This window comes from Gopherus flavomarginatus, chromosome 16 (assembly GCF_025201925.1).
Source record: "Gopherus flavomarginatus isolate rGopFla2 chromosome 16, rGopFla2.mat.asm, whole genome shotgun sequence".
In the NCBI taxonomy this organism is placed as follows: domain Eukaryota; kingdom Metazoa; phylum Chordata; order Testudines; family Testudinidae; genus Gopherus; species Gopherus flavomarginatus.
In genome coordinates this window covers 233,142-469,362 of record NC_066632.1, presented here as the reverse complement: position 1 = coordinate 469,362, position 236,221 = coordinate 233,142, and the positions used below count along the sequence as shown (strand labels likewise).

Genomic DNA, 236,221 nt, shown 5'->3' with positions numbered 1-236,221 from the left:
ATGAAATTAATAGGTAGCAGGTTTAAAACAAATAAAAGGAAGTTCTTCTTCACGCAGCGCACAGTCAACTTGTGGAACTCCTTACCTGAGGAGGTTGTGAAGGCTGGGACTATAACAATGTTTAAAAGGGAACTGGGTAAATTCATCGTGGCTAAGTCCATAAATGGCTATTAGCCAGGAAGGGTAAAGAATGGTGTCCCTAGCCTCTGTTCATCAGAGGATGGAGATGGATGGCAGGAGAGCGATCACTTGATCATTGCCTGTTAGCTTCACTCCCTCTGGAGCACCTGGCATTGGCCACTGTCGGTAGACAGATACTGGGCTAGATGGACCTTTGGTCTGACCTGGTACCCCAGAGGGAGTGAAGCTAACAGGCAATGATCAAGTGATCGCTCTCCTGCCATCCATCTCTAGCCCCTTTTTAATGATTCCTAACATCCTGTTTGCTTTTTTGACCGCCTCTGCGCACTGCGTGGACATCTTCAGAGAACTGTCCACGATGACGCCAAGATCATTTTCCTGACTCGTTGTAGCTAAATTAGCCCCCATCATATTGTATGTATAGTTGGGGTTATTTTTTCCAATGCGCTTTACTTTACATTTATCCACATTAAATTTCATTTGCCATTTTGTTGCCCAATCACTTAGTTTTGTGAGATCTTTTTGAAGTTCTTCACAATCTGCTTTGGTCTTAACTATCTTGAGTAGTTTAGTATCATCAGCAAACTTTGCCACCTCACTGTTTACCCCTTTCTCCAGATCATTTATGAATAAATTGAATAGGATTGGTCCTAGGACTGACCCCTGGGGAACACCACTAGTTACCCCTCTCCATTCTGAGAATTTACCATTAATTCCTACCCTTTGTTCCCTGTCTTTTAACCAGGTCTCAATCCATGAAAGGGCCTTCCCTTTTATCCCATGACAGCTTAATTTAAGTAACAGCCTTTGGTGATGGACCTTGTCAAAGGCTTTCTGGAAATCTAAGCACACTATGTCCACTGGATCCCCCTTGTCCACGTTTGTTGACCCCTTCAAAGAACTCTAATAGATTAGTAAGACACAATTTCCCTTTACAGAAACCATGTTGACTATTGCTCAACAGTTTATGTTTTTCTCTGTGTCTGACAATTTTATTCTTAACTATTGTTTCAACTAATTTGCCTGGTACTGACGTTAGACTTACTGGTCTGTAATTGCCAGGATCACCTCTAGAGCCCTTTTTAAATATTGGTGTTACATTAGCTAACTTCCAGTCATTGGGTACCGAAGCCGATTTAAAGGACAGGTTACAAATCTTAGTTAATAGTTGTGCAATTTCACATTTGAGTTCTTTCAGAACTCTTGGGTGAATGCCATCTGGTTCCGGTGACTTGTTCATGTTGAGTTTACCAATTAATTCCAAAACCTCCTCTAGTGACACTTCAATCTGTGACAGTTCCTCAGATTTGTCACCTACAAAAGCCAGCTCAGGTTTGGGAATCTCCCTAACATCCTCAGCCGTGAAGACTGAAGCAAAAAATCCATTTAGTTTCTCCACAGTGACTTTATCGTCTTTAAGCGCTCCTTTTGTATTTCGATCGTCAGGGGGCCCCACTGGTTGTTTAGCAGGCTTCCTGCTTCTGATGTACTTAAAACACATTTTATTACCACCTTTGGAGTTTTTGGCTAGCCGTTCTTCAAACTCCTCTTTGGCTTTTCTTATTACACTCTGGCACTTAAGCTGGCAGTGTTTGTGCTCCTTTCTATTTGCCTCACTAGGATTTGACTTCTACTTTTTAAAGGAAGTCTTTTTATCTCTCACTGCTTCTTCTACACAGTTGTTAAGCCACGGTGGTTCTTTTTTTGGTTCTTTTACTGTGTTTCTTAATTTGGGGTATACATTGAAGTTGGGCCTCTATTACGGTGTCTTTAAAAAGGGCCCATGCAACTTGCAGGGATTTCACTTTAGTCACTGTATCTTTTAACTTTTGTTTAACTAACCCCCTCATTTTTTGTATAGTTCCCTCTTTTGAAATTAAATGTCACAGTGTTGGGCTGTTGAGGTGTTCTTCCCCACACAGGGATGTTGAATGCTATTGTATTATGGTCACTATTTCCAAGCGGTCCTGCTATAGTTACCTCTTGGACCAGCTCCTGTGCTCCACTCAGGATTAAATCTAGAGTTGCCTCTCCCCTTGTGGGTTCCCGTACCAGCTGCTCCATGAAGCAGTCATTTAAAGTATCGAGAAATTTTATCTCTGCATTTTGTCCTGAAGTGAAATGTTCCCAGTCAATATGGGGATAACTGAAATCCCCCATTATTATTAGGTTCTTAATTTTGACAGCATCTCTAATTTCCCTTAGCATTTCATCATCACTATTACTGTCCTGGTCAGGTGGTCGATAATAGATCCCTAATGTTATATTTTTATTAGAGCATGAAATTTCTATCCATAGCAATTCTATGAAACATGTGGATTCGCTTAAGATTTTTACTTCATTTGAATCTACATTTTCTTCCACGTATAGTGCCACTCCTCCCTCTGCACGACCTGTTCTGTCCTTCTGATATCTTTTGTACCCCAGAATGATTGTGTCCCATTGATTGCTCTCAGCCCACCAGGTTTCTGTGATGCCTATTATATCAATATCCTCCTCTAACACGAGGCACTCTAGTTCACCCATCTTATTATTTAGACTTCTAGCATTTGTGTACAAGCACTTTAAAAACTTGTCCCTGTTTTAAAACACCTTGAAGTCTTAAAAACATTTTGGATTCAGGATGAAAAGCATCTTGGGACAAGCATTACATGTTTGTTTGGTCATTAACTTGGTTTCTGTTTTTATTTTGTGAACTGCTGGGTGATCTTTGATTGTTTCATATTTTCAGGGTTTCTCACACAGAGCAGCAGGAAGGAACTCCATTGATGCATGATTAAAAATAGCTCAAAGGGATGAATAACCAACATTTAGAAGACAAGAGGAGAAGTCACTACAGGTAAAATAGAGGAAAGTGAAGCACAGGTGTCTGAGAAAGTAAGTCACCAAAAGTCCAGCAGATGGAGCAGCTACAAGCAAAGAGATAGGAATTCAAGAAGATATTTCAGTTTGTTCGGCTGAGAATGAAACTGGTTCCTTATTCCAGTAGAGGTACAAGGATGCACAGGGTAGGTCTAGTTAAAAATTATGTTAAAGGAGCCAGGAAAAGGGTTTCAAGGGGATAAATATAACAGCTGAGAGAGAAGTCTTACCAGACTTTACCATGGAAACCAGGAGACGGCCTGGGTTAAGAATGAAGGTATTCAGAAGTCTATTATTACTATTGCTGTTATTTGTTAAAGTGCTTTTTAATCAACTGCTCTCCTCTCAGTCTTGCTGCCAATTATGTCTCATTGATCTAAATTCTCAGGATCCTAGCCAATCATTTACGTTTATAGAACTGAATGAACAGTTCAGAGAGATTTTTTGGGGGTGAGGTGAGGTTGTTTGAACGTTCAGTGAGAATGACAGGGCAGAGCATGTACAAGGTTATAGTACCTACCAACACAGGATGCCTGTAGCTTGGGCAGAGGCTGTTACAGAAAGAAACATGATGGGAGTTGCTGTTCACATGTTCCTGCCTGGATCATAGCTTAACCACAGAACTTTTGCAAAGTTTCTTTTAAAAATGAGAAAAATCTAAATTTAAAAGGACAGATACATTTGCTTGGGTTTGTGCTGCTTAAGCTAACTAGAACAGAGTCCCTCTCAGCAGATGGATTCATCTTATTCCAGAAAGTTAAATGGCCTAGAACACCACTGCTTCAAACAGCTTTATTAATTAGGGCTCCAGTGGCAGTTACTGAGGAAGACAGATTTCTTCTGACTTAAGAAGCCAGGAGCAGGACACTGAAGTTGTCAGGAGACTTTTATTACGAACAATTTTTTAAAACAAAATCAACCTTCTTACAAGTTTGCAGCTAGTTTTATTGCCATCAAAGCTAAAGACATCTGATAAAACTACATGCACAACTTGAGCTTTTAATTTCTACCTTACATGAAATAAAGTCTATAGACAAGTTTTATATTAGGAAAAAAAAATAGAAAAGTGATGCCCGCCATGTGCAACTGCAGCGAGAGTCAAGGCTACTGATAATATAACTCCAGGTTCATGCCATCGTGGATTTCATCTGGAAGGAATGAGTTAAGGGGAATTCCACAGGAAATGCTCAAACTCAAATGGAAGAAGGCATTAAGTTTCTACCAGCTCAATAATTCAAAATAAACTACCGCAGCAAATGTATCCTTTGATACATTGTACAAATTCTCAACAACAGAATTCTCCTTCACTCTTTACTACTGGTGTGTGTTTCTGTCCCAAATGGACAAACAAAACTGCTAGTGTTATGGAAGGGAACATGGGTCATATGAGCTGCAAGCATCAACCTTAGAAGCAGCAGCATCTTAACTTAGCAAATTAGTCCCCGTCATATGCCACCCCACTCAATTTAGTAAGGGACTTTTTCCTAAAGATTCACCAGTAATCTTATGATGGCCTACCAATACCATCAGTCACCAGTACCCAAGAAGATAAGCAAGACCTCTGTTTTGTGACAAGCAATTATGTCAGATTAGAAAAGGTCTCTGTCTAGCTATGTATTTATAGTGTGCCTGTCACTCCACTACTTAGGTTGTGGATCTTGTAAGAGACAGTTATTTTAACTAGACAAAGGGTTTCCCCAGAAGCTGTAGTTTACTCAGACTATTTCAAAGATACAGTCTCCCAGTGATACATGGTCCTTGAAGATTGTGTACCTGCACAAACGTTTTAAAAAGGAAGTTAGTCAAGAACAGAAGTGTAATACAAGAATTAACAAAAGGAAGTATAGTCAATAAGAATGGAACAATTGTGATAGTGCCCAGAGGTTTGCTGGTATCAGTTACTACATTAGAAAATCACTGAAATGTTAAAACGGGTTTCTGAAACAGTGTTTTTTAACAAATGCCAATCATGAATTCCGTGGGGAACTGGAAGAGACTGCCTATGTGCAGTTACAGAATTAAATATATAACTTCAGATATAGACGTTAGAATGGCTATACAGGGTCAGCCCAAAGGTCCATCTAGCCCAGTATACTGTCTTCTGACAGTGACCAATGCCAGGTGCCACAGGGGGAATGAACAGAACAGGGAATCATCAAGTGACCCATCCCCTATTAAGGGAACAGCAGGAAATTCTGAAAAAAAGATAGAGAACCAAGTAAAAATCTTGAGTTGAACGTCACTGCAGGTGAGAATATGAAGGAAAACTCACTCAGTAACATTCATCCAGAATAATTTATAGTTATTTACACTTTTGTTTTACGAAGTTTAGAGCCGTTGGCCTGCCTCTGAGACTTTGTTAAGTGAGAGGTTGGTCAGTGGAGCCCCCAGGAACATTGAACAGTGGCGAAGGTACAGAACGTGAACATCTGAGAATTAACAAATTCAGAACCTAAAAAGAAATCTTAAATGAACACTCACTGGAAGGCTACACCTCATGCCTCCTCCCCCTAGGATCACTCTTTCCATTGCATTCTTTAAGATTTTGCATTCATATACAGCTTTCCATCCCAGAGTGCATCACAAACTATTGAGACACACTACCTCAAATACAGCCATCTCTGGGTATGTGTGGTGGGAGGGGTGTGGATTGTAGCTGAAGACTGCACCACACACACCCACACACAGGGAAGTGCACAGAATTCAGTCTACTTGTCTTGCTTGGGAAGACAAAGAGCTAAAATGACCCTGTTTGGGATTGAAATCTGTAGCTCCAGGGAGTCCCAGTGCATAAAGCCTGATAAGGTGGGGGTGGCCAACATGCGTCTCTTCAGAAGTTAATACGTGGCTCCTTGTATAGGCACCAACTCCAGGGCTGGAGCTACAGGTGCCAACTTTCCAATGTGCCCAGGGGTTCTCACTGCTCAACCCCTGGCTCTGCCACAGGCCCTGCCCCCACTGCATGCCTTCCTGGGCCTGCTGTACTCTCACTCCTCCCCCCGTAGAGCATCCTGCACACCACGAAACAGTTGATTGGGAGGTGCGGGGAGGGAGGAGGAGGCGCTGATCAGTGGGTGGGAGATGCTAGGAGTGGGGTGGGGGAGCTGATGGAGGGCTGCTGACATGTTACTGTGTTTCTTTAGCAACGTACATTGGTGAATTCTGGCTCCTTCTCAGGCTGGCCACTCTTGTGCTAAGGTGTTTCCTTCCCTTGCCCCTGCGTTTAATTCACCCACTTACCATTTCTTCAGCACAATTTTGTCCCAGCGGGTCCCAGTCTGAGCCGCAATGAGTTTCTTCAGGTCACCGATCGTGTCCTCAGTGCTGAGCAACAGGGTTAAGGAAACTACATTCGCACCCATGAATCGAGCACCTGGACAACGCAACATTGACCAAGGCCAGAATCCCCCTCCCCTGCAAGGGGCTACACATTTATAGTTGCCTTCCTCATGTCACGTTACAGACACCCACCACTGCGGCGTTGTGACGAAGTGGGACTGTGGGACTGTTCTTAATGTTTCCTTTGAATACTGGGGGATGCCTCAGTTTCCCCTATGCCTTTCTCAAATCTCTAGGTGGTGGGATAAGGGGGTGTAATTGTTGCAGAGCAAAGGGCCGACACTCTATATCCTGGCAACTAATGGCAGGAGCCTTTCCCCTCTGCAAGGTGATAGCTAAAGGTGCTGGAGGACAAAGGAATCAGGCAACCTCCTGGCCTGGGAAAGGCACAAAGCCCACAGGAGGAGGGGCTGGAGGGGGTTGTTAGTCTGGAGCACGTCTGACTGCGAAGTGGGGGTGCAAGACCCTCTGGCTTCCCCAGGACCCTGCCAGGGCGGACTCGCTGTGGGAAGAGCACGGAGGGGCATATGCTAAATGCTCCAAGGTCAGACCCAGGAAGGTGAAGCCGTGTGAGCTTCTTGCCCTGGAGCCAGTCTGCCCCGAGGGAGAAGAGGCTCCCCAAAGTCCTGCCTAGCTTTGTGGGGAGCAGTTCCAGAGCATTGCCCGGGGACTCCGTGACAGGCGTCTCCCACGGGATAGGGTGCTCTCGCTAGGAGAGGAAAGGGCGCTGATGGAAGCTCCCCTTCCCAGACGCCCCAAGGCTCCCGCAGGCTGTACCCCCAGCATCCCCTCCGGAGGATACTTGCATTTGACTCGCACTTTCTTGCCCAGCCGGTCGTTGCAGACAACTTCGATCATCCTGCCTGCCTGGGGGGAAGCGAGAGGCATTAGGGGTGGGGAAAGGGGTGACCCCCAGAGCTGGGGAGAATTGGGGCTGAGAGCGAGGGGAGGCTGACCCCCAGGCGGTTGGGGGGCGGGACTGGGTGGGGGGCAGAGCAGGGGGGCCTCGGTCCTGGCTGGGGGGAGGCGGTAGGAGAGGAGGGAGGGAGTGAGAGATTGGGGGGGTGGGGTGAGCCCCAGAGTTAGGGAGAATTGGGGCTGAGAGTGGGGGAGGCTGACCCCCAGGCGGCCGGGGGGCGGGCCTGGCTGGGGGGCAGAGCGGGAGGGCCTCGGGCCTGGCTGGGGGGAGGTGGTAGGAGTGGGGGGGGGAGGGAGAGGCTGGGGTGAGCCCCGGAGTTGGGGAGAATTGGGGCTGAGAGCGGGGACGGTGACCCCCAGGCGGCCGGGGGGCGGGCCTGGCTGGGGGGCAGAGGGGGGGCCTCGGGCCCTGGCTGGGGGGAGGGAGAGGTTGGGGGGGTGGGGTGAGCCCCGGAATGGGGAGAATTGGGGCGGGGACGGTGACCCCCAGGCGGTCGGGGGGGGGCGGGGCGGGCCTGGCTGGGGGTCCCCACCGACCCCGCTCCCGGGCACAGAGCCGCCCCCGACACCCACCGCCGCTCCCCACCCGCGCCTCGCAGCTCCCGAAAAGGCCGAGGAGATGCTGGGGCTGACCCGGAAGCGGAAGTGCGCTGCTAGCGGCAGGAAGTCGCTGTGGCCGGGGCCGGGCTGAACCGGAAGCGGAAGTGTCTGGCGATGTCGGCGGCCGCGGGTCTTGGGGCGCTGCCCGACTCCCTCCTGCTGGAGATTCTGGGGCTGCTGCCGCTGCACGAGCGGCTGCGCGGGGCCAGGTGCGGGGCGGCCCCCCCGCGGCTCGGTGCGGGCCGCCCTCCCCCCCCCGCCCATCTCCTCCCCCCAGGGTGGCTCGGTCCAGGCCCCTGGCAAGGCGGCTCCTCCCCCCCCCGCCCATCTCCTCCCCCCCAGGGTGGCTCGGTCCAGGCCCCTGGCAAGGCGGCTCCTCCCCCCCCCCGCCCATCTCCTCCCCCCAGGGTGGCTCGGTCCAGGCCCCTGGCAAGGCGGCTCCTCCCCCCCCGCCCATCTCCTCCCCCCAGGGTGGCTCGGTCCAGGCCCCTGGCAAGGCGGCTCCTCCCCCCCCGCCCGTCTCCTCCCCCCCCAGGGTGGCTCGGTCCAGGCCCCTGGCAAGGCGGCTCCTCCATGCCCCCCCGGTGGACGAGCTCGTTCCCTGCCCCCCCCCCCCCCCCCCCGAGCATGGCTGCTGCTGCTGGGAGTGTAACTTGCCCCGCTGCTGTTCCCACAGGGTCTGCCGGCGCTGGCGCAGGCTGGTACAGGACAAGATGCTCTGGAGATTTGTGGATTTAATACCCTACAAGGTACCAGCCCAGCTGTGTCCCTGCAGCATGTCTCCCACTCGAGACCGCTCCAAGGGGCTGATAAATGCTGTCCCAGGGGAAGGGACACAGGGGCCTATGGGGGCCAGGTGCCTACATCTGGGATTCACATGAGATGGTGAATGAGAGAAGAGAAGGAAGAGGAGAGGAACAGTGAGGATATCCCAGGGGCAGATCTTGCACATATGGGGCACTGTGGGAGGGGGCTGTGTATAGGAGGCTAGTGTTAGATGGGCAGAGGGGCCATGAGATCAGCTGGACCAGTTTCTGAAGATCATTTAAAACCAGGAGGGTTGTTTTAAGCAGCTCCCTGGAGTCAGGGATGGTGTCTGAGGACAGAGACTGTGTATGTGGAGGAGAAGACAGCCACAGCTGGAGTGTGGCGAGTAGGGACTGAGGTTGCTCATAGGGAAAGTTGTTGCAGCAGTCAGGGTAAGAGGAGCTACACTGCAGGGTCGTGCCTGTGGCTTACCCTATGGGGGTGGAGTATCTTCCTTTAAGATGAATGGGAAAGAGGTATATGAAGAAGAGCAGGGATGGGCCTTTCCTTGCTCATTTACTGCTTCTGTTGAGTTTGTTACGTGTCTTGTCAAGGTGCTAAGTGCTGTGTTGCTTGCTCTCTTGTGCTCAGCTCAGCTCCAGGATCCTGTGGCACCTGCTAAGGCAGTACCTGCGCAATAGCCTGAGGGTACTGAAAGTGAGAGGAGCTCTCTACTCAATGAGAAAGCATGAGTTCCTTTCCCCAGCATTGCTGCAGGCACTCGGAAAACAGTGTCCCAGCCTCTATCACCTTTGCATGACCCAGGCTGACCTCCGTCGGCTCCCATATGACTGTATACCATCTTCTCTAAAGAGCATGAAGCTGAGCCAGTGTGAGATCCCTGCTGTGTGGTTCCAAAGATCTGCATCTCCAGAGACTCCCAGAGTCCTGCCACAACTGCAGCATCTCATGATCCATAATGTGTCTGCCTTTTCTGATCAGCATCTGCTTAACGTATCATCTCAGACCAGCCTAAGGACGCTGACCCTCTCTGGAACCTACCGGCTGACGGATGCTGGAATTCAGAGAGCAGCCCCATATCTGGAGGACCTGGAATGCCTGGTCCTGCGCAATTGTGTCATTACAGATGCTGCTGTTCACTTCATCGGGCGTCACATGAAACAGCTCCACTCTTTGGAATTCAGCAATACTTGTTCCTTAACAGATGCAGGCCTGGCTTGTTTAGCAGCCTTGAAGTGCTTGGAAACCCTCCACCTCGAGTCCAGATTTAAGCTTTCCCCTGATGCCATTGTTGCTGTGTGCCAGGCACTCCCCCAGTTAAGGAATCTCAATTTAGATGGGATTGACTTTGAAGACCAGACAGTACATAAAATTCAGGCAAGTTTGCCCAACTGCCGTTTCTAATGTGCTTCCTGACACACTTTCTGAGACGAAATGTTAACAATAGGGGAAGTTGTATGGAACACATGAGGGTGAGATGTGGGGTGTTCACCCCCCTGAAATAACTCCCAGAATTGCTTCTTCTGGGCAGGGTTGTACTCCCAGTGGCAGTTGCATTTATCTGTCTGGAGGCAGAATTTTCTCTGGCTAAAACAATGAGGTGAGCAGTGTAGGACGAGGAGCATCCTGACAGCTTGTATCACCTGAACACAGGCCAGCAGAAATTCAGTTCTGCAATTTGCTTGGCTGGGCTCCTGAAGTGATCTCTCACCATCTCCTACTAAGAAAATAACAAGGCCCGATGGAAAGGTGACATATGAGGACCAGTGGCCCTATGAGCTTATTTAAATTAGATGCAGTTTGGCAGCTGGGGGTTCTCTCACATTTAACCTCGTCTCACATTAAATATCAGGCAACAGGTGAATTATCCCCAAGCACAAGGGAGCAGGTCAGCTGTCATCTTGATGCACAGAAGTGTTTGGCTGCCCAGATCTTGGACTCTAGATAAAATTTAACTCAGGTCAAAAGGCATTAACCACATTGCTGTGCTGTGAGCATACTCCAAAACATCCATAGTAGGAAGTGGACAAAGGATTGTGCAAACACACATTTTAAATGCAGGGAACAGAACCTTTAAGGGGAAAGAACCCATCATGTCCATTTCACAAACACAGACACCAACCATGTGCCACACAGGTCAGTGAATATGCGACTGTGATTGTGTCCTGTCTTGCAGGATGGAGTGGTGGGGGTTCTGCTGCAACCCCAAGGATACGTGGAATGTGGGGGGAGGGAGAAGTATAAGGAAGTCCTGGAATGCATTTGTCTGTGTGCTGCACGGGGAGGCAAACACACATCTGTTCAGCCTGAAGTTCAGTCAGAGATCGCAGCATGTGTGTTTGCTCCTTGAGCAGCACCATCATCTCTACCTGTCCGTTTTTCCTGTCCTTGCTATTGCTCTGCATTCTGTCCCTGAACGTTACCCTCCAAGCCTGGAATCTGACACAGCAGAACCTTACAGGACCTCCTGCAACATGTCTTCCCTTGTCCTCTTCTTTCTCCTGCTTATCTGGGCCAGCCGCTCTTTCAGGGTGGATGGAGAGACCGTCAAGGCCACGTTTGCAGTTGCAAAAGAAACAGTGGATGGAGGTACTATTGTGATTGCATTCACGGCCCCACAAGTTGCAAGTACAACATTCTCCCATCTTCTTGGGATCCATAGAGCTGGGCAGCAGTCCCAGGCGTGATGAGTACGTCCGGGGGTCGGAGTGAGTTGGGACAATAACTTGGGGTAGCTCACGGGTTCCAGTATAAGCAGATGGGGCAGTTGAGCTGAATACTGTCACCGTTTCCCACAGGCAATCGAGATTTTAGCGTATATCTTGCTCCTGAGGGTAACGGAGGCAGAAAGGAAACGGCTCCTGCACGCATCCAGCTGCTGTTAGTCCGTGTGCTGCAATGATGCCTGCCAAATCAATTGCTGAGTGTTGTGGGAAAGTGTCCTAGTAAGGCAGCCCTCCCCAGAAACCTTCAGCAGAGGATTGCAACCTACCTCCAGGAAAGTTTCCTTGAGATTTCTGGAAAATGCATGGGACATCCCGGTGCACATAAACAAACTGTTCTGCAGGGTCCCCTCTGTCTAACTGTATAGGGGAATGAGAAGCAGATAGCAACTCTACCTCTATTGGTTATTTCATTATCTCTTCTAACCTGATTAAAAACTTGAACAGATGTGCGCCTGCAATACTGAAGCAAATGTCCTACTTACCAGAGGTTCCTTTCCCTGAATCAGGCTTGCCAGTGCTGGATGATAGGGACTGGCTCAATTGCTTCTGTGTCAGGAAGACACCACTGGATCCCCCAATCACCTGTCCCCCAAACCCCTCCTCCTGTTCCTCGTCCAACACTTTGTATTCAGGGTTCATGCCAGTGGTGCATGACTCTCACTCCTCCTAAGTATCCACAGGGCTCTTGGGGTGGTGGTGGGGTTGCCGCCAAGGATACCATGCAGCTCCTTTAGAAGGAGCATATCTGCAGCTCTGCACCAGAGCAACTGTTTGCCTCCCTTGCCTTCTGGTGTGCTGCCGCAGCTCCTTGATTTTCATATGGCCCTGCTGCGTTTCCCTCTTGTAGCCCTTCTCCACCTTGTCCCAAGCCATCTGTCCGTAGATATCTACATTTCTGTGGCTGGATTGGAGCTGTGCCAGCACAGCTGCTTCTCCCCAGAGACCCAGGAGATCCACCACCTCCTGTGTACTCAAGGCAGGAGTGTGTTTGCTGCGTGGAACCAGCATGGTCAATTGGACAGATACTAAGTGAGCTCTCCAAACAGGAAATGAATTGAAAAGGTATGTGACGAGTACCTGGCCACCAGACAGTGGAGTTCAAAACAGTGACTAGAGTGGTAGTATTGTGGGACACCTCCTGGCGGCCATTAAAGTTGATGTAATTAACACAGTGTCTACACTGACACTGTATTGGTAACTATGTCGACTTAGGTGCTACGCCTCTTGTGGAGGTGGAATTATTAAGTTGACGTAGTAGGTGATTTACTTTGTCAGGAGCATCATCATGGGGTAGATGCTGACCGAATAAGATCGACGTAAGGCACCTTGCATTGAGCTAACTGTAGCATAGACCAGACCCAAATGTATGCTAATAACTAGAGCGTAGATCTCAGGTATTATAGTTGAGTAATATTACCAGTCCACCAGCAGCCAGATCCTGCACCTGGTTTGTTGGGTTACATTGCTGTGCATGGCTGCTTGTGTCTTCCATTGTTTAAATACTCCGTCATCTTCACCTGCTGTTACAAAGCCCTGAGTTTGTGTTAGCAAGTTTTCGCTGACATTAAAACGGTGGCTGTTATGAAGTTTCCATTCTGGGACATGCTGAGGTTTTGAATCTGCTGAGTTGTTTTCTGTAATCAAATGTAAAATTTATTTATAAAATAAAAATGCTTTTAGATCTATAAAGTCATCTCATGCTGTCAGGTTTTGACTGAAATGTGGCAATAGCAGACTTGTGGTTTTTAACAGATTAGTGATACTGCTTGTGTTGTATGGAGAGACCCACCTCTTCCTCCTTTGCCTGGGGCCCCACTCCTGTTCTACCTAGTGTTCCCCCATTCCACTTTCCCCCCCCAGTGCAGCCCTACAACCCGTTTGCTACTTTCTGCATGTCCCCCCCCCATGGCCCCAAGACCAGAAAAGCTCTGTCTCTTGTCTCTCCCCCCCCCCCCCGCCACCAGGACCCCAGGCCACAGCAGGGAATGAGAGCTCCCCCAGCCCTGAGGCTGCAGCAGGTGGCAAGAGCTCCTCTCGTTCTGGGGCCACAGCGGGGGTCCCACTGCAAGGGATTCCCCTGCCCCCCCCTCCAGCTTCCCCTGCCGTGTCCACCCTGCCCACCCAGTGCTGCTGCCAGGGAGCGGGGTTGAGGCGTAGGGTCTCTAGGGCCTAATCTGCCACTGCCCCATTTCTAGACTGAAAGCATCTTGTCTAATGGGCATTATCCAGGTGTAACTACATTTGAAATACAGCTACATAGTCAATATTCATAATTTCAGATACAAAATCACATCGCGTCAACACCCACCACGGGCCTTCCCGATGCTTTATTTTAATTAAACTGTCGGATTCTCCTGATCCGCACCAGTTAAGTCAGCTGCTAGGTGCTGGCCAAGGCAGAATGCCCCCCCCCATCTCCACGGAGGGGGAGAGGCAAGTGACGTCCACTGCAGCTAGGACAATTCACAGGAAGGGCCCGGCTTGCATCCAGAGTCGCACCCAGCCCCACTTTGTGCCCCAGCCCTTATGGCCAATCCGTATCCCGAAGTTACGGATCCAGCTTGCTGACTTCCCTTACCTACATTGTTCTAACATGCCAGAGGCTATTCATCTTGAGTCCTGCTGCAGATACGGGTACGGCCCAGGGTGAGATTTACACCATCTCCCCTGGATTTTCAAGGGCCAGTGAGAGCTCACCGTACACCGCTGGAACCGTGATGCTTTCCAAGGCTCGGGCCCCTCTCTCATGGTGAAACCATTCTGGGGTGCCCTGCCCTTCACAAAGAAAAGAGAAGTCTCCCTGGGGCTCCCGCTGGCTTATCCGGGATCGATTGCGTTACCACACTGGGCACCTTGTGGCGCCAATCTCCGCCACTCCGGATTCAGGGATCTGAACCCGACTCCCTTTTGATCGGCTGAGGGCAACAGAGGCCAATGCCTGTCCCTTCGGAACGGCGCTCACCTATCTCTTAGGACCGACTGACCCATGTTCAACCACTGTTCACATGGAACCCTTCTCCACTTTGGCCTTCAAAGTTCTTGTCTGAATATTTGCTACTACCACCAAGATCTGCACCTGCGGCTGCTCCACCCAGGCCCGCGCCCTAGGCTTCAAGGCGCACCACAGCGTCCCTCCTTCGTGTCGCGGCTTAGCCCCTGCGGCTCTCATTGTCGGCGGCGGCTGGTTATGGGCCCGACGATCCAGCACCATCCATTTTCAGGGCTGGTTGATTTGGCAGGTGAATTGTTACACACTCCTTAGCGGATTCTAACTTCCATGGCACCATCGTGCTGTCTATATCAACCAACATCTTTTCTGGGGTCTGAGAGCACTAAGTTGTCATGGGATAAGAGGAAAGATCCTTTCATGGATTGAGAACTGGTTAAAAGACAGAGAACAAAGGGTAGGAATAAATGGTAAATTTTCAGAATGGAGAGGAGTAACTAATGGTGTTCCCCAAGGGTCAGTCGTAGGACCAATCCTATTTAACTTATTCATAAATGCTCTGGAGAAAGGGGTAAAAAGTGTGGCAAAGTTTGCATATGATACAAACTGCTCAAGATAGTAAGACCAGAACAGACTGTGAAGAACTTCAGAAAGATCTCACAAAACTAAGTGATTGGGCAACAAAATGGCAAGTGAAATTTTATGTGGATAAATGTAAAGTATGCACACTGGAAAAAATAACCCCAACTATACATACAATATGATGGGGGCTAATTTAGCTACAACTAATCAGGAAAGAGATCTTGGAGTCATCGTGGATAGTTCTCTGAAGACATCCACACAGTGTGCAGCGGCAGTCAAGCAAACAGGATGTTAGGAATCATTCAAAAAGGATAGTGAATAAGACGGAGAATATCTTATTGCCCTTATATAAATCCATGGTATGCCCACATCTTGAATACTGTTTACAGATGTGGTCTCCTCATCTCAAAAAAGATATACTGGCATTAGAAAAGCTTCAGAGAAGGGCAACTAAAATGATTAGGGGTTTGTAGAGGGTCCCATTTGAGGAGAGATTAAAGAGGCTAGGACTCTTCAGCTTCGAAAAGAGACCAAGGAGGGATATGATAGAGGTATATAAAATCATGAGTGGTGTTGAAAAAGAGACTAAGGAAAAGTTATTTACTTGTTCCCATAATATAAGAACTAGGGGCCCCCAAATGAAATTAATAGGCAGCAGGTTTAAAACAAATAAAAGGAAGTTCTTCTTCACACAGCGCACCGTCAACTTGTGGAACTCCTTACCTGAGGAGGTTGTGAAGGCTCGGACTATAACAGGGTTTAAAAGAGAACTGGATAAATTCATGGAGGTTAAGTCTTTTAATGGCTATTAGCCAGGCTGGGTAAGGAATAGTGTCCTTAGCCTGTTTGTCAGAAGGTGGAGATGGATGGCAGGAGAGAGATCACTTGATCATTACCTGCTAGGTTCACCCTCTCTGGGGTACCTGGCTTTGGCCACTATCAGTAGACAGGACACTGGGCTGGACGGACCTTTGGTCTGACCCAGTATGGCCATTCTTATGTTTTCTTAAAAATGATACATGCACACAAATCATCACTTTTCAAATGACCCCTCACATGACTTGCACAAGCACATCATAATTATGTCATAATCATGTCATCATATCACTGTGAAGAATATGGGGTGCAGTGGCACACCCAGGAAGCATCCTAAATATATTTTAAAAATTGACTCCAGAGGAGAGGATTGTGACAAATGTGAGCTCTGTAGTGAGACGTCTCTTAACAACAACTAGTTTTTGGATTTATAGATAGGTGCTGTACATACCTATACAATATCTTCCTGGGTCAATTAATCTTTAACAGCTGGGCAGCCTCTGCCACTGGACAGAAAAGCCAGCCGGGCCTGCTTAGAATACAGAAGTGCATGTGATGAGTTTATGACTAACATGTTAAATCACAGTGAATAGATGCCATGATGTAGGCCCAGTGAAAGGTCTAGCATTCGCAGTATCACCAGATCCAGCTTGCTCTCGCTCAATGCCCCTCCAACCCACTGGCCTGTGATTTTGATTCAAATTGCCATTTCTTTCCTGACAAGACTGTCTGCTTGTCAGGCAGGTGCATGAGAAGAGGGTGATACACAGCTGCTGAATTGGTGAATTCCCTAGCGTATTCATTGACTTGTGGTCTGGAAAATACATCAGACGGGCTAACTTCTCAGTTAAGCTTCCAAACGCAGGCCTGTGTTTTTATATAAACAACAAACTTGTCTAATCAGCTGTTTTCCTCCTTTCCAGGTATAGGTTGTGCAAGAAGCTTTCAGATCAAACAACAGACCTGGAAGGCACTGAACCCGTGTGGTGAAATCTACTGTGCATCTTGGCAACAACGGCCCTGTGTGCCTTGGGCTGACATCATGTCTTTGTGGTCATACAAAAGTAAGACCAGTGCAAAATTTAGGGAAATAAACAGTGGCGAGGGCCCCAGCCTTGCATTGGGAATGGTTCCTGCCTGTTTGTTTAATACCTACTGTGACCCGATGGTGCCAACTGGCAGAGGGCACAGTGGGGGTGCACAGGGTTTCAAGGATTCCCTGGATCAGGCATATGCATAGTAATTCACCAAAGGGTGGCATGTGAGGTTTCCCCTGAAAGCTCACTGGTCATAATGATGGTGAAATGTATGTAAGCATATTATATACCAAGTTATATATTTATACTGAAATGTGTGTTCTTCAGGTGTGTAAGATAAGACAGATCACTAGAAGGTGATAAGTTCTGCTCTGGCAGGGGATAGTAGATATTTATGTCCCTAAGTGGTCATTGAATATTGCATATCTTACAATACAAGTCTGTTTGCATACGGAGCTACCAGCTAATCAAGATTTCAGAGTCTACAGGAAATCACAAAGTCTACAAGAGGGAACACAGCAAAGTGTGTCCTGTTTATGACTAAAATCAAAGAATTAGTCTGGTATATCAGGAGAATGTAAGGAAACACAAGATATTATTCACAGAGTAGACAAGCTGAGTGTGTGGCTTATTTAATTGAAAAGTGATTACAGCCTACAGGCTGAAAAATGCTGGTAAGCAATACTAGAAGACATGAAAGTAACTAGCTAAGTAAGTCATCTAGGTTCTAGAATGTGTGTTATAATATTATTTTACTTGTCACCATTTCTTTCTTATATCTCTGCTTGTGATCATTGAAATCTCTGCTCTTTATTTCATAAACTTTTACCTATTGTCACTATTAACATACTTCTGTGCTGAATGTTAAGCAGAGTGTGATCTGAAGGGAAATGGGTAAGCTGGTGTTGGTAGCATCGGATCTGTGAATTCCGCAGGTGTCCAGTGGACCAGGGGCTGGTCGCTCCAGAGTGACACACAGTGTTAAAGTGTCTCTATCACTAAACTGGAGAGAGAGCAGGGCCTGCGTAGGCCTAGAGGGGAGTGCCTCCGTTGCCCATGGCCGGGGACTTTGTGGAGCTCATTCTGAGCTGGCACAGACAAGGCTTCCTCATGCTAAGCAAAGGTGGGAGCAAGGGACCTCACAACCTGGGCACCCTGGGAAGTGTCACGCCTACTGATACCTGTTTATTGCAAACACAAAGGTTTAAGATAGAGTAAAGGCTGCAAGGAACTATGTTACCTTCCGTAGCATCTGCCACTGAGGCATCTGGTCCCTTTTTAACTACAGACGTGAAAACAAATTGGCAAAAATGAAAATCAAAAGCGCAGCAAAATCAGTCAATCCAGCTCTGACCACAGTTCGATGGGACCAGGCTGGGATTCTGGAATCTGTAAGTGCTGTAACTACAGGTGCTGCCACTCCCCCATCTTGGAGTGGTTTCCATTGTACCCAGGGTTTACAGTTTGGTTCAAGCCTCTCAGTACCCCCACTATAAACATTGTTCCAGCCCCCCTGCTGAAATTAAAATGTTATCTACAGTTGTTAGCGCTGGGACGTTTGCAGTCTGCCAGCACCGTGTGCTGAACAGTGTCATTTAATATTCATAAGTCCCAACTTGCCAGTTTCAGAACTGAGATTTTCTATCCCAGGGCACCTGCAGAACATGCACGTACTAAGCATGGAGTGGCAAGGGAACAGCAATTCTACCTTTCATGTACTATCAGACCGTTCAGCTGCATTAATGTATGGAGTCTGGGTATCACAGGCGTCCTAGGGCTGTGCTGGCAACTTGCTGAGACTAGATACCACTGTTTAGTCTATGTGAACTTCCTGTGACTTCGGGCAAGTCAGTTCTTCTTCTCTCTGCCTCTGTTTCCCTCCCACCCATTGTGTGCCTTGTCTGTTTAGAACGAAAGCTATGAGGGCAAGGACTGTCTGTTACTGTGCATGTCTGTACTTCACCTGGCATAGAAAGGTTCCTGTTTCAGACTGGATCATTGGGTGCTATCACAGTACAAATAATGGCTAATATAAACAGCACAAATATAGCCATATGTTAATGAGCATTACATCAATAATTGCATTTGGACAGTGACATTAAATGAATATAAAACATTCACTAGATGAATTGTGTCTTAGCTGGAAGCAGTTAAATTTTACTGTGAAATACAGCACAGAAAAAAATGGAAGAATTCAAACAAACCTCCCAAGATTTCTCCAGGGGTGAGATTATTAAAGGCACAAATGGTGAGTATATAAATAACTCCTCCTGTTGCAGGGGTTCTCAAATTAGGGGTCGGAACCCCTCAGGGGGTCACAAGGTTATTACATGGGGGGTCGTGAGCTGTCAGCCTCCATCCCAAGCTCTACTTTGCCTCCAGCATTTATAATGGTGTTAAATATATTTTAAAGTGTTTTTAATTTATATGGGGAGTCACACTCGGAGGCTTGCTATGTGAAAGGGGTCACCAGTACAGAAGTTTGAAAACCACTGTCCTATTGCCTGTGCAAGGCATTTGGGCACCTAAATGCCAATTGTGCCTTAGTTATATCAGTAAAGATGTTTTCAAAAATTACTCCTGGAAGATGACCTGAGGCCCATGTGTGTTTGTACTGGACACCGAGGGGTGAAATAAACCCAACGTCCTTGCAGCAAGATGTCTTGGAGCTAGGAGGCAAGTGACAGTTGAGACCTCACAGTGAAAAGCTACAGTGAAACCATGCTATAACATGATGTTTGGGTCCAAAAAATTCCATTGCGATAAAAGCAGAGTCACGGAAAAAAAGGCAATCAGTTTAAGTCAGTGGTCCCCAACGCAGTGCATTGATGTGCCCCTAGTGCTTAGTGCCCAGCAGGGCAGAGAAGCCACGGCCCTGCGGCTGCTGGGGATAGAACTCTGAGGCTGTGGGCGCCAGTGCTCTCTGTCCCCGGCAGGCGCAGGGCTGCGGCTTCTCTCCGGCTTCAAGAGGAGCCACGGCCCTGCACCTGCCTGGTACAGAGAGCACCCGTGCCCGCAGCCCTGGAGTTCTCTGTCCCCGGCAGGCTCAGGGCCGCAGCTTCTCTCCAAGCCAGAGAGAAGCCGCAGCCCCGCGCCTGCCGGGGACAGTGAGAACCGGTGCCTGCAGCCTCAGAGTTCTCTGTCCCCGGCAAGCGCTGGTCCGCAGCTTCTCTCCCCTGCTGGGCACTAGGCGGGGGCACATCAATGTCCTGGTGGGCGCCATGGCGTTGGGGACCACTGGTAATAGGCCTTAAAAGGGAGCCAACTTATGATCATGTTTATATGCGATTTCACGTTATGGTGGGGCGCGTTATTGCGAGGTTTGACTGTACTTGTTTTTCCAAGTTCCATCATTCAAAAACATTGCATGACCTCAAACATTACAAATTACCATGAGAATCTGACTAAGCACGTGAGATTTTGGGCTCAAACAAAGCTTTTTTGAGAGTTGGAAAAGGAGTTGAAAGAGCACTTAGGATTTGATCCTCCTTTATCCTCCCCCCTTTGTGCAGACATTTATACCAGTGCAAAGGGAGTGCAAAACACTACCGTTCTGATCTGATTGCATCTTGCACCAAATTAAATGACTGCACAAGGGGCAAGGGAATTGGGTACCTAGAACTGAAAACGCTTTAATTACAAAGTAAGGACTATAGCTCCATAATACATATATTTGTAGGACAATGATCAGCCTGGGATCCATTTTATCTTCTTGTGTAAGCATGTCCACTAGGACACTGCCGGTTCTGTGTGGAACAACTCTGCGAGTGCTTAGCAACTGCTTTCCAAAGTCGAGTGCTGTGATTTTCTTCCAGAAACAAGGTTCTGAGCTGTTGCTTTCCAAACCCTGCTTTTGTGACCAAGCTCGATTTTTTTCTTACCTGCATGAGGGAAGCAGCTTCAGGAACCAGACATCTTGTATTATTACTCTTGCACAACTTAAAATTGACCAAGAGAGTTTTGAATAGAAAGAATGAGCTGATTGGCCAGCCGAAACCTTTTAATCTGTTTGAGCAGAGGAGTTATCAGGACCCCGTTTGAAATGGAAGCAGTCCAAATGGCCAGGGCTAGAGGGCAAGTTGCCTGGGACGTGGTGTGGGCACTGCAGGTTATACATTAACCTCTGGATTTAATATTCCTAATAGAATTGTGAATTCTCTATTCTAGATACTCCCGTGGGTAGGTTTCCACTTTGCCATGTTCTAATGCCATTTAAAGTCACCTCTGCCTCCCAGGAATCATTTACAGCATGGACAAGGAAAGGCTTCAAGATGAGCTGCGCATTTTTAGAGGTAAGCCCCCTTCCATCCAAAAACTCAGGAACGGGAGGAAAGAGAGAAACGGGTCTCTAGACTAGATGAATGGCCAGTTATGGGATAAGAGGGAAGGTCCTCTCACGGAGCAGTAGCCAGTTAAAAGATAGGAAACAAAGATAGGAATAAATGGTCAATTTTCAAAGTGAAAAGCAGTAAATAACAGGGTCCCCCAGGGATTTGTACTGGGCCCAGTGCTGTGCAACATATCCATAAATGCTCTGGAAAAGGAGGGAAACAGTGAGGTGGCAAAGTTTGCAGAGGATACAGAATTACTCAAGATAGGGCAAAAATTGGGAAGAGAGACAAAGGCATCTCACAAAACTGGCTGACTGGGCAGGAAAATGGCAGATGAAATTGAATGTTGATAAGTACAAAGTCAGGGACCGCTCCAGGCACCAGCACACCAAGCGCGTGCTTGGGGTGGCAAGCCACTGGGGGCGCTCTGCCGGTCGCCGAGGACAGCAGGCAGGCTGCCTTCGGTGGTTTGCCTGCAGACTCTCTGCAGGCAAACCACCAAAGGCAGCCTGCCTGCCGTGCTTGGGGCAGCAAAATGCCTAGAGCTGCCCCTGTACAAAGTAATGCATGTTGCAGAACAGAATCCCAACTATCCATACAAAATGATGAGGTCTAAATTAGCTCTTACTATCCAGGAATGAGATCTTGGAGTCGCTGTGGGGAGTTCTCTGAAAACATCTGCTCAGTGTACAGCAGCAGTCAAAAAAGAGAACAGGATGTTAGGAACCATTAGCAAAGGGATAGATAATAAGGCAGAAAATATCATAATGCTACTCTATAAATCCACAGTATGTCCAGACCTTGAATACTGCAGGCGGTTCTGGTTGCCCCATCTCAAAAAGGATATATTAGAGTTCTTAAAAGTACAGAGAAGAGTAACAAAAATGATTAGGAGTATGGAATAGCTTTCATAGGCAGGACACTAAGGTAGGTGGAACATTGATCTGACTCAGTGTGGCCGTTCTTAGGAGTCTGCTCTCTCTGCTGAACAGATGCAGAAGAGAAGTCTTTCCTTACCCTCACCTGCGAGAAGGCTAATTAGTGCTAATCACGCAGGATTGTTTGGGACAAGGATCCTGGCCCTGCTGGGAGCTGTATTTTATGCTTTTCAATGAAAGGGAAATAGTTTGTTGGCAGGTGAGAGAAGGAAGTGGCCTTTCTCCCACTGTAGATATGTTACTGCTTTGAATTAAGACTCGTGGGCCCTGGTATTCTGAAAGGATTGCGAGTGTCTGACTCGAGACACCTCAGAGGGGCTGGGTTGTTTAGGCACTCAGCATTGTCTGAAAACCGGAGTCCTCCTTAAGTAGTCTTAAACCGGACACAACATCCAGAATGTGCAGCCACTCTCCAAAGGCTGAGTCACGGGCCTAATTTCCCTGGGATGAATTTGGAATGTTTGTTAAACATCAATTAATGATAGGGAAAAGATAATCCTCTGGAGGGCACGTGCTAAACAAAACTGTAACCTTAGATACTTGGTCACAGTCTGAATGGAAGCTTAAACCCTTCCATTGCTCGTGATTATTACCAGCCATTATAAGCATGTTACAGTCATGAGAGGAGTGTCTCGTGGATGGTGAGAAGCTTGTAAGCTCTTTGGGGCAGGGCCCATCTCTGTTCTGGGTTTGTTCAGTGCCCAGCACACTGGGGTCCTGATCCAGGATCGGAGCTCCCAGACACTACTGCAGTGTGGCTAAGAAGAAAAACCTGATAGATAGCTGTAAGTTGCAGTTATAAACGCCCTATTGACCTCTATACCAAGCAGTTAACCATCTAATTTAGGGTTAATACGATAAATGGGACCTTCCTGCAAAGCGGCACCAAAGCCGCTGCCAAACCTGTCAATCTGTGACCCTTCGCAATCTTTATTCTGTTCTAAAGACAGGAACTTCCTCCAGCAGAAACTGAGATCCTCCCTCACAGTCTACGTGCTGCTGGCGCTTTCTTACCTGCTGATCCTCATCCTGTTTGCGGTGTCACTCTCCAGAGGTACCGTGCATGGGGCCTTCGGGAGATGAAACGTTTCACGTCATTAATGAGGAAGGACGTTGGGGCGACTCAGAGAGATGTGGGGTCTGTGTGCTCAAAAGCCCTGGGGTCAAACCCTGATACTGACTCCTCCTGGGTCCTTGTTCTTCTTTGTCTTGCTAGCAGCAAAGAGCTCATCCAAGAGTCCCACTGCGCTGAGTGCTGCATGGATGCACAGGGAGCCAGCCCCTGCCATTCAGAGCTCACAGTCTAAACCGACACAGGATGGGAGGGGAAGCAGCTGCCCAGGCTCCCCCAGCAGGCCAGTGGTAGAGCCGGGAATAGAATCCAGTCTCCTGAGGACCAACCCTGTCCCCTGCCTGTCCACCTCGGTAGCAGGGCCCTCACCCTCTCTGTGTGTCCCTTTCTCTCCAGCTGCAAAGTGGGGGTGGTATTGCATGTTGTTCTCTACCTGGCAAGGGGAGGCAGGGGAAGTGACTCTGAAGGTGTGACGCTCTAGCATTGTTATCTTCATCAATAAGGTACATTAAAGCCTTGCTCAAAGGGAGCCTGCTGGGCTGAGAGGGGGCGGAGGGTGATCAATTAGGTCAAACTTGTTTAACCCTTCCACTGTCTCACGCTGAGGTCTTGTCGCCGATGCTGGGGATGTTCTGCTGGACATAGCCGGCATGTTGAGCACTAGCAAGGGGGTTACTCCATCAGCACTCTCTAGCCAAAGGGAGCCACATCCTAGCCTCCTTGGTCATACGGAACGTGGCCATAACCCCAGGGCCAGGCGGTTTCTCAGAGCTTCATGTTAGGACTTTTTTGTGATTGGATTTTTGCACTGATGTTGTGCAAATCTCTAGTCACCTTTCACGCCAGCACCGCTATGACAGCATAGCTACCCTAGTGCACCAACGCTTACTCAGGGGGACAAACCCTTGGAAACACCCTCCACAGCCTTTGCAAAGCCGCCTGCCCCTTTCTCCCCTGGTGCCTTTGGTTCAGGTCACAGTTGCTTGGAATTTCTTGTGCCCAGTGGGGATTGTCTAATGGCAGTTTTTCCCTTTGTATATCCCAAGGTGTTTTTGTTTCCCACCAAACCTGTTAAATCCTGCTTCCTATTCCAGGCTGAACCAGGTTGTAAACCTGGGAGAATTAGTGCATTAAGGTGCCCAGATCACCTTGCCCTGCGATTGGCTGTAAGGGCATGGTTCTGGCTTTCCCCATGGATTAAATAAGCCTCTTTGGAAGGCGTTTCTAGCACACGCAAGTGCTGGTGAGCTTACTGGGTAAAGGGTGTTGAAACCCAAAGATGACTCAATGCCACTCAGACATACCAGGGTGACAGCAGGGTCAGATAACCTGGTGTGTGTTCTCTCTCTCCCCCTCCCCCTCCCCCTCTTTCCTTCCACCCCCCGATTTTAGTTTCAGTGCTCTCTTCACAACTTACTAAAATGCGCAATGAGCTGAAACGGAATCATTCCAGCAACGATTTCAAACGTAAGTACAGGGCACTGCCCTATGCCCCCCTCCCCCCTGGCTCCCCCTCAGCTCCTGGCTCCTGCTGCCTCTGCTGTGCCCTCCCCATTATACACTGCCCCTACCGAAGCCTCTTCCTTCCCCGTTCCTCTTCCCTCCTCTGCTCTGCCCACCTCCCTGGGTTGCCCTCGCTCCTTCTGGCCACAGCTGCTGCTCCCTGCTGTGATCATTACATTGCAGGGTGTCTGTTCAGTCTCTAGCACCAGGGATCCTAGCAGCAGTTTTGGGGCATTACCTCTTCTGATTATCCTTGTCTCACTTCATGCTGCACGCAGGGGATCCCGGTTTCTGAACTATTTATTTGCTTTGGAGCCTGGGCCCCAGCTTTCTTCTATTTGTTAGCCAGAAGCAAACCCCTGTAGTATTGTGACTGGACAGTTCCAGCAATAACCAGCAGCCTTGGAAGTCAGTTCCTTGCAGAGCTGGGGTTGTGTTGTCATTTCCACATGGGACAGGGTAGGCCTGCCTCAGTTGGTGTCTGTGACTCATCTGGTCTCTCCTTTTTCCAGTGTTCCCGTGCGGACCTGAGGCCCGGGAATGGGAATACTTCAGCGGGAAATGTTACTACTTCTCCTTGCGTGAGACATCTTGGCAGAGGGCGAAGGTGCTGTGCGAGGAGGTGCATTCGCGCCTGGCCATCATTAACAGCCACGCCCAGCAGGTAAAGACTAGAGAGTCTGGATGGAAAACCCCTGAACTCCTTTCTCATGGCTGGCTTTCTCTCAAGGCCTCTGTCATTCCTGCATCGTTAGCACCCACAGCAGCTAGCCGCTTCCCCCGGTTAACTCTGCATCACCCTTCTGTGGGTTCCCAATATGTAACACCTCTTTCTTGTGGGTGGCCAGTGGGAATTGAACATGGCATCACCTCTGACAGGACAGGCTTCTACCACTTGAGCTGAAGGAGCAACTCCATTACCAGTCTTAGGCTTTTGTGCTCTTTGTGCCAGCCACACAAAGGGGTCATGAGACCCTGGCCCTGTGTGGTACGTGGTCTGTTATGGGTCCCTGGATATATGCAGTGGCAGAGCCCTGTGGGGTGTGTTACACATCGAATGGACACAGCTCCATCAGACCCTGCGATGGAAATGACGAGTAAAATTGTGCTGATCCTGGTAAAGGAGATGACTCTGTGCTTCCTCTCCTACCCCACTTCCGGCTGCAGAATTTTATCATGTACAGAACACGCAACCAGCGCTTCTGGATTGGTCTCTCAGACGAGAACTCAGAAGGGGAGTGGAAATGGATCGATGGGAGTGACTCCACAACCGGTTTCACGTGAGTGCGGGCCCAACCCTTGCTGGCTATCACTCTCCCTCTTCCTTAATGCCGCAGGCTTCCTTCTGCAGAAACAGCCTCTGTGTCTGTTGAGAGAGCCCGAAGGCATGGGGCCGGGCCACATCAGGGTAAGATCAGCTCATGGGAAACCGCATGGGACATTGATGTCCAACTTTCCATGGTGTGTAAGGCTGATGGTTTTCACCAGCAATGGGCCTACACTTCCGTCTCTGAGCCATGCGTCCCCCTAACTCCAGGACACGCCGGCTTCAAATCCCCGTTATGTATGGCTCCGATCCACCTCCAGCTTTGACCCCGCTCTGTCCCCTGCACCCCATTCCTGCCACTCCAACTGTAGTCCCGCTGTGTTTAGGTACTGGAAGGAGGGGGAGCCCAACAACAGTGGCCAGAATGAGGACTGTGCGCACGTCTGGACCTACGGGGAGTGGAACGACGTGCATTGCACATACGAGTGCTACTACATCTGTGAAAAGCCTGCACCTCCTCTGTGAACAGAGACCGGACCAAAGCCACCTCCCAGCCACACTGCCTGGACCTGCAGGTCAATGCAGAGAGCCAGCGCTGCCTCCTGGTGGTGACAGAGATATAAGCCAAGGTCCGGTACTTTGAGGCTGTAAAAATCATATTAATCTTTTTATTCCCCACCACTTCTGTTCTTAATTTATATTCCCTTTATCTGTGTGTCCATCTCCTGTCAGCTCCTCCTTGGGTCTCTCTCAGCCGTTGGGTCAGTGTCCTGGCGAGGACCCAGAATGGACTTCCCATGCTAAAAGTCTGCATCTCCACAGGTTGAGCCTAGGGCTGATCCAAAAAAATGTTTTCAGACAAAGACATTGTTGAAAAGTTGCCTTCTTGAAACTAAATTTTAAAAATTAGTTTTCAAAATGGTCTGGGGTTTTCACTCCCCATCTCCATGCCACTAAATGAAAAAGGGAGGGGGAAAGAGTGAAAATAGAAAAAATTTGAAACCAAAAAATTTGGGTAAAAAAATATTTTTTTTGGAAAAAAATGAAAACAAGTTGTGAAGTTTTCAAAAATAACCAAATTTTCAAAATCCATCCCACCCCCCCCACCTCCAAATTGCATCTGTTTTCATTTTCCAATCAACTCTGGCTGTAACAGACTCGCGTCCTCGATGGGTTGGGCACCTCGGTGACATCCGCAGACTTGTGGGTCACGTGTGGATGCACTTGGAAAGTTACAGGAAAACAATATGCAGAGTCTGCGGAAAACCACAAGAGGCCGCAGTGGGATCTGTGCCCTCCCTCTTTTTAGCAGGTGGCATAATGAGAGCACAGGGCAAAGTTTGATGCAATCGGGGAAAGTAGCCAGTTTAGGATCGATAAGAGCAAACACAGATTTATCCAGTGTGCGATTCCCTGCCCTCGGGCACAGTCCCTAGGTACAGGATGTGCCCGTTACTAGCATTTATAGCCATCCCTGCAAGCTCTGATTGTGAGATTAGAGGAATCGTCGTGGGGATTAGGAAGAAATTCTTTCCCTCTGTAGCGCTAGTTATATTGGCAGAGGGGAGGGTCTGTTTTTCGTCTGAAGCAATGAGCAGCGGCCGCTAATGGAATAGATGGACCCTTGGTATGGGGGTGATCCCATACTAGCTCAGGCAGTGGCCCTCTCGGATGTGAATCCTCTAATGCTCCTTTGTAAATTCAGAGTTAATGGCCGCATCTGCAGCTCTGTTAGCTTCTGTGGATTTGTTTACTCCACAACTCCATAGGTGCTGGGACTAGGGGTGCTCCCAAACCCCCTTGCTTGCAGCGGTTTCCATTATATGCAGGGTTTGCAGTTTGGTTCAATGGCTCTAAGCACCCCACCATACACATTGTTCCAGCCCCTCTGCACAACTCTGAGGTCTCTTCCCCCACCCTACAAACCCTGGTGCTGTTTCCTCCAGGAATTCTCTCTCTGTGGCATGCAACTCTCATATTCCCTACACAGGGAAAGCTCTGGGGTCAGATAATTCTGGTGGCCGGAAAAGTCTCCAGCGAGGGATAGTGACAGATACATCTCTCTGCATCAGACATGGTTTGGTTCAGCTGCAGCTGGTCTGGAAAATAGTTCCCTGTGAAAAACTTCATTTTTGTCAACATGTGACTTTGAAAAATATGGGGGAAATTATTGAAACCACCCCCCCCACCCCAGTAATTGTTTTTCAGCCAACAAAAACCAAACGTTTTCCATTTATAACCAAACAATTTCACCTGCACATCCCTCCCCCCAAAAAATATTGAAAAAGATATCTTGGAAGATAATGTCCATTTTGTCAACTCTTGATGGAAAATTTACAACTAGCTGTAGTTATAATCTGTGTGCAGCAGATGGTGCCCTTCAGCCCACAGCAGAGTGCTCTACATGGAAAGTTGTACTCAGCATAAAGAACAGCTTCCTTTGCTGTTTCCTGCGCTTTCTCTCCTTTCTTCATTGTATACTAGAAAAAGAAATTGAACAGGCTGCAAATTGCAGGCCTAACAGTAAAACTATTTGGCTGGGGGGCTGTTGCTGCCCTGCCACCCCGAGCACTGTGGTGATAATAAATAATTAATACTACCTAGCTGTTCTCATCAATCAGTCTACAAAGGAGGTGACTTGTTATTCCCATTTTACAGACCTGCATTGTACATCCCCTTAGTTCTCAGCACTCACAGCAGCTTACATGGGGTTATTACGTTCCTAATAAAAAAAGCCAAGTTGGAAGTGAAATGGGTGATGTTGAATTTGGAGCCCCTGACGCTCTGAGCACCCATCAGTCCCATTGACCTTGCACATCAGACATCCCCTGTCTGGATTAGGAGGATGCACATGAGGTAGGAGTGACGCTAACACGGTTTATTAGGTGTGTTACGGGAGCGCCTTGGAACGCCATGCATGGAGCAGGACACCCGTGTGCTGGGGGCTATACAAAAGATTCTTGTATACAAAACACATTAATAATCTCTGATGTACAGACACCTAGGGCCCAAGCCTGTATTCCTGGTGAAGGCCTGGGGCTGGATTCTCCAGTCATGTGCCCTGGCATAAATCTGAGCTGCTAAGGCAGGGCCTGCCCCTTGCAGCAGCCCCTAGAGATCCATTGCGCTAGGCACGGGACAAGCACAGAGTGAGAGAGAGCTCCAGAGGCAGGCTGGGGTGATGTCCCGCTCTTCTGTGTACCATGGTAGCAGGGCCCCATCGCGCTGTGCCTGACGCAGTCCCTACTCTGCAGAGCTTGACGTATAAAGAGGCAAGACAGAAACCAGGGCCCAGAGAGAGGCTGCAACGTTACGCAGGAGGTCAGAGGGAGAGCTGGGAATTGAACCCAGGTGTCCTGGCTCTGCCCAGCGCTGCAGCCATTAAACACAGCCTCCCTCTGAGAGGCCCCTGGAGCGGAGCTAGGTTCTAATCCTGGCTGGGGCACGGGCAGCAGTTCTCAAGGCTTAAGTGCCAGCATGAAGGATTTGAGTCAGATCCTTCTCCTGGAGCAAGAATGTCTTGCAGACAAGTCTGTCACCTTTGTTCCCGTTGGAGTTTGAGGATAAAAGCGACCAGTGGGGCTGGGCCTTGCCATGCCCCGACTTGAGAGCCACCCCGTCAAAGGGACATTTAGCATATGCAATAGCTGGGATGGATATGAAGGTGACAGCCACTTTCTACATCCCTTAGCTTGCTTAGGGGTGGGGAGGATGCACACTTGGGGGGCTCTGTGCGCATGTTAAATAGCCAGGCAGCTGCTCTAGCCTAGGGGGCCGACATGCTCTTCCTTTGCGTTTCATTAGTGGACAGCATTTGCCAGAGAGTTTGTACGAGTGTGTCCCCAGAAGGCTGGGGATTGGGAGTGGTTGGCAGGTGCCATTGTCGGAGTCACCAAGCAGCATAGTCCATCGCCCTGCCTGTACACAGGTGGGACCTTGCTGTGGGGTCTCCACCCCCTAATGTGCTGCAGCCTTCAGAGGTTCAATCTGCCTCTGTCTCTTCAAGGTAGAGTGAGGCCGTCTGGGAAGCCGGGGCCTGTTGTTACTCTGGCAGGGGCTAGCATGAGTAGGTGGGACTGGATGGTGAATGCTGAGATTTCCCCATGCACTTCATCACTCACGGGGCAGAGAGGGTCCTGCTCAGGAAGGGGAAGTGTGCTGCGCTTCCCCAGAATCTCTTCTGGCAGCACGGCCTTCCACGGTGCCGCCATTACATGAGATTGATCACGTTAGAAACCTCAGCTCCATCTGTAGCGGCTGCCTGGGGAGAGATTTTGCCAAGAAGCTGCTGCACTCCAAGGCCTGGCACCAGCATGCATTGCAACTGCCAGGGGATGCGTACTAGAAAAAGCCATGGCTGGAACGGAGAGCTCTAGCCATGGGGACTAGAAAAGTACCTGGGGGGCTAGAGTGGGTCAGAGAATGGGCAGGATCAGCTGTGGCAAGTTAAAAAAGAAACTGCAAATTTCACCCAAACCTTTTGGGAAAATTTTCAACAGAGCAAAACTCCAAACAATTCTGGTTTGAGGATTTTGGTCCTCCTCCACCCTGCCTCCCTTCTTCCCCCTTCAAAACAGGAGGGAGAGAATGAAAACAAACACACACACACACGTTTGCTGCCAAAACATCAAAACTTTTAGTTAAATCAAACACATTTGTTTTTAGATTTAATTTAAAAATGGGGTGAAAATGGCTGATGAGGGCAGCAGAGTCCTCCCAGCACCAGCCTTGGCTAAGCACAGGTGTGTGTGTGTGTGGGGGGGGGGGGGCGGAAATGGTGGGCCGGGGTCGCTGCTGCACCCTGGACAATGCTGCCCAGGCTGCGCAGCCTAAGGGACATTTCAGCGCCTTGGTCCTAGCGAGAGTCACACACCTGCAGCATGTGGGCAGGTCAGGCCCCCCAGTGCCCCCTGCTGGCCAGGTGCAGGCCCTCGCCCAACCCACAGGCTGGGGAAGGGACCCAGGGCTGCTGGTTACTTCTCTACCAGAAATAAGGGCTCCAGTAAGGGGCCTTGTGCAACCTGGGGCATCTGACACCCCCCAGGCCAGCTTTAGCCCCTGCCCCAACCTGTCTGCTCCCCTGAGAGGGTCCCAGGGCCCCCAATTATATTCCAGGTAAAACCCCAATCCATGAAACAGAGAAAAGGGTTTCTGGGGAGTGTGTGTGTATGGGGGGGAGGGGAATCTGAGGGGCCACGATGGGGCAAGGTCCAGGGGGCATAACGAGGGGTCCAAGGGAGCTGGGGGGGGGGCGGTTCTGGGCTTTCTTGCTGTTGAGAATTTTCTTCAGTTTTTTTGTGCGTGAAAATGTTGGCAAGAAAAACCCTGGAGCCACCAGCCACTTCTTGGCACCTCCCTTCTTCCCCCTGAACTCCCCACCCCCCTTCATGCCCCTGCAGCTCCTCACCCCCAGCCCCACCACCCCAACCCGCTTTTATTCCCCGCAGCCCCCATGCCCAACCCCACCCGCCCTCCTCCTCACCACCTCCACCCGCTTTTATTCCCTCCATCCCCCTGCAGCCCCCATGCCCAGCCCCACACCCTCCTTCATCCCCCCACCTCACCCCCTTCATCCCCCTGCAGCCCCTACGCCCAGCCCCACACCCTCCTTCATCCCCCCACCTCACCCCTTTCATCCCCCTGCAGCCCCCATGCCCAGCCCCACACCCGCCTCCATCCCACTACTCACCTCTTTCATCCCCCCGAACTCCCCACCCCCTTCATGCCCCTGCAGCCCCTACGCCCAGCCCCACACCCTCCTTCATCCCCCCACCTCACCCCCTTCATCCCCCTGCAGCCCCTACGCCCAGCCCCACACCCTCCTTCATCCCCCCACCTCACCCCCTTCATCCCCCTGCAGCCCCTATGCCCAGCCCCACACCCACCTTCATCCCCCCACCTCACCCCCTTCATCCCCCTGCAGCCCCCATTCCCAGCCCCACCCTCTTATCCCCCCACACGCCTTTCATCCCCTCATCCCCTATGCCCAGCCCTCACCCCGTTCAGCCCCTACACCCCATCGCCCCCGCCTTCATTGCTCAGCCCCCCAGCCCAGGCACCAGGGAGGGGTGGTGCCCCCTGCAGCCCCAAAGGGTCCGCAGCCCCCCACCCTCCTCCAGTTCGGGCCTGCGGCTGCTAATTGCGGTGAACGGACCGTGGGGATTAATGTGGCTGCGCCTTAAACACCCCGAAGCCAAGACGAGGGGACGCGTCCCCGGGCGCCCCTGACTCCCCTTGCAGGGGGGCTGCCCCGGTCCTTTCACCCTGACCCTCCCCCACAGGAGAGGGGACCCTGGACCCGCTGCGGGGTCGGTTCGGGTCTCTGCCCTGTGAAGAATAGATCCGGTTTGGGGCAGTTACTGGAGGGGGAGGGGTGAGTGTAGATCCGGTTTGGGGCAGTTAATGCGGGGGGGGGGGTGGGTGAGTTTAGATCCCGTGTAGGGCAGTTAATGCGGGGAGAGGGGGGTGTAGATTCGGTTTGGGGCAGTTAATGTGTGGGGGGTAGATTCGGTTTTTAGCACTTCTCACACGCTTTACCCAGCTTCGGTTTGTTACACAAACCGGATTAACCCGGGCCTAGCGGATCCGGCCTGTAACGACCATCGCAAATCGCCCCGCCGCTGTGCTCTGGCCTATCCATTCCTGTGGGGATCCTGCCCTTTGCCACGCCAGCAGGTGCGGTGAGAGCCAGCCACGGAGCAGGGCTGTCTGTGGCCTGAGCTGACCGAGCAGCCCCCGGGGCGCGGTCACGCGTGGGGTCTGTCACAGCCACTCAGACCCCTCGCCCAGGCTGGCCTGTCTCTCCACAGGTGCCAGTGGGCTCAGCCCCAGGCCCTGGCCCCCTCCACTGCCTGCTCGCTGCGGGTGACTCCCCAGGCCGGGATATGGCCCTGTCGCATTATAACGCCTGGCAGGAACTGGTGCAGTGGCATCGCCGCCGTGACCCCACAATCCGACGGAGACGGCAGCGCGGCGCCTGGCCCGGGACTCCCCGCACCTTTCCCCCGGGACTCACAACCAAACGCCTGGTCTGGGCCTGCCCCGGTCTCTATAGACTGACTACCGGTCGGTATAACCCGACCCCAGGCTTCTCCCGCAGGGCCTGGCCAGAGCCTCACTTCCACTGCGGACCCTTCACCCTCCTGCCCGCCCCGGAGCGGATCTGCGCTCAGGTCTCCAGCCGAGAACCCTGCTGGCTCCGGCTTGGAGACACCGGAGCTGGCTTCACTTCGAATTGATGCGTGTGATCGACCCCCTCGGGCCGATAGGAAACGCCCCGCCCCGGAACAGCCCTTTAAAAACTCCTCGAATTCGGGTCTCCCTATTGCCCCCTGCGGAGCCCGGGCCCCGGGGGCTGCAGAGGCGAGTGGGCGAAGCTCGCCGGGGACCCAGGCGCTGGCCTCTGCAGCTCGCTCGCTCCGGGGGTGGGGGAGAGGCGGACGGGGGGCTGGGGACGCCCGGGTAGCCGGGCACGGACTCGTTGTGTCTGGGAGCAGCAGCACTACTTTCTCCCCCGGATCCTCCCGGCCTCAGACAATAGGACCCCCGCCCCCCGTTAGCAGCGGGAGCGGCCGGGGAAGTCTCCGGCTCTGGCATCGCAACCGGCGCTGGCCCAGCCTCCAAGCCTGGTAGGTGCAGAGATTTTTGTCTGTTCTCCTCGCCGCGTCGCTGCGCCGGGGGGGGGTGTCTCAGCTTAGAGGTACCAACTTATCCCTGGTGTATGGAGACCCTGGGACTCAGCTGCCCTTCTGGCCGGGCTCATCCCCCCAATTTCCCGGGCGCTGCGTGGGCGTCCCTGGCACTTCACGGGGATTGAAAATCCCCCAAGGCTGCAGCCCCCGCCCCGCCCCAGCGGTGAGGGGCGCGCCAGCTCCGTGCTCTGCCCGTCCAGCCCAGGCAAGTTCTGGGTTCTCTGCGGAGTCGGGGGAGGCATCTCTGCTGGGGGGCGGGGGTGCTGCCCTGCGGGAGAACCGCGTGTAAATCTGCACGCGCGGGCGGAGCAGCCCCGAACTCCCAGTTCGGGATCCGGACCCGCCGCGCAGCCACAGCCCCCGCCAGCAGGCAGCGACCCGCCCTAGTCTGCGGGCAAGTCCCAGAGAAACGAACGCAGCCGAGCCGGGACCGAACCAGGGGGTTCGGCGGCTGAAACCGGGCAGGCTTGTTAGCGCGGGGAGCCCGGCGCTCGCCCCGAAATTACTGCGGCGAAACGCAAACCCTGCGGGCCCGGGAAAGCTCCGCACGAAAGACACCAAAGCGCCGGGGACTGGGGCAACGAACCCGAGGAACGAACGAAATTTCGTTGGTTCCGATTCCGCGGCGCCGGCCCGGCCCCGTTGTCAGGCGAGCGGCGGCTGCGAGACCGAAGGGAAGGACGCGCTGCAGGTGAATGCGGGTCGCGGGAGCGGAGCTGGGGGTCGGGAGGCGGCCGGGGGGCTGCGGAGACTTTACCCGGCCGGGGCCGGCCGGGGTGAGCGGGCTCCGGGGGGCAGGGGCGGAGAATTCGTTGTGGTTCCATCAAAGCGGCTCCGCGGGGCTCGCCGGACCCAGCGGCGCCGGCCGGGTCGCCAACCAGAACCTGGAGCATCGAGCGGAACCGGCGAGACCCGGCCCGGGAAGGAGGCGCCTGCGGGGCGCTGCCCGCCCAGGAGCGGGGTGGGTAAAAACCCACCTCGGCTCCGGGGATTAAAGCAACAGGAGGAAACGGGGGGTGGGATTCTCCCCGCCCCGGGGCTGGGGGCCGAGAACCCCACGTCCGAGCCTGTTATCCGCCACGTCCGACCCGGTATCTGCCCCATTACCCACTCCACGTTTATCCCATCTTCTCCCCCATCTCCGCCCCATAACGAACCCATCCTGCCCCATAACTTGCCCCTGTAACCTACCCCACCAGCCACCCCAGTCTGCCCCATCCCTGCCCCATAACCCACTCCAGTTAGGAGCCATAGCTCATGGGGGGAAGGGGGGCTGAGCCCCCACACGGCTCAGGAAGCTTGGAGGTCGATAATGGTGGCGAGGGAGGTTCTTTATTGCCCCGACTAACGTAAAGAGACCAGTGGATTAATTTGTGCAGCGGAGACGGGGCTGACGGACAGGGGGACATGCTGAGCTGTGGGGGACAGACAAGACAGATGGGAGACAGGAGGGGATGGGGGCCATAGGGGGCGGGGACAGACCTGCACAGGCTGGAGTGGGAAGAGTTGCTCTGTTGCAAAGGTTGGGGTGGCCCAGGACTCCGGGGCTAAGCTCCGCGGTCTCCTCTCCTGGGGTGTCTCCCCCTCCAGCTCAGCTCCTACCCGGGGAGGTTCAGCTGAGAAACCTCCTCTCCTCCAGCTCAGAGGATCTTTCTTCCCCGCCCCAGGCCCAGGGCAACTCCTCTGGGTCCCCATCCCCTGCCCGTGCTAACCCACTCGCTCCCCCACCAGGTTTCCCCCAGCCCGGCTGGAGCATGAAGACAGAGGAGGCGCCATCCTGCCTGCAGCAGGCCACCCCGGTGCTGGGCTTCGGTGAGTGTCTGTCTGTCCTGGGGCAGCCGAGAGACAGACCCTCCTCCCCCAGTAGGGAGTGGGCTGGCTGGGTCACACCCCATCTCTGCTGACTGTCCAGAGCCCCCCTCTCAACCAGAGCTGGAGAACAGAGCTGGAGCTTGTCTACATGGGGACTGCTGATGGATTCAGTGTTTGCTACTGCTCCAAGCCTGGAGATGCGGCAGCCCTCTAGTTCCAGCGCCGCTGCTTGTCTACACACAGATTGGGGCTGAGAGAACAACGTGGCTGTGAGTTCACACAGCTGGGTAGTTTGGTGTGAGCCTGGGTGTGGGGCCTGAGCATGAATTGATGGATGCTGCTAAATGGGAGAGGGCCCGCAGGAGAATGAGTTAAGGGTTAGAAAACCTACCGGTGACAGATCTGTGATGGCAGCAGTGTGGGGCTGACTAACCTAAGAGGTGTCCGGCCCCGGACTGAGTATTACCCCTGAATACAGCTCGTTATTTATGTGGAGTGTTTTACAAATGTCCATGTCTTATGCTGGTGGATTTTGTGGTTTGTGGAAATAATGCAATTCATATTTGTTATGGTGTGGGGGAGGGGTAAGGGGCACCCCAAAATATTCCTGAAGTGGGCCCCAAAGGAGCTAATTCTGCCTCTGGATAGACTCCTCTGTGTAGCTAACAAAGAGAAGGTTAAGGAGTGACTTGATCCAAGTCCACAAGTGTGTATTGAAGGGCAGAAATTGGCTAATAGGAAGCTCTTCACTCTGGTCCTAACCAGATCTAATGGCTGGAAGTTGGGGCTAGACAAATTCAGGTGGAACCAGGTGCACAGTGAGGGTAATTAACCATTGGAGCAACTTGCCAAGGGTTGTGGGGGACTTCCCGTCACTGGCCATGTCTAAATTGAGATGGGATTTTTCTAAAAGATCTACTCTGTCAAGCCCAGTTACTGGACCTTAAGCGGGAAATAATGCAGGAAACTCCTGTGGCCTGTTACACAGAAAGTGAGACCAGATGACCACATCCCTTCTGGCCTTAGAACCTATGAATGCTATGTAAGTTTGTTGATTCCTTACCAAATTCAATGGGACTCTTGAAAGCAGTTTGCCCTTTAAATGAATGCTGCACATTTTTCTGATTGGGACTCAGTAGCCATTTCGCCAGTGCCCCCCTCAGAACAGGAACATGGTTTTTAAACTCACATTTTTAAAATCAAACTGTTCCATTTTCTACCCATTAATTTTAAAGCCTTGCAGTCCGTAGGATCCAAAATGTCAGAGGCTTGTTTACTTCCAGTTTCAAGTCCAGCCCCTTCTGAGGAGGTTGTGACTCTACCAGGGATTAGATATTATACAGACAAGCAGCATTCCCACTTACACCCTTCGTATTGTTGGATTGTTCTCTTTATGTTTTCTTAAGTTATTGCTGGATGCTTGGCCTTGCGCCTAACAAAACTCCAGGTGTGAATTACTGACCGTGCCTTCAGCCCTCCTGCTCACACGGCCGGTGTCGGTGAATCACAATACAGGCTGGCCCTGGGCAGGGCTCTGTGGCATTCCACATGGTGTAATCCTTGGCAACAGGCTCACCTGGTCATTTAATAATATAACATAAAGTGTGTTTTGAACAAGGAGGGGGAACCTCGCAGCATCTGAAGTTTTGTGACTCTTTAGTTCTCAGAGCTAGCTCAAGTTCACATACCTTTGTTCTCCATTTTAATTTGTTCCTACTTCCTCCCCCCAAAAGCTACTTAAGTATTAAAGAATCCCCCCAAATCCCTAATGGGGAAGCTTATGCTTTTTGTAAGGGGTTGCAGTCACCGCAAAACCCAGCCGCAGAAAGTTGCACACGAGTGGTTCTCGAACTTCTGTACTGGGGACCCCTTTCACATAGCAAGCCTCTGACTGCAACCCCCTCCCTTATACATTAAAAACATTATAAATGCTGGATGCAAAGTGGGGTTTGGGGTGGAAGCTGATATCTTGTGACCCCCTGAGAGGTACTGACCCCTAGGCTGAGAACCCCTGTTACACACTGTACAGTCAATGGGATGAAAACAGAGCTGGTTTGAAATCTTTCATTGAAACTATTATTGGACAGAAAACTGGGTTTTTTACTAAATGAAAACGTATGGGGACAGCATCTCCTTTCCACAGAAAACTTTTGGTCAAACAAGAACACCAACAGTTTTTGGAGTTTTGATGAAAAGTCAAATATTTGCATGGAAACAAAAAAATCAGTTCTAGATAAAGACCTTGGGCCACATTTTCTGAGGAACCCAGCCTGAGGACTTCAGGAGCTGGGCTCTGTAGAAAATCTGATCTTCATTTAGGTGCCTTGGTGGGAAATGAGCTCTCTTGAAAATTTGTCCCCAGCTGTGGGTACTGAGCCCTTGGGAATCTAACCCCGGCAGTTTTTTTTTTTTAATGAAAACTTTTCTTTCTCCCACTCCCTCCTAAGTGGGGCATGAACCCTTGGATACATCTTCACTTTAGACTTCTCTAAACCTGAGTTAATTCTGCTCCTAGTGTAGCATGAGTGAGAGCAGTCACACAGCAACCTGAAACTGGAACAGTGTGATTGTTAGCAGGTGAGGAGCTGACAGGCCAGCCAATTTGAATTACAAGTCCTGCCACACTCGAGTTAGGGGGGTCTTGTGTGTGGACAGGACTCAAGCAAGGGGCAACTCTTGAGCTAATTCTGCAGTGAAGACAAGCCCCTACTGTCCCCTGTGTCTGAGTCAAGCTTTCAAATCCACACTGTTTGTCAGTTCCAAGTTAGGCAAAACAAGTTCCCCCAGCCCTAGTGACAGGTGAGTGTCACCAACAGGCTGGCACATGCCTCTCCACAAAACAAGAGGGAATCTCCCCTGACACCCCATCCTGACTCCGGCTGCGCAAGCACCAAAACTAGCACCACAGCCTCACCCTTTCTGCTTTAAATGGACCTTCCTTGTTTGTGTGGGTTTAGACCTGAGCTTGACCAGCTCCTGCAGTGTTGTCTATGCTATTCCCATTCCCTTAGGTGTCGATTTTGAATATTTAGGGATAAGCAGCATTGGGCCCTGATTCAACAAAGCATGTACTTACTTTTAGGCACCTGCATAAATCCATCCCTATTCAGCCATATAGTTATGCACATGCTCAGGTCTCACAGAAGTCAAATGGAACTTGAGCATATGCCTATGTTAAGCAGGTGCTTTAGAGCTCTGCTGAATTGAGGCCTTAATGCTTCTCGTTGTGCATGGTGCAGTTCCACTGCGCTCTTGCAGTTGGTCTGGTACTGAAGTGCTGCAGCTCCATCCTACATGACTAGCAGTAGCAGATCCAGCAGCTCACAGGAAAGGATAGCTGAACAGAGAGCTTTGTGGCTGCATTTCATATGTTTTTCTTCTAAAGGGGCATCAGGTCCTCTCTTCTGAGCTGGTGGAGTGTTTTGAATAAGAAAACGGTGTCTTCAAGTTAGACAAACACAAAGCAAACAATTTTAAAGATTTTTTTAAAAAAAAACTTATTTGATCATTTTAAAAAAATGAGCTCCTCTCCCCAGATCATAGCTTCCCCCCGCCACACACACACATTCTTTCCAGCTGCTCGGGCTCAGCCATTGCAACCCAGAGTGAATGTGTCCTGACTGAATTTACTCACATGTGATGACAGTGCTGGCAGGCCCCACCCATGCAGTTCAGGGGAGTGCTAGCAACAATGAACTGGAGGGGGAGGGACCATTATTAATTAACTGGATTACAGCAGCAGCCCCCACTGTGTTCTAGACTCCTTCCATGGGCCCTGGCTCTGAAAGTTTATACTCTCAAGTCCCAGTCATGTAATGCCAGGATGCCAGTGCTTAATCTGTGCCAGGGCTGAACCCCGGCACCTCTAGGCTTGGCAGTTCATAGCCCCGGCAGTTCTGGGTTTGCTGTGTCCGTGATGAATGTAAAAAGTTGTTTGAGCCCCAGCACATCTTTCATTACAAATTAAGCACTGCAGGGGTCTGCTTGCTTAGTGCAGCATCAGAGACTGGGAGTTCAGGCAACCAAGGTCATGGGACAAACCATGCAATCATTCTGCACTGCCGTGCGCTATAGCCATTATTAAGTGGCTAAGTTCTTTCAGGCTTTACTGTAGAACTGGATGACCTTTATAGAGAATCATTTTTATGATGGGTGTTACGGTAATGCTGAAAGGTCCCAGCTGAGATTGGGACTCCACGTGCTGGGGGTGGCACAGGCTGGTAAGCCCCATCTATACACAAAAGTGCTGCTTTATCTATCCTGGATTAGCTGAAGCAGCACAACCCCCCTACTGGATGCACTTATAACAATATAAATGTGCATACACAGGTGTAGCCAGGTATCGGTTCTTACACCTGTCTCATCACTGTGATATCTCATCGCTTTCCCATAGTGGGTTAAGCAATGCGACCAACAACTGTCACTTCTTTGGACTTTTATCCTCTTCCCTGGCAAAATGAGCACACTGACACATATTATTTTGGGAGCATAGGTGCTGGAACTAGGGGTGTGGGGGGTCCTGCAGTACCTCCTCACATGAAAAGGTTTCCATTATATACAAGGTTTACAGTTTGGTTCAATGGCTCTCAGCACCCCCACTATAAAATTGTTTCAGCCCCCGTGTTCGGGAGGGTGTGTTTACACCCCACATGCACCTGTATTGCTATGTGTTTATTAGACAACCGCCTTGCACTGTTCCTCTAAGGGGAAGGGAGGAAGCTATCTTGGTACAATTGTGTTCAGACAAGGAGTTGCATTGGTATAACTCTATCAGTAAGAAGTCACACCCCTAACGGGCACAAATAGTGTGTGTGGAGCAGACCTTGGTAAGAAAGTCCTATCTCCAAAGCGCCTACGGGCTGAATAGACAAAACCAAAACCAGGTGGGAGGGGAAATATCTTGCCACTGATCACTGCAGGGAATAGAACCTAGCTCGCACAAGTCCTAGTCTAGTGCTCACCTTACTAAGCCACACTGCTTCATTACTCCATGGGCAAGATGTTTCCCTTTAGATGCTGAAGAGGTGGGGGGGAGGGTTAATAGGTTTTGTTCCCTCCAGCTGGCCCCATCCTGACTTGCAAGCCCCCGCCCCCTCAGTGCTTAGTTCAGAATATGTTTGAATCTGAAAGCTGTCTATGGCTTGGCGTGGTTCTGAATGTCCATAGCTGCTGGCAGAGCAACACTTGTGCAGCCCTTCTCAGGAATGGATCATACAGGCAGCTTGTTTGCAGGAGCAAAGGCAGCAGTTCAGCTAGGAGAGCTAGCTCAGGTCCTAGTGAGTCTGAATGGAAAATCTAGCAAGGGCTGGAAAGTGAGGGGAGTAGCCACCTTCACTCATGATGCTCAGTCTCCCAAGGTGCCAACTATGGTAACAAGCCCCGATGAACCCAATTGATGTTACTTACTGCAAATGATTTGTCCTGCTTTTATGCACCAATGATAAGGTGCCCTTACAGACTAGTGATGGGCCAGTAGCTTAGCACTAAAGAGGATCCTAGCAGCTGCCTTTTCTGAGCTTGCTCAGAACAGGGCTGGGCTGAGCTCAGGCAAGTGCCTCTGACCATTTTGCTGTCATATGTGGGTTTGGGACTCATGAAAGACTAGCTCCTGCTACAACTAGACATAGAGAAGGCAGACACTTCGCAAATTACCCCTCCACAGATTCCAAATGGCTCCACTTTGCTCCACTATTCCAGTCCTGTGCTTTCCACAAACAGCTGTTCCACTGCCCCTGAAGCGTGACCTACAGTCCCTGTTATTCCAGCCTTGGGCTCCTCCCTCAGCTCTTCAGATGCCCCTCACTCCTGCCCCACAGCTCTCCTGCTATTCCAGCCCTGGACTCTCCACAGGTGCACAGAGCTCTGTAGGGTTGTGCTGCTGAAATGCAATGAACGCTTATCTGTAATCAGTTCTAGGCTCCCCTCATGGGGAGTTTGGTGAAAGGAAAGGGGGGAAGGATGAAGGAAAAAGCAGAGGCAGTGGGAGGGGCAAGAAATTGGGGTAAGAAGAGCTGGAGGCAGAAGAGATGGAAATGTAAGAGAAAACATAAAGATTAAAGCGGGCAAGAGAACAGAGACCAAACCTAAGCAGAGCAAGCCTGAGTGAGTAACACATCAGGAGAAACCTGAGGCTGGAGGTATCGCTTCCTAGAACCCTGATTCATGCCGCCTGCAGCGGCAGTAGCATTGGGGCAGTGTTTAAAATGTATGTGGGAGGAATTCTCCAGGGGGCACAGACTTGGCAAAAATAAATACATACAAATAAATCAAGCCAGGTCACTTAGTGGGAAATTGTTGCAAATTAACTAAAAGTGTTAAACTGAAGTGGATTAGCAAAAAAAAATGAGGAGTCCTTGTGGCACTTTAGAGACTAACAAATGTATTTGGGCATAAGTTTTCGTGGGCTAGAACCCACTTCATCAGATGTTTGAAGTAAAAAATACAATTAAATCCCTGTGTGGATGCTGGTATTCAGAGTTAAAGTGATCTAAACTCAATTCACTTCACTAACCCAAATTAAGGCCAGTTTAATTCTGAATAACAGCATCCACGCAGGGATTCACTGTGGTTTAACTAAGCCACTTCAAATTGACACCATTAGTTAATTTAGATTAATTCCCTGGATGTCTGTGTAGACAAGCCCTCATCAAAGCTGCTGCTCCCAGGCTATGGTTAGACTTCCCATGCACACTTTTCCCACACTACGTTAGGCACTGATCACGGCAGATCCCAAACTGCTGGACTCCAACATACTGGCAGTAAAAGAGCTCAGGAGGCCAGGGAGAGGAACAGGGCTGCGTTTCTGTGAGCTGCCACTTTCCCAGACCATCCCAGCACTAATATTCCTCCACCAAATTCAGCGGCTTCCTCTGCTCTCGCTTCCCTCTCCCAGGCCACAAGAATATCTGCTGATCTTCTTCCATATTGGCAAGTACGTGGTTTGGTGAGAGCCTGGTGGGGAGGCAGCTCCTGCTGGCAGAGGTTGTTGCTGCTGAATCCTGCTTAAGTAGGGAGATGCAGCAGGAAGTGATTGTCTAATGGCAGAGGTTGGGACAGAGCCAAGGCAGAGTCAGGCCATGAAGGGTTAGGGCTCTCCTGGTACCTGCATTCGAATCACAACTCCGGTTGCAGTAACACCTAAGGGCCCCATTGTACAAACAAATAACACAGGCCAGGCTGGGCTCCAGAGACTTCGCAGTCTAAGATATGATGTAAAATCTGAAAAGCACAGAGCCTGATTCTCCTTTATCCTGCGCCGGATACTGTGATTTACCCCTGTGCAAGGACATGAATGTAGACAGCTACCATACTGGGAGAGTAACTTTTTACACTCACTCTACACTGCGGAAAGTGAATGCATGAGGTGCGAGGGGCCAAGGAATCAGGCCTCTGGATTCTAGTCTGGCTCATACATCAACAGAATTGTTGGTTAGTCTGTTGCTTGGGCAGGCTCTGTCCTCTCTCACACCTGTTGCAGATAACTGAACTGTGACACTCTGCTGTGTGCGAGGCACCTGCATAGGTGTTGCTGAGAGGCTGATTTGGCTCACAGAACCTTTATTATTGGAGGGTGCGTGACCAGGGCTGCCTACTGCCCCCGCTTGCCTCTCAGATCTCCTAGGTAGTGAGTTTTGCAAGGCTGGAAAATCAGCGCTTCCCTTCTGTCTTTGCAGACTGTCTAGAAATCACACAGCCCACTTCCCACCACGCTGTGCCCACAGCGCCCCTTTCCAAAGCAGGGCTGCTTTGTGTCCCCAGGTGAGAGGGGCACAGAGCATCTCTGAGGAGGGAATTTTATGGCCTTTCTTTGTTGGAGACTCCAGTTCTCTCATGACTGCAACATCCCTAGTGCTCACATGGAGTAAAACTCATCCTGACCAGGCCCAGCGGGAGGCCTAGAGACCTGCATTCCCCACCCCCACCCCACGCCACGCAGGCCCCAACAGACCCCTTGCCTTTGGACAGGGCCCACCCTCAGGCCTGTCTCACCCCGGCAGGCCCCAGCACAAGGCCCGAACCCCACCCCTACCCCTGGGCAGGGCTCAGCATGAGGCCTAGGCCCCACTTAAGCCCTTACAAAAGGGGTAAATGTCACCTCTGTGACTAGCTGGCACCTCTCGCACCCCGCAGCAGGCTCTGGGTGAGCTCTGCCCAAAGGAAGATAAAAGAACAAGGGGCTGGTGAAGGGAGAGGACAAATGAAGAGTTTAAGAAACCTGAGCAGCTCAGCATGATGGGTGCAGAGACAGTGCATTCGGCTAAGGTACCTAGTACCCGCCTGGCTCGGCCTAGTGCCCAGATCCAATACTCCAGATAGCGTATTTATTACCCACGTGCACTCCTCTACCTTGGAGTTACTGCGGTGAAGCCTTTGAAGGGCAGCCATAGATTTATGTGATGATAACGTCCAGGGAAAAAATCCCAAGTCTCTGGAGCTCTTGCTATTTTAACTGGTTTAGCACCAGGATCTGGCATACACCCGGGAGGCACAGGCTGGCCATTCAGACCCAAATCTGACCTCCTTCCAAACTCTTATTGTAGATTGTCAAAAGTACTCAGCATCCAACAGCTCCTCTTGAGAGCAGCAGAGCACATCCACACACACATCCCTGAGAACAACAGAGAGTGCATGTCCTGCACCATTGAGAACTGTGAAGAACAGAGATATATACACACACACACATCCATTGCTACTGAAAACAGTGGGAGCTGCTGGGAGCAGATCACTTTGGAAAACCTTGCTGATGGTGCAAGTGACACCCGGGGCATGTTTTCAGCCCCCAGTGTGCTGATATCATGTGAATACCAAGTCCTGAGTGTAGGTGCTGGGCACTCTTCAAGATCTAGCTATAAGAGTCCAGAGGGGATGGTCTCTTGCATTCTGTAGTTTTCTTTAGTGATGGATTTGGAGGGAGTGTGGGGAGAGGATTTTTAAAAATGTGCTACCTGAAAATTAGAAACCAATCCTGAAGATGCCATTTATTTTTGTGGGACAAACGTTTTTATTTATTTATAAGATTGTAAAAATATGTGGCCAATACAATGTTTCTCTCTCTCTCTGGGTGCATGTACAGCAATTAACATTAGTAACACATGGCTTTACAAACCGATTTAGCACAAACATGAGGCCTAGCCCTTGTGCTGGGTCTCCTCTCCGGGCTGAATTCCACCTTAGCAGTGCACATCCCCATTTGGAAACCAGCCCTCGTTCGTGAGGCTCATTTGCCTTTTTCTCTGTTGGCAGGGTCGGACTCCAAAATGCGGGAGATTTGTGCCGGCTGTGACACGCCCATCTCTGACCGGTTCCTCCTGCGAGTCAATGAGCGCTCTTGGCACGAAGGCTGCGTGAAGTGTGCCGCCTGCCTGCAGCCGCTGTCGGGCACCTGCTACTGTCGCAACCGGCAGCTATACTGCAAGCACGACTACGAGAAGTAAGTGCCTCTGGCTTTGAGTTTTGGTTCCTCCCATGTCACAAGCGCTGGCTATTGTGATTGAAGCTGCCATTAAGCGGGAAGCCAAGCAGAGAGAACAGGTGTGAGATGGATTCCTGGAGATGGACTGTGAAGAAGAGATGACTGGAATGATATGCACCAGGGGATAGAAAGTATAGGGTCAGGTTATGTCTATTGCAGTCATATCTAGAGGCCCATTGTTCGGGTGCTGCACGGATCCAAACAACAGAACCCCTGTTTATTATCTCCAAGTAATTGGAGATAATAAAATCGAATGTATCATTACAGCAGGTTCAGTGCATGAGCTGCAGTATGGAACACTGCATCACTTTCTGCTTCCCATCAAACCACTGCAAAGCATTTTCCAATGCACTGAAGGTGTCAGATTGTGAGGGATGTCGACCTTTCACCATGACTTTCACTATGTCATTTATTTGTTTTCCACAAGGGAAGAATGGTTGGTGTAACTTACTGTTCGTAAGATTGGGGGGCATAAAATCAAGGTTCTGTTGTAGTGAGAGACCGTCCCTTCCCTAAATAGAGTAGAGCTTGTCAAAAAATTTTCCAGTGGGACAATTTTCCATTGGAAAATGCATATTCAACAAAATTGAAACACTCCAAGGCAACATACAGTATCAACTTTGTCAAAATGTTTATAGAAAAACTATCAGGGCACTTCATTTTGATTTGATTGTTTCTAAAATAGAATGGCTGAAATGAAGCATTTTCATAAGGTCATTTGGATCTTTCTAAAATGTTTCCAAAATGGAAATTTTTCTCCAGTAAATTTTGAAATCTTGATGTTTTGTTCCAATTTAGGATGAAAGGCAATTTTAAAATGTCAGAATTTCCTGAGGAATGGAACTTCTGAGTTTTGACCAGCCCTAAGATAGACAAGGTAGGAGGGGAACAGAGGCAGGTAGTGATTTGACCAGGATCATGGAGCTGGGACTAGATCCCAGGAGTCCCATCTCCCTATGAACTGGACTGATATGCATGGGTTTACACTGGTGCAACGCCCTGCAATCAGTGGCCATGCACCAGTGCAAATGATGGCAGAACTTGGCCAGTGTAGCTCTGCTGTAGGCCCGTTGCTGAGCTGCAAATGCAGAGAGAGAGATGCGACTGCGTACTAGAGCATACCCTGCACGGTGAGCGGCTGGCTCTCCATGACTCTCTGCCTGGTTCCAGACTGGAAGAGGAGCAGTTTGCATAGAAGTGATAGCATGAGGTGTCCCTGCCTGCAAGTATATGGGATCTTGGGGAGCAATTACCACACAGGTGGGGGGCCAATTAATTTCTTTATTAAAGGAAAAAGGAAATGGTGGGAATTTAACAATGAAATACTATGGGATGGGGTGTATAGGGTGTTTACAATAGACAATGATGGGGGGTTCTTATTGAACAGTGCAGGGAGTTCTAACCGTGGGGTACAGTAAGTGGGGTTCAGCACAATGGGATACAGTACAGTCAATAAGCATATCAAAAGAAATGCAAAATAAAATGGTAGCTTCTATATAAAATGGTCAACAATCTTAGATAGAATGTATTAAGTGGTTAGTGGCCTTATACACAATGTAACACAATGGTATCAATGCAAATACAAAGTATATCAGAAAAGTGGAAGCAACCAGTGGGGTGTTATAATTACAAGTAAAATGTGAATCACAGTGCAATAAAACAATATGGGTGATAGGTGAAATTATGCAATGTAACGGTATAAAAGAAAAGTAATGACTTAATTTGTGAGGCTGGGATAGCAGATAATCTGTCAAGGAACAGGACGGGGAGGGGAGTGAATGATTAGTGGCAACTGATGAGAGGAGAGTGCGGCTGGAAGCAGCGAAAGACTCTGAAGCCCTGCAGGGTAAGGCCAACGGAGCAGCGTGATGGTGATCTTCGGTAGGGGAGGGGCAGCGGAGAAGTGTAAAGAAGGGCTAGAGAGAGGTTTAAGCAACAAGCGGACACCAAAAACAAAGGAAAAAAAGAGCGGCAAAGGGTTTGGTAAGTTTCACAGGGGGAGAAGCAGCAAGGGGTTTGGGGAGTTCGGAGGGTGATGCAGACGCTGGGGGGGGGGGAAGCCGCAAGGAGTTTGGGAGGTTCGGAGAGAGTGCAGATGCGGGGGTAAATCAGCAAAGGGTTATAACAGGGAGACACGGAGAAGCACACAGAGGGGGAGATTGGAGCCGGGGAAAAACAGCAAAACCCTTATCTATAGACACGGGAAAGTTCAGGGAGAGATTGGGACAGCGGGAAGACGAATTTAAGCAGCAAAAACCTTATCTATCTTAACCAATGACTAGGCAAAACAACAAATATCATAATTCTAAGCAAAACTATAACAAGCAACTATACGGAGCAACAAAACAATAAACTATAACAAGGCAGGTGAACTTACAAGCTCTACAATCTTAACAAACTATGACTTATTAAACTAAAAACACAAAACCTACGGTGCACCTTATGCTATGGGGAAGTCCCAGAGGGCAGAGTGGTATGTGCCCAGGATACAGCTCCCAAGGCAGCCCTCAAGGAAGCCAAGCGATGGTGGCTACAGCAATGGATACAGCTGAAAGCAGGGAGCCCCGAGGCAAAGCCCACAGGAGCAGAGCTTAGCAGCGGCACAAACTTATTTTTAGTGGCAAAGCGCCGTGGAGTTTAAGAGAGGTTTTAAGACACAGACCAAGGTTTAGCTTGAGTCTGTGTGCTGGGGAAACAGAGCCAGCAGCTAAAATAATAAAATAAAAGTAGGGAAAGTTTCGCAGAGGGATTCTTACCAGTCCCCAAGGCAGCAGCAAAGGCAGAAGCAGCAGCAACATCAGAAGAGGCAAGGAGGGCTGGTACAGTCTCAATAATCAGGAGATCTCTCAGGCAGCAATTCGTTCTTCGTGGGGGCGGGGGGGTTAAAAACTGGGGGTACGCTCAAAAATAAAACGAGAGCAGAGAAAGGACCCCCCAGAACCCCTGGCTGATCAGACCAGGCAGCAATGCAGGAACCTTTCTGATGTTTGTTTCAAAAATGTCTGTTTTTAAAGGCAAACTCAGGCAGTTTCCCGCCAGTAATCCTGATAGGCTCCCTCTGTCATAGGGGAGAAGGCACAGGGAAAAACTGCAGGTGAGCACAGAAACATGTCTGGGCAGAGGCCTGTGCAATAGGTGACTCAAAAGCACATGAGGCCTATGACTCATGCTCAGGATCTTAAATACACAATAGGTCTTGCAGCTCTGGACATTGCCTGCCCTACACCTCGCCCAGGTTCAACGAGGTGATAACAGGACTAACCCTTTGAACAGGGCAGTTGTCCCATTTAGCATGCAGCACAAGTGGTCATCCCTTTGAGAAGGGCAATGGTTCTTGTTAAACAACTTAACAGCCAGGGAAGAGCGGCCACAGGAGGAGAACAAAAACAAAATGGAGTATGGGGACAGCTGTAAGAAACAGAATGGAATAGGGGGATAGCTGTAACAGACATGAGGTTCCAGAGCAACAGAGATCCAGGCCCTGCCTAGCTGAGCAGAGACAGCTACTAACAAAGACCTGGAACGTTCTGCAGCTAAGGGGAAAGTTAGGCCTTCCAAAGCGCCAGGAGGGACCTGGGTGCGTGCAGCTGTGCCATCCTGCTGGAGCTGAAGTGTATGGAGTTCCCTCGGTTTAGAAGGGAGGGAGCTGCCACGGGGGAGAGCATGTCCTGGTTTGGAATTTACCCCCCCCTCCCTTTGTGGTGCAAAATGGCACAGTTCTATTGACATTTCAGGCGGGCTACTAGATCTCTGTCTGCACAGGCTCCTGGTGAGTGCAGTGGAGCTTGGAGAGATCACCGAGCTGTGTCTGTGCTTGGCTTGGCTGGTGGTAGTTGGTTTGTCTCCCCCACTATGGGGGTGAGGGGGTAGAGTCAGCTGGACGGTTACTCATAGACTCTATTTTGAGTGGCTGGCAAGGGCTCCGGGAGCACAGAATGGGGCTTCTCTGCTAGGCTGGTTATGGGTTTTTTAAATTTTGTGGATTAAAGTACCAGAGTAGGAACCAATTCGGGCAGGAGCTGTATTGTGTGTAGCTGGAAGCAGAGATGGTGTTTCTGCCAAACGAAAGCGCATTTGTTGTTGTCACAAATGTGGAGTTAAAATGTTACAGGTTCCCTCAAGGAAACACAGGTAGCTGGTGGAACAGCCTTCCCGTCTGTCTGCGGGTTACTGCTCATGCTGTGTGTTGCGGTCCCAAACTGCCACTTCTGCATGTTACATCCCCAAACAAATCTGGGGTGAGAGAGAGGGTGTGTGTTTGATTGAATTTGTACGTTTGTAATGGAGGCAGAAACCCAAACATGGCAATAAGAGATTTGCACTTTGGCCCATCTGTGAACTCCCATATTTTTTGTAGCTCCTTCCCCCAGAGCTCCTGCTCCCACCATTCAGCCCAGAGACACTAGGAGTAGAACCTGAGCTCCATTTAATAGAGACGTTGAAATATTTTACTCTCCTAATATTAACTAAACCTGGAAACTGAAAAGAGGAAAATGGAGACAAAAAAGTGAATAAATTTGGCAATTGGCACCAAGAGGAATCCAGCTATTAGATGGCTCAGAAATGTCTGTAGGGGAGTATTTACCGCCGATCGACCTTTGTCAGCAAGACGCAAACTCTAGAGTTGTCGACAGCCTCTAGAGCAGTGATTCCTAACCTTTACTGCAGCCTGCACCCCTTTGGTTCTCAAAATATGTTCTCGCACCCTGTTTCAAAAATCAAAATATGTTTTCACATCCTGTATCAAAAATTGTTGAAGGAGGTCAGTTCTTTAACCTAGATATCTATTTTGTGTACTATAGTAATCGTTTAAAAATGTATAATGTTAATAAATACAGAGGTTTGATGAAACAAAGTACTGATACTTATGGGCCTGTGCTTAATTTGTGGTTTTCGATGATTTACCTTCTAAAAAAATCTACCATGTCTTGCACCCCCAGAAAGGGCATCTTGCACCTCCAGGGGATACGTTCACCCCAGGTTAAAAACCACTGCTCTAGAGATACATTTGTCCTGTATTTGTACAGTGCCTACCACAGTGATGTCATGGTCCATGGCTGGAGCTCCTAGGCACTACCGTAATGCACCTAATAAATAATGTACAGCCCCTAGCACAGTGGGGTCATGGTCCGTGGCTGGAGTGCCTAGGCACTACCGTAATACACCTAATAAATAATGTACACCCTTAGCATTGTGGGGTCGCGGTCCGTGGCTGGGGCTACTAGAAGCTACCGCTGTATAAATGAACATTACCAATACCTGAATGGCAAAGCTCTTCTTCCTTGTCTTTTAAAAATAGTAACTCAATAATACATTGAAGCCATCCAGAGGCTTCTGGTGACTTTCCTAACAGAGAAGAAAGATAGTGTTGTGTGTAAGCACAGGACTGGGAGTCAGGACTCTGGGTCCAATTCTCAGCTCTGCCACTGACTTGCTGTGTGACCCCCAGCCTGTGCCTCAGTTTACCCATTTGTAAAATGGAAAGGAGGATCCTGATGTCTTGCCTGGCTCCATTCAGATGGACTGAATTCCTCTATAGCAGGGGTGGTTGGAAAGCAAGGTGGCACCTGCTCTCTCTTCCCCCAAGAAGACCCCTGGATCCCTGATGGTCTCTGATGTGAGGGTTTCAGGCTGAGCTCCAGATTATTAGCAATTTGTGCATTTAAATTTCTTGAAGTCTGGAAGAACTTTGGGGCTGGGCAGGCTGAGTTGTTGGGAGCTGGCTGGAAAGGAATAGGGTGTGTGAGCATGTGGGGGCACAGCGCGGGGTTATTCCTGAATTGCCAACCAAGAGCAGCACAGAGGTAGGAAGGGAATGCAAGGGACTCTGCTCTTTGCCCTTACACACCGGTCCAGCTGGGACGCAGCCGTCTGAAGCCATGTCCACTCTGCAGAAAGACAAGTCCTGAGGTTTTGGGCCCTGTGGACATTGGTAGGGCCCCCACCTTCCTCAGACTAGGGCTCTGCTCCAGGGGCTGCCAGCCCTGCACGGTACAAATAGTGTGCTGAGCTCCTGCGCAGGGAGTGCCCCCCCATACATACCAACCCCACCCCAGAATGCCCCTCTCTCCCCATCCCCACATGGGCCCCCAAATGGCTCTCCACCCTCACATATACCCCAACAACCCTCCACCAGCCCCTACCTATCCTGGCAGCCTCCCACACACACAACCCTGCGGCGCTGACATCCATCCCACTCACCTCATCCCCCGATGTCTTATTCCCCGATCCCAACATCCCCCACTTGCTCCCAATCCCTCAACCCCGCAGCCCCCCAACACTCGTCACTCATCTCATAACCCCCCTACAACTCCCCCCCCCATCACTTCTGGGACATTCCTGGCCACTCGTTAGCACGCGCCTCTCCTGTCCAAGCCTAGGGCAGCTCCCCCAAAACCAGGCTGCCCAGCACAGCGCGGTCCCGTTGCCTGCCCCTGCAGTTGCATAGCTCCACGCCACTCAGGCCAGGCTGCCCTCTCTCGTGATGGGGGTCAGGGGAGGCAGCCGGCCCAAATCTGAGTGAGTGGCTGTTGCGACCTGGTGCATGGGGTTGCACTGCTGCGTGGCTGGTTTTTTCCCTTTGAGGTCGGGGCCCCCCCCAAGATGGGGTCCCTGTGAAAGTGCACTAAGGGCACAGGGGTTACTCTGGGCCTACAACGAGGCATGCTGTTGCATTACTTTAGCTAGCTCCATGTTAAATCCTAGAAGAGACGGGGCACAGGTAGTTCTAATCCTGATGCTGCTAGTCGAGGCCAGTCCATTACCCACCACCTGGCAGACACCGTACATGCAGCTTGCAAAATGTATTCTTCTTTTGGGGAAGGGGGAGTGAAAGGCCATTGGTTCTGTTAGGTCCTGGCTCTGGCTTTTGAAGGAGGATGACTTTGGGGAGCTGGTGCATGGGATGATCCCAGTCTGGCTGCCCCTGAAGTCCTCTTTCAACAGGTCTGAAACAGCGATAAGCTGGAAGAGCCTGATGGGAGGAGAGGGGCTGCTCATCCCGAACGGGGCTTTGAATGATTAACCAAAGCTGCAGCCTTATGACTCCCCATGCTGGCCAAGTGGCAAAGCTCCATGGAGCGGGTCGGGGAGATCCTGCAGGAGGTTATCTCCCTGCGCGGAGCACTTTGATCACTGCCATAAGCATCACAGCTGCTTTGGGCAGACATTTGGCTCTCCCCTCCCTTGCAGCATGGGGGATGATTCAGAGCTTACGTAGGGTCCTTATTTCCTGAGGCCAGAGTTAAAATAACCATGGTGCCATTCGGGCAAACTTTAAGAACCCAACCAGTGACCAAAATGCCTTTGAACTCTCCCTTTCCTCGGCCACACTGTCAAGACTTGAGGTATCTGTGTAAACCGCAGCGTCTCCTTTGGAATTAGCCTGAACGTACCAGCTGAACCAGGCATCTGTGACGTCAGCTACCTCGGAGCTCGGCCTGGAATTTGTGACATAAAATATCAGGGTTGGAAGGGACCTCAGGAGGTATCTAGTCCAACCCCCTGCTCAAAGCAGGGCCAATCCCCAGACAGATTTTCACCCCAGATCTCTCAATGGCCCCCTCAAGGATTGAACTCACAATCCTGGGGTTAGCAAGCCAATGCTCAAACCACTGAGCTATCCATCAGCAAGAGTCACCATAGCAGCTAGTGATATCATGAAGACCGGCCTGCAACATCGCTGAATGAATCAGCAGGAGAAACAGGCCAAATGTAAGGTGGAGAAGTAGTGGGGTCTGGTGGTTAGAGCAGGGACACAGCTGGGAGTCAGGACTCCTGGGTTCTCTTCCTGGCTCTGGTTAGGTGCTAGTGGTTAGGGTAGAGGGTGGGATGGGAGTCAGGACTCCTGGGTTTCTCTTTCCAAACAGAGGCCTCCTGTGTGGCTTTGTGCAAATCACATCCCCTCTCTCTGACTGGTTTCCTGGCTGTGCTCTGGGGACAAGAAGAGTCACCTCCTGCACAATGGCAGGGTGTGCTTAGTCTTGGGGCATTTGCGATCCACAGCCAGGGGGAGCATGGTGCTGTTGTGAAAGATGAGAGCATCTATCTCTGCACAGATAGGTCTCTGGCAGCCAGCGTTGCTGGGAAAAGAAATACAGAGACGGCACATGAGGGTTTCGGGAGGCTGCTGGGAAGGAGACATCATGCTTTGTAAAGTTTCCTGGAGTTTGGCAGCCGCCTTTAAAGATTTTTCTTAACGGTCCAATCTTATCTCCTCCGCGCTTCAGAAGAGAGAACACAGCCGCCTCCCTGCCGGTGATGCAGACACTTGGCAGCAAGCAGGGACAGTAATAAAAATACCAGGGCTTGCCCACTTCCCAGGGTTGGTTAGTCGTCAGACACGAGCCAGAAACTGCTGCAGCTGGCCACTCCTCAATGTAAGGGGATTCTGTTAACATCAGCTTCTCACAGTTTGTGCCACCCATTCTCCATCACCTCCTCTGCTTTATTTCACAGTTCCTCAGCTCTGCTGGATGCTTCACAGGCTGGTCCTGGCTCGAAAGAGCTTGCTGTCTGTGACCCTGAACTTGCACTGGAATCCAGGGAGGGACTTAAGAGGTATTTAGGCCTGATGTTGCCCCCCTGCACTGGGGTGATATTCACCTGGAGGCCAAGATAGGCTAACAGAGGTGCCTGGACACAGAGGTTGACTTTCCAAAGGGCTGAGCTCCTTGGAAGTTGCTGAGCGCTGTTGTTGTGTTTAGGGCTTTTGAAACCAGGTGACAGGGGTCCTGTGTAAATTAAGAAAAATGGTGCTTGCTTAAACCACGTTGGCTCAGGGCTTATCTGCACGCACAAGTTGTGCATTTTTAACTGTAGTAGTACAGTTACACTGGAACAACCCGTTCACCCAGTGTGGATGCCATTATACTGGTAAAGTTGCTTCTACTGGTGTAGCTTATTCTTATACCAGAAAGGAAGTAAGCTATACAGGTGTGACTGTGAGGTACCTTTTTCACTAGGCTACACCAGGGCCAGCACTTTCAAGGTGTTAATACACCTTTTTTCATCCTCTAGACAGAGCCTGAGTTAGGTGCCTAAATCCGGGGTGTTTTCAAATGCGTGTTTGGGGCACCAAAAAGTCATAGATGCCTTTGAAAATCCCATCTGGAAATTGTTATTTAGGCAGTGAAATAAGCCTCTAAGGGTAACATTTTCAAAAGCTCCCAACTTCCTTTTCGAGAGATTTAGGCTCTTAGGAGCATTGGCTTTCAAGGAAACACAGACTCTTTGAAAATGGGATTTAGGTGCTTTTGAAATATTCACCCTTAGAGGCTTATTTTGATGACTAAATAATGGTTCACGTATGGGATTTTCAAAGGCATCTATGGGAGTTTGGTGACCTAAGTCACTTCTGAAAATGAGACGTAGGCTTCTCAGTCACTAAGTGTTTTTGAAACCCTTTGTCACTCTTGAAGATTTTACCCTAATACCCCTAGGCTCCGAAGCTGCTATTTTCAAAGGAGTCTATAACTTCCAACCCTCTTTTTTTTTTTTTAAATCTTGTCCTCCCATGTTTGCATTCTCAGCCTTCTTAAACGTACACACACGCACAACCCCAACCCCAGCGTTTTGACCAGAGACTGATCTGGATTTGCAGACTCCAGCATCACCATAGGCAGCAGTTTAGACCATGGCTATAGTGTGTTGACCCAGAGGGGAGACCCGTCTGGCACGTATCCCTCCTCATGTGAACTGTGCAATAAGAGGAAAATGCTTTAATGGAAAGATAAGCCAACAGCTGCAGCTGAATGTGGGGGAAGGAACAGGCTGTTGATCTAGAGATGAAATGTTAAGCCTGAAGATGGATGTTGCTCTCCGGTCGCTATCATATAAAACCACAGTCTGAAGGCTTTTGTAAAACTCTCTCTTCCCCTTTTGCTTGGGGCCCCGCCAGCTAGCCCGGCGCTTCGTTTGGGCACCTGCCCTGTAAATCCCGCTTTGTGCAGCTCGTGTAAATGGTATCAAACAGCAACAGTTCGGGGGGGGTGGGGGAAATACTTTCCACTGATGATAAAGTGGCTGCAACGGCCTGGTCCCGGGCGCCTTGTTTACTTTGAAGTTTGTTTTGTGGGATGACAGGCGATGCGGGGGCTGCTGGGGAGCTGTCAGGAGGGATCTGAACCGCAGCCTCACTCTGGCAGGCATCCTTCTCTCCTCCGCGCTCTCCCGCTGCCCATGTGGAGATGATTTGCTTGTCCTCTTCAGAGATACCGGCTGAACTCGGCTCGAACCTGCTTTGCCAGGCACTCTATCGCTGGGCTGCTCTCACGTGACCGGTGCAGCTGAGCACAGAGACAGAACTCCTGAAACGCCGCCTTGGCCCCTGGTCTTGGCTCTGGCCTCTGGGTCCAGAGAAGTCTATTTGGAGTTTCTCTGATGTCGGCTCTGAAGGCAGAGCGCCAGGGACAGCCGACCAGCCGGCACGTCCCAGCGGGTGCCTTTGTCCAAGTCCCCTCTTGGTGCCTAGATTCCTCCCTTTGCATTTTCTCAGAGTTGCAGAGTATCACATGACTGGCCTGGTGCAGTTCTTGGGGCTGAGGTTACCCGCCTCTGAGGCATCCAGGGCCGAGCCCCAGCCGGAGGCAGGATGCTGGGCTTGATGGGCCAGCGGACTCTTCAAGGAGGGCAGTGAATCCTTCATGTTGTCACTTTACAAACCTCCTGAAGGTCACCATAGAGTTCCTCTCATTTCCTAGCGGGCTGTGTAGGCAGAGCTGGGGCTGGGATAGCAGGGGGCCTGCGGGTCGGGATTGGGGGGCATTGGCAGAGCTGGGGTGGGGAGCCCAGCTTCCTTTACCTTTCCTCATGATGGATTCTTTGGTCCTGCACCTCCCCTCCCTGGGGAGGTCCCAGGTCTTGGTTAGCTCTTGCACAGGGACACTTTGTGCTGAGCTGGCCCAGCACCTGTAAAGGGAGTGGGTGGGAACAACCTGACACAGAGACGAGCAGGGATCTTTCTAAGCTCGGAATGAAAGGGAACAGCAAACTTATTTTTCTTGTTGAACCCTGGCTGAAAAATACTGAGAATCCCCAGGAGCCTTGGGAAGATGCAGGAATAGCACCCAGATGCCTGGCGTTCATCATCTGCAGTGTGTAGAGTTTGGTTCAATGGCTTTCAGCACCCCTGGACGGGAACTTCTCATACTCCAGTACGGTGCAGTGAGGTGGGGAGACTAGGCAGGGGGAGGAGGGACACTCTGGGGCTCTGCGGTAATGCCCCACGCTGCATTCGTGCTGCAGCCATGTGGGTCTGTGCTGTACCATTGTGCAATAGTTTTAATGGGGGGAACTAGGAGGCCCAGATGCCAGATGGGGAAAAGGGAACTGGAGGCTGTGATGTGTGTGAACAGGGAATGAAAGAGCAAGTGAGCCAATCCCCATTCGTCAGGCAGGCTAACCGGGTCACTGGCATCTTCAGTCTCCTGCACTTGGGAGGGTGCTGGCATGCATGGGCCTGGGAGCCAGGGCCACGTAGGCGAGGGGTGAGCCAGCAGCACACACCCTTCCAACCACTCCTCCCTGCAGAACAGGCTCCGAGCAACACAATGACCCTCCCCACTTGCCTCTAGGTGCCTGATCCAGGTTCACATGCCTTGGCAACCACTCCATGAGGGCAAGTTAATGTTTAAAGACCGTGTGGGAAGGCTTGGTTTAAAGGTTTAAAGACCATGTGCACCCCTTGGAACAGAGGAGAGAAGATCGCCAGGGTAGGAGCAGCCACTGGCTCTGGGATTGGGAGGATGGAGATTCAACAGTTAACCTGCTAAAGGAGACCAAAGATTGTTTTAATAACAATATCCCATGACCAAGGTCCAGGCCTGGTTACGCCAGGCCCTGCAAACACACACTGTGCGATGCAGTCCCTATAAAGAACAAAGGCACAGCAAAAGGAAGTAACTTTCCCAAGGTCAACACAGGGACTCTGTGGCAGAGCCAGGAATAGAACCCAGGTCTCCTGATTCCTGTCCCTGTGCCCTACCCAAGGGGCGGTAGGCATAGGGTCAGAGTCTATTGCCCTGCATCCTGTGTTACTGTTTAGGCCAGTGCACAGCAGATGCAAAATGCCACCCAGTTGAGTGGCATAAAATCCAGCAGAGAGAGAGGAGAGGTTCTTTATTCGCATGCGGTGAGGAGACAGGCAGAGCTCTGGAACTGACACTTCAAGATAAGTTTGTGACATAAGCATTAAAAACAATCCTCGTTTGATACAAGAAGAGCAGGGCTGAGAGAGGCGGGGAGGCTGCAGCCTGAGGGGCTCTGAGATCTGTGATGGAGGGTGGAGTCCAGAGCTGGAGGAGCAGAGGCGGCTACAGGTCAGGATTGAGGGGGAATACCGTGGGTGAGGTAATATCTTTTATTGGGCCAGCGTCTGTTGGTGAGAGACACACGCATTCAAGTTTACACAGAGCTTTTCCTTGGGTCTTCTTTGGATTGACAGGGACTGGGGAGGGCAGGGGGATAGCAGGAGGTCTGCAGGTTGGGGCTGGGGGGCACTAGCAGACCTGGAGGTGGGACTGGAAGCTGAAGGCTGCGGATCAGGACTGAGAAGCATCAGCAGAGCTGTGTGTTGGAGGTGGGGTACAAGAGGGGGATAGCTGTGGGTCAGGATTAACTTGGTTCACCCACGACGTACTACCTGTTGCTTACCCAGCCTTGCTTCGTGAATAGGGTCACTGCTGCTCACATGTGTGTCCCACGCTGTGGCTGCTTGTATGGTTATTAATGGTTTATTACTCCCTGCAGGCTGCACAGACACAGCAGGAGGCATGGTCCCTGCCCTGGGGAGCTGCGTCCCCACCCTGCTACCCTGGCAGCCTTCGCGGCCAAGTGTTGATTGTTGTTCTGCAGCACAGGAGGGTCCCTTCTCCCCACCCCTTCGGTGCTGGAAGGAGGTAGTGAGAAGTGACTGTGTGCTGAGGAGCAAGCAGACAAATGACATAATGAGCTGCCTGGATGAGGCAGTGATGAATGGAGCCCCATCCCCTGCCTCTCAGAGCCCCTGCGGGTGCTGCACCAAGCCCAAAGGCAGAGCCAGGTGGCTGGGGAAGCAGGGAAAAGATAAGGAAGTGCCCTGCACCTCCCGACCCCGCCAGTCAAATCTGGGAGAAGGAGTGGGAGCGATCTCTATCTGCAGTAATAATAATAGTAATAATTTATATCTACTGAGCACCTGAGGTTTGAAAAGAAGTTGCCAAACTCTAAGTCTTATTCCCCTTCCCCATCCCATGCCTTCAGAGGCCAGGGTTGCTGTCTCCATTTAGCAGCTGGGAAAACTGCACCACCGAGAGAAGGGACTTTGGTCATGCAGCAAGTCAGTGGCAATGGCCAGCAGTGAACCCAGGAGTCCTGGCTCCCCCTCCTCTAACCCACTAGACCCCACTCCCCTTCCAGAACCAGGACTCAGACCCAGGAGTTCTGGCTCCCAGGTCCAATGTGAAAACACAGGATGGCACTATGTGCTTATGATCCTGTGATCACATTCTGCATCAGTCTTTGCCTTTGCTGTTAATAAGAGTTGAGTTCCTCATGGCAAGTGAGGATTCCCCCATTCAGGTTTCTGTCCGTAGTAGAGACCCAAACTCTGACTGGTTTCTCCCCTTGTCCCGAGCATTTTGCTTTCCCCAGCGATGTAAGGGTGGGGAAGATGGGCCCTGTCTCCTGCTGAGAGTGAAGTACGCACTGTGATTAATGATGATAATTACACAAAGCTATTCCTCTCCCTGTTCACACTGTTCCCTGCACTGGTGGATTCACAGAGCCCAGGAAATTAAACAGTAACTTCATAATCGCTGCAAAATGAAAGAAATATGCAGATGTGCCTTGAACGTGATTAAGAAACACGCCACCATACGCTGTCCATTCCCAACTGCGGTTGGATTGTTTTCTTCTAACAGAGGGATGGGAGGGGGCATGCTTGTCATGGCAAATTATCTTTTTAGTTTAATTAAATGTAATTGATAGCTCTCTCCCTCTTTTGGGCTGTTTTTTCCCACCTCACATTGTGTCCTCTTGGTCTGAGATTTTCTGGGTAAGGTTGTGTCCCTTCAGGGCCAGTGGCCTTTTCCATCTGTCCATCTGCTTGTCTCCTCTGTCAGAGCACACCAGTCTCTGCAAATGGCCCCAGCCTTCCAGTTACTTTGTTGGGATTGCTCTGTGGGGACTGGGGCCAGATGGACAAAGAGGAATCCGAGAGAAACCAGTGTTGCCAACTCTCACAATATTATTTGGCATCCTTCTTAAAGCTCTAACCCCATGGAGTCCTGCGATGAAGGGAGAATCCCAGGGAAACCAGGACCCAGTCCTTTGGGTTTTCTATGTGCTTCAGCAATGCTGGCCTCTGGCAAGTCCTGAGGAGTGGGGCTGGGGTGGGTAATTATAATGAGATGCTACAGGTGAAGTCAGTCCTAGCAGAGGAGGGGTTCTACCACCGTATGTGCCAGACACAAGCATTTGTCCCACTCAGGTAGGGATGTTTTCCATAGCCAGCTGGCATTCTCTGTGGGTAAAATTCAGCCCTGTGCAGAGGGACCAGGACAAGACCCAGGCCCTGCTTTGACTCCTCCCTATCTCCCCCTTAGACCTCCTGGAGGCCTAGGTCTCAGGCTGAAGGAGCGCCTAGGTCTCATGCGGAAGATCCGCACGGGGGTGACTTTCGCCCTGTTTGAAGATCTCACTGTGTCCTCTCTCGTGTCTCAGACAGTATTGGGTCCCTGCTGATTGGAGTAGCTCTTCTTGTCTGAGTGCCTGTAAACGCTCATCTACTCCTAGGGCAATTTATTGGAACCGTTCACCAAGGGTCATGGTGGATTCTCCATCCCTGGCAGTTTTTAAATCAAACTTGGATGTTTTTCTAAAATACCCTGTCCAGGAATAAATGGGGGAACTTCTCTGGCCTGTGTTATCCAGGAGATCAGATGAGATCATCACACTGGTACCTTCTGGCCTTTGAATCTATGCATCTACACCCTGGCTGGCTCAGTTCTGTTCAACTATCTCCACCTGCCCACACATTCTGCACTTCCCTTAGAAAAAGCAAACGGGTGCCTGCTTTCAGTTCAGTCACTAGTCAGTATCTTTGTAGGCAAATAGGCTTTAAGGCCAGAAAGGGACCAGGATGGTTGTTATCTGACCTCTTGCATAGCACAGAAATGCTCACTCAGTAATTTCTGCAGTGAGCATGTAACTCCTCTTTGAGCTACAGCAGATTGGTTAGAAAGACGTCCACGCCTGACTTAGAGACTTCCACTGAGGGAGAATCCACCCCGTGGTAAGGAGATCTTCACTGTGTGGTGATTTAACTAGCTTATAAAGAGGGGGTGAGAGAGACTGGGATGACTATAACCTTTGGCCTTCTTGACCTACACAAGTGACACCCTTTTATCCAGAATAGTTAAGATGGCACAGACCGCTGTAATAGGATGACCGGCCCCTTCCAAGGCCCAGAGCCAGCCGGCTCTGTTCTCTGATCAGATGCAGGTGAGAAGGGGACAAGTGTTCCTTATAAAGAACTGCAGGACGCTGGTGCATGCGGGGGTTGTAGAGAGGAGCTTCTGGAAGGGACAGGTTCCTGCAGGAGTCCCTGGAGGAGGGGGATTCCTAGTGGTAGAAACACCCAGCTGGAAATTTTGTTTTCATTTTGCAAGTTTGTTGGTTGTTCGAACCATAAATGGAGCCTGGAGACAAGGGCTAAAGATTGACTTTGGGTGTGGCTGGTAATTCCACAGGTCCCCATCCCGCTCCCCAGTGTGGATGCAGTTATATCAGTAAATGCAGTAAAGAGTCCTGTGACACCTTATAGACTAACAGACGTATTGGAGCAAGAGCTTTCGTGGGTGAATACCCACTTCCTCGGATGCATGCTCCAATACGGAAAGCTCATGCTCCAGTACGTCTGTTAGTCTATAAGGTGCCACAGGACTCTCTGCTGCTTTTACAGATCCAGACTAACATGGCTACCCCTCTGATACTTCACAGTTATAGCAGTCTGGGAAGGGGAATAGTCTATACCAGTGCAAGGTACCTTTGTACCAATTTAACTTCATCCACACTGGATTGGGTTGTATTGGAATAAATCTTTTGATTACAAAAAAAAGCACACCTTTAATTGACATAATTGTACTGGTACAAACACCATATGCAGAGCAGGCCTCAGAGAGGAAACAAGTAAGACCGATGTGAAAAAGGTATCCAGATTAACGAAGAGGAGAGGAGATAGCTCAGGAACTTCTGTTTACCCTGCCTCTGAGAAAACGAAGAAAGGGGCAATCAATGAAACAGAAAGGTGTCAGAGTCCAAACTGGTAAAAGGAAATGCTTTTCCAAACAGCCCATGATTAGCCAGGGGAACTCACTATCACAAGATGTCAATGTGGCCAAGTGCTCTGCAGGGTCCTAGAAGGCACTGAGGGCTTGTCTACACAGAGAAATTAATGAGCATTTCTGTTCTAGAATAAGAATGCCCACACAAGGAGCTAGTCTAGAATAGCTACATTGCTTTACATTCACATCCTGCCTTATTTCAGACTAATTTTCCCCCATGTAGACAAGCCCTAATTTGGATAACAGGAATATCCACAGTTAGAATAGTGAGGATTAAAACTAGGCATTCTGGAATGGCTAGAACCCTGCCTGCCTCAGCATGCCAGCCCCGACCTCTGACTACCAGGGGTCAGGAGGGAACTTGCCCTGGGGCAGGTTATCCCATTGCTGCCTCCTGCAGGATTTCTGGTTCCTTCCTTAGGAGCAGCTGGTGCTGAGTGCCTGTTAGAGATGGGATGCCAGGCCAGATGGGCCCCTTGTGTGATCCAGACGATAAATCCTGTGTTCCAGATCGATGGAGACTCCTTTACAGCTGCAAGAGAGATCTGGTTATTTAGAGCCTGACGCAAAGCCCATTGACTGCAGTGGGTTTGGATCAAACCCCACAGTCCTGTGAGCAGGTTGGTTTGGTGGCTTCCCTCCAGTAACAACATAGTGAGCTTTTCTGCAGATGGATGGGAGGGGCTGTTTGGACCAGCAGGACGCTCTGCTTCACATGCCCAGCACGGGTGGCATAGTCCCTCCAGGAACTCTCCCCAGCAGTTCCAAAGGTGTAGGAATTGCTCTGCTCGGATGGACGAGGCATCTGTTCCCCGTGGAGGGAGGCTCCGGGTGGACCTGGCAGCTGTGTGTTTGGGAACTGCTCCGGTCCAGCAGGGAAGTAGCTTAGCAGCTCGGGGTGCTATTGAGGCTGCATCCTGCCGATGGCCACTCGGTGTCCCACTCCTGCTGCGCTCGGGTTCTGGCGGCGAGCTCCCAACAGCCAGTTCCAGGGCTGGTGCAAGAGGAAAAGCCAGGGAGATGTTACACTGGGGGTGTTTCACCCAGCTCCAAGGGGTTTTATGTCAGTGTCCCCAGGACAGCGTTTCGTGAGCTGCAGCGGGAAGAATTTCCCTTTATACACAGGTTTGCCCAGCTGTGTTTGAAAAACCCCACTGGTAGCATTTCCCTACAATAGCTGGGTTTAGGGTTTTATACAGGCCTGATCCTGCCAACCTGGCTTGCACGGAGGGCTCAGCGGGATCGGGGCACAGCCCCTGTCCTGGGCACTATGCTGAGGCCTAGATCTCTCTCTCTCACATGCACACACACTCACACTATCTCTCTCTCTCCGTTATAGTCCATGCCCTCCCTGTTCCATCCCTTCCTTGCTCATCAGCGGAGTCCATCGCAGGCAGTATGAGCTCTTTGGCACAGGGGCCCATCTCTGAGGTCTTTTCTGAGCACAACCCCGTGCACTCAGAGATACTGTGAAATAATAATAACGTTCAATGAGAAGGCGATGCCGGCTGCTGAGTAACCTCCCTTTGCAGAGACTGCAGGGACACTCCTGCCTTATGGATAGTCAGATTAAGAACGTAGTTCAAACCCTGGTGCTGATCTGAAGCAGAATCTCTCATGGGCTCCACCCTCTCGGGCAGTTCTTTCCTTGCAGCTTTCTGCTTTTCGGGCTGTGTTTTTGCTGTTTGGTGTGGAGGCTGCTTAGCAATAGTGGGGGCTTCAGACTTGCCAGAGGCATGAGCCCCTATGCCATGGATGGTACGTTACCGGCACTGGCCGCTCATAGTGCAGTGTAATCAATCCAAACAGGAGTCCAAGACGGAATCCGTGCACAGACAGACACGCTGTGGTTCCTGGCCCCTGCGGACAACCAGCTGAAGCACTGGAGCATGGGAGTTGATCATAGTTAGTTATTGGCTGCTGAGGACAATGTGGAGCTTCCTGTTCTTCTCATGGCCCATAAGGGAAGGGGATGATTCATAGATTCCAAGGCCAGAAGAGGCCACTATGAGCATCAGGAGTAAGAGCTCCCCCCCGTGCACCTCCCCCCCCGCCAGCACACACTGGCCACAGAATTTCTCCAGCAGCTGGTTTAAATCCTATATTTGAAAAAGACATCTGACTCCGCTTCTCCGCATTGCCTGTTCAGACTGTGAGCTTGTTGGGACTGTGGTTACAGTGTGTGTGAACAGCATCATGGAGTCAGGAGCTCGGGGAGGGCCGCTAGGTGTCATATTGCTACCTCCCCCCTTCCCAAGGCAGCTCCTCAGGAACCACACGCTGCTTTCCAGCTCTGCTGCGTGAGGCTGCTGGCCAGGCAGAATGGAGGGCAATGGGAGTCTGTTGCGGGGCATCAGTGTCGTCCCATTGCCAGAGGCTGACTCTCTCAATCAGACATGTATCAGCAACCACCAGAGGGCACCAGCGAGGGCAAAGGTGCTGGAGAAACAAAGGTCCAAGGTGCCTGGGGTGAGAGCTGGTGTCCAGGTGCTTGGAGAATGATGCAGCTGAAAGGCGCTGTAGAAATTCCATGGTGCACACAGCCAGGAACTGCTCCAAACAGGGTGAAATCCGCACACACATCCCAACGTACAAAGAGTTATTCTGCGATAATAGCACATTTGCCAGTGCTTTGTTTGTAATGAAAGAGGTGCCGGGGATTAAGCAGTTTTCTTACTTTCATAACTGACGTGGTAAGCCCAGCGGTGCCGGGGCTATGAACTGCCAAGCCCAGCGGTGCCGGGGCTCAGCTCTGGCAAGCCCCGGCACAAATTAAGCACTGGCTTCCTCCTTTTGAGAAACCAGATTCCTGTGAGACCTGAAAATGCCTCAGCTGCAGCTGAATTCACCAAGGAGAGGCTACCGCAGTCCCTGCTGTTCTCTGTTGCACCATATCCTGCTCTATTAGCGACGGTGGTGAATAGAAAAGGATCCATTAGAACAGTGGTTCTCAAACTTTTGTGGTGGTGACTCCTTTCACACAGTAAGCCTCGTAGGGCCACCCCCCTTATAGATTAAAAACACTTTTTAAAGTATTTAACACTATTATAAATGCTGGAGGTGAAGCAGGGTTTTGGGTGGGGGCTGACAGCTTGCGAGCCCCCCAGGTAATAATCTCACGACCCTCCGAGGGGTCACGACCCCCAGTTTGAGAGCCCCTGCATCAGAAGATAGTTAGCAGAGGTACTGTGACAGATTTGCATTAACCTTTCACCTCAGAAGAGTAAATCCTGTCTTAGTTTTTAAGTGACTTTGGTGAGTCTTGTACCAGTTTCCTTTTGTGCCTGTTACAGAATCACAGTTCTGCACGTGGATTGAGGGGCATCCGAGCAGTGGGTAGGGGGAGCTCAGGGCTGGGATAGCAGGGGGCTGCAGGTCAGCACTGAGTGACATCAGCAGATCAGTGTGTGTGCAGAGCCCATGGCTGGGATAGCAGGAGGCTGGAGGTGAGGATTGAGGGGCATCCTCACAGCTGGAGGGGGACCTCAGGGCTGGCATAGCAGCAGGGTTTAGGTTAGGACCGAGGGATACTGGCAGCAGTGGGGAGCCCAAGGCTGGGATAGCAGGAAGGCTAGAGGTGGGACTGAGTGGCAGAGCTCAAGGGAAGCAGGTTTATAAAGGTCGAGATGCTACAATCGTTGCATTATAACTCTCTGAAAATCCTTCTGTTCATAAACTTGGTTGTAATTACAGAAAACAAACAAAATGAAACAAAACCAAAAGACCTCAAAGTGTAACGCTTGAAACGTACAGGGGCCTCGTCATCAAGTATTTCCTTCATTTAGAAACCAGTCTAAAGCCTCAAATGCTGTTAAGAAATATGAATGATTAATTTAGTATTTTAAAACAAAACCAGCTTCCTCATGTGTTTGTCGGAGGGGAGATGGATAATAATCAATATTCCCCTTACTGAAGTGTCCTGGGACATGAGCCTCTTTGCCTTCTCAGTGCTCCTTGCTGTCTAGGAAACAGCCTGTCCCGTGTTTCCCGGGTGGGTCTTGCTCCAGGAGTAGAATCTGTGGCTCCCTTTTGGGAACACGCATTACGGTTAAATTGGAACAGGAAGAAAATGAAAACAGGGAATGTAACACATAAGGAAAGTCTACTAGGTCTAATGCCAGCCTCCCTGCTGGGTCACTAGAGCTCGCTCGGCCAGGCTGCTTCAGAAATGCATTACGCTCCCTTGCCTATTTTTATCTTTGCTCTGCTCTCCTTCCCTGGTACCTTATACCCTGTTTTTATTACCCTTCGAAGATGAGAGCTCCCAGCTTGGTTTCCTTGTTTCAGCTTCATTTCCTGGATTTAATTTTTCCTACGGGGCTTAATGCTTATTCATAGCATCAAAAGCCAAACAGCTGATAGCAGTTCGTGGCTCCAGTAATCCCTAAAGGTGTGAGTGCAGCCAGATCACTCAGAATTATGCCATAAAGCCCGAAATAATGGTCCCATGCCAGCAAGGTGAGGACCAGCCAGGGCAGTTAAGTCTCCCAGATAGCAGTGAGAGGTGTTCTCTGCCCTGAAGAGGTTACAATCTAAACAGACAAAGACAAAATTATTATCTGAGGACCAGAGAGATTAAGGGCCTCATCCTACAGATTGGAACCCCGGACCCCCACAGAACAACCCGCAGGGTCAAGGTTGCACAGAGAACCTCTGAAAGAGCCAGAAACTGAAAGCAGGTCTCCTGAGTCACGGCCCCATTCCTCAACCCTTCAGCCTGCCTTTCTGTGGCCTCCTGGACTCTCTCCTCTCACACATGTTTTGAGAACAGCCAGTTCAGGTTTGGCTGAGGCGGAAGCAAGAGGCTGCATCCCTCCTGCCTGAGTGGTCTCTGCCCAGAGTCTCAGGGAGTTTTCTCTCAAGCACAGATTCCTAGTTGCAGACATCCAGCCTCAACATGCCTGTTTCTGCTGGTCGTTGAGGCTCCTCCCCTCTCATCCTGGCCTCTCCCCCACAACTTGTTGGATCCAAGTCCCGCACAGCGAAGCATCAGTCTGGAGGAGGCGCTATTGCCAACCCTAGCCATTTGAAAATGATGAGTCAGCCCCCCGTTATGATTTTAAAAAACAGTAAGTTCGGGGTTCTTTGGATTTGCTGTGTGGTTTCTCAGCCATTAGGTGGCTCATTCTCCAGCTTTTCTCCATAATGGAGGGGGCCAGAAACTGATGGCTTTTTAAAAAAATGGAAGCTGAGATTGTCACGTAATCACCTGAGTCCAGGAGCTGGGACTTTAAGAAAACTATTGTGAGACTCATGATAAAATGGTGAGAGTTGGCAGCACTGAACAAGTTTTCCTGTTACTCACCAGGAGCAAACCACCACCCACTTTCCTGGGTGGCTGCTGATTAGCTGAGCACGGCAGTAGCTCCCACTGGATGCGAAGCATCTTGGGAAATCAGACCCCCAATCTCTTCTCCTCAAGGTTCACAGCCATCTTTCTCCTCGCTGTCCAGCTCCTCAACTGTGCCACTGCACCAGAGACTGAACCGGGCACCTCCAGAGCTCAAAGCACCAGTGGTGACAGCTTCAGCCAAAGCTCCCTAGCTAGGGCTGTAACAGACTCTTGTCCTATGTAAATGGTGCACAGGGGGGGGGACCTGTAGCACCCACTCATTGGGGGTTATACTCAAATCTGCTGGCTCCAAATGGCATCCACCTGATGGCCGTTCTCCTGTGCATTTCTTTCTCCTCTCCTCTCTGGCTTGTATCCCAGTCTCTCTCTTTGCTGGGCTCCCCGAACGTTTGGGCATCCACAACGATTGGGTTGTTAACATGCTTTGGTGGTGGCAGAACAGGGGCCTTTCCTTCTAGCTGATGCACAAATTGAATTATAAACCAGATCCATAAAGCGCTTCCAGCTTTCACTCCCCCCTTGTAATGTAATTAACCCTAAGTGTGGTTAATGAAAGTTTCCCCTACCTAGCTAGGTGGCAGGCAGCGGCATGTGTCTTTGGCTATTATACAGCTTTCCCTTTATCAGGGTGTTTCGGATACAGCTGGAAGAACATCCCAGTCACCTAGGGCCACTCCCGATGGCTCCATCTAAAATTCTTTCCTCAATTTCCTCCATAATGTCCCCTCCCTCCGCCCTTTTAGCATGACCACTTTCTTCCCTAGCCTGCACAGAACTCACTCCTGCTTCTGTGTGCACCAGCCTGTTGCTTCTGGGGAGTGTCTCCCTTTCTCCAGAATCCCGTATCACACTCCAGGATGTACATACTCAGTATTTTGTTGCTCCAAAGCACACAGTTCTTCATCTCCCATTATTTCTGTGCTAGAAGGAGACTTAAACTTCATGCCATAAAGCATCCCCTTATCTCATAAACCCATCAATAAATCCAGGTTCTATGTCTGGGAATTGTTTCCTTGCCAGTAAAACCTGCTTTAAAAAATCCTAAAATTTAAATAAAAGTTTCATTAGGTCACATCGAATCCCTAGCCAGAGCAAGGAACCACTCACCTAGGGAGAGGGTGAATTCTCCCTCATGTGCAGTCGTTAATTCAAGACGGGACTATCTTTTTAAAAGAGATGCTCTAGCTCAGTGGTTCTCAACAAGGGGTACACATACCCCTTGGGGTATGCAGAGGTCTTCCAGGGGATACATCAGCTCATCTAGATATTTGGCTAGTTTTACAACAGGCTACATAAAAGCACTAACAAACTAGAATTTCATACAGACAATAACTCGTTTATACTGCTCTGTGTACTATACACTGAAATGTAAGTACAATATTTATATTCCAGTTGATTTATTTTATAATTATATGGTAAAAATAAGAAGGGGGCAATTTTTCAGTAATAGTGGGCTGTGACACTTTTGGATTTTTATGTCTGATTTTGTAAGCAAGTAGTTTTTAAGTGAGGTGAAACTTGGGGGCACAGTAGTCTGGAAAGGTGGAGAGCCACTGCTCAAGCTCATTGAGGAGTGATGGGCTTGATGCAGAAATACTGGGTGATGTTCTTCAGCCTGTGTGATGCAGGAGATCAGACTAGATGAGCATAACGGTCCCTTCTGGCTATACTGTGAATTTCCACCCATGCCTATGCGTAATGAATAGAGTTAATGTCTGGAAAGTCACTTCAGGCAGGTGTTTTCATTGGGACCTTTACAAAATGTAAGGATCATGTGTGGGTAAAACAATGGAACAGCTGATACAGGACACGTTTAATAAAGGAGAGTAACATAATGACAATCAACATGGGTTTATGGAAAATAGGGTCTTGTCAAACTAACTTGATATCACTTTTGACGCAGTTACAAGTTTGGTTGATAAAGGAAACAGTGTTGATACACTTAAACTTCTGTAAGGCATTTTATTTGGTATTGCATGGAAACTTGGTTAATAGAGTAGAACGATACAGAATCAACACGACACACATGAAATAGATTAAAAATTGGTTAAATGAGCTCCCACTGCAACACTGTGGCCTAAGGGCTAATGTGATCCTTGGGTGTACAAACGGGGGAATATCAAGTAGGAGTGAGAGGTTGTATTACCTCTGTATTTGGCACTGGCGTAACCACTACTGGAATACTGTGTGCAGTTCTGTTGTCCACAATTCAAGAAGGATGTTGATATTTGGAGAAGGTTCAGAGAAGAGCCGCAGGAATGATTAAAGGATTGGAAAACATGCCTTATAGTGAAAGACTCAAGGAGCTCGATCTGTTTAGCTTATCAAAGAGAAGGTTAAGGGGTGACTTGGTCACATTGTAAAAGTACCTACACAGGGAACAGAATTTTGATAATAGAGTGAATTTGATAATTGAGAAAAGTTGAAGTCAGAGAAATTCGGCCTGGAAATAAGGCACAAATTTTGAGCAGTGAGGCCATTTAACCATGGGAACAATTGACTAAGGGTTGTGATAGATTCTTCGTCACTGGAAATGTGTAAATCAAGAGGGGGTGTTTTACTCAAAGGTCTGCTCTGGAATTTTGTGGTCTGCGTTATACAGGAGGTCAGACTATGTCATGCTAATGGTCTCTTTTGGCCTCATGAGAAGAGAGGTGCAAATAAACAGGGGCCTGATACACACACAAAGCTGCATCCATTTAGTGTGATTTAAAATTAATTTAATGTGACCAGTGAAAACTCCTGTGTGGATGCTCTTAATACAGTTTAGACCCGGGATTTAGAAACTGTTTGAGTTTAAATCAAGATGAGTTCTGGCCTAGACCCATCCTTACAGCAGCTTTAAGTTAAAAACCTCATCTAGCTAATATGGCCATCTCTAGTTACCACACTGTCTGTGCACCTCACAAGCTGCAATGTATTCAGCCTCGCACGCACCCATAAGTAGGATCACCACCTCTGAGGTAAAAACAAAAAATGGGGATTCATCAAGGGTGGCCCTGGGCCCACAGAACGGGACAGGTGGCAGTGTGTACCAAGTGCCATTACTGATTTCCTGGGGCAACTACCTCAAAAACGAGACAATCCTGGGAAAATTGGACAGATGGCAGCCTGCCTGTGAGGTAGGGCAGTGCGATGACTCCTCTTGTGCTGATGGCAACTGAGACACAGAGAGGCTAAGACCAGACCCTCAAAGGTATTTAGGCTGAAATCACTGGGAGTTAGGAGTCTAGATACCCCATTGAGGTAAGCTGAGGCCACACAAAGAGTCTGTGGTAGACCTGGGAATTGAATCAGGTCTCCCAAGTCCCAGGCTAGGAGCCCTAACCACTGCACCTTCCTTCCTCTCTAGCTTATCCCCTTAGCTTATCCTGGGCACCAGGTATAGGCCCTTAAACCATCAAGAACTGGTTGTGGCATTTCCCCAGGAAAGATGGTTCATTGGTTAGAGTTAGGGTGACCAGAGGTCCCGATTTTATAGGGACAGTCCAATTTTTCAGTCTTTTTTTATCTAGGCTCCTATTACCCTCCACCTCCATCCTGATTTTTCACACTTGCTGTCTGGTCACCCTAGTTACAGTCATCATGTTAGGCTGAAATGTAGCCAAATGGTTTCACAGGTGACTGGAAAAGGCTCCAGCTCCGGGAAGCTGCTGGTCAGATGTGGGGAGGAACGGTGACTGTTATCATTGGTCAGTACTGACTCTTCCTTTGCGGCTGCTCTACCCGCTTCCCAGCGCCTCACTGCTTTAAGAGAAAGAGAGAGAGAGAGCCCAGAGTTTAATTTAAATCACATCTCCCAAGCTTGTTCTTTTCTCAATCAATATTGCTTTTTGCATCATATCTAATCTCTTTTTTCTCCAAAGTAAAATTTAATTAAATAATTCTAATGAATGTTTAATGATGTTCTTTTGTCATTATTAAATCTGTAATAAAAAAGAGTCTGCAGCCCCTCTGCCTTTCTCCCCCTTGTATCCATCCCCCTTCGCGTCCCCCCTTTCTGTCTCCCCTCCACTCTGACATACGCCGTCCTGCTCACGCGCTCGCGCTACCCCCACACTCTGACAGGGCTGGCATTCAGACCTGCAAACAGGAAATGAGAAAGGGAGAAACAGGATATTGAGTTTGGATACTATCTGGATCAGTAATATCACCCCTAGCTACTGTGGGAGGGGAGGAACGCTTCCCCACACTGAGAATACTAATCTAACCCACCAAGGCTTTACAGAGGCGGCCAACGAGGCACCACAAAATCAATATGAATTGATAACTCCAGCTCGAAATTCAAATACCTGGAGCAAGCAGCTTGGCTGGCTTGTGCTTTGCGGACTGGAAAGTGAGCAGGCGGGCGGAGGGAGAGCAGAATGCTGGCAGGGAATACGTCTCAAGGGATGAGAGAGGGTCTGGATATAAGATTGAGACCAAGTCTCCCAAGGCCCTTTCCAGAGAGAATTGGCTTCTTTGTATCAGAAGTGCTCGTCTCAGTTTTTAATCAGAATCTGGAGTTTTCTAGGTGAACTGGGATGAGGTAAATAGGAGCCATAACAAGTAAAAGCCCAAACGTCAAGATTCTCAAAAGTAGGTGGGGATTTTGGGTGCCCAACTTGACACCATAAAGTGGCTTGATTTTCAGAGAGTGCTGAGCTGCCATCCTTTAACGTGCCTCCCATTGAGCGCCCTAAATCACTAGTCACTGAAAATTGCTAGCTAAGGTGCCCAGATCTCTACTCGCGGTGACAGGGTGCATAAATCTGTTGTTTCTGCAGACAATGCCTTCTCCCTGGGAACTTCCCCACAAACTGAGATCTAGAGATGTTCGCAAAAATGTCCTGACAGAAATTGTGGTTTCTTCAAAATAGACATTTCCTATGGTTGAAAATGTCTATTTTGACAACAGTTTACATTTTCCAATCAGGGAAATATAATGTCAAATCCAAATTTTGAAATGAAACCACATTTATTTCCTTTATAAATCATATCATTTTGACATGTTAAACTGTTTTGTTTAGATTGAACATACTGAAATTTTCCATTTTGACATTTACAATAAGAAACTTTTTGGGATTTCTTTGCTTCCTGAAAATTTCCAGTATTTCAACTTTTTGTTCTGATTGAGAATGTAAAGTAACTTCAAAGTGGGTGAGATTTCCTGTAAAAAGACAAATCCATTTTTCAAAGAGCTCTTCTAAGATTAGTGTGGATAGACAGGTCTCATCTCTGCTCCTCCACAATTCTCTGGTGATCGATGCGAGCTCTGCTCTTTCTTGCACCTCAATCCTACAGCTCTATTGGCTGGCCTCACTCATCAGTGGCCTGTTTGAGAACCAAATGCAGGGCCAACAACTGTAAGTGGAGAGAACAATGCGTCCAAACTGTGACGCTGCTGCCACGGCCCCAACTGCCCTGTCCTAGGGCACGTCAGAGCTCCGCTCCTCTCACAATTTCCCCTGCTGGAAAGTAGTTTTTTAAAAAACTTCGAAGAACTTATACTGAGCTGCATGCTGGTGGGAATCCATGCCAGGCCAGCAGAGATGCAGGACCTGAATCTCCCATCGCCATGCTCCCTGGGCAATCATGTGCCCTAATGTAAAGCGAACATGAAGTGGTATTGAATCAGAGCTGCAGCATTTTTGCACCCTGTGTACACTGGCATGAATGATGGTCAGTCTCAGTGGACAGATGAAACCACCGGTTCCATTGACTGGATTCTCAGTGCTGAGCGTGTTTGAAAATCTGGCCTCCTTATTGGCAGCCTCAGCAAAGAGGCCAAGAGATGAATGAGCTTTGGAGACTCACTTCCTCTCTGTGCCTCAGAGAGGGTCTCTCTTAGGTGGTGCAGGGGGGGATGTATGGGACACCTGCCCATGCTGCACTGCTCTGAAGGGAGGGCAGCGCATTTCACCAGCCCTAGACTCGCTTAGTGACTAAGAATTAAATATGCCCGTTTGCTCTGACCCGTGAGGGCCTTGTAGCCCAAGCACTTGCCTTGACCGTTCTCCTCCAGAGCATGGAACGAAACCCCCCTTGTGTCTTTACACTGGGTCCTCTGTAAACAGCATGTGTGATAACTCCATTTTCTGCCTTGGCAAAAGTCATAGCTCAAGTGTGGAAGAAAACACGTCCGTGGGAGATTCCTGGGTAAGTTTCACTTCTCCATCAAAAACATTGATTTTGGCGAATATGATAATCCTACTGAGCGCTTACCGTCTTGGAACATAAACTGTCCATTCTGCTGATGTTCGGTATTTCTGCGGCACTGCGGCTGTAGCATCGCAGAGCAGTTTTAATTGAATCGTCTCGTCACCTCCATGTGAAAGAGGCAAATGGTTATTATCAGCATCCCCCATTCACTGAGGGGGAGATTGAGGCAAAGGGAGGGACCATGACTTGCCCAGAGCCCTAGGGTGCTCGGTATCAGAACATAACAGTTCCTGCTTTGTTCCTACATCTTTGCTCAGAGCACTCGATGGGGACCTGAAGTTCTGTTGCCATGCAGTCATGCCAAGTGGGTATCAGATAAGTGCACACGAGGCAGGGTCCCTGGCCTCTCTCTTTCTCCTGCACCAACAGTGAGGTTAGCTCCGTGTTGCACGGGGCGAGAGTCCCTGCCCTGAAGAGCTTGCGGTGTAGATCAGAACGATTTCTCCCTGACTGGGAATGGAACCCACTCAGCTGCAGCAAGAACACTATCTCCTGTATAGCTTTTCCTACAATATATTGATGGTTTAAACTCTGCACCCACAAATATGTCTCCTTGTATCAGGGGGTGTTGCATTCAGCAGCACAGGGGAGACCAGGAAGACTGGCAGGAGCAGACAGGCAGAAGGGCTCTGTCCTGCCTGAGTGGAGAGTTTGTATGAAAGGGGCTGTATTGCAGCCACTAGTCATTCGTACTAGTTAAAAATAAATATGTAAGAAATTCTAGTAGTTCCCTTTGGTAGAGCCCAGCACCCCTTGCTGTCTGAGATGCTGGTTTGAAAGAAGCAGTGGACTGCTCATCTCCAACCAAGATGAAAGTTTGGGAAGGGCTATAAATCCACCTGCTTCAGGGCAAGAACCCTAAGCCCTAATTAATGAGGATCAGGAGGGAACTTCCCCTGGGACCTGGTTATCCCATTTCTGCCTTCTGTAGGGTTTTCTTTGGAGCAACAGGTGCTGGCCACTCTTGGAGATGGGAGACTGAGCTAGACGGGACCCTTGTGTGATCCTGCCTGGCAATGCCTCTGTGCCTATGGCTGGAGATCCAAGTGAAGACAAGTGACAGTGAAGACAAGATGCCGTGAGCATGCTGTGAGGGCATTGTTACCATCTGCATCACAATGATATCTGACATCCCATGCACTAGCATCCTTCAGCCATCATGTTACCATTCTGGGCCTCTTTCTGCCCATACAATTCCAGTGAAACCTCTCAGGGCCACCAGTGGGATTGGAAAGATTCATCCCCCTGAGCCTCTTTTCTCCATCCCTGGTCTGTGTCCAGAATGCCTGCCTCTGGGATGGGGAGAGAAGAGGAGGTGTTGATGCTTATCCACAGGGAAAGGCATCTTTCCCATTTTGCCCACTGCACCTTTTCTGGCAGCATCCCTCCCTCCCCTGCACCTGACAGAGACACTCACTGAAATGCAGCCTCTCACTGGCAGTACCTAGAGAAAAACAAAATTTTTTGTTAGCATTCTACAGCGATATGACAGGCACCCTATGAATTCTGGGAGATTTTAATAAAGAAGACAGGACTGTGAAATTTAATAAAAGAGTTCATCAGATTATATGGTGATGGCTCAGTGCCACAGAACTGGCAGTAATATCCTCACAGTAGGGGGCTTAACCCCTTGAGGCACGGAGCAGAAGCAGTGTATTAAATCTTTCAGTAGCGCTTCACTCGTGTCACTTTAATATTTATGAATCTCCGCGGCTTTGGGAACTAGTCGGGTGTTTTGTTTGTTGTTCGTTTTTTTATTTAAGGACCAATTTTCATCCCCGGCATTAACAGACTCAAGCCCAGACACTAACTATAAGGGTTATAACAACTATTCTCTTCAGAACTGATATCAAGGGTAGTGCAGGGCCCAGCCAGTCAGACCTGCTCTTGCGAGGTTCAGAATTTGGTGCTTTAATAACCAAGTGGCAATCATAGTAAATGTTGCTAGCGATCGATTTAGGGGTCTTCTCAAACCTCTCCAGTATCCCCCATTCCAGGCCCAAAGTTCCCTCTGTTCAACGCAAATTTGGAGTCTCCTTCATTTTAATAATGCAAATTTTTACATTGCGTAAAAAGAATCATCAACCTGCAGTTATTTTTTTCCATTAACGAAATGAGTTCTGTGTCACTATAAGTTCCCTGCTGGAATAATTTTAAGGTGAGTCCTACTCTATTGTAGTCTATACAGGTTCTTTTACCACCATCATCATCTTAATAACTTGGGCACCTTTTAACCTTTTCCTTAAGCCATATAACTAACACCTGTCACATGAGAGTCCTTCTGTCATCCTTCCCCAAGGAGAGAATTGTCTGTGTTGTTCTGGTAGGGTTTTGTTTCTGAGGATTTTATTGTTTGTTTTTTAGTGTACATTGTGCTTTGTGTTTATGTTAGAGAAAGCGAGACTGAAGAAGTGTGTCTGGCCCTGAGAGCAGAAGGTGGGAAGGTTTGTGACAGTCCTTAGTCCCTGGGTTAGTTTGTTCTCTGACCAAGGATCTGTCTCCTGCATAAACTAGCTTTGGTAGAAAGTTCCATGGCTCCTGAGGAGAAGAGTTGTAGCCACAGTCTTCATCCCAGAGCTTTAGGGCCTTTTAGTCCTGGGCCCAGCCATTGGGTACCATGAAGATAAGTGCCAACGCCTTTGAACTTGACTTGATTTTCTATGGGAAGCCAATGCAGAGAGCAGAGGACAAGCACGACGTGATGGCAGGAGCCCAGTGGGGGCACCTGTCCAGGAAGCATATTGCGTGATGTTCTTTTCTGAGCAAAGCTGTAAAGGATTCTCTGTCATAACACAGCTGCTTGCTAAGTGCTTGGAGAGCCCTGGATGGAGGGTGCTCAAGATGGGGCACAGGGCGATGGTCACTGAGTGCTGTGTGGGTTTATGGTGCTATATCAATCCAGTATGTGATTCGTGTCACAGAGTCAGTGCTTAACTAGCAACACTTAGTAGGCAGAATGATAACTCTGCATTCTCTCACTCACACAGGCCTCAGTCCCACCAGTCCTTGCACCCTCATGATGCTCAAGGATAGGGTTAACCTGGCAGGCGTTCAGCAGCCTCAGGGTCCCCTGCACTTCCCCATCCTGCCTATCACACTTATCCACCCTTGCCACAGCCCCTGTGCAGAGTCTTCAGCATGTCCAGCCATTGTTGCAATCTAGCCCCTGAGCAGCTCCTTCAGGAAAGCCCATTCCCTCCCCATGCAGCCCATATGGTTTCCCCACAAGCTGCTCCTTGAAGTATGCCAAACTCAGTCCTGGGAGCTCACTGATGTCCACTGCTTTGGGCTTCAGTTGCCCCCCGAGGAACGATCCATTTCAGAGAGAAGGACAGATGGTTTGGGCCTCCAGGAACTGGCTGTTTAAACAGAAAGTTTCCCGTCACCAGAGAGTAGAGATCTCCCATCCTGCTGGTGACTGTGCATGAAGAACGGTGGAGCATGCTATGCTCCTGAGATTGTGCTACCAGGGGTTTCCCCTGAAACAGGGAGTGTTTGCTGCACAGATCCTGGCAGGAGGAAGGGCTGTATGGGGCCTGCTATGCTGAAATTCTCACCAGTGAGAGAATTGGCTTAATTAACTGTGGCTTGGGTGTGAACAGGACCCGAGGGCCCTTTTCTAGAGGAGAACCCCTGCGTGTCCCTTCCAGAGAGGCTGACAAATGCCTTGGGGGTAAAGATCTGCGAGGAAGAGAGAGTCTCCCCCAAACTGCTCCTTCACTCTGGCCTAGGTGTTGCTAACATGTCATGGAAATGAAACAGAGGGGAATTTTTCCCCTTATCTCCTCCCCACCACCCCATATCATTGAGGGAAGACCCTGCTATTGTAGTGTGAGTGAAATAAACTCCTTAGAATGAAAGAGCGTATTGTATTTCCAGCGCCGCCTTATTCCACCTCATGTGTCCCACCCCCCTGCTCCTAGCCCAGCGTGAAATCTGGAAAGGGGCTTTACAAGTTCCACTTCAATATTTCAGACGGCTACGATGGATTTTGCAGCTCAGCGTTAAGTAAACAGACCTTGCTTAAGCCAGGACTGCTTCATTTTGACTAAACCCTAACTAAATAAGCCGGCTTCATGAAGCACAGGCCTTGTGGCTTTCAAGGCCGCCTTAGCCCTTGCTTCATTAACACCTTTTAATCCCACTGGTACAATCTTATACGCTCCAAATTACCCTTCCCAGGCCTGGGTCAGGGCCCTCCGTGCTGCCACACAAGAGGTCAGAGAACTGCTCAATAACTTGCTGCTCAGCTCAGCCCCATCTGGAGTCGCTCTGAGGGGCAGAGCCCTCGCTCAGACTGTCATTCCTTCTCCAAAGCAGTCTGCAAGAACGGTACCCCCAAGAGCGACAGGTCTGGCTCTGTAGGGATTCATGGGCTGCTTAGGGAGTTGCTATATTTTACTAGCATTTGAATCCAATAGATGATGGAGTCTATTAAATATCTGAAAACAGTTGGTCTCTGTAAACCCTTCTCAAATATTCTGTTGAAGAGGCAAACCCTATCAATGACCTGCTGTAGAAGGAAATAGAAACAAAATATCAGACTTTTCTGGGACTTATGCAGTTCAAAAGAGATGAATAGAGGGAACTCGGACCAAGACCCAAACAAAAGTACCCCTGAACTCTAGGGTGTGTGAAATCTGGCTCTGAATTTTGCATTGGGTGTGGGGGGGTAGATGTCTCTCTCCAACTTCCATGCTTTTTTGCAACAGTCACCTCTCTCCCCTGCCATGGCATGGTTAGAAATTTTTGCTAAATTTCTTAGGGAAAATTAGTTAAACTCGAAGTCTCTCTCAGCTGTTTTAGTGACTGAGCAGTTTGCCTGTCATTCAAAAGCAAATTGTAAAGAGTGGGGATAGGAGCAGCCCTGCTCTGCAGAAGAGGAGGTTGGTTGATTGTTTGAAGGAAAATGTGAATGTAGAATGCAGCCAGATCTGCAGCTTATGGTGAGCAAAATTCATCTCTGTACACCAGTTAAGTGCCACTTAAGTCCAGTGCATAGGCCCTCTGTAAAGGAGTGTACTGCACCCAGTGTGAGGGTAAGTGACAGCAGCAGGCATTGGATGTTGGGTCTCAGGCTTCTAATTTCTTGTAAATGACACACAGCATAGCTCCATGGAGGATTTTACTTTGGGAACAAAGGCAGAAAGATAACTGCATGTGGGGAAGATGATGCCCCTCCAAAGAGGTCTTTGGAGTTCCACCCAGTGATCATATACACTGCGCACTTTGGTAACTGAAGCATGAGCCATGGTTGGCCAATCCACAACTGATGAAAGGAAATTGTTTGTCATACAGTAGGTAGTTGGGCTGCGGAACTCATTGTCACAAGATGTAGTTGAGGCCAAGAACTGAGCAGTAGGCATTTCTAAGGATAACAAGAATATCAAGATTTACAATAATTAATGCTAACAGGTATTTTCATAGGGATACAAAACCTCAGGCAGGAAATCTTAGGCCAATCTCTAACGATTAGTGGTCAGGATGAGACCTTAATGGGGAGCAGATTACCCACACTGTAGTTCCTGAAGGGTTTCCTGCACCTTCCTCTGAAGCAACTGGTGCTGGCCTTACTGGAGACAGGCCTCTGGGCTAGATAGGTCTGATCCCATCTAGCAATTCCGATGGTCCTGCAGCAGGACTCAGTGCTGCATTGAAGTATGTTAATAGGTGACTCTGCCACATATGCTTTCCCAGGGGCTGCTCTCTCAGTGGTAGCTCTCAGCTACACAGTGACAGCCTGCTCAGCCGCTGATGTCTGCCCAGACTGCAAAGTGGAGGGTCAAGCTGTCGGACAGCAGCCTTCCAGTGTGGGCCTGATGTGTCTTTGTCCTTGTCTGGATGGTACAGCTGCTGCCTATGAGCAAATGCCTTGGTACAGGTGTACTTTCTAAGAGGCAATTTACCAGCCTCCTGTTCTGTCAGCAGCACTGGCCCCTGTCTGTGCTGCTGCTCCCCGGAGAGCGTTGCAGCGTAGGTGTGAAGAAAGGGCTGAGAAGGGTCAGGACTTCCATCCCAGGTCTGCCTTTCTTCCTGCTAAACTGGGAGAAGACACTGCCTGTCTCAGATGCTTGTTCCATGTAGCTCTTCAGAGCAGATTTTCCAAAGTGTGAGCCGGCTTCCCTGCCCATCATCCGCAGAAACTCGTTCTGCAGAGGAGAGTCTCTCCTCCATGTCCCTTTAACACGGCTCCTTTTCCAGCAGGAAACACAAATTCCACCATTTGTAGAATGAATTAATTTGGTGCAGGCTGAGCAGGTGTGAAAAAGGTGATAGATATCTGTATTAACTTTACAAATGTTATGTGCCTCTGTCTACTTGATTACTACCATTCTGTCTGCTACGTGGCTGCAGAGGTAATTCAGTCCCAGGTGGCTTTTGCACACTGTAGATAGCCTAGATGCTGGTGCTTAATGGACAAGACAGGTGTCAAGTTCTTTCATCTCCAGGTGGGAAAGGGATGGGCCCTTCAAGCAGGAAACCTTAAATGCAGAACTTGGGAACTCTTAAGACAACAACCCTGATGCACAGAGGCAAGGTCTGCAGTGATGCTGATGGTAACCCGGTCCCCAGAAGAGCTAGGGTATCAGAGCTAATTCAAGCCCATCGCAGCCCGTAGCGCGTTTGTTGTTTTAATCCGTTTCTCTCTGGTTGCTATATTCCTATGGATAAAATAAATCATGCTTTGTTGTGGGTGTCATTGCATTTACCTCCTGGACACAGCTTCCAAAGGGGAGTCTATAGAAGCGGCTAAACTCAGTGGGACCTGCCAAGGAAACATGGTTGGTAAACAAGGGTGTTGTGCCCTGGAAACCCAGCCTAAAAGTGGAGTGAATCACTGAGAGAAATGCAGGCACTAGGCCTGCCACTGGAAAGGGATCCTGTGAGGAGACTGAAGGGTACGTCTACACTGCAATCAGGAGATGTGATTGTAGCATGTATAGACATACCCAGGCTACCTAGATCAAAGCTAGGTAAGTATGTCAAAACATGCTGCAGTCACACTTATAACTGCTGTGTAGACATACTCGGACTGAGGGATCAAAGGTTCAGCTCACTCTGAACTGTGACAGCTGATGAATGGATACACCTGCTCAAACTACCTAATCAGTTAGCAGTGACTGCCTCTGTCCCTGTCTCGCGCTTTCCCACACAGGCCCATCACTCAAAAGAGAGGGGTCATTATGCAGTTTAGAGAGGAAAGTTGAGGTTTGGGTCTAAATTTGAAGACATCATGTTTTTCTTCTCAAACTATTGGCCTCTGATTCCAGCAGAGACCTAAGCTGCAGTGAAATGTTTGACCTGAAAAACTTCTGTTCCCTGCTAGTGACCAAATGTAGCAAGAACAAGGCTTTTGTCTGCTAAGCAACCTGCAAACATAATCCAACGTTTAGTTCCTTTCTGCGTTTTCAACAAGTGCAGCTAAGCGTGAGGTTTATGTAGCTGCTTGATCCTGTCATGGGGGTTTCACACAAACACACAACCTCATGCCAATTGTCAGTTCAATTAATTATTGTTGTTATTTATTTGTATTGTTGTAGCACAGAACAGGACCCCATTGTGCCCAGGGGCTGTACAACCATAGAACAAAAAGACAGTTCCTGCCCCAAGGAACTTACAATATAAGATAAGAAACAACAGGTGAATACAGGCAGGGAGTGCAAAGAAACAGTGAGGCAATATTGGTCAGTATGATGAGCAGTGATCTCTGCACACCAGCTACCTACCCGGCATCACAGTTATACTTCTTCAATGAGACTTTCTGGTATGACTAGCTGCATGAGCATTGCCAAAGTGTGAGAAAAAGACCGACCTCTCGGGTAGCTGTCAAGGGAGAGTAGGGCCCAGCTAACCCATCGGCCTTCTTTCTGGGAGTTTGATAGCTAATGCACCCGTCCCTGCAGTTTGTGAGTGCCAGAAAATGTGGGGGACGGGATGGCTAAGAGGATTGGAAATGGGACATTGAACCTTTGGCCTGTAGGTGACTAATCCAAATGTGGTTGCAGATCAGTAGTGGATGAAAGCTGTTATGATCTGAATGCCGGGTTGTGCCCTGGGGCATGTGAAACAATTTGGTTCTTGAATAAATGGGCACTACCACAATTAGCATCACACTGCTTCCTCATTGGCTGCCTCAGCAGAGAGCCCAAGGACTGACTGGACCACGGGGTCTAAACTCACTCCTGGCACTGGGTGCGTCCTTCCAAAGGAGGGGAGAGATGTTCGTAGTGGATGGGAAGCTCTCCCTGCAGTTGCCTGGGCTGTCCCCTCTCTGTGGACACACCCAGAGCTGTCAATCCAGCACCTTTGCTGGCGCTAAATCCACTTCAAGTAATGAACCTGGAAGCCCAATTAGTATCTGCAACATCCCCCTATGTGGCTTCCCAGGGCAGCTGCATTCAAACACCATGCAGCCATGTTCCCATCGCAGCCGCCTTTCCCTCCTCTTAGAATACTGGCTGCAACGGAGATGTATTCTGTTCCTATGACAACCCAAACAATATTACCTTGACTTAAATGGATTCAGGCGATATTAAAACCGGCCTCTTTAGGAATTCCTAGTGTTGGAGGGGCTGAGAATTTTAATTTTGTGTAATGCGAGCTGACACCGTGTTTATGAGCTGCTTGCTGAATGTTTTCTTCAATTAGTACAAAGCAGAGCAGATTTGTTTTCAGGGCTTAGCTTAGGAGAGGGAGGGTGTGGGGCTCATAGTGCCTATGTGAGATTGAGTTATGTTACAGCAGCTGTGCATCCCTCAACTGATCACAGCTGGGAAGCCCATCCTATGCAATCCAGGTGAGATGGCCAGCACCTGAAGGGGTCTTTAGACAAGACTCGCTAACTGCCTCATTCTAATAGGAGTAGGGTAAAGGAGATAATTAGGGATGGGCAGGCCTCTTCTCCCAGCTCTGACATCTGTTTCCAGGTATTTTTGCTCCACCTAGTATCTCTGACAGCTTTCACATTTAAAACCAGTGCATGCACACAAACACGTGCATTTGCACACTCAGGACATTTACCTGACCTTGTTCGTATCTCTACCACACCCTGTCCTGTGCAGGATCAAGCCCAAAGCAAGTTTTATGACGGAACATTTCTCTTTCCCTGCCCCTCCCAAGCAATACTGAACCGTTAGCCTGCAGAACTCATTGCCATGGCATATCATTGAGGTCAAAGGCATGGATGGAATAAGGATTAAAAAACAGCTTAGATATTTTTCAGGATAATGGAAATTTCCATAGCTGTCATGGTAAGTATTTAAGGATTTGTACAAGAACTAAACCCTCTTTCAGGGCAGGATTCCCACTTCGGACTAACAGGAGTCAGGAGGGATCGTTATCCTGCAGAGTGGCTTGTATTCCTAATAATTCCTGAATTCCTAATATTTCAACTGTTATGTCTGTAGCTCTAACCACATGCTGGACTCATCCCCTCACCTTCTAAAAGCCTGCCTGTCTGGATGCACAAGAATGGTAGGGTTGGGGTATGTTACAGAAGTGTGACTGGACCTGCTGCTCCTGGGAAGAACTAGCTGAGACTAAACATGATCTGTGGGACCAGTCTCTCTAAAGACCCAAGAATCTTCGTGGCATAGAGATTTGTTTCCACGTCCAGGAGGGAAATTCTGCAAACCAAGGAGACAGTGGAGAGCCTTTGCATTTAATAGTTAGGGTAGTTTGGACTGAGATCTAATTCCAGACGAGAGGGCGGGAACGTTCAATGACGCATGCTCTGCCTTCTTACAGTTACCACAGCCAATACTAGAGCGCTCTTCAGCAGACAAAGGCATAACAAGATCCAGTGGCTGGGCTCTGCCACGAGACAAATGCAAAGTGGAAATAAGTAATTTGCTGGTAATTAGCCATTGGAACAGTGTCCAAGGGGATGTGGTGGATTCTCTATCACTTGGAGTTTATAAATGGAGACTGGGTGTCTTTCTACGAGAGGTGCTCTAACCTAACCACAGACCATTGCAGGATGCCCTGGGGTGAAATAGTCTGGCCTGGGCTATGCAGGACGTCCGACTAAATCAACAATAAGGTCCCTTCTGGGCTTAAATTCTAGGAACATAAATAACTTGTTATTTGGTAATAAGTCACATGCTTGTAACTGATCACAGATCACAGTTAACACGGAAGGGTTTACTTTGTCTTTTCACCTCCGCTGGTGTCAGAGAGGAACAGATTTGTATGCAGGCCACCTCTGGGACTGTGCATGGAGCACTCATCCCACCTGCTCCTTGGAGGCAGTGTGTGGGTGCGGGTTTGGTTTTTAGTACGTGATTTAGTGGCAGCTTTTTTCTTTATACTGAACTTCTATTTAGGATGACCAGACAGCAAGTGTGAAAAATTGGGACAGAGGCGGGGGGTAATAGGAACCCATATTAAAAGAAAGCCCAAATATCAGGACTGTCCCTATAAAATCGGGATATCTGGTCACCCTACTTCTATTTCAAACTCAATTTTTTAAAGTAAAACATGAATCGCAAAAAGACGGGTGGGGGGAATCCAGAGAGAGATGGAGAGGAACAGACAGACAGACAGATAAAGAAGGAGAGAGCAAGAAATCCCACGTGGCTCCAGTTGGAATGTCCCAGCCACTTCAGGTGAAGGCCATCGCGCAGCACAGCTCCGTGGTGGTATTTGGAAGGGATGAGCTCTCCCCTGTAATCCTCTCCATCCCGCTCCGCAGAGTTTGCCAGGAGGATTAACCCAGTCTTGTTCTCAATCCCAGTTTATGAGTTCCCTGCTGGTGGGGAAGATCCTGTGTGTTTAAACAACAGCCTAATTAATCCCCATTTTATTACTTTCTCTTGTCAAGTGGCTAAATAGAAGCTGTCAGCCGGCAGCCACCGTGCTCACATTTGTTTAGATCCCAAATTACTTCATCAGAACCATCTGCTCTGAATGCCGGGCACTCAGCGATTGTTTATTTCCCTCTCAGGATATCACAAGAGGCACAAACAGCCTCCTCCAAGGCTCCCCGTGCCGGACCCGTACAGTCCCAAAGGACTGCGTTATTAAAATGAGTTTAGAGGTCTCAAAGGAAGCCCTTCCTGCTGAGACCACACTAACAGACTGAGCCGGGCAGCATGGTCCCTGGGGGCTTCTCAGGCCACTGGCCTGAATGCAGTGAGATGTATCAGCCCTGATTAAGCCTCCAGCAAAGTTCATTCAAGAGCAGAAGAGGCACTTGGGACAGCCCACGCCCAGGAGGGCAGCATGGGCGCTGACTAGGCCGTGTTCCTTGCAGAGCTGGCTGGGGAAGTCAGGGGCAGCATGGGCCAGGAGCAGTGGACCTAGCCCAGAGAAACCAGTACCCGTCGAGGGGTTATTTATGATACCCGTAGGGCTGGATCCTTAGTGAAGGTCAGTGGCTCCTTTGACTCCACCAATGGCCTATTATACCGGCGGATGACCTGGCTCTTGGTTTCCATATTCCACTTTGTGGTGCTTCCCTGGGCCCTTTCCAACGCCCCCAACCCCATTCCTCCCCTCACCAGGTCATTGCACTGGTGACCCGAACTCACTTGCTCTCTGTCATCCTGTTCAGAACAGCCGGACTTGCTTGGGAGCGCCTGGCGGGCCCAGCCCGAGCCTGCCTCAGTGGCCTTGGGCCTGTGTCAGCCCCCACAGCACCCAGTGCTGCTGTTTTTCTGTCCTCCCCACCGTGTGGGAGAACTGGAGCCTTTCCCAGCTGCTGTGAAGCCCCTGACTGGTGGGACTCCTGACCCCTCGTACACCTGCTCTACCCGCTCCAGTTATCAATGCAGGCATTTACACCACGGCGTCGCAGCGCCTGTCCTGTCTAGTGGAGAACAACCCTCACCCTGAGACGTTGCTCTGACTAATGAAGCCCCAATCATAACCGGGACCCCCTTAAACCACTGCAGTATCTAGGTGTTAGGCCTATCAACCCAATACTTCCCATAGCTCCAGTACCCCCCGAGTCCTTCCTAGTCCCACTGCCCCATTAGCCCTAACCCCTAGGCCCCAGGACCGGCGCTAGGGTTTCTCGCGCCCTAGGCGCACGGCCATTTCGCTGCCCCCCGCGCTGATCCCGCGGCTCTGGTGGAGCTGCCGCAGTCATTCCTGCGGAGGGTCCGTTGGTCCGTGGCTCCGGTGGAGCTGCCGCAGTGATGCCTGTAGGTGGTCCACCGGAGCCGCGTGAGCAGCCGACCGTCCGCAGGCATGACTGTGGCAGCTCCACCGGAGCCGCAGACCAACGGACCCTCCACAGGCACGACTGCGGCAGCTCCACCAGAGTTGCCTGCCACCCCCCCGGCAAAATGCCACACCCTGAATAATCCTGGCACCCTAGGCGATTGCCTAGGCTGCCTAAATGGTAGCGCCAGCCCTGCTAGGCCCTGTCCGACTGCTTCGTTCCCTCCCTGGCCGCACAGGCTCTTCCAGACCAAGTGCAGCAGCTGCCTGAAGGCAATCGCCCCGTCTGAATTCATCATGCGGGTGCTGGAGAACGTCTACCATGTCCACTGCTTCTTCTGTTGCGAGTGCGAGCGACGTCTGCAGCGTGGGGATGAGTTTGTGCTCAAAGAGGGGCAGCTACTGTGCCGCAGTGACTACGAGAAGGAGAAGGAGATGCTGAGTGCCATCAGCCCTGCGCCCACTGAGTCTGGTGAGACCCACAGGGGACCTACATCCTTGGGGCCAGCAGGGAAGGAGGAGATGGGATGCATGGACCCCCCTCATGGGGCTGGGAATGAGGGGCTCAACCCTGGGATTCATGGCATGGTTAACGTAGAGTGTTGCAGGGATACTGCCTGGTCCCCAGGGGACAGGGCTGTGAGATTGGGAGGTGTGGGATGCCCATGGGAGGGGGCCAGTCTGTGTCCTCTGAAACGTCTGTCCCCCAACCACTGTCTGAGCCAATGGCCCCTTGGTCTGATCCAGAGCGGCAGGGAGGGAGTGAATGGTGGGGACACTAGTGGTCTGATCTGAAGGGTCGGGGTGGATGGATACTGGGCTAGAAAGGCCCATTTGTCTGATCTGGGGTAGCCAGTGGGGAGCAATATTGGGCTAGATGGGCCTCTCTGGTCCTAGGCACCGTATCTCAGGACAGGAGCCCTTGTGGGCCTGGCCCTTGCCGAGGATGTAAGGGACCAAAGCCCTGAAAGGGGAGGAAATTTCCTGGCTTTGCTGCTACAGCACCTGAGCCAGAGAGGCCCAGGCCTGCCAGGGGCAGTAACAGCTAACGGTTCCCCTTCCAGTGAAAAGTGAGGATGAGGATGGCAGCCACCCCCACGGCAGAGGCAGCGAAGAAGGCAAGGACCACAAGCGCTCCAAGCGCCCACGCACCATCCTCACCACTCAGCAGCGACGGGCTTTCAAGGCCTCCTTTGAGGTTTCTTCCAAACCCTGCAGAAAGGTAGAATGCAGGAGGGAGCTTCCTCACTGCCTGGTCCAGAGTCCCCGTCCAGCTTTTATGCCCGTTAAACCCCCCAGTAGTCCTATGGCCTCAGAGCCCAGAGTCCTGCCTCCACGCTCCCAGCTGGGCTGCAAAGCAAGTGCTTCCAGAGCACACCACAGCGGAGCCTGACTCTGGAAGGGAGCGACCAGGTTCCCTTCTGACAGTGCGTCCGGCCCAGCAGCAGCGTGGCGCACATCCCGTGGCTATATGCTGACTGTCTTTCTGTGCACTGCAGCTTTAAGTCTCAGCACAGCTTGGCAGTCAGCTTGGTTTCATTTCAGTGCAGATGGTTAGAGAGGAGACGCACAAACTGGGCCAGATGTTCCACTGCCCTGCATCTTGTGCTGTCATTTATGCCAGTGCGAAGTAGGTGCCTTCTGATCTGGGAGCATTTCACACCCACTTTCCACGGGTGTGAATGAGGCCCACTCTGAGCCATTTCATAGACAGCAGCTTCTGTTGTTCTTTCTCCTCTAGATAGTGTCAGGTGTTTATAGTACTGTGCAGAGGAATAGAAAGACAAGTTGCCTACCTTGGGGGGTTCACAGTGTAAATTCAGAGTAATGACAGGACAGAAGTGGTAAACAGGAGTTAGGGGACCCTGCCCTTTGGGGGCACAGTTTCCTGCAGGGAGTGAGAGATTCCGCCTTTTAGATACTTTTCTGTGCCAGTCATTTTCTAAACTCTTGAGAAGGGACAGCTTCTCGGAGGAACTTACAATCCTAGGACAGACAAAAACACAGAAGTTAGGAGTAGGCACTTTATGTACAAGTCAGCATGACTCATTGCAGGTAGCAGGATAGATCTGCAGCCAGCGTGAGTTTCTAGGAAGGATCTGGAAAGGGCAGGGGACCGTCAGGTGCACAAGCTTAGGGGCTCTGTTCTAAACATCAGCTGGGTTGATCATTTTCCAATATAACAAAGCTCTAACTCACCTTTTCTGACTCCTCTCCCCTCTATGGGTAGGTGAGAGAGACCCTCGCAGCTGAGACAGGCCTGACGGTCCGGGTGGTGCAGGTCTGGTTCCAGAATCAAAGAGCCAAGGTGAGTGACTGCTTCTCTCGTCGAAACGAAGCTCAGTGGCCCAGATTCTCAATTGCACTGAGGCCCTTTTCACCATTCTGGCAGTGTAATGGGGCAGAAACAGCTCTCTGAGAATCCCACCTACACAGGGGGCCTCTCCAACCTGTGTGGAGCTGGTGGTAAGACCCTGCTCCCAGACTGCGGCACATAGGGGTGGATTGAGGTGGATTGAGGCCATGGCTGGTATGCACTTTGCTCTGATATTCTGTGCTTCCCAGGGCCTGTTGTGGCAACATGAAACCCTAGTGAGGCTCACTCTGCTTCAGGACGAGTGTCTGTGTAATATCTGCACTGTGTTAACTGCAGCACATTTCCCCAGCCAGACCCTTAATGCAAACTTAGGGCCTTGCTTGCTTCTCCTGGCAGATGAAGAAGATCGCTCGCAGGCAGCAGCAGCAGCAGCAACAGCAGGAGCAGGAGCAGCTGGGCAACCCGCGTTTAGGGACCGGCCGTGGGACAGGCTGCAGCAGCAGACAGAGCAATGATGATAGTGAAGGTGAGGCGTGGCAGAGCTTGGGGTCAGCTCCCTGCAACAGCCCAGTGGGGAGGCAATCTGGGACTGAGGGGGCTCGGCAGAGCTGTGCTGAAAGAGCAGAGGCACTGCAAGGCAGGACTGAGATGCGCTGGCACAGCTGAGGGGAGAGGAAGTAAAGGGAAAAGTCTAGATGAGCTCCTGGCAGACTGTCAGGGGAAAAACTGGTGTGATGTATAAAGCATAGGACTGGGACTTGGAATTCCAAAGTTTCAGTCCCTTTGAGACCTGGGGCAAGTCACTTCCCCTCTCTCGGCCTCATAATCTGTACAATTATGATAAACCTACTTCATAGGGTGTCACAAGAATTTATAAATCTCTTTCAGTCCTCGGATGTAAGGAAGGAGCTGTAGGAGAGTGAAACTTATCTTAAGTTTCACTTATTAAGTGTGACTTTTGAATGCTTCAGTACATCTGATGTCAGTTCTTTCTGAGTACGCAACAAGAGCTCAGTTCTTGTACCAACTGGTGAATTGAGATTCTCTTCAGTTTAGCTTTTACATGACACAACCAGTTTTTAATTCATGGCCATTTGACCTTTTACTCCAGGATTAAGGGTCCCATGTTCCCATACTAACAGCCCCTTCTCTTCACAGCACCTTAATGACAGTGAAAAGAATCCAACAGAGGTAGACTCAATCACTTGACAATATGGACTTGTCATAAAAATCTTGTCACAAGCAGTTTAGCCATACTCTGACAGCAGGACAAGATTTCCAGAAGTGACTTGTGATTTTGGATGCTCAACTTGAGATGCCTAAAAAGGACTCAATTTCCAGAGGGCAGGAACTCAGCCCTTTCTGGGTCTCTTTCACGTGTCTCAAGTTGGGCACCCAGAATTCACTAGTCACTTCTGAAAATCTTTGGCTTTGGTTCCACAGCTGTATATCCAGAATAAATCCATGGATTTCAGTGGAGTCACTCTCAATTTACGCCAAATTAACTGAACACAGAATCTGGCCCAAAGTAACCGTCTTTTATTGGATGTTTGTGCAGAGCCCCATGTAATATGCAGGGCCCATTACAATGGAGCCTGATCCTGATGGAGGCCTGTGGGCCCTACTGCAGTATAATACATCATAACATATTATCAGGATCGATTTTACTCTGTTCATACTCTGTACCCACTGCTTCCACCTGTCCCACTGATTCCACATTAGATGGAGCAAGTGTTCACGGACTAGATGGGCTCATGGTCCCATATCCCAGGATTCCCCAGCAGCAGCTGCTGCCACTGGATCAGAACAGCTACAGCACAGACTTGTACAGACAAGGACTCACGCCGCCCCAGCTGCCGGGAGACCATCTGCATCCCTACGGTAAGCGGGTGGCGAGGAGGCTGGTTTGACTCAGTGCCAGAGCTGAGCTCAAACCGCAGTCTGGAGTGGTCGGACCCAGTCCCACTGTTATTACTGTCTGACACATGCCCACCACAACCAGCGCAGAAAGAGATACCATGCAGGACGTGGCAGCTGTACAGATGGCAGAGGATTTAAGGAGTAATTTGTATCTCATGCCTCTTTGATTCAAAGCTTCCCTGAGAAGATGCCCATGAAGGAGGGAACCCCGCCCCCCCCCACAACTCCATTCTTCACCTACCAGATGTGGGGGAGCTCAGGACTTCAGCCCTGCGGCGGGGTGGTGGGGCTAGGGCCTTCTGCCAGAGATGGCTGGTGCCTGCTGGAGGAGAGAGGGGGGCACAATTTAAAGGTTCGCAAATCCTGGAAAAAATCATAGGGGGGAGGAAGGAGTGATCCCATATGTCCCCCTCATGCATCACCTCTGGCTTCTGCCCAGCGGGGAGGGGGCGTCTCAGGGCTTCAGCCCCACAGGAGGCATCTGCTGGGCCTTCAGCCCTGCAGGGCACATGTGCCAGGGCTCAGGGCTTCAGCAGCAGTGGGGCTTGAAACCGCAAGCCCAGTCAGGAGCCTCCCATGGGGCTCAAACCCCACGATCCCTCCATCCCCGCAGAGGTGAAGCCTTGAGCCCAGTCCGGCATCTCAGCAGGGTTGAAGCCCTGACCCCTGGCAGACATGCCCCGTAGGATTGCCAGGTGTCAGGTTTAATGGGACCCTGGTGGCTCCCGTCAGCACCACTGACTGGGCTGTTAAAAATCCGGTTGGTGGTGCTGGCAGGCTCCATACCTGGGTCCACACAGCTCCCGGAAGCAGCCAGTATGTCCCTCTGGCTCCAGCCAGGGAGGGTCCGCTCACTGCCCTGCCCCATGCACCAGCTCCACAGCTCCAATTGGCCGGGAACCACCTCCAACAGGAGCTGCGGGGGGCGGTGCCTGCACACAGAGGCAGCACAGAGCCGCCTGGCCGCCCCTATGCCTAGGAGCCGAGGGACATGCTGGCTGCATCCCGGGAGCCACCTGAGCTAAGCACTGCCCGCACCCCACACCCTCTCCCGCATCCCAACCCCCAGCCCTGAGCCCCAGCCACACCCAAACACCCTCCCAGATCCCACACCCCCGCCCACACCACAACCACTACCCCTGTCCTGAGCCCCCTCCCACACCCAAACTCCCTCCCAGAGTCTGCACCCCACACCCCCTTCTGCACCCTAGCCCTGAGTCCCCATCACACCCAAACTCCCTTCCAGAGCCCATACCCCCTCCCACACCCCAACCCCCTGCCCCAGGCCTCAGTTCCCTTCCCACACCCAAACTCCCTCCCAGAGCCCCCCTCCCTCACCCTGAACCCCTCATTTCTGGCCCCACTCTGGAGCCCACAACCCCAGGCAGGACCCTCACCCCCGCCTGCACCCCAGCCCGGTAAAAATGAGTGAGTGAGGGTGGGGGGAGAGCGAGCGACAGAGGGAGGGGGGATGGAGTGAGCAGGGGGGGGCGAGGCCTCAGAGAAGGGACAGGTCACGGTGGAGGCGGGGCCTTGGAGGAGGGGCGGGGCAGGGGTGGGGCTTTGGAGGAGGGGCGGGGCAGGAGTGGGGCACAGGTGTTCGGTTTTGTGCAATTAGAAAGTTGGCCACCCCAGTGTCCCAGCCCTTGAACTTCTGGAAACTGTCATATGTGGCTCGGAGGGTCAGTAATTTTGGCCACCCTGAGACATAGGGTGAAATTCAGGGCCAGCACAAGGCCTAGCTCGCTGCCCGCCAACCCCTCCCCGTGGGCAGGGCACAGCACAGGGCTTAGACACCATTCAAGTGCCACTTACGTCCTAATCTGAAGATTTAAGCAGGACTTAAAGAGTGTGTCGGTCTGGTGCCAGGCCCTGCCCAGGGGTGAGGGGCTGGGGGAGGGCGATGGCTAGGACTTGTTCTGGCCCTGCCTAGGGGTGAGGGGCTGGGGGGGGGTGGCTAGGACTTGGTCTGGCCCTGCCCAGGGGTGAGGGGCTGGGGGCGGCTAGGACTTGTTCTGGCCCTGCCCAGGGGTGAGGAGCAGGGGTGGGCGCAGCTAGGACTTGTGCTGGGCCCTACCCAGGGGTGAGGGGCTGGGGGGGGGTGGCTAGGACCTGTTCTGGCCCTGCCCAGGGATGAGGGGATGAGGGGGGGCGGCTAGGACTTGTGCTGGGCCCTACCCAGGGGTGAGGGGCTGGAGGGGGTGGCTAGGACTTGTGCTGGGGCTGCCTAAGAGTGAGGAGCTGGGGCGGGAGGGCGGCTAGGACTTGTTCTGGCCCTGCCTAGGGGTGAGGGGCTGTGGGAGGGCGGCTTGGCCTTGAGCTGGGCCTGCCTAGGAGTGAGGGATTGGGGGTGGGGGAGGCTGGGCCTTGTGCTGGACCCTGCCCAAGGGTGGTGTGGGGGGGGGGTGACTAGGACTTGTGCTGGACCTGCCCGGGGTGAGGGGCGGGGGTGGGGGCAGCTAGGACCTGTGCTGGGCCTGCCTAGGGGTGAGGGGCTGTGGGGGGCGGCTGGGACTTGTGCTGGGCCTGCCTAGGGGTGAGGGGCTGTGGGGGGCGGCTGGGACTTGTGCTGGGCCCTGCCTAGGGGTGAGGGGCTGTGGGGGGCGGCTGGGACTTGTGCTGGGCCCTGCCTAGGGGTGAGGGGCTGTGGGGGGCGGCTGAGACTTGTGCTGGGCCCTGCCTAGGGGTGAGGGGCTGTGGGGGGTGGCTAGGACTTGTGCTGGGCCCTGCCTAGGGATGAGTGGCTGGGGTAGTGGGGGCTCAGGCGAGGCCTTGCCCAGAGGTGGGGAGTCACAGGGGGCCTAGACTTCATGTTGGACTCTGCCCAGGGGTAAATTTCACCCAGTGTGAAGAATTTCCCTGTTTCTATCGTCCCATTTTTTCTGTGCTGAGTCAGGCAGAGGTGATACAGGAGCCCCTGGTGGGACGTGCTCATGTCTTTCTCCAGTGGTGCAAGTAGATTCTAACTTTTACCAGTATGGTACCGACCTCCCGCCCTGCCCACCTTCACAAAAAATGTTCCGTAACTAGAGCCCTGTGTGGATACAAATTTATACCTGCGGATGCAGCTATTCGTGGATAGAAATCGGTATCCGCTGAACCACAGAGCTCTCCTGGGAACTGCAGAGGCGGAAGGAACAGAATGTGGGGCTGCCGCTTGCAGGAGCCAGCGCCCCACGCTGGCAGCTCCTCCAGCCCAGCTGTATCACCCCCAGTCCCACTCTCAGCCCTTTCACGCAACTGCGTCTCCCGTCTGGGGTCTGTACAGCCCCGCTGAAGGACAGGACTGGGGCCAGTACAGCTGCACTGGAGGAGCTGCTGGTGTGGGCCACTGGCTCCTGGCCGCGGCGGCCCTACATTCTGCTCCTTTCGCCACTGCGGTTCCCAGGAAAGCCCCGCAGTTCAGTGGATACCAATTTCTGTCCACGGATAGCCACATCCGCGGATAGATATTGTATCCGCACAGGGATCTACAATTCATTCTCGAAAAATGTGTCTTTCCGGTACGATGTACCGGCAATAAATGTCTTAAGGGTACAGCGTACCTGACCATACCAGCTTACTTGCACCATTGTCTTTCTCTCACTTTCCTTTTCTTCCTGCCCTAGACTCTGAAGGCGTTTTTCATGACATGGACAGCGACAGCATCAGCCACTTGGGAGACTGCCTGCTGTCAACAGCCGAAGCCAACCTCCTCCAAGCCCGAGTGGGTAACCCCATTGACCGACTCTACTCTATGCAGAGCTCCTACTTCACCTCCTGACCGTGGAAAGGGTCCTGGCCCTTTTGTGAGTGTCTTGGACAGACATTCTGAATTCAGAATGAGGAGTGGGGAGGAGAAACAGCCCTTCAGAGAAACTCTTTGAACCCTGCACAGTGGAAGAGGCATCTGGGTTTGCCAAGCACATAAGCACTAATTCATGAGGACCTTCCACAGCCCAGAGGATTCAACTGTATTGCCTTTCCCCTCCTTTTCTCTAGCCACAAGTAGTTGGGTGACATGATGTTGTTTAGCTGTAACTGTAGCAGTTTGTCCAGTGTTTACTCTTGAGAGCATGACATTCCTCAAACGAGACTGGCCAAGTTACCCAGAGTCAGACTTGGAAGCAGCATCTCCTCTGTCAGCTGCATTTATTTAAACCTTGGTGCAGCTGATCCATTTGTGGAGCCATTGTGCCCCGCTGCGAGGGATTTCACCAGCCTGCCCCCTTCTGGGCCTGCTTCATGGGACAACATTAATTTTCCTTGGGGAAGACCAGTGACTCAAGATGCCTCTCTTTGATACCACTGCCATTTTGGAGGCTGCCTTCAAGAGGGGTGATTCAGGCTTTTTAATGGCTTACACCATGGAGAAATGCAAGACAGGTTGGGCCCTGAGGGAAACGGCTTTGCTTGGGGACAGTATTCAGCTTCAGGAACAAAAGATTATTTGGTCTCTGTTATGATGCAAGGAAGCCAAGGGACATGTCCCTGAAGAGAGTAACACGTCTAGAGAGGCTCGCTCCATCCATTCAAAGTAGAACGAAGACCTCATTCTCACAGCTGTAACACTGCAGATGCTGTCTGCACTGGCTGCTGTTTGTTTCTTTTCAAACTAGTGGTGTGAACAGATCTTATTTAAAAATGTTCTTACCAGAAACCCCTCCCTACATGTTTCCATCTCAAGTGGGATTTCTCCCCCTAACTATTTACCCAGTTCACTGGGACCGTCCCAGCATTTTGCTTCCCTCAAATACATGAGAAGAGGAAAGGGTTGAATTGTGTTATCTTGGAATGTGCCCTGTGCCAAGTCACTTCCACTCCAACAGACTGAGTTTGTTCTTGGCTTTGAAGGCCACAGGTAGGATGCCCAGTGTCCGCTGAGAGACTGCACTGTTTCTTTGGATGGGGAGGTGCAACACTTCTTCTCCAAGCATGAAGCTCTTATAAGCTCTCAGTGTGGGGCAATTTAGGATTAGAGATTAGCAGGCAGGTTTGAGGTTATGGCACAGAAAGTTTATAAAAGATGCAACAGACAGCAGCAGGAGAGAGTGAGTGGAAGTTTAAATCAGATATTTAAGAAGAAAATTCTTTACTCACTCACCCAGTATTTTATGTTTCAGATACTGTATGTACAATTGGCACCCCCAGAAATGGCAAATGGTTCCCTGTGAGCCCCCTTTTGCGCAGGCTGGTGGAAGGAGTAAGAGCCTTCAGAATTTGCCTTCCCTCGGTTATTCAAACACTCACTGAGGAGAGGACATCTCCAATGGAAAATAATAACTCGGCATAAGCAGGATGTTTAAACCCTGATCCCTAGAGTTGCAAATCCAGCAATTAGGTTTGTGTTGAAGCTATCAGAGAACCTGGCTCACTGATGTTTCTGTACAGTGTTAATTTTGGTTCTAAGCTCCCCCACCTTATCAATCTGGTTTCAAAGTTATGCAAACCCTTCTCAAATGGAGAAGAAGAAAAGGCTAATAGTGATCATTGCTGTATTTCTGTGGGAGCCATTTGTGAACATTAACAATCACGAGCTTTAGGAGCACAGGAGACCCATTCCCAATATGGTTGCCGTCTGTCAGGAGTTCCCCATCTAATCAAGGGAGCTCAGATTGTGGTGCATAACTGAACCACAGTCTTCATAAAACTCATAGCATCATTGCTTCCCCCATTAATAGAGTTGTGTAAATGTGCCATTCACCCACGGGCAGTCCCTTGCCTCTTTGTTTACAAAACGATACTTTTTATGTGGACTCTCCTACGGTCGTCAGTATTGGATGATTTTTGCCTTCCAGGCAGTTGTGTAAATAGTTTACAGATATTTTGATGTTTCATTTAAGGGAAGTGTCCTCTCCTGGGGAACTGGCAATTTGTGAGTTACCTCTATGCCCACAGACAAGTTCTGTGGAAGGAGGTTTTCCCTGCTCCTTCCAGCCTGAGTTACGGCACTCAGTCCGTTCCCACCTCTGTTGTGTGTCTGTCCGCCCATAAGAAATGAGACTGAAAACTCCCAGCCCTGTTTCTTTCCTTCCTTCTTTCGGTGCCTTTTGCACTAGAAATGGTCTCAGTTTAGATTAAATTTTAAGAAAATATTTCAGTGAACCATGTGCAAATTGATATGTTTCCTCCAAGCACTGGAGGTAGCTTCACCCCTGAAATCCTACCCCTGCTCCCCTTGTGATCCAGTGCTGTAATGTGCCAGTGTTTTTGCATGTATATTTGGAAATAAAAACAGACTTAAAGCTGAAGTCTAAAGTTTGCCTAAGCACAGAAAAACTCTCTGTACCTTCACTCCGCTTAAATTAGATCTAAGTAGGCCTGTCCATCTAGCTACTTGCTATGCAGTCCCATGGGGATTTGGCCTGTGGTCTTTAGGGGGACATTTAATCAGAACCTCATCTTTCCCTGGGGTCAGACATTCTGGAGCAAGAGTGAGGCACTAGTGCTAACAGCTGTTCTTACTTTGATAAACAACCAGCAAATACAACACCTAGAGTCAATTACAGTTAGCTGCAAGAGAAACTGAATTCCCCATATGAACAAATAAGACACTGTTAAATGATGTGAAGAACCATCCTAGGTGCTGGTGCAAGGGAGTGACAGTGACTTGAGCTTCAGAACCAATGTTGAGATTCACTTGCAAGAACTGAAGGAGGAGATCACGGCCAGACTGACCCACCCCTGTTAGGAGAACTAGCAGGACTTCACCCTGGCCTAGTCTGAATTTGTGCTGAATCAAGAAGTGGCTAGTCAGCTTATAGGCACCAAACCAACAGCTGAAGTCTTTATAGTCTGAAAAACTAGCACATTTGCCAAGCAAAGTCCTGTTGCTTCTCTGATCTCAGCACCATTCTGAGGGACAGAGATGCTTTTAGTATCATCAGCATTGCCAGGTAGTTTCTGCAGCTCCCAAGGGCTGCAGTTCGTCCCAGTGTGTTTTGCAGCAGCAACTCTCAGCTCTTGCCACCAAGGAATGACAAGGGGTTTGGAGCAGAGACAAAGGGCCAGTTGACATCAGTGCCAGTGGGAAGCAGCTGTTGTAAATGTGAAGGGGCAGGAGGAGTAACTGTGTATGTGAGAAGATCCCAGGATATCCCGAGTGTGGGCTCTCGCTCCCTCTGCTGACCAATGTCAGTGATCACTTTGTGCCCTCCGAGCTGGCCCTGAATCACCTGGATTGGTAAACGGTGGCTTTTCCTGGTGCATGACTCCCACCTAATGGACAATCGAGTGCTAGCTGAGTTTCAGTTCTGTCCCTCCAGACGGCGTGTTTCTGAGTTGTCCAAAAGTTTCTGACTGGATCACAACTGCTGGGTTCTCTTATTGATATGCCCCAGGCCTCTGCTTTCTTGGTTTGTTTGCTGTCATCTTCCTAGGCTGTTCCTTCCTGTCCATCTGCTCTGGTATTTGTGACACAGGTGGCTAGTGTGGCTCCACATGTGTGGCATTGCTGAGTACCAGTAAGTTGACGGTTCATTTTGTGGCATGGAGTGTCACTGATAGGTGCCCAATGCCATGCTGCTTCTCTATGAAGCAATAACACTTTGCTTCTCAAAGCCTTTCACAGACATTAAAGAATTAAGCCTCAGAACAATCATGGGAAGTAGGGAAGTGTTACCCCATCGTACACGTGGGGAGACAGGGCCACAGAGAGGCTAAGAGGCATTCCTCAGGCCATAGCACAGTCCACTGCAGAGCTTGGATGAGAAACCAGAGAATCCTAACACCATGTGCAGTAACCATTACCCTGCACTGCCTCCTTTTCCCTTTTCTGTAAGGGATGCAGGCTGGAAACCACCATTCAGTCTGATGGCCCTTCACTTCTAGATGTCAGAAGACAGGAATGTTGTTTTTTTTTCAGGGAGGGAGGCTGTCAGCCTTGCCCAAGGCTCCAACGTACCAATCTCTTTGCTGGGAGTAAGACCTTGGAGTTCCTGACTCCCAGTCTTGTGCTCAGACGTGTTTGTTTTCTGTGTGTCTAGCTACACTTTAAAGATGACAGTTGACCAGAAGACAAGGGTGCTCCCCTCTGCCCATGCAGCCTCTCTCATGCTTTCCAGTGACTTGATGTCAGCTGGATGAAAGCCAAGTAAAGCAACCCTGTGTGTGAATGGAATGTGGTTCTGCACAGCTCCCTACTCTCTGCCACTGCCCATGTCAGCCCTGGACCTGCCAGCAGTACTTAATCTTCCCCTATGACTGCCGACAGCAAAGGAACATGCTGATTTATGGCTCTTTTAAATAAGAGAAGCCGAGTGTAAAATTAGAGCATTTTCTGGATGAAAAATTAAAGGGATGTTTCTGTTAGTTCCTCATTCTAGGTTCATGTGTAATTCACCTTGTTGGTTTTAAAGTTCCACTTGAAAGGAAACTTGACTTCAACAGAAGTTAAAGTACCAGGCTGCAAGACTCCCAGCACACTTAATTTCGTATTCAGAGGGTTCTAAATCAAAAGGAAACAGAGGAAAAACAGCAAAGAATTAACTGAACTAATGATCTTTGGCTTTATCTCTCTTGTGGACCTCAAAGCCCTTTACATGCATTAATTAGCTAACCCTCATTACTCCCTGGCAAAACAAGTGTTACGTGTTCCAGAGATGAGGAAACAGAGGCAAAGAAAGGTGCAGTGGCTAGTCCCAAGGTCACACAGCAAATCATTGGTTGAGCTAGAAACAGAACCCAGGAGTCCTGATGCCCAGGCCCCTGTTATAGCTGTCAGCCAACACAGCCTCTTGGCTGGAAACAAGAATCCGGAACAAGTGAAAGGGGAGCAAAGCAAAGTGCAGCAAGATAGCTGAGAGCTCATTATTAGGCAGAGGAAAGGCATGTCCATGCTGGAAGGTGAAATGATTTGAAATAAAGCTTCCTCTTCCATTTTTGCCCTCTGTGGTGTGGCATCCAATGCAGCCTGTTATTGCAGTGGCACAGATCGGCTGTGTGTGAGTTGAAGGGAGAACACCCCTATAGAGTTAACCCCCACGGTGAGAATGTGTCAAATGTCTGTGACAGCCAGATATGTTTTAGAGGTTCTGAAGTAACTTAGAACTTGGGGCTTTTTAGGCTCCTATCTGTGGATTCTGCAGAGTTTGAGTATTTATTTCTGGTCTGTTCTAAGTCTCTGAGAACAATAAGCTTGCCAGTCCACTAGAAGATGGCTCTAAATCCATTTTTGTGAGGCTCCCACCCTGGAAAACACAGACTTACTGACTCTGGCCCTTTGGGATTAATTTCGCTGAACCTCTCAGCAGCCTTTGGCAATGGAGCAGAATGTATGGGGTTGATTGACGGCCCACCGACTTTTCTACTGCTCAGCCCAATGCTGGTGCATCTCTAACTTCTAACAGCTTCCTCGATTTGTTTGTATGGGTCTGTTCTCTCTTGACTTGGGATGCAGTTTGTACCAGAGTCCAGCCAGTCTTTGGCTGTAAGCATCCTTACGCAGTAGATTCTCCATGTCCTAAGACACAAGAAATGAGGATGGACATTTCCTGGATTTCTAATGTTTGTGTTTTGTTGCATGTGTTTTCTGGTTCTCAGTAGTTTCAGTTTTCACCATTGTGGAAGGTATCAAGCATTGCTAAACAACCTGAACAGCCCAAAACAGCAGTGGGATGTGAGAGGATAGAATTTGCATTGCCAGATCAGACCACAAGCCTGTGTAACCCTGACTCTTGCAGGAGCCAAACCTTATGTTTCAGAGCACTTGCTGGTCCCACGGTGCTGGCTCCTTCTTATTTCCAACTGCTGCACTGCATTAAAGCAAAGCAAATGCCCACTGGTACTTCCCTAATGTTACAGCCCCATCCCAGCAACTGCTGTAGCTGGCACCATAATCTTATTCCATTACAGGCCAGAGGAGATGGCCCACATGTTTGCAAAGGGAAGAGGAGGTGGCCATGAAAAAAACAAACAAACCCTCTATAAAACTATACTTCACCCTATGAAAAGATTTGAGACCCCACTGCTGCAGAGCCAGATGATGAAGATTACAACTGATCAGCTGTGCAATACTGTACAGAGCTAAAAAATCCTTCAGGTCAAAGGAGTGAAAAAATGCCACATGCTCCCTGCAACCAGTCCCTGTGCATGTGCAACTTGAAAGGAGATAGACTGCGGGTGATGATCTTCATTTATAAGACCATTTGCCCCTGCCTTTCCACAGAGAATTTGCCAAATGTGACGAGGCCATTGGTTCATTTAGTTAGGAATCTGCCTCCAGCAGTTCTTGATAACTTGGGGGAAGGTAACGCTTTTAAAAGCTGGCCTCCTATGCAGTTCTGCCCCACGAAGGCAGGTTCCTTCCCCAGTCCTGCAACACAGGGCTTTATGATCCTAGTCTACGCAAAGATGCATGACATACATTCTGCATTCCGAACAAAACCTACCACCGCCTTGTTACAATGTCCTCAGAAGACGTGGTTCTCCTTGATTGTCAGAGCCTGAACATGCAGGGCGCAAGGGGCGGCAACCCCTGCATTTTATCCTCCCTGTTCCTCAGTAACTGGTTGACTTTGTGACCAGTTGTCAGGGTTCAGCTGATCAGCTGCAAGCTGACATGGACAAATGCCTGGCAGTGTGGTGGTTAAAGCAAGACTGAAAAAGTAATAATAGAGTGGCTCAGACTGCTGAGCAGCAGGAGACGTAGCTGGGCTTAAAAGGGGGCCCAATGCACCCTAAGCATAATGAAAAATGGCTTTTCTGCTGACAGCCTGACATTTCAATACAATTTCAACAACATGTAAAGCACTTTCGTTCCTGCATAACAGCGGCCTTAATAAAGCTCTTCCCACTACAGATATTTATGACTAAAGGGACCCTAGCTGCTATAAATAATCCCAAGGGATCCACTGAAGATAGATTTTTCTATGTCTACAGGCAGTTGCAGCCTCTCTCTAAATTCACTCCAAAGCTGAGTGGCCATCGCCTCCTTTTCCAACTTTCCTACCATTTTGCCACTAAGCAACCTGGATTCCCTTTGAGCAGCTCACAGTGTGTTAAAGGGATGAAAGCAGAAAAATGCTCCCTGCCTAGTTTATTTATAAAATACCCTTAGTTATAAGTGATCCCCGCAACACAAATCACATCACTACTGAAATGCAGCTACCCCTGGGGTAGAGGACAGCAGCTAACAGGGTTACAGCAAGCAGCACAACAGCATTGTCAGCCAGCTGGAACAGGCAACCTTCAATCTGCCACCACCTTCCTGGAGAGGGGAATCTCTGCCAAGATGAGCTATTGGAAGATGGCGAATTATGTTCACCAAACACCACATGCTCAAAGGCAGGAACCTGGCACCTTCCTCGGCTGAAAGGTGGACAAGGAATAATGTGTCCTGGCCAGGAAGAATTAAATAGTTGGGAACCAAGTCAGAGGTAAACCTATCTTGGTCCTTGCTGAGCCCATGTGAAAGGTGGTTGCCTCAAATTAAAGCATGCTACAGTATTACAGTGGGATTTAGAATACTGGACTCAAGTAATATGCAATCTGACATCCTCGTGTCTATACAAAGCATAGAGATCACTTCCCTGAGCAGGGCTGCATTGCCTGGGTTCCTGGCCCCTTACCCATCTCACTTCTTGGGCGGCTCCAGCAGCCACAAGCTAAGTTCTCACGTTTCTAGTGCTCACAGCCATGAAGCTGTTGTTAGGAAGCCAAATGGCTGGAGTGCAGAATCTGTAAAAGCATATCAGAGGGAACAGTGCTGTCCTTCTCTAGGGCCTCTGAGTATCTCAAAGAACTTTAGAGCCCAAATTAAGCTTTACACTTCCGGTAGGAGGCAGGACTTAACCCTGTTTCACAGACAGCACATTACACAACACCCCAGAGACTCATCCAAGGATGGAAATCAAAACAGCAGAAGCGCTGGGAAATGAATCCAGGAGTCCTAACTCCCCGTACTCTGCCCTAACCAGCAGACATGATGTTTCTTGCACATCCATCCTCTGCTTTAGGAATGCTCAGGATGGCTCTCTTTGCCGAGTGAGGAACTCAAAGGATTCACAAGGCCAAATCTCCTGTTCTTAATTCACTCCTCTCACAAGAACAATCCACTGTGTTTTGTGTGATTTTAATTCCCCTAGATGGTTTGCAATCTTGAAGTAACCTCTCTTTCCCTGTCACCTGTTTCCCCTCCTCCATATGGTGAACATCAATGTTCCCCCAGCATTTAGGAATTGTTTGTTGTCTTGTTTCTACAATGGTCAGGTTTTGTAAAGCATTTCAAACGTGCAGTGCTAGTTATTAGATATCCCTACAGCTCTGCTGCTGACAAGGCTCCCTCTGCTGGCTCCAAAGCAGAGCATAAGACATGCTAGTCCAGTGGGTCTCAAACTTCTGTACTGGTGACCCCTTTAAAATAGCAAGCCTCTGAGTGCGAACCCTCCCTTATAAATTAAAAACACTTTTAAATATATTTAACACCATTATAAATGCTGGATGCAAAGCACGGTTTGAGGTGGAGGCTGACAGCTCACAACCCCCCCACGTAATAACCTTGCGACTCCCTGAGGGGTCCCGACCCTCAGTTTGAGAACCCCTGTACTAGTCTATAGCCCTTCTGGAACATTTGTCAGCAATGGGAGTGAGAGAGTTTTGAGGCTGTTCAAAATTGGGACTGAAACAGATTGATGTTCTCTCTTCAGTAATCACCTGGATTTCAGTGCTGTCAGCCAGACCCTCACAGCAGCTCCCCATATCAACTGGAGGAAGCCAGAGCCAGTCCTTTAGTCTTTAAGAATTATTTTATTAGGGCGCAGAAATACTGTGCCTAAATATTGCAGGGAGTAGGAAAGAATACATGTTACAGTAAACAGGACAAGTTAAGGACTAATTTCAGCCTTCGGTCTTAATTTCAGTGCAGAGTCGAGCCTTTATTGTCATTTTAATACAGTTTCTGTAGCTTATTAATTAATGGTGCTGTTCAGGGCTGTGCGACCAGCAGAGGCGGCACAACATACTGACAAATGCCGACATTCTGATGTCCTGCTGGGAATCCAACTGTACAGGTGCATATGTGACCAGAAACTGATGGAAGCCAGAGTGCGGGGACTCGTATCGTTCTGTGTTTTCTGCCAGGAACCATTAGAATGAGGCTCCACAGCTGGGAAAGCCTGTTTCATTCCTGAAGGTGAAGGCTCTGTGTCCCCTGTGGAAAGACAGCAGGAATGAAAGCCAGTGGTTGTGCACATATGTGAAACTCTAGTCCTGAAGATACAGCGTTTACACAGACAACTGATGAGAAGTGATTTTGTAGCTTTCTAGGGGTTTCCACAAACTTAAGATTTTATTTTAATACTGCTCCATCAAAGCACAAACCCTTTGAAAGAAAGTGCTCAGAGTAGTAATGTAAGCTGACTCTACTGAGAAAGCTTGATGTACATTACCGCATAAACTCACTGTTTCAGATTGGTTCATATAGTTAGACTGAACTCATGGCAGCAACCAAGATGGCTCAAGGGATTGGCAACAGTGTCAGGGTTTTTCATCACATGGCTGTCAGCTCAAAGTCATTACCTTCTGATAGCTCATTTCACATAGATCTCCAAATGGGTAACTGGTCAGTATGGCTTCTAGTGGTCAAGTGTCACTACCACAAGAACCACCATTACAAGTAGCACTTCTTGTCAGTCTCAGGGGAGAGGCCAAGAGAAGAATGAACACTGATCTCCAATCTCCCCTGGAAGGAATCTCTAGGGCAGGGGAGGCACTTTTGGCAGGGTGGCAGATGGGGAGGCTAACAGGGAGACTGCTGTGCTGGAGATGAATAGGGGATTTCAGGTTTCCAGCTGAGCCTTCACTCACCTTACGTCATTAGCTTCACCTGCTCAGCACACAGCAGGAACTGGTTGACGTGTTCCTTGCAGTTCATCACGGAGGCCTGGTTCTGTTTCAAGCACTGTTCAAATGCAGTGAAGGGCTCAGCGCAGTCGTGGCGGATCTTCTGCACAATCGGGCTGCAACATAGCAAAGACGCAGACACTGAGCTCCTCACTGGGCACTAAACGGACATTTCAAACTCTCTAGACAAAGCAGCTGTAGGGAAGTCAGGAGTGGGCCCAGCAGCGGCTGTGAACCCCCCGTGATGAGATACACAAGGGCTGGAGCCGGCTGGCCCTGCGGTGACAGCACAGAACGGGGTTCAGGACCCCGCCCGGGCAGGTCAGCTGGGTGCCCCGGGGGCGGCCCAGACCCCGCGGGGATGGGATGGGGGCCGGGCCCCCCGCACTCACTGGGAGGAGGCGCAGCGGGCCGTGCGCAGTCTCAGCTGCTGACAGTCCTGCTGCCAGGTGGCGGGGCTGGCGGCCACGCAGCGCCCGTACTGCTCCAGCTCGCTGCGGCAGTGCCGCGCCGTCACCTCCAGGGCGGCCTGCCTGGGGAGAGAGCGGACCGTCAGCGCGGACCGGACCGCGCCCCCGCCCGGCCCCACCCCCACCTGCCTGGGGAGAGAGTGGACCGGACCGCGCCCCCGCCCCCACCTGCCTGGGGAGAGAGCGGACCGTCAGCGCGGACCGGACCGGACCGCGCCCCCGCCCGGCCCCACCCCCACCTGCCTGGGGAGAGAGCGGACCGTCAGCGCGGACCGGACCGCGCCCCCGCCCGGCCCCACCCCCACCTGCCTGGGGAGAGAGTGGACCGGACCGCGCCCCCGCCCCCACCTGCCTGGGGAGAGAGCGGACCGTCAGCGCGGACCGGACCGGACCGCGCCCCCGCCCGGCCCCACCCCCACCTGCCTGGGGAGAGAGCGGACCGGACCGCGCCCCCGCCCCCACCCGGCCCCACCCCCACCCGGCTGGGGAGAGAGCGGACCGGACCGCGCCCCCACCCCCACCCGCCTGGGGAGAGAGCGGACCATCAGCGCGGACCGGACCGGACCGCGCCCCCGCCCGGCCCCACCCCCACCCGCCTGGGGAGAGAGCGGACCGTCAGCGCGGACCGGACCGCGCCCCCGCCCCCACCCGCCTCCGCCCCCACCCGCCTGGGGAGAGAGCGGACCGGACCGCGCCCCCGCCCCCACCCCCACCCGCCTGGGGAGAGAGCGGACCGTCAGCGCGGACCGGACCGCGCCCCCGCCCCCACCCCCACCCCCACCCGCCTCCGCCTGGGGAGAGAGCGGACCGGACCGCGCCCCCGCCCCCACCCGCCTCCGCCCCCCCGCCCCCACCCGCCTGGGGAGAGAGCGGACCGTCAGCGCGGACCGGACCAGACCGGACCGCGCCCCGCTCCCACCGCCCGGCCCCGCGCTCACTCACATGCTCCCGCGCGGAGCTCACCCGCAACACGCCGCGCCCGAGGCCCGACCCACTCCGCATGCGCCAGAGCCCAGCCGTGGCCATGACACTAGAGGCGCTCGGTCGCGGGCCGGTCGCCGCGCATGCGCGCCCCGTCGGCGCGGTTTGGACGTCAGGGCGCCGTGCCCCCGGAAGCGGAAGCGGAAGCGGCGCGTTGCTAGGAGGGCTCCCGGAAGATGGCGGTGGCCGGTCCGGCTCCGGGCCCCGCGGACGAGCTGGTCTCTGCGGTCACCCTGTACCGGCGGCGGCCCCGGGTCCTCCACGGCACCGTCCTGCCGTTCGTGGCCGGGCTGTACCCGGCCTGGCTGTGGCTGTGGGGGCCCCGGGTCTGGGCCGCCCGGGGGGAGGGGGAGGAGGCCGCGCTGCTGGCGCTCGCCGCCATCGGGGTCGCGCAGCTGCTCACCGCGCTCTCGGGGCTGTGGTCCGTCCACGCGCACTGCGCGCTCACCTGCGCCAGGGTGAGTCACGGGGCGCGCGAGGGGTCAAAGGTCGCCACGTGCGAGGGTCTCCATTGGGCCCAGGGCAGCGGCGGTTCTCAGCCAAGGGCCTGGGGACCCCTGGGCCGCGAGCAGGGCCAGTGTGGGACTAGCTGAGCCCGGGGCTCTGAGCTCTGCCGCCTGGGGCCGAAGCCTGAACAACTTAGCTTTGGGGGCCCGCTGTGGCGTGGGGCCCTGGGCAGTCCTCATGCTTGCTGCCCTCCAGCGCAGGCCCTGGCTTTTCAGAACTTAGGAACGGCCATACTGGGTCAGATCTAGCCCAGGGTGACCAGATGTTAAGGGGAAAATATCGGGACCGCTGCAGGGTTTTTGTTTGTTTTTTATAGTCACTCGTCCAGGAGTTCGGCAGCAATTCGGCGGAGAGTTCTTCAGTGGCGGATGGTCTTCCGCCGCCGAAATAGCACTGGTAATAAACCTTGCTGCCAAAGGCAGAAGCCCCCACCACCGAAATACCGTCAAGGACCGTCCGCGACTGAAGGACTCGCTGCCGAAGACCAGGAAACAAAATATCGGGACAAATGGCTCCCGACTGTACTCTGGTCGGGACGCAGGAGAAACTCCTCAAAATTGGGACAGTCCCGATTTTATTGGGACGTCTGGTCACCCTAATGTAGTCCAATGTCGGGTGCCTCAGAGTGAATGAACAGAACAGATAATCATCAAGTGATCCATCCCGTTTTAAAAGAGGAAAAACAGTTGTTGGGGCACTGGTGGGCTGTGGAGTTTTTATAGCATGTTGCAGGGGCCTCAGAAAGAAAAAGGTTGAGAACCTGTAACCCAGGGGATGCCATGAAAGCCAAAAGTATAACTGAGTTCAAAAACGACTTAGATAAATTAATGAAAGGGTTGGTCCATCAATCACTGTTAGCCAAGATGATCACTCCCATGCTCTCCATGTCCCTAAACCTCTGACAGCCAGAAGATGGGATTAGATGGCAGCGGATGGCTCACTTGATAACTGCCCTGTTCTGTTCATTTCCTCTGAAATATCTGTTGGAAAAGAGGATACTGAGCTTGATGGATCATTGGCCTGACCCAGTATGACTTCTTATGTTCTGACATAGGGTTACCTCCCTCCCCACTTGCCTTTAGTTTTCTTACGCTGGAATGGATCTGCCCATTGTCTGGGAGGCTCTGAGTGAGATTCTGCCCTGCTTGGTCTCGTCTGTCCTGTGTGGACATTGGAATGTTCATTAGGCTCTCTACATAATAGTGGGAGGCTGCTCTAATGTCTTGAGCTTGGATTCTTCCCCTGCTCGCCATGAGCTGTCTGCCACTTCCAATCTCCAGGTGCTGTGTGTGAAGAATTTCTGGATGGAAGAGGCTGTAGAGGTGTAAAGTAACAATAATGAATAATATCACTTCTGAAGGGCCACCATGGATATCAGTAACTATCCAGCAGGGTTGCTTCCCATACTGTGGAAATGCAGCCACTTCTTAGGCAGGAGGTGGCAGTTGAGTATACAGGGATGACTCATTTGCTGTGACATGGCAGTGGTTTAATAGCTATCTAGCAACACTGTGCACTTTGAGACAGAAAGTGAAACAGAATGGGAGGATGATTATGGGTGGGGGTTAGTAAACATTTTCTTGTACAGAAATATCTCTCCATTGAAACTGGTCTGCTTTTACTTGGGACGAGTAGGGGAGATGTGTGTGTGGCCGAGCTGGCCCTGCTTGCAGATGTGATAACTATTTTAGCACAAAAAAGTTGCTTTATAAAGCTGAACTGCTCTGGGTGCAGCTTAGCTTTCTTTGCCAATATTTGTTGTTCCTCCTGCTGCTGGGAAGTGAGAGGCACTGTGGTAACTGGGCTGGCTAGTTGGCCTCACTTCATGGCAATTCCTGTAACTGTCTGTATAGCTTCCTCTTAGGAGTAGTTGCATGTCTAACTGCAAATCATCTCGGCAAAAAACATCTGGTACAGCTTCATTAGCTAGTCTCCAGAGTAGTTGGCATAGGTCTGTAGCTGTATCTTGGGCATTTATTCAGACAATCAAGGAGCTCTCAAAGCAAGTGAGCCCTTGGAGCTGGTTGCCAACACTGTGGGCTGTATCCTAGAGTTTTCCCAGTGCTCTGGTAGTGTTACTGATTAGGCAACTTGTTACTGCTTTAGATTGCAGGCAGTGGTTACTAGTGTTGCCAACCCTCCAGGATTGTCCTGGAGTCTCCACGAATTAAAGATCAATCTTTAATGAAAGATTATGTCATGGGATGCAATCTCCAGGAATTTGTCTAACCAAAGTTGGCATCCCCAGTGGTTATTCAAAGGCCTTGGTAGCTGTATATGTTACAAATATAGTTCTCTTTATCACCGTGAGCTACAGGAATTAACAATGTCAATAGCAAGGAAACAGGGTGGCTGAAGGGGTCCTGCATGCAGGTAATTGCATGAAAATGAGCAAAGGAAAAACTAGGCAGATTATTTGGCAAAATGCTCTGAGATCTGTTAGACTGTGGGTTAGTTTCTTCAGGACTGGGGTGGAAGTTACATCGTGTGGAAAACTTAAACTGACAAAGCCTTGGAGAACAGTGTTGGGAACATTCCTGCTGTGACCGCCAGGGTAGGGGCAAGATTTGACCAACGAAGGTGCATACGCCTTTGACTAGTTACTAAAGTCCTCCACCCAGCCATGCTGCAGCAGTACCCCTCAATGAGGTTGAAGATTTCTCTGCCCTTTGTGCTTTCCCTTTTGTATTGTTTTGGATGTTGTTTTTAGATGTTGGGATAATGTCAGATTAAATTGACAAAAGTCTGGGTCAAACTGTGCAGCTGGATCCAGAGGAAAATGTGAAGAATAAAAGGGTTAAAATGTTGCTTCCCTTGATTCCTTTTATTAAGGAAATCCCCTTTTGACAGAGAATCTGCTAGCTGGGGTTGAGCTGCAAGAATGAAACTAAAAGTAGAGTGTGCTCTGATGGTTTCCTTGTGATGTGAGTGGGCTGTCACAATCATCCATTCAGGGTATTAATCTGGTAACCTTTGGTCAACATGAGTTTGAGATGTGACATGGCAGAGTTTTATAAGATTTTCCTTATGCCAGGGGACAATGTTCTTATTTCCGATGTGTTCATAACTAAAATCTGAAACTTGCTGTAATGTGGAAAGTAGCATCTCAGAGCTTTTCTTGTTAGTCAGTTACCTTTTATTATTAGATGCTTTTATTGCACTTGTAAGCCTTTTTTCTAAGCAATGGATCCTCCTTTTTTCATAAGAACGGCTGTACCAGGTCAGGCCAAAGGTCCGTCTAGCCCAGTATCTGTCTGCCGACAGTGACCATGCCAGGTGCCCCAGAGGGAGTGAACCTATGTCACGGAGTCACCGGGCGATGCTCTGGAACTGCTCCCCACCAAGCCAGTCAGGACTTTGGGGAGCCTCCTCTCCCTTGGAGCAGACTTGTTCAGGGCAAGAAGCTCACACGTCTTCACCTCCTGGGTCTCTCCTTGGAGCATTCAGCATCCTCTGCCCCTCCGTGCGCTTCCCACAGTGAGCCTGCCCCAGCGGGGTCCTGGGGAAGCCGCAGGGTTCTGCACCCCCACTTTGCAGTCAGATGTGACTCAGCCAGCCAGTAAAACAGAGGTTTATTCGATGACAGGAACAGGGTCTAAAACAGAGCTTGTAGGTACAGCGAACGGGACACCTCGGCCGGGTCCATTCTGGGGGGCAGTGAGCCAGACCCCCCACATCTGCCCTCCACTCCTCGACCCCAGCCAGCTCCAGACTAACAACCCCCCGCAGCCCCTCCTCTCTGCTCAGCTCCTTTTCCGGGCCAGGAGGTCACCTGATCTCTTTGTCTCCAACACCTTCAGTTCACACCTTTGCAGAGGAGGGGCCCAGGCCATCAGTTGCTAGGAGACAGAGTGCCAGGCATTTAGGTGCACTGGCCCTTTGCTCTTCAGCAATCACATGCCCTTATCCCACCACCTAGGTACTTAAGAACTGCATAGGGGACACTGAGGCACCAACACAGTATTCAGAGGAAACATCAAGAACATTCCCAGTTCGTCACAACCTAACAGGCAATGATCAAGTGATCTCTCTCCTGCCATCCATCTCCACCCTCTGACAAACAGAGGCTAGGGACACCATTCCTTACCCATCCTGGATAATAGCCATTGATGGACTTTACCACCATGAATTTATCCAGTTCTCTCTTAAATGCTGTTATAGTCCTAGCCTTCACAACCTCCTCAGGTAAGGAGTTCCACAAGTTGACTGTGTGCTGCATGAAGAAGTATATGAGTATATAGTAAAAGGTGTTGTCTATTCACATGCCCTCCCAATATTGCTAAATGTCAGTTGAGACAATTACAGACTTCATTATAAAGGCAGCTGGAAAAGCTCTGTTGGATTCCATCTATTCCACTTTCCTGATCCTGGAGGCTAGGGCAGGATTGTTCTCTGGTCCTTTGCCTAGTTTGCCCAACAGGGCTTCCATCACTCCCCTTAGGAGATTCTGCAGGCTAATACATCTCACTGTCAGAAAGTTTCTCTCCTAATACTTAGCTGTTTGTTGCCCATAAGGAACTGAAGGGACCATTGGATTACATCTTCCCCACCACACAAGCTGTAGTCAGCCTTTTCTCTCCTTTATGTCTGAAAACAAAACTCAAAGATTGGTGACAAAACTGGGAAACTGTTAACAAGGGAATCATTTAAAATAGTCTAGTATGATGAAGGGTCTGAATTTAACTGTCTCCCCTCTCTGTCCTTCACCAAGAAACTTCAGAGCTTGTTATAACAACCCTCAGCTCCCTATGTTCCTCCATGCTAGAGTCCCCAAGCTGTTGAGTGAATCCAGTGAGGTTTGCACTAATCTAGCTCAGGAGCCTTGAGTAGAAGGGAGAGCATTTGACATTGTTTGAACGTGGCTTATGATTTTTGTTAGAATGGAAAGGGTAGATTTCTGGGAACAGGATCTTGATTTTTGTTTAAAGCAGCACCAAAGGTTTTCTGATATTGCAGGGATGTAGATGTATCCATGCCAGTCACAGAGAACTATGTAATAACATCTCTCTGCAAAGCCAAGTCTTCTCTGTCCTGTGAGGTGCCCAGCTCCCTAAGGATGGGTGGGGAGGGGCACATCAACAGAGTGGTCCAGGTGCACCCTGACCTTCCACAGACAGATGATAGCAACTCCAGGCATGCAGGGAAGGGTTGAGATTGCTCTGATGATACTTGTGTTTTTTACTGGGCATCGTTAGAGCACTCAGAAGTGGAGGCCCGGGTTTGAGGAGCAACTGTGTTGATCATGTCAAAGTTAATGGGACATTGAGTTTGTTGATCAAATATGAGACTTGATCAAATTTATGGGAAACTTTCTTTCCAGCAAGATGTGACCTGACCGTCAACAATTGCTAGGCTGGGAAGAGTTGTGACTAATTGTTTTTGCATTCAGAATCTCAAACTGTGCAGTTATTCCCATTCACTTTTCTATCCTCTGCAGCATGTTGGCAGGACAAAGTTCATCTCATTCCTCTGTTTCACTTTCCCCCCTCCCCTCTAGGAACTCATTCTTTCCTTGGGGGGTCAGGATGCAGGGTAATTTTTATTGCAAGCGTTGTTCTTTCCTGGATAGTTTTAAAATATCAATGAAAAGTCCAGATAAGCCAGTAAAAATAGAGGAATGTTTTCTGTGTTTGAGTGTTGCTCACAGTGTCTCATAATGACTGTATATGGATCCCTCCTGGCTTCCACTGACCTTGTGACCTGCTTTACAGAGTGCATGTTTGCTTTGTGTTTTTCAGGAACCCAGTCCTAGGAAAGCCACATTAGCTAAAGTTGTGCCAACCCCAAATAATGGATCTGCAGAGCTTGTGCCACTCCATCGAGACCAGGTACAGACTTAGACTCCAGCTCTTTATAATAGCTGACAGCTGCCTGGGAACTGCTGTTTCTTTGCAAACGTATATGCCTTTCCAAAGCCACTAATTTAAATTAAAACCTTAGAGCCTGGCTGAAAGCCAGCTGATATCCCTGACAGGCGGGGACTAAGAGGTTTTAGAAAGTGCAACATTTGTAACTAACACCCGTAGTCTCACAGACAATGTTGTTTAGGAACAAAAGTTGTAAATGTCCAGTTGGTCCCATCTAACCCAGCCAGTGCAGTTCCCTGTAGTATATGTGAAGTGCTGTGACCCTGCTGTAAGTCTAAATGCTCTTCCCTTCTGCATAATCCCTGCAGGGGGAAGATGGGCAGGAAGTTCTTTCCTTTGAGTTTCAGAAAATTAAGTACTCTTACGAGGTTGATGATAGGAAACAGTTTCTCCCTGTGGCTTTCCCTGTGGAGCACCCCCTCTCCTATTACCAGAGTGCCCGAGGCTACCAGGAGGACAGAGAGATCCGAGTGGCTGAGAAGAAATATGGCACGAACAAGTGAGTGTGTGGGGGTGGAGCTGGGCTACCAGAAGCTGTAGGCATCAAACTGTCCATGTATAATGTTCAGTAACAAGGATTTCAGGGACTGGGGGTTCCAGGCACTGGGTTTTGAATGTCCTTGCTCCAGATTATCAGGTTTTTGGGAGCTTAATCCCCCAGAGGAAGGAGATAGCTCCTTCCTACAGTAGCATCAAGTCTGGAGTTTACCCCTGAAAGAGCTCTGGTTACAGATTCAAATCCCTTACAGCTAAGAGTAATGAAGAGAAGGGAAAGATGTTCTGGTACAAAGGGGAACAAAACCTCCCATTCATACTCCAGAGGCTGCAATAGCTTTTGGGTTGGGATGGTGCCGTGGGGTCTGAACACCGAGATTAACAAGATTTTATCCTTTCCCAGGGCAGAAATGGTGGTGCCGGAGTTCTTGGAACTCTTTAAAGAGAGAGCCACGGCCCCTTTCTTCGTCTTTCAGGTAAACAAAAGCTGTAACTGTTGTCCCCAGGGTGCAAAGAAGGGAATTCCCTCCAATCTGCAATGATAGTTTGGGAATCTGAAATGGCTGGCTGTTTCCAAAAGCCAAAAATGCACCGTTCATACACTGCAATGTCTACTAGGGGGAGACTTTATTATTCTGGGGAGAAGAGCTGACATATCTTTGGTCAGTCATAACTGACCGTCCAGTGTGTGATCCAGAGCCCATCGTAGCTGGCATGAACCGTCCCCTTTGGTAGCCTCAGCAGAAACGCCAAAGACCGAGGCTAGAGAATGCCCTTCTGGCCCTCTGAGTCAGGGCAGAAGTGCATTAGCAAAGCAGCATGTAGAGGTGGCGTTTGCCTTGTCAGTGCACAGACTGTATCTATTCTGTCGAGAACGAAGGAGTACAATCCCCAGCAAGCCAACACTCTTCACTGGCTCTAAAAAAAAAAATAAATAAATAAAAAAAAAATTGGCTGTTTCCTCTTGCTGGGCTGTTACAATGACATTCTAGTGTCCAAGCATGTGAACAGTACAGGATGTGCTGATGAACCTGAGTTCTCAGGGACATGTTAGCTTCTTTATGGGGTGAGTGCTGGAATGGCCTCCACATCTGTTTCCTCCAGGTGTTCTGTGTGGGTCTCTGGTGCCTGGATGAATATTGGTACTACAGTGTCTTCACTCTCTCCATGTTGGTGGCATTTGAAGCTTCTCTGGTCCAACAGCAAATGAGAAATATGTCAGAGATTCGAAAAATGGGTAACAAGCCATACATGATTCAGGTAAATGAGTGCAGAGGGATGATGATCAGAAACTGGGGAATTTAATATAGAGCCCAAGAACATGCAAGGCCCTTTAGACATGGCCTGTAAGAAAGAGCAGAGTTTACACTCTAAATAGACACACCTTGCTGAGGGAGCAACAAGACATTCCTGTGTTTCCTCTTTTCTTATGTCCAGTTTGCCTTTTGACATCTGTTGCCTTTGCATGCACTTGTTTAACTCTTGCCTAGTTATTCTGAGTCTTCGGCCTTTTCCTCTGAATAGTTTTAGTTTTTTTTTAAAGTTCAGATTTATTATAAAACAGCAGGATTATGTCATGCATCTGTGGGTGCTCAGCTGGGGGAAAGACGATTGATTGGGAACAATTCCAAAAGAGCCCAGCTCAGCTCAAGGTCCCAAAATTTGGTCCCCTCCTCCTTTGGTACTTTTTTTTTCTTGTATCTGTTTGGAAAATGAATGTGATTCTTGTGTGTTACACATATAAAATGATATTTTATATATAAATATACAGACAGAAACACACACAGAATGAGCACCTACAGCAACAAAACACTCTGTGCCCAAGGAAGAGCAAGAGACTTCAACTCTGCGCTTCTAAGGAGTAGTAATGGGAAATTTCAAACTGCAAACGCAGGGATGGTTTGTGGATAGCTGGGCTGAGAAGACCGTTTATGCAGATTCCCTATTTATGTGCAGAGCTGGGCTTCTGCTGTAGCTGTTTTGTCATCTATCGCTCTCTCCTGTCATACATTTCTCTAGTACCCGTCCTCAAGTATCCCAGTGCCCTTTCTCACATTGCTTTTGTTCTGCAGGGTTACAGAAACCGGAAGTGGCGTCCCATTTCCAGTGATGAGATCATCCCAGGGGATATTGTTTCCATTGGTAACAGCCTGCATGCTTGACACAATCAAAAGCCCTTATAAAATTGCATCACTTCTACATGCATGTATTGACTGAGATCAATTACATTTACAATTCAGCCCAGTCAAAATGTCCATCAAAATTCCAGCAAAGAATCTTTAAATGCCCGTGAATGGCTGAAAACTCACAGGCCTGAGAGAGAGTCCTTCAAGTTCCAATCCCACAGATCTCTGACTTTATTCTCCAAGATTGGAGTCTAAATATTAGGACTAAAATCAGCCACAGCTGCCCTACTTCAGATCAGAGGTTCTAAGAATGGAAAGTTCCATCCAAAAGCTGAGGATGGGGATGGAGGATGAGGGGGAACAGGATGCTGTCCCCACCCCTGTACTGTGACTCTTTTTTAGATTGCATTGCCCCAGGGCTGTTGTCCCCAGTCTAAAGCTTGAATGGCAGTAAGAACTGTGCTCCTTTACTTTTAAATCCCTCTAGTTTCAGGCTATCTCAGGTTTTATGACACTTCTGGTTCACATCAAAGCTGGTGTTTTGGTGAAGGTCATGGGACAGATTTGGGAACTTGCAAGTGCGACTTGCCCTTAGAAATCCTTCACATCTCAGCCAAAGCAAAGGGGAATTGCATCTTGCCAGACAAACGGGCTAACAATGGCCAGTTCTCACAATGGGCCACTTCTAAGCTTTGCTCTCGTGATTTCAGGCCGATCTCCTCATGAGAACCTAGTGCCATGCGATGTGCTCTTGCTCCGTGGAAAGTGCATTGTGGATGAAGCCATGCTGACTGGAGAGTCCGTGCCTCAGATGAAGGTGAGAGACAGGTCCTCAGTAATGCTTGTTACGTCTCCGTTGTTTATGCACCAAGTTTCATTCCAGCCACCGCAGCATCTAAACAGCACAGGGTTTATAGATGCAGATCAATCTTTGTGTAAACTCTGGCCCAGAAAATCGAGGTCTGTTGAGTGTTATCCATGACTGATGATCTAGTAAATGAAAAACAGACTCTCTGTTTCGTCTGGCTGTGGCTGCGGCCTCTGGGACTGGATTGCAGTGTGTGGGCACAGCCACCACTCCCCCACATTCCCAGTCTGGGCTGCTTTGACTGGGCAGACAGGGGAGGGATGAGCACAGAGAGCTTCAAACCCAGTGAATCTCCCTTGTTTTTATGCTAGTGCATGATTTAAACATGATAAAATCACATAGTGAATAGCCTTCCTGCTGAGGCTGGTGATCCAAGTGTGAGTAAATCCTCTGACCTCAGGATTCTCATGGGTACCAGGCATCGGAGCTAGGACAAAGGCAGGAGCTACGTATCCTGCTCAAGTCCAGAGTCAGCTCCTGCAGACTGCTCACAGAGGAGCTGAGAGTGCCTCATGGAGATTGGACCGTAGAGGAATGTTATGAGTCCAGTTGTTGGCAGCTAACTGGAAATAAGTCCTGCTTCTCTGAGTCCTGAATTCTCTCATTCAGGAGCCTATTGAGGATCTCAATCCAGAGCATGTCCTGGACATGCAGACAGACGGCAAACTGCACATCATATTTGGAGGAACAAAGGTTGTGCAGCACATTCCACCCCAGAAAGCCAGCACGGGACTGAAACGTACGTACTTGCCAAGCAGGCGGCTTTGGTCAGATGGAACGCCATGGCCTGGCCCACTCCTTTTAAACAATGTAGCTTCTGGGTGATAGTGCTGAGTTTGTCACCCTGCCCCGTCCTTTTAGATGGCAGCTTAAACTGAGTGTTAAAATGAAATAATCTTTTGCTGAAGGCCACCATGTTCTCCTGGAGGGTGAGAGGAACATGGAGCCCTAATTTTGTTCTAGCTATAATGTGTGTATAAAAAAGATCTCTGCTAAGCTTAATGCTGCTGTTACTGCTCCTGTTCCAGCTGTCGATAACGGGTGTGTGGCATACGTTCTGAGGACTGGATTCAACACATCTCAGGTAAGAAATGCATGAGAGAACGCCCATTTAAGGGAGGTAGTTCTGATAATTGCTGGAGAGAAATTCAAATCAGGGTGACACAATTACTCACCTGTTCGGAACAGTTAGGTTGGTTCTTGGAATTCCTTTGTTGTGGGTGGGCGGATGGAATGGTCTAGAGGATAGAACACAGGGCTCCGAGTCAGGATTCCAGGGCTTTAATCCTGAGTGCCACTGAGTCACTAGGACTTTGAACAAATTGCTGTGTAATAGCAGTTACTGGCCATGGGTGTTGAGGTGTGTTCTGTAAACACCAGACAAGTGCAAGGTAATACACTTTTTAAAAATCTAATGGATGGAAAGTCAAGGACACTTAAATAAAAAGCAGTGAGAAACACACTTAACTGACCTACAACTGATTAGCATGCTAAAATCCTGCCCGTGGATGGTGCTGCACTGGCTATCGCTGGCAGCGGCCCAGTGAACGGAATGCATCACATGCAGCAGAAAATCAGAATGCAGGGTATCTTGAGTTTATACATTTGTCATGTATTTTACAAGAAACTGTACTGCATGCTGCAGAACTAGCTTCTTGCATTGAAGGCAGTTCTCCTTTCAGGGAAAGCTGCTGCGAACAATCCTCTTTGGGGTAAAGAGAGTGACAGCCAACAACTTGGAGACCTTTATTTTCATCCTGTTCCTTCTGGTCTTTGCCATTGCTGCTGCAGCATACGTGTGGATTGAAGGTGAGCTCTCCTTGCACCTCGTCCTGGGAGCCAGCTTTTGCCAGGAGTGTAGGAGTAGCTATTGGTGTATTGGCGGGGAAGGGAGGGGATGGTAGCTGAAGACGCTGGGCTGTTTCCATGTGTGGGCTTGAGCCATGGCTCATTCCATTTTTCTCCCATATTCCTCAGTAGTTTGTGCCCCCTGACGCATCCATTTGTCGTTGTGTGGCACCTTGTCCGGAGCTGAGAGGCAGCATTTCTCTGGTTGTATTTTGTAGGCACCAAGGACTCCAGCAGGAATCGATACAAACTCTTCCTGGAGTGCACTTTAATACTGACGTCAGTAGTTCCACCTGAGCTTCCCATAGAACTTTCTCTGGCTGTCAACACCTCCCTCATTGCCCTGGCCAAGCTCTGTAAGTACTGAGCCCCAAGCAGGAATAGAAACACTCTGCACTCTGGTGTCCCGTATCCCCAGGACTGCAGCACGTGGCCACGTGCAGTGTGTGAAATTGCTGGCTTTTATACGCCATGGCAGTCTCCTCTCTCCAAATAGCAATAACTGGGTTGGCTCCCATGCCCGCCTGTTCGCCGTGTGTGCTGTGTGAGTGTCTGCAGGATTCCTGTGTCATTCAAAGCAGGGAGGTGACTCTCAGGGTCGGGTGGAGGTGGGTCACACTGTTTTGAAACTTGGAAATAGCTCCTAAGTAGAGTGCATGGGGGAAACTGGCTTCCACTCAAAAATCCAGGTTCAGTTGCTGTTTCAACAAGTGTTCCGACCCGTAGCGATGGGTAAATGGTCTCCAAACCTATCACTGCTCTTCCACACCCCTTTGTCGTTAAATCTGACTGTAACTTCACAAGCTACAGAGCAGAAGGTTTGAGGTTGTTAGATAAATTGTGGCTGAGCACCAGGGTTTTTGGCTTGTATGTTGTGGAAAAGATTCTAGGTGGCTGCAAACCCCAACGTGCCCCTGCTGTGTCTCTGTGATTCATTGCAGGGTTCCATCTCCTCTCTTTCAGATGTGTACTGTACTGAACCTTTCCGAATTCCCTTTGCTGGGAAAGTTCAGGTTTGTTGCTTTGACAAAACTGGCACCCTCACCAGTGACCACCTGGTGGTAAGAGGTGTGGCTGGGCTCAGGTAAGCCATGGGATGGGTTCCCATGGGTAACGTTAACCATATTTTACAGTCGTCTCAGGGTGTGATGGGGGGTTCACTGCCTTTTTAGCGTCTGGTAGTGGGCCCTGTCAGAGCCAGGATGCACAACTGGGTGGGCCAGTGATCCAAAGTACCAAATCCTGTGTAGCCAAGTAATCAAATGTGGGTGAATTTGAACAATGGAGGCCTAGGCTCCAGCCGCAGTGAGAGCTTCCCTCAGCTGGAGGCGAAGTACCAGTCCAGTGGGGAAGACAGGATGAATTAGGGGAAGTGAAGGAGATGAGCCAGAAGTGGGTTCTAGGCTAGGGGAAGGGGAATCCTGCAGGTTCTCTGGCTATGGCACTTGTGCAGCAATTTGCCACATCAGAGCCCTTAAATTTGGTTCTTCTGGGATTTCATAAATATGTTCTTAATTGCTAAAACCCTCTGTGCCTTTCTGCACCAACCTGCAGCGCCCGCCCTGAAGCCCCGCCTCAATGGCAGAGTCCCTCGTAGAGAACCCCCTCTGGTTTATTTCATTTTAAATCTTACCTCTCGGATTATGGGAATGTTGTGACTTGTGCACCGAGGAGTCAGAAGTCCTCACGCTGTGGAACATGTGGAAAATAAATGTGTAAAATCACCGTAACCAAAATATTTCAGGGGTTGGAGCAGTTACTTATAGAATGAACAAGACCCTGGTGAGTGAGGCTGAGTGATACCCATGCACTCTAGTCAGAGGGTCACCATGAATGTTCAGCCGGTGCAGCTGTTGTAAACCACAAACACTTGTGATTTCGTGCCCACTTGTTCTCAGGCTTCTGAGAAATGCTTTAAAGCCTCTCTTGTCCTGGGAGTCTGTTAATTGGCTACAGTGAGGGTGGGACATTGCCCAGGTGACATAACCAGCCTGGCATATGTGTATCCCTCACTCTCCCCCCCATCTGTTCTGCCTGTTGCCTCGCACGCAGGGGGCTGTGTGGAGAGAGCAGTTCAGAATGACTTCTTGCATTAGAAAAACCCCTTTGGAGGCTGCACATGAATGTAATCTAAGTACGATACACGTCTGTGTGAGCAGATCCAGCTAGACAGGGTGGTGTTTTACACGCAGACCCAGCTAGACAGGCCGGTGTGTAGCACGTCTGTCTGTGCAGACCCAGCTAGACAGGGTCATGTGTTACACGTGTATTCAGTTGCCTTGAGCAGCACTTCTTGGGTGCTCCAATTAAGGCCTCTTTTTTGAGGAATCTGCTCAATTGGGATTGCTCAGGGGCAGTGGCTGTAGTTGCAGCATCGAGAAGCTGAGTCACTGGGCCAGCTTTCCCACAGCTTTGCTGTTGGCGTGAGAAGCTCTAACAGTTTAGGACACTGGGACACTAATTATTTGCTTGGAGAAATTGTAGAACACGTATGGCTTTGACAGCCTGTCCAAGCCTATTAACGTAGTGTCTCCCCACCGTAGGGACGGGAAGGAGGTGACGCCAGTGTCTGACATTCCTGTAGAAACCCACCGAGTGATCGCAACTTGCCATTCGTTGGTCCAGTTGGATGACGGGACGTTGGTGGGAGATCCGCTAGAGAAAGCAATGCTGACGGCTGTGGATTGGACTCTGACCAAAGGTAGAGACAATGGCCAATTCCTATGTGTGTCTACTTGCACAAACTGGTACCACGTGTGTGTGTGGATATTAGTGATGATAAAGCTGCTCCTTCCAATTTCATTCCTGTGCGGGAAATTCACCCCTCTTTGTATGCTTTTGTGGGCTTTGTAGTCCTCTGCGTGGGGTGAGCTTTGCCCTACATAAGCGCTGGTGAGTGTTTTGGCACTGCTGTGGAAGGGCTGCAAGAGACCCTGTACAGGATCTCCGCAGGGACGATATGTGCACGCAGGCTGTTAAAGTACACTTCCACTAGCTCAGTAAGAAATAGGATAGCTGCAGAAGCACTGGCAGCAAGTGAGTATGTACGTGGGGATCAGGTGGGTTGCACTTGGCATGGCTAAGATGTGCTGCTGCTGCCCGTGCTATAGCAGCTACCCCTATCTAGACCTGAGCCAGCATGTGTATGCGAGCTGGGTATCACACCCCAGCTCCTCGTGTAGGTGTAGCCTAAATCTAGAAATCCACCTCGTGCTGCAGATGTGGCATGTTCAGAAGCAGCTCTCTGTTCTGATCCACAGTAATCATCCCAGCAATTCTATCCCTCAGTCACTGGGGCCAGAACTGCCATCATCACCATGCTGCAAGCCTTGGGTGGGGAGACTTGTTTGTTCTTAGTGAATGATTCACTCCTGGGAGCTGAGGGAAGTGATGCTGCTTGCAATGCTGAGAAACCTTTCAGGATTTCCCGATCTGTTTGTTTACAGATGAGAAGGTTTTCCCCAGAAGTATTAAAACTCAGGGACTGAAAATTCACCAGCGCTTTCATTTTGCCAGTGCCCTGAAAAGAATGTCCGTCTTGGCATCATATGAGAAGATTGGCTCGACTGATCTCTGTTACATTGCAGCTGTGAAAGGGGCCCCAGAGACCCTGCATGCAATGGTGAGCACAGCACACGCAAGGAATGGGCTTTAAGCCAGCGAGGAGTGTCCTAAAATGGGAATCAGTTCATGGGGTGTCTACAAGCTTGCCTGGGTTTGTGTGACTCCATCCTCAAATCCAGAACCTGAATTATGTCCTGAAAACGGGCCCAGACGCCCCCTCTTCCCATGTAAAAACAGTCTCCACTGCAGAGGCTTAACATTAATCCCTGTTAAATCAAGGGTGGCTCAGTGTGTGATGTTCTTGGCCATGCTGTGCTGTTCTCAGGCCTGCAAATACGAATGGCAACAGAAGGGTGAATATCCAATAAAGTCACTCTCCTGCTCTCGGTGGGGATATTTGCTGCTGCTTTGAGCTCCCCATTTGCCTCACCCCTGCTCAGGCATGGAGGTGCCTCTGCTTCATAGCGTATTTGATATGAAGCATTGTAACCTGCGTACAGTGTTTTACACGCTGGTTCCCCCCACCCACTTTTTCTGCAGTTCTCTCAGTGCCCGAGCAGCTACCGCACCATGCACACAGAAATCTCACGTGAGGGGGCAAGGGTTCTCGCACTTGGCTACAAAGAGCTGGGGCATCTCACTCATCAGCAGGTACGCTCGGCTCCATATAGTGGTGCTGGAAATACGGGTGCTGCCGCACTCCCTGGCTTGAAGTGTTAGTAATAATCCAAATACGTGGTTTCCATCAGCAGCACCCCCACTATAAAAATTGTTCCTGCTCCCTTGGCTCTGTGCCTGGCCCCCTAAAGTCAGAGCACCCACCCAAAGGAAGGTGCCCACGAGAGGGGGTGGCACAGACACCTCATGGGGAGACGATTGTCATCAGTCACAGATGAACCTGTAACTGCTTTGGGTTTTTATACCTGAATCCTGTTGATTTTATTTTATTTATTTGCTTGTTAGATCCAAGGGACTGTGGCTCAGTCTCCTGGTTTCTGTTTTCAGTTCTAGCACTGACTTCTTGTGTAACCTTGGGCAACTTGCTCTGCCTGCCCGTGCCTCATTTCCCCACTTGTAAAACAGAGATCACATGCCTGTGGGAGGAGAGTTGGGAGGCTCAGAAAGTGGGGAGGTGACTGTATTACCAAGGAGGACGCTGTCTCTCGACAGCAGAGGGACAATCCGGAATCATTCCATGCACCTCCAGCTGCCCCTGGCATTCCCAGTCGGGACGGGGGTCTCATTGCTCGTGTGATGGCGTGTAACACTCCAGGGTGGTTCTTTTCCGTGGAAGGTGCGAGAGTTCAAACGCGAGGCTCTGGAGTGTGACCTGAGATTTGTCGGCTTCATCGTGGTCTCCTGTCCTCTCAAAGCTGATTCCAAGCCCGTCATCTGGGAGATCCAGAATGCATCGCACCATGTGAGTGTCTGCAGGAGGGAATGAGCTCCTGCAAACTGCTTCTCTTGTGACTGAGCTCCTGGGGCCGTGCAGACGCCTGAGCTACTGGGCTGGTACAAGCCTCTTCCAGGATTGCGGGGCGTGGGAGGGGCAGCTCCTGCCCTGAGCTGTGGGCCATTTGTGGAGTCCAAAGCCAGAAGGGACCTCTGTGATCATCTAGTCTGACCCCCTGCAGGGCACAGGCCAGAGACCTGCCCCAATGTAATTCCCAGAGCAGCCATCTTAGCAAAACACCCAGTCTTGATATAAATATTACGATGGGTCGGGGCTCTGCCTTGCCCCTGGTGGTTGGATTTCTGGACAAGGTGCTGTACAAAGCTTCTGTGATCATTAGTGTCTCAGATGGGACCTGGTCAGCATCCAGGAACGTCTCTCTGTTCTCTGTGACTAGGGCCATGTGCATTGTGCGCGACCTCGGTAACCTCATGTGACCCCACCTGTTTCCCTCTCTCAGGTAGTGATGATCACAGGGGACAATCCGCTCACTGCCTGCCATGTGGCCCAAGAACTCCATTTCATCCAGAAGGATCACACCCTCATCCTGCAGCCCCCCCACAGTAAAGGTGATGGATCCCAGGCCGACAACGGGCCTGCTCTGATGGCTGCCTGCACAGGTCACTGGGGTGTAACACTGACCTCTGGTGGCAGAAAGCGTAATGACTTTGCTGCCGAGAGTCCCAGATAATCCACTGCCCCTCCGCGGGGCCTTCCTCCACACATCTCCGAGCAGGTCACAAACAGAGCTGGCAGGAGCAGTGTGCGTATGGGCTACCAGGGGGTCTGAGCACCTAAGTAACAGCAGCTGGCAGGCTGGGGCGCAGTGGTGGTTAGGGACTTGGTTTGGTTTCTAGCTCTGCTGCAGACTCCTGCATAACCTTGGACAAGTCAGCTTTTTACACCTCCTCCCCTGTCTGTAGCACTGCCCTGCCTCCCTGGGGACTGTGAGGATAAAGTCACTAAGGACTCTGAGGCACTCAGGTTCCGTCTGACAGAGGGGCCATATAAGTCCCATTGATATCATGGGGGAAAGCAGGCGGTCCCCCAGTGCACACTGACCCTGCTCTCTGGCAATGTGCCAGCTTTCACTAGGGGAGCTAGTCCATAGTGATGAGGTGCTGCAGACACCTGGCTCTGCACCCCCCCGAGTCCTGTGTGGCAGTGTCCGTGCTGACTCCCAACCCTGCCTGCACTCTCTTTCAGACTCCTGCTGGCAGTGGCAGTCCATTGATGGTACCACCACACTCCCCATCTTTCCACATTCCCTGCAAGAGCTGACACGTCACAACCTGTGTGTTACGGGGGAAGGGCTCTGTTACCTGCAGACTGCGAGCAGACAGCAATTGTTGAAGCTCATACCCCATGTTCAGGTGTTTGCCAGAGTGGAACCAAAACAAAAGGTGAGATGCTCCAGTCCTTTGTAAATTTACAATCTCAGTGCTGTAGGACTGGGGTCTCCCCTGTCTCGGTGCGTCCTACCTACTAGCAGTAACAGCACAAACCTTACCTGCGTTCCCAAATCCGGAATGACTCCAGCACACTAGGGGAGTCCAAGAGTCTGGGGGGTTCAGCACCTGCCACTCGCATTCATTTTAACTGGAGCTCAGCCCTTGGTCCTCTGCTGAATTACTTAGTTCAGCAGATGCAGAGGGGTGAATATTGAGAGCTGTAGGTGGCACGTCAGCTGCATGATTTCCTGTCTTGTTCACTGTAAAGGAGCCCTCTGATCTGAGTCCTTAGCACCAGTAGTAAAAATCCGGTGAGGCATAAGACTGGGGATGCTCAAAAAGGGTATTTAACAAGGTGCTTTTCAGCGTGTGCCCCAGCCCATTTTGGTACCTGGCACACAGAGTCCCAGTAGCTTGGGCAGGCGTTTGTTCCTGACTGGGCACTTCTCACTGCAGGAGTTTGTCATCACAACATTAAAGGGGCTTGGCTTTGTCACGCTGATGTGTGGGGATGGAACTAACGACGTTGGAGCCCTGAAGCATGCAGATGTGGGTGAGTCTAAGCATATAATGAGGAGGAAGGTGTGTGTGGCTTCCTGGGTTTGGCTTGTATCTCTGGGTGCCAAATTCAGCATTTGGACCCAGCCGCAGGCATCTCTAGGGACTTACTTATTTACTGGGGATTTTCTCAGCTGGGATTGGTCAGTAATTAATCTGGCAGACCCCATTAGGAGCGGCATCGTCTCTCCCCAGGGAGTGAAATGAGCAGTAGGCTGGCGAAATACACACACAGCTTCTGCTTCTGCATAGCATGAGCCTTACCTAGAGGGGAAAAACTGGCTACAAAGCAGTTACCCTGGGAGCACTTTATGGAGCGACTTCTTCCCCCACTCCTCTGCTGCTGCTTCAGCCCCTGAGGGTAACATGCCTGATGGGCACCCCAGTCTGGGACCTCCCTGGGAAACCAGACTGTGTATCAATCCTGCATTCTGAATCGGAGACATCCCTAAATCCGGATTAATCTAAACTTTCGAGATTCTTGTTTCAGTTGGTTCAGAAAATGCCTTCTGTGAAATCATTTGGTGAGAATGCTCCAATTGTTGCCCCCTCCCCCCCACCTTTTTTTATTCTGTTCTGTCTCCCTTAGCAAAATAAGGCTGAGCTGAGTAATGCGGTGTATTTCTACCTAGGAGAGTGGCCAGCTACGGTCCCTTGGATATAGGCCGTGGCTTTAGTGCCTTCAGTACTGACTCCTAGATAATACTGAAAACTTTCCTTCAGAGGTGACGAGAGCTTTACTGAGGCCGGGGTTATTACTGCATTCCCATTTACAGATGTGGAAATGTCTGTAACGGTAGCCCTGGTGGTCCCAGGATATGACACACAAGGCAGGGGAGGGGATATCTTTTATTGGACCAACTTCTTTTGGTGAGAGAGAGAGACCAACTCTCACGCTGACACAAAGTTCTTCAGGTCAGCTCACCCACCTTGTCTAAGGTCGCACAGAGATAGGACTGGAGCCCAGAAGTCCCAGTCCCCTGTAGTAACAAGTGCTGCCTTCCCCTTCGTATGTTTGCTCTGCACCGCTCTAAGGTGGACTGTGAAGGGCAACTGCCGTTGGGAGCTAAGGGTTCCCGCTTGGCGAAGTCATTTTGCCAGTTGGGGTTTTTTCACCTTTCTTTTCCTGCAGCTGACATTTTGGTCTTACAGGGGTGGCGCTGCTGGCAAATGCTCCCGAGAGACTCCCTGAGCGGAAAAAGAGACCTCGCGATGGACCCACCGATGGGAGACCCGCCTTGCCTGCCATGGGGAGCAGTGCCGTGAAGCCCACCTCCCGCGCCGCCAAGCACAGGGTCATGTCCCAAAGAGAAGAGCAACTGGCCATCCAACGGGTTGGTAACCAGGTCTGCCTGGATCCCAGCCCCTCCCCACTTCCAGGTTCAGTGGCTCACTCTGTCCACTTCCCTGGCGTGTACACACACCTCACCCCCACCCAGCTCGCTGGGGCTTTTATTTTTAATTCTTGAATTGGAAGTGGCAGGACACCCTAGGAATGTAATTCTGATTGCAGCGAGGCCCTGCGTGCCCTCCATTCGGTACATCTGGAAGGCTTCTCAGGCCAGAAAGGAAGTCAAAGCTAGAGGGAGTTGTCCTGTTCCTGAGCCCCCACCAGTGCAGGCTCATTCTGGTCAGACTTGCAGCAGCTGCCCATGACAATATTGTCCTTTCATGGATCCATAAACCAGCCTTCACGTTTCCAGTTCTGCCCAGGGGAGTCCACACGCCCAGCCTTTCTCCTCCCTGCCCCGAAAATTACACTGGTGGGTGTCGGCTGACAGGCCTCCAGGAGGTGGTTCAGTCACAAGATGTCTGCAGCCGGCTCATGGGTGTATGCGGAGGGGCTGTCTAAGGGCCTGGCAGTGTGGAGAGCTGCTCAGAGCAAGGATCAGGGCTGGGTCGAGATGATGCAAGTCTCCCTGTTATCCCAGTCTGTGATAATGAAATGTCTCCTCCTCTCTCACTGCAAACCAGGAGCGGATCAGCCAGGTCCTGAAGGATTTGGAAGAGGACCACGTGCCTGTTGTGAAACTGGGCGACGCCAGCATCGCTGCTCCCTTTACATCGAAGCTCTCCTCCATTCAGTGCAGTAAGTAGCAACGGGAGCAGGTCTGCACTGTAGCATTGCTCCTCGGCTGGTGACCCATCCTACTCAGATGAAGAGAGCAGCATGGATGCATCTCCAGGATGAATCAGAACAGGCCCTCAGCAAAGGCAGGGGGGCTTTGGGTGAGGTGGGGAAAAGGATGATTCAAACACTGACTCTTACTGGGAAGAAACGCCTAAAATAGTGAGGCCAAGAGGGGGCTTCCCATATTCCTAGCTTTCATTTCCCCGTGTGGATTTTCCAGCTTGGAGATGGAAACTGACTGCACTGAGTGACCATGACCCATGAGGGTTAAGGGAAAGGTGAGCTGCTTGCCCTCATAGCAGCTCCCTCATGCTGGGTCCTAGTGAGTGGAGGGGGCTGTGCCGATGAAGCCACAGAACTTGCTTGCATCCTGAGGACAAACTGCTGTTTCCTCTTGCTCTTCAGTTTGCCACGTGATCAAGCAAGGTCGCTGCACGTTAGTGACCACACTCCAAATGTTTAAGATCCTGGCCTTGAATGCCTTGATCCTCGCATACAGCCAGAGCGTCCTTTACCTGGAAGGAGTGAAGTTCAGTGACTTCCAAGCAACACTTCAGGGTTTGTTATTGGCTGGCTGCTTCCTCTTCATCTCCAGGTCAAAGGTATGTTGCATGGTGGCCTGCTGGACCTGGGAGTGCTTCCGAAGGAGGGAATGGGAAGGGTTGTGGTTCTCTTGTGAGGAATGTGGTAGGGAAAGCAGCTCTTCCGTTCTTACAGTGAGTGCTGTCCAGCCAGTTCCCTGCCTGCCCCGAATGTGCAGTGAGTCACTTTGTTCTTCCCCAGATCCTGGCTATGGGAGGCCTTTCTGAGGCCAACACATAGCACTTTAGGGAATGTCTAAGAATGAGCTCAGACAGACAGTGCATTTCTGTTCAGTGTGCCAGAGCACATGGTGAGATGCAGGCATTAATCACCTGGGATACACTGTTGCCTGCAGTATGCAGCTGAAGGTCTCACTGTGTGAAGTGGAAGAGTTGGGCATTTCATGGGCACAGTTGACACAGGTGGGATCTTGCTGGTAGCTTGGCCAGTGGCGCCAGCTTCATCGTCTTTGTACAATATTTCCATCTGTTAAATCCTGGTGTCTTTCCTCTTTGGTTTCCAGCCTCTGAAGACACTTTCCAAGGAGCGTCCGTTACCCAATATCTTTAATCTCTACACTGTTCTGACGGTGCTGCTGCAGTTCCTCGTCCATTTCCTTAGCCTAGTGTATCTGTACCATGGTGCACAGGCTCGCAGCTCTGCCAAGTGAGTGCTGCTTGTTTCTGAAGTACAGAATGTTAGCACCTATCTTCAGGCTGTGGCTGAGCACCAAGGGAAGGAAGGCGTAGGGAAAATCTGCTGCCTTCATGGTGTTTTTCCTTCTTATTTTCCCTTAGAAGCCCCTGCCTGCTTAATCTGAAATTTGGTAGGAAGGAGGGAAATATGCAAAAAGGTGGATTTGATTTGCAAATCTAAAGAAGGTCACCAGACAATTTAGCAGAGTTGTGTTCAGAACTCTTTATAGTAAGACCGGGGATCAGCCTGAGAGATGCTATACTCAAAGTTAGGGGCTTGGTGCAGAAATTACTAAATGTGAGGCTAGGGCCCTACGTTATGCAGGTCAAATTAAATCGGGAGTCTCCAAACTGTTGGGCATGGAGGAACGTTTGGGGGGGTGCAGTGGGGCCTGGGCCAGCCCCCATGGGAGTGGGAAAGGACCGCCACCCAGCCCCCCGCTCTGTTCCAGCGGTGGCTTCGGTCTCCCATCGTGGCTCCCAGCTGCAGCCCTGGCCTTGGCCTTTGGCTTCTGGCCCACGGTTCCAATCCCGGTTGCGGCTTCAGCACCTGACCCCCAGCCACAGCCAGGTAAGAGGAGAGGCGACAGAAAACACTTGGGACCACTGGACTAGAGTATCACAGTGGTTCCCCTTCAAGTCTTCAAAAATTTCAGCTGATGAATTGGCCCTAGTCCCAGTTATTCTGAAATCCCAGAACTGGGCTCCATTAATCAGAAGGGGCTTTGTCTGGGGGTTTTTTTAAGGAAAGAAGAGTTTGTGGATTTGTACAAGGAGTTTGAGCCCAGCCTGGTGAATAGCACAGTTTACATCATGTCAATGGCAATGCAGATGGCTACCTTCACCATTAATTACAAGGTAAGATGGGAAGGAACAAAATTGTAATGTTACAGCAAAGCAAATGCACTTGTAGGAACTGAGCTGTTTACAAATCTGAACTTTTTTTTAAACCCATGTGGGCTTAGCGCTGTGGCTGTGAGATACAAAGATTTGGTCTAAATTATTAACTGCAGTGTCACAGACGTAAATCCTTCAGTAGAGACATCCGCTGAGAGTTTGGAAAAAGTGTGCTTATGTACAAAGAGCTGTTCTGAATGCATCAAGGCGAGACCCAAATTGTACATCTGGTATCCCAGGCAGGGAACTGATGCTCTGAATTCCTGTCCTGTTTTCAAACAAGCTTGTGAATTTGGCATTGAAAACTGCCTCCCACTGAACCGTGTGAAGATGAGCTGCAGCAGGTCTTCTGGTGTCTCAATGCTGCATTTGCCATTTCAGGGCCACCCTTTTATGGAGAGTCTGCGGGAGAACAAACCTCTACTGTGGAGTATTATCCTTTCGGGACTGGCCATTGTGGGCCTTTTGACAGGCTCCTCACCAGAGTTCAGTGAAAAGTTTGGGCTGGTGGAAATCCCCATGGAGGTGAGCAGGGACAGGAGGGAGTGTTCCATGCTGGCAGACTCTTCTGGAGTAACTACTATAGAAACCAATGCTATGGAACTACTACAGGCAGGACTTTCAAAGGGGCCTGAAGAAGTTAGGTGCCCACTGATTTCAATGGGATTCTGACACCTAACTCAGCTTAGGCACCTGTGAAATTCCCAACTGCATGCTTCACTTACAGCTCCTCAAGGCTCATTGGAAAGTAGACCCTTGTACTGAAGACTAGACCCTCAGGCATTCTCTTGGACAGGAATCAGTTTGGGTTCTGAATTCCCCTGTGTTCAAACCAAACTCAGCTGGCATCTAAGGGGTTACACTGGATGACTCTTGCGGTCCCTTCTAACCCTATGGTTCTATGATTCTAAGGGGTGTTTCTTTTTAAAGATAAAACTTGATTTAAAATACACTTCTTACATATGGACTTCCAGAAACTTTTCCATAATGTAGCTTGTGTGGTCAGTGTTTGAGAACGATAAGCAATTGTTTTCAGACAGCTACAGCTACTTGTTCTAAATACTCTTAACCTAAGAACACCTGAGTTACTCTCCCCAACTTGACTCTGTGGCTGGGTCTCACACTGAGGTTCTGAAGATCTGCATCCTCCCTGAGGCACAGCAGCAGCAGCAGCCTCTCAGAACTTTCTGTACAGATTTACTTCGCTTTAGACAGGTTTAAATTCCTGAGTAGTGCAGCACTGCAGTTACTGAGCTTTTCATGTCCCCCTGCTCTTCCTCTTCTGGGTCTGGTCACATGAGACAAGAATTCACTTTGCCTGAGAGGGACTGGACTGTCCACTTCTGTATAGGTGCTTACTTGCCACCATTCACCCTCTTGGTTCATTTATTTTGCTGAAGCCCCACTTGGCCCTTAATAATCTCCCATTAAAAGTGTTAGTTCTATTGAAACTTCCAGCAGTTAAAACCTGTTGTAATGTTCTTAAGTTATTTTTGGCTAATCTGAGCTGCTTCCCTTTCAGTTTAAGATTGTGATTGCTCAGGTCTTGCTGGCTGACTTCTTCCTTGCCTTGGTGGTGGACCGAATTCTTCAGTTTCTGCTGGGGAGTGCAAAACTTAAAGTGCCTTCCTGAAACAGATTCCAAGCCTCCAACATCCCAGCAGTGCTGAGTATATGAGTGTGAAGGACAACACTATGGGGACACGCTTCCAGATTGCAAGAAGAATCTTTATTCTTTTGACAGTGACTTAACTCTGGTCTGGAGCAGGCCTGGGAAAGCCATCTGATGAGCTCACTTGGAGACCACTTGGTGTAACAATCAAGGCTGCATGGGGCAATACACTTTGAAATACCATTTCCAGGACCTGTGACATAGTGGGAGTTTGTATTGCCCTGTGCTTGAGGAAGTGTTTACAGAATTTGGTAATTAAATTGGAATCAATGTATTTTAAAACACATTTGGCATTTCATTTTGGTGGCTAGTAGTGTAAACGCTTTACCTTTTGAGAAACTATCAGCTATTCCCCCTACATGAGGTTCAGACACTTAAGAGTCCCTTAATTATGAAATAAACAGCAGGAATAGTAGCTAGGTTCACTTAGTCATAAATATGCAAGGAGGGCTTGAACAAAGGCTGGTTTTAATTAGTATGACACTATCAACAACAGCCTCTTTAAGCCCTTAATTTGCTTAGTATTTCTGCTGTATAAAAAGTTGTTGCCCCTGGTAAGGTAACTTTGTTTTTATTTTCAAGGACACATCCAGAATAAAAGAGTTAGTAACAGAGTTAAGAAATGTTCACTACCCAATGTTCATTAATCAGACTGAACAAAATATTAGTGTCCTGCTGTCTGCTACACAAAAGTAAAACCTACGGTAAACCCCTTAAGACTTGTGCAAGATGACTGGTTAAGAGACATGTTCACCATATAACATCAGTATGTTCCCACTCCAAAATAAATCTTAGCTTCCATGGAGAGCTCAATGCCGGTGACAGTGGAATACTGGACACTGCAGTAAAATATAAACAGCAGCGACTTTTGGACCCAGGGTCAGCTGACTGGCTGCAGGTTTAAAAATTGGAGTGTTGATGTTTGGGTTTGGACTGGAGCCTTGGCTCTGCAACCTCATGACTTGGGGGTGGAAGGTCTCAGAGCCCAAGGTCCAGTCCACCAACCCAAGCCAGCTGTGGCCATGCCTGGGGTCTTTTACTGCAGTGTAGACATACCCTCAGCTGCAAGCATAAATGCACTTTTGGACTTTGCTTGTGAATATAATCTATCAAAAGTTGATAGCACCGAGTGGATTACAGATTTAAATATTACAAAATTAGAAGGCAGAAGCAGAGTTCATTCAGTCCTTTAGAGAATTGAGTCCATCACATGTGGTTGTGCCATTTATGCACCTGTGGCAACAGACAGCCTCAATGGATTGATCTAGCAGATAGTTACTGTCTGCCTACTAAAAGGGACGTGCTTTGGTAGCGCTCGGTGCTAACAGATGCTGGGTGGGAGCCTGGCAGCCGCAGTCCTTTCAACTACAAAGGCATAGTCATACTGAAACAAAAAACAAGGGTTATAGATAGAAAATGCCACTTCACTCTCACAGCTGTTAGAACTCATGTTCAGCCATTCTAAAGCCTCCATCCTTTTGTACTCCAACTTGGTATTACCAGTGAGAACAGAGGACAGGCTGCAGTGAATTACTTACCTCCTTCTCAATGTCAGCAAGACACTTAATGTTCAAGTCCGTGAAGATGGAAAAGGCCTACAAAATAGAGGTAACTACAATAGGTAATATAGTCATCTTGTCCTAGCAGCTTCCCCTCCCACTAGTTGTTTATCCTGTAGAACTGTTTACAACACCCAGGAAACTGAAGACTTTTGCCACATGACATATACAGAATCGTCAACGCATGGGACTACATGACCACCTTACTCACCCCTGAAATAGCAATTGCATTGAAAGGAATTGGTATAATGGCCCTGTAACTTACAGCGATACTCACATTAGTCCCACTAGTGATGCTGCTTTCAAATTTGGGGTGTAGTGCGAAAGGTACCCCATCCATGGCTGAAAAAAGAGAACTGCTCGTCAGAGAGCTGCAGGTGAACAATACTATGAAAGCATAGTGTGGCAGTGCACTGGCAGGCCTGTAGGGAAAACCTGGTGCCTGGGGCAGTCCCTCAACTGGTGAATGCTAACCTGTGAATTGCCAGAGGGCTTGAAGAGTGAATGAGAGGACGGCCCAGCTGCACTACCTTATCCTGTTCGTGTAACATGTTATGCCACTCCACTTATGAGAAGGAACATGTGATAGATAGAATACCCAGCTCTCTGGGAAGGAACATGCGATAGAGAACCCAAACTGTCTGCATAACCCTGTCCAAGTGGAAGAGGTTAGAAATTCCAACCCACAACCTTTCTGATTACATAATAGCTTTGACTGGATCTGTTTTTTTGTTTTTTAACTAGATGGAAGAAAAAGAGCAATATGACATTAAGCAACTAATGTAATGCGGAGTGTCTCTCCTACGCTAGCTGTCAGATATTGTACTTAGAAGGAGGGATTCATTTACCTGAGATGCCATAGAGGTTAGATGTATCATAAATGGAATCATCTCGTTTGAGGGATACATGTTTTGAGCCAATTCTAGTCAAAGACTTTTCTGATGAAAATTCTGTCCTGCAAGGGATTAGACAATTTACAAATGGAGGCCCTGGAGTTTTACATTTGCAAAACAGCACCAAAAAGATTTTTTTTCTGAAATGAAAAACCTCCCCCTGCAGCAGCACTCCTGCCCATGGGGCTCATTAGGCTGAGCTCCCCATTTCAGACATTGCCAGCCAGGACACTGGCACACAGGGTGGCAGAACAGTTCAGAACTGGTCTAGTCCCCACCATCACAACAGAGGAGCAGATGGGTCAACACTGAGTGCTGCAGTGATCCCTGTACTCAAGGGGCCAGTCACAACCCCAGGAGCCAGACAACTAAACCCAACCAGGAAGAGCGCTGTGCAGCTTCAAAATTTGTCCCGCTCACCAAAAGTGTCCACACACCCCTCTTCCCCCCACCCCTTGTCTCTCTAATACCCTGGGAGCAACAATACTGCAAAATACTCCAAGATTTATGAGTACCTTACACCAGAGCTGTGCCCTTAAAGCTATGCAAACCTGAGGCACACAGTATCCTCCTTCCATACAGTCCCAGTCCCACCAGGAATGATGCCTTTCCTGTGTGTGAAAAGGGGGTTGGGGCAGTGCTCTTCACTATTTTTGAAATGGGAGCTACTTTGGCAAAAAACCTTCAATGTGAGAGCCACATCAACCTGACACAGACAGCTGACCACTCCAAGCTCTTTGTTGGTTGATATGGTAATAGCACCATTATTGGTAATATTGCTTGTGGTGTGGGCTCTGGGAGGGGGTTCAGAGCTGGGGCAGGGGCTTGGGGGTGCAGCAGGGGTTATGGGGTACTGGCTCTTGGAGCAGGGGCTTGGGGTGCAGAAGGCAGCACGGAGTGCTGGGCTCTGGGAGGAGGCTCAGGGCTGTGGCTTGGGATGCAGGTATGGGGGGGGGCAATGGCCTGGGACAGGGGCTTGGGGTGCAGGAGGGGGTTTGGGGGGCTGGCTCCAGGAGGCTGCAGATTGGGTGGTGGAAGACCTATTCAAAAACTGCCCATTAAAGGGGATGGCACTTCGGGTGGTCCCAGCCCCACACTGCTCCCGCAAGGGGCCAACGCACCCCTGCAGCCCCTGAGGGTGGGGGCATGTGGCCCCTCTCTGCAGGCATCACTCCAGCAACTCCTGTTGGCCATAGTTCCTGTCCAATGGGAGCTGTGGCGGCAGTGCTTGCAGCGCGGAGCAGCATGGGGCCAGGGAAGGCAGGGAGCCTGCCTTTGCTGCAGCCTCACTGCCACCGGAGAATGTGATAGACAGGGACCCACACTTTGGGAGCCGCCACTGTCTCATGGGTCATGCAGTGCAGAACACTGGACTAAGGAATTTTCCACAACCCTTGATGGTAGCACAAGGAGAGAGCCATGTGACAAAACATCAGAAGCCAAATGGTCACACAGTAACAAACTGGGACATACTCCTAATTCAAGACCGGCACCAATAAAACCAAAGGTGATGACTGGTTACTTACTTTTTGTTATCCTGATCTGTTGGCTCCAGTGAAAGCCCCTTCATTGCTGGACTGATGTTCCTCGGTTTTGGAAGGGGTTTAGGTTTGAGAAGGTGCCCCTTTTTACACCAAACCGCAAAGCTGCTAATTTCCCTGGGGCAGTAGAGGGAGGAGAAAAACAGATTATACTGAGAACTAAAGCCCCAGAAAGCTGGACCTGCAGCCAGAGTGAAAGGATGGCAGCATCTTACCCTATTTTCATATAGCATGGAACCACTTTACTCTTGCCACTCAGCATAATGTCAAAAACAACTACTTCTGCCACGCCTAATGGGACAAGCTTCACACAAATTCGCTTCTTCTTAGAAATGGATGTTTCTAATGGGGAAGCAGAGATCATAATATCACAAGAAATTCCTGCAGTTGTTAACAATAAACCTCATGGTCTATAACATCAGTCTCTGCTGTTTGCCTTAACTGAACAGTGAATGCTGGCTCAGAAAAAGCCAAGGTTAACATTGCGGTTGGCAAGACGTTCTGAAGAGCTGGACTAGGCTAAAATCCTAATCACCCAGCTTTAGATAATGAAGGCCCAGCATTACTGAAACAGAAAACCTTGTGCAACACTGTTCCCTAAATGGGGCCTATGCATGTTCAGCTCTGTCTGTACAAAGACAGGTGCTGTGACATGTCTGTGACCTACTTTCCCTATTACACAGGAATACAACTCCCGAACATAGAACATGGAACAGGCACCAGAGCCAGGAATGCCTGCGTTCTACTGCCAATGGCACATTGTGCGCTGTTGCCTCATTTTTAATACCATAGAAAAATGCTATAACTGAGCTAAATGGGGTGGTTTGAGGTGGGGCGTTGGGGAGTGGAAGGGGAGAGCACACATTCATTTGTCATGGGGGCACCAGGACTCACTCGGTTCTAAGAACTCCTTAATGTAAATGTATCCTGTAGGCAGAGGCGTTTTCTCACTCAGGATCTGTACATCGGCTACTACGTCGCCTGGGGAGGTCTGAAAGTGAGACACTCAGGTTAGTCTGTCCCACTGGGTGGCCAGTGGGAGGTCGTGCGTGTGCAGGTTACGGTACGGGGGGAGAGGGTGTGTGGCTAGGTTAGGGTTAGTGCTATGCACTGAAATAGGGGGTCGTGGTTAGGGTGAAGGTCTGGCCCACACATTGGCAAGTAGCACTGGGTCAAGGCCCTCTGAATTAGGGCCATGACCGCATGGGTGGGTAATCACAGGGTAGGGGCAGGGGCAGCGCCATGCCCTGGTGGGGGGGCAGGATGGGGGAAGATGCAGATACAGCAGCGCTGGGTGCCTCCTACTTCACTGGCTGCAGTGGAGGTGATGCACAAGACGTAGCCTGATTTCTGCCCAAATCCTTTCCCGAAGTTGGCTGTTGCTCCTTCCAGGGTCGAGGTGATCTGGGGGGGGAGTACAGAGAGGCTGTGACCTTGAGGCTGGGCCTAGGCAAAGGGAGCATGGAGGGGTGGGAGGCAGGCCATGGCCACTGCTACCTCCTGTGCAGTGGGCTGGAAGTGGGGCAAAGGGAAGAGGATGGGGGAGTGGGGGCTGTTCCTGTGGGGGAGAAGCAGCAGGGGGGTTGCAAAGGCTGGGAGGGGGTTGTTCCTGGGAGAAGGGGGCAGCAGGGAGGTTGCAAAGGCCGGGGGGGCTGTTCTTGTGAGGGAGGGGCAGCGGGGGGGGGGTTGCAAAGGCCAGGGGGGCTGTTCCTGTGAGGGAGGGGCAGCGGGGGGGGTTGCAAAGGCCAGGGGGGGCTGTTCTTGTGGGGGAGGTGCAGCAGGGAGGTTGCAAAGGCCGGGGGGCTGTTCTTGTGGGGGAGGGGCAGCGGGGGGGGTTTGCAAACGCCAGGGGGGCTGTTCCTGGGGGGCGGGGGTCAGGGCTAGTCATGGCCTGGGGACTGGTGCAAAAGGCAGGTGATGGAAACCTGTTCACGGGGGGGGGGGGGGGGAAGCAAAGGGCGTTGCCTTTTCCCGGGGCCGAGGCCTGTTGGCAACGCGGGGGGCACCAGGGGGCGGGGCCCGTGCCCGACGCGCGGGGGGGGGGGCACCAGGGAGCGGGGCCTGTCAGAGTCGCGGGGGGGCACCAGGGGGCGGGGCCCGTGTCCCGACGCGCGGGGGGGCACCAGGGGGCGGGGCCTGTCAGAGTCGCGGGGGGGCACCAGGGGGCGGGACCGTGCCCCGACGCGCGGGGCACCAGGGGGCGGGGCCTGTTCGAGTTGCGGGGGGGGCACCAGGGGGCGGGGCCTGTTCGAGTTGCGGGGGGGCACCAGGGGGCGGGGCCTGTTCGAGTCGCGGGGGGGCACCAGGGGGCGGGACCGTGCCCCGACGCGCGGGGCACCAGGGGGCGGGGATGTCCGTCCGTCCGCCCGGGCGGCCCCGCTCTCACCGGTGTCCAGCCGAAGGGCGCCGCGCCGGGGCTGGAGGCCCAGGCCACCCCGGTGAGCGGGGCCTGCTCCAGCTGCGCCGCCATCTCTCGTCGCCCGGCGGCTTCGCTCCCCGAGTCCGGGCCCCTCCTCGCCTCACGGCGGGAGGCGGGGACGCCTTCTACCTCTTTCTCCTCCTATTGGTCGTCTCAGCGAACACGCTCCTCTGATTGGCCTCTCCGCTGAGTGACACATTCCCGCACCAGGCAGCGCCGCCCTTCCAGCCAGGGCGCACGCGTCATTTGAACGCGGAAGCGGGAAATCAGTCGGGTAGGGCTGCTACGCATGCGTCACACACTTGCACAGTGCGCAGGCGCCAGTGTTCTCTTCGCTCCCCCCGGTTGGTTCGCTCCCGCCCCGCCCCCAGCAACAGCCGCAGAGCCCAGACGGATCCGCGCAGGGGCCACGCCCCGCAGCTTTATTCTCAGCACAGACCCCAGTGACAGCAAGGCGCCCCCCCCCCCCCCAGCTCAGTCCTAGAGCCCCAGGCCCTGGGATAAGAGTCCCCCCCCGCCCCGTGCACTGAGTGAGGCAAGGGGGGGCCCTAAGCCCCCCCCCGGCCCCACAACCACCTGGACAAGGCAGGGAATAAAGGCAAAGGAGGCAATGACTGTCCCATGCAAGTCCTGTTTAGCCCTCAGGGGGCTGCTGGCCTGGGGTGACTGGTGGCTTCTTTGGGGGAACTTTGAGTAGTTTCCGAATTGGTGAGTTTTCCAGGTGCTGAAAAGTCCTTGATGCTGAAAGAGAAGCAACAAAATCCCCTGTTATCTCCACACCATCTAGGGAAAGGCTCTGGCTAATCTGAACCAGTTACAACGGAGCAGAGACCTGGCTGCCAGGATCAAATTCTGGTTGTGCCCTAGCTTGGCTGAGGTCTTGAACAGGGCCCTGGGCTTTTCTGTGCATCAGTTTCCCCACCCCTGGATTGTATAGTCTGCGTTTAAGGATGTGACCTAAACATGTCTCCACAAACCCATCATTGTGAGTCAGACTGTAGAGCAAGGGGTCTAAACATTTACATTTCCTCTTGCGCCTAAAGGCAGAGTTCAGCATCCACAGATTTAGGGCTGATTTTATGAATCCTCAGACCGGTGAAGAACATAAGAACAGCCTACTGGGTTAGACCAAAGATCCGTCTAGCCCAATAGCCTGTCTTCTAAAAAGCCCATAAAAGCTTATGCTGAAATAAATTTGTTAGTCTCTAAGGTGCCACAAGTACTCCTGTTCTTTTTGTCTTCCAACACTGGCCAATGCCACGTGCCCCACAGGAAATGAACAGAACAGGGAATCATCAAATGATCCACCCCTTGTTGCCCAATTCCCAGCTTCTGGAGAAGAGGCTAGGGCTACCATCCTTGCCCATTCTGGCTAATAGCTATTCATGGACTTATCCTCCATGAATTTATTTATTTATTAAAGCCTGTTATAGTCTTGGCTTTTACAACATCCTCTGGCAAAGAGTTTCACAGGTTGACTGTGCGTTGTGTGAAAAAAAATACTTCCTTTTGTTTGCTTTTAAACTGCTGCCTTTTAATTTCATTTGGTGACGCTTAGTTCTTGTGTTATGAGAAGGAGTAAATAACACTTCCCTATTTACGTTCTCCACACCAGTCATGATTTTGTAGACCTCAATCATATCCCCCCTTGTCTCTTTTCCAAGCTGAACAGTCTGTTTTTTTTAATATCTCCTCATATGGAAGCTGTTCCATACCCCTAATCATTTTTGTTGCCCTTTTCTGAACCTTTTCTGATTCCAATATCTCTTTTTTGAGATGGGGTAACCACATCTGCATGCAGTATTCAAGATGTGGGCGTTCCATGGATTTAGAGAGGCAATATATGTACATACATAAGAGACCTGATATGGGAACAGCCTTAAATAGGCAATTGTGAGAGATGCCATTTGTTATTTTCACTAACATGGCTATATACTAAGGTCTCTCTCAATACAATATTCAGTAAAATGTCCTCAACAGCTATAGAAATCCAGGATTTCCTTGTGTAACACACTAGAACGAACTGTATACATAGGCAGAATGTCAGCAATGAAGGAGGGTCGAGTAAGAGCTTAAAGTATAAAATAAACAATAAACCCTTTTTAAGGTAACTTGCATTCAATGTCATTTTCCCCTCACTAGGTTTTTAATAGTATAACAAGTACTGTGTGAAGCAAACAGTATCACTTTAACAAAAACAAAAACAAAAAACAACTCTTCTAATGACAGCTTGTCAAGGTACTGCCAAAGCAATTTAGGGGTGAGAGGAAGAGAACAAAAATTAATCCATCTCTCTCTATAGCCTTCTGGGTTTTATTGGTTAACAAAGGTTCGGATAGGAAGCATTTACTGTCTGATGGCTGGAACGTCTGCTTACCAAGTTGCTCTGACAGATTCCGGAGGTACCGTGTACTGTCTTCTGTGAATGCCTGCAACAACTTCACTGCCTGCTGCAGTTCATCCAGCTGCAAAATAAAACAAAAAAAGTTTTCAGGGAAACTCAGAAGATGAGAGAGAAAACTCTTTGGAAATTTAGTGAACTGGGTGAATACAGCAAATGCCAAACCAAAGCATTTGGTGATGATTTCATTAGAAATTTCCACTTATTTCCCTTTCATAACCTGTAATGCAGGTTTGGACTGTAGAATGATATTGAAATACGACAGCAGATTCCTTGTGTACATTGCGGGAAAACATTTATTAAACAATGTACTATGTTCAGTGACCTCACTGTGTCAATTCCTCATTGGAATAGAGAAGAGAATGACTTATCTAAGGTAAACAAGCTAATTAGTGGGTCTTGTATAGTCTGACATCTTCTAAAGATGAATGATTCAGACACAACAGGTCAGCTGACACTTCCGTGTTTGCACCATTATAGATTTTTAAAACTCTGTAGTGCATTTCAGATCCTATAACTCACCACAAGCTCCATGCAGTCAAAGACCTCACCCTGGCTATCTAGTATCTTCTGATAGTTAGGCTTGCTACTGAGAACTTTGGCCTGTGATGCTCCGAGATAACTAGCAGGCTCCACTTGCACATCACTCGTCTTGCACCGCTCCAGTTGTCTTGAAAAGAAAAAGCATGGTACACATATAACCACTGCACATGGGGAATATCCACTTTCCAATGGTGCCCAGCATAGATGTGGCTAGAAGCAGATTTATTTGCCTTTCTGACATCTGCCACAAGATCTTCAACGTGTCCCATTAAAAGAAATTTTAAAACTTATCACAAATACTGTCAGAAAATCAGTTCCTGGCTACACATCCTAATTAAACAAGTTTCCATAATTTACCACATCTCCAATGACAGGACCTGAGTGTACTTTTCATTTCAGAGTCCTTTGCTGAGTATTTTTAAACAAGACTTAATTCCTTTAACATATTCTCTTCCATGTGTTCTTCAGGACTGACAGCATGATTAACAACCAGAATTTCTTGTATAACCTTTGCTGCTGGTTCATTATGCAACTGTGGGCTGATGATATTTAAATTAAACTATGCATGGAAAAAACACCTGATTGACAACTGATCACAAAATGCTGAAGTCTTTTAACAAACAATTTGGGTTCTAGAGGACTGGAATTAAATACAACAGAGGATCACATTAACCAGTGACTAGCACTATTAGATTCTGAATATTAAATCTAATTTTTGGCTGAAAAGGACAGACAGAAAACGGATAATAATCTAACCTGGACATTTCTTCTGCACTTTTCTGGAAACTCAGTAAAAGCTGATCCCAACTTTGAGACTCTGTAGTAAACCTTTAGAATGAATGAATAGATGAAAGATCATTACTACATACTGTGGGAGAGGAATTACCTCCCTTGGGCTTCACTAATGTAAGAGGCCTAAAGAAATTACACCAGAACCCTAGCTTTTACTCTGGGCCAGAATTTTGCCTTCTGATTTACAATAGACAGATACACAGATGCACATGGGGACAGATTCAGCCATGAAATAAACCAGTGCTGACTTAAGTGGAGTTAGGACTGCTTATATCACAGCACAGCCAGTCTCTCAGATTTCTATCTCATGTGAATGCTAATGATTACCTCCAGACCACAAGCTGCTTGCAATTCATGCACTGCTTGTGGTCCAATTCTAGGACTTACAAAGGCAGGCTTAGAGGTTGCCCAATGTCTCGAAAAACTAAAACAATAAACTCAGTGACCTGGAGCACCAAGATGATTGAGGGTGGAAGAATGTCCAGAAAAATCTCAGAGTGAGTTTCTCTGTTTAATAGAACCTAACTGAGTTGCTTCTGTGTTAGGCTTCTCTTCACATAGTGTCCTGTCCCCATTTCAGATGCTTGAATCATTGCTGATAACACCAAGAACTATGAGAAAAGGCCCAACTCTGTCCATTCAGCCATACAAAACCAGGCCTAGGCTCAGTTATTCTTACCTGTTTATATAGTCCTTCATCTGGGTCAATGACGCATTTAGTGCAGGGTCTGATAAAATACTACAACAGAGAAGTACAAGTTCAGAGAGATTTTAAGGAGGTGTTTATGGGCAATATCTATACCATGCAGGGTTATGATGATTGTTTAGTGTTTGTGCAGCACCTCTGTGTAAATGCAGTGTATCATACTTCATTCAAATTTGTGGTTATTCTAGGATATAAATGTAAACATGAAAACTCCTGCTGATGTGCCAAGCACTAAAGTAGACACTTTGGTGCCATGACTATTAAGATGAACATTCTCCTTTAGAGTCATTAGCATTAAAGACATTAAATACACTTTCCAAATTTTTCACAGCTATAGCTGACACAGCCCTGTATAGCCCATTTGTCAAATATGTGGACTCTTAACACTCACAATCGCCAAGTTCCAAGGTAAGTTTTGCAAGCAAGAATTGTGGCATTTTAGCCTGCCGACCCTCATTATAAATTGTACCTAATATCAGAAACTAAGAGCCTGCAATAGGTCATTGCTGTCTCCAGTGTCTGCAATATGAATCTTGACAAGTTTCATGAATTGCAATGTAAGATAATCAGTCAAGCACTGGGACAGGAATAACAAACTCCAGCTCCATGACATGTTGCAACAACACTGTGTGACCACAGGGAGTCATTACCCTTTCAGCTCTTCTGTACATTTCTTTAGCGTTCCATCTAGTTTCAGTCTCTCTGCACAACGCATCAGCTCTTCTGAAACTGAATTCACTGGAGGTGGGGACAAGACAACAATAAAACAAAGTAAAGTAGTTAAACAGCAGACAATACCTGCTCTCTGCAGAACTAACTCACACTGAAGTAAAATACATGGAACAGTAGTACTCAGGCTCACATGCCAAGATGTTACGTAACCCACAAACCCCATTTTTACAGCATAACCAGTTCAGTTCCCTAACAGAAGGCATTCCAGATACCAGTCACGCTAGCTTTGGCAGAGAGAGAATATACGTGATGAAAGCTTACTCTGGGCATGCTCTTGGCACCACTGATGATGCACAGGCTGTTATTAGAAGCACCAATTTCAAGGGATTTTTTTGTCTGCTCAAGCTCCTTCTTCCCAAGACATTTGGTTCCCTCTGGAGTGGAAATTGAGTGACCCTTCCCCTGTGCAAGTTAAGAGCTAGAGATGGATTATTACTCTCCTCAATGTATAGCATTACCCTTTCATTAAATATATCACATGAAGACCCACCATTTGCTTTAAAAGCCTCAGGGCTGAAGCCATCAGTCTGCTTCAAGAAGTGCTGAAGCTTCTGGGCAGAGAACTGGGAGAACAGAGAAGAGAGTGAGGTATTTGTTTTGTTTTTCCTTTTTTAGACTATTAAAAATATCCCATCTGACACTGGGCTGCTTTTCATTAGACCATCCAGTGGGGAAAAGGGCGGAATAAACTCCATAAAGCAGTTATCAAAGTTTTGCCAAGTGCAACAGGATGATGATTATAGAATCTCAGCAGGTTCTCTCTTTCAGGTTTATTACAAACAATGGAAAGCATGACAAAAGTGTCTTTTTTGCACTCGCTCTGTTTTAAAGACTGAACACCGGGCACTGATGTCAGTGTGCAGCCAAAACTAGAGAAAAGCTTTCAGCATTGCGTCAGTCAAATGCCTGTGGTATTATGCAGCAGGAAACAGTATCTTGCTAGGAGTGAAATTATAAAATCCTACAACCCAAAAGTCACAAAGCTTACTGCATCTGAACATTTTCTGGCAATATGTCTTTTGATAGAAACCTTTTATTTTCCATAGGACTCCAATATGTATAAAAACCAATCCAAAGTTAATACCTCTTAGTTGGTACGACAAAGTAAAATGTGCCACAGCCTAAATTCTACAAACTATTTAATTTTCTCACTTGTTTCACAGTTACATCAGTTTATAAACTGTAAAGTTTAGCTTTTGTATCATTTTCAAAGTGTCTGCAGTCAGTTAACCTTCACAACACTTTTACGGCATTTATTCCCCCATTTTACAGAAAAGGAAACCAAGGGATAGGGAAGTGGAGTGACCTCTCCTTGCTCACGGAGGGATTCATTTGGGACTAGAACTCAAGAGTCCTGCCTCTTGCTAGACCACCTCACCTCACCACACTTCATTTACAGATTAAAATTCATCAAGAAAAATGAAGTATAAGAAGCAGAGTAATACACAAATAATTTGTTTTTAGCAAAATGGTTCTTTCAGGGACCTTCAACCTTACCTGGAAACTAGACAGCAGGAGCCTGGAAAGCCTGTCAGTCTCAGGCAAATCAAGGCTGATTGATTTGCTCAGCTCTAAAAGTTAAACACAAACACATTTAAAAAGACAAGTTTACCTCAAAAGGTGAGCAGTTGAAATGTCCCTGAGCTGGACACTGTAAATACTGATGCACATACACACAAAAGCAGGGACAGTCTATCCAGTAACTTCATTGCCAGAAGAGCCAATCTCAAGTGCTAAACAGAGGGAGGTAACAAAGCAGATGCTTAATGTTGCATCTCAGAAGGGTAATGAAAACTTTAACATATAAGTTCCTTTTTAACTCAAGCAGCCATTAAGAGAGCTGTTAACTCCCTAATGCCAAGTCCTGCATTTACTCCTGCACTGGAGGAGGGTCCATCAATCTGGGGCTGGGAAGTTCCTTTCTATGCATGCTCTAGTGCAGGGGTAGACAACCTATGGCACACATGCCAAAGGCAGCACGCAAGCTGATTTTCAGTGGCACTCATACTGCCCGGGTCCTGGCCACCGGTCTGGGGGGCTCTGCATTTTAATTTAATTTTAAATGAAGCGTCTTAAACATTTTAAAAACCTTATTTACTTTACATACAACAATAGTTTAGTTATATATTATAGACTTATAGAGAGAGACCGTCTAAAAATGTTAAAATGTTTTACCAGCACGCAAAACCTTAAATTAGAGTGAATAAATGAAGACTCAGCACACCAATTCTGAAAGGTTGCCGACCCCTGCTCTAGTGGATGAATCTCACACACTACAGAAGGAACTGCTTTGCAAAATAAAAGAAAAAGAAAAGGGTTATGGAGAATCAAACATATAACTCAGTCTCCGGGCTGCCTGCATGGAACATGCTCCTGGATAGAAGCTTCCAACTTCTACAGTGAAAGGTCTGATGAGGTACTCCAGGTTTTTATTAAGCAGAAGTAGTGCATTGCACTCAGCCAGACACTACTCCTCACCCTTAGAACCTTTGTATTCAGTGTATGGCGCGCGCACACACACACACTTCTGAGCTGTTCATGTCTTCTTTTGGGCAAGGACACCTGACAGAACTATAGATAGCCCTTTAGCTCAAACTGGACCATTGTGGCACTCATGGGCTAAACATCCATTTAAAGTCAAAATTGAAAGGTCTCATTTAGTGCTGTACTCAGAGGAAGTTGCCAAACATAGCCCTAACTGCAGCAAAGTCCGGGCCCAATCATGGCATTGGTGCCTTACACATTGCACCCATGAAGTCAGAGTTCCACTTGTCCAGAATTCTCACACAAGGATCTCAGCATAGTTTAATCACAAGTAGGTACATGACACCTACCAGTGACATCCTGATGGAAAGGAGGCAGCGACTTCCGGCGGTTGGTTCCCTTCAGACTGGAGCGAGACCAGGAGCGACGTGTGATTTGTGGGCTAATGGCAAGTGCCCTTGGGGACAAGTTAAATGAACTTGAAGCGAGGCCTTTCCTGGGACTGCCTCTCCAGGGAGATATCCTCTTGGGACTGGGACTCTGGGCAGCTTTCTTGGGGCTAGGACTAGGACAAGACCTTTTCCTGGTAGCCGCTCTGACTTTGTCATTGGGACTTGCTCTCACATTAGCCTTGTTTCCAGGCCCAAGACTAATAACTTTGTTTGGCTCTGAAAAGTGTTCAGGCTCCACTTTCTCCTCACTGGGGTCACATTCTAGAAGAAATGGACATATCAGATAAAATCCACTGAAACACTAAAGCAGAGGGAATGACCTCTCATGGAATTTGGAATGGGAATATAGGGCGTTTCACCTATGCATCACTGTTTCAAACCCAGCCCAGGGTGGCAGTGACTGAAAGATATTACAATCTGATGGCTGTGTTACCTTTTTCATGGAACTGCCACAGAGTAAAAGTGTGGACCATTTGAGCCCCCTGTTCCCACCCGCTCCTTCAATTCATCTTTAGATCCAGCCTCTGCAGAGTCTAGGAAGGGCGGAAGAACGGGCTGTAGAGATGAAAGAAGATTGTGCTTTCCCAATCTGGCTCTGTAAGCAATCTAATACTGCAAATCCCCTCACATTCCGTTCACAGTGAACGTGAATGCTGTGATTATCCCTGTGTGTGAAGCAGCTCTAAAAACCAAACTAACTCGACTGCTGAAAATGTGTCACATCACTATAATTTACCCAGGGAACTAATAATTAGTTCTTTGAAATAATGCCTCACCTTGTGTCCCACCACTGTTCTTTCCATCTTCAACACGGGGGAGGTTCTGTTGGGGGGGATTCTGAGAAATAAACATTTTCCATGATATATTTTAGTTCTACAAAACAGAAATCCATATGGACACAAGGAGTGGGAAGAATAGGCAGGATGCCTGCGTGGCTAATCCTCTAAAGCTTAAAAAATGCATAATCAAATTCTTTCTTTTCCCAACTATCAATCTCAAAGGTCATTGATACTGGCTAGGCAGCTGGTATGCTGCAACTGCTGCTTATTATGAGCAACATGATCAGTTCAGTGCCAATTTGTCCTTTTCCACATCCCCCAACTGTGGACATCTCGTCTCATTTGCTTAGACCAGTGACGTTCCACCGTTCCCACCTAGCAATATATGAAGCACAAGACGACTGTGACTCCTTCATACCCTGTTTGCAATGCCTTCATGGGTCGCGACTTCCAGACCAAGAGCCCATGGCTTAAGCTGCAAGCTCTTTGGGACAGAGATTGTTTTTATTACATGGTTCCATGCAGAACTTAGCACATAGAGGCCCAAATCCCAGACAGGGGCTTCTAGGCACTACTGCTATACAAATATATAACAAAAATCCATTTTAAAGCTGGGGCAGGGCACACTCCGACTCCTCACCTGCAGCTGCGTTTCCTGTAGCCAAGCTTCTTGGGTCCTGCAACACCAAACACACACGGGATAATAACCTGGCCAAAGCTGCTGACTTATGCGACCACATGAGGCGTCCCTTGAGCCCACCGGGCCCTGATTCCAGGACACGGTTCGTGTCAGAGCTAGGGCGGGAAGGCCAGGCACGGGGACAGTCACCCCCTCCCACTGGGCAGCTCGAGGACGTGAGGCCTGTCGCCTATAGGGCGCAGCTAGACCCGGGCTGGCAAGGGGCAGCTGCAAAGAGGGAGGGCGGGCGAGGGGCAGCACCCTAGGGAGGAGTGACCCCAGGGCAGAGATAGGCGGCCAGCTCTCAGGGCGAATGGGTGAGGCCAAGGGGCAGCACCCCTGGAAGGGGAGGGAAGGGTAATCCCAGGGCAGGGATAGGCACCCAGCTCTCGGGGGGATGGGTGAGGGGCAGCACCCTGCGAGGGAGGGGTGATCCCAGGGCAGGGACAGGTGCCGAGCTCTCGAGGGAAATGGGCGAGGCCAAGGGGCAGCACCCCTCCGAAGGGAGGGAGGGGTGATCCCAGGGCACGGATAACTGGCCAGCTCTCAGGGGGATGGGTGAGGGGCAGTACCCCCGGGAGAAGAGGGGAGATCCCAGGGCAGGGATAGGTGCCCAGCTCTCGGGGGGATGGGCAAGGGGAAGGGGCAGCACCCCCGGGAGGAGAGATCCCAGGGCAGGAATAGGTGCCCAGCTCTTGGAGGGATGGGCAAGGGGAAGGGGCAGCACCCCCGGGAGGAGAGATCCCAGGGCAGGAATAGGTGCCCAGCTCTCGGGGGAAATGGACAAGGGGAAGGGGGACTGATCCCAGCGCAGGGACAGGCGCCCAGCTCTGGGGGGAATGGCTGAGGCCAAGGGGCAGCACCCCCGGGAGGGGAGGGAGGGGTGATCCCAGGGCAGGGATAGGCGCCCAGCCCTCGGGAGGATGGGTGAGGGGCAGCACCCCGGGAAGGAGGGGTGACCTCAGGACAGGGATAGGTGGCCAGCTCTTGGGGTGAATAGGCAAGGAGCAGCACCCCTGGGAGAAAGGGAGGACCCACCCCACGGCACCCAGCTCTGGGGGGGATAGACGAGGGACAGCATCCCGAGAGGGGAGGGAGGAGTTACCCCAGGACAGGGACAGGCGCCCAGCTCTCGGGGGCAATGAGTGGGGGGCAGGCCCCCCAGCTAGGGGGGGTGACCCCAGGGGAGGGATAGACACACAGCTCTTGCGGGCAACGAGTGAGGAGCAGTACCCTGGGAGGGGAGGGAGGAGTGACCCCAGGACAGGGATAGGCGCCCAGCTCTCGGGGGGAACGGGCGAGGGCCAGCACCCCGAGAGGAGAGGGAGGAGTGACCCCAGGACAGGGATAGGAGTAGAGCTCTAGGGGGGAACGGGTGGGGGGCAGCACCCCAGGAATGGGGGTGACCCCAGGACAGGGAGAGGCGCACAGCTCTGGGGGGGAATGGGCGGGGGGCAGGACCCCAGGGGGAGAGGGGGGAGTGACCCCAGCACAGGGATCGGCGCACAGCTCTTGGGGGAACGGGCGGGGGGCAGCACCCCGGGAGGGGGGGTGACCCCAGGATAGGGATAGGGACACAGCTCTGGGGGGAACGGGCGGGGGGCAGCACCCCGGGGGGAGAGGGAGGAGTGACCCCAGGGCAGGGATAGGCGCACAGCTCGGGGGGGGAACGGGCGGGGGGCAGCACCCCGGGAAGGGGGGTGACCCCAGGGCAAGGATAGGCGCACAGCTCTGGGGGGGAACGGGCGGGGGGCAGCACCGCTGGAGGGGGGGTGACCCCAGGACAGGGATAGGCGCAGAGCTCTAGGGGGGAACGGGCAGGGGGCAGCACCCCGGGAATGGGGGTGACCCCAGGACAGGGAGAGGTGCACAGCTCTGGGGGGAATGGGTGGGGGGCAGCACCCCGGGGAGAGAGGGCGGAGTGACCCCAGGGCAGGGATAGGCGCATAGCTCTGGGGGGGAACGGGCGGGGGGTAGCACCCCGGGAAGGGGGGTGACCCCAGAGCAGGGATAGGCGCAGAGCTCTGGGGTGGGAACAGGCGGCGGGCAGCCACCCGGGAGGAGAGGAGGGAGTGACCCCAGGGCAAGGATAGGCGCACAGCTCTGGGGGGGAACGGGCGGGGGGCAGCACCCCGGGGAGAGAGGGAGGAGTCACCCCAGGACAGGGATAGGCGCACAGCTCTGCAGGGGAACGGGCGGGGGGCAGCACCCCTGGAGGGGGGGTGACCCCAGGACAGGGATAGGCGCAGAGCTCTAGGGGGGAACGGGCAGGGGGCAGCACCCCGGGAATGGGGGTGACCCCAGGACAGGGAGAGGCGCACAGCTCTGGGGGGAATGGGTGGGGGGCAGCACCCCAGGGAGAGAGGGCGGAGTGACCCCAGGGCAGGGATAGGCGCATAGCTCTGGGGGGGAACGGGCGGGGGGTAGCACCCCGGGAAGGGGGGTGACCCCAGAGCAGGGATAGGCGCAGAGCTCTGGGGTGGGAACAGGCGGCGGGCAGCCACCCGGGAGGAGAGGGGGGAGTGACCTCAGGACAGGGATAGGCGCAGAGCTCTCGGGGGGAACGGGCGGGGGGCAGCCCCCAGGGGAGGAGAGAGAGGAGTGACCCCAGAACAGGGATAGGCGCACAGCTCAGGGGGGGAACGGGCGGGGGGCAGCACCCCGGGAAGGGGGGTGACCCCAGGGCAGGGATAGGCACACAGCTCGGGGGGGGGAGAACGGGCGGGGGGCAGCATCCCGGGGGGAGAAGGAGGAGTGACCCCAGGGCAGAGATAGGCGCACAGCTCTGGGGGGAACGGGCGGGGGGCAGCACCCCGGGGGGAGAGGGAGGAGTGACCCCAGGACAGGGATAGGTGCACAGCTCTGGGGGAGAACGGGCAAGGGGCAGCACCTCATCGAGGGGGTGACCCCAGGGCAGGGATAGGCGCCCAGCTCTGGGGGGGAACGGGCGGGGGGCAGCACCCCGGCGAGGGGGTTGACCCCAGGACAGGGATAGGCGCAGAGCTCTGTGGGGGAACGGGCGGGGGGCAGCACCCCGGGGGGAGAGGGAGGAGTGACCCCAGGACAGGGATAGGCGCAGAGCTCTGGGGGGAACGGGTGAGGGGCAGCACCCTGGGGAGAGAGGAGTGACCCCAGGACAGGTATAGGAGGAGACCTCTGGGGGGGAACGGGCGGGGGACAGCCCCCCAGGAGGAGAGGGAGGAGTGACCCCAGGGCAGGGATAGGCGCACAGCTCTGGGAGGCAACGGGCGAGGGGCAGCCCCCCCAGGAGGAGAGGGAGGAGTGACCGCAGGACAGGGATAGGCGCACAGCTCTGGGGGGGAACGGGCGGGGGGCAGGCCCCCGGGAGGAGAGACCCCAGGACAGGGATAGGCGCACAGCTCTAGGGGGGAACGGGCGAGGGGCAGCCCCCCGGGAGGAGAGAGAGAAGTGACCCCAGCACAGGGATAGGTGCGGAGCTCTGGAGGGGAACGGGCAGGGGGCAGCACCCCGGGAAGGGGGGTGACCCCAGGGCAGGGGTAGGCGCACAGCTCGGGGGGGGGGAGAACGGGCGGGGGGCAGCACCCCAGGAAGGGGGGTGACCCCAGGACAGGGATAGGCGCACAGCTCTGGGGGGGAACGGGCGGGGGGCAGCACCCCGGGGAGAGAGGGAGGAGTCACCCCAGGACAGGGATAGGCGCACAGCTCTGGGGGGGAAATGGGCGGGGGGCAGCACCCCGGGAGGGGGGGTCACCCCAGGACAGGGATAGGCGCAGAGCTCTAGGGGGGAACGGGCAGGGGGCAGCACCCCGGGAATGGGGGTGACCCCAGGACAGGGATAGGCGCACAGCTCTGGGGGGGAACGGGCGGGGGGCAGCACCCCGGGTAGGGGGGTGACTCCAGGACAGGGATAGGCGCACAGCTCTGGGGGGGAACGGGCGGGGGGCAGCACCCCGGGGAGAGAGGGAGGAGTCACCCCAGGACAGGGATAGGCGCAGAGCTCTGGGGGGGAAATGGGCGGTAGGCAGCACCCCGGGAGGGGGGGTGACCCCAGGACAGGGATAGGCGCAGAGCTCTAGGGGGGAACGGGCAGGGTGCAGCACCCTGGGAATGGGGGTGACCCCAGGACAGGGAGAGGCGCACAGCTCTGGGGGGAACGGGCGGGGGGCAGCACCCCGGGTAGGGGGGTGACTCCAGGACAGGGATAGGCGCACAGCTCTGGGGGGGAACGGGCGGGGGGCAGCACCCCGGGAATGGGAGTGACCCCAGGACAGGGATAGGCGCACAGCTCCGGGGGGGGGAACGGGCGGGGGGCAGCACCCCGGGGGGAGAGGGCGGAGTGACCCCAGGACAGGGATAGGCGCAGAGCTCTGTGGGGGAACGAGCAGGGGGCAGCACCCCGGCGAAGGGGGGGTCACCCCAGGGCGCGCACGTCGGGGGCGGGGCCCCCGTCCCGGAGCCCGCGGAAGGGCAGACGGGTTAGCGCGGCCGCCACCCCCGGGAGTCCCAGCGCGCAGGAGGGCTCCAGGGCAGGGGGGCGCCGCCCCCCACTCACCGGCCGCTCCCGCATCCCTCCGGCTTCGTGTCCATCCCGGCCGCCTTCCGCGCTCACTCAAACAGCCCGGCCGCCGCCCCGCCAACCGCAAGGCCTGTCGGGACCTGTAGTTCTGGGCGGGAGTCGGCGCATGCGCAGCACGCTCCTGTACCACCCCGGAACCGCTGGAAAGAATAATTTATGCGCGGGGCTCGGACGCCGCCAACGTTCGCCCGCTGCAAGGGCTTCTGGGAGATACACTAGGCAGGGCCTGGAGGGTGCTGGGAAGCGAAGGGGTTTTTTGGCGGAGGAGCAGCGACAGGCACACAGCAGAGGTTGCAAAAGCCAGGCTGTAGTGATGAGTTACATAGAAATCCATAAAAGCAGCAAAGAGTCCTGTGGCACCTTATAGACTAACAGACGTTTTGGAGCATGAGCTTTCGTTTTGGAGCATGAGCATTCCTCAGATGCATGTAGTGGAAATTTCCAGGGGCAGGTATATATGCTAGCAAGCAAGCTAGAGATAACAAGGTCAGTTCAATCAGGGAGGATGAGGCCCTGTTCTAGCAGTTGAGGTGTGAAAACCAAGAGAGGAGAAACTGGTTCTGTAGTTGGCAAGCCATTCACAGTCTTCTATACAAACGGACTTCACCAGCCCGGTGCTGCCTCCGCCGCCCGCTCGGGTATCAGCTGCTCCCCCAAGCTGACAGGCCTCCGTGTGGGAGGAGGTCGCTCAGAACCTGAGCCGGCCAGGCTAGAGCTCCCTTCAGCAGGCTGCAGGCATACTGTTAGCAGAGCCCCACCTCAGCAGTTCCCCCACCCCCTCCTAAAGATCAAGGGATTCTTGCTTTGCACGATACAAGCCTCCATCTGTTCTAAACAGCAAAGGGAGTCCTCTAAACGTGCCCACGGTATTTTGGGGTCCAGTAGACGTGAGCATAGGACCTACGGCTCTCTCATCATGCTATATATAACAAAATAGCCAAACATGATTAGAGACACAGTTTATGAACATGTAGGCCCAAAGACAGGCACGCAGGATTTGATAACCTTTTATATCCCATTTAGAGGGCAGTTGTACTGATTATCCTATCCTAAGAGTCCCTACTGTGTTAGTTTGATAAGTCACTTCATCTTTTGGCCTCAGTTTCTCTCTAGGGGGATAATGATACTTTCTCTTTAAAAAGGCAGTTTACCTTTTGTAAAGTTTAAGCACAATATAAGACAGCAATGCAGTCATTTCTGGAGGGCTAAGTCAAATGTTTTAAATGGTATTTAATGTGTATACACAAATACGATTGTCAATTTTGGTTAGACATTCCTGGAGGTTTCATCACATGCCAGTTTTTAATTCCTGCAGATTCTAGGACAATGCTGTAGGGTTGGCAACCCTTTAAGTTATATAACCCCAAAACAGCAAAGAGCTCCAATACAACTGGAGATAGGGTGCAGAATGGCAGTGTAAAATATATTAGCTTTTTCCTTAACAGGACAGGCTCTGTGTCACATGATTTATCCAATTTGTCCATGTATAAGTTTCCAAATTAAAAAACTAGGTACTATAATAAGATGTGTTTATTATCCAGATGTATGTATCTCCTAAAAGAAACACTGATAAATTTATTAATTTGATTTTCCCAACTGATTTTTAGAAGCCTTCATTAGTCCCCTACACATTCTTTGCTATTTTTCATATTACCCTCTGTAAATTGGCAGCCTTATTTATACACACTTTTTAAGCCCACAGATCTGGGGCAATATTGCTCACAGAAAGTTAAATATTCGTACTGTATGATATATATTAATTAGAAACTACCCCTTATTAGCAGAAGCAACTCTCTGAAACATCATACAATCACCTACTATCCAAATTCACAGTGGTCTAAACCTGTTTAGCTTTTAGAAGTCAGTAAGAGAGGCAAGGGTCCTCTCAGCACCTGTTGTAGGATCACTTGGATTCTACACAATTCAAAAGAACACAGGGAGACAAACATGTCTTCTATTTACTAGTGTGTATGTAATGGCAGAACTGGACCAATTGTTTTGGTACTAAGAAAAGCTAGACAGTACCATGACCCTTCCTCTCAGCATGTTGTTAGTGTCACACACTAACCTCTATATTCACCAATGTTATATGATTATTATATGTTTTGTATGAAGTATGCCATGTGAGGTATCATTTGAAAAGTCATAACCTGTTAAACATTACTGTCCTGTTAAAATGTGGGTATCATTGTATATGGAGTTCTGATTTTGCCATATGCTTGTTACTGAAACCTGTGGGTCTGGGAAAGACCCACAGACTAGCCCCTCAGACGTAACAAAAACAGTAAACAAAAGCCATACATGTGAAGCCTCAGGTGCACAAGAGCTGTGAGTAATACATTTGCAATCCACCTGACAGACACTATGAATTCATTGTCTGCACCGCAAAAGAGTGTATAAATAAGGGACAGTGACATCAGCACAGGGCCTCTCCTTCCCCATTCTGTACTCAAGGAAGCAAGGATTGTCTGGAAGGCAAAAAGATTCAGTGAACTATGAGGGAGGGGCATGGTCCCGACAGGAAGACTGTCCAGTTAGCATGGACGGCTGAAAGATTTGGGTAAGAAATCCTTTTGCTTTCAAAACGTATTTAGCATGAAAAAGTGTATGAATAGGAATTAGCTTGCAATTTTGTCTTTTATTTCTTTTGTAATCAATTCTGTTTTTCTATGCCTCTATCACTGAAATCTATCTTTTTATAGTTAATACATTTGTTTTAATATTTTACCTAAAACAGTGTGGTTGATTGAAGTGATTGGGAAATCTCTTTCTAGGTTAAAATGACAAACTTTATGAGCTTGTATTGCTCAGTAACCAAATAGTATAAGATGGTACATTTCTGGGGTGCAAGGCTGTGACTTAGGGATATGCGGGTGTTGCCCATATATAATTCAAGAGTGGCTGGGCATAACACTCTGGTATAGGCCTAGGGAAGACTTGCATGCTAAAGGCTGGGGTGAGTGGGCAGAGTGGCAGCTCACACAGCAAAGCAGGGCATAGTGTACATCAGACTGGAGAATTAAGGGGGCACCACTGTCCTACGATCCAGATCGTACCTTGGCAGATGTAACAGGTCATTTTAGCAAATGCTGTTTTGAGTAATGGTGCATGGGTTGTTTTTGCATTCATATACAGTGAGATTTCTGCATTGTCAAAATGGCTGCACTAAGCTGCTACTAACCAGCAAGTCCATAAGGATAAGGGGAGGCTCATGAAAAGGCAGGAAGGAAAAAGGCTTTGGAAGTTTATTATCTTTGATAAAATTTCAACTGAAAATGAGGACTTTGTATTAACATTTTCATAAATGCACAAAATCTATTCACAGGGAAGTCTGAGTTTACACTAGACATTAAATTAGAACTACATGAAATGACACAAAAGATGGAAGTTCCTATTCAATAGCAAAGTCCAATTAAAAGTTTTGGTAAAGCAATGTTCTGTTCTGGTTAATTAGTTCAGAATGAATTTAAGTAAAGAAAAGAAAAGCTTGTTTTCCTATACAAAATTACAGTACAGAGAACGCGTACAATTACAATACAGGGGGTTTAATTGTTAATAACTATCAACTAGAACAGAAATTTCATAGTAAAAAAATCTTATGGAAATTAAAATAAGTCAACTTTAACTGGAAAATCTGAGACAAATGCCAAGTCTTAAAAGAGATACTTTCAGATTCTTACCATAAAATTGATATTTAAAAAATGAATTTGGTTAGGAAAATGAAGCAAGTTCTTTTAAAACAATTTCACATCCCAATGGGCAGAAGTAAAAAGAACTCAACTGTGTCATTCTGAGAGGTAGAGAGGTATCACTGTGATCACAATCTTCTATTGGTTCCAGGGTTTTTCTGAGGTAATTAGCTGTGTGTCAAGTTGTATAAACAATAGTATTGGCAAGAGAGCAACATTGACAAGTTACACTAATGACCTCTTTCCTCTCATCAATAGGTCCTAAAAACTTAATTAGACGCATCCGAATTAACACTTCCAGGGTCTCCAGCAGGTGAAGTAATTGATGAAGGGGTGGTAGCATCCTGCCAGCTGCCATTAGCCTGAACAGGGGAATAAATCTATTGTCATTAAATCCTTAAAATGTTACTTGCATCCAAAAGATAAAGCATTTTAGTTATCTTATTTCCACATTTCAATAGAACAGTTTTGTGCTTATGAAAGTGAGGAATTAAAAAATTAGAACAGGGCTCAGGGCAAACGTGCTACAAAAGCTCCTCCTACATATACCTCTTCTGTGCAAGTGTACCTCAATCACTTGCATCACACCAGCTGCTCTTCTATTCCAGATACAGACTGTAATATGCATGAATCTGAGACTAGGACATGACACACCAAAATCTCACTGGTGACCTATGCCTAGACTTTAACTGCATCTCTATAAATGAAAGATGGGTGCATTAACCTCTTTGCCACATCAGGCCCCTTCTCCCACCCCAGTAAAGAACATTCAAAGCACAATTTAAAACAAAAACAGGAGGATCTATAACATTTACAGGTCATTAGCTAACCTGAAACTGATATGAAGTTTGTTGTGCTTGTAAAGAAGTGTGTTTCAGACAGGAATTTCTCATAAACCAAGCAAAATGCTAGTGCTAGGCTGAGTGGGGTATCAGCATGCCATTTCCTTTATAGCTAGGGTGACCACATAGCAACAGTGAAAAAACGCGACAGGGGATGGGGGGTAATAGATGCCTATATAAGTTCCCAAAACAGGACTGTCCCTTTAAAAATGGGACATCTGGTCAGCCTATTTATAGCCCACTGGGTATTTTTTAAAGCTTAGACCAGCGGTCCCCAAACTTTTGAGTGTCTCTCTCTCTCTCTCATACACACACACACACACCCCAGCGCTGGGAGCAAGATTGGGGGTGGGGTGGTGGAAGAGACAGAGGTAGAGGCAAGGGCCGGTGTCTGGGCCTGCGGCCAGGTATGGGTCCATCCCTAGCTCTGCCCCCAGCCTCATCCCCAGGCCAGGAACAGAGCCATAGGCTGGTATGGGCCCAGGATTGGAGCCACACTGAGGTTGGGGACAGAGCCAGGCACAGCACTGGGGATCAGGGATGCAGCTGGGTACAGGACCACAGCAGAGCTGGGGCCAGGGAAGAGCTGGATGGCACTTCCTTCCTGCCCCCATGGAGACTGGCCAGGCCCTACCACACCCCACCCAGACATCCCTCTACACTCCCATAAGGGGGCATTCCCCACCCTTTGCAGACCTCTGAGACAAGAGCCTTTCCACTGAAGTAACTCAAAGAGGCTAGCTAGCCCCTCTAGCTACACAGGCAATCATTTTGGGCATGGCTACACTTGTAAATATAGAATGCTGTGAGTTAAACCCATCTCCGGAGAGCACAGTAGGGAAAGTGCTGCAATCCGTCCACACTGACAGCTGCTTGCGCACTGGCGTGGCCAAGTTTGCAGCACTTGCAGTGGCATTGGGAGCACTGCATTATGGGCAGCTATCCCAGCATGCAAGTGACTGCAACGTGCTTTTCAAATGGGGGGGCGTGGGGTGCAGTGTGACAGGGAGTGTGTTGTGTGTATGGGGGGGGGGGAAGAGTGGGTTTGTGGGGGGCTGAGAGCATGTCAGCATGCTGTCTTGTAAATTCAGCCAGCAGACCTCCCGCTCCCCACCGCCCCCCCCCCCCACTCTCTCTCACACACACACACTCCACACTAATGGTTGTTTTGTCTTGGAACAGATAAGCAGCCAGCTGTCAGAAACGGAGCTTTCAAACAGCATATCCGCATTCTTACAGCAAGTTCAAAACAATGGCAAGAGTGGCCACTTGACTTAAAGGGATTACGGGATGTTTCCGGAGGCTGATCAGAGCACAGTAATGCAACACTCATCCACACTGGCACCGTGGTGCTCCAGTGGGGGCACAGCAAATGTTATTTGGGAGGGATAGCTCAGTGCTTTGAGCATTGGCCTACTAAACCCAGGGTTGTGAGTTCAATCCTTAAGGAGGCCATTTGGAGATTGGTCCTGCTTTGAGCAGGGGGTTTGGACTAGATGATCTCTTGAGGTCCCTTCCAACCCTAATAATCTATGATTCTATGATTCCACTTGCCAAGGTGGAGTACCAGCAGCACTGTAGCCACGGAGTTAGAGCGCTCTACATGCCTTGCCAGTGTGGATGAGTAGTGAGCTACTGCACCCGGGGCTGCTTTAAATGCACTTTAACTTGCAAATGTAGCTAAGCCCTTAGTGTCTGGGGATAGAGCAGGAATAGCAGAAGACCACTAGGTTCTGGAAATCACCTTTTTATAAATGAACAGTAATTTACAACTATGTTAAGACACAGGATGCGTGTGTAACATAAGAAATGCATTCTCTAATTCACGCTAAAAATTCACTTATCTACTGGAAGTGAAATCAAGCTCCTTACATCAATGCGCTGCGTCGTATACAAAGGATTCCCCACAATGGTGTCATATCTTCCTGTCTGGTGTATGACATGATGTAAGGAATCCATCTGTAACAAGACCACATATGGAATGGGATTAACAAGGGACATGATCTGATAAGAAATGAAGCAGTGTGGTTGTAACACAGCATTCTGATGCCTAGAGCATGTGATAAGGAAAGATGTAGAGGGACAAATAGTTTTAACTTGCACCTCTCAAGTGGTTTTCTTGTATGAAGGGAATTGCCTTCATGGTTCTCTTCTCTCTACAAAGGTGGGGATAACAGGTTTGTGTGTTTTTTTTTAAAGGCAAAAATATTTCTTAACAAAATTAAATGAAAAGTCTAAACCTATGGAGGTTTAAGGTAGACTCCCTGACTGCTGCTCATATTATCAGTTGGATTATCTGAGTAGCTCATTTAAATTAAAAATTAAAAAGCTTAAATATTAAAATATTGTTAACAGGTCAAGCTTTCCTTAAAAGTATGAAGCAAGACTCACTTTAAAATGATAAAATGTTGATATTTACAATGTAAATTAAGACGCAAAGCTTTTGATAGGGTCCCCCACAGTGTTGTTGCCAGCAAGTTAAAGTATGGATTGGATGAATGGACTACAAGGTGGATAGAAAGCTGGCTAGATTGTCGGGCTCAACGAGCAGTGATCAGCGGCTCAATCTCTCATTGGCAGCCGGTATCAAGTGGAGTGCCCCAAGGGTCGGTACTGGGGTCGGTTTAGTTCAATATCTTCACTAATGATCTGGATGATGGGATGGATTGCTCCCTCAGCAAGTCTGCGGATGACACTAAGATGGGGGGAGATGTAGATATGCTGGAGGGTAAGGATAAGGTCCAGAGTGACCTAGACAACTTGGAGGATTGGGCCAAAAGAAATCTGATGAGGTTCAACAAGGACAAGTGCAGAGTCCTACACTTAGGACGGAAGAATCCCATGCACCACTACAGGCTGGGGAGGGACCGACTGGCTAAGCGGCAGTTCTGCAGCAAAGGACCTTGGGATTACAGTGGATGAGAAGCTGGATACGAATCAACAGTCTGCCCTTGTTGTCAAGAAGGCTAATGGAATATTGGGCTGCATTAGTAGGAGCATTGCCAGCAGATTGAGGGAAGTGATTATTCTCCTCTATTCGGCACTGGTGAGGCCATGTCTGGAGTACTGCATCCAGTTTTGGGCCCCCCACTACAGAAAGGATGTGGACACATCGGAGAGAGTCCAGCAGAGGGCAACAAAAATTATTAGGGGTCTGGGGCAGATGACTTAAGAGGAGAGGCTGAGGGAACTGGACTTATTTTAGTCTGCAGAAAAGTGAGGGGGGATTTGATAGCAGCCTTCAACTACCTGAAGGGGGGGGGAGGGGTTCCAAAGAAGATGGAGCTAAGCTGTTCTCAGTGGTGGCAGATGACAGAACAAGGAGTAATGGTCTCAAATTGCAGTGTGGGAGATCAAGGTTGGATATTAGGAAAACTATTTCACTAGAAGAGTGATGAAGCACTGGAATGGGTTACCTAGGGAGGTGGTGGAATCTCCATCCTTAAGACGTTTTTAAGGTCCGGCATGGGATGCTTTAGTTGGTATTGGTCCTGCTTTGAGCAGGGGGTTGGACCAGATGACCTCCTGAGGTCTCTTCCAACTCTAATATGTGATTCTATGATATATGGGATCACTGTTAGAACAATTTAGGCCCCAAGTTTAGAGTTTATAAAGCCAAAGTTCAAGAAAAATAGGTCCTTGAAGGGTTCCCCGCAACCTCCAAATTCCACATTAAAAAACCCAACTTTGTTCAGCTTTAATCATTCCTTGAAATCTAACCAATAGAGCACTGTTCTAATACAGGAGAGCTAGGAAGTGGGGGGTGGGAATCACTACTTTATCTTTATTAAAGTATGAATACTGAATGTGCAAAACCAGTTATTTAATTTTACAAATTTGAATTTATTTGCATCCATTGGGTCCAGGAAAGAACAGTACCAAATGAGACATTTGCCTTGTTGACGAAGCTGTGTGCCAGTTCTCCCACACGCCTACCTGTGACTGCACATTGGCTCCCACTGGGGAGCTCTGATAAGAAGTCAGTGACTGCAAGTTTATAAATGAATCTCCAGAATTTGTCATCTTAAAAGAGCCAGAGGAACCTGAAAAAAGCAAGAATAAAATTTAGCCAAATGCAGAGAACTGTTTGGCTCTTTCTTCAAAAAGAGAAATATTATGTTCTCAAGTTTGAAGAAAAACTACAAAAAAAATAGATACATACAAAAAAGGCAACTTTCACACACTGCCAAAAGATACCCAGGGCAAGTATACGCCTTCAGAAAGTGACTAAAGGTTAAATAAGAGAAACAAACTGATACAAGTACTGTCTTTATTGGCAAAAGACAAGCCATCTGGGTCCATGATACACACTCTCCTGTTTGGTAAGTATTAAGGATATACAATTATAAAGAAGGCATGATACAGCGATTACTAAAACATAGGCTGCACTTGATTTTCAGAGGTACTTAGGCATCGAAAGATGTAGACAGGTGCCTGGTAGGATTTTCAGACACATCCAGGTACCAAACTTGCCACTGAAATCAATGGGAGTTCAGCATCAGGATCCTTGTGAAAATCCCAATAGGCCACTTATCTGCATCTTTAGTTACCTAAATACCTTTCACAATCTGGCCCCTAGTCTATAACCTAGAACTCAAATTAAGTAATTAAGTTAATAGGTGTTCAAAACAAAACTCCAATTAACATGAACAGAGATTAAAAGGCCAATCCTTGGGTCTGGCTAAGCAGCGTGCAAGACCCAAGTGTGGATGTAAGAGGTAGAAAGATGGTTTTATGCATGTTTCTAAGACTGAGCCTCAAATGCTTTCTGCACTCATCCCCAATGCAGAGCAGCCATGCCAACAGCAGCATTCCCCTAAGAATCATTCTGCTAGCGACGGCTTGCTGGCATGCAAGCCACCATGTCCCCTCCCCCATGGCTTCATGCCCCCTGGGAATTCCCTGTGGGCAGCTTCCAACAGAAGAAGAAAAAAAAAAGAGCACGCCAAGGATCTGGTCCCAAAGGTATAACACATTGATGGGAAGAATGAGACACACACCTGGGTCTATGAGATATAATCAGTGTTTAATTTGTGCCAGGGCTGAGCCCTAGCATCTTAAGGCTTGGCAGTTCATAGCTCTAGCACTTGTGGCCTTGCCGCATCAGTTATGAATGTAAAAAATAATAATTTTTACTTGAGCCCTGGCACCTCTTTCATTACATATTAGGCTCTGGATATAACCCTCCATAAAACAAACCTCTCAAGTCACATGATAGTGTGACAGCCCTACAAAGGGCATATTTCCATGTAAAGAGGTTTATTTTTAAACCACCAAATTAAACCTGTAACATTACAAAATGGATCTAGTTTTTCCACTCCTCTAGTCACTGTCTAAAAGATGGTGGTAACTCCCTGATGTAAAACACTTCTTCAGGTTTTTCCTTTGACAATCTTCAGTAAAGCCAAACTAATGTGCACTGCTGATGGGAAGTCTCACTGGTTTACTGAAATTACTCAAGTAAGCAAACAGAATATCCAAGGATAACGGATCACCATCTCACACATTTAACTTAGATTTGATTTATGAAATATTTTGTACTGTAATATCTTAGTAAGCCTTCTGAAGTAAGTAATAAATACTTAGTTCTTGGTTAATATCTGTTGGTAATATTACTCCTGGGGGATTCTGCACCACTGCACATGCGCAGAATTAATGTCCCCCGCAGAAAAATGCTTTCTGATGGGGAAGCAAAGGGAAGCCACAAGAGCGGTCATGTGACCCTTCCCAGCAGTATGTTTCAGGTGCCCAGGGCAGCCAGCAGAGAGGTAATTCACTGTTGGGCAAGGGGTGGGACTGGGAAAGACTCGGCTGGTGGCTCCTACTCTGTGCTGGGCTCAACTGCTAGTCCTGGCTGGGCTGGGAAGGGAAGAGGAAGTCCTCCCCCTGCATGGCATTCAGGGCCACATCAGACCCACCCCCAGATTTCTCCCCCAGCTGTAGGAAGCTCTGCAAACTCTCCCCCACCACCACACTTCCTGCACCCATCGCTCCTCAGCTGCAGGGGGAGGGTGTGACAAAGTGGGACTGTTCTTAATGTTTCCTCTAAATACTGTAGGGGTGCCTCAGTTTCCCCTATGCATTTCTTAAGTCTCTAGGTGGTGGGATAAAGGCCAGTGTGCATAAATGGCCGACACACTGTCTCCTGGCAACTAATGGCCGTGGGCCTTCCCCCCTGCAAGGTGATAGCTAAAGGTGTTGGAGAAAAAAGGAATCAGGTGACTTCCTGGCCCAGAAAAGGGACAAAGCCCAGAGGAGATGGGGCTGGAGGGGAAGTCAGTTTGGAGCTAACTGGGGACGAGGAGTGAAGTGCGGACGTGGGTGTCTGGCTCACTGCCCCCAGAATGGACCCTGCTGAGGGGTCCTGTTCTCTGTACCTACAAGCTCTGTTTAAGAGCGTGTCCCTGTCATCTAATAAACCTCTGTTTTACTGGCTGGCTGAGAGTCATGTCTGACTGCGAAGTGGGGGTGCAGGACCCTCTGGCTTCCCCAGGACCCCCAAGGGCAGACTCGCTGTGGGAAGTGCATGAAGGGGCAGAGGATGCTGAATGCTCCAAGGTCAGACCCAGGAAGGTGAACCCGTGTGAGCTTCTTGCCCTGGAGACAGTCTGCTCACAGAGAGGAGACTTCACCAGAGTCTTGACTGGCTTTGTAGGGCGCAGTTCCAGAGCATCACCCAGGGACTCTGTGACAGAGGGATTACTGTACAGGGAGCTGCTCCCACATCCGCCCAACCCCTGTGCATCCAGAGCCCCTCATATCCAGACACTCCCTCCGAGCCCCACTCCCCCTGCCTGTGAACCACCCCAAATGAGCCACCCACACCCAGATCCCCACCCTACCAAGCCCCAACCAGCTGCACCTGGATCCCCACCCCACTGAGCCCCACTCCCCCAACATCTGGACCCCCCCACTAAGCTCTCCACACTCAGACCCCCCCTGCTGAGCTGTCCCCCCCACACACACCCAGATCCCCCCCCACTTAGCCCCATCCACCTTCACCTGAACCCCCCTGCAAAGTCCCATCACCATTTCACCCAGAACTCTCCCACAACAAGCTCCTGTGCATCCAGATCCCCCCCAACACCCAGATCCCCCATTGAGCTGCTCGCACCCAGTGTCCCACACAGAACCCTCTCAACCCACACCTGGATCCTGCCTTCCCACACCTGGTGCACCTGGCATGGAGGAGTAGGGCCCTGGGGTGTTTCTGGGGCAGGCCCAGTCCTTGCTCTGTGTCAGGGTTGGGTGCAACCTCACTGCTGAGTCTGTGTCCCTGGGGTAGGGTGCGGTGCACAGTGCTCTCCCACCTCTGTGCAGCCAGTGGCCTGTGCTACTCAATGCCATGCTTTAGCTTCCACATTTATTTAACAAATAAAATTTGCAGAATTTTAAAATAGTGTGTGCAGAATTTAATTTTTTGGTGCATAATGCCCTCAGGAGTATAATACGAGGCTTCCCTATAGAACTCGCTACTAATTTTTTCTGAGACAGATAGATGTGGTCAGGGATGCACAAATTATGTGGGACAGATTAGGAAGGTGAGAATTAACAAGTTTCAGCTGTATCTTTTAACATGTCCATATGATTAGTCAGAAGTATCAGTACACACACGTACAGTCTCTCATCCTCTGTGGTGCTCTGACACTGTGCTAGAGAGACTAGGAGGGCCATTTGCAACAAGAATGAGAAGCCTCTGGCTCTGGACTAGAGAGGCTTCTCAAAGCAGGAACACAAGAAATACCCTTTTTAGAGGCCGCTTTTCCCTACTGGAGTTCTTACTTACCAGAATTTGGTGTTGATGGAGAGTTTGCCTGGTTACCCTGGGCCACCACATTTGTTGCATCCACTGCTGTTTTTGCTGCATAAATGTTAGCCTCTTCCTGGAACTTCCCCATATTTTTTTTGTACCGGATTCTCTTGTTACCAAACCAGTTGGAGACCTAGAAAAACATCCTTGTCAGTACTTGACCAAACTATCATTATCTCCTAGTAGTTACTGAGTCTGCCACCAAAGGTAATTTTAAACTAAGGTTAGAGGGAAAAATTTGCCATACAGCTTCTAACAAAATCTAGGATGCATAAAAGCATCTTTCACCATAATAGTGGTAACAATGAGCCATGAGAGTTTAACTGCAAGTCTCCTAGTGACAGACATGTATTGATATTTTACCAAAAAAAACCCCACCACATTATTAAAATAAAAAAGCATCTTTACAATGAGAGCAATTTCAAATAAAACACTTTACCTGCGAGACTGTGATGCCACCCTTCTTTGCTAGCTCTTCTTTGGCTTCTTCACTGGGGTAAGGATTACTCAGGTGGGAATAAAAATATTCATTCAGTACTTCTGTTGCCTGTTTGCTGAAGTTACGCCGTTTACGCCTAAAAATACATAATAGATATTCTTGCTTAAAAAAAAAGTTAAAGAACATATCACAGGAATTTGTCTCAACTCCTCTGAAATCTAGTCTATATTGTTCAAGCAAATATGCAAGACAGACTTAATAGCTACTAAAGATTGTAATATTAATGATAACTAAGCATACTTCGTAACCCACAACCTGTGGTGTGTATTTAAAGATATTTATACTAGTTCTAGGTTGCAAATGCAGGCATTGTAACTCTTATAATTAGTGGCATCAAGCAACATAAACACATCAGAAAATGTGGTCAGAGCCAATAGCTGTTGCCATTGGGCTGTGCTTGTTTATTACCTTGCATCAAGAAATCGTGAGCGCAAGATCATCACTGCCTCACATGTGCTCTGTTTCAGCTGCATCTGGATAGTGCTGAATTTGCCATGGATTATGTTCACCATGCGCTCAATTTCTTTTGGCGAAATTGGCCTTGTTCTACTCTGTTCTCTGAGAAGATTCATAACATGGGTGGTGAACTCACTGCACGCCTGAAAATAAATTAAACAAAAACACAATAAAATACCCCTAAAGTTCAGTTTAATTTCCCCAGTAAGTGAATAAATCCAGAATATTTTAATTCATGTTTAGCTTTACTCCTCCATTTGCTCTTAAGTATTGCAACAAGTATAATCTTTCAGTTAGCTTAGACATCAGACTAGGTAAATTAATGAATGTCAAAAGTCCTTTCATTTTAGTCTAACATAGTAAGCTGAAAGATTTTTAATTGAATTTGCCATCCTTGCATTCATATGAATAGATTATACTCCCTGTTCTGCACTTACAACCAACAGCAAAGGAAAAATGGTTATTTTTTTTTAATTGAGAGGATAAAAACTCTTCCATGCAGAAAGATCACCTGTTCATATTTCTCTAGCTCAGAGTGGTATATCTGTCGGATCTGTGACAGCTTGGCCCTGTAGTCAGAGTGTTCAATGCTATTGTCATTTGGACAGCCACCTGATGTTGCTGCTACAGTCGTAGGTCCTCCTCTTCCTCTTTTCTCGGGCCCGGAAACACCCTCTGCCAGCAACATGTTATCTAGTCTCATTAGTTGAGCATCGGGGGGATCTTCCTCCTGAATACCGCGAATACTTAACACTAGATAAATATAAACAGGGATCAACAGGTTATTTCTGAAGTAGGAAAAAAGTCAGCTTTAACTCTGGCAATTTATATTCTCTTCACAGATTTTAATAGTCATGTCTTCATGTACAAGGAAAAAGGGGACAGTTAATGAAGCTGAAAGATGACAAATTCTAAATTCACAAGATGCTGCTAAGACCAAGAATTTACCAAAATTCAAAGAAAGATGGTATATTCTTGTTATACATATAAATGTACAAAGTTATAGTAATTAACATTAACACAATGTTGGAGGGGACTTAAAACCTCATGCTTCAGGTCTTCGGCTAATCTCTAATCATTAGAGGTTAGGTTGAGAACTTCATGGAACAAACCCCCCATTTGCCCCTGCAGGGTTTCACCATCCTCAGAAGCATATGGTGCTGGCTACTGTTGGAGACAGGATATTGGATTGGGTCTGATCCACCATGGCAATTGCTTTATTCCTAGACATGTAACTGAAAAGAATGACACAAAAGTACAAACTTCTATGAAAGTCAGTACAACAGGGATGAATTTTGCCTAGTCTGTTTTATGTCACCAAGTCTGCCACCTCTGAATTTTCATTAGAAATCAGACCTAGAGGTATTACTTTGTGAATAGTCTAAAACCATCAAAAAACAGTCCTATACTTAAGTCTGAATTGTTCATAAGTCTCTACTAACTGCAAGACAGCCAAGTTTTAGAGCTGTTTATGAACTTACATGTTTCTACATATGTAGATTGTTTAAACATGTTTATTTAAAAAAATGCTACTAATGATTTCCTTCTCCCAACTATGTTTTGTCTCAACAGCTGATTGAGGGCAATCTCAATTCTAAGTAAGCGCTTGCAGAACAGCTAACCCAATTGAGCAATATACATATGCAATCACTTTTCAATTCTTTCTAATTCAAATTCTATTCTTTGCTTGTTAATTACAATTTTTAGTCTCAAGAGAACAGTAGGTGCTAGACAATTTTTGTTAAATGACTGAAGGTTGCACAGATTTGATATCCTATAATATTCACACACCAAGGACACATTTTTTTAATACAAAGATTCAAGATGAAGGAGATGCCATAATTATGAAGCAATTGGGTAAAGGGACCATCTTTCACTGTAGGCAAGACCAGGATCCAGATTAACAAGTACATGGACACTTAATATACACAGTTTACAAAATACAATATAAATAAAAATCAAGGTTACCTTACAATTAGAAATTCAAAAGCCAACATTCACAATTCTGAAAACACACATACTACAATAAAAATTAACCTTTAACTTTTGTTGAGTCTCACAATATTTTACAAACCATATAGAAACTATAAGCCATGCAGACAGTGAAAAGACAGACAATATACAATCTTACTATAAACTGCCAATGTAGTCAAACTTCTCCAGAGTGCACCTCCCTGAACCCATTCTTTCTACCTCTGCCAGCAAAAATAAGTAGAGCAAGGGCATGCACATAGGACCAGGGTGTCAACATAAAACCTTAAAACCTTGCTCCATAAGTCTTGCTCCACATAACAGCATTGGCTTTAATCAAAAATACTTCTTTGATGTCAACTAAATCTCAGTTGCTTAACTTTAAAAAAGTTACATAACTCCAGCAAAAGTTGGAAAAAGCTGAAGTACTCAATGCTTTTTTTGCCTTGATCTTCACAGACAAGGTCAATTCCCAGACTGCTGCACTGGGCAGCATAGTATGTGGAGGAGGCGAGCAGCCCTCAGTGGTGAAAGAATAGGTTAAGGACTATTTAGAAAAGCTGAACATGCACAAAACCAAGGGGTCAGATGCAATGCATCTGAGAGTGCTGTGGGAGTTGGCTGATATCATTGCAGAGCCATTGGCGATTAGCTTAGAAAACTCATGGCGATCAGGAGAGATAGCAGACGATTGGAAAAAGGCAAATATAGTGTCCATCTTTAAAAAAGGGAAGAAGGAGAATTCAGGGAACTACAGACCAGTCAGCCTCACCTCAGTCCCTGGAAAAATCATGGACCAGATCCTTAAGGAATCCATTTTGAAGCACTTGGGTTGAGGAAGGTAATCAGGAACAGTCAACATGGATTTACCAAAGGTAAGTCATGCCTGACCACCTGATTGCCTTCTATGATGAGATAACTGGCTCTGTGGATATGGGGAAAGCAGTGGACATGACATATCTTGACTTTAGTAAAGCTTTTGATACATTCTCCCACAGTATTCTTGCCAGCAAGTTAAAGTAGTATGGATTGGATGAATGGACTATAAAGTGGATAGAAAGCTGGCTAGATTGTTGGCTTAATGGGCAGTGATCAACGGCTCAATATCTAGTTGGCAGCCGGTATCAAGCGGAGTGCCCCAAGGGTCGGTACTGGGGTCGGTTTTGTTCAACATCTTCATTAATGATCTGGATGATGGGATGGATTGCACTCTCAGCAAGTTTGTGGATGACACTAAGATGGGGGGGAAGAGGTAGATATGCTGGAAGGTAGGGATAGGGTCCAGAGTGACCTAGACAAATTGGAGGATTGGGCCAAAAGAAATCTAATGAGGTTCAACAAGGAGAAGTGCAGAGTCCTGCACTTAGGACGGAAAAATACCATGCACCGCTACAGGCTGGGGAGGGACCGACTGGTTAGGCGGCAGTTTTGCAGAAAAGGACCGGGGGATTACAGTGGATGAGAAGCTGGATATGAATCAGTGTGCCCTTGTTGCCAAGAAGGCTAATGGAATATTGGGCTGCATTAGTAGGAGCATTGCCAGCAGACTGAGGGAAGTGATTATTCTCCTCTATTCGGCACTGGTGAGGCCATGTCTGGAGTACTGCATCCTGTTTTGGGCCCCCTACTACAGAATGGATGTGGACAAATTGGAAAGAGTCCAGCAGAGGGCAACAAAAATTATTATTATAACTATTATCATGACTCATGAGAATAGGCTGAGGGAACTGGACTTATTTTAGTCTGCAGAAGAGAAAAGTGAGGGGGGATTTGATAGCAGGCTTCAACTACCTGAAGGGGGGTTCTAAAGAGGATGGAGCTAGGCTGTTCTCAGTGGTGGCAGAAGACAGAACAAGGAATAATGGTCTCAAATTGCAGTACGGGAGGTCTGGGTTGGATATTAGGAAAACTATTCCACTAGAAGAGTGGTGAAGCACTGGAATGGTTTACCTAGGGAGGTGGTAGAATCTCCATCCTTAGAGGTTTTTAAGGTCTGGCTTGACAAAGCCTTGGCTGGGATGATTTACTTGGGGTTGGTCCTGCTTTGAGCAGGGGGTTGGACTAGATAACCTCCTGAGGTCTCTTCCAACCCTAATCATCTCTGATTCTATGAAAAGAAAAAAAAAAAAACAACTATCTTCCAACAGCAGGAAGTCGTCCTGAATTCCTTTCAGATCACCTACAGAAAACAGTTCTTAATTTTTGCATATTCTTTGCAAGAAAGCAAGAGAGTATGTGTAACAGACTGATATGGATTACACCATTTCCTCTAGATACAATACTTCCCCTACTACATTCAGTCTTAAAACAGTGTACCGTATTTATTGGAGATTTTCAGACACAAAATCTTGGGCAACACAGACTGCATTAACTCCAGAGAATGAGCAAGGAGTTTTTTCCACTTTTAAATGGGTTTAAAATGCATATATGTATAGTGAAACACCATTTATGTAGCAAACACTGCCTTGCCACCCATAGCTAGCAGTTCCATGGTCCTCAACTTTGTTTTACTCTCTCACTTTCAACCTAGTAAGTCTGTTCCTCTGACTTCTACAATTCACCGTCCTTGGTGTAAATGGCCTCTCGTTCCAAGATTCAGGCACGGAAAATAGAACAAAACCAGGTACACAGAAAGAAGAAAGTGAAAAGGACACTGAAAAGATGCTCTCCATTAAAACATGAGTGGGAAATTCTGCTAAAAGGAGGGTAAGGAAGGGAAACTGTTGCGTATTTTTTAATCAGCAGCCATTCAAATTCTTACCAGAAAGTAAAACAAAGGAAAGCATATTTTTTACTGCAGACTATACACAAAAGTGTTCCTCTAACAGCACCATTACTGGATATTTTTGTAATATGGAAACAAGAGGGAAAAAATCGTTGTTCTTTTAACTGCTAGTTCTATATTTTCAAATAGTTCTGAACCATGGGTTGGCCATTGGAACTGCAAGCACAGGGACAAGTGAGCCAGAGTTCATTTGCCAACTAATCTTGGCTAAAATTCACATTAAAGTATTTTGATTGGTACATACGAATACAATTAACAGGAGCAGATATATTTGGGTCTCACTTGCTATTTGAAAACAATTCTGCCAAACCCTTTTCCATATGTACTATGCTGCATATCAGAATCTGCCTCAGTGCTAGAGTCAAGCTCCCAGCTGCAGCTCAATTTTCTGTCACTTGTCTAATTATGGTAATTAGATATTAGTTATCAATTAAACATAGGCTCATCTCAAGACAACTGTTGAAATGCATGTATGAAATGCTTGTAAAGTCTCAAGGGAAGAATTTAGTTGGCTGATTTGAGTAAGTCACAAGTAACTAGAGAGGAGTTAAATAAAATTAACATTTTGTAGGCTACACTTCTATACCGGTAAGTCAAATGTTTATTTAATGGAACTCTGTCAAGATGATTAAACCTAGGCATTACAACTGAGCTCTCTTTTTTTTAAAACCTACTACACAACATATATTTTAAACTCATCCTGGTTTATCTGAAATTCACTTAAATTATACATATAATTGCCCCAAAGATCAGATATTTTAATAGTTAAATAAAGCCATTAAAATTAAACTCCCCAAAGTCAGGACTTCACTGGGGCAGCTGACATAGGTGGTCAATTTTTAGGCCTAATACTTTCAACATCCCTCTTCAACTAGTTTAACATTTGAGTTACTTTTGGTATTAATAAAAAATGCCTGATTCATTCAAAACTATCTATTTGAAGAATTCATAACCAAGAATTTGAAGCATGTAGCAGACTGTTCAAATCAGTGAGAACAAAAGCTGTATTCATTTATGTAACAATCCTCTACAGCCAGTAATCATGGAAGAGGATGACTGGATGAACAAAACCATAACCAGCACAGCCACTGTACAGGGTGGTATTAAAACCAGCTTGTGGAAGGGTATTTAAATACCACAAGCTGTCTGTAAGTCATTTCAGTTGACACCATCTGGATTTAGTACTGGTCTGCCTTCTACCAAAAAAGAAAGTGTTTGGAGCAGTAGAAAAGTGAGAAGCTATGGATTCTTTAAACAAATTCAAGCCTATGACAGAGACACAAGAACAATGCCAGGATTTTAAAGTCTGTTAAGAAACAGGTGAATCTCCTCATACTTTTGATTTTTTTCAAATTCAGGCTTATTTGCCACACCCATCTGTCTGCCTACAACACAATCTGTCTCCTCAAGACAACATCAGCTTCAGGACCTGACAGAACTAAAGTGAAAACATTAAAAAAAAACCAAAAAAAAACCCCCACAAACCAGTCAATATGCTCCTTCCTCTGCTCCCTCCCCACAAAAATCAGGGACATTTGTAGCACAAATGAACCTTTAAAGCCCCCTAAAAAAAAGACTTTTTCATTAGCATTAAACAATAATTAATTAAAAGCAATGACAATTGATGATGCACTATTTTCTCTGATATAGAAAAAATCAAAAGCGAAAAGTTTAGCTTGAGCTTCACCAATCTGATCAATCTCCCAAAGCTAGTAAAGAGATAACACGCTAGTCTCTCACAAATGAAAGAGAGAGAGAGAAAGAAAGAAAAATCACTAATGTGATCATAAACTTCTAAACTAACATGGGTATCCCACATCATCTTCCCCATATGTTACTGTGTGGATTGGTTCGGTCACTTAAGTTTAGAGGTGGGCTAGAAATGTTTAGCCTTTTGATAGCCCACTGGACCACAATGCTAATTAGATCAATTTGTTCATCACTGTATCAATACCTTAATAAGTGATCAACATATCAAACTGGACAAAAAGATCAACATGTTTAAGTTGCAGCTGCACTAGTGTGTACTGCATTTTAAAACACTAAGATGTACAATAAACAACATTAATATTATGGGGTTGTGTGTCAAGACTTTATTGAACAGAAGTGGGAGTAATTGGGTTTTTTCTAGCAGTTGTACTGTACTTTCAAAGGTTATTACCATGTACAGTACCAGAGGATGAGTAAATAAAAGAAAAAGAAAATATATAATTCATGGGTTCCTACTTTAGTTTTTGGTACAAACTTGGGACCAAATATAAATTAAGACATTTATTCATTTTGTTTTTTTATCTGTCCAGTAGAGAGACAATTCTAAGTAAATGTTCTGCCATTCTGCTTATGTAGTTACCTATCACATATTCAATGTTTTAAGCATGACTCAGACTTGTCCGGGCTTAGTATTATGCCCAAATCTATCACTATCCATTCATTATATTTATGAATGCTTTTAACAAACACCCTTCAGGATCATAAAGCCCTTTAAACTGGTGCTGTCATATACACTAACACAGTATTATACATTCCCCAACACAACACCCACTAGATATTCATCAAAATGTAAAATAATTATACTAAGCCAAATGAAATTCCCATCATTTCTAATTAATCCTTAATTAAAATACATCACACCTAAGATACTGAAACTTCACTCAATATGCAAATGCAATCATTACAATATATTTACATATCATTAATTAAAGATCTGCAGTTCTGTAATGAACTGTATGAGATCACTGATGCCAAAATAAAAATGATATGCAATTTGTTTAGGCTTGTTTTCCTCTCCAGATTTTCTTCCACGTGGCAACAGAGCAGAAAAGCTAGAGGTAAATACATCTATTGGCTGTACGGCACACAAAAACAGAACCTTGAATGTTAACCCTTCTGAATTTCAAGGCATTAGAAGAAGAGGGATAGGGTGAATTTGAAAGTGTCGGTCTCACTGGCCCACTTTGTACAGGTGTAAAATAACTACACAAAGCGCAAGGCACTGGGACTCAGAGGGTTGTACAGGTGTTGACTGACTGGAATTTAATGAACAATTCTGATGAGACATGAGGGAATCTATGGAGTAAGAAGATTTCCTTTTAACAGTCATTTTTTAAAATAGAACTGCAGAATAATTAATTGGCTCTCAGCAGGAACTGGGACTAACTAATCAGCACTAAACTGCATGTAGAAAATGTACACATTTTATTTATTTTAAGGCTTGGTGCCTATTGCAATGGCATTTGGAAGCCATACAATTTTTTTCTTAAATAATCTCCACACACATCACTTCAAGCCATCCCTTACTGCTACCAAGAGAGAAACCCTCATAATCGCATCATTTAACAAATGGGCCTCCCATTGCACCCTGATGGCTATCAAATCCAAGCTATCACTAGCCACAAGAGGAAGCAAATTCCACAGCCAATGACCCTCTGCTAAGAACAACAGCCCTCAACCCCCACCTCCACCCTGGAGAGCCCACTTTTCCTCTTCTGGTCTCCAAGTGTTGTGACAGGACAGAACTTTCTTAAAAGTCAATATCTGAAGGTCTTGTAGATTCTCCACCACAGAAGAAGAAAACTAATTCAGAAGGAAGACAAGTATGATTCTGAGTGCTAAGGAACAAGACGACAATGTAGGAATTTCAACAAACCCAGCGACAAAGGGAAAACACCAATTGAGCCCCACAGCACTTCCCAAGTTCTAACACAGAATGAAAAAATACAAATTGCATTAACCTATTTGAACAACCAGCATGTTAGAGGAAGGACAGGGTATTGCAGTCAGTGGGAGGGGGAAAAAATGGTATGTTATAAATTGCTAAACAAAATACTTATTGATTCTTTGTACAGCAGTCATGCCCAGAAGCCTCAATCAAGATCAGAGGCCCATTTTGCTAGGCACTGTACAAAACACATAAGGAGACAGTAGCCCTGCCCTAAAGAGCTTAAAACCCAACATAACTCAGGTGTTTGCTGCAATCAGTCAGAAAAAGGAAATCCTCAAGGATAATATTCGCTTTTATTTCCATTGATGTACACACCTGGACATTAAAGCTATGAACAGCTTTTATATTTGGACAAGCATAGCTTTCTGGAGTCAAGCATCTGATGTCCATGGCAGCTGAACACCAAGAAAAGAGTCTGCTAGACAGATTTATTTACAACAGGTTTTTAAAATATTCTAAAGACAGAATAGTACTTTTGCCAGTTCTCAAAAGAACTAAGTGAGTGTTATTGTGAAGGAGGTTAGTATGGACTTCAGTGGAGCACTGTGTTGTGCTCCTTGAGGGAGCACTGTCCTCCCCCTCATACATTGCTTGGGTTAGATGTACCTTCAATAAATGTGTGCGGAGTGTGTGTATCTAGGACATACTTGAACGTGAAATATCTATTTCAGTATATTTTTCCTGGTGAAGTATAGAAATAAAAATGTCATTCTACAAACTACAGTGACTGAATTATTTAATCCAAAAAAGAAAAATATAAAAAAAATCATATAATCCAGAGTTCAAACAGTAGTTTGAGAGAAGGCTAGATTTGGATAAATCAATTTTAACTGGCAAAGAAGAATAGTTACTTTTACAAGTATTTTTTTAAAAGCACTTTCTGGCCAAAATTTCTTTACACTTTCCGGTTGGCTGCTCAATGGAGGGGCACATGGCTTATCCTGAGCTATTGTGAGTGACACTGGCACACTAACAAAGGGAATGTGGGAGAGAGGTTTGGGGGGCCAAACATGTTTTAAACTGATTCAGAGCTAGAAAGGAAGCCTGTGCGCCTGGGTCACAAAGAAAGCCTAAACCTTATGCTACAGTATGTCCAGGCTTTTATTTGCTTGAAGCCATAACATCTGCTCTCCATAATTTAAATAAGGAACAGACAGGCCATCAGACATTCAAAAACCTATGAGACCAAAACAAATCCAGCGTAGCCAAGGTACTGGAGTCTCGTGTTACAAATATGTTTAAGTCAAATAGAAGTTAAACTTCCAGGTTATAACAGAGCAAGCAAATCCCAACATGGAAAAACAAATAAAAAAAGTGTGCTGTAGTGCTTGGATTAGTCTCCTTTTAGCTGTCCTAAGATTAGCTCCTACTCAAAGGAAAAAAACCACATAGGATAAACAGACATAAGAGACTATAGCATAACAGTTCACAAATTTCTATTCCTTTAAAATTTTCCTAACTCAAAATATGTCAACTATAACATTCTCTTAACACAAAAGTGAGAGTGTGTTGCATTTCATTTAGTATCACATACTGTCTTTGATGCTAAGGACATCACTGAAGATAAAACTAGATGGCCTTAAGTTTGGAAATATGATATAAAATTGATATACAAGATAATTACAAGTTATTTTTTCAGTATAGGTTCAGTACCAAGGGCAGTATTAGGATATTAATGTTAAGCAACTTATATCATAAAGAATACATTTTCTAAAATTAAACAGGTTCTATAAGTAATTATCCTTTAATATAGCATCCAAATTCAGTAAGCTCTAAAGTTTACACAACAAAGCACAATAAAACATCCCAACATCACTACCCGGGAGTTTATAGATGAACAACTGATACACTGGGTGGCGAAAATCAAAATCCACTCACTCCTAACCACCCCATTCCTGCTCACAAAGAAAATAAGTCACATAATCCACCTGTCAACTCAGTTTCCTGCTGCTTTTGTCTTCTTTCCCCATTTATCTGCTGCTTCTCCTCACAGCCTCTCTTTTCTGTGGTCTAGTTCGTTTTCCAGTGTTAACCTCCTAGTCCCTCCACAGTTTTGGGACCATCTTCTTTCAAGAAATAGCGTGATATGGGCATTCTATTAAAGACATTCTGGTTGTCACCCCTTTGTGTCTACACATGTCTACTCAGAGATTATAATTGTAATGTTTACATTTTATTTTGTTTTTCATATCAAAAAGCAATGAGCAGTAATATTTCCTTCAAATCATGGCACAGCCTACATTGTAGGAAGCAAGCTACAACTAATCTCCAACCTACAGAAGCACAATGGGCCAGGAAATCACCATTAAAACCTTAAGCTGTAAAGATCATTCACTCAGGAAAGACCTATTTCAATTGCACTTGACCCAGGAGATGTTCATTTCTGCTACCCAACTTTCCAAAAATCATTGAAAAATTCCAACACCACACCTGTTTTTTCCTTGATCTCACACAGCACGCTGAAAAGAGCTGGTTTCATTCTGTGGCAATTCAAGGCATGTTTTCTGAAAAGGAGAGAAAGAGAAGATAAATGCTGAGTGGAAGGGGAAAGAGGCAGGAGTGCCAAGGTTTATAAAAAATGGATTCCATGTATTTATAAAAATGAGCAAACCAGAGCATAAGATTAATGTACATTTAGAAGTTCTAGTCACACAGTTCACTCAAGGTCGTCACCAGAAACTCTCTACCAGAATAATTTATAGCCTTGAAATACTCAATTGCTTATAGTTGGCAGAAGCAAAACAGAAGTTAAACTCTGCCAAAAGTATATTTTATATGATGTAGTCAACAAATGGCTGCTTTCTGAATTAGCATTCTTCCAATTGCTCTAACAAAGCAGTCCATCTAAAATATGAGAAAGATCCACATTTTTACATTATACAGATTCTGAACATTAAAAACAAAACAGAACTCAATTACCACTGATCAAATCAAATATTGTTCCTTTCAGTTTAATCAAACTCAAAACAAGTATCAGTCTCCAAACAAAAGGAGACTGTTCTTCCCCTAGAACAGAAACGGAAGAAATTGCACCCAGAGGATTGTTGGGATCTCTGGGCAAGAGGGATGAAAGGCAGAGATACTTTTTAAGGAGGGGTAGGCCTTAATTGATCAAGAGCAGCCTGGTTGTCTAAGGGACACCTCTGTGCAAGCAGGAGGACCTAGTGCCAGAAGCCACATCATACATAACTAATTATACATTCATAATGTGGAATACCATACAGAGTGTGTCTGACTGCATCCTTAGTATGAAATCATAGCACACATTAACTGCTTCTTTGAAGCAGTTATGTTTGTTGTGAATATATTAAAAGCAGCATGTGCATATTATGAGCTACACCTCACCTTGATGCACCCATGTAATTCTATCAAAGAAAAGGATTTACAATAGAAATTCTGACACAGCTGTAGCTGGAGGGGCACTCAAGCCCCACTAGAATGTCCACCTACTTTTCCAAATAACCTAAAGTACATTCTGCTTTGACAGAAGCCACTTGATGCTTCCAGTGTTTGAGACAGATACCACCGCATTTTTTTCCCTGTTTTTCCAAACAGAAATTATGGGAAGGGGAAAAAGATTAATAGGTATGCTACACTTGTTTGTGGAAAGAGAGTACATTAAATTACATCACTAGCCATGAGTAAACAATGTCCACTTTATTTCAATGTACCCTCTAAATAAATCTAAGTTATCACTCCAGAAATATTTCTTATTTTGTAGTTCAGTAATGCCCAACAGGCACTGCAGATGCAGTAGCTGCCTCAAATAGCTTACAATTGAACATGACAAAACAGATGAAGGGTAGGATAGACAGATATAAAATACAAACTAAGTAATCAGGGAGATGACATGCAAATGTCTTGTTAGTACAGTTTTTTTGTTGGTAGGGTATTCTTTTAAACGGGAAAGTATTCTTTTTTTGTATGCAATGGAAACTGATTTATGCAAATCTCTATGTAAATAACTATTAGCAGCATTCTCTAAACAAAGTTTAAGAGGACAAAGTCAATTTAAAAAAAATCACTTCTGTCAAAAAAGTTTATAATCTACTACTCAAAGCAGCCACTACATTACTTGTAATTGACAGAGAGGAGAAACAAATAATTTTATTCCTGTTTGACAGAACCCACATAAACATTCATTGTTTCCTCTACATAGTCAGTTTTCCCAGTCTGTGTGGGTCATTCGAAAACAAAGGGAACATTTTAGAAAGCAGAACGTATGAATATAAATCCACAAAAATTGGTAAGAAACTGAGTGGCAAGTGTGGTATCCAAAACTCCACCCCACCCCCCATTTAAAACTACTACTTCAACAACAACAGTCATGGTATCCTGCAAAAGTTAACTATTTTCACAATGTTTTACTACATTTGGAACCAATCTTGTGTACGTCAACATGGGGGGGGGGGGGGGTATGTTAGCAAGTTTCACACTTTCAAGTGATTACTATAAAGAGTGAAAAAATATGAAAGAACTTTGTAATCCTCTATTTTTACCTATGTACACACTCTTTGTACCCCTGTATATCATAAGAAGTTTGAGATAGAAACTACAAAAGGAGTTCTCAAACACCCTGATGAGATACACTCTGCATCAGTAAAAATACAGTTTCCCTAATACCAAAATATACAAGAATGCTGAAATTAATTCTTTGCCCTTTTTTCCCATCCACAGCAAGTAATATCTGCTTTTCTCCCTATCAATGGTAAAGCTCTTTCCATTACAATCTCAGTTGGTCTCTCCTCTAGTAACAGAAGGCATTACATTTTATTTCAGTCTCATTCAGAAGTCTTAAAAATAAGCTTGGCCTAGTGTTCTTACAGGCCCTGGTACCTTCATATTTTCCCCCCAGACATTTGCTGAGGGATCTTCATACACAGCTGAATACTTAAGCTATTTGAAAAATCTTATAAACCATACTACTTCACTGAAGAGATACCAGAGCTGATGCCATTGCTGTATCTCTCACCCCAAAAAGTGATACCTACCATATTCTCAATTACAGCCAGACATGTAGCTGCAATTGCAAACTGTGAATCATCCTCACGAAGTTTGTTAGAATATCTCTCTGGAAGAGGATACTAAAAAAATTTTACATTTCTCTGGGGGAGATTTTTAAAGGCACAAATGGCAATTAGGCACCTGACTTCCACTGGAAGTTGGGAGTTCGGTACCTGCCATTTGTGCCTTTAAAAATTCCCTCTACCACCACCTCCTGTGATGACAACCCCTTTTGTAATTTTTAAATTATTTAATTAAAGTACATTCAGAGCCAGGAGTAACCCCTTTTCAGAAGTTTTCTTTATTAAATACAGATCATCCTGATATTCCTTACACAGCAGTACTCAGGCTATGGGTAAGGGCTTAAAAGGGTACTCAATTTCCTTACAATCCCCCATCAATAAGATTTACAACAGGTAGCTGTAAGCCTCCCATAAATATTCTAATACAATACAAGAACTGAGCAAAACAACACAAGTTGAAGTCCACTGACCAGTTTACTTCAATACATGGAACCAAGACAGGCATAATGCATATTATCAGATATCTAAGCAGATCAATATCTACCCACAGACAAGCAGCCTGAGAACAAAGGCAGCTGAAAAGAAAGCCAAGTGGATTCTATTGTCCTTGCTTGATGACAAACCATCAATTCCAGACCTTAAAACTCGGCTCTCATAAAAATAGGGCTAAAAAAGCTGATTTTCACACTAAATAAGCTAGATGTGTTATAAGTTCTCAGAAACAGGCTCCCCAGAAATCATTACATAGCTAATATGGCCAATATTTTCTCTTTTGTAGAATGATAAAGTTGATTAACATTGATATTAAGCAGGTTACTTATGTAATTTTTGGCAGATTATTTTAAATAAAAACAGCTTCTCTTCAGTTTTTAGCTTGCAGTCTAAAATTTAGAATATAAATACTAAAAGTTCTGAAACTCAAGAGGCCCCAGTGAAGTTATGAGGATTTGAAACCCAGTACAGTTCAATATGCAGTTTTTTTTAAAATACAGAGTAAAATTAAACTCTAGCAAATAAAACAGCTGGAGCTAAATCATGGCCAAGCCATCTTGCAGATAGATAGGTATTCCAGGACACTCTGCCTAACATCCCTGAAGCATCTGTGCTACTGGTTACACTAGATTTGAAGAGGGTTGCTTCACTTTCTTTACAATGACATATAGGCCTTCTTACCAAGATTCTCCATCTGCAAGTAGACTGCACAGATGGACCCGTTATTGTCTATAATGCAAGAACCTGTGTTGTGCATGCACAATCATCTCACATGCCAAGGGCACTTCTTATAAAGTTTGAGCTTTCAAAAACTTTGTGCCTAAAATATCTAACAACATTTTTTTCTAGAGATTTCTGTTTTCTAAAAACACTGAAAATAGCTAAAACAATTTAGCCTACACAAAAAGCACTATGACTCCATAATTAAATTATTGTTTATAGGCAAAACAAAGAAACTTCCTAAGCATTCAACTTTTTCAGCTCTCTTGTAGATGAGTTTTGAAAAATCAAACAGAACTGCAGTGCCTTGTGTGACATACACATTAATCTGTGCATGCACTTACTATGAAGTAACTATAAACAGCTTTAATTTTGTGTTGCAGTGACTGGTAAAAAGAGAGAGCATATTAGGGGATGCCTCATACTACCACCAGTAATGGAAAATATGTTAAGGAGCTTGAAATAGTAGCAGCATTCTCTTCAATATTTTTTTTTCATTTCAACATGCATTGTTTTGGCGTAAGAGCAACACAGAAGAGCACCTCTGAAGAGTCCCTCTGACTCAAACTAGTCCAGAATATTGTTTGAAAAACTATAAGGTAGAACAATATCTTTCCTCAGTAAATACAGTCTAGAAAACTCTAATTTTACCACAAACTCTCTCCTAGGAAGCCCCATCAACGTTCTCTTTTTTTAAATCAATAACTATTTGGTTAGAACTTATCTTCGGATCATACCAAACATGTTTATGGGCCTGGGGTTTATTTTCAGTAGTTCTGCGTACTTGCATAAATCACTTTCACATGGTTTCCAAAGGTGTAGTTAAAACCTGCTCTACAGTTTCTGAAACAGTACAGACCATGACTTGCCAGTGTCTACAGTTACAAGTTAAACCATTTTCAGCACCAGTTCAGCAGCTGACACCAACAGGTAGTTTACCTAGCATAGACAAGGCTTAAATGTCAGGCCAAAGAAACTTCTCAGAGTAAATAAACCTTGGTTTAGGTAATTTATAATGGAAAGTCAGCCAGACTGCTAACCAAAGTCACAAATCACTGTCTGGAATCTGATACATGAGTATTCATTTGCTAATTTTATAAGCCAGATCTGTTTTACTATCCTCCACTTTCCAAACTACTTCCTCTAGTCTATATACTTTCTACAACCCGTACATACCAAGTAAGCAAAACATATAATTACAGAAAGCCAATCAGGGGCACAGATACCTCTAGGATAGAGAAAAGAAACTATAAGATTTGAATTATGCTGATATTTTTACATCAGGTTATGTTATTCATTTTATTATTTACATCCCCTCGAGGATCACAAGAGCATACAATATGCACAGAAGAGAATGTACTCCTCAGGTAGGCTTCTCTCTTTAAACACAAATACAGTTAGCTCTCACCCAAGTGAGGGGTGATACAGACAGAGTGCTGCCAGGTGCTGTGAAAACTGCTCACACATAGCTCTGCCAAAGCACCTTAGATCTGAAATGTAATACATCCGCCATTCAGTTCCTGTGTGCACGTGCCCCTCCCTATCTCAAACACACACCTCTCTGCCAGGGCACTTCAATCCTGAGCTGCAATCATAACCTTGCATTTAGTCTACTCCTAGGCCAAATTATACAGTAGTTGTGCAACAGACAGAAAAAAAATCATTTTCACTTGTGACTGGAGCTATGATGTGAACCCCTATCCACAGTAGTGAAAGGACAATTCACTAATAAGACAGGCTAGCTTTTAAAAAATAATTCTAAGCAGCGTTAAACAGTTCACAGTCTGTTATCAATGAGACAAAGGTACAAGATCCTCTCAGTCAATATACAAGTCAACTGTTCATCTCCCATACTGAAAGTCTCCACACTCTTATTCTTACTAGGATGGGAAAATAAAGTCTGGTTAAAAAATTCCCCTGAGCAGAACTAGCAAGTAAGAAATCCAAAATTTAGATCTACAGCCTCAAATCCTCCATGTTCTCAGGAACTCAGTAACGTAGAACAGTTCATCTCCAGGTCATTTGTGCCACTACAGCTAGTGAGTCAAAGACATTGCCATTAGGTGACTTCATTAAGTAACCTGTGTGAAATAAACTCATGGGTCTCAGCTCTATTCCTAGCAGATAAGTGTCTATACCATAAAAACCTCCACCATCGAACTTCCCGTGCCCCAAAAGCAGTCTCAGCAGCAGCCAAAGAACGAGAGGTCAATAAAAAATGGACTGCTGTCATCCATGAGGTGGGGGTCTCTCCAGGGCAGGGATGAGACACACTAACTAAACATCAGAGGGGTAGCCGTGTTAGTCTGGATCTGTAAAAGCAGCAAAGAATCCTGTGGCACCTTATAGACTAACAGACGTTTTGGAGCATGAGCTTTCGTGGGTGACAGTTGGAGACTGGCCGTTGAGGAATGGCCATTGGGAGAGCACTTCAACCTCCCTGGCCACACTATAGCAGACCTTAAGGTGGCCATCCTGCAGCAAAAAAACTTCAGGACCAGACTTCAAAGAGAAACTGCTGAGCTTCAGTTCATCTGCAAATTTGATACCATCAGCTCAGGACTGAACAAAGACTGTGAATGGCTTGCCAACTACAGAACCAGTTTCTCCTCTCTTGGTTTTCACACCTCAACTACTAGAACAGGGCCTCATTCTCCCTGATTGAACTGACCTCGTTATCTCTAGTTTGCTTGCTAGCATATATATACCTGCCCCTGGATATTTCCACCACATGCATCTGAAGAAGTGGGTATTCACCCACGAAAGCTCATGCTCCAAAACGTCTGTTAGTCTATAAGGTGCCACAGGATTCTTTGCTGCTTTTACTAACTAAACAGTGCCTGAGGAAAGTTTCCTTTATTGCTGCCTGAACTGTTACCTGCCCTGAAGATGTATACGGAACTTCAGTCTCCAGGACTGTCTGGCAGACACCTTTTACCAGCACTAACGTCCCTTAAATAAACTGTAACCCTATACTGAGGGTTTGCTCCTAAGACATTACCAGGTACCTATAAAACTCACTCTACTGTTTTAAGCGAAGTTCCTCTGTGAAACTAAATCAGGCTGCCTCAGGCCTTGCCCAGCGTACAAATTCACAAGCAATACGGTAGATGGAAACAGGCAGAGAAGTTAGTATCCAGGAGCTTGATCACCTGGTGCTCACAGCACACCTAAAGCAGATGCCAGGCACTACCCCACTCTACACTTTAGTGCCATACACTACCATCCCCTGGAACCAGACTCTGGTTCCCAAAGACTCCAGGATTTGGAGACTCTGTCCATATCCTCATGTATCAGAGGGGTAGCCGTGTTAGTCTGGATCTGTAAAAGCAGCAAAGAACTAACGTCTGTTAGCCTGTAAGGTGCCACAGGATTCTTTGCTGCTTGTCCATATCCTGGTACCCAGCTCCCAGGGACTGACCTACACAGCCCAGGCCCTGATGCCGAAAAGCCCCAGGACTCGAGACCCTTCCGCCCCCAGAGCCTCCAGCTTCAGAGACTCCATCCAGCTTCCAGTGCCCAGGTCCCCTAGTCAGACCCCCCCGACCCCGCGCCTGGCCGCGGCGCGAGCCGCCCACTCATGAAGCCTCCCTGCAGGCGCTGCTCGGACCCGGATCTCCTGCCCGAAGGGCCGCACCCCCCGTCCCCCGCGGTACCTGGCTTGCGCCTCGTCCAGGCTCTGGTCGGTGATGGCCATGATCTGCTGCAGGATGTCTCCAGTATCCTGGTGGCCGGGGGGCGGCGGCCCCGGCTGGAGCCGATGCGGGGGCGGCGGTGGGGGGGCGGCGGCGGCGGCCGGGTCTCCGGCGGAGGGAGGCGGCGGGATCCCCCCAGGCAGGGAGACCCCCGCACCGTGCGCCGCCGCCAGCAGCCGGGACGGGTCCTCCATGGTGGGGGGAGGGGAGGGCGCCGGAGCAGCCGCTAACAGGTTCCCGGTACGGGCCAAGCTCCTCACGCACAACAGGCCCCAGCCCAGCGCCGTGCGGGCCCCGCCCCTCTTGCGTGACCCCGCCTCGGCGTGACGGGACTCCGCCCCTTCCCTGGCGCGACGAGTAGTGACGCTTCCTTCCGTCCTCAGCCCAGGCCCTGCTCCGCCCCCTCCTCTTGACTGTGCTCCCGGGCGGGGGGGAGGCTGCCCCTCGGGCCTGGACCAGGGCAAAGTGTCCCCGGGCTGCCCCCAACGGCCAGTCTCCAACCGACACCCCCCCCGCCGGCCCCCAACGGCCATTCCTCAACGGCCCGTGTCCAAACGTCACCTCGCGCCTGCCTCGCACTGACCCCTTCCCACTGCCCCCAACGGCCATTCCTCAACGGCCCGTGTCCAAACGTCACCTCGCGCCTGCCTCGCACTGACCCCTTCCCACTGCCCCCAACGGCCATTCCTCAACGGCCCGTGTCCAACCGTCACCTCGCGCCTGCCTCGCACTAACCCCTTCCCACTGCCCCCAACGGCCATTCCTCAACGGCCAGTCTCCAACCGGCACCTCGCGCCTCCCCCGCCCCGTCCACCCTCCTGCCCCCAACGGCCATTCCTCAACGGCCCGTGTCCAACCGGCACCTCGCGCCTGCCCCGCCCCGTCCACCCTCCTGCCCCAACGGCCATTCCTCAACGGCCCGTCTCCAAGCGTCACCTCGCGCCTGCCTCGCACCGACACCCCCCCCAATGGCCATTCCTCAACGGCCCGTGTCCAAGCGTCACCTCGTGCCTGCCTCGCACCGACACCCCTCCCCACCGGCCCCCAACGGCCATTCCTCAACGGCCCGTGTCCAAGCGTCACCTCGTGCCTGCCTCGCACCGACACCCCTCCCCACCGGCCCCCAACGGCCATTCCTCAACGGCCCGTCTCCAAGCGTCACCTCGTGCCTGCCTCGCACCGACACCCCCCCCCCGCCGGCCCCCAACGGCCATTCCTCAATGGCCCGTGTCCAAGCATCACCTCGCGCCTGCCTCGCAGTGACCCCTTCCCGCTGCCCCCAACGGCCATTCCTCAACGGCCAGTCTCCAACCGGCACCTCGCGCCTGCCCCGCCCCGTCCACCCTCCTGCCCCAACGGCCATTCCTCAACGACCCGTGTCCAAACGTCACCTCGCGCCTGCCTCGCAGTGACCCCTTCCCGCTGCCCCCAACGGCCATTCCTCAACGGCCCGTGTCCAAACGTCACCTCGCGCCTGCCTCGCAGTGACCCCTTCCCGCTGCCCCCAACGGCCATTCCTCAACGGCCAGTCTCCAACTGGCACCTCGCGCCTGCCCCGCCCCGTCCACCCTCCTGCCCCAACGGCCATTCCTCAACGACCCGTGTCCAAACGTCACCTCGCGCCTGCCTCGCAGTGACCCCTTCCCGCTGCCCCCAACGGCCATTCCTCAACGGCCCGTGTCCAAACGTCACCTCGCGCCTGCCTCGCAGTGACCCCTTCCCGCTGCCCCCAACGGCCATTCCTCAACGGCCCGTGTCCAAACGTCACCTCGCGCCTGCCTCGCAGTGACCCCTTCCCGCTGCCCCCAACGGCCATTCCTCAACGGCCCGTGTCCAAACGTCACCTCGCGCCTGCCTCGCAGTGACCCCTTCCCACTGCCCCCAATGGCCATTCCTCAACCGTCACCTCGCACCTGACCCGCACCAACTTCTTCCCACTGCCCCCAATGGCCATTCTCCAACCGTTGCCTTGCGCCTGCCCCACACTGCCCCCTTCCCACTGCTCCCAACAGCCATTCTCCAACTGTCACCTCGCGCCTGCCCTCAATGGCCATTCCCCAACCGTCACATCCCGACTGCCCCAGGGCAATGCCTGCCTCTGAGATCTGCTGTGCAGACTGTCCAGCTGTCACCTCCAAACTGCCCCCAAAGGCCACTCTCCCAACTGTCACCTCCAAACTGCCCCCAATGGCCATTCTCCAATTGCCACCTCCCAACGGCCCGTTGCAGCCCCCTCCTGACTGCTCCCAGCCACCATTCTCCCAACTGCCCCCAACAGCCATTCTCCAACTGCCACCACCCAACTGCCCCCTTCAAACTGCCCCTCACAGCCCCCTCCCACTGTCCCCAATGGCCATTCTCCAATTGCCACCTCCTGACTATCCCCTTCACACTATCCCCTACTATCATCTCCTAACTGCCCCCACAGCCATTTTCCAATTGTCACCTCCCAACTGCCCTGAAACTGCCCCCATCTGTCACATTCCAACTGCCCTCATTGGCCATTCCCCAACTGTCACCTTCTGACTGCCCCCAATTAAATGCTTCCAACTGTCACCTCCCAAGTAACTGCTCCAAATCCAACTGCCAATGGCCAGGCTTACCAATCACATCTCAGCTGTTCCATTTCAAACTGCCCCCAACCAACCATGCCCAATTGTTCTACTGGAAACTGCCCACCTGCCATGCCCAACTGCCACCATTCAAACTGCCCTAAGTGCCACAGAACCTCCTGATACCACATTCCATTTCTGCTCCTGGGAAAGAGGCATCACCCTCCCACACTCTGGTCACACTCCAAATAGCCCCAGAGGGTGTCACTCCATGTCCCTCTGATCCTCATGATGGGAATTCAGCCATGTCAGCACAATCAGATTGGACTACCAGCAAGCCAGCATTTGCCTGCTCTAGGGGCCCAGGATCATCCCAGTCCCTGCTGCCACTCTCAACTGCTCCAGTGCAAATTGCCCTTCCCATTGCCATCATCGGTTGGCAGTGTACCTGACCACCAGTGGATTAATCCATAAGGTCAGGGGCGGCTCTAGGCATTTTGCCGCTCCAAGCATGGCAGGCAGGCTGCCTTCGGCTGCATGCCTGCCGCCCTCACGGTGACCGGCAGAGCACCCCCAGTGGCTTACCACCTCAAGCACGTGCTTGGCGTGCTGGTGCCTGGAGCTGCCCCTGCATAAGGTGCTGAGCACCTTGATTCTCATTAACTTCACTCTGAGACGAGGCCACTCTGGACCTTGCAAGATCAGGCTCTGTGTCAGGAAGAGTAATGCTGGTGCTGTGGTTAACCATTCTTATATCTGTATTCATATTTATATGAGCAGACCTCCAGATGTGAGCTCCTTCTGGGAAGAGAACAGGTTCTCCAACTAGAAATGCTCTGATCTGATTAATTGCTCTAGGAAGACAATGAAAACAGGTGAATCATCAGTTATTTGAGAGGCATAGAGTCTACTCTCTGCTAAATGTACCACTATCATTCTCAGACAATTGGTGTAAAGCAGAATTCTGTACTGATTGACAGCTTAATGATCCCAACTCTCCGCTCATTTACCTTGATGTAAAACAGGAATAATTCCATTAAAGAAAATGGAGTTTAATTAGTATAAAACCCATGTACATGAGACGCAGGCTATATATTTCTACTTCATTAATTAAAATCACTACTAGCTGCCCAGCTGCAATGATTCATTCTCTCCAACTCATGGAAAGTCTTCACTTGAACTGATTTACTCCACCCAGCTGGAGCTCATCAAAGCAGCTAAATTGGGAGTTCTCTGAAACATTAACAATACTGATCCATCTCATAGGCATGGCTGGAAAGCTGCTTAATCATCAAATGTCATTGTAGCATCCCACCCAAAGGGGGGAAAAACAATGTGTCAATTTAATTATAAAGTAATAAGTAATAACAATAACTAACCATATTTAGCTCTTATAGTGCTCTTTTTATCCACAGAGCTCATTAGAGGTGCTTTCTTTAAGCCAAATTACGGAAGCTAAGGTTATTGCTATCAGTGGCTACCAGAACAGATATGATCCTGGGTTACTCTGGTGGCAGCTCTGTCCAAAGGGGTAGGATGCTTTATTCAATCTGTACATGGTGAGAAGAGTGCGACTTTTCTCTCAAAGGTGGATCTTGCCACAGTTACCAATGTTTTTGTCACTTTGAAAATATGATCTAATGCTTTGTACATGAAATTAATAGGCAGTGGGTTTAAAACAAACAAAATGAAGTGTTTTTTCACACAATGTACAGTCAACCTGTGGAACTTCTTGCCAGAGGATATTGTGAAGGCCAAGACTATAACAGGGTTCAAAAAAGAACTAGAAAAGTTCATGGAGGGTAGGTCCATCAATGGCTATCAGCCAAGATGGACAGAGATGTGTCCCTAGCCTCTGTTTGCCAGAAGTTAGGAATGGGTGACAGGGGATGGGTCACTTGATGATTCTCTGTTCTGTTCATTCCCCCTGGGGCACCTGGCATTGGCCACTGTCAGAAGACAGTATACTGGGCTAGGTGGACCTTTGGTCTGACCCTGTTTGGCCACTCTTATGTTCTAAGTACATGATCTACACCTTAGACATATTGGAAACCAGAACTAATGCAGTTTGCTGCTTTTTAAGCTGTGCATCTTGCGGAGAGCACCTCACACACATGCTCTGTAATCTAAACGGGAGGTGAAATTCACCTCTGTGCAGAAAACCAATCCAAGAACTATACACCACAATGCATGGCCATCTTGATAAATGCTTTGCAGATGTTTCTTTTAAAACATCTAAAGCTAAGGATAGGTGCAAAATGTTTTCAGAATAACAGAACAATCCATATTTAAAGCACATGCCACATATTTAGAATTCATTAAAGTTGAATCCCAAGCACAAGTGTCAGTCATCTTCCCTGTAGCTTGATTCCTCATCTCTCAGGCAATGATAATTTAATGCTGCAATGTAATCATTTCATGGTGATTCCAAAGCTTTAAATAACATCTGTTTTACACATATTAAAACATGTATTCAGGTTCCAAAGCAGGGATCTAATGGTCATGGTCCTGCTCTATCATACGAGACCCAGGCTTGATGCCTCCCTCAAACTTCTGGTGCCCTGGTCTAGTCACCCTGTTCTGCAACATTTAGTAGTGTCAGCATCTCTGGCTGTTCAGCAAAACATTTCCCATTTTGTTCCTAGACAATTATCATATTCAAGATGACAAACAGTGAATATGCTGAGAAATTATATGGGACTTCCCTTCTGGGGATTTTCTGTACAGAGTAAGTGCTGCATCTGGGCAATTGTTCAACTGATGGAATTGTGCTGTGTCAACATGAAATTGAATTTTCCCTTTCTGTAGCAACTCACAAGAGTCTACAAGAAAAACTTTATTAGAAATGACAAGCCCGGTAACTTGTAGACCCTTCCTGTCATCCTGTTGAAAGACCTGAGCTCAGTCCTGCCTGCTTGTTTGTAGCTTTAGCAGTTCAACAACAGTGACATTGTCTTAGCGTTGCACAAGCCTCCTAGTCCAGGACTTTTTATTGTCAAAGGGAAGTCTTGTTAACCAGGATGAAAATGGATTTTGTGCAATGAGTGCCTTGTTGCCATTTATTTTTACGAGTGACTCCAGCTATTGATACTACATGAGGCTCAGCCTCTTTCACAAACTGTAACTGTAGAAAACCAAAATAATTTGTGATACCTGTTCTATCCAGACTGCACTAGCAGTGAGGTTCCCCCACGGAAGCTCAGCTGAAATCACTGAGAGCTGGGTGGAACCTCAAGAGACCAACTTGCAGAGATCACAGTGGCAGCAGAAGATGACTGCGCAGGGCCATTGGCAACAGAGTGGTGGAGTGAATGGTGGCACAACAAACAACAGTGGCCAGAGTGAACAGTGAGCAGCTGGAGGAATGAGCAAGGTGCCTTTTTGCCCCCAACCTGGGAGGTGTACTCACGTGAAAGCACCTCTGAACTCTTGAGTCTCCGCTGACCAAGGACAACACTGGTGAGTGGGGTACGGTGGAGGGAAAAGTGAGAGGCATGTTAAATAAACATTTGTTTGTTGGACTATATTTAGTGACTTTGCTCCAGAATGCTAGATTTGTAACTGGGAATGGAAACTTATATAAATATGTTTCCTAGTAGGCCAAGATTTTTAAAATGCATTATTTTGCCAAGGTTGTTATCTGACATCATTGCTATCTCGAGAGGTCATTAGGTTGGGGATGCACTTGGTATAACCCAGGTAATTCGGGAGAATGGAAGGCCATGAGATCCGATGAAGTCCTCTTGTTCTGAACCATAGTGTACCAGCTCCTCCATTTTGAGTTTTACTCCTCCATATTTGACCTCAGGTTGCCCTTGTTGGGAGGGGCTACTCCTACTCCTGCAGTTGCTGGGCAGATTTAACCCTTAAGTGGGAAACTTGACTGTTACTAGGCAGACTTAGCCTTACGTGGGGACTGTGTGAGTGACAGATCATGTTATAATGTGTATCAGTTTTGGTTCTAGTATAAATAGTTAGGTAAGCTGTTTGATTCGGGCGCTTGATCTCATAGACTCATAGACTCATAGACTCATAGGTCAGAAGGGACCAATCTGATCATCTAGTCTGACCTCCTGCACAAGGCAGGCCACAGAACCCCACCCATCCAATTTTATAACAACCCCTATCCCAGGACCGAGTTATTGAAATCCTCAAAAATGGTTTGAAGACCTCAAGCTGCAGGGAAACCACCAGCAAGCGACCCGTGCCCCACGCTGCAGGGGAAGGCGAAAAACCTCCAGGGCACCTGCCAATCTGCCCTGGAGGAAAATTCCTTCCCGACCCCAAATATGGCGATCAGCTAAACCCTGAGCATGTGGGCAAGAGTCACCAGCTAGCACCCAAGAAGGAATTCTCTGCAGCAACTCAGTACCCATCGCATCCAACATCTCCCCGCAAACCATTGAGCAGACCTGTCTGGTGGTACTTCAAGATCAATTGCCCAAATTAACGATCCTATCATAACATCCCCTCCATATACTTATCAAGCTTTGTCTTAAAGCCAGGAAAGTCTTTTGCCCCTACTACTTCCCTCGGAAGGCTATTCCAGAACTTCACTCCCCTAATGGTCAGAAACCTTCGTCTAATTTCAAGTCTAAACTTCCTAATATCCAGTTTATACCCATTCGTCCTCGTGTCTACATTAGTACTAAACTTAAACAATTCCTCTCCCTCCCTAATGTTTACCCCCTTGATATATTTATATAGAGCGAGCATATCCCCCCGCAGCCTTCTTTTGGCCAGGCTAAACAAGCCAAGCTCTTTGAGTCTCCTTTCATAAGGCAGTTTTTCCATTCCTCGGATCATCCTTGTAGCCCGTCTCTGAACCTGTTCCAGTTTGAATTCATCCTTCTTGAACATGGGACACCAGAACTGCACACAGTATTCCAGATGGGGTCTCACCAACGCCTTATATAACGGTACTAACACCTCCTTATCCTTGCAGGAAATACCCCGCCTGATGCATCCCAAAATCGCATTTGCTTTTTTAACAGCCGTATCACATTGGCGACTCATAGTCATCCTGCTATCAACCAGTACCCCAAGGTCCTTCTCCTCCTCTGTCGCTTCCAACTGATGCGCCCCCAACATATATCCAAAATTCTTATTATTAATTCCTAAATGCATGACCTTACACTTTTCACTGTTGTATTTCATCCTATTTCTATTACTCCAGTTTACAAGGTGGTTCAGATCTTCCTGAATAGTATCCCTGTCCTTCTCCGTGTTAGCAATACCCCCCAGCTTCGTGTCATCCGCAAACTTTAGTAGCACATTCCCGCTCTTTGTGCCAAGGTCAGTAATAAAAAGGTTAAATAAGATCGGTCCCAAAACCGATCCTTGAGGGACTCCACTGGTGACCTCCTTCCAGCCCGACAGTTCACCTTTCAATACGACCCTCTGGAGTCTCCCCTTTAACCAGTTCCTTATCCACCTTACAACTTTCATATTCACTCCCATCTTTTCCAATTTAACTAACAGCTCCCTGTGCGGAACCGTGTCGAACGCCTTACTGAAATCTAGGTAAATTATATCTACCGCATTTCCTTTATCTAAGTAATCCGTCACCTTCTCAAAGAAGGAGATCAGATTGGTTTGGCACGATCTACCTTTAGTAAATCCGTGTTGCAATTCGTCACAATTACCATTGACCTCTATGTCGTTAACTACTTTCTCCCTTAAAATTTTTTCCAAAACCTTACATACTACAGACGTCAAGCTAACAGGCCTATAGTTACCCGGATCACTCTTATTCCCTTTCTTAAAAATAGGAACTACATTAGCAATCCTCCAGTCATACGGCACAACCCCCGAGTTTATCGATTGCTTAAAAATTCTCGCTAATGGGCTCGCAATTTCACGCGCCAGTTCCTTTAATATCCTCGGATGGAGATTGTCCGGGCCCTCCGACTTCGTCCCATCGAGCTGTTCAAGTACGGCCTCTACCTCAGTTGCGGTAATATCCACTTCCATATCCACATTCCTGTTTATCATCCCTCCATCATCGCAAGGTTCCTCACTAGTCTTATTAAAAACTGAGGCAAAGTACTTGTTTAGATGTTGGTCCATGCCTAGGTTATCCTTAACCTCCATTCCATCCTCAGTGTATAGCGGCCCCACTTCTTCTTTCTTTGTTTTCTTCTTATTTATGTGGCTGTAGAACCTTTTACTATTGGTTTTGATTCCCTTTGCAAGTTCCAGTTCAATGTGGCTTTTAGCCTTCCTCACTTTATCCCTACATGTTCTGACCTCAGCAAGGTAGCTTTCCTTACTGATCCTGCCTTCCTTCCACTCCCTGTAAGCTTTCTGCTTTTTTCTAATTCCCTCTCTGAGTTGTTTGCTCATCCAGTTTGGCCTACAACTCCTGCCCATGGTTTTTTCCCCCTTTCTCGGGATGCAGGCTTCCGACAGTCTCTGCAGCTGCGACTTAAAGTAATTCCAGGCCTCCTCCACATTTAAATCCACTAATTCCTCCATCCAATCCACTTCCCTAACTAATTTCCTTAACTCTTTAAAATTAGCCCTCGAGAAGTCAAAAACCCTAATCCCAGATCTACATTTGTTTATCCTTCCATCTAGTTTGAACTGAATCAGCTCATGATCACTCGAACCAAGGTTGTCCCCTACCACCATTTCTTCTACGAGGTCCTCACTGCTCACCAGCACCAAATCTAAAATGGCATCCCCTCTGGTAGGTGCTTCAACTACTTGATGAAGAAATCCATCCGCTATCACATCCAGAAAAATCTGACCCCTATTATTCTTGCAAGAACTCGTCCTCCAGTCTATATCCGGGAAGTTGAAGTCCCCCATAATCACACATTTCCCCTTTGTGTTTACTTCATTAAAGACATTGAAGAGGTCTCTATCCATATCCCAATCCGATCCCGGCGGTCTGTAGCACACCCCAAGCACTATCTCAGGGGATGCTCTAGTTGCTTTTTTACCCAGTGTGATTTTTGCCCAGACAGACTCTGTCTTATCCATTCCATCGCTTCTTATTTCGCTGCATTTAATTTCATCGTTGATGTACAAGGCTACTCCACCACCTTTGCCTTTCTTCCTGTCTTTTCTAAACAGCACATAGCCTTCAATACCCGTGCTCCAGTCATGAGTACTATTCCACCAGGTTTCGGTAATCCCTATAATATCCGGCTTCACTTCCTGCACTAGTAACTCCAGTTCCTCCATCTTGTTACCTAGGCTCCTCGCATTAGTGTACAGACCTTTTAATTTTCGGCGTTTGGCGTCAGTGACATTCTTTCCCCTGTTGTGCACAAACTTTCTACCACCAGCATCACCCGTTACTCTGGTTTCTACTCCACTATTCCTCCTTGGATCAAATCTTGGGGTCGCAAGGGTATCCCCGCTCACTTTGTTTACTTCCCTCTCCAGGTTATATTCTGGCGTGGAGATCTCCCGAACATCTCCCAACCATCTCCCCCAACTTCCTAGTTTAAAGCCCTCTTGATGAGGTCGGCGAGCCTCCATCCTAGAATTCTATTTCCCTCCTTGCTGAGATGAAGTCCATCCTGAGCGAACAGTCGTCTATCCGTAAACGCTTCCCAGTGACTGTACATCCCAAAGCCCTCCTTATAACACCACTCCCTGAGCCATCTGTTGATCTCCATAATCTTGTCACTCCTTCGTCGCCCCGCTCTAGGAACCGGCAGAATTCCACTGAAGATCACCTGAGCCTCGATGTCTTTAAGCCTCTTCCCCAGTCTGGCATAGTCCTCCTTGATACAGTCCAGCGAGTAACTAGCCGTGTCATTCGTTCCCACATGAAGGATAATCAACGGATTCTTTCCCGCTCCCGCTAAGATCGTATTCAGCGTCGAGTCCACATCCTGTATCTTAGCCCCTGGCATACAGCACACTCTTCTGTTCTCTCGATCAGGTCTAGTTACAGGCCTGTCTACTCTTCTCAGTAAAGAGTCTCCAATCACGTAGACTTGCCTTTTCCTGGCGACAGTGCGATTCTGCGGTCTATCCCCCACAGCAGCTGGCCGCGATTCCTCTCGATTTGAATTCGCCCTTACAATCCTCCTAGGGCTTGTACTTGGTGTCGCCTCCAGTGACTGCTCCCCTCCTTCTGCAGTACTAGCTGCTTGCCTCTTCTTCCTCGCCCTTTCTCCTTCAGCAGTCTGCTGTGCTCCATCTTCATTTCCCAACTCAGCAAACCTGTTCCTGAGTTCTATTTGTCCATCGCTGGCCCGTCTTTTCCTCTGCCTGGTTCTCCTAGTGACATGCTTCCACCGTCCACTTTCCTCACCCAGCAGATCTGAGTCCTGCGTGGCTCCAGGCTCCTTATTTGAGCTCAAATAAAGTTTGGTTACTTCTCCACCCTGGTGTGTTTAATTGGTTGCGAAGCACACTGGGCAACGGACCCAACCGTTGCCACCCTCAGCCACTCTGTGCCGGCAACAATTATGTTGGGGAGTTTCTGTACTAAACATTTTTATTATTATAATTATTTTTTACATAAGAATGGTCATACTGGGTCAGACCAATGGTCCATATAACCCAGTATCCTGTCTTCCGACAGTGGTCAAGGCCAAGTGCTTCAAAGGGAATGAACAGAACAGGTAATCATCAAGTGATCCATTCCCTGTTGCCCATTCCCAGCTTCTGGCAAACAGGCTAGGGACACTCTGAGAATGGTGTTGCATCCCTCTCCATCCTGGCTAATAGCCACTGAGGGACCTATTCTCCAGGAATTTACCTAGTTCTTTTTTTAATCCTGTTATAGTTTTGGTCTTCACAGCATCCCCTGTCAAAGAGTTCCACAGTTTGACTTTATGTTGTGTGAAGAAGTACTTCCTATTGTTTTTTTAAAACCTGCTGCCTATTAATTTCATTGGGTGACTGCTAGTTATTGTGTTATGTGAAGGATTAAATAACATTTTCTTATTCACTTTCTTCACACCAGTCAAGATTTTATAGACCTCTATCATATCCCTCCCTTGGTCGTCTCTTTTCTAAGCTGAAAATTCCCAGTCATTTTATCTTTCCTCCTGTTTCATACCCCTAATCATTTTAGTTTCCCATCTCTGTACTTTTTCCAATTCCAATATATCTTTTTTGGGATGGGGTGACCAGATCTGCACACAGTATTCAAGTATCAGAGGGGTAGCCGTGTTAGTCTGGATCTGTAAAAAGCAACAAAGAGTCCTGTGGCACCCATAGAGTCCTGTGAATACCCACAAAAGCTTATGCTCCAATACATCTGTTAGTCTATAAGGTGCCACAGGACTCTTTATCGCTTTACACAGTATATAAGGTGTGCACATACCATGGCTTTACATAGAGGCAATATGATATTTTCTGTCTTATTAACTATCCCTTTCTTAATGATTCCAAACATTCTGTTTGCTTTTTTCACTGCTGCTGCACATTGAATGGATGTTTTCAGAGAACTATCCACAATGACTCCAAGATCTCTTTCTTCAGTGTTAACAGCTAATTCAGACTCCATCATTTTGTATGTATAGTTGAGATTGTTTTTCAATATGCATTATTTTGCATTTATCAACATTGAATTTCATCTGCCATTTTGTTGCCGAGTCCCCCAGTTTTGTGAGATCCCTATGTAACTCTTCACAGTCTGTCTGGGACTTAACTATCTTGAATATGCCAGCAATGCCCCTCTGCTATGTACATTGGCCAAACTGGACAGTCTCTACGGAAAAGGATAAATGGACAGAAATCAGACATTAGGAATGTCAATATACAAAAACCTGTAGGGGAGCACTTCAACCTCCCTGGCCACACTATTGCAGACCTTAAGGTGGCCATCCTGCAGCAAAAAAACTTCAGGACCAGACTTCAAAGAGAAACTGCTGAGCTTCAGTTCATCTGCAAATTTGACACCATCAGCTCAGGTTTGAACAAAGACTGTGAATGGCTTGCCAACTACAGAACCAGTTTCTCCTCTCTTGGTTTTCACACCTCAACTGCTAGAAAAGGGCCTCATCCTCCCTGATTGAACTGACCTCGTTATATCTAGCTTGCTTGCTAGCATATATATACTGCCCCTGGAAATTTCCACCACATGCATCTGAAGAAGTGGGTATTCACCCACGAAAGCTCATGCTCCAAAACGTCTGTTAGTCTATAAGGTGCCACAGGATTCTTTGCTGCTTTTACAGATCCAGTCTAACACGGCTACCCCTCTGATACTTGAATAGTTTTGTATCATCTGCAAATTTTGCCATCTCACTGTTTACCCATTTTTCCAGATCATTTATGAATATGTTGAACAGTAATGGTCCCAGTACTGACCCCTGAGGGATACCACTATTTATCTCTCTCCATTCTGAAAACTGATAATTTATTCCTACCCTTTGTTTCCCGCCTTTTAACCAGTTACTGATCCATGAGAGGACTTCCCTCTTATCCTATGATGGCTTACTTTTCAAAAGTCAATTTAAATTAAATACATTTTTTTAAAATTTATATTTTTTAGAAATCTAGACCTGTTATGTGTTTTGGTGTAATTTGCATTATCCTTATGTTAAATTTGCATTATCCTAACAAAACATTTACTTTATTCATATCTCTTTTATATGTTGCAGGTCAAAGTGAAAATGAAAAGACCAAAAAAACCCCAAACAAACAATTTTTCCACTCAAAGCCTCAAAAACTAACCAAGGTGAAGAACACATCAAGAACCAAGAATATATCAACATGTCATCTGAAGGTTCAAGTGGTATATCTACATCCGACCACCCCGAAGCACAAATATAGCTACCTACTGAAGAAACAGTGTCTCCAAAACCTAAAGGCAGTGCCCGATGTTTGTCAGTCAAAGCGTTTCCATTTATTGAAGTTACAAAAGATGGCTACTAGTGCACCTCTTGCAAAAAAGCTTACGAAGAAGGATAGCTTCCCAATGCTATAACTGGTAAAAGTGGAGGAGCTTGGTTTGTCAAACCGATCAGCAAAGCCAATGCTGACAAACTACGTGAAAAGGCTGCAAAACACCAAGCCTCTGGAGTGCATCAACACGTAGAAAGCCTTATAAGCCCACTTTCAATGCCAATTTTAGAAGTACTTAATGAGGCTGTTAAGAATGCTAGAGACACAACACAGTTCATGCGAACAAACATGGCTGTGGCATCCTACTTTCTATTTAAGCAAGAGATACCAAACACTACAAACTGGAGGCCAATGTTAAGTGCATTGTCACTTGTTCATCCTCAAGTTGAACACTGGTTCCGAACAAGACCAGCAAATGCAACAGTGAAAGACCCAACAGTTGAAAAAGTGAAGAACTCCCTCAACACATTTAAAAAATTTGCATATACACCTGATGAATGCACCGATGCAGATGGGCATCAAGTATTAAGTCACTGTGTATGTTATCTTGATGTCAGGGGTAGGCCAGTAGATGCATTTCTAGATGTTCAAGTTATAGAAGACACATCGGCTGCATCTGTGACAACCCATGTCTTAGAAGAGTTAAATGCTTGTCAATTGGACCCCCAAACAGATGGCTGCTTGTGCATCTGATAGAGCTGCAAACTTCTCTGGAAGACATGGTGGAGTACAAGCTTTTTTCACAGAAAAGTGTAACCTTAATCTCTCCTATACACACTGCAGAGGCCATCTACTCCAACTAGCACTAGCACTGCAGAATCTTCAAAAGACATTACAAAAGCTATAAATTTAATGTCTTCATTATATTCTTTTTTCAGCAAGAGTCCAAAAACACTGAATATCTTGGAAAATATAGAAGATACACTGTGACTGAACTTCAAATTAGTCCAACTTGGGAAAACCTGCTGGCTTTCTCATGAGCGATCCTTGGCTGTTTCTTAAAATTACTCCAGCCGTTATTACTGGCTTTGGAAAGTATCTACCAAGATGGGATGGATCTAAGCAGTGAGGCTAGTGGACTACTTTTGCTACTACGTTCAGAGAAGACTATTGCCATTCTCTCTCTCATAAGTCTACTGTTGAAATCACTTAGGTCTTTAAACAATGCCATCCAGGCATCTGCTACAACAGTAGTAGATCTTTGTCCAGCAAAAGAAGCTACATTTGGATCAATCAGAGAGCTATCCATTCATAGATTTATAAATTCAAAGACTCTAGGACTGGAAGGGACCTCGAGAGGTCATTGAGTCCAGTCCCCTGCCCTCATGGCAGGGCCAAATACTGTCTAGACCATCCCTGATAGACATTTATCTAACCTACTCTAAAATATCTCCAGAGATGGAGATTCCACAACCTCCCTAGGCAATTTATTCCAGTGTTTAACTACTCTGACAGTTAGGAACTTTTTCCTAATGTCCAACCTAAATCTCCCTTGCTGCAGTTTAAGCCCATTGCTTCTTGTTCTATCGTTAGAGGCTAAGGTGAACAAGTTTTCTTCTTCCTCCTGATGACACCCTTTTAGATACCTGAAAACTGCTACCATGTCTCCTCTCAGTCTTCTCTTTTCCAAACTAAACAAACCCAGTTCTTTCAGCCTTCCTTCATAGGTCATGTTCTCAAGACCTTTAATCATTCTTGTTGCTCTTCTCTGGACCCTCTCCAATTTATCCACATCTTTCTTGGAATGCGGTGCCCAGAACTGGACACAATACTCCAGTTGAGGCCTAACCAGTGCAGAGTAGAGCGGAAGAATGACTTCTCGTGTCTTGTTTAGAACACACCTGTTAATGCATCCCAGAATCATGTTTGCTTTTTTTGCAACAGTATCACACTGTTGACTCATATTTAGCTTGTGGTCCACTATGACTCCTAGAACTCTTTCTGTCATACTCCTTCCTAGACAGTCTCTTCCCATTCTGTATGTGTGAAACTGATTGTTCCTTCCTAAGTGGAGCACTTTGCATTTGTCTTTATTGAACTTCATCCGGTTTACCTCAGACCATTTCTCCAATTTGTCCAGATCATTTTGAATTTTGACCCTGTCCTCCAAAGCAGTTGCAATCCCTCCCAGTTTGGGATTGTCTGCAAACTAAATAAGCGTAAAAGCAGCAAAGAATCCTGTGGCACCTTATAGACTAACAGACGTTTTGGAGCATATAAGGTCTATAAGATGCCACAGGATTCTTTGCTGCTTTTACAGATCCAGACTAACACGGCTACCCCTCTGATACTAAATAAGCGTACTTTCTATGCCAACATCTAAGTCGTTGATGAAGATATTGAACAGAGCCAGTCCCAAAACAGATCCCTGCGGAACCCCACTTGTTATACGTTTCCAGCAGGATTGGGAGCCATTAATAACTACTCTCTGAGTATGGTTATCCAGCCAGTTATGCACCCACCTTATAGTAGCCCCATCTAAATTGTATTTGCCTAGGTTATCGATAAGGATATCATGCGAGACCATATCAAATGCCTTACTAAAGTCTAGGTATACCACATCCACTGCTTCTCCCTTATCCACAAGACTCGTTATCCTATCAAAGAAAGCTATCAGATTGGTTTGACACTATTTGTTCTTTACAAATCCATGCGGGCTATTCCCTGTCACCTTACCACCTTCCAAGTGTTTGCAGATGATTTCTTTAATTACTTGCTCCATTATCTTCCCTGGCACGGAAGTTAAACTAACTGGTCTGTAGTTTCCTGGGTTGTTTTTATTTCCCTTTTTATAGATGGGCACTATATTTGCCCTTTTCCAGTCTTCTGGAATCTCTCCCATCTCCCATGACTTTCCAAAGATAATAGCTAGAGGCTCAGATACCTCCTCTATTAACTCCTTGAGTATTCTAGGATGCATTTCATCAGGCCCTGGAGACTTGCAGGCATCTAACTTTTCTAAGTGATTTTTAACTTGCTCTTTTTTTATTTTATCTTCTAAACCCACCCCCTTCCCGTAAGCATTCACTATGTTAGACATTCCTTCAGACTTCTCAGTGAAGACCGAAACAAAGAGGTCATTAAGCATCTCTGCCATTTCCAAGTTTCCTGTTACTGTTTCTCCCTCCTCACTGAGCAGTGGGCCTACCCTGTCCTTGGTCTTCCTCTTGCTTCTAATGTATTGATAAAAAGTCTTCTTGTTTCCCTTTATTCCCATAGCTAGTTTGAGCTCATTTTGTGCCTTTGCCTCTCTAATCTTGCCCCTGCATTCCTGTGTTGTTTGCCTATATTCATCCTTTGTAATCTGACCTAGTTTCCATTTTTTATATTACTCCTTTTTATTTTGTAGGTCATGCAAGATCTTGTGGTTAAGCCAAGGTGGTCTTTTGCCACATTTTCTATCTTTCCTACCCATCGGAATAGCTTGCTTTTGGGCCCTTAATAGCGTCCCTTTGAAAAAGTGCCAACTCTCCTCAGTTGTTTTTCCCCTCAGTCTTGATTCCCATGGGACCTTACCTATCAGCTTTCTGAGCTTACCAAAATCCACCTTCCTGAAATCCATTGTCTCTATTTTGTTGTACTCCCTTCTACCCTTCCTTAGGATTGCAAACTCTATGATTTCATGATCACTTTCACCCAAGCTTCCTTCTACTTTCAAATTCTCAATGAGTTCCTCCCTATTTGTTAAAATTAAGTCTAGAACAGCTTCCCCCCTAGTAGCTTTCTCAACCTTCTGAAATAAAAAGTTGTCTGCAATGCAGTCCAGGAACTTATTGGATAGACTGTGCCCCACAGTGTGATTTTCCCAACATATATCTGGATAGTTGAAGTCCCCCATCACCACCAAATCTTGGGCTTTGGATGATTTTGTTAGTTGTTTAAAAAAAGCCTCATCCATCTCTTCCACCTGGTTAGGTAGCCTGTAGAAGACTCCTAGCACGACATCACCCTTGTTTTTTACCCCTTTTTTCCTAACCCAGAGACTCTCAACACTTCTGTCTCCTATGCCCCTTGAAAAAGTACTGGAAGAAGCAAAGACTTCAGTCCAGAAGTTGACTAATGAAGGCATTTATATTGAATCCTTAAGCGAAGAAGACAAGAAATGTTTGTTAAGACAACTGAAAAAGAACACAGAGTTGATTCTTAAAAATCTACAACAGTGACTTCTAGATTCTACTCAACCTCTATGTATGGCAATAGTCTTCTCTAAACATAGTAGCAAAAGTAATCCACCAGCCTCACTACTTAGATCCATCCCATTCCCTAGGAAGAGATTCCCTATAAGTTTAGCTGGATGAAACTAAGAGTAAGCTGGTGCATTAATTTATTATGAAGAACCCTGGCACCTGGGTGCAAGTTTCCCCTGACCAAGAAGGACATATGTAAACAAGACAATTTCTCTGGGGCAGGCACTCAAGCTTAATAGGCTTGTGGGAATTACTGCCCCTTTCATCGTGGGCTTCCATTTTGACACCTGAGTTACTCCCTCTTCAATGTCTGTACTCATATGTAGGATGCTACTTAGTCCCAATTCTACAGAGTTTACATGTTTTTTGTCTGTGTTTTGTACAGTGATGTTTTTAGTGAGGAAATAACATCCTTACATCTTACCTATATATCTATCACCATATGACAGGCATGATCACCCAAGGAAGAAGACAGGGAATCACAATTGACCACGTTTTGTTATAGAAAGGAAGGATGTCTAGTGGTTAGGCTCTAGGCTGCATACCTGATGCAGAAAATAAAGCCTTCCACCTATAGAAAGTGGGGAAAACCCTTATTCCATCCCAAATACAGCATTGGCTCTTTCATTTAATCAGAGAGCATCTTATTCTCACTACCATTTACAGACACCTACACAGCCAGAATCAATATATATTGACCGTCAAAATAAGAGTAACACTGCAGTTACTTGGGACAATTATTGTGTCAAGCAAATAGGCTGTGAAGTTTTGTCTGTAGAAAACTTCAAGGAACTTGCTAGTATCAGCAAACACAAATATATAGCTGTGAGTTCCCAGAACTCTGCTGGCATCCATGAAATCGTGCTTCCAAGCAGAGCATTACCTTTCTATTAGTATTGGTGCATTTATTGATTGAACTGACTGAAGCTTTAAATCTGCAGGGAACACAATAACCCCAGTAACACTCTCAATCGATCTGATCCTCATATTTACTGGTGTGTGTGTGTGTGTGTGTGTTCTGTGCAGTGCCTGGACCAGAATCTGTATTGCCCAGAAACAGAAAAGCTTGTTGCTCTCCCTGCTCCTTTACATTGTCCTATTTATGGTTGATAGGACGCTTAGGTGCTGATGTCTCTATCCGTAATGCTCTCTGGATCGGACACTGCCTAGTTGATGCCTGTGTTTCAAAAAAATACTTCTGCTTACCTGATAACTGTCTATCACTATAAGTACTTCATGGAAATTAGAAGCCAGAACTGCAGCACTCTCGCCAAAGTTTTCAAATCAGCATAACTAAAGTTAGACACTTAAATCTGCATTTAAACAATTTTGAAGACATATGTTTAGGTGTCCGAATATAAATTTACAAACCTCCTTTTAGGTATCCAGGTATGAAAACTTTGGCCTCTGGTCCTTCAATTTAATTAGTTTTATCAATAAAATCCCTAAAACTATTTTACAAAGTGTTACAGAAAAAACTCCCCCTCAATTGCCCGTCATAGTGCACATTCTGGACTCCTTTCCATAGAACCACTTCTCCCTGATCCCATAGCAGGTTATGCCATCCATGAAGAGGAAGGTAACTGTGTACAGGAAGCAAGGTGATTTTGTTAATAGCCCCACTCTCCAGTTCCCAGACAATGTCTGATTTTAATGCATAGCATGCTCCAGGTATCATTAAAAGATTGTAACATGCAGGTAAGATGTCAAAAGGTATAAATATACTCAGTCCTGCCTCATTGCAAGGGATGAGCTCTAGAGATTAATTTCAGCCCTATACTTCTGTGATTCTCTCTTCTCTCCCAGATGGAATCTCTATTTCTACCATATCCTAAGATGGTAATTTTGTTATCTAATTTTGGTCAGTTTTGTAAATATTAACAGCTGATTGCACTTGCAAAGTTTTGGGTGCCAAAAAAGAGGCCAATAATTAAAAGTATGGCCCATAAAGTCCACCTTTGAGGATTTCTATGGCCTTGTCACATGAAAGTAATACTGTTCTACTTGAGTATTAAAAATTGTGTTTGAGTTAGCTAACACAATGCTGGCCAGGGCTTTGCAGTCAGCGTAGACAGAGCGAAGTCACATTTAGCATTATGGTTGAAGCTTGATCCCAGAGGGTTTAACGATGACTAACTTAAAATGGTGAACATGATCCATCATTGTGTATACTAACTGCAAATTTGCAATGCCCAAGGTACAGAAACACCCCTTTGAAGTACACCCTCATGGCACGTAGTAGCCCTGTGGAAAACCCAACCTCAGTGTCTCCTTGCATCTACCAGTAGCCATTCACCACCTAAAGTATTAAAAACAAGAGTCCTCTTCTGGGGTCTAATTTACTGAATTTTTCCAATAGCCAGCTAAGCTCAAACCCTTTTCCCTTAGCTAAGCAACTCCACAGCTCTCCTTCTGGGGCTTATGTTGTGGTTCTCCATGGTCCCTTTATAGTGCCTTCCACTGGGTCCACCAGACTGGCAACAAAGTCAAGAAACAGAACCCTGAACATAAACCTTCATAAGAGTCTTTCCTCCAAGGCTTAGCGGCAAGGATACACAGGCAGCCTTTCCTAGCTAGTTTCTCCTGAAAAAGACGGTTACTCACCTTTGTAACTGTTGTTCTTCGAGATGTGTTGCTCACATCCATTCCAGTTAGGTGTGCGCGCCGCGCGTGCACGTTCGTCGGAAACTTTTTACCCTAGCAACTCCAGTGGGCCGGCAGGTCGCCCCCTGGAGTGGCGCCGCCATGGCGCTCGATATATACCCCTGCCGGCCCACCCGCTCCTCAGTTCCTTCTTGCCGGCTACTCCGACAGTGGGGAAGGAGGGCGGGTGTGGAATGGATGTGAGCAACACATCTCGAAGAACAACAGTTACAAAGGTGAGTAACCGTCTTTTCTTCTTCGAGTGATTGCTCACATCCATTCCAGTTAGGTGAATCCCAAGCCATACCTAGGCGGTGGGGTCGGAGTGAGAAGTAGAGGCATGGAGCACTGCAGATCCGAAGGCCGCGTCCTCTCTGGACTGCTGGACCAGGGCGTAGTGGGAAGCAAAGGTGTGGACCGATGACCAGGTCGCTGCCCGTCACATTTCCTGGATGGGCACACGGGCGAGGAAAGCCAGCGACGACGCCTGCGCCCTGGTAGAATGCGCAGTCACACGGGCCGTAGGAACGTGGGCCAGCTCATAGCAGGTCCTGATACAGGATGTCACCCATGAGGATAACCTCTGCGAGGAGATGGGAAGCCCCTTCATGCGGTCCGCTACTGCCACGAAAAGCTGGGGGGATTTGCGGAACGGTTTGGTCCTCTCCACATAGAACGCGAGAGCCCTACGGACATCAAGCGAGTGGAGCTGTTGCTCCCTGCCTGAAGAGTGAGGTTTCGGGAAAAAAACCGGGAGGAATATCTCTTGGTTGATGTGGAAGGCTGAGACCACCTTGGGGAGAAAGGCAGGGTGTGGCCTCAGCTGCACCTTATCTTTATGGAAGACTGTATACGGGGGGTCTACCACGAGAGCCCGGAGTTCCGACACCCGTCTAGCTGAGGTGATAGCTACTAGAAAGGCAGTCTTCCAAGAGAGATAGAGTAGGGAGCAAGTAGCTAACGGCTCAAAGGGGGGCCCCATGAGCCGAGACAACACCAGGTTAAGATCCCAGGTTGGAGCAGGGAGTCGGACGTTAGGGTACAAACGTTCCAGCCCCTTCAGGAATCTAGTCACCGTTGGGTGAGAAAAAACGGAGCGGCCATCCCCACCCGGGTGAAAGGTGGAGATAGCTGCCAGGTGGACCCGCAAAGACGATATCGCCAGGCCCTGTTGTTTGAGGGACCAAATATAGTCTAAAATATTGGCCACCGAAACTTCCATAGGGCGGAGACCTTTCTCCATGCACCAACAGGAGAAACGCTTCCACTTGGCCGAGTATGTCGCTCTAGTGGAAGGCTTCCTGCTGCCCAAGAGTACCTCCCGTACTGGGGTGGAGCAGCGCAGTTCAGAACTGGTCAGCCACGCAGGAACCACGCCGCTAGGTGCAGCGACTGCAGGTCCGGGTGACAGAGAGTCCCGTGTTCCTGGGTGATCAGGTCCGGGTGAAGGGGCAGGGGAACTGGGTCGGCTATGGCCAGGTCCAGCAACATAGGGTACCAGTGTTGCCTGGGCCATGCCGGGGCTACCATGATCACGCGAGCCCTGTCCCTGCGCACCTTCAGAAGGACCCTGTGGACCAGTGGGAACGGGGGAAACGCGTAGTACAAGTGGGTCATCCATGGAATAAGGAAGGCATCCGCTATAGACCCGGGCTCCCTGCCCTGAAAGGAGCAGAACGCCTGGCATTTCCTGTTCCCCCCGGACGCGAAGAGGTCCACACGGGGATAACCCCACCTCTGGAAGATTGAGAGGGCGACGTCCGGGCGAAGGGACCACTCGTGTGAGAGGAAGGATCTGCTCAGGCGGTCCGCCAGCGTGTTCCATACTCCGGGGAGGAAGGAAGCCGTGAGGTGAATGGAGTGGGCTACACAAAAGTCCCAGAGTCGCATCGCCTCGTGACATAGGGGAGAGGATCTGGTGCCGCCCTGCTTGTTGATATAGTACATGGTCGTCGTGTTGTCAGTAAACACCGCGACACAACGACCCCGAAGCTGGTGACAGAACGTTTGACAAGCAAGGCGGACCGCTCTCAACTCCCGCATGTTGATGTGTAGCTTCACCTCCTGCGGGGACCACAGGCCCTGTGTTCTCAGGGATCCCAGGTGGGCCCCCCAGCCGAGATCTGAGGCATCCGTCGTTAGGGACACCGAAGGCTGGGGTGGGTGGAAAGGGAGCCCCGCACACACTACGGACTGGTCTAGCCACCAGCTGAGAGAATCTAACACCGCCTGGGGGATTGTGATCAGCACGTCTAGTGGTTGCCTTGCCGGCCGGTAATGTGCAATGAGCCACAACTGGAGGGGCCTCATGCGGAGCCGAGCGTAACCGGTCACAAATGTGCATGCTGCCATGTGGCCTAACAGGGTTAGACATGTCCGTATTGATGTTAAGGGGGCTGCCCGCAATCGCTGAACGATCGCCGACAACGCCTGGAACCTCGGAAACGGCAGAAGAGCCCTGGCCACGGTGGAGTCCAGGACGGCCCCGATGAACTCCACCCTCTGCGTGGGGAGCAGGGTGGACTTGTCTATGTTGATCATGAGGCCCAAGGTAGCAAACAGGCCGGTGATCCTGCGGACGTGGCTGCAAACCTGTAGTTCCGATGTGCCCCGAATTAACCAATCGTCTAGGTAAGGGAACACGTGGATACGACTGCGCCGAAGATGTGCCACAACGACGGCCATGCATTTTGTGAATACCCTCGGGGCCGTAGAAAGGCCAAATGGGAGGACTGCAAATTGGTAGTGAAGGCGGCCCACCACGAATAGAAGGAAACGTCTGTGGTGTGGCCAAATGGCAATGTGAAAATAAGCGTCCTGCATGTCGAGGGCGGCGTACCAGTCTCCCGGATCCAGGGATGGGATAATGGTCCCCAGGGATACCATGCGGAACTTCAACTTCACTAGGTATTTGTTGAGCTCTCGCAGGTCGAGGATAGGCCTGAGGCCTCCCTTGGCCTTGGGGATCAGAAAGTAGCGGGAATAAAACCCCTTGCCTTTCTCGTTTTCCGGAACCGCCTCTATAGCTCCTTTGTTGAGGAGCGCCTGTACCTCCTGTCGAAGGAATTGCTCGTGAGAGGGGTCCCTGAAGAGGGACGAGGAAGGGGGGCGGGAAGGAGGAAATGATATGAACTGCAGGCGGTATCCCGTCTGCACCGTGCGTAAGACCCAGCGGTCCGATGTTATTTGGGTCCACGCCGGGAGGAAAAACGAAAGGCGGTTGGAAAACGGGGGGGAAGGATCCGAGGGGAAAACTGTTACTGCGCCCTCGGGCGCACCTTCAGAACGAAGGCTTGGGCCCATGCGGGGGCTTAGAGGAGCTTTGATTTTGCCCCCCCTGGTTCCCCGAATGTCTACGCCTTCCATTCCTGCCATGGTACCTATTAAGGTCCTGCCGTTGGCGGAACTGGGGGTATGGCCTGCGCTGCTGTTGCTGCTGTGGCCGGAAGGGTCTGCGCTGCGTTCCCAGCGTGTGCATCCCGAGGGAGCGCATAATGACCCGATTGTCTTTGAGACTTTTGAGTCTGGGGTCTGTCTTTTCTGAAAACAGGCCCTGGCCTTCGAACGGGAGGTCCTGGATGGTGTATTGGAGCTCCGGTGGAAGGCCAGAGACCTGAAGCCAGGAGATACGGCGCATCGTTACCCCCGAGGCGAGGGTGCGGGCAGCCGAGTCTGCAGCGTCCAAAGAAGCCTGCAACGAGGTTCGTGCAACCTTCTTGCCCTCGTCCAGAATGGCCGCAAATTCTTGGCGGGCCTCCTGTGGCAGCAGCTCTTTGAATTTGTCCGCTGCCACCCACGAGTTAAAAGCATATCTGCTGAGCAGGGCTTGCTGATTTGAAACCCTGAGCTGAAGGGCCCCAGCCGAATAGACCTTGCGGCCGAGGAGGTCCATACGCCTGGCCTCCTTGGATTTGGGGGCTGGAGCTTCCTGTCCGTGGTGCTCCCTCTCGTTCACCGAATGCACCACCAGGGAACACGGTGTCGGGTGGACGTGGAGGTACTCGTAGCCCTTGGAGGGGGCCATGTACTTCCTCTCGACGCCCCTCGCCGTAGGGGGGATGGAGGCCGGTGACTGCCAGATTGTATTGTCGTTGGCCTGGATCGTCCTAATGAAGGGTAGGGCGACCCTGGTGGGAGCATCAGATGAGAGGATGGTGACGATGGGGTCCTCGATCTCAGAGACCTCCTCGGCTTGCAAGCTCAGATTTTGTGCTACTCGCCTAAGGAGGTCTTGGTGCGCCCTGAGATCCAGCGGAGAAGGGCTACTGGAGGAAGTGCCAGCCACCGCTTCGTCGGGGGAGGAGGATGAGGAGACCCCTGGCAAGAGAGTGTCCAGTGCGGGGTCCCCCTCAGCCCTCGCCTCTGTCTCAGGAGCAAGACTAGGGTCTTGCTGCTTCAATGCTTCCTCTCCATCAGGGGAGGGAGGGGGGCGAGACAACGAAGCCTCTGGCACCCTGTGCTCCGCCGTTGCAGGCCTAGCAGGAAGCTGTTGGGGGCCCTGGGCTTGATGGTATGCCCAGGGTGTCCAAAACCCCCACTGCTGCGGACCCTGGTCCTGTTGCGGAGGGTCCTGAAACAATGCCGCCTGCCTGTTGGTGCCCAGCGCATACACGCTGTCCGCTTGCGACGACACCGACGGCTGTCTAGAAGGCCATGGCGGGGCCGACCGCGGCTGATAAGGGTCTGCGCGGTCCGGCACCGAAGATGTTCTCGGTGCCGGGGATCGGTACCGGGAGTCATAGCGGCGCCGGGATCGGGACCGGGTTCTGTCTCGGTGCCGGGATCTGGATCGGTACCGGCCGCTGCTTCGGTGCCGGGATCGGGACCGGGACCTGCCACCAGCTCGGTGCCGGGAGGTCGACCGGGACCGGGACCTGCCACCAGCTCGGTGCCGGGAGGTCGACCGGCGTGGTGAGTGACGGCGAGACTGGCTCCTAGAGTCACAGTGCCGGTATCGACGGCTGGAGCCAGACCGCGACCGTCTGGAGGTCGATCGGTGCCGCGAGTGCGACCGGTACCGCCGAGGGGAGCGGTGCCGGGACTGCGAGCGGCGGTGGGATCTCGAGCGACCGTGGCGTCGGGACCTTGATCGCGAGCGCGAGTCCCGAGACGGTGCCGTCATCATTGGCTTGCCCCTAGATGCTACCCGCACCGGAGGTACCGGGGGTGGCGGCTGAGTAGACTCAGTCAGGGCGATAAGGTCCCGTGCCGAGGCGAAGGTCTCCGGAGTGGATGGGACCAATAGCTCAACCCCAGATCTTAAGGGGGAGCTTGGCGGTACCGGACTCGACGGACCCACCGGGCCCGGAGTCGACGGTGCCGGTAGCGCCGCGGCCGATGTCGATGCCGGGCGCTCCATTCGGGTCTGCCTGGCTGGAGTAGCAGACGTAGACGGTCTCGCTTCTGCACCCGGTGCCGGGGAAGGTCGGTGCCAGGGAGTCTTTCCGGTGCCGGTGCGATCCGGTGCCGGCGTCGAGATCACGGCCTGTGAAGCTGCTGGGTCAAGTGCCGCCTCCATTAGGAGAGTCCTGAGTCTCTGGTCTCTCTCCTTCTTTGTCCTTGGCTTAAAAGCCTTACAAATGTGGCACTTGTCCGACCTGTGCGATTCCTCCAGGCACTTCAGACACGCGTCGTGGGGGTCGCTGGTTGGCATAGGCTTTTTACAGGCCGCACACTGCTTAAAGCCCGGCGAACCAGGCATGAGCCCGGTGCCGGGTGCCGGGCAGGGCTACAGCCCAGACCGGCGAACAACTATATACAATACTATTTACACTACAACTAATTAACTAATTATACTTAACGACCTAACTAACAACTGTAATAATAACGGTAGTTAACAAGGAGAGCTAGGGACGTGGAGGACAGCTATGCCACGCTCCACAGTTCCAACGACCGACACGGCGGTAAGAAGGAACTGAGGAGCGGGTGGGCCGGCAGGGGTATATATCGAGAGCCATGGCGGCGCCACTCCAGGGGGCGACCTGCCGGCCCACTGGAGTTGCTAGGGTAAAAAGTTTCCGACGAACATGCACGCGCGACGCGCACACCTAACTGGAATGGATGTGAGCAATCACTCGAAGAAGAATCAGGGACACTTGCAGGTAGAAGCCCTCCCTCTTATCTAGCCCAGGGGACTGACTGGGTCACATGACCCAGCTGCCATATGACTCTTCATTTTCTCCACCTGGGGAGGTGAGTTAACTGTACCACAGGTGGGTCTGGGTCTGAGATTCAACTCCCTTTAAAGGGCCAGCCACCTTGTGAGACCCAATATTTTAACTGACTCCACTCGCTGTAGTTCTAATTTAACACAATACAATTCTGTAGTGAGCACAAGGAACAGAAAAACCCCAGTGTTTCCTTAAGTGTTTGTAGGGTGGTACAACTGCAGAAATGTATAGTTTTCCCAGTGCTGTTTTTAATGGCAAAAGAAGGTACCAAGAGGAATTCTGTCCATTTTGACAGGTTTCAGATGAGTAGCCATGTTCGTCTGTATCAGCAAAAACAATGAGTACTTGTGGCACCTTAGAGACTAACAAATTTATTTTAGGAAGATATATATACACTGTGTGTGTGTGTATATATATCTTCCTACTGTATTTTCCACTGCATGCATCCGATGAAGTGGTTTTAGCCCACAAAAGCTTATGCCCAAATAAATTTGTTAGTCTCTAAGGTTAGACAAGAACGCCTCATTCTTTTTGTCCATTTTGAGTAGAGTAGGTTAGATTTTCCAGTGTTGCTAGCACATGAGCATAACTTGAACCTATGGAGATAAAAATAACTAAAATGGTTTTCCAGCGCCCTGACTAGCTCTTGCTTACTTCCATCGCATGAAAACTTCATGGAAAGCTGTCATTCCTGATGAACTTGTTTTAGCAACATTCTAATTTTATACATGATCTTTCCAGAGACAGAAAAAGTAACTGCTTAAAATACTTCCAGATGCAGATCCTAGGGACTATTTGTTTGGAAAAGCTTTGTGCTAGGAAAGAGTAGGGGAAACAAGATGATGAGGGCAGCGAGAATGAGGAGAATGGAAAAAGGAGAGAGGAAATAAACAGTGAGAGTCTCTGTCCCCATCTGACAAATAGAGGAAGCAAACCCTACACAGAGGGTTTATTCCTTGGCCTGGGGTCATTTCCCAGGCACAGGCAATTCCTCATGAGGAGTCACACATACATGTTCCTCTAATGCAACATTTTAAAAATGTTCCCCTATGATCCTAGAAAATGGGAGATGTTCCATTGTGAACATCTAATATGGCAGAATTCCTGCGGAGCGGGCCAAGCTACCTCCTCCCTTCTGTGCCCTTGTACACACTCCAAACAAGCACTCCACAGCTAGATTTACAAAAGGATTTAAGCACTTGACTGCCATTTTAGAACCAGACTCCATTAGGATTCACAAAACCCTCACTGCTCAGCTGCCGAGGCACCTAAAAAATCACTCAGCACCTATATTTTCCAGTAAAAGCTCCCTCCATGCCTATGTTTCTGCCTCAGACCACAAAAGGCATCCGGATGCCTACACTCTAGAGCAATGCATGAACTGGGGGCAGATAGACATTCCTTTGCCTAGCTCGCTTGCAGGACTTGATCTTGTGGGCAATGTCTGACCTCCTGTACCGGATTGGGCCCCTGTAAGTGAGCTTACACAAAACCCTTGGCTGTGTGCTGCCAAGCCCCTGTACACATACTCATGCCACCTCAACGGTAGTGAAGATGCAGTTTCACAAGCACCGGTGCCATGGCTTAGCCACAGGCCTGTGGACAGCAATTCCGGGCCCCAGGGCAGGACAGTCAATGGGTCCCCTTGAAAGGGCCGTGCCCACCTGGCGACCTTCAAGCCAGGGCTGGATTAACCTTTTGTGGGCCCGGTGACAAACATATTTGTGGGCCCCCATGGGGGTAACGGAACATGGCGTGGGGAGGTCAGTACCTGGAGCAAGGGGCCGTCCAGGGGTAATGGGGCATGGCATGGAGTGGGCGGCCCCACTTTGCCCAGCCCAGTGCGAGGGCACTGTTTACAAACTGGCAGCTGCCAAACACACACTGGCCCTCCCAGTCCTGTGCTGCCGGCATGCCCATTCCCCTCTGGGACAGGCCCATGCCTTGTCACATAGTCCTCTCCCCGCCCAATACTCCCCAACTCCCTATGCCCAGCCTCCTCCGGACCCGCTATACTGCATCCCACCCATAGCCCCACCACAACTGGCCAGCACCCCAACACACACAGATCTCCCCCACCCTGCACTACCCAATGTCCTTCCCCACAGCCTCACCACTACAACTACACAGCACTCCACACAGGCCACCCCCACTGCCCAGCACCCCCCCCACACACTGCCTATCACTCCAAAACACACAAACCTCCCCCACTGCCCAGAACTCCCTCCAGAGTCCCACCCCGCCATGTCCTGCCCCCCTGCCGCACTCACCAGCCCTGCTGAGCCAGCGCAGAGCAGAGATCCACCCTCTGAGCACAGTCCTAGGAGGCAGAACAGCTAAAGCTTGGGAGCACAGCGCGGTCCCATCCCTGGGGCCCCACTCAGCCCTACTGGCCTGGCACTGGTGCCCACGGTGGAAAGGAGGCAGTTCCGTGCAGTGGCGGTGCAGGGCAGCCACCGACTTCCCCAGCCTGCCGCTTCTGCAGAGCGTGCCCTGAGGCCCGCCCAGGCCCTTTTAAATTGCCTGGGCCCCCTGGGCAATTGCCCCCCCTTTGCCCCTCACTGTTGGCAGGCCTGCTTAGCCATGCTGAGTGCATATCCACAGTCTTCAGCAGGTTTGTGCTCCGTGCAGCTAAGCAGTGCCACTGCTGCTCGTGCTACTGCAGCCACACTGCTATTTATACTCCTGTTAGCCCTCACTGTGCTTGTGCAAGTACCAGTACTACGGCTGGGAATCACACCCCTGGCTCATAGCGTAGCCACAGCCGTGGTCTCTCCTGTCCAAGCTGTTCTACTGTGAATAAGTTATGCAGAATCATTGGTCCAGAGACAGAAAGAGAACAAGCATGAGAATGACTCTGCAATCTGATAGAGCCCTTACATGGGAGGTAGGAGATCCAGAATCCACTATCCCAGGCCGATGACTTTTTCTTGATTGTTTATCCACAGAGAACAGCTTCAACAGAAGGGATTGAGGGAACCCCACATTCCACTACCCCATAGCCCGTAGTTAGAGCACTCACCTAAGTAGTGCCAGAGGGCAGTGCAAATCCCTTGGGAGAGGGGGGGACATGAATCACACCCTGGGCGAGTCCCCTAAGCACCAGGCTAAAAGTCATGGGAGGGTCCTCTGCAGTGCGTAATTTGTAATGAAAGAGGTGTCAGGGCTCAAGCAATTCTTTTTTACATTCCTAACTGATGTAGCAAGCCCCGAGGTGGTAGGGCTATGAACTGCCAAGCCTAGAAGTGCCAGGCAAGCCCTGGCACAAATTAAGTACTGGTCCTCTACCTCCTGGGGCCCACCAGCCCATCTGGTCCTGCCCCCCCCAATGCATTCTGTGTTTGCATGGGATAGAGCCCCCCCACTACATTTCTATTGTGGGGGTGCTAGCCCACCCTTCCCGGCCACTGCTGAACTTTGGGCCTCAGCGCCCCACCTCAGCTTAGCACCTCCCATTGGCTACCTCAGGGGAGGCACTAATCCTCATGCTAACTTTTGTGAATCGCAGTCTGTGATGGGGTGGCACCCACCCCTTGTGAGCACCCACTGGCCAGGTGTGTCTGCACCTCTCTCAGTCTGTGGTGACCCGTATCAGCAGCTTCTCAAGCGATTTCAGTGACAGCCCTCCAAACGAGTGACACACAATCTGTAGATAATGCAAACAAAACAAACGCCTGCCAGGGTAGATAGTCCAACAGAAACCTCTCACAAGGCCTCTCAGTCTTTAAGCAGTCCCCTAGTCATGGCCTGACGCTTCTAGGCTTGACAGTATCAAACCATACCCCCAGGGCTTCCACCTTACAGGCAATGGTTTCACCCTCTCTGGGCCCTTCTGGTCCCCGATACATGCTGCTGTGGCCCTTTAACTGCTCACTATGCTGCTACGATTCCATGGGCCACTTCCCCAATGCTTCAGTAGGGCTGAAGTCTGGTACTCAGTCCCAGCAGCCAGCAGAGGGGCAGTCTAATCACTCCTATTCTGGATGGAGCTAGCAAGAGCTACTTGCCAATACACGTCAGTAGTATTTACTCTGCATCTTCAGGCAGGTTCTAGCAACTGACCCTACCCTGACTTAGCAGAGGATCCTGCATTCCTAGGCAGAGTCCCAGAACCTTCCATCTATTGCACCATTACAATACAACATTAGGCCCTGATCCTGCAAAGACTTATGCACATTTAGCTCTATACACTGGAAGGTGTCCCACTGAACTCAACAGGGCAACTACCTCCAGCGTGCAAAGTTAAGCACATATGTAACTCTTTTTAGGGGGCTGGGGGTGTCCTTCTTTTCTACAGCATCTGTCCTACCAGCTGTGGATCGGATCCTGCTCTCAGATCATTTTAAATCCTGAGTAGTACGGTAAGTGAAGGCAGAATCTGGTTCATCATGTTTACACTTGAAAGGATTCCACCAAGCTGGAGCTAAGTTTCCCATGTCAAAGGGCTGAGTGTTTACCACCCTGTAGCTGTCAATACTATTGAGTGAGCCCTGGGAATAGTGAGTGATGTGATATAGTGCAAACACCATGGAGGAAGCACCATATTTTTCCACCTTTTAGTAAAAAGGATTAATAAACCAGATTTTCTCATTCAAAAGATGCCTGTGGGGGAAAGGAGCAGGACTAAAAGATGACAAGAAATTAAATTGTATTGTGAACATTCTTGCTGATGCAGCCAAGGGAGAGCTGTCTGCAGCCCTCTGACAAATCGCCCCATGCATTTCGACAGGAAATGGACAGGGGGTATAATTAGCAAGTGAATTCTCTCCTGTCAGCAAAAAAGAAAAAGGAAAAAGGAAAAGGAAAGTTAATTTTAAAATTGACGCTAGAAGTTTAGAACCTGATTGGCAAGTGTTTTTGCGGAGAGAGAAGCCACGAAGCCATAAATCTGCACCGATTCATTCCCCACCTTCGAGTCATGCATTATCTACAGGAATGGCAGCGGCAAGGGCTGCAGCTTCAATAAATGGTTGCACAGTGATGGGATTAGATCAACTGTCAGGCCAGTGATTGCAGCCTTTGCGATCCAGGGAGATAATATGCTGCTCAAAAGTGAGGGGTTCCATTTGGAGAGAGAACTGCACAGTTTCAGAAGGAAATGTAGATTCCCCCCAGCTGTTTCTCAGAGTGTTTTCATAGGGTGTGCCTGTGTGTGTGAGTGAGAGAGAGAGAGAGAGAGTGTGTTGGGGTGTGTGACCCACTCTCCCTGCTGGAAGGAATACTTGGAGCTGTTGAAGTGTCTGTGACTCTCCTATTACTACTACACAAGCTAGAATGTTTCATGGATAGCAGCTAGTTTTCTAAAAGAAGCCTGATTTTACTGATGTTGATGCACAGACCCAGGTCCAGTGTAATGCAGTTTTATGTAAAATGTGTACAAAACTGTCCTGATGTTACATCACAAAACTAAATCTTTGGGAACTGCAAGTGATTTTTAATGAATGTCTAATTTCTATTGTGTGCTGTGTGTGTTTGTGCGTACACCATGCACATGCTCAGGTAGGAGTGGTGAGATCATTTGGTGGGTGAAATACAATTGTTTTTTGTGGTCGGAGGGTACTGGATTTTGTGTGTGTGAGGGCTTTTATGTGTGGTGGTTACCTCTCCTTTCCCTGCAACCCCAAGGAGCATTTTACACACACAAGCTCATGCACATTCCATATGTGTATATAAGCAGTTCAACACACAGTTCCGTGCTAGGAATTACTAAACGGTTGTTGTGTGATTGAATCAGGCAGTAGCCATGAAATTAAGTCTCTAATAAGAGGTGACTCATATTAGCATAATGTTTGGGACCCTCTGCATTAGAATAACACACTGGCTACATGTACTGTGTCTCCCCCAGTGGCTGGGACATACAGAGGATAGCAGCCTACTATGGCTACCACTTAATGAAATGACTCCTTTAGCTCATGTGACAAGGTCTGTTCTACAGTGTTGGAGAGCTCACAGTCAAGCCCTGCTCATGACCAATGTACTCCTGAGGGCATTCTGCACCAAAAAAAAAAAATTTCTGTACCAAAAATTATGCATACAATATTTCAAAATTCTGCAAGTTTTATTTGTCAATAACAAATGCAGAGGCTCCAGCATGGCAGTGGGGCACATAGGCCACAGGATGCATGAAGGTGGGATATCAACCTGGAGCCTCCCCACCCCTGGAACATGGACTCAGTGAGGCTGCACCTGACCCTAACACAGCACAAGGCCTGGGCCTGCCCCAGAAACACCCTGGGGCCCTGCCCCTCTTCCCAGGCACACCAGGTGTGGGGGCAGCCAGGTTCAACCAGGCAGGATCCAAGTGTGGAGGGACTCAGTGTGGGGGGATCCAGGCATGGGGTGAGAGGATTCTGTGTGGGACAATCGGGATGCAGGCAGCTCAGCGGGGAGCCTAGGTGTTTTGGGGTCTGGATGCATAGAGGCTTGTTGTGGAGGTTCCAGGTACAGGGGCAATGGGACTCTGCAGGGGCTTCCAGGTGAAAGTGGTTGGGGCTCAGCAGAGGGGTCTGGGTTTGGAGTGTCTCAACAGGGGGGTCAGGGTTCTGGGGGCTCAGGCTTATCAGGGTGGGAGTTTGAGTGCAGGGAGCTTAGTGGGGGATAGTCTGGGTGCAGGGGTGGGAGACCAGAGACATGGGGTCTGGGTGCATGGGGGTTCTAGATGTAGGGGTTGAGATTCAATGGGATGGGTTTCAGGTAGGGATGGCTAGGGGGGTTCTGGGTGAGGGTCAGGCTTGGCAGGGGTGTCTGTGTATGAGAGGTCCAGATGCACAGGGGTTGGGCAGATGGGGGAGCAGCTCCCAGTACAGTGACCCCTGCCCCCGCAGATGAGGAGGAATAGGGGCAGGAAGCAGGGGAGGATGCTGAGCTTCCTGCAGTTGGGGGAGGTTTCTGGGGGGGGTCTGACAGCCCCAGCCACTCCTTACCGGGGAAGGGGAAGTTCTGTCCTTTCCTACTTTCAGTCCAGCTGGGACTAGCAGCTGATTCCGGCTCAGAGTAGGAGCCACTGGCTGGGGTCCCAAGCCCTGTGGTGATTTACCTCTCCCCCAGCTGCTCCAAGTGCCTGAAACAATGTACCTGCGCTGCTAGGGAGTGATGTGTGACTGCTCTTGCAGTGGCCCTTTGCTTCCCTGTCAGAAAGTCATTTTTCTGCAGGAAAGCAAAGAAATCTGCAGACGACATGAATTCTGCTCACCTGCAGTGGCACAGAATTCCCCCAGGAGTACCAATTATAGCTAATGTACACTAGTGTAATGCATGGTGCAGTTATATGTATCATTGCTTGGCAGCTGGAACGACTATGGAATGGCACTGCAGCGATGAAATTCTCTAACATGAGGGGATGGGCTGATTTGGAGACAGACTTTTCTGACTAGAGACGTACACCATGCTATTGAGAAAGGCGTGGAAGTTGCTGGCACGCCAATATGGGAGTCAGGCCACCTCAGGGCTAGTTCTAGCTCTGCCGCTGACTTGCTTCACAACTCTGTGTTTCAGTATAAGGGGTAATAATTCTTACTTCTCTCACAGAGGTGTAGGGGAGCTTTACACACATCTGTAAAGCGGTCCGAACTCCTTAGCCAACATGCAATGCAGAAAAGTAAAGAATGGTTATTAGCTGCTGCCCCGAACAAAGCCACCATTCTCCCAGCGCCAAGGAGGAAGATACTTGTTATTTTTATGGATAATACTATAGTATTTCCTCCTAGCTCTCAGCCTGCTAATCCAAGCTTGGTAAATCTGCCCCACCCTGGGTGTTGCTGGATCCCCATGTGACAGCAGATGATTGAGTCTGGGAGGGAGGGGTGGTACATGTCACAAAGGTGTAGAACATATTTTGGCCAGTGAAATTACACGGAAACAATGTTAGAATCACAGAAGTCAGGATTCTGTGAGCCTGAGTCACTGTTGCCTTTCTCATCTTGTACTGTCGTAACTGCTGGTTTTAATTTGTTAGGCTCCCTAATGACCAAGGGATGGAGCCGTTACTTCTACTGATGGGCCATGGCTGCTACCTTACATCTTCACACCAGGGGTTTACCCTCCTGGGTAGGTTTTAATTTTCATCTCCGATCACTACCTGTAATCTAATCTAGTTTGCTAGCTATTCTTATCACTGTGGGATTTGAGCACCTCCTTCCCTGGTGCAGGCTGATGCAGGGACTATCCAAAACCACTTGCCCTGCCAGTCATGGTCCAGAGCTAATCTGGCAACACCAACCATCCCAGCTCACTAGGACCGGACCATGAGCAACGACTCATCAGACCAGCAATCTGGCCAGGCTTAGACCGCTGCCAGAGACCTACTGGCGACCATTCATCCAGAGATGCTCCAGTCCCAGAGTCTCATCTTCACAGCTCAGTGACTTTTCATGTGAGATCTAGGTGTTGGCCTCTTACTGCTCGCAATTTCCTCACACGGGACCTCATTCCCTGTATTCTTCACTAGGATTAACACTGCCCAACTCCAGGGCTCCACCAGGGCTGCCAGCTGCAGCCGGGGAGTGCACAGGGCGTGCAGCCTCCCCCAGAGCATGGAAATGCAAAGCACAGCATGAGTAACGGCCAATAAAGTAGCAGCAGTTCAACAACTGCATTATTCCTCGACTTGCTATCGGTTCCAGAAACATAAAACAACAACTTAATTATCTCGGCCTGTCTCCTTTTTGGCTTCCATGGCAGAATTTTACAAGAAGGCCAGTACAAAGATGACAAGATTTATGGCAGAAGCTGGCAGCTTGGGTGGTGGATAATGTGCTTTTCAGAAAAAAAATCTATTTAATGGAAAAATAATGAAAAATAGTTTCTTACTGTAGCCAAAGAGATGTTCTATGTTCAGATGATGCTTTGCAATAAATGTCTCTGATATTGTTGCTCACATACTCTGTACGCATTTGATGCAGATGAAGCCATCAAGAGAACATTTTTTAGGCCTTTTTATGTGTTGGAAACATGTGAGTATTATTAATATAATAAGCGTTGAGAGAGAGAGATCAATGGCAGGGAGACACAGATCAGCTCCTCTGCTCTGAGCTTAGGAAGAAGCTGTGTCAGGACCCATATACCCAGCAAAAAAACCACTACTACAGAACTGGTGACATAGCTGTGACTCCTGCAGGGACATGTGTAATGCTGCTAAAGCCGTTTGTAAAACACATCTTCAGGGCAAAGGCTAGGAAAGAATCTTATTGAAGAGAAGGCTAAGAGGTGGTGGCTTGATCCATAGACGCTGACTACTTGGGTGCTCTGGGACTCAAGCACCCATAGAACAAAAATAGGGGGTGCTCAGCACCCACTAGCCACAGCTGTTTGGCAGGCCCCATCAGCTGTTTGGCGAACCTTGGGGCTGGCCACTGATTAGCTGTTTGGTGGCTGATGGAGATGCTCAGGGAAGGGCAGAGAGCAGCGAGTGGGCAAAGGTCTTGGGGAAGGGGAAAGGCAGAGCATGGACAGGAAGAGATGGAGTAAGGGCAGGCCCTTGGGGGATGGGGCAGAGTAGGAGGCAGGGCCTTGGGGCAGAGCAGGGGTACAGCACCGACCAGGAAAAATAATAGCGCCTGTGGCTTGCTCTCAGTCTATCAGTACCAGTGCAGGGAGCTGTCTAATGGTAGAAGGCAGACAAAGGCAGAACACGAGCCAATGACTGGGAGTTGGAGTTAAACAATTGAAAGCTACATGGATGAGAATTAACCATTGGCGCAGCTTACCAAGAGGTGAAATCTTTAAATCACAATTGGATTTCTTTTCAAATGGCAAACTCCAGCTCAGTCAGAAGTTATGGGCTTGATGCAGCAATTAATGGGCGGAATTCAGGGGTCTGTGTTATGGAGGATGTCAGACTAGATGATCATAATGGACCCTTCTGGCCTTAAATCCTATGAAGCTATGAAAATCCTGTGAGCTTGATGAGGGGGTGGCAAAGGCAGCTCGTTCATCATTCACTCACCCAGTGTTTAAAACCATTGTCCTTCTGGTGCGGGATGGAGTCACCCAAGGTCTGCTTCCTTGTTAGAAAGCCTGGCCAATTCCTGAGAGAACCAGGGCCTTGACTACACTTTGCTACGACAGCAGTGTCTGCAACAGACTTTTTGCCTAAAATTTCTCCAGGCTGCAGCTGCACAATTGGTAGCAATGTTGTCAGTGCTTTAACTATCATGTGACATAACCTAGCTAACAGCAAATCCAGACAGCACAGTGGTTAACACACTGCCCGCTCCCTAGCTGTGCTAGCATTCCCAATGGAGACGCTATACCAGTAATAGCAATGGTGGGAAATGTTAGGGCAAAGTCTACTGTAGCCAAGGCCAAATGTAGCTGGCTCTGTCCACACTAGAGGGACAATAACTGTCAATACCAGCTGAGCTGTGGGCAGGGAAGGGAGGAACTGGATTTAACACCTACACCCTAAGTTCCCTTCCACTAGCTATTTTCACTGACAGACACTGAGGCCTGGTCTACACTAAGCGTTTAAACCGATTTTAGCAGCGTTAAACCAATTTAATGCTGCACCCGTCCACACAACGATGCCCTTTATATGGCTATGAAGGGCTCTTTAAACCAGTTTCTGTACTCCTCCCCGATGAGAGAAGTAGTGCTGAAATCGGTATTACCATAGCGGATTAGGGTTAGTGTGACCGCAAATTGACAGTATTGGCCTCCAGAGGTATCCCACAGTGCACCACTGTGACTGCTCTGGACAGCAATCTGAACTCGGATGCACTAGCCAGGTAGACAGGAAAAGCCCCGCGAACTTTTGAATTTCATTTCCTGTTTGCCCAGCATGGAGCTCTGTTCAGCATAGGTGGCGATGCAGTCCCAAATCCAAAAAGAGCGCCAGCATGGACCGTACAAGAGATACTGGATCTGATCGCTGTCTGGGGAGACAAATCTGTTGTATCAGAGCTCCGTTCCAGAAGACAAAATGCCAAAGCATTTGAAAAAAATCTCCAGGCTATGATACAGAGTCCACAGTACAGTGCTGTGTGACAAACGTAACGAAAAGCCAAAGAATCAGATGGACGGCTCAAAGAGGGAGGGAGGTGGTACCGAGGACTCCAGCTATCGCACAGTCCCCACAGTCTCCGAAAAGCATTTGCATTCTTGGCTGAGCTCCCAATGCCTGTAGGGTCAAACACATTGTCCGGGGTGGTTCAGGGTATATCTCGTCAATTTACCCCTCTCCCCCACGTGAAAGATAAGGGGAAAAAAATCATTTCTTGACTTTTTTATATGTCACCCTATGTCTACTGCATGCTGCTGGTACACACGGTGCAGCAGCTGTGAACAGCAGCATCCTATCCCCTCCCTTCCCCGGTGGCAGACAGTACTGTACAAAAGGACTGATAGCTGTCCTTGTCATCATCCCATGAGTGCTCCCGGCTGGCCTCAGGTGAGGTCGGCCAGGGGCACCTGGGTAAAAATAGGAATGACTCTCGGTCATTCCCGCTAGATGGTACAAAACGGCTGGTAACTGTCTTCATCATAGCAACTGGGGGCTGAGCTCCATCAGCCCCCCCCTTTTCATGTCTAAAGAAAAGATTCTGTACTGCCGGGACTATCATAGCAGCGGGATGCTGGGCTCCTCTCCCTCGCACCTTTTAATGTCCTACCTGGACTATCATAGCAGCTGGAGGCTGCCTCCCCCTCATTTTATCTCACTAAAAAGTCAGTGTTTCTTATTCCTGCATTCTTTATAACTTCATCACACAAATGGTGGGGACACTGCAGTGGTAGCCCAGGAGGGTTGGGGGAGCAGGGAAGCAACAGGTGGGGTTGTTGCAGAAGCACCCCCTAGAATAGCATGCAGCTCATCATTCCTGCGGGATCTGACACGGAGCAGCTGTGCTCTCTAGTACACTGGTTCTCTAGTACACTTGCCCCATATTCTAGGCAGGACTGACTCTATTTTTAGACAAAACATAAAGAAGGGAATGACCCAGAGAGTCATTCCCATTTTTGTCTTTGGGCCCCCAGCCCACCTTAGCCAGGGGCACCCCTGACAGCAGTAGACGGTACAGAACAACTGATAACCATCATCTCATTGCCAATTTACAGTGGCACAGCAAACAGTACAAAACAACTGGTAACCATCTCTGCTGTCTTGCAAAGACAAATGAATGCTGCTGTGTAGCGCTGCAGTACCGCCTCTGTCAGCGGCATCCAGTACACATACGGTGACAGTGAGAAAAGGCAAAACGGGCTCCATGGTTGCCATGCTATGGCGTCTGCCAGAGCAATCCAGGGAAAAAGGGCGCGAAATGATTGTCTGCCGTTGCTTTCACGGAGGAAGGAATGAGTGATGACTTTTACCCAGAATCACCCGCGACGCTGTTTTTGCACCATCATGCATTGGGATCTCAACCCAGAATTCCAATGGGCGGGGGAGACTGCAGGAACTATGGGATAGCTACGGGATAGCTACCCACAGTGCAACGCTCCAGAAATCCATGCTAGCCTCGGACCATGAACGCACACCCCCGAATTAATGTGCTTAATGTGGCTGTGTGCACTCGACTTTACACAATCTCTTTTACAAAACTGGTTTATGTAAAATCGGAATAATCCCGTAGTGTAGACATACCCTGAGAAAGCAACCTCCTTCCTGTGATGTGGCAGAGAAATTCAGCCCCAGCGGAACCCAGGCAGCCCAAGAGAGACAGAAAGCTGCATTTCAGGGTAAACTGGGTCTGGCACACATGAAAGGTGCACCTTCTTTCCCTTCACCATCATGGAAATGCAAGTTCCAAGAAGTGGAGGCAAGACAACCCCTCCAAAAAACACAGCAGCCTCAAGGACATTTGCTTTGCATGAGCAGCAGCATTTCAGCTCCAGCCACACCCACATCCTGCAAAGGGAGAACAGTCTGTAGAGCAGAGATCAATGGCTTACAGTCCCAGTAGGCAACAAATACTAGTGCCATCATCTACACCTGCTCAACATGGGTACAACACACTTCCAGTCTGATTTAGCACTGTGTTAACACCCACTTTGGTGCTCGCTTTTCATGGATATAAATAATTGTTCAAAGTGCAGTGCAGCAGAGAATCAGGCCCAGTCAGTTTCACAGGGGGAGATTTTCAACAGCACAAAGGGTAGCAAGCACCAGATTTTTAAAGATATTGAAGCATCTAAAGATGCAGATTGATTGATTGGGAGTTAGGCACTGCGGAACTTCTGAAAATCCCACTAGATGCCTAAATACTTTTGAAAATCTAGCGCTAGCTGCCTACTATTTGTGCCTTTGAAAATCTGCTCCGGTATCTCCATGTTGTTTAGTCTCTTTTCGTTTGTTAGAGGAAATTAGTTAGGGAAGTGGATTGGACGGAGGAATTAGTGGATTTAAATGCGGAGGAGGCCTGGAATTACTTTAAGTCGCAGCTGCAGAGACTGTCAGAAGCCTGCATCCCAAGAAAGGGGAAAAAAACCATGGGCAGGAGTTGTAGGCCAAACTGGATGAGCAAGCAACTCAGAGAGGGGATTAGACAAAAGCAGAAAGCTTACAGGGAGTGGAAGAAAGGCAGGATCAGTAAGGAAAGCTACCTTGGTGAGGTCAGAACATGTAGGGATAAAGTGAGGAAGGCTAAAAGCCACATTGAACTGGACCTTGCAAAGGGAATCAAAACCAATAGTAAAAGGTTCTACAGCCACATAAATAAGAAGAAAACAAAGAAAGAAGAAGTGGGGCCGCTATACACTGAGGATGGAATGGAGGTTAAGGATAACCTAGGCATGGACCAACATCTAAACAAGTACTTTGCCTCAGTTTTTAATAAGACTAGTGAGGAATCTAGCGATGATGGAGGGATGATAAACGGGAATGTGGATATGGAAGTGGATATTACCGCAACTGAGGTAGAGGCCGTACTTGAACAGCTCAATGGGACGAAGTCGGAGGGCCCGGACAATCTCCATCCGAGGATATTAAAGGAACTGGCGCGTGAAATTGCGAGCCCGTTAGCGAGAATTTTTAAGCAATCGATAAACTCGGGGGTTGTGCCGTATGACTGGAGGATTGCTAATGTAGTTCCTATTTTTAAGAAAGGGAATAAAAGTGATCCGGGTAATTATAGGCCTGTTAGCTTGACGTCTGTAGTATGTAAGGTCTTGGAAAAAATTTTAAGGGAGAAAGTAGTTAAGGACATAGAGATCAATGGTAATTGTGACGAATTGCAACACGGATTTACTAAAGGTAGATCGTGTCAAACCAATCTGATCTTCTTTGAGAAGGTGACGGATTACTTAGATAAAGGAAATGCGGTAGATATAATTTACCTAGATTTCAGTAAGGCGTTCGACACGGTTCTGCATGGGGAACTGTTAGTTAAATTGGAAAACATGGGGAATGAATATGAAAGTTGTAAGGTGGATAAGGAACTGGTTAAAGGGGAGACTCCAGCAGGTCGTATTGAAAGGTGAACTGTCAGGCTGGAAGGAGGTCACTAGTGGAGTCCCTCAAGGATCAGTTTTGGGACCGATCTTATTTAACCTTTTTATTACTGACCTTGGCACAAAGAGCGGGAATGTGCTAATAAAGTTCGCGGATGACACGAAGCTGGGGGGTATTGCTAACACGGAGAAGGACAGGGATACTATTCAGGAAGATCTGAACCACCTTGTAAACTGGAGTAATAGAAATAGGATGAAATACAATAGTGAAAAGTGCAAGGTCATGCACTTAGGAATTAATAATAAGAATTTTGGATATACGTTGGGGGCGCATCAGTTGGAAGCGACGGAGGAGGAGAAGGACCTTGGGGTACTGGTTGATAGCAGGATGACTATGAGTCGCCAATGTGATACGGCTGTTAAAAAAGCAAATGCGATTTTGGGATGCATCAGGCGGGGTATTTCCTGCAAGGATAAGGAGGTGTTGGTACCGTTATATAAGGCGTTGGTGAGACCCCATCTGGAATACTGTGTGCAGTTCTGGTGTCCCATGTTCAAGAAGGATGAATTCAAACTGGAACAGGTTCAGAGACGGGCTACAAGGATGATCCGAGGAATGGAAAAACTGCCTTATGAAAGGAGACTCAAAGAGCTTGGCTTGTTTAGCCTGGCCAAAAGAAGGCTGCGGGGGGATATGCTTGCTCTATATAAATATATCAGGGGGGTTAATGTTAGGGAGGGAGAGGAATTATTTAAGTTTAGTACTAATGTAGGCACGAGGACGAATGGGTATAAACTGGATATTAGGAAGTTTAGACTTGAAATTAGATGAAGGTTTCTAACCATTAGGGGAGTGAAGTTCTGGAACAGCCTTCCGAGGGAAGTAGTAGGGGCAAAAGACTTTTCTGGCTTTCAGACAAAGCTTGATAAGTATATGGAGGGGATGTTATGATAGGATCGTTAATTTGGGCAATTGATCTTGGATTACCACCAGATAGGTCTGCTCAATGGTCTGCGGGGAGATGTTGGATGGGATGGGAACTGAGTTACTGCAGATAATTCCTTCTTGGGTGCTGGCTGGTGAGTCTTGCCCACATGCTCAGGGTTTAGCTGATCGCCATATTTGGGGTCGGGAAGGAATTTTCCTCCAGGGCGGATTGGCAGGGGCCCTGGAGGTTTTTCGCCTTCCTCTGCAGCGTGGGGCACGGGTTGCTTGCTGGTGGATTCTCTGCAGCTTGAGGTCTTCAAACCAATTTTGAGGATTTCAATAACTCGGTCCTGGGTTAGGGGTTGTTATAAAATTGGATGGGTGGGGTTCTGTGGCCTGCCTTGTGCAGGAGGTCAGACTAGATGATCATATTGGTCCCTTCTGACCTATCAGTCTATGAGTCTATGAATATTGCTCACCTGCTAGCTACCGGGGTGCTTGCTGGGACCCCGTAAATCCATCAACATGTATTAAAGGTCTGATTAGGCAAACAGACTTCCTAGAATGTGCTGCTGTCAAACCAGAGAGGGGGCTGCTTTGCCTACCAAGTCTCATTCTGATCTCTTTTACTGCTGTGTAAATCAGGAGTGAGTCCACTAAAGCCAATGGCGTCACTTCGGTGTTGGTGAAATCAGAATCAGATCTACACCCATAAGCAATACTGCCCTCTGGGGTTTTCTGCCGTACTGTAAGGCGGTGTCACTATAGATTCAATTCCAAAATATTATTATCAAATACACGTAAGCCTTAGCTACTTGTTTGTTAAAACCTCAACTCAACCTTGCAGAACCAGGCTTTAATTCCTTGCTGCCCTGCACACTGTAGAGTAATTTACACCTATTAAAGCAAAGTGGATGCAGAGATCAGACTTCTTCCATCAGCCACCCTCCTGGGATAATGCTGCACCCACTTTGCATACCATAAATGATTCCAGAAAGAGCCAGGCACCAGGCCCAGGGAGAACCAATGAATTAAGCAAGCTTTGATGCCCCTTTAGTGGATACACGTCTCCATTGCGCTGCAGAGCTGCTTATCTTGTAAGCCGAGGTGGGCAAACTTTTTGGCCCAAGGGCCACATCTGGGTGGGGAAATTGCATGCAGGGCCATGAATGTAGGGCTGGGGCAGGGGGTTGGGGTGCAGGAGGGGTGCGGGGTGTCTGAGGGGGCTCAGGCAGGGGGTTGAGGTGCAGGAGGGGTGTGTCAGGAGCTCAGGGCAGGGGGTTGGGGTGCAGGAAGGGGTGCAGAGTGTGGGAGGGGGCTCAGGGCAGGGGGTTGGGGTGCAGGAGGGGTGTGGCAGGGGGCTGGGGTGCAGGCTGTGGCCCGGCACCACTTACTTTGAATGGCTCCGTGGTGGCAGCAGCAAGCAGCGGGGCTAAGGCCGGCTCCCTGCCTGCCCTGGCCCCACGCCACTCCCGGAAGCAGCTGGCATCACATCCCTGTGGCCCAGGGGGTGGGAAGGGGTTTGGCAGAAGGCTCTGTGTGCTACCCTCGCCTGCAGGTACCTCCCCTGAAGCTCCCATTGGCCTCAGTTCCCTCTTCCCAGCCCATGGGTGCTGCGGGGGATGGGGCCTGCAAGCGAGGGCAGCGTGTGGAGGCCCCTCTGCCCCCCCACACCCAGGGCCGCAGGGATGTGGTTCCAGCAGCTTCCGGGAGCGGCGCGCGGCCAGGGCAGGCAGGGAGCCTGCCTTAGCTCTGCGGCGCCACAGGGATGGCAATCCCGCAGGCTGGATCCAAAGCCCTGACGGACCAGATTTGGCCCACGGGCCGTAGTTTGCCCACCCCGTTGCAAGCTCTACACATTTCTGATATGAACAGTGATAGCTGTTACAAGATTTTTCCAGACTCATCAACATGTATAATGCACAATCAATGCCCCAGAGACAGAAGCGATTGATCGCACCATGTAGAAACACTAAATCTGGCTTTTTAATAGAAAGAACAACGTTGCACATAAAAAAAAAAAAGTCCCAGCTTGACATGGTGCCTGACGGAAAGTCCAAGGCTGCAGAGCACTTTGTGGGCTTTAGGTAGCAGCTTTCCCTGTCATAGGATTTATTTTTAGATATGAATCATGTCCTGACTCCCTTCAGAATGGCTTTGCCACTTCTTTCCAGGCGTACAGTAACTTGCTCACTACCACACTTTTGTCTGGATGTCAGAAGCCCAAGACGTTCACGTGTTGGAACATGACAATATGACAAAATGTACTGCTCATCCTTTGCGCATCACTGGGATCCTCCTGGCTTTGGCCTTCACATTCCTTAAGGACTTTCAGTCAGTACCTCCAACTTTCATTCTGCACAATCTGCGCTTAAAGGTTCTGAGGAGTGATCCACTGAACTACTGTGATGCCACCCCATGGGCATCTGTGGCATTGCAGATGCTATCATATGGACTCTTAAGGCACATTTTCCACTGAAGTTTTCAGCACAAACTTTTCCAGATACTGCTGGTCCCTGCCCCATTTTGGGCTTTGAACACCACATTTACAGCCAGATGGTTTTATTTCTTTGGCCAGCCTGACACGAACAGCCTCATGATACCCTCTAGTCTAAGAGCCCCTTCCAGACTACATCCATGTTTTGCAGCCGTACAACAGTATGAGAAGGATACAATTTGAATAAATCCTGAACTTGGTTGTCATACTAAGATGATGTTGATTCCACATCTGTTGTAAACGGCCTGTGGCAGCTGCTGCAATGCCAATTCGATGGAGAACCTCCATGTGAGTATTGGAGGAGCTGGTAAGTACAGAACCTAGATCGCAAAAGCTGGAAACTGATTTGATGGTTTTATTGTTCAAAGAGATTGGAGTCGCGGGAGGACGTGGTCCTAGATTTTACAGTTTTATCTTTGACCATAAAACATGTAGACCAATCTTAGCTGACTCCTCCTCCATAAGCTGGAGTGCCTCACGAAACCTGTCAGGGCTCTGTACTCAAAGAACGTCATCAGCTTAGTCAAGGTCTGTGAGTGAGAGATCACCGATCTCAATGCCTGTGGACCTGACAGAATGCTGCATTAAGAAATCCATTGCCCAACAAAAGAGTGCAGGGCCCAAAACGCAAACCTGCCTAACACCAGATACTGATTTAAAAGATGCTGACATCTGGTCCCCCAGATGAATGAGGCAGTGGGTCCATTATGCAGCTCTCTAATCAAGTCCAGCCGAGTGGTAGGGACACCTACGCCCTTTAAGACCTTCCATAACTCGACAGTCTACTGAATCAAATGCAGCCTTAAGATCAACACATCCTACGTGCAGGGGCTTCCCAAACTCGCACTGTATCTCTGACAACAAGAGAAGAACCGAAATGGTGTCTAATGTGGACCTGTTCCTCGTAAAGCCTGACTGTTGGAGACAGTGTCTTTGTCTGAACTACAAGACTTTGCAATAAAGACTGTGATCTCCCCAAACCGTCTAAAGGGACATACACACACACGAGAAAACCCCATTGCTGAAAAGGCACTAAAGCCACAGAAACCCAGACAGCAGGCATGGAGACAGTTAAGGGCACCACTAGCAGGTACCTATGGCAGTCTGTGTGTTTAACACAACTAGACTCCCAGCTACGGGGGATTTCCAAACCCTCTATATTGCTGTATTCTCTTGGCACCTCTCCTCTCCTCGGGCCATGACCCAACTGAAATCATTTAGAGCTGGGCAAAGAGGGTGTTAAATATTGTCAAGCTGATTCAGTAGCCATCTATAGCCACTTAGCACTAGGGTAAATGACTGTACAAGGTGCCAGATAAAGAGCAGACACCACCCATGCTCTGCTTTGAAAATCCACGACTGACCAAATGCAAAACATCCAAAGGGGGGCATGTTGAAAAAACACCTTCCCACCCCCTCCCCAGACTGTACTTGCCTTTATCACCCCGAGCTCCAAGATCTGGACTGAAAGGGCTTTACAGCATTAGATGGAAGCATCCTGGTCTAGCATGTGGCAAAGCTTTCTGGAAAGCCTAAACACTGTTCCTTTCCTGCTCCCCAATTTCCTCTCCTAGGGTGCAGATCGCACTGATGTCGCTACCCATCATTCTCATGTGGGAGCTGCTGGGTCATGGAGGTACAAGTCTGGAAGAAGCACAACAGCTCTGTAGCTCTGAAAAGGTCTGTGCCCATAAACCCCAACACTGAAAAGGCCAGAGGATGCAACATGGACTGTGCAGATTCCAAAGGAACATTTGAAATATGTTTTAGAACTAGTTTTTCACTGTTTACTTTCCCTGTTCATAAAACCATGCGAGAAGCTGGAAAATGTAAGGCCAGGCTATAATCGGGATGCCCCAAGTTAGGCTGAACATTGACAGCTCTCAGTGGCACCAACAGAAATGGAGAGTGCTCAAATGGCACAAGAATGCCAAGACAACTCAATATTCTGAGTTAAGAGTTTTTGAGGGTTCAATGTCAGGGGACTAGAGGGGAGAAGTCTTCTGCACTTGTAGGTTTGTTTCATTATATACAGCACCAGAGTGGGGAGTGAGGAGATGAGGATGTGAATTATTTTATTATTTAGTTTCTTAATGCCTGAGCTTTGCTCTTCATTATTCTGTGTGTTTAATCAAAGCTCCATGTCACATATACAGAGTTATGTTAAAAGATACATTTGGATGGATAATGTAATACTCTAGAGGAGTGTAACTTGGAGACATGCATTCCCATTAGTTTAATTGCTGTAGGATGGATGGGTATTACCTTTTATAAAAATTTGATTAAAAAAAAGAAAGATGCAACTCCATGACTCAGAGGCAAATGTAGAACTAGAGCATCCAATGAAAATGTCCAGGGTTGAAAGTTTGCACTGTGGCCTGAAAGGAGGATCAAGGGCTTTCAAAACCAACTCTGGACAAGAGGTCAGCACACAGAATATGGGAAATACCAGTTTATTCACAAGGCTGTTTTTCAAAGGACATAACACGCAATTCTCAAGTGCGAATTCTCCACCTTCCCATTGCACTGTTGATTATTGAATCACTTGGGGATAGTCATGAACAGACCCACAGCAGCGTTGACTCTGCCTGTCCATCATTTTGTACTACACCCATAAGCTTGGTAGCTGAGCGCTTTAAAAAACCATAGCTCTCACACTTTAAATGTAGCTGGTGGTTCTCCTTTCACAATCAGCCCAGTGACACGGTCTCTGTGGGGTTCTAGGAATGCAGAAACACAGGAACAGCCAACTCAGTTCAGAGCGGGCACCCAGAGAGCCTCACTTCAAATGGTGGCTGGTGAAGGCACCAGCGACCCTGCAGTGGCTGTTATGAGATAAAGTGCCCCCTGGAAAGCTCCTCCTAACTCCCAGTAGATGCAGGTTGGCTTATGGCAGGTAGTATTAGAACAACTGTCAAAGATACAGCAATGGAGACATTCCCATAAGCTTTTTTTACTAACAGTAACAATTACAGTGCAGCCAGGAACACTGCAAACTGCAAAAAAGTGCAGGGAGCTAGGCCAAGGCCACCCCTCTTACATGCAGTGTCTCATACGCTCACTTTATTTATACCACGGTCCCTTTGTGCCCCTCTGGCACTGCAGAGGGGCCTTCCTGTAAATGGGAATCAGCAGCTTACTGTTCATCTTGGGCCAATCTTCAAATGTGCGTGCCTAAAGGCGGGCACCAATAGGAGCTGCATGGGCTAAGACCATCTGAAAACAAGCCAACTTATCCACCAGCTCAGTCTCTAACCTTAGGCTTGCAAGTTAGAAAATTTTGGCCCTAGTTTAAGGTTTCTGCTACTATCTCAATTGAATTGATGTCATTAACCTTCCCTCCCACCACAGTTTCAAGGGGCCCAGATCCAAATCTGGCTGCAAAGGGGGTCTGTTCAAAAGCACCCTTGAAAGTTGGGCTCTTGAGCTGTAGTATGCACTGCATACAAGCAAGGTGAGCCCTGGATGAGCCTTTTCCCTTCTGTTCCCGATGTAGCATTCACACCCATATGCTGTGCACAAGAGCAACTGTCAGATGACTAACTGTGATTCCCAGAGCAACCTGTATTCAGGAAACTCACCTGATGTCTGTGACTAGCACGCATGTATGCTTATATCTGCCAAAACAAATATTGCCTGTGTGTATGATTTACAGGGCACAATGGAAAGCTTCTCACACAGGGAAATACTGCAGGAAAGACCCGATGTACAGTCAGTGCGATTTTTCTTTCCTGAATTACCTCTGTTGGGCATGCACTTTCTGTGGCAGAAAGAAGCCAGGCTTTGCAACTACATTAAAGCATGTCCCAAGACACAAAGAAAGAAAAAGGTTTTTTGAGCCATTGCTTTACTGACCTCATAATCCTCTAAGCCCTGACTTTCTCCTTGCTAGCCTTAGACAACTGTCCTCTGCCTAGCACAGGTGTTCTCTACTTGTTAAAAATAATGCTAGACTTCTGCTGCTCCCAACTGCTTGATACTGAGCAACAATAGGTGAGAACTGAAAATACTTGCTACCCTCCTAGAGGAGCAGAGGTGTCTCTGCAGAGTTTGGCCTCCTAAGGGTCTCCCTTTCAGTTGGCCCTGCTCACAATACTACAGCTGTTTTACTATCCAGCCATCACCCGAGTCACTGAATTTCAGAAGGATGGGTGAGCCTTTGGGATCGTCACAATTTCCCCCTAAACAATTCCTCATCTCTCCCCCTTCTTCCAGTTTTTGTTCCAACAAACAAAATTTGCACCACACCTTCAATGTTAGCCTCCTTTCAGAAATGCCCTTGTATGACTTTAGGTAGTAAATTGCTTAAGGAATTCCAGCTCGCCAGCAAGGCACGACCCCTCATTCCTGGAACCACGTGGCCTGGCTTTGATCAAGCTGTGTGTTCTCACATATCCCGTATCTGATCCCTTAAAAATAGCTCGTAAGTGTCTATTCCTTCCTTCCACCCAATGTTCAACGAGTCTGTAATGGCCACATGCATCTCTGACATCTAGAACAATACAATGCTGACCAATTTCAGGCTGCAGGAAGATTTTCTCATTAGAAGTTTGAAAAAGTAGACAATGAAACTTCAAAGAGAGGTTCATACTTCAACATTAGAAATCCATTATTTTTCTTCTTGAGATGAAGAGAGTGAGGGATGCTAGCTTTGCTGTCAATATTGCCTTCTTTGTTGTCTTGAGCACTGAGCTAAGACAACTGAGGTGAAATGAACAGCACAGGTCCAATGTGTCATGAATGCAGTGTGACAAAGAACAAAACTCACATGCACTTGACAGCATCTCATTCATGTGCAATGAGAAAGTTATTTCTGGAGTCGGTAAGTTGCCTCTAGGAATCTAACATTTTAGTAGAGAACATCACAACTTGCTCTGCAAAGTATGTTGTTAGACACACAGAAAGAAGAATGGGAAATGTAACATAAAAGGGTAATTCCTGTCCCCATGTATTTAGATAAAGTCTTTGTGTTTCCTGGAAAGTGAATTTCTTGTACAGAATACCCTTTTGATCATGTGGATTCCATATAGACCATTTATTTCCATTGCTAGGTGGTTTGTATCTGCACCTGCCAATCCTGTCTCACTGATTCTCCCTTTCCTTTCAGGTTTCATCTGACATCATTTTCCACTCTTGCTTCCATGATTCTCATTTTCCCTCTCCTATATCTATTAGATCTACTTGGAAATCAGCTAGATTTCTAAGGGTTAAATCACTCAGGAAGAGAAACCTCATTAAAGATTCAAGCCACTCTCTTTCCATTCAGAATGAGTGAGAACTGTCATTCAGAGGCTTGTTTCCATAGGAGATTTGGGTCATGTCTCTCTCTTTATATAAACTGACTGGATTGGGTTGGGGAGGTGCATTCTGAAGAGGAAGAATAAATCATAGGCTGAATTTTTGCATAGTCATTACTCAACCCTCCAACTCCATTGTTACAAGCTCTAAGGCAGGGCACCAAGAGGGGAGTGTCTGGCTGGCACAAGGCATTAGAATCAACAAGAACTCATGTACAACAATCCGTCACTGCTAATACAGGTGTGGTTTTCAGGCTAGTTTTAAATAAACTTGTAAAAAAATACAGAAAAACAAAGATGAGCTTCTATATGGTGGCAATAAAATGTCAAATAAAGAAAAATTATTATTATTAGCTTCCCTTCCTCCACTGAGACACCTGCAGGAAACCACTTGTAAGAGTGGACTTTATTGCTTGCTGTAACATAGTGCAACAGCTGCAGCCCAGCAGACTGGTTGAGGTCAGGCGAGTTAGCCGAGTTCTCTGGGAGGAATGTGCACAACTTATTAAAGGCCTGATTGGGCATAAAAGCCAACTGCAGTTCTTGAAGGGCTGCGTGTCACTTCATCCACTACAAAGATTCATTCATAACCAGCATGCAGCACAGTCAATGTTTTTTCCCCTGGAAATAATTTTAGTACCAATTCCACAGCTAAACACCATAACTAATGTACACTTTTAACTCTTTTTCCCTGTTAATAAAAGAAAGCCTGGACAAATATTTCTAAGATAATTTTGCTTTGCTTTTCAGACAAAGGAACTTTTATTGCCTTGCTGCTTCAAGGCTTTTTGCAGAACCTTAGGAAAATTGTTAGGTTTGTACTGGGCCCAGCAGACCATCAGTGACAAATCCCCAGGAGTCTACAAATATAGGACCCACCTCATTGCTAGTGGAAATTGGCCACTGATTTCAATGGAGCTGTGCTAATCTGCACCCGCGGCGAATTTAGCCCATAAAGCCCAGGGGGCAACTGCAGCTGTTCCACAGGGTTAATCTCTTTTCTTTTTGGTGGAAAATATTTAGATACAAAAATCCTCTGCTAATCAAGCAAAGCACTGCCCATTTTCTCTCAGCTGGAAGTTTAAAAGGTAACATATCTCTTCCAGCATGGCTAAGCTATGCAACATATTTGAAAGCTGTTTCTTACTTGTATCTGGACTTCTGAGCCACAGTTGATGACAGTCATCTAACTAAACAGAAGTAACTACGATTGGAACATTGGACATGACAGAAGCCACAACAAATTTCCATCGGCTTCCATATTGGCATAGCAATCCCCCAAACAAGACTGGACCCGAGCCTGAGACATGCGGATGTCAATGGGAGTTGAGGGAGCTCAGCACCTGACAGGATCAGGCTCTTTGTGTGTTAAAGGTTACAGGTGTTGGTCTACCTCCGCTCCCACTGGCGCCAAGGGAGCAGACTCAGCCCAATGCGGAGTGCTTTTGCAAATCTCACCCTAAAGTTTTGTTAAGGACATGGAAGAAGTTCGGAGAATTGTTTAGACTCCCACACAGCCAGTGTCATAAATATTCTCTCTATAGCAAAACGTCTGCCTCCAGTAGGGGGCGCAAAAATGACAATCACAACTTCGATCATCGCAGTGTTCACGTAGGTGTCAAGAGCCGAATACTCTGGTGCCATAACTCCACTGAAATCAGCGGAGTTACTCTAGCAGAGAATTTGGCTCTAAGCATATTGATGGTGAGAAATGCTTCTTGTTTCTGTGCTGCGCGGAGACAAAAGAGGTCTTGGTTTGCCTTCAAGACCACATTTGAAATGATGGTGTTTACATGCTATTTGAACTGAGGGTTATGCTACAAATTGCACATTAAAATCTAGGGGAAAGTGCTGATTGCCTCAGATTCCAACACAAGGCGGTCGAAGGGCTCTTAGTGAGTGGAAAAGGTTAGTTTCATAGGAACATGACTCACTGCATCTTCATGAATAGGCAATGAATCTGCAGTCAAGACTATAAAGTACTGTGCTGCACACTGAACAGAACAACGCCGCTATTGGAGCTTCTAGCTGCAGCTTAACTCTCCAGCTCAGGAAAGTGGTATGTGCTCCTCGGACATTCTGGAAAAGCCCACAATACTTGGAAATTCAGTAACAGACACACCAGCAAAGCAGCAAACTGCTTCTCATAAAGGAATTCACATAAACTGCATCTTCCCTAGAGACACCTTAAAGAGAACAGGATTTTCAAAATCTGTGGGTGAGAAGTCTCTCACTCAAAAGTCTCAAGTAAAGCTCTTGCAGATTTCAATAAGTAAGGACAGATTAAGCAAGAGGACTTTGGGCTTTGGCCCTGGAATACCACAGCACTGGAATGACCATTCCTGTAGGTAGTAATACTGAAGAACTAAGACAATACATGTAGAAATACTCATACAAGTGTCTTGGTTAACGTGGAGCATGCCTTTTGGAGGCTACTAAATTAAATCAACAGTGCTGTTAAAAACAGCACCTCTTTAATAGTGGGTATGTAACTCAAAGTCTGTGCCAAGCAAGGCACTGCTCTGCACTGCCTTAATAGCTTTTCGCCCCATTCTGCTGACGCCACTCTTTATTCAAACATTTATGCTTTCGAACAAGTTTATTTTTTTTAAATGTTCTTCTGCTTGACAAACAGATCACCCTGGGTCTCTGCTCTCGGGTGGTTGCTATGGAGCAGCGTGAATGACCCCTGAGCTAGGCTCCTACAGGGAGGAGTCCATGGTAGAATGGCCGTTCTGAGAGAGAATCCTGCGTTTCGTGACGTTGGACTTGACCGATGCAGGAGAGTATTTAGGATTCCTGTAGCAGATAAAGCAGAGGATCTTCCAGAAGGTGCTACGCATCTCATTGTCCCGATAGGAGTAGACAATGGCATTGATGAGCGAATTGATCTCTGCCAGCAAGAGGACATACTTCTCCAATGCCAGCACATTGCAGCTCTCGCAGGCCAGGCCGTCCAGCAGGAGCAGCACCTGCCCTGGAGTCCAGCAGATAACGAAGGCGCCTGGGAAAAGAAGAAAAACTGTTAAGGACTCCTGCCTCTGACTTGCTGGAGGTCAGGGCCTTGGGTGATTCACCTGCCTCCACAGCTGGTCAGGAAATGTCATGTCCCCCATGTCCCTCCAACAAAACAAGGAAAATGAGATTAAAAAGATATATTCAAGTTTTTGGTTTTCAGAGCTGGTTAACTATAGCAGGCTATTTCTGGCAGTCAAGTATCAGAGGGGTAGCTGTGTTATTCTGGATCTGCAAAAAGCAACAATGAGTCCGGTGGCACCTTATAGACTAACAGACGTATTGGAGCATGAGCTTTCGTGGGTGAATGCCCACTTTATCTGACGCAAGTCGAAAGACGAAAGCTCATGCTCCAATACTTTTTGTTAGTCTATAAGGTGCCACAGGACTCTTTGTTGCTCATTTCTGGCAGAAATGTCTGTTTCTGCAAAAAAGACATTTTCTGTCAAAAAGTCATTTTAAATGGAAAATTTTCAGCTAGCTCCAATCACTGCTTTTATGTCAGTTTTGCTATCAATATGACGAAGTTAATAAAACCGACTTACTCACCATGGGAAGGGGAGCGGGTTACTAAACGCAGTTGTTTACTGCTAAGTTGACAAAAGCAAATAAATGCACATGGGAGGAAATAACAGAACAATTTATATACCTTACAGGTTTCTACAGTAACACTGTCAACTCTGAGAAAAGACCTGGGCATCATTGTGTGCAGCTCAATGAAGACCTCTGCTCAAATATGCAGCTTCCGTGAAACAAACAAACAAAATAGAGATGATTAAGTAATAATATGGAAAATATTCCAACACAATTACATAAATCAGTGGTTCATCATCTGGAATCCTGGGTGCAGTACTGGTCACCCTGTCTAAAAAAACAACATTGCAAAATTAGAGTGGGTTCAGAGAAGGGTGAGGAGCATGATCAAAGGCCTGGAAAAATTCTGTTCTGAAGAGAGATTGAAAAGCTTGGCATTGTAGAGAAGAGAAGATGTGATATGCCCACACCTTGAGTACTGCGTGCAGTTCTGATCACATCCTTTCAAAAAGATATGTGTGATCTGGTAAAGAAGCAGAGAAGGAAAACTACAATTATTAGAGGTATGGAACAGCTTCCATATGAGGACAGATTTAAAAAACTGGAACTGTTTAGCTTAGAAAAGAGATAATTAAGGGGAGATATGATATAGGTCCATAATATCATGAATGATTTGGAGAAAGTGAATAAGGAAATGTTATTTACCCCTTCACTTAACACAGGAACTAGGAGTCACGTGAAATAAAACGTCTGTTAGTCTATAAGGTGCCACAGGATTCTTTGGTGAAATAAACAGGCAGCAGATTAAAATAAACTAAAGGAAGTCTACCTCTACTCCGATATAACGCTGTCCTCGGGAGCCAAAAAATCTTACCGTGTTATAGGTGAAACCGCGTTCTATCGAACTTGCTTTGATCCTCCAGAGCGCACAGCCCCACCCTCCAGAGCACTGCTTTACCGCTTTATATCCGAATTTGTGTTATGTTGGGTCATGTTATATTGGGGTAGAGCTGTACTTCACACAGCGCAGTCAACCTGTAAAACTTCCTGCCAGTGAGAATGTGTGAAGGCCAAAAGTATAACTCAGTTCAAAAAAAGATTAGATAAGTTCATGGAGGATAGGTCCGTCAATGGCTATTACCCAAGATACCCCATGCTCTGGGTGTCCCTAAACCCCCAACTGCGAGAAGCTGGGACTGGACAACAGGGGATGGATCACTTAAAGTGCCCTGGTTTGTTCATTCCCTCTGAAGCACCTAGCACCAGCCTCTGTCAGAAGACAGGATACTGGGCTAGATGGACCATTGATCTGACCCAGTATGGCCGTTCTTTTATTCTTAGGGTCATTTCCCTTTATTTCTCTAATTTGATCAGACTGGGAACAAAGATATTTGTTTGGGGACTCAAATCATAGACACATTCTGTACATATAGGGACAGTAACTCGGGAATGTCTATTCATCCTGTCTCATAACACAAGGACTGGGGGATATTCAGGAAAACTGAATGGTGGCAAATTCAAAACTAAGGAAAGTATATACTTGTTCACACACAATAATATAGTGGAATTCATTGCTACGAAGTTTCATTGAAGACAATTGCTCAGCAGGATTCCAAATAAAGGGTTGGCCATTCATAGGCATAACAAGGATATCCATAATTATAATAGCGAGGATTAAACAAATCACCAAGCATTTTGGAAACTATCTAAATTCTCCTGCTTTAGGACATGAGCCTGATTCTCTGGCTATAAGGAATCAATAACTTCCCTTGGGGGTAGGTTATCCCATCACTTCCTTCTGCGGGGCTTCTTGCATCTTTCCCTAGTCTGAGATGGAAGGCAGTACTGGCTGGGTGGCTAGGTCCAG

At 48.7% G+C, this 236,221-nt stretch overlaps 10 protein-coding genes and 1 long non-coding RNA gene across 23 annotated transcripts in view; 4 read left to right on the top strand and 7 right to left on the bottom strand.

Moving 5' to 3' along the window:
* Positions 1-3,871: 3,871 nt before the first annotated feature.
* On the bottom strand, positions 3,872-7,259 carry UBL5 (ubiquitin like 5). Its single transcript, XM_050924863.1, has 4 exons — positions 7,145-7,259; positions 6,244-6,327; positions 4,739-4,776; positions 3,872-4,151 (listed from the first exon to the last, which is right to left on the bottom strand). The coding sequence occupies exons 1-4, from the start codon at positions 7,228-7,230 to the stop codon at positions 4,108-4,110; spliced, it is 252 nt and encodes an 83-aa protein (XP_050780820.1). The 5' UTR covers positions 7,231-7,259; the 3' UTR covers positions 3,872-4,107.
* Positions 7,260-7,952: 693 nt separating this feature from the next.
* FBXL12 (F-box and leucine rich repeat protein 12) lies at positions 7,953-13,078 on the top strand. Its single transcript, XM_050924839.1, has 3 exons — positions 7,953-8,069; positions 8,537-8,609; positions 9,259-13,078. Exons 1-3 carry the CDS (start codon positions 7,975-7,977, stop codon positions 10,030-10,032), a joined length of 942 nt encoding a protein of 313 aa, XP_050780796.1. The 5' UTR covers positions 7,953-7,974; the 3' UTR covers positions 10,033-13,078.
* LOC127035225 (hepatic lectin-like) lies at positions 10,668-28,450 on the top strand. 3 transcript variants are annotated; one of them, XM_050924856.1, is made up of 8 exons: positions 10,668-10,764; positions 16,623-16,763; positions 20,904-21,028; positions 22,952-23,059; positions 24,470-24,544; positions 25,093-25,244; positions 25,748-25,860; positions 26,234-28,450. In XM_050924856.1, the coding sequence occupies exons 3-8, from the start codon at positions 20,986-20,988 to the stop codon at positions 26,370-26,372; spliced, it is 630 nt and encodes a 209-aa protein (XP_050780813.1). In that variant the 5' UTR covers positions 10,668-10,764; positions 16,623-16,763; positions 20,904-20,985; the 3' UTR covers positions 26,373-28,450. The 3 variants fall into 3 exon arrangements, with proteins under 3 accessions (XP_050780813.1, XP_050780810.1, XP_050780811.1); XM_050924853.1 differs by having other exon boundaries at positions 16,623-18,984; XM_050924854.1 differs by lacking the exon at positions 10,668-10,764 and adding an exon at positions 14,470-14,593 and having other exon boundaries at positions 16,623-18,984.
* A 6,842-nt stretch (positions 28,451-35,292) lies between these two features.
* LOC127035212 (LIM homeobox transcription factor 1-alpha-like) lies at positions 35,293-92,918 on the top strand. Its single transcript, XM_050924834.1, has 8 exons — positions 35,293-35,350; positions 44,594-44,780; positions 85,103-85,335; positions 85,928-86,085; positions 87,094-87,171; positions 87,577-87,706; positions 88,903-89,061; positions 92,709-92,918. The coding sequence occupies exons 1-8, from the start codon at positions 35,293-35,295 to the stop codon at positions 92,861-92,863; spliced, it is 1,158 nt and encodes a 385-aa protein (XP_050780791.1). The 3' UTR covers positions 92,864-92,918.
* Positions 87,287-97,519, bottom strand: LOC127035237 (uncharacterized). The gene is made up of 3 exons (XR_007769625.1): positions 97,421-97,519; positions 89,342-89,422; positions 87,287-87,431 (listed from the first exon to the last, which is right to left on the bottom strand). It is a non-coding gene; the product is annotated as an uncharacterized LOC127035237 (long non-coding RNA).
* Positions 97,520-101,803: 4,284 nt separating this feature from the next.
* CHCHD5 (coiled-coil-helix-coiled-coil-helix domain containing 5) lies at positions 101,804-104,431 on the bottom strand. Of its 3 annotated transcripts, none has more exons than XM_050924859.1 (4): positions 104,331-104,431; positions 103,311-103,447; positions 102,883-103,034; positions 101,804-102,226 (listed from the first exon to the last, which is right to left on the bottom strand). In XM_050924859.1, the coding sequence occupies exons 1-3, from the start codon at positions 104,412-104,414 to the stop codon at positions 102,884-102,886; spliced, it is 372 nt and encodes a 123-aa protein (XP_050780816.1). In that variant the 5' UTR covers positions 104,415-104,431; the 3' UTR covers positions 101,804-102,226; position 102,883. The 3 variants fall into 3 exon arrangements, with proteins under 3 accessions (XP_050780816.1, XP_050780817.1, XP_050780818.1); XM_050924860.1 differs by having other exon boundaries at positions 104,352-104,429; XM_050924861.1 differs by having other exon boundaries at positions 103,311-103,451; positions 104,331-104,388.
* A 104-nt stretch (positions 104,432-104,535) lies between these two features.
* Positions 104,536-129,367, top strand: ATP13A1 (ATPase 13A1). Of its 5 annotated transcripts, none has more exons than XM_050924807.1 (26): positions 104,536-104,827; positions 110,615-110,704; positions 111,052-111,242; positions 111,642-111,714; positions 112,343-112,498; positions 113,311-113,380; positions 114,075-114,181; positions 114,842-114,971; positions 115,261-115,316; positions 115,915-116,041; positions 116,299-116,436; positions 117,044-117,164; positions 118,624-118,781; positions 119,527-119,702; positions 120,185-120,295; positions 120,939-121,064; positions 121,558-121,666; positions 122,304-122,500; positions 123,005-123,101; positions 124,259-124,440; positions 125,081-125,195; positions 125,643-125,839; positions 126,343-126,485; positions 127,261-127,372; positions 127,793-127,936; positions 128,934-129,367. In XM_050924807.1, the coding sequence occupies exons 1-26, from the start codon at positions 104,546-104,548 to the stop codon at positions 129,042-129,044; spliced, it is 3,519 nt and encodes a 1,172-aa protein (XP_050780764.1). In that variant the 5' UTR covers positions 104,536-104,545; the 3' UTR covers positions 129,045-129,367. The 5 variants fall into 5 exon arrangements, with proteins under 5 accessions (XP_050780764.1, XP_050780763.1, XP_050780762.1 ...); XM_050924806.1 differs by having other exon boundaries at positions 124,259-124,452; XM_050924805.1 differs by having other exon boundaries at positions 121,558-121,717.
* A 430-nt stretch (positions 129,368-129,797) lies between these two features.
* Positions 129,798-135,815, bottom strand: MVB12A (multivesicular body subunit 12A). Of its 2 annotated transcripts, XM_050924782.1 has the most exons (9): positions 135,463-135,815; positions 134,382-134,480; positions 133,971-134,067; positions 133,292-133,418; positions 133,062-133,193; positions 131,491-131,597; positions 130,920-130,984; positions 130,622-130,678; positions 129,798-130,467 (listed from the first exon to the last, which is right to left on the bottom strand). In XM_050924782.1, the coding sequence occupies exons 1-9, from the start codon at positions 135,544-135,546 to the stop codon at positions 130,405-130,407; spliced, it is 831 nt and encodes a 276-aa protein (XP_050780739.1). In that variant the 5' UTR covers positions 135,547-135,815; the 3' UTR covers positions 129,798-130,404. The 2 variants fall into 2 exon arrangements, with proteins under 2 accessions (XP_050780739.1, XP_050780740.1); XM_050924783.1 differs by lacking the exon at positions 134,382-134,480.
* A 75-nt stretch (positions 135,816-135,890) lies between these two features.
* DSN1 (DSN1 component of MIS12 kinetochore complex) lies at positions 135,891-149,733 on the bottom strand. 3 transcript variants are annotated; one of them, XM_050924776.1, is made up of 12 exons: positions 149,598-149,726; positions 145,025-145,291; positions 144,382-144,442; positions 143,504-143,866; positions 142,167-142,240; positions 141,160-141,232; positions 140,588-140,675; positions 139,911-139,970; positions 139,196-139,267; positions 138,419-138,566; positions 137,873-137,960; positions 135,891-136,236 (listed from the first exon to the last, which is right to left on the bottom strand). In XM_050924776.1, the coding sequence occupies exons 1-12, from the start codon at positions 149,610-149,612 to the stop codon at positions 136,130-136,132; spliced, it is 1,416 nt and encodes a 471-aa protein (XP_050780733.1). In that variant the 5' UTR covers positions 149,613-149,726; the 3' UTR covers positions 135,891-136,129. The 3 variants fall into 3 exon arrangements, 2 of the variants coding, with proteins under 2 accessions (XP_050780733.1, XP_050780735.1); XM_050924778.1 differs by having other exon boundaries at positions 145,025-145,061; XR_007769591.1 differs by lacking the exon at positions 138,419-138,566 and having other exon boundaries at positions 136,138-136,236; positions 149,598-149,733.
* A 3,115-nt stretch (positions 149,734-152,848) lies between these two features.
* On the bottom strand, positions 152,849-181,579 carry PBX4 (PBX homeobox 4). The gene is made up of 9 exons (XM_050924779.1): positions 181,290-181,579; positions 173,825-173,898; positions 163,429-163,670; positions 162,870-163,060; positions 162,402-162,537; positions 161,939-162,095; positions 158,089-158,195; positions 156,025-156,111; positions 152,849-153,672 (listed from the first exon to the last, which is right to left on the bottom strand). The coding sequence occupies exons 1-9, from the start codon at positions 181,520-181,522 to the stop codon at positions 153,580-153,582; spliced, it is 1,320 nt and encodes a 439-aa protein (XP_050780736.1). The 5' UTR covers positions 181,523-181,579; the 3' UTR covers positions 152,849-153,579.
* Positions 181,580-232,172: 50,593 nt separating this feature from the next.
* LPAR2 (lysophosphatidic acid receptor 2) overlaps positions 232,173-236,221 on the bottom strand; it is a 22,423-nt gene continuing 18,374 nt past the window's right edge. The window contains exon 3 of one of the 2 annotated variants that reach the window (XM_050924780.1): positions 232,173-233,809. In XM_050924780.1, coding sequence (XP_050780737.1) covers positions 233,508-233,809 — 302 coding nt within the window. In that variant the 3' untranslated portion in view covers positions 232,173-233,507. Of the gene's footprint in view, positions 233,810-234,486; positions 234,563-236,221 lie in introns of those variants that run through there. The other variant, XM_050924781.1, reaches the window with a different exon arrangement.

What these genes read in the sequence shown, in the direction of transcription:
- FBXL12 (XM_050924839.1), top strand. Translation starts at nt 7,975, where the DNA reads ATGTCGGCGGCCGCGGGTCTTGGGGCGCTGCCCGACTCCCTCCTGCTG. An exon ending in GAGCGGCTGCGCGGGGCCAG is followed by an intron (nt 8,070 to 8,536) that starts GTGCGGGGCGGC and finishes CTGTTCCCACAG; the next exon opens with GGTCTGCCGGCGCTGGCGCA. An exon ending in TGGATTTAATACCCTACAAG is followed by an intron (nt 8,610 to 9,258) that starts GTACCAGCCCAG and finishes TCTTGTGCTCAG; the next exon opens with CTCAGCTCCAGGATCCTGTG.
- MVB12A (XM_050924782.1), bottom strand. Translation starts at nt 135,546, where the DNA reads ATGGCGGCGCAGCTGGAGCAGGCCCCGCTCACCGGGGTGGCCTGGGCC. An exon ending in CCTCCACTGCAGCCAGTGAA is followed by an intron (nt 134,068 to 134,381) that starts GTAGGAGGCACC and finishes TCTCACTTTCAG; the next exon opens with ACCTCCCCAGGCGACGTAGT. An exon ending in TTGCTGACATTGAGAAGGAG is followed by an intron (nt 130,468 to 130,621) that starts GTAAGTAATTCA and finishes TTTTTGTTTCAG; the next exon opens with TATGACTATGCCTTTGTAGT.
- DSN1 (XM_050924776.1), bottom strand. An exon ending in TCCTGCTGTCTAGTTTCCAG is followed by an intron (nt 141,233 to 142,166) that starts GTAAGGTTGAAG and finishes CTGTTCTCCCAG; the next exon opens with TTCTCTGCCCAGAAGCTTCA. An exon ending in TGAGGCTTTTAAAGCAAATG is followed by an intron (nt 140,676 to 141,159) that starts GTGGGTCTTCAT and finishes CCCCACCTCCAG; the next exon opens with TGAATTCAGTTTCAGAAGAG.
- UBL5 (XM_050924863.1), bottom strand. Translation starts at nt 7,230, where the DNA reads ATGCCTCTCGCTTCCCCCCAGGCAGGCAGGATGATCGAAGTTGTCTGC. An exon ending in AAAATTGTGCTGAAGAAATG is followed by an intron (nt 4,777 to 6,243) that starts GTAAGTGGGTGA and finishes ACGTTTGTGCAG; the next exon opens with GTACACAATCTTCAAGGACC. An exon ending in CCATGTATCACTGGGAGACT is followed by an intron (nt 4,152 to 4,738) that starts GTATCTTTGAAA and finishes CATTCCTTCCAG; the next exon opens with ATGAAATCCACGATGGCATG.
- LOC127035225 (XM_050924856.1), top strand. Translation starts at nt 20,986, where the DNA reads ATGGACAAGGAAAGGCTTCAAGATGAGCTGCGCATTTTTAGAG. An exon ending in TGCGGTGTCACTCTCCAGAG is followed by an intron (nt 23,060 to 24,469) that starts GTACCGTGCATG and finishes CCCCGATTTTAG; the next exon opens with TTTCAGTGCTCTCTTCACAA. An exon ending in TTCCAGCAACGATTTCAAAC is followed by an intron (nt 24,545 to 25,092) that starts GTAAGTACAGGG and finishes TCCTTTTTCCAG; the next exon opens with TGTTCCCGTGCGGACCTGAG.
- CHCHD5 (XM_050924859.1), bottom strand. Translation starts at nt 104,414, where the DNA reads ATGGCCACGGCTGGGCTCTGGCGCATGCGGAGTGGGTCGGGCCTCGGG. An exon ending in TGAGCTCCGCGCGGGAGCAT is followed by an intron (nt 103,448 to 104,330) that starts GTGAGTGAGCGC and finishes CTCCCCAGGCAG; the next exon opens with GCCGCCCTGGAGGTGACGGC. An exon ending in GCCCGCTGCGCCTCCTCCCA is followed by an intron (nt 103,035 to 103,310) that starts GTGAGTGCGGGG and finishes GCTATGTTGCAG; the next exon opens with CCCGATTGTGCAGAAGATCC.
- ATP13A1 (XM_050924804.1), top strand. Translation starts at nt 104,546, where the DNA reads ATGGCGGTGGCCGGTCCGGCTCCGGGCCCCGCGGACGAGCTGGTCTCT. An exon ending in GCTCTCCTCCATTCAGTGCA is followed by an intron (nt 125,196 to 125,642) that starts GTAAGTAGCAAC and finishes CTTGCTCTTCAG; the next exon opens with TTTGCCACGTGATCAAGCAA. An exon ending in CAGGCTCGCAGCTCTGCCAA is followed by an intron (nt 126,486 to 127,260) that starts GTGAGTGCTGCT and finishes GGTTTTTTTAAG; the next exon opens with GAAAGAAGAGTTTGTGGATT.
- LOC127035212 (XM_050924834.1), top strand. Translation starts at nt 35,293, where the DNA reads ATGAAGACAGAGGAGGCGCCATCCTGCCTGCAGCAGGCCACCCCGGTG. An exon ending in TGCAAGCACGACTACGAGAA is followed by an intron (nt 44,781 to 85,102) that starts GTAAGTGCCTCT and finishes CTGGCCGCACAG; the next exon opens with GCTCTTCCAGACCAAGTGCA. An exon ending in CTTCCAAACCCTGCAGAAAG is followed by an intron (nt 86,086 to 87,093) that starts GTAGAATGCAGG and finishes CTCTATGGGTAG; the next exon opens with GTGAGAGAGACCCTCGCAGC.
- PBX4 (XM_050924779.1), bottom strand. Translation starts at nt 181,522, where the DNA reads ATGGAGGACCCGTCCCGGCTGCTGGCGGCGGCGCACGGTGCGGGGGTC. An exon ending in CTGGACGAGGCGCAAGCCAG is followed by an intron (nt 173,899 to 181,289) that starts GTACCGCGGGGG and finishes TCTCCTTTTCAG; the next exon opens with AAAACATGCCTTGAATTGCC. An exon ending in ATACGACGCAGCGCATTGAT is followed by an intron (nt 153,673 to 156,024) that starts GTAAGGAGCTTG and finishes TCCCCTGTTCAG; the next exon opens with GCTAATGGCAGCTGGCAGGA.